The following is a 288,358-nucleotide window of genomic DNA, read 5'->3' on the forward strand; positions in this document are numbered from 1 at the left end:
CAGTTGTGGTGTAGGGAGACAATGCTAGTAACCACAGATTTAAAAGTTCCATTAGAATCAGTTTACCATACTTAGACCTGGTGATGGGGTTGAGATGATATGGTGGGGATAATTACCTACACCGTGGTTGAATATCTACTGCCTCCAATCTGAAACTCAATTTAAATTGTCTAATTTCTTGTGAAATTAAGGGGTCCTAGGGAAAGGACCTCCATCTCATAGCTATTTTGGGGCATCACACTACATATGACCAAAAGTGGCATCTCCTTTAAGTTAATCTTCTAAACTGTTTCAGGGTTCCCCAGAGAGGGCAGCACGGTGGCTCAGTGGTTAGCACTTCTGCCTCACAGCACTGGGGTCATGAGTTCAATTCCCAACCATGGGCCTGATTCATTAAGGATCTTAACTTAAGAAACTTCTTTTTCCATCTCCTGGACAAAATCATGTTACAATGCAAGGGGTGCAAATTAGTATTCTGTTTTGCACATAAGTTAAATACTCACAGTTTTTTCATGTAGCACACAAATATCAACTTTAAATTTCAGTGTACAAATAAGCTATCAAGTATTTGTGTGATACATGAAAAAACAGTCAGTATTTAACTTATGTGCAAAACAGAATACTAATTTGCACCCCTTGCATTGTAACATGGTTTGGTCCAGGAGACTGAAATAAGAAGATTCTTAAGTTAAGATCATTAATGATTCAGGCCCCATGACCTTATCTGTGTGGAGTTTGTATGTTCTCCCCGTGTTTGCGTGGGTTTCCTCCGGGTGCTCTGGTTTCCTCCCACACTCCTCAAACATACTTGTAGGTTAATTTGCTGCTATCAAAATTGACCCTAGTCTGTCTCTGTCTGTCTGTGAGTGCATGATAGGAAATTTAGACTTTAAACCCCAATGGGGGCAGGGATTGATGTGAATGAGTTCTCTGTACAGCGCTGCGGAATCAGTGGTGCTATATAAATAAATGGTGATGATGATGATGACCACAGGCCAGCGGTAGCTGGTAGCCACTGCCAGCTGAGAGGTAGCCGTACCCACTGCAAACGCAGCAACAGCTTTAGTTCCCTCACTGCCTGCATCCACTATCGTTACAAGAAACGTGGCTTCATTACACATGCGTAGACGCCCACGCATAAAAAAAATTGCTACGGAACCCTGATATGTAATGTTCCGCCCCTTTATTTATATAACAATAGGCCCACCTCAATGGTAAAAAAAAGACTAAGACAAGGGCTGGCTAATTTTATAAGTTGTATTTTGGGTTTAACTGGTTTATGTGAACAGATAGCAATTTTTTTCTACTCCAGTCAAAAGCATTTTACTAAGAAAATCTACAATGCATGAATAAAAGCTGCTTTTATCCTACTACATGCGATGTTATATGACTCATGTCTTTTCTTTGTACTATATCTGTTTCATTGTCAGTAATACTAATATTATCACTGCTCACAGTACATCCTACAGATTATCATAGTCACCATAGTTCCTCTCTATGCCGCCTTGCTACTACACTAGTTGCTATTTTTATTCACCTGTTCTAATCCTGTAAATGGATTATTACGGAATGTTTTAGCTTGTTCATTTTATGTTGTGATGTGGTTCATGTTCTTCTTTGGATAGAAGCGTGAACGTTCTAGAGTTTATCTTTTAGGGGTTAATAACTGGGAATATAATACCTTCAGTCAGTGGCTCTTACCCAAGAAATAATACGGTCTGCATTGGAGGAACATCGCGGCTAATTGAATATGCCTCTAAATGTCACAACCCACTGGCCAGGAGGGTTCTGGGTAATTATTGAGCAGTGGTCTCATGTCCCACAGAAGGGCTGGAGTAACAGGAAGTCTTGATCAGCTGGGCAGCCAGATTCTGGGGGAAAGTAATGAAAGGGGTTAAAAAGGGACTCTCTCAGTCTTTATCCAGATCCAGCTCCTTAGCTGTGTGTATGTTAGGGAATTTAGACTTTAAGCTCCAATGAGGCAGGGACTGATGTGCATGACAAATATTCTCTGTAACGTGCAGCAGAATTGCTGGCGCTATATAAATAAATGTTGATGATGATATATTTGAGATTAGTGATGATATTACTTATTATCCAGCTAGAACGTTTAAATACGTTCTATATTGGTTTATAAAAATAAGGGCATTATTGTAAAATAAGAGAGGGTAGTTCTCAACAGACTGTAACTCTACTATATTTATGGTCATAAGGCTAAAAATAATATCTGACTCATTTATGTGGGATAACAAGAACCCAAGCAATAATTATATCTTCTTGTATTGTGTAAATCTATGCATTCAGTAAGATGGGTGGCACAGTAGATAGCATTGCCACCTTACAGCACCGTGATTTTGGTGCCCAACAAGTTAGCATGTTCTGCCGGGTTTCCACCGCGTGCTCCAATATCCTCCCACACGCCAAAGACATACTGGTAAGTTATTTAGGTGATGATTGGGATAGCACTGTGGATCAGTGGTTAGCACTGCTGCCTCACAGCACTGGGGTCATGAGTTCAAATCCTGACCATGGCCTTATCTGTGTGGAGTTTGTATGTTCTCCCCGTGTTTGCGTGGGTTTTCTCCAGGTGCTCTGGTTTCCTCCCGCACTCCAAAAACATACTAGTAGATTAATTGGCTGCTATTAAATTGACCCTAGTGTGTGTTTGTTAGGGAATTTAGACTGTAAGCTCCAATGGGGCAGGGACTGATGTGAGTTCTCTGTACAGCTCTGTGGAATTAGTGGTGCTATATAAATAGATGATGATGACCAAGGACTCTTTGGTATCTATAAACACACTGGGTTTCCTCCGGGTGCTCTGGTTTCCACCCACACTCCAAAAACATACTGGTAGGTTATTTGGCTGCTAACAAATTGACCCTAGTCTGTCTGTGTGTGTGTCTGTATGTTAGGGAATTTAGACTGTAAGCCCCAATGGGGCAGGGACTGATGTGAGGGAGTTCTCTGTACAGCTCTGCAGACTTAGTGGTGCTATATAAATAAATGGTTATGATGATGATAGGGGGGAATTCAATTGACTGTGTTACTGTACATAAGTAACGCAACCTGTGCACTATTACCATTATTACGGTAACAGTGTGCTTAAATACTGTTATTATGGTAGTTGCAACGCTGGGTTTTTGCTCGCTGCGAGCCCGGTTAAATTTACCATAATAATGGTAATAGGATAAAAGCTGCGTTAATCTGGGGGGAGTTGAATTCCCCCATAATGTTAGTACCTACAGTTTGATAAATAAGACAACTGTGAAATACCTCAAAACTTACATTTGTGGAACAGTAGTAACACAAACACACACACACACACACACACACCTAGTGGGAGACAGCCCAAACTTATGACATTACAACATTGCTCTTGTTCAGACACTGCTTGCAGGCACAGAAATCTTACAAAGCATTTTCCTCTCATTCAAATAGTTCCTTCTTCTAAACAGCAGTCATTCAGGCAATTTCACAGCGAACATGTGGTTTTCATTTAAAACAAATTAACAACCCCCCCTTACATTTTCTTTTCTTTATTTCTGTCTTATACAGGGACATGGTTACTTATTCTCTTTGTTTCAGTTGATTTTGTTTCTTAAAAATGCTTTTATTTTTTTAAAAGTTCCCACTGTGTTCCACAAGTCATCCTATTTTTTTTATTTTTATTTTTTTTTTATAAGATTAGGGATTCTTATGATCTTCACTGACAGAGGATTTTCTTCCAGAGGTCCTGAAAGCATAACCAAAAAAGGATATGTTACTGCATTTGGCAGGCTTGCGTGAATTTGGTTTTTCTGATGAGTCCTGTCTCCGAGCATGCTTGGGGAATGACAAGCATTTTTCTACACTGGGGCTAAACCCACCTTTTAGATTCGGAGAGAACTCATTGGCTGTCCATTAGACTATAGTGAGGACAATGGCGTTTACTGGCTGCCAATTGTAAACATAAGGGATAAGGATTCATCTAGAGCTGGGGCTTTTTTTTTTTTTTTTTTTTTTTGGGAGGGAGGGGAGTGGCCAACAAAAAGTCGGCCAGTTTAATTCAATAGAGCTGTGTTTTAAGCAGCCTTGTGCCTTTTTTCCCTTGCTCTTTCTGAAGCAGCCAGTAACTCCATCCCAGCTGCAAACTTTTCATAGAGAGGTAAGGCAATGGCTTTTTTTTATTGCTGCAGATATAATTTTACCAATGGGACAGTGATGCACAAATGCATGCATTTATTAGCCAATGAAATATTGTTTCATCCTTTTCCTTTATTTTTTTGCATCTTGTTTTTTTTTTTTGCATTATTTTTTTGCATCCTGTATTTTGTTTTTTTGCATTATTGTTTTTTGTCATCACACGTTGATGTTGATGTTATTTTATGCTGAGGTGAAGATAAGCTATTTATATTGTGATTTAAGGTTGACTGTAGCAAGAATACCTTTCTGTCATCTTTTGGCAATATTTAATTTTGTCAATCATAACAATGATGTTTCCCAATATACTTTTATTGTCTGGAGCATGTTCAGTTATATATATCCTGCTTAGTCCACGTATTGCAAGCCTGCAAACTGTATTTATGATTGAGAAATAGTCTTTGGTTCTAATTTTTGTGTATACTTTGGGCTGTTATACCTGTGTCGTATGTGCCGTGAGTACGTTTTCTAGCTACACAGAAACATGATAATTTGCAAAACAAAACTGTTACTTTGTCAGAATAGCAGGATATTAGGGTGGGTCCTTATAAAGGAATATCACTATCCTTATGTCATGCAGCTTTTCCAAGAAGACAGGAAACACAAAAATGAACAGCCACTAAGACATGTTGAGGCAGTTCTGGCTCAACAGCAGACTTGATGGTTGAGAGAGATAATGAGGTGAATGTATCAAGCCGAGAGTTTTCCGGCGGGTTTGAAAAACCAATCAGATTCTAGCTATCATTTATTTAGTACATTCTACAAAATGACAGCTAGAATCTGATTGGTTGCTATAGGCAACATCTCCACTTTTCAAACCCGGAGGAAAACTCTCAGCTTGATACATTTACCCCAATGTTTGTGGGCTGGAAATCCTGCTTACAGAGGAACCCTTAACAAGACAAACTTATTTAGGAAAGAATGACAATTCCGATAACCTCTGACTGGTTGTCTTACTGCAGTTATTGTTTGATCTTGATAAACGTCTTAAAGAATATTTTTTTTTTATATATCCAAATGCTAAATAATTGATATGTCACCTTTTATGCTATAAATATTATCCTGCTCTTTTCAGCACTATCAATATATTATACTGTATTTGCTTGAATATTACAATGCTGGCATATTTGGAAATACCGTTCTACATGAAAATCTAATTCTAATTGTGTGTGTGTATATGTCTGTGTGTGTATGTGTGTGTGTGTATATATATATATATATATATATATATATATATATATATATAAGCGCAACAGAATATGTTGGCGCTATATAAATAAATGATGATGATGATGTATATGTGTGTGTGTGTATGTCTGTGAGTATATGTGTGTGTGTATGTGTGTTTATATATATATATATATATATATATATATATATATATATATATATATATATATATGTAATATGAACATAGGACCAATGTCTTGCCAATTGCCCCAGGCAAGTTTTGGGGCACACGGTGGCAGTACAATGAACTGCTGCACAGGAAAATATTGTAAACGACAATGTGAGTGCTTCATCATAACTCTACTTTCAAAAATAGTTCTTCAGCAGTGACCACTAAGATTTTCCTGTGAAATCTCTATCTTTACACAGGCAGCACTTATAGCCTTTTATAGGGTGGACCTGCTGAGCGGAGTGGTTTAATGTTGGCGCCAGTACAATTGCGTCAAGCTGTTACCCTTGCAATTTCCTATGCCAGACTGAAGCTGGCAGAATTATTGCAAGCCAGCATTTTATTTCCGTAACGTCATTTCTTACTTAATGGACTGTACTTTTTTTTTTTTTGCATTGGCATTGCGTAACACCTGGGTTCAAATACCAACAACAACGTCAATCAACAATGATCACATAAAATAAGGATTCTAATTAAGGATGATAATTGAGTTTATATACAGTATCTCTTTCTCTATCTCTCTATCTATTCATCTCTCTATCTATCTATAGATACAATGCTCTGGCTAAACAAATCATTATACAACATTTTTTGTGTGTGTGTGACTAAAAATTATGTTTTTAAAGTACACACTGGCTTCTATTTATCTATTGTCAACCGAAACATTATTAGATTGACTTTTAACATGAAATATTGTGTAACTGCATCCCACATGTGTCAAAACAATATTGAATACGGATTTATTAAGCCTGTAAGCGGCATAAAGATTGATCTATATCTCTTAAGTTACATTCTGACTGTTTTGGTACCATAAGGGTTAAATAAGGCTATAGAGGAAAGTTTAGAAATGTTTGGAGAGACTTGGTGGGTTTCCTGGTTAATGACTAGAGGAGATTGAGGGGTTTGGGCCCAATCAGGCATCTTCCTGAGATATCTAAGGAATGTCAGTAGCCTAAGGGGGTTCCAGATGCTTATAGGGAGATCATTGAGTGCAGAATGCACTAAAATACCTATTAGCCAATTGAGGTATCACCCCAAAAAAAATTGCATTCCTCTTGCTAGTTAAATTTCTACATCGCTAATTCATGTCATTTATTTTTAGTCTAATAGGGTACTCTTGCCAGAAGAAAAGTGTAACTTTACAAGGAAAATGTAAAGCATTCTTACAAGGAAGTTTAAAATTGAGTGGGATCCAGCTGTTTTCCCACCTGGTGTGGAACTACAAGTCCCAGCAGGATGGCAGTTCCACAACAGCCAGAGACCCTCAGATTGCCTACCTCTAAATATTAAATGAAGTTTAAAGCAAGGGTTTGCTGGGACTTGTAGTTCAGTATAGCTGGGAAGTTAAAATGAGCTCCGGTTTGACTTGGAGAAATATCTCTGCCCATGAAAATTATTCAATCAAGGGCTCTCCATGCACAGTATAAGTCTGGAATTGCATTCTTATACAATGAGTAGCATGAAAGCCTTCTGCATTTTTCATGATAATTTGGCCACTGGGTGGCATTAGGCTTTTCTTTCTCCTCTTAAACAATGTCTGAGAGGTGCTTTCTTGAAATGTTTTACATTAAAAATGCCATGCAAGTTTTCTATCTCTTCTTTGCAATTATTCAGCCGCTTGTATGGTATAACGTTTTCCTATAGCAGAGAAGATGACGGCTATTTATCATCTTGAATACAAATATATAAAAAGGAAGTACTCTCTCTGTATGCAGTATAATGTAAGGTCAGAGACATTACCCCTACTTATAAATGACATAAATATGCTTGTATGGATATAGGATACAGGTTAATGATCCACAAGGAAACCAATTTTATAGAGGTGGATGTTTAATGGGGATATCAAACACAAGTATTACGTTTTCAATGGATAAAACATGCATACATGTAGCCATTAATCATTCCTACCTTTTAGGGAATGTTGTCTGTGCAGGAAACAAGTATTTATTACATTCTCTGTATTAAAGGGGCTGTCCACCTCCTGATGACGTTAATGTATTGGTTTGTATGTGCCCTCCTGAAATGTTTTTTTTAAAATAGGTTGCAATACCTTTCAGTGATCACTGAGCCATGCATGTATATCACCAGATGGAGTTGTTTATGTGCATCGCCCTTGGATATGACACAAAGCTGCTTTCTGAATACAGCTGTATCCATGCAGAGCAGAGCTGTGACGTGTCTAAGGGTAAAATAAACAACACGGCCAGATTACATGAAAACCAGGCTGAAGCCAGAAAGATTAAGTAATGCACTTTTTGAAAGCTGCAGGAGGTCATGTACATGCTGTTAAGTTAAAGTAATCTGAAGGCGGAAAAAACATTTAAGGGACTTCCTCCACTATCTCAATTTTATCCAAAATATCTAATACTGGTAAATTTCCTCCTATTTCTTAAATGTAATGCACACTTTTCACATGTACCATTATTGCAGATATAGGTTGGGTGTTCTGGTTAGACATCTTTTTAGTGTAAAATGTTGTAATATTTAACACTGTCCAAAAAATGTGACAAAAAAAGTATCCATGCACCTAAGTGAGAGTGACGAACAGGAGTATAATGATCGCCACGCCCCATAACAAAATTTGGGGGACCCAGCGATCCACTCCAGAGACTGCTCTTCTAACCATGCATGGATCTGCTGGATGACTCTGGAGTAGATGGACCAGCTTCACTGCCCCTCATACCACTGGGTTCCGCCCTGACGACAAGTAATGGTTCCCACACTTACGTGTCACCTACACGCAGTGGAGGCAGCCATTTTGTGTTCTGATCCAATGGTCATCAAATGACTAGCAACTAGTGACGTCATTGAGGCTCAGGCCACAAAATGGCTGCCAATAAGCTAATCACTAAATCTTATTGAAAAAATAATACTTTATACAAACACCTAATGTCCTAATAGCTATTTTTTAATAGAATAAATAGTTTAATTTGTAGACAGGATTATAAAGTCATTAAAAGAAAGAACATTATTCATTCACAACTAAATCATGGAATCTGAAGCTTCCCCTAGATTTTATCTGGCTACCGGGTGAAAAAAGTTAAAGGTTAAGAACCACTAGTGTAAATTGTGACAGACAGCATACAATCCATGTTATCAGGGTGCCACAGTACAGTCTGCAGACTACGGCCAATTAGTGTACTGGTATAGAGCGGTGATGTCACTTCCGTAAATTATCTCCTTATTTTTGGTCAGCAGTAATGTCATTTGTGTAATTACTTGAGCGCGTTCTGTAATGCATAACTCTCAGTGAAGGTAAAACATGCTATATACGTAATTACTTACTCTCCTGGAATGTCTGGGAGACACCTAAGCGAGCGGGCCCAGTGAAATGCGTGGGGTGGGGGCCTTGATGATGAGATTTGCCATTGAGGGTGGAGGGGACGGGCCACAATGACGTGTTTCGTGGTGCCACCCTCCACACTGGACACTTGATCTCCGAATTTGCTAAGGTTGCCAAGTGTGGCTATATGATATAATGGGCATCTCCTACAAGCAGCTTTTTTATTGCAAATTAAAAGATGTTATTATTATTATTATTAATTTTTATTTATAGGGCGCCACAAAGTATCCGTAGCGCCGTACAAGGACAAACAATGGCACAGTACAAGGTGAAACAGCACAGTACAAGTAACAGTAAGCACTATAACTCTAGGGGCTCAGGCACAGCATGAAAGAGAGGGAGGGAGGGGAAAAGTGAGTACAGGCAGGTAACTATTGACCTATATCCCTCTGTCCCAACTACAGTTCTGCTCTTTCTCTTTTGGGACTGATGAATAAACCTGTATGTGACAAACTCATCAACTGGCTACAAAAAGTTTCTGTCTGATTTATAACGTCAATGTACTATCATCTACGTTCTGCCATTTTGGATGATTCAGTGTTTTTACAGTAATGTTGTCCTCACACGTACAGAGTCGATTGTCCACGTCAATCGTTTTGTGTGTAATTACTTCATTAGCGTGTGAGCAACAAAAGACCATAATATACAATCAGTAGGATAGGTTATACAGTCACTTGTTGAGGCCCTGCAAACATCTTTTGGTTGTGGCCTCTGGTGAGGTCAGGTTGGCTGTTTTTGCAAAGGAAACTTCCCTGACTATTACAGAGGGGGAACTCTGGGTCATTTTGCACAGGATGTCCAATCAGTGTCCTAAGATGACATCAGCGTGAAACTGAGAGGAAATGACATTTTCAGCAAAACACGGATGTGTAAACCGAAGGAATCCACGTTTTGTTTTTTTGTGGGTTTTTTTTTGTTTGTTTTTAAACAATTTTGAAATGTAACGTTTCCTTTAGGTTTTACAAGCATTTTAGAGATCATCAAAGGCTTCCCAATGTCTTACATGCAAAGGACGGAACAAATCGCTTTACAATCATCATGGCAAAGCAATTGAAACTGCCAAGTGGGAACGGTAACACTACTAGACACATCGACTTCTAGCTTCAGACACATTTATATTGATTTTGCAAAATGTGTTTAGAAAAAAAACATTGGGCATGAGGCCAAAGGGGGCCATACAGTAGTTGGCATTGCTGTCTCAGAGCACTGGGACTGGGGTTCAATTCTCCCTGGGGGGGGGGGAGTTTGCATGGTCTCTGTGTGTTTGCTTGCGTGTCCTGTGGGTGTTCTGGTTTTGATTCATGGGGGTAGATTTATCAAAGTTTCTAAAAAGTGATGCTGCTTATAGCAACCAATCACATTCTAGCTATCATTTTGTACAATGTACTCGAAAAATGTTAGGTAGAATCCGATTGGTTGCTATGGGCAACACCTCCACTTTCCCTGTTAAGAAGGCTTGAGAAATCTGCCCCATGGTGTAAAGACATACTGTCTGTGCTAGGGATATTGGATATTAACAGCTGCACTACAAACTCGTAAAGATTTTACCAAAAGCGTTCCTATACACCCCCCCCCCCCCACATCCAAGCCGGAGACGAGGGGGCTGCTTCGTGCCACTGTTTTTCCTTGGACCTGGACTCCCCCGTTACTCTTACAGCTCCCACCCCATCCAACCCCCAGGCCGAAAACCTGGGTCTAACTTATGATCACCACAACTATTGGGTGTATATAGTGGCCCCCAGGGTACAGCTACAGGGAGGGGCTGCTTAATGGCAGATTTGTGCTCCACTAGTACAATGACTGATGTGTAGAATAAAATTCTCTATTTATATATTACCAAAATATTCCATAGCGCTGTACAGTTAAAGTGTAGCGCTCAGGTACCCATACTCTGTGTGGTAATTAAGAGATAAGAGAGTCGGCTTAAAGCTAATTCGGTGTGCCTCCACCCACTAGCCCCTCTATAGCGAACCTGTTCACCTAGTGGATCAATATTACAGATGGTCATAATACAAGGATACAGTGGCAATGGAACGCAAGTTGTCATAGAGTGTGTGTGTGTGTGTGTGTGTGTTAGGGAGTTTAGACTGTAAGCTCCAGTTGGGGCAGGGACTGATGTGAGTGAGTTCTCTGTGCAGCGCTGCGGAATTAGAGGCTCTATATAAATAAATGATGATGATGATGAATCCAGGTTTCCCCCAGAATGCAGTGTACTAGGGTGAGCCTCCGTCATTTGCTTTATTACAATTAAAAGTGAACAACATGGATATCACGTTACTGGCACGTCGATTGCAACATTCATCTTAAAGAAATGTGACAGATCTGTCTATGGGGTGATTGAAAAAAATTTTGTTGCCGCAAATATGGAAAAAAAATGATATACCATGTGCAGAAACACTTAAATCTATATGGTTTATAGAAACATAAAGTGAAAGTATTTATAGGTCTCATGTTTTCCTCTCATATGGGAAGTGACCTCTACTTTTTGTTATAAAGTTTCTTTTTTGTTTATAAAAGAGTTCCGAAGACTATGCTTTCTAGAGGATTTATAATAATATGAATTCAAAAATATATATTAATAATAAATCATTTAAGGTATCTTTTTTTGGTGGCACAAACAAATTCTTATTTTTATTCTCTCAATAATAATAATATATGCAATATATTTAAATGATGATTACTTCCTTCCACTACAAAATACCTTTATAATTATTATTAATAATAATATTAATAATAATAATAATAATAATAATATTATTATTATATGCCTGTTGCAGTATCTCCATATTCAGTGATTGTAGTAAGAAAACAAGACATTAACAAACTAGAAACAAGCAGTCAATGGCCAATGATAATATAAGAGCATATTAATCACAATTATTTTTTTAAGGGCGAAGTCTTGGAAAGGAAAAAGTCCCAACAAATTCCAATGTTTATTTGTTCCTTGGTTACTAGAAAACTCTTCCATATAAGGGCAGAGTCCTGTTCACCATTCATTAAATAGTAACGATATTATTCACACTGGTCTCCACATTCCATGCCTGGCCACAGTGCCGTCACTCCCGGCATCTGCCTGAACCAACTTACTGCTTGTGTTTTGCTAATGAGGATGTTGGGTTCGTTTTTTATCAGAACATTTAATATTAATATATTTATTTATTTTTTAACACCGGTTATATTAACAAAGAATTTGAAATATAAAATGTTATGGCCGATAGAACAACACAACCCCTCCATTCTCCCTAGAGGTCAGCAAACGTCTGACATCCATCCTATACTGCAATACTACAAACAGAAGTGATAACCTTCTATAATCTCTGGTCCCCCATGGTCTGTATATGCTAAAGATGCATTTATTGTGTTGAGAAACTAGAATCAGGAAGAACAGTGACGGTAAAGACAACATGCTATAATAATATATATATATAATTACAGTAGTCAAGTCAAGGTGGGAATTTAGAAGTGGTAGTTTGAAAAATGTAATGAGAATTTAAGTGAATGGACTATGACAGCGTTACAATGACGGCAGCAGCAGCAGTGGCGGTATGACATACCACTATATACACCCCCACTTTGACCACTGTGTGTATATAAGTAAGTGTTAGTATAGGAACGCCTTGCTCCGTCTCCTTATCGGGTTGCCATGGCAACCGCTGTAATCCCCGGTGGTCTAGGAGAAAACCGGAAGTGGGGCAGGACTTCAATGTCCGTTTTGCGCTTCTGGACATGCGCGGATGAAGTTCGGCTTTCTGCGCCGCTCTTCCATTGGGCCCAGTGAAGTGAACAGAAGCAGCATTAGGAGCTGTGTACTTAGTATTTTAAATAGCGTAGCATACTAGAAGGTGGACGGGGGCCCCCCGAATAAATGAGGAAAGTCTGGGCCCCAGTCTGCATCCATATATATATATATATATATATATATATATATGATGTGTGTGTATTACCAACTGCATATCTACAGTACAAGAGTGTATAAACAAGTCTGCATAAGCTGTATTGCCTGCAGTACTACAAGTTACCATTTATGAGTAGCTTTGTCTGTTGTTATCAACTTTAATAAGTTACTGTTTAAGTTACGGAAGCGTTGTGGCTAAACATCCACATTAACACCGCTGAACACCTTTAATTCCATCAAAAGGTATAACCAACAAAAAGCTGTAACAAACAACAAAACAGGGAGCAGCTGGGGGCCACAAATGAGGGCTCAGAGGGCCCCGTGGCTGATCACATAGCATTCAGAGAACTAGACAACAAAGTGATATCTTAAACTACAATAAACTCCTGAAACCTTTAATTATATATTTCTGAATAAATGTTACTGGCATGGCATGTATATAAAGCAACTTGTAACTTAAGGTTTTACTGGTCCTTGAAATGTGAAAGTGTTTTGTAGCCATTGTTTAGAAAATTGACTGTACTTTTATTGCAGATACATTAGTGGCTGTTTACAGTATTAACTCGCATCTCACACGGGGAACTCCCCTGATTAAATCAGCAGTTCAAGTAATCTCCGTGAGAGCAGGAAACGCATTCTCCATCCACAGGATCTAGGAGGTCCCGTTCCTTTTACTGCATTGTGGAATTCATGCACGGTCCTGCATTTATTTATTTTTATTATTATTTTTTTAATATAACTGAATTGAAAAGCATTTTGACAAAACAGATAAGGGTGGTATAAATATTTAGGGATTTTTTGTTTTGCTTAATCGGCAGGAGTTCGCAGAGGGTGCTTGCACACAGAAGCAATATATCGTGTGTAGTCAAAAAGGGGCGTGGTATAGTAAAAGGAGGTGTGGCTACAATTCATATTCTTTTTCGTTTTTTATTATTTGTGCCCTATGGGTATCAGTTAGAGCAGGCCTGGAAAACCTGTGGCTCTCCAGGTGTTATGAAACTACAAGGCCCAGCATGCTTTGCCAGGTCACAGCCAGCCAATAGCTAGCAGGTTAGCTAACAGGCCTCCCACTATTCTTTCAAGAGAATAGAATTGGGGGGGGGGGGGGGGGTCTTCCTTTCTACTCTTTTCAGAGCAGAGGGAGGTTTTGGGAGGAGTAGTGGACCTTGGAGGGGAAGAGGCGACCTGGATTTGCCACTCCCCTTTACCCATCCGGTCGCATAGTGACCTGTAGCCCCGAAATACGGTGGCTAAGTGGTTAGCACTTCTGCCTTACAGTACTGGGGTCATGAGTTCAATTCCCGACCATGGTCTTATCTGCATGGAGTTTGTATGTTCTCCCCGTGTTTGCGTGGGTTTCCTCCGGGTGCTCCGGTTTCCTCCCACACTCCAAAAACATACTGGTAGGTTAATTGGCTGCTAACAAATTGACCCTAGCCTGTGTGTCTGTCTGTCTGTCTCTATCTGTCTGTGTATGTGTGTGTGTTAGGGAATTTAGACTATAAGCCCCAATGGGGCAGGGACTGATGTGAGTGAGCTCTCTGTACAGCGCTGCAGAATTAGTGGCGCTATATAAATAAATGGTAATAATAATAATAATAATAAAATCCCCTATAGTTACACTGTTGGGTGATTATGTACTTTAAATTATAGATGCTCAGTATTTGTGTGTTGCGTGTAAAGGCAGGCAACAAAAAAGACTTTCATCCCTTGCATCTCAACACGCTTTATCCTGGTGCAAATTTGCTCAGTTTAGCTAGATCTCCTCCGAATCCAAATCAGGCCCTGTATCCTTAATGTTGTCATACAGCCACCCCAGCCACATTGGAGACTATAGGAATCTAAGTGGAATATTTACTAAACTGTGGGTTTGAAAAAGTGGAGATGTTGCCTATAGCAACCAATCAGGTTCTAGTTATCATTTATTTATAACATTCTACAAAATGACAGCTACATTCAGATTGGTTGCTATAGGCAACATCTCCACTTTTTCAAACCCACAGTTTAGTAAATCTAGCCCTAAATCTTCTTTAGAGTCACTGATCGAGGTATCTGCAGACATACGGCCATTTTTATACAGCGTCTATAAACTTTAGAGTTGAAAGTATTTGTTAATATTTAACATGAAACGAATGCCATATGTTTTTGCTTTGGCAGTACAATGAGATTAAATCTTTGAAAAACATTGGTAATATTGTCAGCCGTTCGAGGAAAATCTGTATTTGTTTTCCTAATAGGGAAGAGGTCCTTTACGGTACCAAGAAAATAAATTATAGCCTATTCAGTTTGAAAGATGGCAGCAACTTATAACTAGAAACAAAAAAAATATCCCCGGCTAGTTCAATCACTCAGTTCCTTCATATCAAATAACGCTCCTTATATGGGCTAAAACTGAAACATATTTGGCTGCATAAAACAATTCAGTTAGTAGAAAAGCCATTTTCATATTTCACATGCAGCTGAAATAATCTTTACTGCTTTCTGATTAGTTCCATATGTTGAAGGTAGGTTCTGTTCAATCTACATTCTGTGTTTTCCCATATAGTGTTGAGATGGACCAAGTTGGTTTTGCATTGATTGTGTGATCTTGCATCCCAATGGACCCAATGGATCATGCTCAGCTATCTCTGCCCTCTCCGTTGTATTTCTGTGGTAGAGAGGGGTCAACTTGCCATTGTGACTTGCACTTGATCATAGCCTTTGGCTCAAAGAAGTGTATAAAAGGCTGCAGAGGCCTGAGCCTAGGGTGGCAGAACTACAGGGGCGGCAGCACGGTTATTGTTATGTATGCATGCAAGGGTAAAGTAAAACGATGATTATTCTTACTAGTACAACTCTCACATTTCTTTTGGGAAGGTGGGACATGGGGCTGGTTGGGGTCATGGATCTATGATGGTGATGAGGTGGAAGTCCATCCCTGTGTAGACAACAGTGGCCATAATCTGTGGTTTCTACTAGTAAATTTGTTCTATGGGCAGACTAAAATGCAGTCAAAATATAACTATAACAATACAACCGTTGTTCTTTCCGTCCGTCGTTCCCATACATCCATCATTTCTGCCACCCAACTTTCCTTCTGTCCAGCATTCACACTATCCGCCACTCTTACCGCCCATCATTTCTACCACCCATCGTTCCTTCTGTCCAGCATTCACACTATCCGCCACTCTTACCGCCCATCGTTTCTACCACCCATCGGTCTTACCACCCATAATTCCCATCGTTCCTTCTACCCTGCATTCACACTATCCGCCACTCTTACTGCCCATCGTTTCTACCACCCATCGGTCTTACCACCAATAATTCCCATCGTTCCATCCATCATTCCTTCTACCCAGCATTCACACTATCCGCCACTCTTACTGCCCATCGTTTCTACCACCCATCGGTCTTACCACCCATAATTCCCATCATTCCATCCATCGTTCCTTCTGCCCAGCATTCACACTATCTGCCACTCTTACCGCCCATCGTTTCCATCACCCATCGTTCCCTTCATCTATTCCACTTCTCATTCTAATACTTTTAAGTAGAGGTGAGAAACATAAGTCCGGTCATTTATTCATTATTTTATAAAATCATGCACTCCTCTTTCTACTTTACATTTTTGGCATAACGTCCTTGATTTACGTATAGGCATATACAGGAGAGCTTCAGTAGGTCTCGTGTGTCCCAATTTTCCCAGGACAATCCCTTTTTTCCACCACAAATATTTAAGTTACAAAGCTTGCTTTTCCATAACTTATACTCCAGATGAGCCCAAAATAAGAGGGAAAAGTGGGATCATATATCCCTATAAGTTGTTTTTTTTACCTTTAAAATTGGATATAGCTAATGAATTCTGACATTTAACAAATTGCTTTGCTAGTCTCCACTCTTAAGCTGCTATACAACAACTACCACTGTACTTATGACAACTCAGAGAACCATGAAAGTTCATCAACAACTGGAGGGCAGGGAATTCAACGTGAGCAGTCATGGTGCATCAATTAAAGCTGTAATGGAAATTATTTGTTAGAAACTGTCTAAACAAGTTTTACACATACTGAGATGGTCCAACATCACCTCAAAATAATCGTGATGCCGGACAACGACCCACTTGAAAATGATTGGACTGACGCCCTGAAATCTGGTCAGCAGATGGACACCTCAAGCTTACGTGTGGTCGACGACAGACCAAACTTACAGATCATCATGTGACCTGGTAGATTGGCATGTGTGCCAAATGGGCAGATGTGTGGCCAAAGAAATAATGGAGCTTGTTGTTTATCACCCGGCAAAAACCTTAAGCTGGCTCCATGAATGGCAATTTCATTGCACGGTCAGTAGCCTAAATTGGTCAACAATGCCACTTGTATGGGACTGACATGAACAAATATGCCTAAACTGTATATGTCATATGTTATAACCATGTACTTAAACCTTAAAAGACAGTAAAACTTATAACTTTAAACTCAAGAAATAACCACACGACAACTTTTAAGTTGGCACAAAGGTAAATTGTTTATTTATTTATTCCTGACCAAATTGGCGACGAGAGCAGAGCAGTCAGCAGGCAAAACGCAAAGCCAAACAGTGGAAGGTCATACCCTTGCCCACTGGTCCCAGGAGTAAAACTCCTTTACGATTGACCTGGTGTTAAATTTGGGCTAACGAGGGGGCTGCGCCCCTCCTGGACGCAACATTGGCTCCCGCTCAAAGCCTGCCAAGGGGTCCTTCACTCAAGAGGACCATGAGTCATGATTCTTCGGAGGGGGCAATAACCCCAGCCATACTGGTAACACCATCTGCTTATTTATGGCCGGCTGCCCGCTCTCCTATCCCATAACCTTAGCACACGGGCAAACTTGCAATCAGGAGACGGGCGGGAGGGTGGCAAGCGATGCAGGAACCAAGAGACCGGGCCGCCCACAGAGAGAAGATATATACTGAAAACTCTGACCCTCCCTGTGTCCATAGTGGCCGGATTCTGCATCGTCATCATTAACCCCTTTCCGATGTTAAGTCCCTGCCAGATCATATACCATAAGTTTAAGTTCGTTCAGCCTATTACTTCACTCCTTATGATAAAATTTTGATTGATCTCAGGTCCATTCATTTGTTGATACTTTCCATTAATTTAAAGGACAGGTCGCAGCTTGTGTGATTGCGTAGACTTTTCATATACAATCTCTTTCTCTGAGCTATCGGTATTTGGAGCTAGTAGGAGTGAACACAGAGTTGTCTGTCAACACCTGAAAAATCGTGATTAAAAAAATAATAATTGTATAGCTCTTTTAATAGTTTAGATTAAGCATACATCATGAGATCCCAGCCTCCATTCCAAAATGGTTTTGTGTGAAACGCGTCGATTTGTTTGGTTCTCTCTGACTGCTGTACACAGGTTATGCAGCCACTCTTAGCCAAATCCTTTATCCTTCTCTCCATATTGACATTGTGCTATTTATAAATGTTTTCCAACAGTCTAAATATGACTGATGTTCTCTACTTCTTTCTAAAATGGAAAATGAATTAATTATTCTCCCTAGCGAGTGTTTTTGCACAGTATACATTTTAGGTCTTAAGCAATCGTCCAGACAAACAATAACTATTTCAAATATTATATTGCCTATTTTGTCAGACAGGAATCTGGTTTCTTTTTATCTAAATCTTGGGACACGGAGGAGTCAATATACAGTATTTACATTTCATAGGACATAAATATTAGGGGATTTACAGCTACCATTGAGGTTGCAATTAATGATGAATTAATATTCCCAAATGTTTTGTTAGCTAGATTGGTGCTTTTGTTGCCTTGCTAGTACCCCCGCAATGCACTCACATTTGCATAACCCCCTTGTCTTATTTGATATAAGTGTTTGGAAAAGATTATTGTCAAAAAAAATATTAATATTATATTAATTTCAGCTATATTTTCTCTTACTTTCAGGGGTCTTACTCTTATAAAGAGTGCCCTTAAAGTAACGATCTCGATTCTAACATAACATTGAAAATAGCCTCACCCCTTCCTAAGTCATTCCAGGGGGTAAATGTATCAAGCTGAGAGTTTTCCGGCGGGTTTGAAAAGTGGAGATGTTGCCTATAGCAACTAATCAGATTCTAGCTGTCATTTTGTAGAATGTACTAAATAAATTAATCTGATTGGTTTTTCAAACCCGCCGGAAAACTCTCAGCTTAATACATTTACCCCCAGATCTATTTCTTATGAATAATAGTATGTACTCCTGAGCTTAGCCCTATTATGTCATCCCTCCACTTAAACTGGGTACAAACTACAGAAAATTTTCCCGGTGAGATATCTGTAACGATTTTGCCAACGATTGAAAGTCCTGATCAGCATGCCGATTCATGTGTACACACTGTACACGACTTACCTTCAGATCTGTGCTCTTCATCTGTCATAACCATCTGCTGAAATGATCGTGACTGCACACTCCATAGAGATCTATGGACACTGCCGGTCCTTAGTGCATACACACTGCAGGATTGGAACAACATTTTTCCATCTTTCATATTGATTATTTGTAAGTTTATAAAACCAAATCAAACAATACGATGTGCGTTGGTACGATACAAATTGATCGTGGGAACGAACACACTGATTCCATATGGGACCCAACGGCCGTGCGTAAACTGTGTAATTGGCCCAATAATTAGGTGAAACGCTGTAGCTCTACTCTGCTTTTTTTAAATCGTATGCCCAATGCATAATCAGATATTTGCTATTTTTTTTATTAACCTATTTGCATGTTGAAGATGTAAACCAGCATGTATAGGGTGAGTTTTAAAAGTTAAGAATATCTTATATCCACCTTCCTTCATTTTCCTCTGCAGAGATTGGTAGACAGCCAACAGCTACTGTTAGTACTGGGTTGTGTTTTGTTTTTTAACTTTGTTGCAACAATGTTGCTGCATTTTTCTTAAAATGTTTGTCTCATTCTAAGAAGCTGATACTCTTATGTTTTGTTTTGTTTCTTACCTAGATGACAGCAGAATACTGAATTACATATTTGCAAGTCATAAATGGATAGATAAAATAAGCAGCCATCTTCTTAATGATTTGCGTTTCACGGTGGTCAGCTGTTTTTTTTTTTTTTAAACAATGGGAGATTGTAACTCAGTTTTTCTCATTTGCATACAATACGATTGGTAATAGAAATATCAGAGACAAATAATAAGATCACTGACTTAATATGTAACTGTTTCTGTAACATATAGCTGGCCTGATACATATTGCAATATTCAATGGATCAAGACATTGTTAATGGACCGTCTTTGTTGATTTTGGAGGAATAGGGTTACATATTTAAACTACAACCTCTAATCTTAGTGTAATAGTTTGGTTAGATACATTATGCTAATGAGGTGTATCTGACATGTGCCTTTCTCTGCAGAATCGTGATCTGCTTTCTTCTTGGGTCTGTTTTGCACAATGAACCCAAATTTGTACAGTTAACTCAAAAATAGAAACTCAGGAAAAGTAGATTTAATATTTAAATGATGGCAAAAGGCTCACTTTAAATCATCATCATCATCACCATTTATTTATATAGTGTTCTCTGAAAACACACCTCTTCAGGCAAGCTGATAATATTCCTCAACCACCATCTTAATTTCCCTAGATTACCCTATTACCACCCTCTACACAGCTAACACAAGACAACAAGCCTCTGACCAACACTGCCACACACACAGCCCACTCTATACTTTTACCTTTGCATTCTAGTTGGTCCATTGTGCAATATGATGTAGCACATACCCTTGTGTTTCAAACTCTCATTGTCCTGTAGATTGTAAGCTTGCGAGCAGGGTTCTCTTACCTCTCAGTCTGTATTACCCAGTATTGTATTATTAATGTTTGTTCCCAATTGTAAAGTGCTACGGAATTTGCTGGCGCTATATAAATAAATGTGGATGATGATGATAATTTGTTAAATATTTAAATTAATAAGAATGGAAATTGAAAAAATGAACTGAACAAAATGAAGTAACTTTTGGAGATTATGACAACCTGTTTAAGTCAAAGTGGTAATCCGTGTCACAAAACATTAGTAAATACTCAGGAAGGCTAAAATTCTAAAGTGTTTGTGATAATATACATTTGTGCTAAACAATGCCACACTTCATAGAGGATGATTTTTTTGTTCAGTTGTACTTGACTTATTTAGCAATAAAGTTTAACATACAAACTGAACTTAAAAATCGTCTGAACTCTTGAACTTTGCAAGTAAAATAGTTCTAGCGGTAATTCCTGCATATGTTTTATTTTTCGACAAAATTTCAAACCAGACTAATTAATTTTTGAGACATTCCCAAATTGCATCCATACAGTCACACCTTGTAGTTACGGCATGCCAGACACATTCGGGGCAGGATGGTGTAATGGGACATAGTTGACGTGCATTGCGAAACTGGTTGAGTATAAAAGAATGTTTACTTTATCAAGCACAAGTAATTAAATGTGAATTGCGATTATGTTACATGTAACCTTTACATCTTTTTTTAATAGTAGATCCACTTTAGGTAACCTCAGGTGAGTAATCGAATGACTGTTACCCACGTAGAAGTATTTATAACCTATATAAATGAATCTCTCTGGAGACTATGAGAGGACAGATTTACGAACCAGATGTCTCTTTACATTTATTCAGGTGTGATTTGAAAGCAGCTAAAGGAACATTTTGTATAGGGAATAAATTGCTTGTTTATAGAATTTCCAATTACCTTACTTGACTCTTTTTTTTTTTTTTCAAGCTCGTTATGTGTAACGTACACAGTTTGGTAAAAAAAAAGAAGAAGTTATATTGTTGTATAAAATTGAACAGTGCCTAGGATGTAATAAAGCGTATATTATAATGGGTGTATTCTGTTTTTTCGTGGAATTGTCATTCTACTAAAGACAATGTTAAGAGCTACAGAGGGTCTTGCAATACGTTTTAACAATATCTGCCTTTGAATAAGGGGATTGTTTTTTTGTAACAAAAAACAAAGTTGATGTGTAAGAGAGAAAAGTATAAATGAATTATATATATATATATATATATATATATATATATATATAGTATAAACTCGTTGGTAGTTTAGTGAGGTCTAACAGCTTTTCTGCAAACGGTTATCTTGCAGTGTTTCAAAGGGACTTGATTATTTATACAATTCTATATTCTGGGGTAGATTATTTTTTTTTACCTAAACACAAGGCAACCAGGTTGCTTGGCCAATCAATGAGAGGACAGATCTCAATTTGGGTCATACAAGTATATAAACATTTATGGGCAGAACTGAAATATACCCTTACCAGAATCTGATGGCTCCCCGTGTTAATCGGAATTGACTGTACTTGTAGATCCATATAAGCTGTGATTTGACACCAGCTAAGTCTAAAACAGCCTTTTTGATAGCGCAATTCGCAACGTATTTGAGAAAATTTACATAGTCCAACAGATTTGCTATGCAGATAAAATAGTATCAAATGCACAGAAATATGTGCTATATCCAATGATAATAAACAAATCTTCCTGGACAATATCATTCTCTTTAAGTGGAGTTTCACTTTAACATCAATAGGAAATGTCACATTGCTTAATATAAAATGAATTGGACATCATTATCATAATCATTATCATTTATTTATATAGCGCCACTAATTCCGCAGCGCTGTACAGAGAACTCACTCACATCAGTCCCTGCCCCATTGGGGCTTACAGCCTAAATTTCCTAACATACACACACACACAGACTAGGGTAAATTAGTTAGCAGCCAATTAACCTACCAGTATGTTTTTGGAGTGTGGGAGGAAACCAGAGCACCCGGAGGAAACCCACGCAAACACGGGGAGAATATACAAACTCCTCAACATAAAATGTAATGGTCCCTTAGTGGTCACATTTTCATAGAACAGTGGAGCACTTGCTGGCTTTGCCAAGGAAAACTTTGAACAAAGCATACATAAAATATGGGCTACTCCTGTTTAACTCTAAATGGTCTGTCGGGGAAGCTAATTGGACAGTGGCACCCCTGCGATTTTACCTGTTGCCTGAAGAGGGTCTTTCTCTGGTCACCCTGTGCCAAGAGCGATCGCACCTGCCCATGTAAGGGCAGTGGTACACATGGGAGGGCACAGGGAAAAATGTCCCCACATAGTACAGATAAACTTTGAAAACTCTTATATATATATTTGTGGATATAATTAACAGTCTGTTTAAATAAGGCATTATGTTACTTAGGCTTAGTGGGCCTTTAATTTAGTATTTAGACTTCTGCTGACGTGTTGTATAAGAGTATGCTTAAAACAAATGTAAAATGCTTCTGTTTACATAAATCCCGGTTACTTAATATGGTGTATAAGAATTCTAGCACGGGTGACTTAAAGTAGAATTTTGTTGTAAGAAAATCCAATATTCTGTGGCAGCGTAAAATTGCATAGTGTTACTATATGCTAATTTTTGAAAAGTTTGTGAAGAGCCGTCTTATTTAGCAAAGAGCATCCTAGGAAGTTCTTCTCTTGCCAACATTGGTCTGAGTTCCTTAGATGGCGGCGGAGAAGTAACATGGGCAGCGTATTTTGTTACATATGTAAACAGTTACATCAGGCATCATACCAGCCCTTCATCAACCTCCGTTTAATGTAAAGCAGATCCCCCTTTTTTCCATGAAATGCTACATTTCAATTAACAAAGGCATTTGTATCCAATGCCACCTTTCAAAGTCCTGTTTACTTGAACGTACAAATGTCCGGGGACTCTGCTACATTTGTTCTTGTAACTAAGGATGCTATTAAGTTATTGTTAAAGAAAATGCTCTCAAGACAGCCGAGTGTTTAAAAGACTACCCATTATAATTATTGATCGAGGTGCACTTGCCTAGGTTCTAAAAGTTACTTATGCTTTGAAGTGGGCGGGGTTAGATCAACTTGTAACCAATGGGATCATCGGAATGGTTACCGCAGAGGGAGGTGGGTGTAGTGGGTGATCATGTGGGAGGCAGTGTCATAATGGAAGCGGGGAATAAAGGCAATCGCAGACTGAGGGTTAAATAGTGGAAGGAGCAGGGTCCTCCAATAGCTCAGTAGTGAAGTGATGCTGGAATATTGTGTCAAAGGTCCCCTATATGAAAAAGAAGATCATTCATCCACCTTGTTTAAGACATTTGTATAGTTTTATTTGTTTTGGGCCGGTTTCCCCTGCATAGATATTAAAACAGAGCGAGAAGATGTTTTTTCGGTAGACGGTGAGATTGGATTACAGAGAGGACAGAATAAATTCGTAAGTAGATCAATGAGAAACAGCTGTCTATTGTTTGGCGTCTCAGTTAATACAGCAGCACTGCCCAAACATTTTTACAATAACAAGCAGTTTTTGGAAGGAATGCAAGGGGAACAAACAATGAATGGGCTCTCCTGTCACCTGAGACTCCCATGGCATCGAGAGCCTCACCTTTGTTACGTCAGTGTAACCTGGACCTTTATGGGGATCTCCCTGAAGTTCCCTCCTTCTGTGGTTCTTCAATCACTCCAGCTTAATTAAAGGAAGAGAGCAGCAAGTGATTGGTCTGTGTAATGAGTCTGTGGCCATTTGCGCCACAGAACAATTACCGCACTTTTCCTCTACGTTCAGGACAGCAGGAGCGGAGGACGTACTGGGATGGTAGGAAGCCAGGTGTGAAAGTCCAGATCTCACAGTAGAAGCCTGGCTACCAAAATACACCGTTTATGGTAACATACAATATATTCCTATTTTTGCTGCCATAGAATACAGGCACCTGAGATCAGATACCTTGCTTTTATGGCAGAAACAACCCCAGAACCAGCAACAATGTTCTCCACATTGACCTAGTCTCCAGGAATGTTCGTGAAATTCCGGAATTCCGGGGAGTTCTCACGGACGCTCGACAAAGTAGAAAAATTCCCTGATCCTGCCTGATATTATTTCTAAGTAGGGAAAGATAAGAAAGCAAAGTTTCTGAAAATTAGGTGCACAAAATCCTCTGGTTGATAATATTCGTGATTACCATCCTTTTAAAACATAACTTTTATTAAGATATAACCTAAAAGCGAAATATACTAAAATATAACTGACAAAATCCCATGGAAATAAATTAAAAGGGCTGGATGCACTCAGTATAGTACCTATATAATCCCACTATGAGTTATATGGTACATAGGTATAATAGTTTGATTAACATGCAGATGTGAAGGAGTCAGATTTTATATAAAGAAACATATGCCATAATAGGCATGATTGTACATATATTTATAATGTGTTTCTTGTATCAAGTCTGTTGAATAGCAGACTAAAAAAAAACAATAATATCCAGCTAGCAGATAGAGGTTGGATTAGATGGTATATCCCAATTACCTCTTACATTGATCACAAACGCTGGTATATAATCCCTTCTAACTTATTCCTGCAGATCAACAAATAGTTAATATGCATTCTACCCTGCAGCACACTCCATAGCATAGCATGAAAAATATCTCAGAAGCGCTATCTCAGAATGAAAATTCCTGTTATGGGGAGTGTATTGCTGTCTGCCTGCTAGGTTTTCCCCTCTAACTCTGGGCTTACAGGGATAGCTGCATGAACAAACTCCTCTAGTACAAATAATAAGTGTATCCAGCTAATACGCTAAGTAGGCAGTACTGCAATGATGCGATTCTCTGTGAGTTGCTTCATCATGAAATTAACCCTGCAGCATGATGACGCAGATTGGACATTGCATTGTGGGATTTGGTTTGAGGCTGACATTTGGGAGTCTCTCAACATTCCAGGAGAGTAGACAATTATGATTTCCATGCTGCATGTGTATTCCTTATGGCAGCGTTAAGTGTGTGTGCACTATATATACAGATGGAGCAGAACTTGTTAATGAGAACAGTATCATCTGGTGCATGATGTCACGAGGACCATGTCCCGGATTGAGAACATTAGTTCCCGTTCTCACATATATTTGTGTGTGAATGCATCTTGGTTACACGCACAGTTTACCGGGTGAGCAATTTGTGGCAGGCGGCTGATTGCACCATTTGTTATTAACAAGCTCTGCTCCATCTGTATCCTCTACGATATAAATAAGGGGGTTGATAATTTTTAATTAGTAAAGGTAAAAATAAATCTGTATAAATTGTTTTAAAAAGTCTGCAAATATTTCTTTAAATCCCAACTTTCTTGGGTGACCGTTTTACTTTAATAATAAAGTATTCTGGAGCATAAAACTTGGAGGACGCGTAATCACTCAGGAAACAGGAGAGCAGGGTCCCCTCACTGTTTTGAGCAGTAAAATGCCCTCTTTGTTTTACCTGGACGATCCATCCAGCCAGCTGCCACCGCTATGATTGACAGGCTAGTCTTAACACCACATTACAATTAAATTTATTTGGTGTGAGCAGACTGTGAAATTACTTTAATATACTCGCAGTTCAAGAGAAGAACATATATGTTTGGCAAGGTGTGGTTGTATTATACATTCTAGCTTTAACAGTAAAACGTGCAAATCTTTACCAACTCATTGCTTTAATATGTAAAATCGTAATGAATTAAATAAGCTGTATGGTGTTTGGTTGGACATCCCATAGTAACTCTTTCATGGGATATTACTTCTTTACCTGTATCTTTTAAAAAACCACAACTGCATTCATGATTTATGTTGCCACTAACCATGTTAATTCATGGCATTTTTCAGTGTGCACCCCCAATCATTTTAAAAAGTTGACTCCTATGTTCACAAGTACCAGTTTAACAGTGGTAACTGGAATGCTCCAGCGGCTGACTGACAAATTTTCGTCTGGGGGGCGAGACTCGGCTGAACAGCCTATTAGGAACATTGTAAAGGGGAAAATAATGCAGGTGGCCCAGTGACCCAGCTCATGGACCTGCCAGACCCTGAATATCTCATTTTGAGCAGCCCTCTTCCTGTCCTTGGTCGCCCCCAAAAGTCCAGCGATCTCCCATCCATAGTGTCTAGTTTTTATCAAGCTTAGATAAAGAGGAACAGGAGCCATTTAGTTTCGGACATGGTTGTGTCAGGATTTAGGGAGTGGGATGAAGTTGGCAGATTCGATGGCTGGGAGTAAGGACACAGACATGCCCCCTCCCAAAAAGAGGCGGGGTCATGTCAAATTAGGGGTGTTCCACATCATCACCTTCCTTCACTTCAAATTCATCCTCTCCTCTTTCTGCTCTGCCCTGTCCCTCGCTAAACAATCCTTCTTTAAGTCCCTTATCTCTTCTCAGTCCTCTAATCCCCGCCGCCTCTTTGCCACATTCAACTCACTCCTCTCCCCCCCCCTCCCACGTTCCCACCCTCCCTCTCTGCCTCTGACTTTGCCTCCTTTTTCTCTTCCAAAATTGAAGCCATCAGACGGAACATCTCCTCCTCCCACTGCCCTCCCGCCCCCCTCACCACGTCACCTCCCGCCATTAACCAGCTGTGGTCATCCTTCATCCCCACTTCAGGTGAAGAAGTTCGCTCCCTTATTCTTTCCTCTCCACCCTCTACCTGTCCTCTGGATCCCATCCCCTCCCACCTCCTTCGCTCTCTCTCTCCGACTGCCTGCTCTTACCTCGCTCACCTCTTCAACCTATCACTCTCCTCTGGCATTGTCCCATCCTCATTCAAACACGCTCTTATCTCGCCTATCCTCAAGAAACCCAATCTTGACTCCACCTCTCTTTCTAACTACCGCCCTATCTATCTTCTCCCTTATGCCTCCAAATTACTTAAGCGGATTGTCTGCAGCCGCCTCACCAGACACCTCTCTGACAACTCCCTCATTGACCCTCTCCAATCCGGCTACCGCCCCCTCCACTCCACCGAAACAGCCCTGGCTAAAGTTACTAATGATCTCCTATCAGCCAAATCCAAGGGTCACTACTCCATACTCATCCTCCTCGACCTCTCCGCGGTTTTCGACACCGTGGACCACCCCCTCCTGCTGCATACTCTTCTCTCTCTCGGCCTCTCTGGCTCTGTTCATGCCTGGTTCACCTCATAGCTTGCTAACCGCTCCTTCTCTGTATCCACGTCTGGTTCTTCCTCCACCCCCTCCCCTCTCCCTGTTGGAGTCCCTCAGGGCTCTGTTCTTGGCCCTTTACTCTTTTCGCTCTATACTTCCTCACTTGGAGTTCTCATCTCTTCGTTCGGTCTTCAGTATCACCTATATGCTGACGATATTCAACTCTACTTCTCTTCTCCTGATCTTTCCTCCTCCCTCCTCTCTCGTGTAACTGACTGCCTCTCAGCCATCTCCTCCTGGATGTCTTCACGCTTTCTTAAAATTAACATCTCCAAAACTGAACTCATTGTCTTTCCCCCACCCAGACGCCCTTCCCACTGTGACCTCTCTATAACTGTTAACAACTCCACTGTCTCCTCTGTCACCCAACTCCGCTGCCTAGGAGTCACTCTTGACTCCTCTCTCTCTTTTGCCCCCCACATTCAATCCCTTGCCCAAGCCTGTCGCTTCCAACTCCGTAACATTGCCCGCATCCGTCCTTTCCTCTCTCAAGATGCCACCAAAACTGTCTTCCATGCTCTCATCATCTCCCGCCTCGACTACTGCAATCTCCTCCTTACTGGCCTCCCCCGCTCCCACCTCCCCTCCTGTCCGCTCTATACTTAATGCGGCTGCGAGACTCATCGTCCTCACACGCCGCTCCTCCTCTGCCTCCCCTCTTTGTCTTGCCTTACACTGGCTCCCCTTCCCCTACAGAATCCTTTTCAAACTCCTCACCACCACCTACAAGGCTCTCTCCCAGTCTACTGCCCCTTATATCTCTAACCTCCTCTTCATCCACACTCCCGCCCGCTGCCTGCGCTCAGCCAATGATCGCCGCCTCTCCTCCACTCTGATTACTTCTTCCCACTCTAGAATACAAGACTTATCCCGAGCTGCCCCCCTTCACTGGAACGACCTCCCTCGCTCCATCCGTCTATCACCCAATCTGTGCTCCTTCAAGCGGGCACTTAAAACTCACCTGTTCCTTAAGGCCTACCAACCATCCACTTAACCTCTCACCTCTTCTGTTTCTCACTGGCTCCTTTTTCTCTCCCCTTTGCTTCACTGGCTCCCTCTTGTGCCTGATTTTGTCTACCCTCCCTTAGGATGTAAGCTCGTATGAGCAGGGCCCCTCTCCCCTCCTGTCTCCAGACCTGTTCTTTCGCTCCGTCTTTACAGTATTTGCCTGCCTGGAGTTTCTGAAGTTCTGGTACTTTGTGTTTACTGTTCTGTATTGTTTTACCCTGTATAGTCTACTGTTTGTACCATGTACGGCGCTGCGGATACCTTGTGGCGCCAAACAAATAAACGATAATAATAATAATAATCATCATCATCATCATTTTACATAGCGCCACTAGTTCCGCAGCGCTGTACAGAGAACTCATTCACATCAGTCCCTGCCCCATTGGGGCTTACAGTCTAAATTTCCTAACATACACACAGATAGACAAACAGACTAAGGTCAATTTTGTTAGCAGCCAATTAACCTACCAGTATGTTTTTGGAGAGTGAGAGGAAACCGGAGCACCCGGAGGAAACCCACGCAAACACGGCCACATCTATGGATCTATAGAGGTGTGTATATCTCTTCTGAAGCACTAGGTAACCCCCAGTATCTAACCCCCTCACCTAAATTCACCCCCCTGCATTGCTGCACACACCTGTGGAAGGTGCACTCGGCATCAGTTCCCAGTGAGTGGGACATAGACAGAATTTTGGCAGCTATCTGGACACAAGTTTGGTCCATTCGAATTCAGACAATTGGGAGGTAGGACTATGTATAATTACAGCAGATGGTAAGAGAAATCTTTACCAGTATGTCTTAGGTCCATCTGCCCATGCTGTCCGCTCACGCCTATATACTATATATGGTTTCCACTTTTGTATACCAAAAAAACAAAAAAGTAAAAAAAAAAAAAAAAATGTTTAAAAAAATAAATAAAAAAAAAATTAAACTAAATCAGAACATTCCAATATGAAGAAAAAGCTTTATTTATTTAAATAAAGCCTTTCTTCAAATATTCTCTCCTGAGATATAGCATTAGGAGGAGAGTTTCGCCACTGTCTATGTTTTGCATTGGGAATCATTCAGCAGAGAGCCCCGACGAAAGCTATTTACATTCATTCCCTGCAATAGTTAACACTGGCCCGCTTTGATAAATAGGGAGACGCCTTAAATCCACTGGAAACTCCTGTTTTTCACTGGAGAAAAGGCTTTTCTCCAGATCATAAATAGGCTTCCAAGCCAGGTCTTAAGGGGGATTCCGGGCACTTATAATCCATCTTGTATTTGCCCATGGAGAAATGGTAGATTAAGATGTTGTAGGCCAAAAGTGGACAACCCCTTTAACTAACTTTGCTAACACTTGGCAAGCAATCAGTCTTGTAAAGAGAACATCACACGTGTATCCTATCTGACAGCAAAAAATGGTCCTAGAATTCTTGAAATTATTTTTCTTCATTCATTAAATCTCACTGGTATTGCACGGTGCAAATAAGGCTGTTTCACAAAGACTATATTTACTGGAAGAATGTAATTTAGAAAGAATCTGTGATATGCAGCGAAATGGATTGTTGCTGGAATTCAATAATGCTGGATGATTATAATCAAATACTTGGCCAATTTATGTACGCAAGTTACAATAATGGACAGTGAGAGGTCGGCAGTCGGACATGTTGAATAGTTCTAAACAATAAGGAGGATTATGAAACACAGGATGTTACAGATTCTAACAAATTATTTTCAAGCAAATTATGATATTTGAGTTCAGTAAATGGTCACGAAGGGTTTAAAGTGCACCTGTCCCCTGCACACAGCTGAACCAATGAGAGGGCCTCCCAACACTGAGACACGGAGAAGTGGGACACAATAAGCCACGCCCCTAATCTGCCCAAACCCCGCCCAGATTATCCCCAAGTGCCCACTTTTAGGTGAAAATCCGCTCATCTCTGTAAAGTCTCTGTCCCTTTTGAGGTGTGCGATTTGTTTAAAGGTGCAGCTTCAAAATAACATTATTTGCTAATGCAACTTATTCATACAACACTTATACTGGGACATGTTAATGCAAATCTCCAAACCGTGGCTAAGTTACTTTATATAAAATCTCCCCTTACCCCAAATAGAAGAAGGGAAGGGGTCACAGACTCTGTGCTACAGTCACTGCAGAGTCACTTAGCCCCCGGCTTCCCCTTCTTGTCTCCAGACTTTAGAGCCTTGAGAATTTTAAAAATAAGCCGGATGGCACTTAGGTGTCGAAGGTACTTGACTGAACGAGACACAACAACCAATCAGTTGCCTTTAACACTCTGGCTTAGTCCCATTAAGTTTTAAAATTCTCTTCTCTTGTCAATACAATCAGTGACCGGAACCTGATGAGAAAGTGGTGAATATCTGGATAACGATGGGGGCCCTACTTCATTTACTTTTTGAGAGATTGAGGGTTAATGTAAAAAGTTGATTCAGAGTTCATTCTATAAATGCATCCACGCCTCTATATTCTTTATTTCCATCCAATAACTAGGTCCATTGTCATGACATGGAGAAATCATTTGGATCAGGATAGAAGCAACGTCCACCATCTCTCACCCCTATTATGTGCTATTTGTAAAACATACGACTACATTCCTAAATAAAAAATGGAGAGCAAGCTGACAATACCTAGGTCTCACTAGGCTACGCCCCAAATGATCACAGTTCCAAATTTACAGACCACACCTTTTTTTTTTTTTTTTAGCAGTAATGCATGTTAAAAATTGGACTGTGTGGGGAGATACGACTATTTATGAACTGTGCACACTCCATGGCTGTCAAATCTCCCATTTAAGGCATACTTGCCTACTCTCCCGGAATTCCTGGGAGGCTCCCGAATTTCGGGGAGTCCTCCAGAAGAGTGGGCAAACCTCCCGGGTTCGCCGAAATTCATGGTTCATGAATGGTGGGGGCGGGGCTTAATAGATGCCGTGAATTTTAGCGTTTTATAGTGGGGGCGGGGCTATGGTGACGCAATGAAATCACCACGCCCACTCCTACCCCACTGTCACATGACTTCTCCCCTGGGATCTCCGGGGGAGAAGTTTTGAAATTTGACATGCATGATTTAAGGTCACAATTTAGTACTTCTCTGAAATACAGCATCTTTACAAGTCCTTAATGGGGTATATTGGGGACACTTTGTATTGCTCTAGCTGATTCCACACTCCTAGACCTCTGACTATGTCAATTTTAATGCCTTAAAAAACCCAGATACGCACACTTCGGTGCCCAAGCTGTAGGCTTTGGCAGGCACTTTCCTTTTTTGATAAAATGTATTTTGTGCTTAGGCATTCCACATTCTGTCAGTGTTTATTTGAATTGACAAGGGTTATTATTGTTGGATAATTGACTGGAAAATAAGCTATAGAAAATACGCCTGTTATGGTTTTGAATTATGGGGCATCATTAACGTTGCTTTAAAAAAAAATAAACAATACTTGTTACTTTTATTAAAAGCCACAGAGTGGAAGTACTGTGCACGTACATCATAAGCCAGCATTGTAATAAGGTGTTGGGAGGGTAACAAGTTGACAGCCAGACTGTTTACCCTGCTGAAATATAGCAGCCTAAATATGACTGATAAGGACAATAATTCTTGGGCTGTTAAAAGCCGTGGTAATCTAACGCTGGCTCCCACATCCTTCAAATCCGAAAAATGCCACGTAAACCACAGGCATTGTACAGACTTCACTCCGACTCCTGGTTTAAAAGAAAATGTATATTTTAAAACGATAAATATCCCAATTTGCAATTTAAAGGAACCCCAAGTTTAATTTTCAAAGCTGCAAAAATGCTGATCAGTAAGTAGCGTATTGTGCCTACCTCTGCGCTATTGCGTCCGTTTCTATGGCTAAGTGCCTGGAATTGTGCGTCAAAATGGCGACAACTGAACAGGCGCAATATTTAGTTTCTGATGGGAGGAGCTTAGGTGACTGGGGCAATATACAAACCATCTACACTATGACCACGGCAGGACATTGAAACCGTTTTATGAATAGATGAAGTAATTACAGAAATTAGATGTGGTTCAAAGGAAACGGACGGCGATTACGGGTTACTTTGGGTTGCCGCAGGGAGACGCTGGGGGGGGTCATATGTAAACAAAAGGCGGTTCTGACCTGACGCCATTCACGTCATCAAATGGACGGGACAAGGTGACAATTATTCATACTTGCCAACTTTCCCGGATTGTCCAGGAAACTCCCGAAATTCGGGTAGATCTCCCGTACTCCCGGGAGAGCAGGCAAAAATCCCGCAAACGACATCTTGCTGTCAAAATGGCGCGATTTGCGGTGAATCGCATCATTTTGGCCCTGCCCCCCACGACAAAAACAGCTATTCAGGGTGCCCCGCCCCTCCCGCCCTCCAACCACGCCCCCCTGCCTGGGATCTCCAGGAAAGAAGTTTAAAAAGGTTGGCAGGTATTCAATTATTCTGATTATGTTTATGATGACAATAATTGCGTCTTAACGTCTCTACTGAGATATACTTTTGCGTAAAGATCAGCCACAAAATCATTGTCAATGTTTATTTATACAGCTCCACAGATTCCTCAGCGCCGTACCGCAGGGGCTAGATCGTCAGGAGATAAAGGGTAGAGCGGAACCTGCCCTTAAGTGCGTACATTCTAGAACATCATGAATCACAGGCAGTTAATCAGGGATATCTCAATAATCAGGACTATATTTACCACATAGTCCTATAATGTCAGTGTTCTTCTGCATGGTCTGTGCTATATTGTGAGCGGGGTTGTATATATTACAGAGGCCAACTAGGCACTTGCTTTGGGCAGCACTGTCTAAAGGGCAGCATTGAGAGGTTTTTGGATAGAGGGTTATGAGCGTATAGGGCCCTTCCTCTCCTTTTGCTGTAAAATGCATTAAAATAGCTTTTTTTTTTATTCATATACTTGACTGCAGATTATGTTCTTAAAAATAAATATAATAAAATCACATTCTCTGTTTAATACCATCTTGGTTCATTTATCTTCCTATCAAGAACAAATTCCTTGTTGTCACCTTTTGGCTATTAATGGTTTTCAGATGAGTTACTGACTCCTTTCAGCAGAGTTTACATAACTGCATTCTCCGTGTCTCATCTTTGAATCACTTCTCCTATCATGTCGGCTGATTGCAATTATCTAATCAGGAGCAGACCTGTAGCTTTCTAACCCACTGCAGGAGTCCAAGAATGCATGACAGAACCTTGGAGGAATGTGTTCTCTCTTACGCTGGGCATATGTATTAAGGAACTTTACATTGGATAGTAAGCTCTCACGAGCAGGGCTCTCTCTAGCCTCTAACTCAGGTCTGCATCTTCTCCATACTTCTCGTATGTCCTTCTCCTGTTTCTATGTATTATTTGGTATACCGTCTGTACAGCGTTGCAGAGTTTTAAATAAAAATGATAATGATTGCTCTGTTAGGCAGCACAGTGGCTCAGTGGTTAGCACTTCTGTCTCACAGCACTGGGGTCATAAGTTCGATTCCCGACCATGGCCTTATCTGTGTGGAGTTTGTATGTTCTCCCCGTGTTTGCGTGGGTTTCCTCCGGGTGCTCTGGTTTCCTCCCACACTCCAAAAACATACTAGTAGGTTAATTGGCTGCTATCAAAATTGACCCTAGTCTCTCTATGTGTCTATATTAGGGAATTTAGACTGTAAGTTCCAATGGGACAGGGACTGATGTGAATGAGTTCTCTACAGCGCTACGGAATTAGTGGCACTATATAAATAACTGATGATGATGATGATGATGTTAAAGGACAACCCCACCTTTAGAGGAGTTGTCCGTCTTTCTATATATGCAGCAAGTTGAGGGATTTCCCCATTTGGGGACCCACTTTGTCTGAAGCCAAATAGAGCACACCCCAAAACTGTCCTTCCCAAAACACTTTGGATTATATCATAATCCAAAAAGGGGTAGGTAAATAAAGATTTGTACGTAATTTTTTGAACATTCTGTAGAGACATAGGTCCGTATTTTTGTTTTTTTGTTTTTTATTTCTCTACAACATAATCCCAATTCCTCATATACTGGTGTATTTTGGGGGCTGTCTCCCATGACCGTTTTGTAGAGCAGCTTCAATGGTGTAATGATGGCTTGTACCATCAGGAATGCTGAAAGACGTGGAATGGATTTTTGTGTTCTGCATTGAGCACCCCCCTTTTAAAGTTTTTGATTCTGAATTACGTGTAAACCCTCCACTCAAAATACTTTTACTTGCACTATAAAGAAAAACAACATATCTGTAGGACAGATCTTAAAGGGGAACTTCAACAGTTATGGGAGTCGGGAGAGGGGTGTTTATGCAAAATTGATTTTCTTTCCCTCTAAAGTGTATGTGGATGTAATTTTCAGAATTTCTTCTTATCTCATTGTAGGACATACACAGTACTACTTCTGGATGCTTTCTGTAATTATCAACATATTGTTCTATAAATACGGATCACGGTTCTCTAGTATTCTGTCATACTTGTCTACTCACACGGAACGGTCAGGAGACTCTGGAATTTCAGGGAATTCTCCCGGAGTTCTGGGAGAGTAGACCCCCTCCCGGATCCCGTCTCTCCCCTATTGTAAAGAAGACAGGGCCTTGACGCAGTCCACTTCATCCAGCTTTGCTGGGCAGCCATTCTCAGTAATTGTACTTATTCTGTGTCTATCCACAACAGCTCAGTACCAGTTTTCTTGTTGAGGGGTTTATGCCCATGCTAAATATAATAAATAACTGTGGGCATATTACCAGCTATACACATCTATTTTAACAGTTCTTATTTCATGAATTGACAGCGCTCACTCACAGGAATTTAAGGCATTTCTGAAAACTGTCTGCTTCTTCGCAGTAACAGCCGATATCTCTGCATTTAAAGGCAAAGTCGAACTTATGACCTTACACGTGCAAATCAGACATGTCATCCGATGCGCAATGTGATCTGTGTGCAGGTGCGGTATGGATGATTTAATCACATTTACTTGTTAAATGTCAGCGATGGTTTATATTAGGGTTGTTTTGGGGGTTTGTAACTGGGCCAATATAATCCCCCATTCAAACTCCATGGTATAAAAATGGTCTTGAAAAGAGATGACGTGATCTTGGGATGATGGATATGTATATTCCAGTAGACTTGGGGCTTTGCTCTTCCTGTTTATTAGAAAATGCTTGAAGTATGAAGCTTGTTGTGTATGAGGACTGATGGATCTAAAGCTCCGTGCCCCCCGTATAGCCGAACGCTGATTGAAGAACGTTTTTTATATTTTTTTTCTGCATAGCTAGTGTACAGAACCCAAGTGCTGGGCTGCTTGTACTGTGCACTCCATCAACCAATTGGAATCAACCAACTTCCTTCTTGCCAATTACAGCACCAGGGGCTACACTCCACCTGGTGCTTCCTACAAACTGGTATGCAAAATGGGCCCTGACACTGGGGAGCAAACAAGGATGGAGGGGAGAGAGGCTTTGGCACTGCACTGTTTATTGAGATCTGGACAGTATAACAGCCACCAGAGAGTGGAGTCTGCAATGCTGCTAGTCACCAGAACATAAGGGGTCTGCACTAGCCACCAGATAGTAAGGGGTCTGCACTAGCCACCAGATAGTAAGGGGTCTGCACCAGAGCCGTAACTTAGAATTCTAGTGCCCTGGGCGAGAAAGACAAATGCCGCCCCCCTAGCCCTCAACTTTAACCAAATTAACCTAAAATATTCCTAAATTGCGCCCCCCTTCAGCGTTGCGCCCTGGTCGCCCCTGTCGCACAGCCCTTGTTACGGCCCTGGTCTGCACTAGCCACTAGATGATAATGGGTCTGTACTAGCCACCAGATAAGGAGTCTGTTCTAGCCACCAGATAATAATGGGTCTGTACTAGCCACTAGATAATAAGGGGTCTATAGTAGCCATTAGATAAAAAATGGGTCTGTAATGACCACCAGATAGTAAGGGGTCTGCGCTAGCCACCAGATAGTAAGGGGTCTGCACTAGCCACCAGATAGTAAGGGGTCTGCACTAGCCACCAGATAGTAAGGGATCTGCACTAGTCACCAGAGACTGGGGAGTATACTAATACCCTGGCAGTGGAGGTCTCCAAGGCATAATAGTCACCTGAACATGGGTTATAACCAAAGAAAAGGGGTCCGCAAGCACTAGATATTGGGGACCTGCACTCTATATTAGCCAACAAATTTACCTCTGTATTCTATACTGAACAATAGTATGGGTTCTGCTTTATATACTTCCCACCATAATAGGCTATGTCTTGTATACAACTGACCACAAATGATGCTTGTCTCCAGAATGGACTTTACCATATACCGGTCATCTGATTTTGAGGCTCTATACCATATAGTAGTCATCAGATTATGAGTTACTTCACAGAACGCTGTTTATGAATATGTTTTAATTGAACACTGATATTTGTTCATTTATAACAGGGTTTTGTTTCAGTTGGCAACCTGTGGGTCTGATGCCAGCCAGGACTTTTGTGTGGGCTCCACCATCCTTGTCAACCTCTGTATACTCTAATACATAATATCACTTAAAAGTAGGTTATCCTTGAGATATTCTCCAATATAAATAAATATATATATATATATTACTTTACCACACTCTTTATCCTCTTTTTATGGCACAATTGCTAAAATCCATAGTGGCACCTAAGTATTAGTTGTTGACAAGGTGAATTGATGTCATTATGTCTGATCACAACAGAGATGGATTTTAATGCAGTGCTGTAGCTCCACCCCTTTGTCTGGCCAATGGAAACAAGTATTGAAACCTCAGCGTGTCTAGTTCGTAAAGCCTGATCAAGTGGACTATCAGGTAAAAACTTTAATATATCAGGTAAACTTGTCTGTTTTATGGACAAATACTACGACAGGATATTTCGTGAAAATATTATAATCCTCTACGGAACACTGTGTCATCTAAAGTCCTTCCAACATTCGTACATTTCATCCTGCGCCATTTGATACCTGCTGTAGTTCGCTGAGAGAGTTATCTCCTAGATCGCTAAATCTTTTTCAGCTACTCGTTGGAATTTCACCCTAACCCAATGCTTATTGTTACAATAAACCCATGGAATTCTAAATATGCATGTAATTGGGTGTCTCTAAACTACAATATTGTTCAACTTCATTTTATGAGTTAAATGTGCCAATTAAAGAAGTAAGTAATGTTTAAGTGAATGGATTTAATGCATTCCTATTTAATAGTGGAATGTTATGTTACACAGGCAGGAAATATTTAAATAATGGTGATAATTTGTAAATAAATATCTAAATATTCTGATAAAACTCTGTGTAGTAAAATTGATGTTCAGCACATTGGTCTGTCAGCAGAGTTTCATCAAAGCACGTTATGTATTTTCTGAAATCTTCTAAAGAATGATAAATGTTTTTCACTATTAGAGGAGAGAGATACTTAAATAATGACTGGTGCAAATTTGGGCAATATACAATACTGTGCAAAGGTTTTAGGCAGGTGTGGGAAAAAATGCTGAAAAGTAAGAATGCTTTCAAAAATAGAAGTGTTAATAGTTTATTTTGATCAATTAACAAGATGCAAAGTGAATGAACAGAAAATAAATCTAAATCAGATCAATATTTGGTGTGACCACCCTTTGCCTTCAAAACAGCATTAATGCAACAATTCTTCTAGGTACACTTGCACACAGTGCTTGAAGGAGCTCGGCAGGGCGGTTGTTCCAAATATCTTGGAGAACGAACCACAGATCTTCTGTGGATGTAGCTCAAATCCTTCTGTCTCTTCATGTAATCCCAGGGAGACTGGATGATGCTGAGATCAGGGCTCTGTGGGGGCCGTATCATCACTTCCAGGACTCCTTGTTCTTCTTTACGATGAAGATAGTTCTTGATGACATTGGCTGTATGTTTGGGGTCCTTGTCCTGCTGCAGTATAAGCTGGAGCCAATCAGACGCCTCCCTGATGGTATTACATGATGGATAAGTACCTGCCTGTATTTCTCAGCATTGAGGACACCATTAATCCTGACCAAATCCCCAACTTCATTTGCTGAAATGTAGCCCCAAACATGCAAGGAACCTCCACCATGCGTCACTGTTACCCGCAGTCATTCATTATGGTACCGCTCTCCAGAATTGACGCAGTTTTGAAGGCAATGAGAGGTCACACCCAATATTGATTTGATTTAGATTTCTCTGCTGTACATTCAATTAGCATTTTGTTGATTGATAAAAAATAAACTATTAACACTTCTACTTTTGAAAGCATTCTTACTTTGCAGCATTTTTTCCACACCTGCCTAAAACTTTTGTACAGTAATATAACTATATATATATATATATATACATACTTACCAACTTTCTGAAGTTGCCTTCCAGGAGCCTGTCGTTGGAGGTGGGCGTGATGGGGGGCAGGGCTCCAAAATTCGTGTCATTCTGGACCCGCCCCGTGACATAATGACGCAAACGCGTCATTTTACAGCAGGGGGCGGGTCCAAATGCGGAATCACTGCGTTTTGGACCTAATTCTGCCCACTTCATTTGGAAGTGGGCAGATGCGGGAGATTGCCACACTCTCCCGGGAGTCCATGAGACTCACGCGAAATGCGGGAGTCTCCCGGACATTCCGGGAGAGTTGGCATGTATATATATATATATATATATATATATATATATATATATATATATATATATATATTACCATCACAAATGAAACTGGGAGAAAGTGCTAGTGTTTAACAATATGGAAAGTGAGTAATCTAATACAAGTTGTTTTTTTTTAAACACATAAATAGTACAAGCTGCACCGTGTACTTTACTAGAAAGTGAGAGGTTCTCTTTAAGTCCTTAATATTAATATTGATGTGAATTTGAAACACTTAGGAGGATTATCGTTATAGACCCCCTGTCTCAAAGAGGAAACATTTGGGATTTACCAGTAACTACCACTGAATCCAATACTGGATATTACTTGATCTCCGATAAACGTGTAATATATAACATTCATAAATCCATCATATGTTGTTAGAGATATTGGGCTGGGATTGCTGTGACTATCGTGCTGGATGGTAAAATAAAACATTTATGGCTGGAAATGTATAATAAAGGAATTCCAATGGTCCAGGCTTCCAGGTCTATTTTGGTTTACAAGTGAAGATCTTTGACGTGTTCCTCTCCATTGCCTGCTTGGTATGGTACATTTGTCTGAGGAGTGTTGTGCTACTTGTACATTACACACAGAGGACCCATAAATTCTATAAGATCAACATATTTCAGCACTGAGCAGACCCTCGTATTGGAGAACTATCTGACATCCAGTTCACATACTTTTTTTTCCCCCCTGTATTTTCCAAACGTTAATAAATTAAAGCTGTTGATTTAGAGGAGATAGGACTGTAAAGAAGCGCTGAACTGTTGACCGTAAGGAGGTCCGCTGAGTCTACAGCCCCACACTGTCAAAGGAAAGTACAGAACTTGGGGGTATATTTACTAAACTTTGGGTTTGAAAAAGTGGAGATGTTGCCTATAGCAACCAATCAGATTCTAGTTATCACTTATAACTTTAGTGCATTCTGCAAAATGACAGCTAGAAGCTGATTGGTTGCTATAGGCATTATCTCCACTTTTTCAAACCCGCAGATTAATAAATATACCCCCTTGTGTTGTTCCTACTTGGCTTGTTCAGTCATGTAATGTACTATACTGTGATGCCATATGCTGCTGGCGTTTAGTGCCGCTCGAGATACCATATCCTGCCCTGTCATGTCACATGACACTACGGACTGCTCTTCGAAGACTACGGACTTAGTATAAAACTATAAAATAAAATTGCCAGACACTTGTCATCATTCTATGTGCTGCATGTATGCAGTGGATACAGTTCTGTAAAGCAATGCGCTGATACCTCATGTTAGTTATGGAGGGCAGGAATCAAGGCCATCTTTTCCATTGGGCATGATAGGCAGCTGCCCGGGGGCCCCACGGACAAGGGGGCCCAATAGGCACGGCTCTTACTGAGAATAAATTATCCTGCAAAAGAAAAAACCTGCAAAAAAAAACTACAATGGTCACTGAGCAAGTACATCTATCTATCTCTATCTCTATATAGCTATATCTGTATCTGTATCTGTATACATCTATATATCTATATCTAGGGGCCCCGGTGCACTGCTTTGCCCGGGGGCCCATAATGTTGTTAAGATGGCCCTGGCAGGAATGCAATTGCCCCCCCCCCCCCTCCCACTCAGGTCACATTTGTTTATATGGGGAGTAATAAGGCTGACAGAATGACATACTGTAACATAGATTATTTTATCCACCCCCCAGAGGCAAGATATATTACTTGAGAGGTTGGAGAGGAAAAACAAACAAATCGCTTCTATGGTGCCACTTGTGGCCAACAGAGTCCAAAATATTCTGCACATTTATGGCGAGTTGTTTATTATTTTAGGGTACAATATAGATTGCAATCTCAGTGTTTGTTTGGTTATGTATTCTATGTATGCTACATACAGTTGGAGCAAAGCTTCATGGGACTAACGGCGTGACTGAGCGCCTGTCTGTAGGCCAGCTGGTCATGCTACCCTCCTCCGATACTGTGTATTGGACAAGGTTAGCGCAGCACCATCTGACTCACTTGTGCTCTATTTAAATTATACTAACGACACAATCCAGCCCCTATTCCACTGCTCCATCTGTGTATAAAAGTCATAACTTGTCAGTTCCATTTAGAGAACATCCCCTCCAGCTTCAGAATCCTTTACTTACCATCATTCCGAGCTTCATATCGGCGCTGCATTTAAACACTGCAGTCACTGTATATAACAACTAAGGGGTTATGTGGCTATTTAATATAGGGCCCATACCAGTAGCAATACACCTAATGGTTCACTTATTGATGCTCCCCTCCCAGGCAATATTTTGTCATATTCCCCAGGAGCATGTCATATCCACATGTCTAAGGCTCATCCTGACAGCTGTTTTGGGGCAGTTTTTCAAGGGGAAAGTTAAACCGCAAGTTGCCCACCGCAACACCAGCTATGTGTTTTAAATCAATAAGCAATTTTTGCAAAGGATGCAAAGATAGGGAGTCATGATGGTGCAGCATGGTGGCTCAGTGGTTAGCACTTCTGCCTCACAACACTGGGGTCATGAGTTCGATTCCCGACCATGGTCTTATCTGTGAGGAGTTTATCTGTTCTCCCTGTGTTTGCGTGGGTTTCCTCCGGGTGCTCCAGTTTCCTCCCACACTCCAAAAACATACTGGTAGGTTAATTGGCTGCTATTAAATTGCCCTTAGACTCTCCCGGTCTGTGTGTGTGTGTATGTTAGGGGATTTAGATTGTAAGCTCCAATTGGGGCAGGGACTGATGTGAGTGAGTTCTTTGTACAGCGCTGCGAAATCAGTGGCGCAATATATATAAAAAAAATAGATGATGATGTGATGGCTGTATTCTCCTGTAAAACGACTTGACTTAGACCATTTCCTCTCCTGAAATCCACTGTATGGATTCAGGAGAAGCCAGTAAAAAGTCATTTAGGTGTTATATACAGTGACTGAGCATTGCTGAGTTCTCTATATGCAGCATACGGATAATAATAATCATTTTGATCAGAAGAGAATAATCATTTTTATTTATTTTTAAGTAAGCGATTAAAATTTTTTTTTTTACACTGGTATTCAGAAAGAGATTGCTTAATATATGTAGGACACTGCATAGGGGATAATGTGTATTATAAAAAAAGAAAATATATATATATATATTTTAGTTTCCCCAGTTTATTTTGCCGAGCCTTCAAATTTTATTCGATACTCCAGAAATGTTGATTTGTGTCTAGGATTTAAGTCTATAGCACACAATTAACTATCAGACAGTCTAGGAAAGAAATACTTTTTATTTATGCTGCAGCGAGGTGAATGGGGTCGGGGGTTTTTGCCGGGTGCCTGCATTGTGTTAAATATTAAGAGTACAGTTATGGTGCACGTTAATATAAACTGGTTGACATTTAAATTTAAACATATTCTAAGCAGATGCCCGTGGCACACATTTCAATGGACGGTTGTTAGGTTTGGCATAAAAACACTTTGCCATATTAGGCTGTCGGAATTGGTGCCAGAAAATCAGCGAACCCTGGAGTTTAAACTGCTGCTCTGGTCCCCATCTTCTTTCCCAATAAAACACTGCTCTCTTTAAGCCCTTAACGGCACATCGCTAAACAAACACCGACCTGTCCGCAGGTGAATCCGAGGTGCCCACGAAATGCATGTCATGTCGAATTTTTCCACCATAAAATTAAAGAAGTAAGTTCATATACTTAAAAACTCTAAATTACTCAAGGGGGCAGGCAGAGAGCCAGAGAATCATTCTGGGCCGTGCATCTGGCAATGTGGATTATGTTAGAATAACTTCTAACTCTTGTCTAGCACTGTAGAAAATCAGGTGCGATATGTTGCAGAAAGATGACATCTATTTGGCAGGAGACGTCCAGGGGGGTAGCCAGTGGGACTTAGGTCTGGATTCATACTCATTAAAGTTAAAGGTCACTTATGAAGCCTGTGGGTTGGCAGCACAGATGATGTAAGGCACCTGGTTTTGTATAATTATGCCATATATTCTGGGGATGGTGGAAATCGGGCATCGGTCTTTCGCACCAGCCTTGCGTGCTGTATGCAGAAACCCCATAGCAAAGTAATAAACATGTTAATTCATACTTGCCAACTCTCCCTGAATGTCAGGGAGACTCTCTGAAATAGGGGTGATCTCCCTCACTCCCTGAAGAGTCTGGCATTCTCTCTGATGCTGAGCCAGTACAAGACGTGGTTGGCTTCGCCTTCTGTGGCATGACAACACAGTAAAGAAATTGTGTCCTATGTCCATGTATTGATGCCTATGGAGAAGGCCATTTTAATGGAGAACAAGATTTAATCAAAGATTGAGAGGTAAGTCAACATGACTTCAGTAATGGAGACAGAAATGTAAAAGACACTTCACTCTCTAGAGATTCATTAGCTGCTTTTCTTTAACGCATAGTTGCCTACTGTCCCGGAATGTCCGGGAGACTCCCGCATTTCTGGGAGACCTTCCGGGATCCCGGGAGAGCACGACAACCTCCTGGTTCTCACCCCGCAATAGATAAGTGGCGGAGAGAGGGGCTTAATGGCACAAATATCACGTCATCTTAGCCCCCTGCTGTAATTGGCCAAAATGGTGACAATCGTTTAGGGGCGGGGCCAAAATGATGAGATTCATAAAGCCCCGCCCTTGCACGCTCACCTCCCCTGGGATCTCCCTGAAGCCAAAGAGGAAAGGTTGCAAGTATGCGTTAAATATACAAATGTGACAAACTAAATAAAGATCGAGCCATTAGTATTTTAGGAGAAAGATCCAAGAGTTCTACTAGCTGCACTGATGGTGCTATCCACATGCAGTCTGTCATTGCAGCTTGACCGACGTCAAATGAAGGTTACAGCGGCCGCGCCGAGTGGCACCAAAGAATTACACGGTGGGGAGGTTCTGGCCAAACAAAGGTTCAGGAGACAACATTTTAACACGAAGGAGACTTCTTCAACAAGACCTCTGACTGACTAAAGAGGAAAACTGAACAGTAACATAACAAAATAAATTGGGTTTTTTTTACCGAAAGGGTCATAGATTCATGGAATACCATCCTAGATTCACAGCAGATGTGGAATTCTTTTACAATACATTAGACACAAATCAGTCTATTCTGCTGCTATGTTTTTTTTATTTATGTTATAAGATGTTTGTTTAAAGATTAGCGCTCCATCATCATCATCATCATTTATATAGCGCCACTAATTCCGCTCCATGCTGAAAGCTGTTGTCCACGGAGGCCAGCGGACATACAATGACACAAGTCTCCCGGCGGGCAGGTCTTTCATTGTAGACTTAGATGTATTCTAGTTCCAGAGTGACAACCACATTAAATCCAATCCAGTTTGCTCTGGTATTGTAAGGGATGACATGCGCTTCTTCTGCCAGAGATGAGGATGAGTCAGTGTGATGTAAAGACACAGAGGAGAGCGTTTCACAGAATAAATTGATATAATTGCGCTCAAGGTCATGACCCGTACTCTTGCAACTTTTTTAGGGTGGGGGTCACACAGGCCCGATGGAAAAAAACGCAACTCTCTGAAGAGCTTCCAACCTCTCCCAGAGGATCGTGAATGATCCGCTTATATATGGATGTGATGATCGGGGGATCACATACTTTTGGTCATAGTAGTGTTTAGCTGGAGACCTTGCCAATCAGCTTTGAAATTTTGAAATCTAATGTCATTGTACACTACAAGTGGGATTACTGCATTATGGATGGATGATAAAACCTACATTTGTTAACGATAATCTACAGACGATTTTCCTGGAGTGATTATACCAAGTGGTCAAGCTGGAAATGCCATGATATCTTGTTATGTGTATTTAATCTCTGGCTTCCATGGACTGGAGCTCCGCGTGCCGCTAGAACAGAATCCAGCACAAAAAAAGGGATTTTAAAGAGAGGTTGAGCTCAGCTAGCAATAGTATAATTTCCAATTACATGACTGACACTGAAACTCTCCAGAATGTTGCTATTTTGGAGGTTATAGTGTTGTGATGTTTCTAAACTACAGTATGGAAAAACTCAACCACTATTAACGATGGATGAAAACACTTTGTTCGAGAAACCAATTTTGCTGAACTTTAAAGTTGTTCTGTAATACATATTTGGGTCCAATGTTTAACTTAAGGTAGCAGGTTAGACAAACTTTTTTGAAACTTTTTTTTTCTTTGCGTGCAATGGGATAGCGAAAATAAGCAACTTCATCTTGTGTCTGTCCAAGCTTGAGCTGGTATTTCAGAGCTTGGCAGAACTCTAGGACTCGTTGCCTGTGTTGCTGCCTAGGAGTTTTGTTACCAGTAACCAGCACTCATAGGACTTGTTTATATCAACCTTACTACTTAAAAGTCCAGAGATCCCGGTCAGGGAGGTGGGACGCGGCCAATCGTTTCTTTTTGGCCCCCGCAACAAATGTCATTTTGTCACATGGGGCGGGGCCAAAATGACACGGTTCGCTGCGAATCGGGTCATTAAGGCTCCCATCATGCCTACTTCATTAGGAAGTGGGCAGGATTTGGGAGAATTACCTGCCCTCTTGGGAGTCTGGGATAACTACCCAGATTTCGGGAGTCTCCCGTACATTCCGGGAGAGTTAGCAAGTATGATTTGTATATTTAGTACTTGCCATCCTCCTAGTTGATTTTGGGTGCAAGTAGCAATAACTGAGGGCTTTTTAGTTACCTAAGGTCCACTAGTAAAAATATCGGTGCATTAGGTATGATGCCCCCGGTGGGGATGGACTTGTTTAGCTTGAGTATCATTGATTGTTTGACAACCAGCAAACAATGTTGCTTCTCCCTGTTACTGTTACAAGTGCCTATTAGAAGATTTGGCTGGGTAATGGGGAATAATCGACTAAAACTTAATAAGCAGTTGAGTTAGCTTTGAAGGCTCCAGGTAGACTTTTAAGGGAGAAGCAGTATAACCTACAAAGAAAAGAGATGTATTTAGTAAAAGTTTCAGGAGTTAATAAATTAAAGTGATCTGAAGGTGGAGAACCACTAACTTACACTGGTTAGTTTCTGTAGTAGGGAAGTCAGGACTCCTGTGCCGTAATAAAAATAAATATTATCTCCATGGGGACATTTAAACAATGTTGAGAGGTATGGAATCACTGCAAAGAGGTTTCCTCTCTTCCTGTAGTAAAATGTACTTACCATATTTAAGCAAGTTACTTTTTATTGTGGCCCCTTCAAATAAGTACTTTTTACCATGGTGACACTTAGGTTAGAGGTGTACAACCTTATTTGAACCATGTCCGAAAAGGGTTGGAGACCTCTGACCTACCTATGTCTTAAGATGTTTTGCTTCTATCTAGTCCTATTCTTCAAATACTCCTGCATAGGCAAGCCGAGGGAGGTGGGGGGGGGGGGGGGGGGGGGGTTCCTGGTGCCTGGAAAACCCCCCTCCAAGCCTGGGGCACTCTATAATAGAGGTGGCTGGACCCTGCCCCTGCTTCACTGGGCTCTGCTTGAAAAGGGAGAGCTTTGGTCACCTAACAGTAGTGCACGCGGCATTGGCCGTGTATATTATAGGGATAGGAAGAGTTGGAGAGCAGCCAAGCACTGTCTAATATTATAGCCACGCCCCCCATGCATGCTGGTCACGCCCACTGGTGGCGTGGTGTGGAAACCCCCCCTCTACAAATCCTGCGTTTGCCCCTGTCCTGATTTGTGCAGGATAGCCCTGATTTGCAATGCTTTGTTGATTGTTGACACGATCAGGCATATTCGGGGGGGTAGTTGGGTGAATTAGTGTGTGGGTAAGTGGTTCATGGGTGTGGCTTAAATGTGCCTTGATTTTTTTTTCCCCCTCCAATATTGGAGGTAACTCTCCTGCCCCCATTATTATTTCCCACATTATTCATTTAATTTATTTTGGGAGTAATAAAAATTATTTAAAACAATTACTGGGATTTATTTAATTGTCTAATGCTTTTTCCCTTCAGTTTCCATTGACATTAATAGATGAGAAATGTTTAGCTAGCTGTCCAGATGGCAGGGCGGAACTACCAATATTTTTAGATGGTCTCCATGTTATTCTACATTTCATAACATCTATTCACCAGAGTGTCGTATATACATATTCCCACCCTATGGAGTACTTGGACGAACTGGCGAAAATATATTTGGTTTTAAACTGTTGTATTATATTTGGCAGTTCTGCAATAACATAGTATTTTGTTCTCACATGAATGTTTGTAAAATATTCCTAAATTGGCACTAATTGCCAACTCATTATGCAGAAAAATAAACTGCACAGGCTTTTTTCATTAAAACCTGGTGTTAAAATGTCAACAGTGCCTACACACAAAGCAGGCAGCCATTTTGAGGGATGAATCAATAGTCACGAGAATGCCACCAATCAGCTCACTAGGAGCCTGTGACATCACAGAGGCATGAGACACTAGTGAGCTGATAGGCTGGATATTGGTTCAACCCACAAAATGGCTGGCTCCATAGTGTGTAGTCACACGGTGCTCTTTAACAGAACATTTTCAAAGGTCTTTTCAGACACAAAGGCATAATTTAGTGGTGAATATTTAGCCATAGCAAAGAACAACAATTATTCCAGCTATGGGCCATGAATTGTATTAACATTTATGAATAAACACAACAGAATTTGATGCTACTTTAAGTTATGTCCACATGTAGATTAACAGATAATTGTAATGCCACCACCCCCACTCCCAGCATCTGCAAATAAATTAGACAATGTCTAGCTAAGCTTACCCCTCAGCAGTCCTGATTTTTGTGAGACAGTCTCGAATTGCAGAGTTCAAAAACTTGTGACATCATTGAGTGTGTACATAGTTTGAGGAGATCTAGGCTAGGTTGGGGTCATACTTGCCTACTCTCCCAGAATGTCCGGGAGAGCAGGCAATTCTCCCGCATCCGGCAAATACCTAGCCAAAATAATGTGATTTGCAGTAAATCGCGTCACTTTGGCCCCGCCCCTGCAACAAAACATAATTTTCGCCGTATGGGCACGCCCCCTTCCGCCATTTGGGCACGCCCCCTGTCCGAGATCTCCCGGACTGAAGTGCCGAAAAGTAGGCAAGTAAGGGTTTGGGTTGATTAGAGGAGCAGTCAATTTTGGTCAGCAGTTGATAGGAGGTGTAGTTTGGGACATTTTTTAAAGGCCACCTATTTGTTGTCTGTATCCTTAAGGTGCTTGTTAAACAAAGACATGCACAATTGATGACATTTACTCATAAAGATAAAAATATACATTCATTGCCACTCAGAGATAAAGGCAAGATTTGCAGATCCATGGCCTATTGAGCTACTGGGAATATGTCTGACAAGGGTGCATTCATATATCTGTTTCCTACTATGTTAACAATAATTATGAGTGTATACTTGCTTACTGCTCTTTCAACTGCAGTTTGTTGTGTATACAGTATGTTGCTGCTGTTTCAACCATAGTTGGTTGTGTATCGTTTCTGTTGTGAACATTTTAAAGCTCTGGCTAAACCCTACTTATCTTTGATGCCCTGCTCTGATTGGCTAAACCCTACTTATGGTTGAAGTCCTGCTCTGATTGGCTAAACCCTACTTATGAATTGGCAACCTCCACTGTTCTGAGTTCCGGAATCATGACAAACCCTGGAGAATGTTGGAGCGAATGGACAATAGATGGATTTATACTGTTGAACAGGTCACATGACATGGTCAATAGGACGTTAGTGATGATAATTCTCCTTTAAGGCTATTTACGGGTAATGCAATTAAAATGTCGTTTAATAGTAAATATTAAAACATTTTAATGACTCACATTTAAATTCTGGAATTTAAATAGTGTACTTGCCTGTGAGAGCTTTCGTAGCATGTTAAATGCCGTTCATTGTATACTTAGCTTCCTTTCCATGGTTTAATAAACTTCAAGGTCTCAAATACGTCCCTAATTTGTTGGTTTTGGCAGAGTCAGACAATGTGATAATAGCTCCGAAGGAAAAAAAAAACACAAGCGCTGGCAAGTTTACAAGTAAAATAGAGTATGTTGAGTCTTCTGATAAATGGGTTTGTTTATCCTTGTTTTGTTTTTTTGTAGCCATTTTCTTGAATATCACGAATTGCAAGATGCTTCATGTCCCTTTTGAGGACCTAATGGTCTCCCATTTAATCCCTTTTATTTTGAACAGTAGAAAAATTATGTTAACATTTTCTAAAAATTTGTTATTTTAGAGCATTTATTTTTGGTTGTGAAACTGTCTATCTATTGCTATTAGTTGTTCATGTGAAGAATTCAACCATTTTTATTTATTGTTAAGATTATTGTGCACTAAACCTGAGGTGCTCAACCTGTGGTCTAGGACACCAAGGGGTAAAATTTACTAAACTGCGGGTTTGAAAAAGTGGAGATGTTGCCTATAGCAACCAATCAGATTCTAGTTGTTATTTTGTAGAATGTATTATATAAATGATAACTAACACCCAATTGGGGATCCATAAATCATTTTTTGGGCTCACTCGATTGTATGATATCATATACGTTCAATTGTAAGCCACCTACTTAGTGGACTCCTAACAGTGGCACACTAACACTTGGGGCTAGATTTACTAAGCTGCGGGTTTGAAAAAGTGGATGTGTTGCCTATAGCAACCAATCAGATTCTAGCTCTCATTTTGTAGAAGGTACTAAATAAATGAAAGCTAGAATCTGATTGGTTGCTATAGGCAACATCCCCACTTTTCAAACCCCGCAGCTTAGTAAATCTAGCCCTTGGAGCCTGATTCATTAAGGAAAGTAAGGCAAAAAATGGAGCACATTTTCTCCTGAACAAACCATGTTACAATGCAAGGGGTGGAAATCAATTTATTATTTTGAACAGACGTTAAATACTGGCTTTTTTGTCATGTAGCACACAAATATTTGATAGCTTTCTTTTTACACTGACATTTAAAGTTGATCTAGGACATGCTCTACCTCAACTATAAATCTGCCATCACATTTTAAATTTGCCTCCCCCTCCAAAGGCAACATGGTTTTGCCAAGGTGCAAAGTAACATTTATTTTTCTTTCCTTTCCTTAATGAATCAGGTTCTTGGATTCTCAGTTGAAAATAAAACTTAGCATATAATTGTGAGCTTTTTCCACCATTCCCCTCCAGAGGGAAGGTCTTGGGGGCGTGGTAATGTGACTAGTGTCATTTCAGCCCTGTCCCCTGCTACTTGCACAGCGGGGGCGGGTCCATAATGATGCAATTTGCAGTCTCATCGTCAAGGCTCTCTTCCCGCCCCCGAGGAAGATGGCGTGATGCGGGAGGGTGACATGCTCTCCGGAACTACCCCTATTTCGTGAGTCTACTGGATATTAAAAAGACCAGGCAAGTAAGGCTTAACACCACTGGGCTAAATCAATATTCAATTTATCAAGGAGCAAGTTACATCACTGAGTTATTCCAGGATCGATAACTATGAGGCAATGAAAATTGGCTCCATCCTATCCAGTATGTGTAGGCAACAAGTGCTCTTTAAAAAGTACAGTTGCAGAGTCAATATTGACCATTTTTTGCCATAAAATAGTTGAATGATGTCTAGTAAAGTTAAATTATGGTGTAATGAATATTTTATCAAAATGTGCAATTAATCTCCTGACAAACAGATTAAATCTCTGCCCTCGTTCTTCTTACAGTGCTACCAATCACGAGCACTATATGACTAACTGCTAAGCGTCTGCTACGTCTGAGAAATAGGGCCTACTGACTGTGTATCCGCTTGCTTTCATGTAAGTATGATTTAAAATGAGTAACTTTGAATTCCTAAATATAGACAGCTTCTTTTGATCTGATTTGGATGAACATTAGTGTCAAGAGCAGAGTATCACATTTGTCTACTAGAATCCCTCAAAGTGTTATCATATCTACCTCAGGAATGATAAGTGGGTTATTTTGAGGAATTTTTTAAATGTTTGATGTTCTCTATAAGATATTCTGCGTGATCATATAGCCTATGTTTATGTTTTGTGGAGTTTGAGGCACGCAATATAATTTAACTTAAATATTTAATTTATTTTGTCACAATAAATAACTAACTTCCTCAGACAGATGAAGTAAAGTCATAACTTGTTATTCGTTATTTAGCAGATAACCTTAAAGAGCTTTTACATCAACTCGGTTATGTTTAGGCAGTCTGAATTAGTTACATTGCTTTATTTTATTTTTTTCCCTTGAATAAATGTTACATTTTATTTTTCACTATTGAAAGGGTATTTATTGTATGGGAATGAGTACTCCCATGTGATATTAACAATTTCACAGCACCTTTATGATTTTGTTTTGGTTTTTTTTATATTCTTTTGGGTTGATAGACCTATTAAGAGTTGCGGTGTAACTGTTATTTATGTATATTATATTTTTATACTGTATATTTTATTTTTATTATTCATTTTTTCACCTTTATTATGAATATTTTATGTTTATCTTTTGTTATTTTTCTGACTACTAGCAACAAAGGTTTTAATTAGTTGTAACCTTTAAAGAGTGTTTACTCTTTATTGTTGTTTTTTTATCTCTTAATAAACCAGCCTGAGCCCAGATTTAGGACTTCTGCAGTTCTGCATTAAGATTTGGGATAATGAAAAAAAAAAAAAGTAGCAACTGGGCTAGGAACGGTCTCTTTTGGTTCCTGACAACTGAAAGCTGTTTATGTAATAATTGGAGTCTTATGGCATTGTCACAGACAGGTTGTGCTTGGACTGACATAGAAAAGTGATGTAGCTTCCAAAGTAATTGAGTATTGCCACCTAGTGTCCATATTGTCATGAAAAGTGGCAAAAGATCTGCTAAACATACATTAAGGGGAGCAAAGCAAAAAAAAAAAAAAGAGTACGTTTGCTCCTAGACAAACCATGTTACAATGCAAGGGGCAAATTAGTTTATTATTTTGCACATGAGGAAAATACTGGCTGTTTTTTCATGTAGTACACAAATACTTGATGGCTTTATTTTTAAACTGAAATTTAAAGTTGATCTAGGACGTGCCTTACCCCAACTATAAATCTGATCCCACTTTTTCAATTCACTTCTCCCTCCATTGCAACATGGTTTTGGCCAGGTGTAAAGTTACTCCTTTTTTATGCTTTGCTCCCCTTAATGACTCAGGTCAACAAGTGCATACTTGTCTACACTACCGGAATGTCCGGGAGACTCCCCAATTACAGGGTGCCCCCCTTGGACTTCAAGGATAGCAGGCAAGCCTCTCGCATCCCACCCATTCCCCTAGTGAAGTGGACGGAGCCACGATAACATAATTATTTTCGACTCGACCCCACCTTCCACCTTCCCAGAGGGCTGGTCAAAAAAGTGGACAAGTATGAGCAAGTGGTAACCTTAGAATTTGTGCAAAACATTTTGAAAATGAGATAGTAATGATTGTTATTTTAAGCAGTAGAACTGTAGCTATAATTAACTCTCTTTACTTAATATTAAGTAAGTTCGTTGAAAGAATCCTTGTGAGTTCCAGTAACCAAAAAACAAACTGTGAATAATAATAGCAGTTTCTTTTGTTGAGCTGAAGTCTTTGCAATAACGTGCAGTGGCGCACGCAGGGGGGGGGGGGGTTTCTGAGTCTCCAGAAACCCCCTCTGCGCTAACTAAGTGGCCGCTATAGCTGCACTGTCCTATACAGCAGCCGCGGCGCTGTCGAAGAAGCGTCCGCGGCGGTGCTGTAGTGTATACAGCACCGCCGCGGACGCTTCTTAGACAGCGCCGCAGCTGCTGTATAGGACAGCGCTGAAGAAACGGAGCTGCTGCGCATGCACAGCAGCTCTCGCGGGGGGTGGTTTTTTTTGGGGGTCGGGGGGGGAGGGGAACCCCGACAATACTCCGTTCGCCCCTGCCGTGGGATATAGAATATCAACATTTTCAAGTATGTACTATTGTCCGTATTAGTATATGAGAGCGGCTTACATTTTATATCGATGGTCAACAGCTGAGTTTTGTGATCTGTCTTGGAAATCGCCTTTGCGCAAAATAACAGTGTATAATGCTTCTCTGTCTGCAGTGTATCTAATGGTGTAACTTTAAATTTTTGTTTATTTTCCTTTTCTGAATAGGTATTTTGTTTATCTAAAAATTGTGTGTGTGTGTGTGTGTGTGTGTGTGTGTGTGTGTGTGTGTGTGTGTTTAATTATATATGGAATAGTCGAGTAAAGATGTCAAGTCTGGGATATTTACCAATACTTACCAACTTTATAATATTTGATTCCGGGAGCCTGCGGGGGAGGTGGGCGTGACAGGGGACGAGGCTCCAAAATGCGTGTCATTTTGGAGCCGCCCCCCCCATGACGTTATGACGCAAACTAATTTGACAGCGGGGTGCGTTGCCAAATACCGCGATTCACCGGGAATCGCGGCATTTGGGACCTAATTCTGCCCACTTCACTAGGAAGTGGGCACTTCCTAGTGAAGTGGGCAGATCTGGGAGATTGCCACACTCTCCCGGAGTCCGGGAGACTCTCGCAAAATGCAGGAGTCTTCCGGACATTCCGGGAGAGTTGGCAAGTATGATATTTACCTAACTGAGCAACTTGCCAAGCATTTTAAAAAAGTTATTTTAAATAGTAAACCTTAAATTTTTTTTTTGCAGAGTTTTAATATTGAGTTCTGACTTCAGCATGGAGACTTGGATGGGAATGAATTGTAGCCATACTCACTTCCACTTGAGCTTGTGGTTGGATGCTGCATGCTCAACCTGATCGTATTGCCTATAGTGAAAGCTAATGTGTGTCATTCATTGACTCCATGACCTCAGGTGTGAGCGAGGGCAAAAAACAAATAAAAAGTGCTCCTCACAGTGCCTGTTAGATGAGGCAATTGATAATCAAGTCTACGAGTATGACATTCTCACTGGTGTCTTTTGTTTCTGGTTTTTGGAACTTTATAGATAACACGATTCCAAATAAGAATTTCCATTCCTGGATGTCCATAGAATTCACTGAGCATTTGTTTACTTGCTAAGTTCTCAAACAACACCAGGTCCAGCTCCACAGTTAAGCTGTAAAATACATTCAGAGCATTAAAATATCTGGACAGATTAGGTCCTGCCCTGATCCATGTCGACCACGCACCCTGTCCCTGTACCATACACCCTATTTTTTCCACATGGCCAATCGTCATTGTTAATGCAAAAATCAGGACTTTTGGGAGGTATGCTCCTACTATTATCATCATCATCACCATTTATTTATATAGCGCCACTGATTCCGCAGTGTTGTACTGAGAACTCATTCACATCAGCCCCTGCCCCATTGGAGCTTACAATCTAAATCCCCTAACCTACACACACAGGCCGAGACGGACTAAGGGCAATTTATTAGCAGCCAATTAACCTACCAGTATGTTTTTGGAGTGTGGCAGGAAACCGGAGCACCAGGAGAAAACCCACGTAAACATAGAACATACAAACTCAAACACAGATAAGGCCATGGTCGGGAATTGAACTCATGCTGTGAGGCAGAAGTGCTAACCACTAAGCCACCGTGCCCTTTTACAGGATACTAAGATACAACTGACACAATAAAGGAACACATTTTCTTGCCATTGATGCTATACTGGTGTTAAATCACACAACAATTCACTTCAATTCAGCACGAAGTGTCTCCGGGAACGTCCAGAATCGCACATTGCCCCGATGTTAGGGCAGGAATCTACGCTCATTTTTCCTTGCACCTATAGAGATGCATAGAAAAATGATCGCCGACCATAATGGCTGGCGATGAGCACAGCCGGACATCGCTGTGACACTAGGGGCCTGGTGTCAGGTCCTAGCAATTCCTCCTCATTTATTGGAAAAAGTGGTTTTATTTCCCCTTTTTAACCAAACATAGAGAAAAGCCTTTTATGGAAATGGCAACTTCTGCTTAGTTGTCAGGGGTTAAGATTGTGCTATTTTTGTGACATGTTTTTGATAAATGTTAAACTATGCCCTTTTCTGATAGGTGATATGGTACATAATAGCTGCTTCCTGTATTTCTCGGCAATAAGTGACTATTCATTTATGTTAAAGGGAAGAACAGTACTCGTCTCACTTAAAGTAGTGTTCAGTTGTCTTTTAAATCTGTTAAGTGGTTATCAGCATTTAAATCTTGGCATGAAAAAAAAAGGTTTGATTTAAACTCAGGATGACTTTTGCCAGACACTCCAAACAAATGAACTGTCATTTTCAGATTCCTGATCCTTTAGAGAAGGGCTAAGAGGCCACATAACTTGCATAGCTCATTCTGCAATGATTGGATACCATATGAGACCCTAGGAGACAATTCATTGTTCCTTTCTGCAACACGCAATCGTTTTCTGAATTTCTTTTGCCATCTGTACTTGACTTGCAATAAACATTTTAAAGAGACCTATCAGGTTTTATATAGTATCCAGTGTTTTAGATAGGGATCCTGTTTGAGTCATCCCGCATTTTGCACTATCCTCATTCCCCTTACTTATATCACAGCTCCCTGCCCCTACTTGTCACTTATTCCTTATTACCCTTAATTTATATAACATCAACAAATTCCACAAAGCTGTACAATCAGTGAAGTTTATTTACTCCCTACCGCGGTACAATCTACTTTTCCTATCACTGGCACCCAACACACATAATTTAGTTAGAAGTAAATGAAACCTACTATCCTCTGTTCCTCCTTCTCTCCCTCTCTCCCCCGTGTCTCTCTGTCCCTCTGTCTACCCCACCCCTTAGATTGTACACTCCTTTGAGCAGGGTCATCTCTCCTCCTATCTTCACCACTTTTAACTCTGCTCTCCAGCTTCCTAGCCCTCCTCCTCGAGGACCCTCTTCCCCCCCGCCCCCTCTCGCTCCCTCCTCTCCCCTCTGGGGGTCTCCCTTTCATCCGTGCCCTCCCTCTTGGGCTCCGTCGTATGCGGACCTTCCCCTCTCCCCTCCCCCACCCCTAGCTGTGCTTTGAGCTCACTGAGTTACTGTGCTTATTGTTTACTGTACTGTGCTGTCTCACCTCGTACTGTAATTGTGTTTGTACCTGTACGGCGCTATGGACACCTAGTGGTGCCCTATAAATAAAAAATAATAATAATAATACTATAACAACCCTGTCTCTCTGGTCGCACTAATCCAGAGTGCCAGTTTCCCGTGCTCCACACTCGCTCCCATCTGTGAGCAGCTCTCCTTGGGCATGTGAGTCTGGACAGTCGCTTCTCTTAGAGCTACCTCTAATTAGGTGCATCTGATGTGAGAATAGGCATTGGGGCACATACTCATGACAACACTTGCTTGACTATTTAATCCCACGCTGCCTGAGTTCCTATATTGGAGCAACAGGTTTTGTACTGATAGTTGGCTTAGCATTGTTCTATATATCCTGATTGTCTTGTTGTGTACTGAACCAGCTTGTTCTGAGCATGGTTGTATGCCTGTGACCCTGACCTCGGCTTTGTATGCTGTTTTCCCCTGACCATTGGTGTGTTGTACTGACATTGACCCTGTCTGCCACCACTTTGGCCTGCTTTCAGTCAAACTTAGTCCCCATCTATACTGAACGTTACAACTACCAGTATTTGTTTATACTGTTGAAAGAAGCCAGAGGAAATCCATTCCGGGAGAACATACAAATGTAACAGATTCTGGATACTATATTACTAATCTTGATTAGCGCTGGCTTACCTGAGGTGCGGAGTCTAACGATCTCCCCGGTGTTCACCAAGAACCGCCGCAAGGCGGGGTGGGCTTCGCTGCCAGGAGTCGCAGGTCGCGGTCCCCAGGTTCGCCTCAAGATGTAGTACAGCGGAGTGAAGCGGTGGTAGCGGAGTCAACAAGCCGGTTCGGTACACAGGAATGGAGTCAGGCAGAATCAGAAGGCAACTCGGAGTCAACAAGCCAGGTTCGGTACACGGGTCACAAGAATAGGAGAATGGTCAGCAAGCCGGGTCGGTACACAGGGAATAGAGAGCCAGGGAAGTCAAACAGGCAGAGATCAGCACACAGGAGACACAGGAAACAGGAAGACACTGCAATCCACGAAGAGCAGGAGCCAGGAACAGGTAAGTGTTGCTCTGACACTCAGCGAGTGTCAGAGTGAGGTTTTTATACAGAAGGGGATTCAAAATCCCCGCCTCTAGGTTGTGGTCATGTGACCGCCTCCGGGTGCGGTCACATGGTCCTGAATGCGGAAGTGCGGCTGGACGGAGCGGCGGGGATAAGGTAAGTCCGTAACAGTACCCCCTGCCATAAAGGTGGACTCCGAACACCTAATAGGGTTTCAAAGGAAATTTTTTATGGAAGGATTTAAGTAGACGGGGAGCATGTAGGTCAATGGCTCTTACCCATGAGCGCTCCTCAGGGCCGTAACCCTTCCAATCCACCAAGAACTGTATGGCACCTTGAACTTTACGAGAATCTAGGATAGTTTTAATCTCGTATTCCACTTGATCCCGATCCACAGCAGGAGGAGGAGTTCTGGATGAGGTGGAGAATCTGTTGGTTACCATCGGTTTTAACAAGGAGACATGGAAGACATTGGGTATGCGTAAGGAGGGAGGCAGACTCAATCTAAAGGCTACGGGATTAATAATCTCAGATATAGCAAATGGGCCAATAAACTTGGGAGCAAATTTTTTACTGGGAACCTTTAAACGAATGTTCTGGGTGGATAGCCATACCCTGTCACCAACTGCAAAACTTGGAGTCATTCTTCTCCTTTTATCGTAGAATTTTTTGGAACGAGCAGTTGCTTGTTTTAAGTTTGTCTTGGTTTGTTCCCAAATATCAGAGAAGTTACGAACCAGAGAGTCCACTGCTGGAACTTCAGAAGATGAGACTTGAGAGAAGGTGGGTAGTCTAGGATGGCAGCCATACAGAACAAAAAAGGGGGAGTTAGAGATGGCCTCATGAAAATGGTTGTTATGGGCGAACTCGGCCCAAGGGAGAAGGTCCACCCAGTTGTCTTGGTTACTAGAGATAAATATTCTGAGAAACTTCTCTAATTCTTGGTTGGTTCTCTCAGTAGCCCCATTGGACTGGGGATGATATGCGGAAGAGAAGTCAAGCTTGATCCCGGATTTATTGCAAAAAGACCGCCAAAATTTTGATATGAATTGTGATCCCCTATCGGAGACAATATGTTGAGGACAGCCATGGAGGCGAAATATTTCTTTAATAAAAATATCGGCTAAGGAGGAGGAAGAAGGAAGGCCTCTGAGAGCAATAAAGTGGGCTGTTTTAGAGAAGCAATCCGTGACCACAAGCACTACAGTACAGGATTTGGAAGGGGGAAGGTCCGTGATAAAATCCATGGAGATCTGTGACCAAGGGTAATCAGGAATGGGTAATGGGAGCAAGCATCCATAAGGCTTCTTCCTAGAGGTCTTGTGTTGAGCACATTTGGAACAAGCAGCAACAAATCTCTTCACATCCTCCAGCAAGGAAGGCCACCAGTAGCTTCGGGACAATAAGTCCCAGGTCTTGCGAATGCCGGCATGCCCAGAGAAGAGTGAGTGATGAGCCCAGTGAAGGAGCCGGGTGCGTAGATGTGGCAAGATGAATGTTTTGCCTGGAGGACAACCCTTTTTCAGGTGTGTAGCTGCCAATACTTGACATGGATTTACAATGAATTTCTTATCTTCCGAGGATTCCATGTCAGCTGGATCAAAAGAGCGAGATAAGGCGTCTGCCTTCGTGTTCTTAGATCCTGAGTGAAAAGTGATGTTGAAATCAAAGCGTGAGAAGAATAAGGACCACCTTGCTTGATGAGGATTTAGACATCGGGCAGTGCGTAAGTAAAGCAAATTCTTATGGTCGGTATATATGGTGATAGGGAATTGCGCTCCTTCTAGTAAATGTCTCCATTCGGAGAGAGCCAATTTGATGGCCAGGAGCTCTTTGTCGCCAATCCCATAATTCCTCTCAGCAGGTAAAAAGCGACGGGAAAAGAATCCGCAGGGATGAAGTTTTCCAGAAGGACCTCGCTGTGATAGTACGGCTCCTGTGCCAACAGAAGAGGCATCTACCTCCAGGACAAAGGGACGAGAACAATCTGGCTGTTGAAGAATGGGTGCGGATGAAAAGAGAGACTTTAATAATATAAAGGCTTGGATAGCCTCAGAGGACCAAATACCAGCATCAGCAGATTTGCGGGTCAATGCTGTGATGGGAGCCACGAGAGAGGAGTACCCCTTGATAAATTGACGATAATAGTTGGAGAATCCTAGGAAGCGTTGAGTGGCTTTAAGGCCTGAAGGTTGGGGCCAGTCAAGTATGGCTTTCAATTTTGTGGGATCCATCTGTAGACCGGTGCCCGAAATAATATATCCCAGGAAGGGAATTTGTCTCTGCTCGAAGGTGCATTTCTCCAATTTGCAAAATAACTGATTTCTTCGGATACGAGAGAGGACCTCCAATACATGAGTACGATGAGATGCGAAAAGATGAGAATGTCGTCCAAGTAGATGACTACAGATTGGTACAAGAGGTCTTGAAACAGCTCATTCATAAAGCTCTGAAATATGGCTGGGGCATTGCATAGCCCGAAAGGCATGACCAGATATTCAAAGTGGCCATCTCGGGTGTTAAACGCCGTCTTCCATTCATCCCCCTCCTTAATGCGTATAAGGTTATACGCTCCTCTGAGGTCAAGTTTAGAAAAGATGGTGGCACCCTTGATCCGGTCAAATAGTTCAGAAATCAGTGGCAGTGGATACCGATTTTTAACGGTAATGGCATTCAGGCCTCTGTAATCAATGCAAGGGCGGAGGCCCCCATCTTTCTTTTTTACGAAGAAGCCAGCCCCAGCTGGGGAGGCAGACTTGCGGATGAAGCCCCTGTTTAGATTTTCTTGGATGTACTCCTCCATAGCCTTAGATTCCGGGAGGGAAAGGGGGTAAACACGGCCCCTGGGAATGGGTTTACCAGGTATCAGATCAATGCCACAGTCCCAGATTCTGTGAGGGGGAAGTCTAGTGGCCTCTTGTTGACAGAAAACATCAGAGAAGGTTTGGTATGGCTCAGGCAGGAGAGTCACAGGTTTGGTATGGCTCAGGCAGGAGAGTCACAGGAAATTCTTGGGTACGTCTGGGACTATTCGGGGGAACCACTCTCTGTAGGCAGCGAGAGAAGCAGGACTGTCCCCAGGACAATATGTGACCAGATTTCCAGTCCAAGGTGGGAGAGTGGGCACGAAACCAAGGAAGTCCTAGGATGACTGGGTTGGTAGATCTTTGTATTACTAGAAAAGAAATCTTCTCCCGATGAAGTGTTCCTATCTGCAGTAGAAGAGGAATAGTGCGTACCAGGATGGACCCCTCAGGGATTCTTCCCCCATCAATGGCCATCAGAGAGATGGGTTGTTCCAAGGCTTGTGTGGGAATAGCGAATTGTTTAACTACTGTGGCAGAAATGAAATTTCCTGCGGCTCCGGAATCTAGAAGAGCCGACTGCGGGAAGGTCTTTTGTCCTAACTGAAGGGAAATGGGAATAGACAGGCAATCATTACTATTGGGAACTGACTAACACTGAGAAAAGAGGCCCAACGACACAGCTCCAGAACTCGTTAGGCCCTGTCGTTTCCCGAGCGTTTGGGACAAGAACTCAGAAGATGGCCACTCTCTCCACAATATAAACACAGCTTGTTCCGAAATCTCCTCTCCCTTTCTTCGGCTGATAAGCGGGTCCTCCCAAGTTGCATGGGCTCTTCAGGGGGAAGAACAGGGGTTTGGAAGTTGGGGGCCAAGCGAATCATGCTACGCCGCGACTGTTCCTTCTCAGAATTACGTTCCTTGAAACGCAAATCAACTTTGACACAGAGGGAGATAATGTCGTCCAAAGACGTAGGGAGTTCCTGGGATACCAACTCGTCTTTGATTCGGTCTGAAAGGCCCTGCCAGAATGTAGCTACTAGAGCCTCATCGTTCCAGCGAAGTTCAGAGGCCATGGTTCTGAAGAGGACCGCATACTGCCCCACAGACTGGTTTCCCTGGCGGAGACGTAGTAAGCCGGAAGCGGCATTGGACACCCTTCCTGGCTCATCAAATATTCTCTTGAAGGTGGACAAGAAGAGGTTGAAGTTATGTAGAATGGGGTCGTCCCTCTCCCACAAGGGGGAAGCCCATGCTAAAGCTTGACCGGACAATAACGAAATCACATAGGCCACTTTCGTTTTTCCGGAGGGGAAGTTCCCAGGTAGAAGCTCGAATTGTATGGAGCATTGATTTAAAAATCCTCTGCAATTTTTAGGGTCTCCATCGAACTTAGGTGGGTTAGGTAACCGTAGCTGCGAGGAAGAAGCTGCTGCTGCGGCCTGAGGTACAGGGGCCACTGCCGGCCCAGGTGATCCACCAGCCACTAGGGTGTTCTGGACAACATCCAAGCGAGTGGATAGACTATTGAGGAATTTTAAAAGTTGCTCTTGGTTAGCTTCTTGTTTATCCATCCTTCCTACTAAATGCTCCAACAGATCTTTAGCTGTGGTATCCATGGTCAGAGCAAACTGTAACAGATTCTGGATACTATATTACTAATCTTGATTAGCGCTGGCTTACCTGAGGTGCGGAGTCTAACGATCTCCCCGGTGTTCACCAAGAACCGCCGCAAGGCGGGGTGGGCTTCGCTGCCAGGAGTCGCAGGTCGCGGTCCCCAGGTTCGCCTCAAGATGTAGTACAGCGGAGTGAAGCGGTGGTAGCGGAGTCAACAAGCCGGTTCGGTACACAGGAATGGAGTCAGGCAGAATCAGAAGGCAACTCGGAGTCAACAAGCCAGGTTCGGTACACGGGTCACAAGAATAGGAGAATGGTCAGCAAGCCGGGTCGGTACACAGGGAATAGAGAGCCAGGGAAGTCAAACAGGCAGAGATCAGCACACAGGAGACACAGGAAACAGGAAGACACTGCAATCCACGAAGAGCAGGAGCCAGGAACAGGTAAGTGTTGCTCTGACACTCAGCGAGTGTCAGAGTGAGGTTTTTATACAGAAGGGGATTCAAAATCCCCGCCTCTAGGTTGTGGTCATGTGACCGCCTCCGGGTGCGGTCACATGGTCCTGAATGCGGAAGTGCGGCTGGACGGAGCGGCGGGGATAAGGTAAGTCCGTAACAACAAACTACATGAATTTAACACTTTGGTTGGAATCAAACTCAAGCAATATGAGTGTTTTTAACTACTGTCCAATCATTCCTCTGTTTGGGGCCAGTTCGAACCGCTATGGGATTGATTAGAGTTTTTTTTAGCCGATGACCACTGTCTGCCTGTGTGGCCATTGGCAGAATGCACTGATTTGTCACATATAATTTGGTTATTTGGCCTCATGACTGATCAAAATTGACAAACTTGGCTGAGCTAATGAATCTACCTTTGTGCTCAGAAATACATGTTTCCACTTTGGTAAAATTGGAAAATCTCAAATTAATTTTGCATATTTGTCCTGTATATAAAATAGCTTGAAAAGGTTGGATGTTGGAAATTGTTTTGTATAGAGCTGATGTTAAATAAGCAGCCTTCCTGAATCTGTTTAACGTGAGCCTCACATTGTGCTGTCGGGAGACCCTGCTGCTTCCAGTTTTAAATTTCAGTCTGAGACTTGCTTTGTTCTTCCTTTCCTCTCCTCACATCATTACACTGTCCCTGTCCTCACTCACTGCCTTGTGGACACGTTGCTGCCTCCCACAAAATCAGCACAGCTCTTCATCTCCTGAAATAATCTGTGCTTCTGTGAACATTCTGATGATTGGATTGGTTACAGGTTGTTCAGTGCCCCCCCCCCCCAAAAAAAAATAGAGACCAGTACGAATACAGATCGACTTTCATATTACCAGATTGTAAATAGCATTCCATACAGCGATGGTTTATGGTCTAACTAGGGCAATGAGCCCTATATTTTTCCACGCCTGATTTAGAGTAACATAAATCATGTGTCAGTAAAAATGCTGATTGGCAGGAAATTTTTATGAAGTTGTGAATAAAAAAATTGAAAATCAGGTTGTTTTCTGTTTGAGGTTGATCAGGAAGGTCAAAATGTCAAATTATTTCATATTACATCAAAGTGGTAAAATCCTGTTTTTACACATTTCATCAAAGTAAACCTAAAAAAAATAAAAAAAATAACACAAATAAATAAAAAATAATAAAAAATAAATAAATAAATATATATATATATATATATATATATATATATATATATATATATATGGATAGATATAATATATATAATTAATTATCAAACATTATAAAACTATTGTAATATTTAAATTTATTTGAATACTATGCCTTTATGTTTAAAAAAAAGTTTTTCCCTCCAGAATACATGTGGTTTTAATTTAAACTTTGTTTACTCAACTTTTTTTTTTCCTCTTGACCTGAATCCATGTTGTTACTATTAAAACTTTTAACATATTTGCGTTCATGCTCAGACAAAACTGTGGCAGTAGGTAAGAGACGAAATTCTTTCTAACCCCCTCCCCCTCCTCCCCGCCACCTCATTTTCTCAGGGGTGTCTGCGTGCCTGCATTAGCTGCGTTCAAACTCTGTACAGCAGTAAAAAAAAGTTAATACACATGTGTCTGACTACCTTGGGTTATGTTCAGCGTGGGGGAGATTTTGATTTTTTTTGCTCATGTTGTTTATATGAACAGAATTCAGCAAAGCGTTAAATAATCTCAAATTGTGTCAAACGTATTATGTTCCCCAAAGCAACAGCGATGATAATTTTAGACAATGGAGTTTTTCCCGAAAAGCACATGCCTGCAGAATTTTGGCAACGCAGCTGAACTTCATAAAAAATAATAGAGTAATGGTTTTTTTTTGGGAGGGGGGGGGATTCAGTCTTTTTTTTTTTCTCACCAGCTGAGACTTTATTTCCTTTTGTGGATTAAATAAATAATCAATTCCGTGAGAAACTGCAAGCTGAAGATGACAGCCAATCAATACTAGACTGTAATATTTAACGGCGTGAGGTAAGGCAGAGTTCCCAACACTCCAAATGGCTCACATAAAATAGACAAAGACCCAGATTGATCACACAGTGAGAAATTCTCTTGCCGGAGAATCTCTGGAAAGTTTTTAACGTGATACTTAAAGTAAGAGGCCTGAGGTGATACGGATATCCACCATATAGCTGTTTATTACCTGAAATGACTTTTTAAGCTCATTAGATGCTGTAACACATAGCAACCAATCTGATTTTGGCTTATAACAGTCTATTGCAGTGGTGGGCAACCTCCTGCCCATCAAACTGACCCATTTGCTCATTACATACCCATCAGACTTTCATCCATGCCCTTTAAATCATAGTTGCCAACCTTTAACAATTGGCCTCCCGGAGTCTCGGTGTAGAGGTGGGCGTGAGGGGGCAGGGCTCCGCGAATTGCGTCATTTTGGCCCCACCCCTTGTCACGTAATGACGCAATTGCGTCATTTTAGCATGGGTGGCAGGCCAAAATGATGCAATTCTCGGAGAATCGCAACATGGAGGCTTCAAATCTGCCCACTTCACTAGGACATTCCGGGAGAGTTGGCAAGTATGCTTTAAATGCCAATCAGACCTCTCCCACGTGCTCATCAGACCTTTCCCACATGCCCCTTAAATTCCCATCAGACCTCCCCCACGTGCCCATAAGACCTCCCCCACATGCCCAATCTGATCAAACCACGCCCACAACTCACCCAAAACCTGCCGTATCCTCCCAAGCACGCCCACTTTCTGTCAAAGCCCCGCCTTCTTCCAGAGCCCCTCCCCTTTCAGGATCCATGAATGTGGGCAATTCCTTCACAATCAGGAGTACTGGAAGACAAGTACTGCAGTTCCACAGAAAAGGACATTCACTGTTTTGTAGATAGTGGTGGGGAACAGTTATAACTGATGCACAGCTCCCGGGACAGTATGAACGGCTTCCAACACATTTGTATACATAGCACAACGTAATTATGTATTATTAATTATGTCAATGTGTCTGCATGGGTTGGGGCATGAGTGACTTAATAAACATTTCTCTGATTGTAAAGCGCTATGCAATATGTCAGCGTTAGTTTATAAATAATATATAAATAATAACAGGAAGGATAGAAGGATGCAGCTGGATCACAGTGGAGTTTGGGGCCAAGGAGTTTGGGAGGAAGTTAAAAAGTTACATCCAGCTCTGTGTATAGGGTTCAGTAGTATCCAGTTTCTGACATTATCTGTACATACATAACATAAAAATAATTACACACTGAAAATACTGGATTGAGTCTTAAGGGTAGATTTACTAAAGCTTCTAAAAAGTAAAAGTGGAGATGTTGCCCATAGCAACCAATCAGATTCTAGCTGTTATTTCCTAGAATGTACTAGATAAATAATAGCTAGAATATGATTGGTTGCTATGGGCAACATCTCCACTTTTACTTTTTAGAAGCATTAGTTAGAGTCTTAAGAGTAGATCTAGTTAAAATCGTTTTATTTAGTGCTGCAAACAACCATCTCACCTCTCACAACCACCTCTATTGCTTTGGCTGTTTTGTTGGCGGCTTTCCAGCTATTTGTCGAACCGCTGCTTAGTAAATGTTATCATCATCACCATTTATTTATATAGCGCCCCTAATTCCACAGCGCTGTAGAGAGAACTCACTCACATCAGTCCCTGCCCCATTGGAGCTTACAGTCTAAATTCCCTAACAAACACACGCAGAGTAGGGTAAAATTTTTAGTAGCCAATTAACCTTCCAGTATGTTTTTGGAGTGTGGGAGGAAACCAGAGCACCCGGAGGAAACCCACGCAAACACAGGGAGAACATACAAACTCCACACAGATAAGGCCATGGTCGGGAATTGAACTCATGACCCCAGTGCTGTAAGGCAGAAGTGCTAACCACTGAGCCACCGTGCTGCTAAATGTGATGGTTTGTGTTTGTACCCTGTTAAAAATCGTGATGGCGATCTGTGCTTTGTAAAACTGCGGTTTACTGGCGGGTTGGGACTTTAGTAAATGGGGCGGTTTTAAACCAGCTGGAAAAAAAAGCCCTTTAGAAAATCTAGCCCTTAACCCTGGTAGAAAAGCTCTGATATGAATCCTGAAAGCTTCTAACAAGGAAACGATGCAGTGAGTTATTCTGCACCATCTATAATAATATGTAAAGGACAACAATGATTATACAGGTCGGATTTCCTGTCTGTAAACACCCCCTAAGTCTTGCCAAAGGGACCTCATGAATAGGAAATATCTCCATTAGGCTTCCCTAGCAGACGTATGAAGTCTGCTCTAAATTATGCCGTAGCCTTTTATCAACTGCTAAATGAGCAACTCTGGATTTTTTTTATTTATTTATTTTGTTGCTGGAACATTGTTCTGACTGTTCCGGGCTGTAAGGGTAATTAGCAGAACAATGAATACTTCTATGCATCTGAAAGATATTTTCTTTCAAGTATGGCCGTCGGGCAGGAAGATGTTATGCTGCAGAAATTGTCACATTACCAGTTGCACTGTGGAATTTAATAGCTGGAATAAGTTTACTTTCCACCTTCAGATGACTTTATCTTATTGGCTTCTATGTGCCGTCTTTCCGTTGTTATTAAATACTTTACGTTTTAACTTTTTACTGTCTTTGTTTTTCATTTTGGGTCTTTATATAAGCAGGATGGTTTGTTGACGTTCATTGTTATGTGATTCGACACAAAGCTGCTGACTGGATAAATCTGTATTCAGTGTATAATTTTTTATATTCATTCTATTCACGTTTTTTTAAATTTTCATTTGGCGAATTCTGATTTTTTTAATGGTGAAAATAATAGAAAATGGAATGTTGGACAGAAGTATATGAGTATACGGGGACGGTTCAAGTAGCCGGTAGCTTCCGTAGTATCCGCGCGCAATTCCGCGTGATGTGTAAGTGATGATCGTCGCCCATTTGGAGCGAGCAAAAATTAGTTCTTCATTAACATAGTAATTTGCGCAGAAACATAATGCGCAAAGAATGCTACAGAACCTTGTGGCTCATTGAATCGCCACCTTTGTGTTAAGTTAGTACTAATTTATACGCGTTCGGTCATAAAAACTAGGACAGCTTCAACAGTAAACATGACCTTGTTTATAATTATAGTATTATATGTGTCTGTGGTGCAGTATTCTGTTTTAGGAAAGAGCGGAGTGAATTTTTCTTTATGAGACAGTTCACAAAAAAGACCAAAGACCATCCACTAGTATCTCCTTTCATAGGTAATAATTTTGAAGTGATTCAGTAAAGTACATTTCACATGAGAAATTCACCCCGGGTATAAGGACCTTTCACATTTACGTTGTCATGGTATTTAGGATAGGTCAGTAATATTCTTTAAAGTGCACAGTGAAAGCTGCCATTTTATGAGAATACAATCGATTCACTGTGAACAGTGACCGCAGCGGCATCTGTGAGAAACAAAATGGCCGCCTCCACTTGTTTACTCATTAGCTGCACTTTACTAACATTATCTTTCTTCCTTCACAACCAGTGTAACTGAATAAAGCATGAGGACTTTTATAACACAACGTTACGGTAACTTATAGCTAGGTGGAGATGTCCTTGGTTGTTGTTGGAGCAGATGTTTTGGTTCACTGGTTGGTAGAGGGCGGGTTTAGGCAGGGCCATCTTAACAATATTATGGGCCCCTGGGCAAAGCAGTGCACTTGGGCCCCTACCTACACAACCACTCACAGGAATCAAAATGTATACTATCAATAAAATGAAGTTTATATTTATTGGTACCTGCAACAAAAATCAGTGTTTAAACATTAAAAAACATGCTGTACAGCTGTGCCTTGATACATGGGTGAATAGATTTTTTTTCTATTGGGCCCTGCCTATGGGGCCCCTATGCTTGTGGGGCCCCCGGGCAACTGCTCAGCATTTTTAGGGGGAAAGATGGCCCTGGGTTTAGGCCATGTGGATGGGCTGACAGGCAGGCAGCCATTTTAGGTTTAACCATTTGGTTTTCCTCCCTCTCCCTATTTTTAAGGATTTTTTTTTCTTTGTTGCCGCTGGGGTGACGATAACTTTGTTATTATGAGGTTCAGGAGGTGGTTCAGGGGTTCACAGGTCACCTGTTACCATGGTTACCAGGTATTGCACATTACTTGGATTAGAGGAGAGAAGGGGCATATGATAGAAACATGGAAATATATAAAGAGTATCAATAGAGTTGAGAAAGCAATATTTCTTAAAATAAGAGGATTTCTAGGATATATAAATCTATACCTCTATATATAGATATATATATATATATATATATATATATATATACACACACACACACACACACACACATATATATATATTTATTTATATATAAAAAAAAAATATATATATATATATATATATATATATATAATTTGAGCTATCCATCCTTTTCCTGCTCACTAAAGGTGGACATTCAATTGGGGGTGAGTAGCTGGATGTCTCCGTTTTGGCCATTCACGTTCCCACACTTGCTTGAGCTTCAGATTGCCATATTTGACGGGGTATGGTCAGATGTTTTAACCATATGACTGGGTCTGCCAAGCCTGACTGTGGAGCTGCAGACTGGCTCTCTGTTGCTACAGTGAAATGGTTTCTCTAGCAGGACTTCTCATTGCAGGAGTTCACAATAAGAATAAGGGTGCCAGGGGGCATTGATAAAAATAAAAAAAAAGCTGGTGTTTAGCAGTTCTTTCCCTAGTATGCGTCCTTATTAGAGATGCTCAGGCTCGCTTCCCCGAGAACCGAACACGCCCGAACTTAGCAAATCCGAGTACCGAGCCACGCGCCCTCGGAATTGAAAACGAGGAAAAACGTTATCGTTATGTCGTTGGATCTCGCGAGCTTTGGATTCTATAAGTACCATTCTCCACGGCGATCCAGCGCCATTTCACAGAGGAACACAGAAGGGGTAGCACAGTTCTTGGCAGTCTCTAGTGCAGTTGGGCAGCGTCATAGATAGAAAAGAAAGAAGGGGGTGTAGCAGTGTTCTTCAAAGTCTCCAGTGACATTCAGGAGAGCTCCATTGCTCCATTGCTAATTGTCATTGCTGAAATACAAATAATTGGGCTGGCAGGCTTGGTCTTCTAAATCTGCAGTCTTTGTTTGAAAGTGTATGAAAATAATATTGTGACCTGTGAGGTGGTCAAAATCGACTGCAAATGACTTGAAATTAGTGTTATTGAGGTTAATAATAATGTAGGGGGAGGAAGCAAAAATATAAGATTTTAGAAAAAAATAAATAGGGATTTTAGAGAAAAAAATTGGGATCCAAAACCAAAACATGCAAGGGCGGTTTTGCCAAAACCAAAACACAAAGTTAATCCAGATACAAAACTAAAACCAGAACATGGGGGTCATTGAACATCTCTAGTCCTTATCTGTGTTTTAATATAATTATATTTTGATTTCTAAGAGAGCCCAGGTGCTGCTACTGGAAATGTAAAAGTTTGATAGCTTTGTTTATTACGCATCAGCCTCCGGATGCACCTGAATTCACAGGATAAGTGGAAATAGATTCCTATATCTGTTGTTTTATTTGGCAGCCAAAAGGAAGCAGAAGATGGCTTTTACTAAATCTTCATGTCATATAAATGTCCCAGTTTTCAGTTTCTAAATTATGGTGGCTCAATATATGTAAACAGCCTAGAGGTTCAGATCCACAGCCCGGCATTACAATCCCAAGAAAAGAACGTGTCCCACCCCCCATCCCCCCCGCTCTACAAAAGTGGGGAAGGGGGGCATCGCCCAGCGGGAAGGGTGGGTGGTATCTCCTAGGATGCCCAGGGGGCATGCAGTGGACCTGGTGACTTAACTAACACCCATCCTTTTGTATGACCTCACCAATCTCACTGTTCATTTCTGTAGGGCAAGCTGGCATACCTGTCATTCACTCTATGTCTGCTCAGTTAGATAGGCTTCTCTCATAGCATGGCAACCTCCTGCAAAAAAAGCATTTAGATAATTATATAATGGCTTTATTTTCTCTTCAGCATGTAACTTTATACTATTGTGCTAGTGCTCTGTTATCACTACTACTGCTCTGGACACAAGAGGTAAAATTATCAAGCTGCGGGTTTGAGAAAGTGGAGATGTTGCTATAGCAACCAATCAGATTCTAGGGCCTGATTCATTAAGGATCTTAAATGAAGAGGTATCTTATTTCAGTCTCCTGGACAAAACCATGTTACATTGCAAGGGGTGCAAACTAGTTTTCTGTTTTGCACATAAGTTAAATAGTGACTGTTTTTTCATGTAGCACACAAATACTTGATAGCTTATTTGTACACTGAAATTTAAAGTTGATATTTGTGTGCTATATGGAAAAACAGTCAGTATTTTTAACTTATGTGCAAAACAGAACACTAGTTTGCACCCCTTGCAATGTAACATGGTTTTGTCCAGGAGACTGAAATAAGATACCTCTTCATTTAAGATCCTTAATGAATCAGGCCCTAGAATCTGATTGGTTGCTATAGCAACATCTCCACTTTTTCAAACCAGCAGCTTGATAAATTTACTCCTCATTCATAAAAAGCTTTTATTAATTTTGTTTGTGTACAGTGTCCTATAACAGAACTAAAGTGTTTATTGTGAAGGACACATATTTTACCTTTTGTATTTTCTAGCTAACGTGAGGCCATAGTCCCGATCGCTATCTGTTCTTGTATGACATGACTATTTAACACGGACTCTGGAACATTCTGTTTCTGCCAATACCAGCGGGAGGGTGGGGGAACTACAAAAACGAAAACATAAAATCTCTAATCTCAAATGCTTATCTTATGAAAACAACATATTGCATCCCAATACAAAGCAGTTGTTCTAATATAGTAACGTATCTGGTCTGAAAACATAAGCCATCTGGATATTTCCCCAGACTGGGCTGATCTCTGTATTAAATAGTTCAATTAATCTGGTACACGCTGTTTGCATCCAGGAAATGTTAGCAGAAGATTGGATTTGGGCTGACATATTATCCAAAAATAAATGTTTATGTTAAAAAAATAATTACTGAATAGTATTTATTTATGTATTTGTTAAATCTTTTTCATGAGTAAACAAAAGTGGGTCTGTGAATCAGCTTGTCAGTCCAATGTCCTATGATTTTCATAAAAACAAACAAAATATTGTTTGGATAAAAGTACTCAGTGATATAAAATATTGACATTTTACACAAAAAAACATAATTATAGACAAAAATGTACAACAATAATCAAACAAATATTAAATGCAAATAACATTCAGTACAAACCAAAATAAAACAAATTACACACAATTAAAATGGCCAGTGAGCATGAACTGTCAAGTCTAGGTCCAATGTAGAGTAGGAGCCGAGATAAAATAGTTTGCAAGAACATATATTTGTTTTTGTGTACATTGTACTTGGTATTTGGTTACACAGTGTTTTACGGAGTGAAATAATGTTTAATTTGTATTCCATGTTAAACACAGATTAGGGGGTATATTTACTAAGCTGGATTTGAAAAAGTGGAGATGTTGCCTATAGCAACCAATCAAATTCTACCTGTCATTTTGTAGCATGTACTAAATAAATGAAAGCTAGAATCTGATTGGTTGCTATAGGCAACATCCCCATTTTTTTTTTTTCAAACCTGCAGTTTTTGTAAATATACAGCTAGGTCTCCACCCCCTCATTGTTATATGAAACCGGTAATGTGCCAATATGATGGATGAAACAGGACCACGCACACCGCATTCATCAGCTTAGTCCGCTGTGCCTTATTAAATGTAATATTGTTAATGATATGTGATTTGGTCAAAAGCATAAATTACATGTAGTCGGGGGAGGGGGACAGACTTGTTTGGAAACTGATTTATTTCCAGGATAAGGTGCAAATATACAAAGAAGGCACATGAGGAGCAATGTTTTTGGAAAGTACGTTTTTGGGCAATGTTTTGCTGTACACGAGGTCTCGTCCTAAACCCCACTAATCATATTCACAACAACTGTAGCATCCGGTGAGGACACATAAAATACTTTTAATTCACCAGAGTAAAATCTACACAATAGGATAATCAATTACCATTCATCTTACATATTGGAACAAATATAATTCCACAGAATGTGCCCAGGGCCGGATTAACCATAGGGCTAACTGGGCTACAGCCCAGGGGCCTATGGCATCCAGGGGGCCCTTGAAAGTGCTCAACAGCAGTATTTTTTAACATAAAATACAGTCAAAACTAGCGTTCCTTTGCAAAATTACATAGAGAACAATATAAAAAAACATACAACAAATGACTATATACATTAATGTGAAACTACCCTTTGATATTTGATTTGGCATGTGTAACGATGAATGTATAGATGCCCATTTGCCAGTGCCAGGCTGTTTTGCACCTTAACTGCTGATCTTGATCAATATATTGATTGGGAACATTGAGAAGTCGATTGGTAGTGGAGTAAAATGCGATTGGACAATGACTATCATTTTACCAAGTCTGGTTATTCTCAGATTGCACTTGTTGCATACAGACATCAGAGCGACATTTTCCTTGACTCATTATCCCACGTTCATATTGAAAGTAATGCATACGTGCCAACTCTTCCGGAATGTCCAGGAGACTCCTGCATTTTGGGTGAGTCTCCTGGACTCCCGAGAGAGTATGGCAATCTCCCGAATCTGCCCACTTGGGTCCAAAATGCAGCGATTCTCTGGGAATCGCGGCATTTGGCCCCGCCCCCCTGTGTAAAATGACGCGTTTGTGTCATTACGCCACCGGGGGCAGGTCTAAAATGAAGATTCTTGGCGCCTCGCCCCCCTAACGCCCACCTCCTGCGGCAGGCTCCCGGAAGCCAACTTTAGAAAGTTGGCAAGTATGAAGTAAAGACGGAAACTTCAGAAAAATGAGCATGAAGACAAGAAACCATACCTCTCAACATTGGGAATGCTCCTTTGTGTGAGGCTCCACCCATTTTTATAAGCCCCGCCCCTTTTGAGGTCAACGAGTCTGGACGAATTTGGGACAGCTGCAAGAAACACAATTTGTGTCCGGGCCTTGCCAATTTTTTCCTAATTTGGAAATCACGGTTCCTATATAAAATCTGTATCTCCATATTTTTGTTCTGCATTAACAACGAACAGCTCAGTTTGGTGACATGGCCCCTTTAAATCAGTAACCATGGAGACTAATTTGTTCATGAAGAAAAGACAACATTCTTTAGGGTCATGGATATTATTACAGTCCATCCTATCAGCCGTAACCTGGGAATTTCCTGTCTTGTTGTCTATAATTCTGTACTGGCCTCAGATCGAGTTTCAGATATTTCACTTTTCCAGATGATGTGAAGTAAAACTATTCTCTTTTCTCTACAATAAAACAAGAAACCCTCCAAGCACCCAGTGAAAATCTACCTTTTGTAAATCGTTCTGTACATTTTGCATTATCATTTCATTGTCCTAAAGATGGAAAAAAACTGCAGATTGTGTATTGTAGACTGAAGACTTGCCCTGGATAGATTACTATAGACATGCACAAATAAATGCTAATGGAAAATACCGATTTAAAAATGAATAAATAATTGTAAGATGTACCTCAGCCTACAGCTACACAAATATTCATAGGATTGCATTCCTGGGAGCATTCCCAAGGGAAATAAATTAGGCTACACCCTAATCTGGCCATTTGTGAGGTTACTCCCCCTTCTGACTATGTCACATGCCTTTTTGTTGCCGAGACTGGGGGGTATATTTACTAAACTGTGGGTTTGAAAAAGTGGAGATGTTGCCTATAGCAACCAATCAGATTCTAGCTGTCATTTTGTAGAATGCACTAAATAATTGACAGCTGGAATCTGATTGGTTGCTATAGGCAACATCTCCACTTTTTCAAACCCGCAGTTTAGTAAATCGAGCCCTGGGTGTTTCACAAAAAGTGGGCAATATGGATAACCCAGAGAGGAGGTCCAAGTGGCGAGTGCAATGCAGCTGTCATTGTGGTCCCGCTCCCTGATACACAATGCCACTATTTGTGTCATCACACAGATAGGGGTGGGGCCACGATAATGGGATTTGCAGCAAATGGCGTCACTAAGCCCATCTCCGCCCACTTCACTAGGGGTCCAGGAGGGCGCCCTGCTCTTCTGGGAGTCAGTGAGAACTCATGGGAGAGTAGACTACACGGTGGCTCAGTGGTTAGCACTTCTGCCTCAGAGCACTGGGGTCATGAGTTCAATTCGTGACCATGGCCTTATCTGTGTGGAGTTTGTATGTTCTCTTCGTGTTTGCGTGGGTTTCCTCTGGGTGCTCCGGTTTCCCCCCACACTCCAAAAACATACTGGTAGGTAAATTGGCTGCTATCCAATTGCCCTTAGTCTCTCTCGGTCTGTGTGTGTATGTTAGGGGATTTAGATTGTAAGCTCCAATGGGGCAGGGTCTGATGTGAATGAGTTCTCTGTAGAGCGCTGCGGAATCAGTGGCGCTATATAAAGAGATGATGATGATGATGAGTAGGCAAGTGTGATTGATAGCCTGTATGCCCATTGCTATTGGTTCAGCCCACAGAATGTGGATCTCACTTGTGCGTAGACAACACATTAATTTTGTACAAGAATAAGAAAAATCACACAATTAACATAACCTATTTTTACACTTGTTTAATGTGAAATCTTTTGTAGTTCAGAGTGATCAAAGGAAAATACAGATAACTAAGCTCCTATGAGCAGGACCTTCCCAGTCCTTGGTTTTCACATCTGCATTTATTTTGTCTAGTTTCTCTCTGTGTTATATATGTCCCGTTTTCCCACTGTCCAGAGCTGCAGAGCATGTAGCGCCTTACAATGTAAGGACAATAGGTAATATTTAGAATATACACGTGTTTCTGCGCGTGTGAACGGACCCGCCTTGTGAACCAGATAGGTTTGAAATTTCACTGGCAATGGCTATAATAATGAACAAATATCGGTTCTCATGATGTAATATGTTTGTGTTATTCCATGTCCCAAATTCCCAAATTACCATGTGTACTGCTCAGTAAAAAAAAATATTAATAGGCGATGTACAAATGTTTACTTTTTAAGCTAACAATGTCGCCAACTGTCCCTAATCTCCAGGGACATTAAAGATTTAACCCTGAAAAAGTCCCTATTTTTCAGTACTGGCTAAATGCACACTAAATATAACAATATTTGCATATTAGATGTAAATCTTAAACTCTATTATATGGGCTTTTCATGGTAATATTTATTGAATAGTATTTTAAATGGGAAAAAAAACCAAAAACATCTGAATAAATCTCTGTAATATGTCCCTGGAAATTAATTTCAAGTTAACATTTTGGCAAGTATGCGCTAAACAAACAGATTGTTTAATGTTTACTGGAACAAGGACAAATGCATCTGAAAAACAAATTGTTAGCATGAAACATGACTGCAGGGTGTTGCAGGTCTAATGGAGATCCACAGCGTCTATAAATCATGTACAATTACCATGAACAATATAAGTGCAGTTTATTGGCAAAAAAACTCAACTGAGTCACCTTAAATCATTATACATAAATCTATAATTTGTACTATTTTCCCCATAATAAATAACAAGCATTTTAATGGAGCATGTATGAAAAAAGAAAAGTATTAGGTACCATGTAAATAAAATTGAAATCAAACGATTTTTGTGCTCACTTGTACTGTCCTGGGGGTAAATGTATCAAGCTGAGAATTTCCAGAGGTTTGAAAAGTGGAGATGTTGCCTATAGCAACCAATCAGATGCTAGCTATAATTTTGTAGAATGTACTAAATAAATGATAACTAGAATCTGGTTGCTATAGGCAACATCTCCACTTTTCAAACCCGCCAGAAACTCGCAGCTTGATATATTCACCCCCTAGTGTAGGTGTAATTTAAATATAGCACCATTTTTCCTTATCTGAACCCAATTTTGCAGCTGTCACAAAAAATATATATAAGGGACATTTATGAAAACTTGTGCACAGGTAACTGTACAAAAACATTACTATAAAACAGCAACCTCATGTTTTGTTTTTATCTATTAAACTGTACAATTGGATTCTGATTGCTATAGGGGACATCATATTTTGTACAGGTAAATGGGCCATAGTTTTCATAAATGGCCCATACTGTAATTCAAAGAAGACGTGGATTATAGATGAATATAGTATTATTCCTGGATGCCCCCGTCACTTGGTTTTTACTGTGGTGGCTGGGGCTTGATGGTGTGATACTCATCATGTCCCGCCTACCTACCGCAGGCATACTTGACCAGTCTCCTGGAGTTTCCGGGAAACTCCTGAGTTCTGAGTAGGTCAATTGGACTCCCGGGAGAACAGGCAATTTTCTCGCCTGTACCCGGCCATCTGTGTCATTGTGTCGTGAGGATGGGACCAAAATGACAGAATTAGCGGTGCCTCCTCAGCAGTCGCTCTTTGCCCCCCTTCCTGGATCTTCCAGAGGGGTAGCAGAGAAAATAGGTAAGTATGACAGCGGATAAGCACTCTTTGAGAGAATTGCCTGCTCTACCCAAAGTCAGAGAAGTGTCCCCTAATTCAAGAGTCTCCCGTCCACACTGTCAACTGCTACTAATTTCCAGGGTTTAAAGATTTGCCCCTAGAAATGTCCCTATTTTTTTTTAACATTGACCAAATGCTTAATGTAGCGCCTCCTATTCTGTGTATTGGATGCCATTCTCACCATCTGGTCTTAATCTCTGGCTTTGATTTAATATATATTTTAAGTGTTTAGAGAACCAACAAAGCCCAAATCTGAACTGTTGAGATAGGATCCATGAATGTCACATACATTGTTCAGTGTTATCCTGACCTTCCACCGCATCTCTAGTAAACAAAGTTACATCAATACTCACTACAGACGGCGGGAGGTCCTTCCACTTTGTGTTCTAAAGGCATTTGATATAGATCAAAAAGATGGAAATGCGTTTATTTCAGTTATTGTGTTATAGCTGGCCCTTTAAATGAATCCATACCTCCCAGTTTTTTTACATAGTATTTTGTGGGTTATATTTGTGTTGAGAAACAAAATTGCAATATCGGCGATGACTTAGTGAGATAGTGGCACCACATACAGCTCTATCTTTACTCTCGGCGGCTTTCTTCCCTCCCTATAGCTCTGCTGCCTAGTTAGTCGTTGCAAGGCAGGGAAGCTGGAAGCTACTTGGGGTAAGTATGTATGTTCTCCGCCCCAGTATTTTCATAGAGGACATGCTGTTTTTCTATGCTCTCATCGAAGTGTAGGGACCATTGAAAAAAGATTGATTTATATATATATATTTTTTACACTTGCGTAACAACTGAAAATGACAATTCCATATTAAGTCAATTGACTGTTCTGCAAATAAATGTGCTAATTTGTGATACTATGAGTTTCCTGGAGGAAACTGCTGGCATCTTTGAAATGTCACCACATTCTATAATAGAATCCCGCCCAGTGACCAGAGGCTTTTTCTTTCAATGGAGAGATATCGATGACCTTTTTAAAAAAAATAAAAAGTCCCTAGACAATAATGGGATGTGATGGAAGAAGTGGGGCCGGAGATGTAATCTGCCCTTTAAGATCTTGAATGGTTGTGGACAGGAAATTATACTCAGCATTTTTCTGGAGAGTTTGGCTTGGCATATTTATTGCATCCATTTTCCATGTCCATTCGTAGAACATTATTTTTAAACAAACAAAATACATTGCTTGTGGTAATTGCATACAGATGAGCTTTCTGTCCTTTCCCTGCCAGGCCCCTGCTATATGCCAGTACTACCCACTGAATGCTCGAGAATGGTACCAGTGTTAGCATTTGGCATGCTAGCGGGGATGTTTAGCATACTAACCGGACTGATTAGCATATTAAACTTCCTGCATAATGCAATTAATTTGCCTGGATTTGATATGCTGAAGCCTTTGACTTTTTGATCACAATGGATTATTCAGAACCACGTTATTCAGTCTACCTTTAAGAGATACACAGGCAGGGTCTGGCTGGCAAATCTTAGCCTGAGGGTGTGGGGGATGCGATACTCAGCTCAGTAACCTATTAGGATCATTTTAAAGTAAAAAAAAAATGCAGGTAGCCCAGCTATCTAGCCAAAGGTAGCCCAGTTTTGTAACAGCCCGGGGGGCAGATGCCACCTGCCTTCCAGCCCTGCCTGTCCAGGGACAAACGCAGAATTTGTAGAGGGGTGTTTCCACACCACACCACCAGTGGGCGTGACCAGCATGTATGGGGGCGTGGCTATAATATTAGACAGTGCTTGGCTGCTCTCCAACTCTTCCTATCCCCCGTAATATACATGGGCAATGCTGCGTGTACTACTGTTAGGTGCACGCAGCTCTCCCTTTTCAAGCAGAGCTGTGTGAAGCGGGGGGCAGGGTCCAGCCACCTCAATTATACAGTGCCCCAGGCTTGGATGGGGGTTTCCAGGCACTAGGAAACCCCCACCCCCTCGGTTTGCCTATGCTGCCCCTCTACCCAGGGATACCAGTGGACACAGTAAGGTGATGGCTGTCTCTACTATTGACAGGCCTCATAGTTTTATTTTGGCTAGTCCTCTCTGCTCTATTCAGCCTGGATACTCAATTATTTGAACAGAGGAGACACCACTAAAGTTGGTTTTCCAGACACAATGTTAATCAGAACTTTCTAGTGTGGCGACTGTTTTAATTTTTCTTGGGGTGAAGTGGAAGTGGGGGGTAGTGAACAACTGTATGACATAAATAAAAATGATTGTTGCTGCCAATCCTCATTATCTCAAATAGATCTCTTTGCTTCAGTTCTCTTTCCTTGTTTGTGTCAAACTATTAATAGAGTTTATTTGCCTGTGGCTATAAGTAGTCCATGCCAGTGGTACAATGTCTATCTGGCACTAGCGTAACCTAGAATGGCAAATGCTGGAAGGAGGGATTTTTGAAAATGGGAACCATGTGATGAATGCTTGCATTCTGATTGGCTCTTGATCTATTTAAATTAAGGGTGTGCCACTTTTAGTGTTTTGGGTTTTGGGTTTTGGGTTCTGATTAGCTTGAGGTTTTGGGTTCTGATTTGTTTTGCCAAAACATCCGACGAAAGGTTTTGGTTCTGATTTATTTTTAAAAAAGCATAAAAAGTGCTAAAAAACAGTTTTGTGTTTTTTTTTTCACTCCTACGCTATTATTAACCTCAATGACATTCAATAACAATCATTTCCACTAATTTCCAGTCTATTCTGAACACCTCACAATATTGTTTTTAGGCCAAAAGGTTGCACCGAGGTATCTTGAGCACATAATGCCAAAAAAAGAGGTACAAGATGGAATTGTTCTGGGCCCTCCCTCCCACCCCTCGCGAGATTCGACGCGAGACTTGGACGACAGAGCCTCGTTTTCAATTTTTTGCCCGCCGGAAATATCCGAACAGTGCTCGGATCCCGTTCGGATCCTCACTGTTCGGGTGGGCTCGGATTAGCGGAATCCGAGCCCGCTCATCTCTAATTTAAATGGCTTTTTCCCTAAAAATTAATCAGCTTAGCATTGCACTGATTTGCCTGCTTTAAGTGAATGAGATTCGCAAGTTGCTTGGCTCCTAGTTAGAGGCATATTTTTTAAGCAAAATAGTACTATAGTATTTTGTATACTATGGTTATATTGTATCTGTAAAATAAATAAAAAAAATAACATGGTGTGCAATAGTAACACTAAAATCATAACAAAAGAATATGTTGCTAATCTGTCATTGCTTATAGGATATGTCATTGTATCCCCTTGTGTTCTATGTGATATGGGAATTCAGATTTTAAACATGAGCAGGTCAAGACCTCCTGCCTAAAAAATAATTTGTAGAAAAAAATACAGTTTATCTAATGGGATTCCTGTTTTTGTCTTTAAGATTTTCAACTCAAAAGCGTGAGTGGCCACCATGGATGACTTTGAACGTCGTAGAGAGCTCAGGAGACAGAAACGGGAGGAGATGCGCCAGGAAGCCGAAAGGTAGTGTGAATAATTCCATTCCATTGGCGCTCATGCCAGAACCATGTGCTTTAAATGTTTGAATTGGAGGTTTACCATGTCTGCAGTCAGACCTGCCAAGCTTACGTTCCACTCCATGAAGTAACCTGCCATGTTGTATTTCCAAAAATGGTCATAAATAAAGATATGTAAAGCCTTCTGCGAGTGGGTCCAAATTCGGCTCGTCGGGAATGTAGGCAGAGCCAGATCACTATTTATAGATTTATATTGGTGACTTCATTGTCCCCAGTGGGACTCTTGTTTTTCGGATCTATTATTAGGACATGCTTCTGGAAACGTACTCTGTCAAGCATCTAATGTTAAGAATAGAAAGTGTTATACTTTTAAAAAGCAGAGTATTTGACTCGTGACTTTTAGTATGAATGATATTGAAGGGTTATTAATACAGCTATTTGATGTGTGTGATGGCATTTAAATCTTGTTTTGTCTCTTTTATTACTTTTAGGTATTGATTTTTAATGCATGCTTTGTTACAGGACACTTGCAAATACAACGTTTACTTATCTTGGTATTGACCCCAAGTATTTGACGTTCTGATTTTGCACCCGCTATAATAGACTGTCTTTGTGTAAGAATTTTTATTGTGTCCGTATTGCTGTTGTTGCTTAGTGAGCTCAACCTAAAAGGGTCAGGTGAGTTACAGGGCAAAATGATGGCCCGGGGCCAAAAACCATCTTATCAGGTACTGCAGGGGCAGTCCTACCCTTCTGGTTGTCTGTCTTCTACATCTAATTTGCATACACGCAGGGCCGTCTTTCCCATAGGGCACAATGGGCAGGTGCCCGGGGGCCTTGCAGCAAAGGGGGGCCCGTCGGAGGAAGCCAAAAAAAAAAAAACCTGGAAAAAGAAAAGAAGAAAATACTTACCGTGCTGTCAGCTGGCGATCCAGCTCCCTCCCTGGTCTCCTCCTCCATCGCGCTCGCAGTGCATTTCGGGCGTGACATCATCACGCCCGCCCGACATCCATATTGTATATATAGGGGCCCCGGTGCACTGCTGTGCCGGGGGGCCCAAGATGGTCTTAAGAGGGCCCTGCATACACGCTCATTGGCATTAAGGAGGGGCTACCAGCAAGATAAAGAAAAACAAAGCAATATGAAGTGAAAATAGTTTTCTGTGCAGGTAGTCTCAGATGGGAAAACAATAAAAGAAATTTTCAGTAATTATTTTATCTCATATTCACAATTTATATATTCATAAAATATTTATTTTTATTATTCTACTACCGTCTGGTGAAAATAATAAGTTTGTATAGTATATAAATAAATATATATATATATATATATATATATATATATATATATATACACAAGTTAACCCGTGCATGATACTCATGCATTCTAGTCAAATCAAGCTACTTGAGGTCTTAAAAAGGCTCTTGTCATGCATTTGGGCCTAGCCCAGGCCTCCTCAGGGGAAAAGAGCGTTACTTCCCGACGCAAGCGCCCTTTTTAATGTGTGTTCATGAGGTAAAATTGCCTCACGAAAATGAGTTTGACCCCTCAACTCGTAAATTTAGCCTTTACTACCCCTCCCACGGGGGGAAGGGGGGATGATGGAAGTTAACTGACTTCACTATTCTAATTTTTTTGTCAAATAATGTCAGTATACCAAATTTCAGGTCAATTGGATGAGCCCTTTCTGAGAAAATAGTTTTTTTTCACACACACACACACTAACACACGCCGCTAGGCTTTTACTTTTATATATTAGATAATGCTAAGAATTTAGTAGGTCAGTGTATAACTCCGCCCAGCAGGTAGCGATGCAGCTTGTTGTTTTTTTTTCCACACACAGACTAACACACGCCGCTAGGCTTATATATATTATATATTATATATATATATATATATATATATATATATATATATATGAGGGAACCATTCTTCAAAGGAAGAGAAGTATTAGAACACGAATACATGCACTGACACTGGGGGGGAAGTAGGTTTTTATTTATTATTATTATTATTTATTTATAGGGCGCCACTAGGTATCCGTAGCGCCGTACAGGGACAGACAGTAATACAGTACAGGGTGAGACATCACGGAACAGTTAACAAAAAGCACAGTAACTCGGAAGCTCAAAGTAAAGCTAGATGACAGGCGAGAGCCCCAACGGGGTAGCTAGAGGGGTAGAAGGGCCCCACGGAAGAGACAAGGAGCTGGAGAGCAGAGTTAAGGTGGTGGAGAACAGGAGGAGAGGAGGCCCTGCTCGAAGGAGCGTACAATCTAAGGGGAGGGTAGGACGGACAGAGACGCAAGGGTAGGAGAAGGAAAGGGGGAGAGCGGAGGCAAAGACAGAGGGGAGGGGGGGAGAGGAGAGCGACGAGGAGGGAGGTAGGTGGGAGACAGGAAGGAGGGCAGTTAAGTGGGGGACTGGAAGGCTATAAGGAAGAGGTGGGTTTTTAAGGCCCGTTTGAAGCTGGACAAGTTGGGTGAAGTTCTGATGGAACGGGGGAGCTGGTTCCAGTGGAGGGGGGCATCACGGGAGAAATCTTGGATGCGAGCATGGGAGGAGGTGACCAGGGAAGAAGAGAGGCGACGGTCATTAGCCGAACGCAGAGGGCGGGATGGAGCATGGATGGAGATGAGGCTGGAGATGTAGGGAGCGGTGGACTTGGAGAGGGCCTTGAAGGTAAGTGTAAGGAGCTTGAACACGATTCTGTAGGGGAAGGGGAGCCAGTGAAGGGATTGGTAGAGGGGGGAGACAGAGGAGGAGCGGCGAGAAAAGAAAATAAGCCGAGCGGCAGCATTGAGAACGGAGCGAAGGGGGGCGAGATGAGAGCGGGGGATGCCAGTAAGGAGCAGGTTGCAGTAGTCTAAGCGGGAGATGATAAGAGAGTGGACAAGAGCTTTAGTGGCATCTTGGGAGAGGAAGGGCCGAATGCGCGCGATGTTGCGCAGCTGGAAGCGGCAAGATTTTGCAAGTGAGAGAATGTGAGGGGCAAAGGAGAGAGAGGAGTCGAGGATGACACCGAGGCAGCGAAGTTGAGGAACAGGGGAAAGAGAGGAGTTGAGTACAGTGATAGAGAGGTCGGAAGGGCAGGGGGAATGAGCGGGAGGAAAGACAATTAGTTCGGTTTTCGCAAGATTAAGTTTGAGAAATTTAGAGGACATCCAGGAGGAGATGGCAGAGAGGCAGTCGGACACCCTGGAGAGGAGGGAGGGAGAGAGATCAAGAGAGGAAAGGTAGAGTTGGGTGTCATCCGCATAAAGGTGGTACTTGAGACCAAAGGAGCTGATGAGTTTGCCCAGGGAAGAGGTGTAAAGAGAGAACAGTAGGGGTCCGAGAACAGAGCCTTGGGGAACCCCTACTGGAAGGGAGGAGGGGGGAGAGAGAGATCCAGAGGTGGTGACAGAGAAGGAGCGGTCAGCAAGGTAAGAGGTGAACCAGGACAGGACGGAGCCAGAGAGGCCAAAGGATTGAAGGGTGTGGAGCAGGAGTTTAGGTTTAGAGGAAACTTGAGGAAAAACTACTTCACAGAAAGGGTAGTGGATAAGTGGAATAGTCTCCCATCAGAGGTGGTAGAGGCTAATACAGTACAGCCATTTAAACATGCTTTGGATAGACCTAAGGACATCCTTAAAAATAAATAAGGATTAAATAGGGTTAGAGGTTACCATTGGCAGACTAGATGGGTCTAGAGGTTCTTATCTGCCATTAAATTCTTTGTTTTAATTATATAAATATATTTAAATATATAAACTGGCAACTATTTTGTGTGTAATTATTAAAAAGGTTCAAATAACGAATATAAAACAGAAAAAAAACGCTTGGGAAGGTATTACATTTCTGAAAACTCCTACCGCACCTTTTTAGTGGGAGAATAGTTTTTTTTTTCGACTTTTTCTTCTTGATAGAAACATGATGTATTGGGGATAATTTGAGAGAATTTGTCTGAGAAACTCAACTGCTCCCTCATGCTGTTTCTCACACACGGCCACCTAGGAAATATTTCAGTCCCCATCACGTACTGCAAAAAAATGACCTTCAAGCTTGATCTGTAATCCACAAATCCCACTTAAAAAGGTTCTTGGCATATTTTATTTGTTGATTTTTCGGCATAGCAATCCAAAGTCTTCTGCAGCTGCAGACAGAACGAGCTTTTGTAAATTCAACTCCATCTTCAGGGACATATTAAATACTGTAGCTCTTCGACAAGCTATATACAACATATGTATTGTTAAAAAGGAAAAAAAAAGAAAAAGAAAACATAAATCTACAGAGTTTCAGTTACGGGAATCTTACATTCTCAGCAAATGCTAATAACCAAGTTAAAAAGGAACTGTCTAAAACTATTTAAAGACGGGTAACGTTTTATGCAAGGGCTGTGCTGGCATCTGTGGTCAACATGGACCCAGTGTAAGTCAATCATGACTGAGTGATTCAAACTCTTGTTTGAAATCTTGACTTTTAAGGCTTGAGCACAGAAGCTTACTTTACCATAGCAGTGGATAAACCGTATACACCTGACAATGATAAAAGGAAAAATTGGGACAAATTGAGCTGATCTGCCCAAATACTTTGCCAGAGTCACGCCCATATACAGAAAGGCCACACCCCTTTTGATATCCAGAAATTCATCATCTGTTTATTTATATAGCGCCACTAATTCTGCAGCGCTATACAGAGAACTCACTCACATCAGTCCCTGCCCCATTGGAGCTTACAGTCTAAAGTCCCTAACATACACACACAGAGAGAGAGAGAGACTAGGGTCAATTTTTAATAGCAGCAAATTAACCTACCAGTATTGTTTTGGAGTGTGGGAGGAAACCGGAGCACCCGGAGGAAACCCACACAAACACGGGGAGAACATACAAACTCCACACAGATAAGACCCCAGCGCTGTGAGGCAGAAGTGCTAACCACTTCGCCACCGTGATTAATTAATTAGTTTATTAACTTCTATAGTAATAGGCGATACCTGGGTTTCCTGAGGGCACAAGTAGAAATGACTGAACTGATTGTGAAACATTCGACTCTTTTCCAGATTCTGAATTGATTTGTTGATTAAAGTAATATATTGATAATGTCGGATGCACTTGTATCGCTTGTTCTCATAAATGGATAGAGATTTTTTTTTCTTACCGTTAATATTAGGAATTTAATGGGCCTGATTTATTAAGGCATGCAAAGCAAAAAAAAAAAGAAGTAAATTTGCTCCTGGGCAAACCATGTTACAAAGCAAGGGGTGCAAATTACTTTACTTTGCACATGAGGAAAATACTGGCCGTTTTTTCATGTAGCACACAAATACTTGATAACTTTATATTTACACTGAAATTTAAAGTTGATCTAGGACATGCCCTATCCCAACTATAAATCTGTCCCCCCACATTTTAACCCCCCCCCCCCCTCCAATGCAACATGGTTTTGCCCAGGTACAAAGTTACTTCATTTTTTTTGCTTTGCTCTCCTTAATGACTCAGGATTATTATTATTATTATTACTATTTTTATTATTATTATTATTGTGTGTTTGGGTTCATGTTCATCCCATTGACTTTACATTATTTTGGAGTGGTTTACATTATTTCGGTGGCCTGTTACTAGTTTCACTAATTGTAGGTGTTGATTAGGAGATATATATATATATATGTATGTATGTGTGCATATATATTATAAATATAAACTATCCATATTATATATATATATATATATATATATATATATATATATATATATATATATATATATTAGGACAGTCTATATTTTGTAATGTGCAATCGAGTGATTATAACGCTAAACTTAGATTTTGGAATGGTTAACTGATCAACAACACAACTCGTCTTATACCCGACACATAATGTTCAATATAAGTGATAAGTCCAAAGGAAAACAACAAAAAACTCTCCCTAAGTAGGGGCAGTTATTGAATGATTACAACATGGGCAACATGATTCGTGCTTAGTCTATCATTCATACTAATCAGCTACTGTATATAAAACACAAAATGATTTCCTGAGAAATAGAGCTCTACTGATAGCCAGACAACGAGCAGAATATATTACTCCATTTTCTGGTTTTCATTTTGCCCAAACATTCTGCAGTATCCTCTCCGACATTGGCCGCTATAGCAGTGTGCATGGTCCTTGTGATGCTTTCAGGATCGGACATGATGGAAAATGCCATCACATGTACCCAATAAAAATGATGCCACAAATTATCCACTTGATCAGCCCGATGGACGGAACAGCCAGATCATGTCCGATTGTGGCCACCCACGTGTGTGGCCAAAGTAAGCTGTGTGGTCCTGTTTAGAACCTGACCTGACTGTAGGTGTTATAGAATAGCGCAACATTTAAATGTTAACATTTTTTTTTTATCTTGAGCCGAACATTGTTTAAGTTGATCGTTTTAATCCCAGCACACAGGAAATTGTCAGTGTCTGCCAACAGATAGTGCGATGCCCTTCATAAAGGTTAATTCCCAAAGTCATTTCCTTGTTAACTGTACACGTCTTTTTATGTCTGTGTAGCTTTACTTTACCAGGGTTTAGGTCAGATCTTTTTTGTTTAAAGAGAAAGTATAATTTAAAACAAAATACATTATTTTATGCATTTTGTCTTCCTATAAATAAGACACAGTAACCTATTTTATTTTTCGTGCTCACCGTATTATATACCTACAAACTTTTTGAGCTGCAGAATCGTACACATGCCGCCACAAAGGCTTGGTCATGCTACACCGGGGTATGACCATGTCATGTTGGGGCATGTCCTGTCCTCCCCAGGGGATTTTCAGAGCTTCCAAAGCACTGGGCTACACCCAGTCCTCTTCCCCTCACCTAAAAAACCCCTTCAATGCACCTCCTGGCATTGAAAGGACAACTGTTAGTGGGACATACCTCACATCTGTTCCGAAATTGTAACATAACACCTGACCCGTGGGAGGTTAAGTATCATAATGAACTTCAGATAGGCTTAACAGCATATATATATATATATATATATATATATATTTATATTATACACATATATATTATGGAGGGGAAGGAACGGGGCGCCTAATAGTGTAGAAATTAGGTATAATTGAAAGTAAAAGTTCACTTAACAGTAATTCCTCAACGCAGGTTCACACATCTCCTCGTAGTTTAGAAAGCACTACATGAGTCCCCTTGTTTCTCTTCATCTGTGAACCTGGGCAGCACGGTGGCTCAGTGGTTAGCACTTCTGCCCCACAGCACTGGGGTCATGAGTTCAATTCCCAACCATGGCCTTATCTGTGTGGAGTTTATATGTTCTCCCTGTGTTTGCGTGGGTTTCCTCCGGGTGCTCTGGTTTTCTCCCACACTCCAAAAGCATACTGGTAGGTTAATTGGCTGCTATCAAATTGACCTTAGTCTCTCTCCGCCTGTGTATGTATGTTATGGGATTTAGACTGTAAGCTCCAATGAGGCAGGGACTGTTGTGAGTGAGTTCTCTGTACAGCGCTGCGGAATCAGTGGCGCTATATAAATAGATGGTGATGATGAACCTGAGTCGAGGAACTACTGTCAAGAGAACTTTTTCTTTCCATACCTGGAATCCACTCTGGAATGGTGAAATAAGAACTGTGCTTCCTTTTCAGCCACAATGACTAGTTATCATGCTTAGATGACCAGGATTCCAGATAAGCACTAATTTACTTTGCTTGTGAGTGAATTTGATTTTTAATACTTTAGAATAAATGGTTGTATAAAAATACTACACCATGTGGTTTTTATCCCTTTCTTTGGAGACAAACAGAGTGGATCTGGAGTAATACAGCATTAAGGACTAATACAGATACGTTTTATACCCTATTTCCATCTGGTACGCACATGTACTAATACTTTGGCTGTTACGCTATTCAAGTGAGAAATAATACACTATCTCTGGCCACTGGTTCTATTTATTGTTTTTTCCGTTCAGAGTCACAAGAATCGGTGATCACTGATTCCTTAGGGGACTTGGAGCCAATACATAGATGTGCCCTATTCACTTATAGGAGGTATGTATATTAAATAACGAGACTGTGATTCTACCTAGTAAACAAAGCAGCCAGAACACGTTATTACTGCTTACGTAGTAACCTTGAACCTGTCTGAACCTGCATGACAAGCTGCAACCCTCTATGACGTTCAGTTGATTGTGAGTCGCCATTTAATTTGGTTGTGTTTTCTGTAGAGTGCCGAAAAAATGCTAAGTTTAAAAGTTGAACAACGTGTCGATTTGAAGTTTTTAGTAAAATTGCACAAAACACCAACAGAATGTTTTCAAATGCTTACTACGGCCTACGGGAATTACTGCCAGTCTCGTGCGCGTGTGTTTGAGTGGCGCAAAAGACTTAGCGAGGGACGTGAGAATGTCGAAGATGATGAATGCCCTGGACGACCTTGCACTTCAAGAACCGAAGAAAATGTAGAAAACATCAGTTAGATTGTTCGAAAAGACCGCCGACTCAGTGATCGAATTATAGCTGAATCCGTGAACATTGACAAAGACACCGTATGGAAAATTTTGCGTGAGAATATTAACATGGCGAAAGTTTGTGCAAAGATGGTCCCAAGGGTTCTCACACCAGAGCAAAAACACATATAAGGAAGTGTTCTACAGTGTATTCTTTAAGAACTGTTATTTAAGTGTTGGATTGAGTGCTAGTTATTGCTATCTTAGTCTGTAATATCATTTTTTTATTATTCAGACAATTTTTACATCATTCCGACTTTAAAAAATGCTTCAAGCTGTGCAACGTCTTATATTTAATTTTTTATTTTCTGATAGTTGTCCTTTATGTACTTCTTATCTACAAGTGCAAGTTTCCAAATTGGGATTAAGTTAAAACAAATATACATTTCCCTTTTAAGTAATCCTGTGGGCCTTCTGTGAATTTGGTGTAAATGTTTGAATAGAAGTTAGATATCTCAGGAAGCTGTCACTACAAAATATGGAATGAATGGGGGCTTTTATTTTGTGTCTCTGTCAGGCTAATACACTGCTTACACTAACAGCGGCCAAACTATTTCACGCTCCCAAAGGAAGGGCCAGTGCTTTTTATAGCGGCTTGGAAAACTTTGACCGAACGTGTGAATTATTGTCACAAAAAAGGGCGACTTAACATAAATAAATAAATGTAAGTTTGACATCTGTTACAGTCTCAGCTTAGTTGAGATTCGAAAAATATTATGCTCTTTCCACTATACTTCTATCACGACTTTGATCTTATAAATGACATACCTTGTTTCTAACATCAGAAATATGTTTGTGGCGTATGAGGTTATACTAAAAAGAAGAAATAGAAATACATATCTTATAACTCAATGTAAGAGATATATATATCATACTTAGCAACCAATCAGATTCTATCTATCATTTTCAAGACTGTACTAGATAAATGATAACTAGAATCTGATTGGTTGCTATGAGCAACACCTTCACTGTTCCTTTTTAGAAGCCTTAGTAAATTAAAATGTAATTCATGTTTACATTTAGCGTCAGATTGGCCAGAAGGGGAAGACTTGGAGAACTGGTCAGCTTAACATGTATTGCAATATGTGACACAAACGTCTCCTGCTTTGAATACACAGTGCAGCTTGATCTAGCTAGAACAGTAGCCAATAGCAACCAATCAGATTCTAGCTATCATTTTCTAGATTGTATTAGATAAATGATAGCTAGAATCTGATTGGTTGTTATGAGCATCAACTGCATTTTTTAGAAGGTTTGACAAAGCTACCCCCAGGCGTTACCCATTATTTTTATTATGGAGAATTTACTATCATTGAAAGATTGTGGAAACATACTGTACTTCACAAGATTCCCGATTGGAAAATCAAAACAAATTAAGCCATGTCCATCCAAGCCCATTTGTACAAGGTAGCACCCATTTCCCAGTAGACCATGCTCCTTTGTGGATTTTTTTTTATTAAATGCATATTTATTGACATTTTATCCCCCCCCCCCCCCCTTCCTGGTCAACCTGGAGCAAAGATGAGTTGTCAGTGCAGAGGGGAACGGGGTGCTGCGAATTGCACCACGTCGCCACGACATAATGCTGCAACCTATGAAGTGGGCAGGATGCCAGAGAATTGCCTTCTCTTCCAGGAGACCAGAGTTCGGGAGACCTACGCGGAATTAGCATAGGCAAACATAGGGGGGTTTCCTAGTGCCTGGAAACCCCCCTCCAAGCCTGGGGCACTGTAAAATTGAGGTGGCTGGACCCTGCTCCCGCTTCACACTGCTCTGCTTAAAAAGGGAGAGCTGTGTGCACCTAACAGTAGTGCATGCAGCATTGCCCATGTATATTATAGGGATAGGAAGAGTTGGAGAGCAGCCAAGTACTGTCTAATATTATAGCCATGCCCCCCATGCATGCTGGTCACGCCCACTGGTAGCGTAGTGTGGAAACCCTCCTCTACAAATCCTGCGTTTGCCCCTGATTAGGTATCCCTTGGTTTTATGCCAAGATACTGGCTTTACATCATTGTCAAAGTAAAAATAAATAAATCGGTTCACGCAGATCTGCACTGAGGATTTATCGATTACACTGAGAAAACATTTGACTTTTTCTTCTTCTGTGGCTTCTTAAGCAGGAAATAGCAGTTAGGTAATTCTAGGTGCAGTAAACAGTGATTAGAATCAAAAGGGCATTCTCCTCAATCTTTCATAAATATTGTTTGTCAATGTATTTTTCAGAAATATGGCACTGTACAATGAACATAAGTTTTTGTCTATTTTAAGTGCACTTTGAGACAGATCACCATGGCAGCTGTCAGTCTGCAAAGGTGGAAGCTGTTCAATGACACAAGTCAGTATATATGATCATAACAAAGGACCTAATTCATTAAGAAAAGTTTAAGTAAAAACATTGAGTAAGTAGTCTCCTGGAAAAAAAAACATGTTACAATGCAAGGGGTGCAAATTAGTTTTCTATTTTGCACATAAGTTAAATACTGTCAGTTTTTTCATGTAGTACACAAATATCAACTTTAAATTTCAGTGTACAAATAAGCTATCAAGTATTTGTGTGCTACATGAAAAAACAGTCAGTATTTAACTTATGTGCAATACAGAATACTAATTTGCACCCCTTGCATTGTAACATGGTTTTGTCCAGAAGACTACTTACTCAATTTTTACATGTTTTGTACTTATCGTGTACTTACCTCTGCTCTCTAAGAGCTATCTTTAATAACTAGTAAAAAGCACTCAGTTCTCTAAATAATTAATAATGCCAGTCAGCCGCCTGCAAATAGAGTGCTTGGTGCTGTCTACTATTTTAAATGGCATCTGATTTTTTATTTTAGCCACCAAAATAGAGTGTATATTGTTTGTCAGAAAGATGACTGTTTTTCATACTAGCCTCAAGATTGGAGGTTTGATTTGGGTACTAGACCACAAGAATTGGGCTTCTGTTTTGGATACTAGCCACCAGAATGGGGATCTGTTTTGGATAGTAGCCACCAGAATGGCGATCTGTTTTGGATACTAGCCACCAGAATGGCGTTCTGTTTTGGATACTAGCCACCAGAATGGCGATCTCTTTTGGATACTAGCCACCAGAATGGCGATCTGTTTTGAATACTAGCCACCAGAATGGTGATCTGTTTTGGATACTAGCCACCAGAATGGCGATCTGTTTTGGATACTAGCCACCAGAATGGGGATCTGTTTTGGATACTAGCCACCAGAATGGAGATCTGTATTGCATATTGGTTCATCAGATCGAGGGTCTATATTGGATACTATCTACCAGACTGGGGTTTGTATTGTATACTTGCTGAGAGTGTGAGGGTCTGCTTTGTATAGCTGTCCTTTGTTTATCTAATTATCACTCAGTTGGTGCACATTACTTAGCAGAAACATGAGTCATTTGACTTATGTTTACCTTTTAACTCGCTTTTTGGCATTTTAAGCAGATATGCAGCTGTTTTTTATTGCGTTACATGTCAGAGAATACATGCTCAACAGCAAACATTTCAAACTATTTTTATTGTCTGAATGATGAAAATATACAAAACAATAAAATGCCCCTAACAGAGCATGGAAAACATCTTAAATATGCTTTCTACATGCATGCATCCAATCGTTTTATCCGTCATAAAAAGATTTTTAGGATTTTTTGATTTGTTGGTTCAAAATCACAAATATTTTTTCTGCCAAACAGAAGACCTAGAATGAGAGACAATAACACATGGACTATACCTGGATTATTCATACTTGCCAACTTTTCCTCGTTGGCTTCAGGGACATCCCGGGGGAGGAGGGCGTGCAGAGGCGGGGCTTGACGAATCGCATCATTTTGGCCCCCGTCCCCTAAACGATTGTCACAATTTTGCCCAATTACAACAGGGGACAGGGCTAAGATGACACAATATTTGCGTCATTAAGCCCCCCCCACCACCACTTATCTATTGCGGGGGTGAGAACCGGAAGGTAGCCCTGCTCGCCCGGGTGCCCTCCCAGAAATGCGGGAGTCTCCCGGACATTCCGGGAGAGTATACAACTATGTGTTAAAGAAAAGCAGCTAATGAATCTCTAGAGACTGAAGTGTCTTTTATAATTCTGTCTCCATTACTGAAGTCATGTTGTCTTACCTGTCAGTCTTTGATTAAATCTTGGTCTCCATGAAAATGGCCACCTGCATAGGCATCAATACATGGACATAGGACACAATTTCTAAACTGTGTCATCCTGCCACAGATGGCAAAGCCAACCACGTCTTGTACTGGCTCAGCATCAGGGAGAATGCCAGACTCTTCAGGGAGTGAGGGAGATCACCCCTATTTCGGGGAGTCTCCCTGACATTCAGGGAGAGTTGGCAAGTATGAGATTAGAAAAATTGGATTTCCAACGCAAAAGCAGTTTTAACAAGTATCACAGTGGTACCGCGACAATACCTGTTCTGTTACCATCATCTTTAAACTGTTATATAAAGTTCTATTAAAGCATGTTCTGATGTCTAAGGATTTAAATATTTTTGTACATTTCAAAAAATATTTTTTATCTTCTGTTAATACTTTTTTTTTCATACCCCCAAAAAAGGGACCTACTCATATATGTTGAGGTGTCGATTTAGACTCCAGTAGGTCCCCCCCAACTCATTTTAAGCCTAATAGTAACAATAGACTGAGCTCTTTCTGCTGCCAGCCAGTGTGTATCTGGCCTATGATAATATACCTCTGTTATTGCTTGTTCTGCAAAAGTCTGCTGACCGCAGGCTGAGGGTCTGGTATCGCGTCTCCATGTGTATATTTCATTCTTGGCTAAGCGAAAGTCACTAAGCATTGGAAAAATACAGGCAGTTTATCTTTGGCTATGTGCTATCTTAGAATTACTATATATTTTTTCTTTTCGTCAATTAATTGATCGGCAGACATTTTCCTATGTGGCAATTTGTTTATTCAACAAACATCACCAGGAAGTCTGGTTCAACTTAAACCGTAAAGCTAACAAATCCCAGTGTATCTATTTTCAGGCATCTGTTCAAAAGCAATAGGGAAAATATTTTGGAAAGGGCTGCTTGCTTTATTGATTGTCATACACGTTCATACCAACTAAATAGTCCTTTGTTCTGAATTCTGTAATACTTTCCTTAAAGTAGGATATGTTCTTCGTTGTGTTATACTCCGCTTACATGCAGAAAAAATTGGATCATTTTTAGATCAATGTCGGAAGTGCGACGGCAACTAGTTGGGGTGTAACATGATAAGTCACTGTCCAGTCTCATTTCTTTCTCCCATGCTTTGTGTCATAGCACATACATGTGTTTGTGTACATTGCTTGTAATGACACAAGATGTGGTGTCTCAGTGGTTAGCACTTCAGCCTCACAGCACTGAAGTCATGAGTTCAATTCCCGACCATGGCCTTATCTGTGTGGAGTTTGTATGTTCTCCCCGTGTTTGCGTGGGTTTCCTCCGGGTGCTCCAGTTTCCTTCCACACTCAAAAAACATACTGGTAGGTTAATTGGCTGCTATCAAAATTGACCCTAGTCTCTCTTTCTCTCTATAACTTGTGAAGAAAGCATCTTGAAATGGGAGTACTTTAGCACTACATGAAAGATTACAAGAAAACAACTTTAATAAAAAATATTTTAAGACAATGTCCTTTAAAGCAGCCAATCCTATGTTTTTATGTGTGGTTTTTTTTTTTTAACATAAATCACAGTGGCAGGCTATAAAAAAAATGTTGGTATTTACCATTTTCTGTTTTGTTTATTTGTTCTTTAGACTGCTATTAATAATTTATAATTCTGGACTACTATGGCAACTACAGTCACATGGTACATAATATAGTGAGCAGAGAGGCTTTGGAACGCCCCTCTGAGCTCTGTCTGCACTGTGACATCCCTGCCCCCCCCCCCCCTCCATCACATGACATGCTGTGAACCTGTGTCTGTGTAGTAGACTTACTGTGGTGTGGCAGCCATTTTTGTTTGCCAACCAGAGAGCTTTTGAAAAGAACATGACGATTTTTAAAGAAAATAAAAGACGATATTTATGTGGGATTGCTGCTTTAAACTGCTGAAATGTTCTAGACACACAACTGTCTTCACCAGTGAAGCCAAGCTTGATATTCAGCCAGGCTCCAGTGCTCATCAGTAAAAGGAGAATTACATCTAATACATTTTGTAAAGTTATAACAAAGAATCAACCTAAAAGGCACAATAGAGTATAAAATCAATACGAACAACTTTACATTTTTTACTTTGTCTAAAAGAATAGGAAACAGCACCCCTTCAACTGCAAATACTGGAGTGTAACCGCTCAACCGAGCGTGACTGCTTTGTATCATTTTCTATACAAAAATTGTACTTTTGTGTACTTTATGGACTTGTGTTTAAATGACAAGTTTGACTACTGTGGTGGAGCTGCCTTGGTTTGTTTATTATGGGAATTTAGAACATTCCTTTATGGTTCTGCTGGCCTCCATCAGCGATCCTGACGGCCTTTTAACCCCTCCCTCTATATGTAACTTCAGATAAAAGATCTGCCAGTGCTTTGTGTTTGCGTGAGACACTAATGGGAGAGAATTACCCTGTTTTTGTTCATAAGGTTGTTGATTTTAGGTATATCCAGCCTAGGTCTGAGCACCTATTCTCCCTACAGTAGAGGAAATGCTGGAGTGGGTGGAGTTAGAACACCCTGCGACCAATCAGAGCATTAGAATGTTGGCAGGAGCACAAAGTACTTAAACTCTGTCAACTCCAAGTTTAAAGTAAGAGGGGATCACAAAATAATATAAATTAATGTGAGGCTCCTGACAGACTGATGCAGAAAGATTGTGGTGTCCAACTTATTCTGTAAATGTTCTGTACAACTTATCAGTAAGAACATGAGTTCAATTCCCGACCATGGCCTTATCTGTGTGGAGTTTGTATGTTCTCCCTGTGTTTGCGTGGGTTTCCTCCGGGTGCTCCGGTTTCCTCCCACACTCCAAAAACATACTGGTAGGTTAATTGGCTGCTAACAAATTGACCGTAGTCTGTGTATGTGTGTGTGTGTGTGTGTTAGGGGATTTAGACTGTAAGCTCCAATGGGGCAGGGACTGATGTGAGTGAGTTCTCTGTACAGCGCTGCGGAATTAGTGGCGCTATATAAATAAATGGTGATGATACCTGTACTGTAATAGCTAAAATGTGTGGTAGCTACCATACTGCTTGCTCCATAGAGTGAGGGGTCATATCACCAGACTTGACGGCAGCAAGCTGTCAATTAGCTTATAGTAAATTAAGCTACTGATTTTGACTATGTATATGGAGATATATATGTATATATATATATATATATATATATATATATATATATATATATATATATATACTTAGAGATATATTAATGCAACTTCTTCTTTTTATTATTATTATCCTTATGTTACTGGTAAATTACTTCTATATAGATTGAAATTGCTAGAGGTTGGGTCCATAGACATCTGTTGCCTGGATCATGAGAAACCTGCGCTGTGCCGCTTCCCTCTATCCTGCGATCACCACTTCTTCCCTCTCCAGCAAGTATCACCATACCTCACAGCAAATACCACACTAACTATATGGCAACACTTGTCATAACTTATTTCCAGGAGATGGTATGAAAGTAGACATGGACAGGGCTTCATGATTTGTGTCATCCAGTGGGCAAGGCATGATGATACAATTCGCTTCATTATGACCAGGGCCGGATTAAGGGAATGGAGGCCCCTGGGCTAAGGGGGCCCCCATTTCCCAATGAGGCCCCCCCTGTTAGCCGCCTGACACCCTTCCCCCAAGCGCTTACCTTCTCCTGTTACTGTTGTCCTTCCGCGGCGCGCTATAAGCTCTTTACTGAGGAGATCTCGTGACACTCTCATGAGATCTCCTCAGTAAGGAGATTACTGAACGCCGCGGAAGGACAACAGTGACAGGCTCAGCAGCAATGATCGGGCCAGGGGCGGGGGCGCCGCCGGCCCAATAAATAATGCCGCTGAGCTTGGTCAAGGGCCCCTTGGACGCCAGAGGCCCCTGGACTGTAGCCCAGTTAGCCCTTGGGTTAATCCGGCCCTGATTATGACACACCCCCATCCACTTCAGAGGCCATCAAGGAGAATTGTCTGCCCATCCTGGACATCGTGGTGATGCCCGGCGGCACCTTGCGGCCCATTGAATCCTCCCCTAAATGTTGGCAGATCTAGAGGTCGGTTTATCAAACCTTCTAAAAAGGAACTGTGGAGGTGTTGCCCATAGCAACCAACCAGAGTCTAGCTCTTATTTGTCTAGTGCATTCTAGAACATGATAGCTAGAATCTGATTGGTTGCTATGGGCAACACCTCCACTTCTCTTTCTAAGAAAGTTTGATAAATCTACCCTATAGAATCACCCAAATGATCTGACGAATACTCAAAATTTTTTTTTTATCATTTCACTAATCTATATCCAAAGATAATCTTTACCTAAAACATAATTTGTCTTTTTAGAAAAACAAATAAAAAATCTTCCAGACCAACACAACGTCCCAAAAAAATGTATGTCAACGTTATAAGTTACTATCACTGGTAATTTTTCTTGTCTTATGCAAATCATACTTTGCTCCCAATCTTGCAGCTCACATTAAGTTCTCTGGAGATATATTTAATAGCTCATTACATTAGTAGCTCTTTAATATAAGTCAACCAGTTAAAAAAAAAAAGTGAAACATATTTTTAGGCTGAATCTGTGCAATATATTAGCAGCCTCCTATCCATGCCTAAGAATTCCTGCTTCCCAGATAACAGACTCTAAAATATTTAGTGTAATTTTTCTAAGCTGACGTGAGCCTGTTGTATAACATTCCTGTTTTATCTGGAGGGGGGGGGGGGGGTGGGGGTGTATAGGGAGAATAGAAGACAAAGAACAAAGCACTTCTACTACAGTGAGTACGGTAGAGAGAGAAAAGGGGGGGATCACTCACACACATGAGATCATGTGGCTCAGCTTGGCAGGCTGTAGGTCGGGACTGTCGTCATAGTTTGATGGGCAGAGCAGGAGCAGTTTTATGCCTAGGTGTGAGCAGCATCTTGCAGAGCTCAGGAAGGATTATGCCCTATGCTCTGTCTCATTGCATCCTGCATCGTTTGGATGAACACTTGGAAGAGAGTCAGTGACTTGTTCCAGCCGCAGACATGATCAGCAGATCTTACAGCAGACACAGCCTCTCCTCCCTCTCCAAGTGAGTTATTAAGTTCTAGCAACTGTTTGGCTCTATCCTGTGCTTTGTTTCAGCATTGTTCCACTCTGTAAACCTTTGTAGGCTCTGGATAACAATGCAAAAGGAAACCACAAGGGTCCACAGCATTCTGCAATCCAGAGGTAGGCAACCTCTGGCTATTCCAGCTGTCAAGGGCTGCTGGGAGTTGTAGTTCCTCAACAGCCCTGTGGCAGCTTCCTGGGTCTTTTTTTGGTTTATCAGCCTTGTGGGTACTTGCTGGGACTAGTAGTTCTCCAACAGCATTCTGCAATCGAGAGGTAGGCAACCTGTGGCTTTTCCAGCTGTCAATTGCTGCTGGCACTTGTAGTTCCTCAACAGCCCTGTGGAAGCTTCCTGGGTCTTTTTTGGTTTAACAGCCTTGTGGGTACTTGCTGGGACTAGTAGTTCTCCAACAGCATTCTGCAATCCAGTGCTAGGCAACCTCTGACTTTTCCAGCTGTCAAGGGCTGCTGGGACTAGTAGTTCTCCAACAGCCAGTGAGCCCACAGGTTGCCTATCTGCTGTAATCTGGCTCAAGCAGAATTTATGATCCTTCTAGTTTTAAAAGTTTGGACACTTGCATTTATAGCATGTGATGTCGCCTCTATTTGCTTTGGGAAATATCCAGTACAGAAGATAAAAATTGGGGTGAGATATTGCAGCGACCCTCATATATCCGTTGTATTTATGTAACACAGTGATGTGATGCTGTATGTGGAAATCACCTAGTAAAATATTATCTTGTTTTGTGAAAACTGTCATTGTAATTAAAACACACATACTTTTTGTTTATTTTGTAGTTCTTTGAAAGATACATATCCCTTATTTCCCACAAATATAAAACATCTGTATATGTACTATGATTAGTTTCTATGATATGACTCATGTAGGGTAAGTGGTAAAAGAATTTTAACACAACTGGTGAGATCTACATTGGCAATTTTGTTTAGGAAATCACTGCAGATTTAAGGTAGTATTTGCAGAGCGATTCTCTAACTCTGGTGTCAGTGACCTTGTACACTGGTGAGGTCACTGCTTCTATGAGGGACTGTAACAAGGTATTGGTGGACTGAACTTAATTTATAAAATAATAATAAAGTCAGTTTTTGCATTGCAGAGGAAGTTTCAGTGGAAGCTTCAAAGCAGCCGAGGGCGTGCGATATTATAGTCTTTATATCAGTGCAATGCTGTGGGCAATCATGCACAACAGCAGTTGCATTTTAAAACAAAAGTAATTAATTTATCAATTCCAGTAGTGGCTCATTCACACGTCCAAAGTAAACTTGTGTGTTTTGTATACTGACTTTACATCAGGTATACATCCCAAAGATGCTAATTCAATTAACTGAAATGGAAAATGTTGATGAGTGCTCAAAAAAATGTAGCATGTTTCATCTTAAAGAGTCCACCGTAAAGCGACTGGGTGTAGATGCAAAGGTGGGACAGCCAGCGTCTGCCTTGCTTTATAATGTGTTCTGATTTTTTGCGGTGTGGAGACGGAGGATACCAGCTTGAAGCAAGACACTAGGGGGTATATTTACTAAACTGCGGGTTTGAAAAAGTGGAGGTGTTGCCTATAGCAACCAATCAAATTCTAGCTTTCATTTATTTATTGTATTCTACAAAATGACAGCTAGAATCTGATTGGTTGCTGTAGGCAACATCTCCACTTTTTCAAACCCGCAGTTTAGTAAATATAGCCCTAGGAGTGTTGGGGGAGCAAAAAACAGGGAGCAAAGAGGACCAGTAGGCAGGGACTGATATCGGGCAGGAGGTCCCAGGCATCGGTGTACAGGTGGAGAGGACAGTGTTGGCAGGAAGACACGAGGAAGAGGAAAACACAAGGAAAGAGGGCCTTGCCCCTGAGAGCTTACAATCTAAAGGGGGTGGGGCAGACAACAAGAGGACAATGGAGAGTTGGTGAGGGGTGCAATAGGGGATAAGTTAGGGGGAGTAGTTGTGTGGAGGATCAGTAGGGGATGAGTTAGGAAGAGAGATGAAAGACTTTGATGAATAGATGAACCTTTGGAGACAGGTGGATAGATTGATTGAGAAAGGTGGACACAAGATTTTTGCCACTTAAGCAGGCGTGCCACACTGACACTTACTAATATACTAATGGTACGTACCACTGTTTTATCGGTGTGTGTTTTTACAGCCAGAAGTGTAACAGAAGCTGCCTGTGCGATTAAACGATTATGAACGGACAGTTTAGTTTAATCAACCCAAGCCAGGGATAGACTGAACTGTCCAATACACGTGTGGCCAAATTGCTCACATTTCCAGTAATGCATTGTCAATGAGCAGATATTTGCAGCAGGTGAGCAGTTATATGTTCAGTGCCCCAAACTCTCCTAGCACTTAAGGCAGCTGCCTCCGCTGTTTAACTATTTCAGCCCTGTCTGTCACGGCGCGGCTGATACGGTGCCACCTGCACTTGGTGACATGCCCGTCACACAGCTGCTCACATTTTTTCCGCAACGTCTACAGGAAACTGCTTCATCCAAGGGAAGTGCTGAAATCTGTAACTGCAAATCACAATAACAATATATATATATATATATATATATATATATATATATATATATATTTATATATATATATATATATATATATATATATATATATATATATATATAATAGAATTGTATGCTTTGTGTTGATGACTAACATTGTAACATGAAAAAGTGAATGAGGAGTGACCGTGAAACTGATTGAATAGAATTAATGAATTATGGATGCTACTAATTTAGTAACCATAGGACAACTTGAGATCAGCCTCTCCGTGGAGGATAATTTGCCCGATTGCCTCCAGCTTTATTACAAGGCTAGACTCCACCACACCTTAAATACAAGTTCCCTTGTTTAAAAGAGTCACTAACAATATTCACACTTTATTTTAACCATTTAAGACTGAGGGAGGCTCCCTGGAATGTGCTGTAATGATATTACTGACAGGAAGTCTGCTGTGCAGAGGAAAAATATCTTAATGATCACAAAATGTAAATATCTCCAATTCCTCTAAGAGGTCTATCATAGGGTATTGTACGGTAACGTAGGCTGTACCAAATAAAGTTTTTTTTAAAAAAAAGTTTCAGAAAAAGTTAAAGTGAAAAAAAGTCAGTCACATTCTACAGATAAATGTTATCGAACATCTGCTAAAATACACAAATATCGCATACTTGCCAACTTTTCCTCGTAGGCTTCAGGGAGACGCCGGGGAGGTGGTCGTGTGGGGGCGGGGCTTGACAAATTGCACCGCCCTCTAAACGATTGTCACAACTTTGGCCAATTACAACAGGGGGCGGGGCTAAGATGACACGGTATTGGCGTCATTACCCTCCTCCTCCACTTATCAATTGCGGGGGCGAGAACCAGGAGGTTGCTCTGCTCCCAGAAATGCAGGAATCTCACGGACATTCCGGGAGAGCAGGGCAACTATCAGTTAAAGAAAAGCAGATAATGAATCTCTAGAGACTGAAGTGTCTTTTATATTTGTCTCCATTACTGAAGTCATGTTGTCTTACCTGTCAGTCTTTGATTAAATCTTGGTCTCCATGAAAATGGCCACCTCCATAGGCATCAATACATGGATATAGGACACAATTTCTGAACTGTGTCATCATGCCACAGATGGCGAAGCCAACCACGTCTTGTACTGGCTCAATAACTAATGGGAGAATTAGAAAAGGTACATTCAAAAAAAAATCTGTCTTGTAAAATTTGCCCCTTGATTTAAATATATTTACTGGGTTATTGATAGGCTGTGATGTAACTGGAGCGTCCTGCTCACAGCCAATCAGTAACACTGAGTGTGTAATAACAGGGACATCCCCTCCCCTGCCTGCCGCTGGGGTATGAGGTGAAAAACAATGGGGGAGACGGGAAAATAATTTACAAGGGTTTGGGAGAGGAGGGTGACCCACTTGCGTTTGATATTCCTGGGAGGCAGTAAAAGGGTTTACCCTGCAACTTAAAGTAATTGACCTGCCACTGGTAGTTGGCTGGCTGTTATTTCACTGTAATACTGTGACAGGTGGACTTTAATGAAAAGCATCAGTGTTCTTTATTAACAAGATGCAATATAATTCTAATGTAATTTAGACAATTAGGGGCATATTCCTCTGAACATCGTGGCTACGCGCGTTTTCTGGTACTACGGTACCCTAACGTTGCAGATTTTTCCTCCGCCGCAACCGTTCCAGAGGTACTCCGCGGCTAATTGAATATGACATTACAAAAAAACAAATGTCCATTCGGTCTATCTGCGACACTTGTGAGATAATATTGTATCTACCACCATTTCACTCCAAATATTATTTTTTTCAGCCTGTATTTTTTTGGAAGCTATTTTTCATTCAGTTCCGCTCCCCCTGGATTGCAGCTGACACTGGTATGCAGTCAAAGGTCACCAGATAAGACTTTGGAATTCAGAGGAAACTTCTGGGTGTACCTAATCCATTAATTAAATAAGAGGGCTTGGGCTTAGTGCATTTGGATCACTTTCATTTTCTGCTTTCAAAAGGAGTGAAAAACCACGGCTTTACCTTAGATTAGACTATAATGTGTGATTGACATGTATTCGGTTTCTGGGATGTTTTATTAGTTGATGTTTTTCTATTTAATACTATCTATAACACACAGAAATTCTTACTTATGCTGTTACATCATAATTCTTTTTTATTATATATTTTTAGATTTTTTTTGTCTTTCTGGTCAAAGAGGACCAGGGAAGGGGTGGGAGAACAAAACATCAGAAAGTCGGTCATCTCTCTCTTTTTCAAATTAAATAAAAAGTCCCATTCAGACGGGGGACAAATCCTTTTTTAAACAAGTTTACTCACATGTCTACACAGTGCTGTGTTATTGCTTAATAATGCCATGCCGGGCAGTGTGGTAAGGCCCAAAAATGGATATCCCAACACGGGTCAACTTCCCCTTTGGATATCAGACAATGTGGGCAACAACTTCATCGGGGATCAGTTATCCCGGGCAATACAGAACCCGCAACCCCTCTGGGCTGAAAGGACGCAATACAACCCAACCCACCGAGTGGGTACTTGCACCGAAACTATAACCGACTCTTCGAAGGGAAACTGGTTCAGCGCGGCCACTGCGTTAATGTGCGCCCACCAATCATTGGCCGCCGACTGCACTGTGTTTTCCGACATCAAAACCAGTCTTTTGATTCACTATGAGCCCGCGATACCTCTTTTGTATGTTCCTTATATGAGGACAGTGCGTTTTGAAAGATATTGTAAAGTACATTATTATGATTACGCATGCTGTTATTACTGATTCATGCCTGCCCACCGAGAATGGGGCAGCCTAGTGCTTCAAAATTGCTAGCCACGCCCCCAGGGTGGCCACACCCCAATCGTGCCATGACCACTCCCCTTGTCCCACCACCGCCTACCCAAATGATGGGAGGTATGCTGATTCCACATCCACTTTCTCTCCAGTGTCACCCTTTATCACGATTGTCTTATATTTCTTAAGCATAGTTGCCTACTCTCCCGGAATGTCCGGGAAACTCCCGAATTTCTGGGAGTTCTCCCGGACTCCCGGGAGAGCAATCAATTCTCCCTGATCCTGGCCGGCTGTGTAAACTAAACGGATGGGGCGCGGCCTAGTGACGTCATTGACCTAGCATCATGACGCCCGCCCCCTGTTTTTATTGGTTCAGAGTAGTGATGACCGTTTTGGGGGCGGGACTAATGACGTGATTCTTTGAGCCCCGCCCCCACACACCCACCCTCACCCCGGACCTCCCGGGAATCATCTTGCCCATGTTGGCAAGTATGTTCTTAAGCCGTGATCGACAGAAGAATGTTTTTGCACAAGTTCTACACGTGTTGGGCACCAGAAACCCAATAGCCAGATTGCAGCAGCCAAATGATGGCGGGCGTCCACAGATTTGGGGGCACAACTTTGGCATATAAGTGCCCTGGCCTATATTATCCCAATTTTCGATCATTTTTGTAATTGTCACTCGTGCAAGCTCTGGCCAAAGGCGCAAGTTAGAATTCATTGATCTTTACAGTAATTAAATGCTAATGTTCGAACAAAAGTGTGAGAAATTATACAGTATATTTGCTATGAAAAATGAATATATAATTGATATAATGGAACCCTGCCGCACGTCAGTTCTAAACTGGTAATCGGAACATGATCAATATTTTCTACAGAACTGTTCTATGAACAGTATTTTTTTTTACAGTATCATTCCATTTTAAGAGATGCACTTCTTAGTGTCCTAAGGCTTTTTACACAGAGCATAATACACACATCTGCCCTTTTATGACAGAGTTATGGACTTCTAAATAATTTTAATCCTGTGTATTATTTATCGTGAAAGATAATCCCCATAAAACATGTGCAAACTATAACAAGCCAAACTGTCAAATTGATTTAGTTGAGAAGATAGAACTATTTTATAGCAGGAAAAAAGTTCTGTGAGCGGCGCAGGGCGGGGAAACAATGCAGTTTTGTTGTACCAGTTTATTTTCACAGCTTGTGTCCTTGCTGAGGTTTCAGGAATGGTGCATGCTGGGAAAGGAGCCCTTTCAGGTGAAAGCAGAACATTTTCTGAGAGCTGGCGAATAATTTACAGTAGATTTAATGTCAAATGGTTGGAAGTCAGGAAATGACACGGGGTCATCAAAATTAAATGTGTGTAAAGGACAGATTGTGCAATGATGCAGGAAAAGGATTAGTTTGCTCTGTGGATGTGACTGTAATCTGCCTATATGTTCCTTCAGGCTGACCGCAAAGCTGAACCACAAAATATGCTCTAACACAGCACGTTGTCTGCCTGGACGTAGGTGCTGGGACTGTGGTCTCAGAGGAGAATGATGAAGAAAGAAATATTCACTTTAAAGTCCTGCCAGTTTCACTTTAGGATGTTTTCTTTTAACTTTTGTAATGTTCTTCTAAAATATTGCTGTTTGATCATCTTTTAATAGCTCAAATAACTCAATAAGAACTAAAGTAAGGGGTTGTCAGGGCTATCTTCTTTACATTTGTCACTTTTATACATTTTAATGTTTTTATGAAATTGGTATTTGTGCCTTTTTTGGTGTTCTCTGTGCACTATGGCTGCCGGCGTTGTATGTGCACTATGGCTGCCAGCGTTGTCTGTGCACTATGGCTGCTGGCGTTGTATGTGCACTATGGCTGCCGGCGTTGTCTGTGCACTATGGCTGCTCGCGTTGCCTGTGTACTATGGCTAGTGGCGTTGTCTGTGCACTATGGCTGCTCGCGTTGCCTGTGTACTATGGCTGGCTGTGAGGACGACTGGCAATTTGCTGGTGCAATGTGGGTACCATGATATTGAATTCAATTATATTGAGTTCATATTCCATGCAGCCTTGTTCTCATACAATTACATGAATGCACCGTTCCCTGCTCCCCACGAGGTCAGCACATCATCTTTCTGAAATACTTTGTGCAGCTGTGAACTTTCATAGGATCTAAAGAATGTTCTGTTTCAGTCTAGTTTGTAATTTGGGCAAACTGACATAGAGGAGATGAAGATTCATGTCAGATACACCTTAAACAAGTGGATGATTCAACTGTTTTTATATAGAGGTGCATTTGACGCAGTTTTACTGCATCAGTATGATAAGAGCGGCACTAGTGTGCACTGTTGGGGGACCCTGCTCCTACTAACTCCTGTCTAACTCTAAGTCTGTGGCTTCTTGCTTGTCCCCGTTCCCCTCACAGCATCATGTTACACGTAGCCCTGTCCTCGCTAATGTAATCGTGATTACAATACATGTGAACATGAGTGGACAAGTCACTGCCTCCCACATAATCACCACACTCCTCTCCAGCTGCTGTAAACCTTCTGATGATTTGATTGGCTGCAGGTTGCATTTTACAACCGAGGCCGTCCTACACTAATACAGTAAGGTTCTCAGACGCACCTTACAAAGGTACCTGTGGATATTTGTAGAACCACTAACGGTGCACTAGTGGTTCTACAGCACTAGCAAACCTCAAAATACTGATATACTGACCGTGGTTACAAAATAAGTATGGCAACTGTATGTGGTGAACTCCTTTTTAAGTGTAGCTCATTTTTCTTTTCAAATGCTCATATGGAACAGATGATCTTGAATTGCTTATTTAAAACCATCAGCATTTAACACATAAGGGTATATTTACTAAACTGCGGGTTTGGAAAAGTGGAGATGTTGCCTATAGCAACCAATCAGATTCTAGCTGTCATTTTGTAGAATGTACTAAATAAATGATAACTAGAATCTGATTGGTTGCTATAGGCAACATCTACACTTTTTTCAAACCCGCAGTTTAGTAAATATACCCCACAGTAAGTTGAACTTTAGGCAGGAAATATTGATGCACGTATAGGAAGATCATAGCTGGAATGTTCAACGTATTTTGACAAAGTACAGATTTGCACTGTAACTATAGTTCTGCATAGAACGAGTGTGCTGTCGGATCTCTTTATGATTTTAAGCATTAAAGCTTCAATCCCATGAAAACATTTTTTTTTATATATATATAAATCGCTGTGGCAGTCTGTAAGAAGAATCTTGGTATTTTCATTGTTTCTTCAGGTTATTAATGATTTATAATGATTTTCTGCACAGTGTCATTTGACTACCATGGCAACCACAGGCACGTGATGTAGTAAGCAGAGAGGCTTTGGAACGCCTCTCTGATAGTTTTCTCTCTGCCTTCGCGTGATATGCTGAGTGCTGTGAGCCTGTGTGTGTGTGTGTGTGTGTGTGTGTGACTGGCAGCCATCCTTCCAAAGAGATTCCGAAAAGGATATAATGATTTGTAGGAGGACAGCTCAAAACAATGTCTATTAGACGCAGCTTAAAAGGTACTTATCCTGCTATTAAAATAAAGTGTGGGATTGTTGCTATAAAGCTAATAGAAAAAGGAATGACAATGACTTGTTAATGTAATTTAACTGCCAGAAAAGTGATTCTTGTCAGACTTAACAATGATGTTTATTGACGCCCTCTTCCCACGAATGCTTAACCAAAAGTGTCTCTCTGCCCTCCAAGCCATTGTGTCTAGGGTCAACTTGACAGACTTAAATTCTTGATTTGAGCTTTCCATGGGTGCGGATTTAATCTTGCAAGATCACAGAAGAATCTTAATTACCACTTTCTGCATGTGATGGCAGTCGTGGTATAGCACCACAGAAATTATAACGTACATGTTATGGAATTCCTCTCTGTCTAAGAAGTGCTTATAATGTGCGGTGTTCCATGACCGTCGTTCTGGAATCTTCTCATTAAAGGATAAAACTGCATTTTAATTTAATTTTTTTTTCTTAAACTATATAGCTTGTGATGTCACACTCAATTATAAACTCATTTTAAAGTGATATGTCGTTTCTTATAGAGAGATAAATCAAGGCAATTGGCAATATACTTCTGTAACCGTCCATTAGGCACAGGGACGCCTGTGGCAGGGAATTCTCATAGACTGTGGTGTGAAAATGGAATATGGTGCAATAATTTAAATAGAGTAGGTACCAGCAGCTTTGTCTGTTCAACTGGTTGACTGAACAGGAATAGCTAGAGTGTGTAAAGGAGGCCACCAGTTTTTCTCCTAAAAATCGTGAAAGATGTTCCAGGGACGCCTGTTGCTCTGAGGGTTGAAGTCCAAATATCTTTAAAGAACCCCTTTCCTTAAGGAGACATATGTTTGCTCAATGGTGTTTATTGACGCTCAACTAAAAGAGTCTCTCTGCCCTCCAAGCCAATGTGTCTACTGACTTCTTTGTCAATGATTGATCTGGGAGGGAATCATCCGTATTGGTCACTGCCACAGACCAATAGGGAGTGAGCGTGCCTGAAGATTCTGTCAAAGAAAGAAATAAATGGGATCTGTCAGCACCAGTTTGAAGGGAACATCACACTACTATTCTGTGCCACAAACGTTGTCGGCAATTACGAACCGTCTCCGGACGTTCCAGAGACACCTCACGTGTAATTGAGTTCCATGAACAAGCTACATGTTGGCCTAGCCCCTCTTTACGTCTAAGTTGCTTAAACATGGGTGTGTGCCTGACCTGAAATACTCTGTGCTGCTGACACTCTAATGCACGTCTGTTTGTAAACTGTTCTGAAAAATGAATGCAATAGGTCTTTTTCCTCTCGTCAAAATTACAGACAAATGACACGAGGGAGCTATAATTACAGCGTCTTTCGTCATTGCAGTACAATAGTCCTCTGGCGCTCATGTAGGCTTCATACCGATATCGTTTTATCTGTACTATATCTGGAAGGCCCGAGGCACGGTTCTGACAAGCAGAACATTGATTACACTATTTGTTTTCAGAATTAAATGGCTGTTTATTTGTTGGCAATGATATCCATCGTGACTCCATCGCTGCACGCCAACAAGATTTTGCAATAGGTTCTGGTTTTTGTTTTCTCCCATCTGCTTAAATGGCAGAAAATCACATTTATGCTAAGGTTTTAGCTGCAAAACAAATTCTCCAGTTCCTGATTAAAGATGTATTGCAGTTTTTATCTTTTTTTGCACCATACGGTAAAATAAATAACATCACGGGGACAATATAACTGATACACGGTGGCTCAGTGATTAGCACTTCTGCCTTACAGCACTGGGGTCACGAGTTCCATTCCCGACCATGTCCTTATCTGTGTGGAGTTTGTATGTTCTCCCCGTGTTTGCGCGGGTTTTCTCCGGGTGCTCCGGTTTCCTCCCACACTCCAAAAAAAACATACTAGTAGGTTAATTGGCTGTTAACAAATTGACCCTAGTGTGTCTGTCTGTCTGTCTGTGTGTGTGTGTATGTTAAGGAATTCAGACTGTAAGCCCCAATGGGGTAGGGACTGATGTGTGTGAGTTCTCTGTACAGCGCTGCAGAATTAGTGGCGCTATATAAATAAATGGTAATAATAATAATAATAATAATATTTAATTGACTGCAATGACGCATCCATGGTCCATTATCTGGTCATAGTGTATAGGTGGCCTAGTCTTCGAAGGTATCAATAATACCTATTATAGTTTAAGACTTCTATATCATGAAAGGAGCACAAGTACCAATGAAGCTAGTGAATTATTAAACTGTATAAGTTCCATAGATTCTAAATGTACATTACATAACAATAGTTATCCAATGGGTTTGGAATATTATATATGCAAATAAGCTACACCCTATCTGGAGAATTGACTTCTGGGTTACCCATTTACAAGGCGGGCTTATGACCTAGTGCCTGGGTACTGAGAGTATAACACAGGCCAATGCTGTGGTGGCTTCTACAGCTCCGCCCTGAGCAAAAGAACCCTATCCTACACTGATGAGCAAAACAATCCATCTATAGGTTTGTATCTGTCTTACCACTAGACACTGTTATGTTTTGAATACCCAGTGGGTAAACACTATCATGAAAAAAGAGGCTAAATATAATGTTGCATGAACCTGATTATAACTCAGAGCTGACTTAGGGGCGATCACTGGGTGTAAGATAATATTGGGGTTTTTTTCATGACCTTTCGCTCTGTTTTTCTTTTACTACATTTGTTTCCGAACAATTGGTTATCGTCACGTTAATGCTTGTAGGGAATTTTTTAAATTGACGTTGTCCTAATAAGGACATATAATTAGCTCTTTTGGTGATTGAGGATAAGGTGCGGTTTGGCAGTTACTACCTCAGTTTGGCCAACCACTGCACTAATGTTGATTGTTTTATGGGACGTATAAAATAGACATTGTAGAAAGATCTTTTTACAAGTGTTGTTTAATGCCAAGTTATCTGAATGAAACATTTCCCTTCAGCCGATCTGATATTGTGTATTTCCAGGCAGTCAGTGGATTTCAACTGTCCCTTCATGGTTTCTGGTTGCAGCCATTTTGTGCACGGAACCGATATGTATATAGGTGCTGCCAAACCGTCCGGTAGGAAGCAGTGCCTCATGAATATTAGGCAGACCTCATGAATATTAGTCATGAAATGCTTGAGTGAGGAACTGGCAGGCTGGTGTTTCATAAATATTGTACCAGCCCACAAAATGGCTGCCCATTGGTGCTAGTTACACTGTTTGCTGTATGCGGGTAACAACTTAAGTAAATATGTATTTTTGCTTACATCTTTTTTCTGCATGTGATCGGAGCCTTAATAACTCCAAATAAGCCCATTACTGCGCTCAGTGTATACATCAGACACCACTGTCCCTTCATATACCTCACATACACTTATATAGACAATATACCTCCTTGTCACATCACATGCCACTGGGCAATTAGTTTACCCCATACAGCCAAAATACCTCACATGTCAGTATATAGTAAATATGCCCCATATAGACTAGTATGCCCGCCATCCGTAGCCACAGTAGTGGGCACAGCTGCCTCACAGTGCTGGGGTCATGGGTTCCATTCCAGCCAGGGCACTATTTGTATGGAGTTTGTATGTTCCCATGTGTTCCTCCACTTGCTCAGGTTCACTCCCACAGACCAAAAACATATTGGTAGGTTAATTGGCTTTTGACAAAATGGTGTTTGTAGTGTTTGTTTATATAGTAGGAATATTCTCTGTACAGCATTAATATAGTAGTGCTATATAAACAAACAATAATAATAATAATATGCCTCTATGGTTTCATATACCCCCATAGAGCATTGGAGACTACATGATCTAGCCGCATGTCCTTCGACCCATGGAGTTCACGCGGTATCCTCGGGCATCCACCATGTAATGAACCCCAGTCAGAGCCTATGTAACACACGGTGGGGCTTGGCAGGTCCGCTATTGTACGGAACATTTGTTTTAGTGAGGTCTGGTCAGCGATTTGTTTTATTCAAACCCAGTTCATAAAAAATGTCTACAAGGCTGGTTTAAGGCTATGGAATTCATTAAGCTTACTGATCAGAGATTTGTGAGGTAAAGCAATAGAAACATTGATCCACTATGGACCGGCACATAGCTTCCATCAGAGGGGTACCGTGGAATATGTATATGGGACCTGGATTGGGGGTGGTGTGCTGTGATTGGCTGCTGTTATACCTGTGACAGTAACTGATATTAGTATTGAATTACGCACACTTCTTTATCAGTTATACTGGAGGTGTTTAGCAATGTAGTACTGGAATAGATCTATGGGCGTTGGTGCCACCAGTTATGAAAGCCATTAATGCAGCGCTTTATAATTGTTGTAATCTCTTATACCACACATCTATATTCACTGTAATCCCATACAGTTTATGACTATACCAATTCAGTGCCAAGTCTGTTGGTAGAACGCCAGGAATATCGTTTTCTTATCTCATAAACTGTCCACAGGATATTTTAAATAGAAACTCATGGAGGAGATGAGTGAGCTGTAGACAGGGAATTATTGGGTGTTTATGCAATTATTAGACTTATGTCTTGTGCTAGATCTGAGGTATAAATTCCATCATTGTCCCATCAAACACGTTTTACAACGTGGAAATTTGCATTGTCTAAAAATGATTATAACGGTCCATGCGCCTGGAATGGAGGCAGCTCTAAACCAATATTCAGGAGAATGCAGACTCTCAATTAATCGGAAGCCGTGACATTACTAAGGCGTGAAGTGATTGACTGCACACCCATGAATATTGGTCCAGCTTTTCAAAAGACTCTCCTTTGGATGTAATTTATGAAGTGTAAAACGGTGGGTCCGCAAGGCAAGCATGATCTGTACAAGTGCACTAAGATTTCCATTGAAGTTCATCATCATCATCATCATCATCACCATTTATTTATATAGCGCCTCTGATTCCGCAGCGCTGTACAGAGAACTCATTGACATCAGTCCCTGCCAGTATGTTTTTGGAGTGTGGGAGGAAACTGGAGCACCCGGAGGAAACCCACGCAAACACAGGAAGAACATACAAACTCCTCATAGATAAGGCCATGGTTGGGAATTGAACTCATGACCCCAGTGCTGTAAGGCAGAAGTGCTAACCACTTAGCCACCGTGCTGCCCCACTTAGCCAAGTTCCTGCATTTGCAGAACAACATGGCCGTGTTTCCTGAAAAGCTGCAGTGGGGAGCAGTGTAGTACAGAGTAGTCACACCAATGCAGGAAAGTAAATAAGATTTGATTTTTCAAATTTAATTTTGCTGAGAAAGTTGACCTAAAGGATTGGAGTGGACTGGTTGTAAAGGTGTTCCTTCCAGACAGAGTGGTGCATTGCCATCTCCACCCTGCAAAAGGAATCCACTCTTGATCCAGCTCAAACCTGGCGAATTTCAGGTCTTTTAATTGGATCAACGAAAATAAGATGTTGCCCATGCTAACTAACTCTTGCTTTGTACTATAGATGAGGTGAAGAAAGCATCTTGTTGCCCTGAGAACCCACCGCCATTGCATTAGTTTTCTTAAATTTCCCTTTTTGGATTTTATTAATTATTACAACAACCCCCAAATATATACAAATAGTTCTCTAGGCTGAACCAATTAAATTTATAATTTCACTAAGAACCTGGTGCTTTGCTTTTTTGGGGTTTAGATCATTAATAGAAGTAATGCGTAAAAGATTCTATGTTACCGGTTACCAAAATCTTTTGTTGGCTTAATAACACTGCTGTAGCCACAAATGAACTGTAATTCATGGTAACCAATCAGACATTTGTGTTTCCTGTATTACAAAACAGAAAGGAAGCCTCTGACTGGTTGCCGTGGGCAACAACACATTTGTAGACATTCCATTTGATTAAATGATCCTCATTTTTAACTACTGATGTTGTCACTTGGGACAAAGGAGAAAGATATATTCGAATTAAATATAAATTTAAGTTTGTTGCGTTTTGATACCAGATGCAAGCTCAGAAAAGAGCGAACTTTACATAACAACCCAATAACCCTGTTGCTTCAGAGTAATGATACAATAACTTTAGTATAGTAGTTATAGCTACTAACAGCTATTTCCCAGATCACTATTTAATGAGCTAATTTGGATTCCAGCAATGGTAATTGGGTTTATCTGCAATGTTTTTTGCGTATGTCAACAAAACTTTATTGAAGCCTGACGAGTTACAGCACTTAAATAATTGTTTGAGAGATTGCCCAGGGTAGAACCTCTCTAAGATTTTACATAGATTACCGTGTTCCTGCATTTTTAATGCAGCAGATTGAGTAACTGCACTAGGTGAAAACTGCTTCAGTCAGGAAACTGTACCCATTGTGTTGGAGAACAGCCGGTATGAAGGAGAGAAGAGATGGATTACAGGTTCGTTGTTTAAGAGCATGTAGATTATATGGTGCTTGAAGCTGCTATTTTACTTTATTTCTTTGTGAAAATCTGTGTTCTGCTAAATGGAAGTGGTGATTAGTGGGTGGGATCAGTGATTGTGTATTGGTTGTTGTTGGTTATACATATTTATGGGCTAGCATCAACATTTCTCATAAACGAGGTAGAGAGGTTTGAAATTTATTTTGCTTTTTTTTTACCCATGTAACAAGTATGGGACTATCTGAGTGAGCTATGTACTGTACATGATCCTCTAGACAGACATGATATTCTATACACGTATATTACACTACACCCCCAACATGACCTGACCTCTGGACATGATCATAATACAATTCTATTACACTGTATACAGACATAGGACACTACACCCCCAACATGACCTGACCACTGGACATGATCATAATACAATTCTATTACACCCTATACAGACATAGGACACTACACCCCCAACATGACCTGACCCCTGGACATGATCATAATACAATTATATTACACTCTATACAGACATAGGACACTACACCCCCAACATGACCTGACCACTGGTCATGATTATAATACAATTCTATTACACTGTATACAGACATAGGACACTACACCCCCTACATGACCTGACCACTGGACATGATCATAATACAATTCTATTACACTGTATACAGACATAGGACACTACACCCCCAACATGACCTGACCACTGGACATGATCATAATACGATTCTATTACACTCTATACAGACATAGGACACTACACCTCCAACATGACCTGACCACTGGACATGATCATAATACAATTCTATTACACTCTATACAGACATAGGACACTACACCCCCAACATGACCTGACCACTGGACATGATCATAATACAATTCTATTACACTCTATACAGACATAGGACACTACACCTCCAACATGACCTGACCACTGGACATGATCATAATACAATTCTATTACACTCTATACAGACATAGGACACTACACCCCCAACATGACCTGACCACTGGACATGATCATAATACAATTCTATTACACTCTATACAGACATAGGACACTACACCTCCAACATGACCTGACCACTGGACATGATCATAATACAATTCTATTACACTCTATACAGACATAGGACACTACACCCCCAACATGACCTGACCACTGGACATGATCATAATACAATACTATTACACTGTATACAGACATAGGACACTACACCCTAACATGACCTGACCACTGGACATGATCATAATACAATTCTATTACACTCTATACAGACATAGGACACTACATCTCCAACATGACCTGACCACTGGACATGATCATAATACAATTCTATTACACTCTATACAGACATAGGACACTACACCTCCAACATGACCTGACCACTGGACATGATTATTATTATTATTATTATTATTATTATTAATTTTTATTTATAAGGCGCCACAAGGTGTCCGCAGCGCCGTACAGAGACAAACAAATTACAATACAATGGGATCATAATACAATTCTATTACACTCTATACAGACCTAGGACACTACACCCCCAACATGACCTGACCACTGGACATGATCATAATACAATTCTATTACACTGTATACAGACATAGGACACTACACCCCCAACATGACCTGACCACTGGACATGATCATAATACAATTCTATTACACTCTATACAGACATAGGACACTACACCTCCAACATGACCTGACCACTGGACATGATTATTATTATTATTATTATTATTATTATTATTATTATTATTATTAATTTTTATTTATAAGGCGCCACAAGGTGTCCGCAGCGCCGTACAGAGACAAACAAATTACAATACAATGGGATCATAATACAATTCTATTACACTCTATACAGACCTAGGACACTACACCCCCAACATGACCTGACCACTGGACATGATCATAATACAATTCTATTACACTGTATACAGACATAGGACACTACACCCCAACATGACCTGACCACTGGACATGATCATAATACAATTCTATTACACTGTATACAGACATAGGACACTACACCTCCAACATGACCTGACCACTGGACATAAATTCTAAGAGGTCATCTTTAATAACTTTGCATTTAATCCACAAACAGAATAACTGTAGTGATGTCATTCAGAAGTCATAATAAAGGAGTACTGAACAATTTCTCAATCTCTAAAACCAGACAAATCTCCAAAACATGGTACTGCCCCTAGAAATCAAGGAAATATGCATTGGTGTTTCAGATTTTTTTTCGATTGTTTTACAATATGGTTTCATGCTCTGTAGGGTGGTAGCATTGTTTTTTTTTCCCAAGGACATCTACAAACCTACTCTGTATAACATAAGTACTGTATCATTATATTGCATAATATTTCATTACACTGTCTAAATGACTTCCACGGACACCGAGATGTCTCCAGCTTGAGTTCATTTTTGAAAAAGTTTTATTTGTGCATTTGAATGTTTAGTTTTACTATTTATTTGATTGCAATCATGTTTTTTTGTCTTACTGTAGAGTAACCTATCAGAGAAATGACGACGATGAAGAAGAAGCCGCCAGGGAGAGGCGCCGGCGGGCTCGCCAAGAGCGACAACGGGGGCAGAAGGACGACGGAGAAGGGCACGAAGTTAATTCTCAGAATAGGTACATTTTAACCAGGCGTTTTTTTTTTTTTTAACATATTGTATCTGGCTTCCATAAAGGGGACATATTGTAATATTGTTCAATGTGTTGGACCACCCTGTGCTGGAAAAAAAAAATAATTGCATTATTTGAAAGGGTTGTGTTTTCGCTCCAAATCCATCAAACTTATGTTTTGTACAAAGTCATGGGAAAATAGTATCGGGAACAGCCGACTGTCTGCAGCGACAGGACAGGAAGCCAGAGTATCTCCAGTCACCCCTAAGAATGTAAATATGGCAGCGAGTTGAAAGGGAGGTTAAAAGTGTCCGTCTGCTTGTATGTCAAACTGTATTTACATTAAATGACTGTACATGAAGCAATTCAAGCAAATGTTTCAGCTTTATTTATATGTACAAGAACCCTAACACTACAGTAACACAGTGTCATTAACCAGGAACAGGGGAAAAATAGATCATAAATATTCCCCAAAAACCCTATCTGTGCGGTCGTGAGTGGCGATGGCTTTGAGTGTGGGGATTTATCAGTGTTTGTGGATAAGTAAAGTTGTCTGCAGGATACAGAGAAATGTAGATGGTTTATTCGACCATAGAGGTCATGTTTTCTATGGCATTACGGTAAAGGGTATTTCCATTTTTGAGCGGTTTTGCAATAGCAACCCTGACCATCCCACAAGTACATCAGTGGGTCCTTCTCTGCTATTGGCACAATGACGCAATGTTCTCCAATAATTTTTCTATACGCATTGCCAGGTCTATGGCCCAAAAATACGCAAAACCCATCAATGATCCTATCGATCATCATCTGAAATGTTTTATCAATTTATTATTAACCGTTAATTATATAGCGCCTAAATAAATCAGCCCCTGCCCCAGTATCAGCCGGTGTGTGTGGTCACCTTCCAATTGGATCCAATGAAGCCGTAATAAAGTTAATGGTCCATCCAGACTGCCCTTGTTTTGTTTTTTGTTTTTTGTTATTGTTTGGGGGAGGTTATTGTTCATTTTTCTTTACTCCATATTTTTCTATCTAAGTCTTAACATTATGATTGTCCTAGGTGTTCTAGAATTCTTTTATGGTACGACTCCCACCACAAGTGCTGGCTTGTGTTCCATAGATGTCACCATTCTAGAAACAAAAATCTTTCATATATTACCTTTTTAAGTCCTTCCTCCAGTTTCAAAGTCTGTCCCCTTTTTACTAGAAATCCTCTTATTTTTACTTTCCTAACTAAACCCTTTTAATAGGTTTGATATATTTGAATGTTTGTCATAGCACTCCTGTAATCTCAACATGTTCAGCTCTTAAAGTCTTTCCTGATGATAAGTTTTTAGTTATTCTGCCCATAGGCCCCATCCACCCTTTAGTAGCCCCGTTTTTTATTTCTGTTCATGTCTTTTGTAGATAGGACCTCTGGACCATACTTAGTACTTTTGGTCCTTCCTTACCATAAAGTGGTAATATAGTCCCCTCTTGCTGCTACTGATACCTCTTCCTATATAACCTAGTGTTCTACTGGCTCTTCCCACTGCTGACTAGGTGCTTATCTTTATTTTCTGATACTATAACGCCAAGTCCTTTTCCTCTGTTGTTGACAATACAACATCATGAATTATTTATGCTGATTTTGGATTTTTCTGTTTAATGTATCACATTTAATGTTCCGCACTTTAGTCCATTCTTCTACTTTCCCTAAATCACTATGCATTTATTTTGCTCCTTTTTGGGGTATCCTGCTACAAATCTTTGTATCCTCTTTAACAAGACTTACCCTCCCGTTGTAGACCACCAGTAATATCGCTAATAAGTACCTTAAACAAAACAGGACCCAGGACTGATACCCGGGGTTCTATATTATTACATAGCATGGTTCTAACTCTAGATAACAGGGAGTGTTGTTTCTTCCAGTGCCTACTTTTTGGAGGTTGTGGCATAACTTCTGGTAAGTTTTGCTCAACTTAAAAACAAATGAATATAGGACCCAATATAGTACTCTCAACGTTCTAATTTGGACCATTCAGTTAGCAGAAGTGTTGAATGGCTTAACACATATTTGCAAATGTGAGTGACTAAGACTTCTACATTTTATTTATAAACAGAAGGTAGCTTAATTTAGTCCTTTTTACTGTCTAACAGCAGTGTGCTTGGAATTGTGTGTAGATGACCCCTCCGTTTCGAAAAGTCATTGATTTCCGTCAGCATGCAGAAACCGATGCTTCATACATCTACCCAAGGTCTGTTTGACAGTGTATGATTTGACTTTTTTGTTTGTTTTTTTAACAGCATCACCGTAGATGAGACGAGATCTACTTCAATCACAAATGCTGACATATCGGCGGATGATGAAGCTGCATTGTTGGATAGACTGGCCAAGCGAGAGGAGAGACGCCAGAAGCGTTTAAAAGAGGCATTGGATCGTCAGAAGGAGTTTGATCCAACCATAACGACTAATGAAAGTTTATCGATCTCAAAAAGCAGCAGAAATGGAGAAGAGGAAGTCCAAGTAAATGACACCGCTCCTAAAGAAAACGATTCTGAAGCTCATAGAAAACATCATGAAGTTGAAGAGACGGAAACCGTGGATAAGTCCTTTGAGAAGAATGATAGGAAAGAAGAGGAGGTGGAATTCGTAGACACAGATCAAGCTGAGGTCGGCCAAGATGTACAGGATGAGGCACCTGAGGAATCTCTCATAGAGGAAAATCAGGTAGAAGTGACTTTCCAAATTAAAAATGCAGCGGTATCTAAGTTTGAAATAGGTGGGGAAGTGCAGATAGAGGCAGTGGTGACTAGACAGGACAATGAAAAGGAACAGGAAGATAGAGAAGCAGAAGAGAGGGAAAGGAAGGAAGAAGCAAAGCGTGAGGTGGTAGAGAGGGAAAGAGCTGAGTCAGAGAAAAGGGCAGCGGAGGAAAGGGATAGGCTCGTGGAAGAAGCGAAACACGAGGAGGCAGAGAGAAAAGCTGCCGAGGAGAGGGAAAGGTTGGAGGCAGAGAGAAAAGCTGCCGTGGAGAGGGAAAGGTTGGAGGCAGAGAGAAAAGCTGCCGAGGAAATTGAAGGGTTGGAGGCAGAGAAAAAAGCTGCCGAGGAGAGGGAAAGAATGGAGGCAGAACAGCGCGAGAAAGCTGAGGCAGAAGAGAGGGAGAGGCAAGAAGAAGAGAGGAGGGCAGCAGAGGAAAAGGCAGCGGCAGAAAGAAGGGCTCAAGAACAGCTAAAAGCAGAGCAGAAAAGGGCAGAGGAGGAAAGAAAAAGACTACAGGCAGAGGAAAAGCGGAAAGCAGACGAAAAAAAAGCAGCAGAAGAATGGGAAAAGAAAAAAGCAGAAGATAAAAAGTCAGCTGAAGAGAAGGCTAGGCTAGAATCTCTTAAAAAGAAAGAGGACAAATTAAAGGCAGAAGAGAAAAAAGACAAGAAAGCTGAGGACAAACAGGTAAAAGAGAAGAAGGTGGAGGAAAAGATCCAGCCAGCCTTCCTGAGGAAGCAGGTACATGGTTTCATGGCACTTTTTGCACCTGTGTCTTGGAAAATGGAATGACAGCCAAAATTTTGGGCCACACTCACACCCTTGTAATTCCGTAGAATTTACCGCCACTTCCTTGTGAACTTGTCTTGCTGAAAGCTCAGATTTTTGCTTGCACATTAACACCTTGCTTACAGCTCTCACTGCGCGTATAGCATGACTAAGCTCCCTTTAGCATCATGGAAAGGGGGACCAAAAAGCATGTAAAATTTGTAGCTGGATTTTTGAGGGTCACATTTTGGGGGTCACTGGTGGTGTAGGGTCACGTTTGCAACCAGCGTTTGAGTGTGTATCACAAGCTTTCATGAAGTCTAAACCACAGTCTCTCATTGGGCGGACCATGGCCATAAGGTGATCCATTATAATATCAATCCTCATATATGGCAAATAGTGTAAGGTAGCTAAGGGAAGTCATAAATTAAGAAAAAAAAAACAGTGACTCACTGTGTAGATTAAGATTAATGAGCATGGTGCAATTTAGGTTTCATTATGTGCTAACCAAAAAAATGTCTGCACTCCCAATTTAGGGAACAGTGGACTATTTTAATGATATACCACCAAATGACCATTCGTAGACTGGAATTATACCTCCCAGATTATTCATTGCTCCGGAATGGTATAAATGGTGTAGTTTCGCCGAAATGGGCTGTGTAAGGACTGCTAATGCTAAAATACAACTTGTAGTTTGTATTTTTTGCTAATACCTACTATAAAATCCCAGACCAAGTCAGAAAAATGTTCGAAATTGTATCTGTCCTTGGTATTTAGTTAAGTACAAACTATTCTTCTCTGTTAACAGCCATTTTATGCCAGAAAAGGCTTCCTATAGTGTCCTTGAATAGGCTTAAACATAACAATCTGGGGGTAGCTTTTCTAAAAGTTCCAAGAATGAAAAGCGGAGGTGTTGCCCATAGCAACCAATTAGATTCTAGGTATCATTTCACTAGTGCATTCTAGAACATGATAGCTAGCCTCTGATTGGTTGCTATGGTCAACACCTCCTCTTTTCCTTTAGTAAAAAATACCCCCTGGTGAGCATGGTGAATATGTTTTCCCGATGTTCCAACCTTATCTCAAATGTTATTAATTTTTATAAATCTAATAGATTTCGATAAAGGGAAATTTATTGACATTAAGCCCTCCTTTAACTTTCTTTTAAAGGAAGGTGTGAACCATAAAACACATTTTATAAATTAACCTTCTTGGGAAATTTGGCTCTCCCTGGCCTGAACAAAAAGTAGATCAGCCCAAGTTGTACATAAACACAGCTGTGCACTGTTCAGCACACTGCCGTTGTCAAGCACCGTATTGCCTGCAGGAGTGCAGCTTGGGGTAAATGTTGCACGTACACCCGTAGAGCATTTTCTAGAGTCACATGTCAATCTTAAATATGAAAAAGGGAGAAGACAAAGAAAATATATTTGAAGCTAAAAAGGACAAAGATGAGAGAGGGCGAGCAGGCTTCAAAAAACAGGAGGTAAACAATTTTTGTCTTTTTTGAAAAAAAAAATTTTTTTTGTATGTTTTCCGTTTTTTGTTAAGAGAAACCATGTCTAAGATTAGAGGACTTATTACATTTATTTTCCAATTTTAAACTTTGTGCAGTAGATAAAGTGGAAAGGACTAGATCAAATTGTAGCCAATTTTAGCATTAGAAGGTTACCAGCAGCACATAGTATTTCAGCTCCGTCCTGGTCCTGGTGTAGGCAGGCACGATATGGGCGGGGCTAGAACAACAGTTAGCCAATTAAAGCTTCTAAACGTTAATGATGGCAATGAATAGTAAGATCAGGCTCGTGTGAAACTGGTTCACGAAGATCTTGGAGTCAGCCGCACCTCTTCTTATATCCAAATGATGACTGAAGGACGGATATCTTTGCGCTCATTGGCCCATACGGTAAATGGGTTTTCTGAGCTCATGGACCATAGAGGCTGAGCGTGAGTGGAGGAAACTGTTGAGCACTGCATTATTCCTTCATCCATGCTCCGTGCTTGCTGAACGCAACATATAGTGGGCTGGGAGTTAATGCAGCGACATTGACAACTGGTGCACAGGAAAAGGTACTGTAAGCAATAGCAACCAATCAGATGATTACTTTCACTTGACAAAAAATGCAGCATTTGATTGGTTGCTATGGGTAACAACATCTTTTTCCTGCAACTGTTTTCATAAATCCCCCCCCAAGAATTAAGGCAGCCCCCTCCTATGCCAGGAACTACTGTGACCATTTAATCAATATTTATTTGGTTTAATTCTCTATTTCAACCTGGTTTCTCTATTTTCACTCTTCCGTTCAATCTTCTAACATTTTGTAAAGCAATACTTTCAATTAGTTTATTAGCTTACATAACAGAAATTTACACTTCTATTATTACAAATCACTTGGACAATACAATATCACCTGATCCCTCCTAATACTCAAAGACTAATCTGTTAATCAGTGAAAACAGCCGACTGTACTCTACACTTCAACAAAATTTTCTGCATTACATTTTATTAGAAACGCAGACAATGGTGCAAATGGTGTCTTACAGTATGGTAAGTATTACAGCCACATGTGTTCTAGCTATCGCTACAGTTTAATAAAGACGAATTGATCAAAGTCTTTGGGGTAGATTTAGTAAGACTTTCTAAACAGGAAAAGTGGAGGTGTTGCACACAGCAACCAATCAGATCCTAGCTATCATTTTCAAAAATGTACTAGGTAAATGATAGCTAGAATCTGATTGGTTGTTATGAACAATGCCTGAAATCGGAGAAGAGAGAATCTGAGAGCTTGATTTGACCATTTTCATTACTGCAGCAAATAAAACTGTTTATTATTTTTATAGTGTGGAGTTTCTACACTTATTTACGTGTCTTTCCTTGGTTGTTTGAACTGATCTGTTTACTACAAAAAAAAAAGAAAAAGGGTCATAATAGATTTTCTCCTACCAACTGGACCTACGGTGTGACCTTTAACTATCAGTATCGGCTGCATAGCAACTTCAGTGTATGTAACATGGGATGCTTTATCCACAAGGTTTGAATAAGGGGCTTTCTCAATTTGAAGCACCATGTCTAAAATCTAATACGTGTAATCTCCCTGTATTCCCACATTGGGTAGCAGAACTCCTTAGTGTAAGTGTGCGAGACACTCAGTGATCACAACAATTATACACTTTTTTTTATCAATGTGTTTCTAGATAATAGATTTCATACCGTAACTTGCAACTCAACTTTTTGTTATATTTGGTAAGACTCTTAAGAGTGTGAGTTCCGTTGCCATGGAAACGGCCTTGTTCTCACTATCACTTAGCTGCTCTTGCTCAATATAAGTCCTTGGTGATAGGTGAACTGGTCGATGTGTTAACTCTGGTATCAAGGCATAAGTATTGTTTAGGGTATTAACAAATATGATATTGACAAGTGTATAAGTAACACAATATTGGTTGTAGAATATAAAGAGAAGGAACGCAGTGCACCAAATGTCCTAAAAGCCGATTTATATATAGTTTTAATCGAATAAATTGATCAGTGGTGTTAAACTATTGCTTAAAGAGCACTTATTGTGTATACACTTGGACTCAACCATTCTCTGAGCTAAGCCAATTAGACTGTAGCCTATCAATTGACCAGAAGATGGTAACATCACCAAGGAACCTTTTGGACAATATTTATGAGACATGAACATTGTTCATAAGGTATTCCGTTCCAAAAATGTCTGTCTCGTGTACATTAGAGGAACATGCTCTTTAATCTGGCTCAGCCACCCCCTTCCATTTACAGCTGTTCAGTGTATTTAACGGCTGAAAAGGGTGGAATGCGATTGGACGCGAGCCATGGCCAATCACGTGCTACCCTTTTTAGAGAAAAGTGTTTATTATGTAAGTGACTGGTAATATAGATTTATAGGAATACGGGAGATTGATCACTGTATGTTCTGCAAACAACTTATATTGTCTCTTCTTGGTTTCTTAACTTTTCCTACCAGGTTAAGGATGAGAAAACTATTAAAGATAAGGGTACAAAAGAAGAATTAAAGGCCAGCTGGGAGCGCAAGAAAGGATTTCCAGAGACCAAAGCTCAAAATGGAGAAAGTTTACATGAAGTCACACCACAGAAGCTTAAACATATTGACAAATTTGGGTAATATATTCCTTTCGTAACCCTTACAACTCCATGTCCACGTTTTGTTTTGAATGAAAAGACATTGGGGTAGATTTATCAAACCTAAAAAGCAAAAGTGGAGGTGTTGCCCATAGCAACCAATCATATTCTGGCTATCATGTTCTAGAATGTAATCTAACAGCTGTACAGGGGAGGCATAGGAAGTACCTTCCTCTACCTCAGTGTCCGCAGGGGAAAATACATATTGATATGTCGCTATACACTTACTCCCACTGTCATTAGTGGGTAAGGCTAGGTACACAGTGAAGAATTTTCCAACCGACGTGTTATCTCAAACGATTGTACCTATGACTGAAGGTCCGATCAGTCTGCCACGATTTCCCTTCAGATCTGTGTTCTTCATCTGGTTCTTCATCTGGTCCTCTAGTCTTCAGAGAATGACAGCATATTATTCATTCATTCATTCATTATTGTCACATTGTCACACTAATTAAAACCGCCTTGTTATAGCTATCCACATGTCCTAACTAATTTCGTTCGCTTCTGTGACTCTGAAACTAAACATTCTGTCTCAGAACGAACAAATGAATTATTCCTTCTACAGCACTCTCTACATTTATTCACCGGGATATTCATCTCTAGCATCGGCTGAAAAGAACACAACGTCTGTAAACTCTATGGAGACCGTTAGCATGAGTGCATACACACTACATGATCGTTCGGTGATTGGTTGGAAAATATTAAACAGTACGACCAGCCAAATGAAACAATGATTGGCACTTTGGGACGACTTTAGATCATTGCGTCACTATACACTCTAACCCGACTTCTGACAATCTGAACAATCGTATGTCGGCTGATTGGAAGTATTTTGTGCGATCATCGGACCAGTGTTTACCTAGCCTAAACGTCACCGCTGCCTGGCATTAGAGGGAGGGGCCCTAGGAAGGTCTCTGCTGGAATTGTGTGGCCTGAGATAAAGTTCTCGTGTTTTGGTAGCTATGGTCCTGGTGAAACTAGATGGAGGTGGGACACCATCAAGAAAACCTTTTTATACAGTTTCCATCTTTGGGGCGCTTTCTGCATATTTTTTGTTTTCCCACTGTTCATACATGTTGTCTACTGGAGAAATTGCAAACGCCTGTAAACACTTTTCAGTCACCTCAGACTAGAGATCATTAATCCTTATCCTAGTCTTTTTAAAGCAACGCAAAAAGCAACATGTGTACGGGCTGTAAAATGCTGAAATACCACTTGTCTAAACGAGCACTTAGACGCTAGTCACTTATTTTAAATTTGTTGTGTGAGATATGCGCTTCTCACTATTTATAGTTTTATCCTTTTCTATTTTTGTCTTTTGCTTTCATTGGAACTTTGTGTGTTACATTCCCATACTCAGTAATTTATAGAATCTTAAGTGCTTTTCCAATATTTGATGTCCGGACCGCCAGAACCGTTCTGTCCTGCTTATATTTCTGTCGCCGTTTTCATCCAGAATGCACAGCTGCTGGGTGACGCTTCATATTTAGAATTGTAAAGGGCTTGGAGTGAACTTGTCATCTTTGACCTGAGGAAGGCTTGGGAAAACCGAATTGCTGTAGCTTGTGTGGCTTCTATTAACTTGTTCACAGAACAGTTCCAATGAATTTCAAGTGCCGATGTTATTCCCATGCCGGAGAAATCTTACTTTTAAATGCAGTCTAGGTTTTCTTGCCAGCTTCCTTTTCAGACAGGCCCTTTATCGTTTTAAAATCTACTGTGTATCCATTATGTCAACCAAAGTGAAATGCAGTCCGGTGCCGAACGAAACAGTTACTGCTCAAAACAGGACTGTCTATAGGGTGAGGGATTATTGTAGCTGTTGTAGCTGTGCTATTTGGATGTGTGATAGAGGGATTTTTTTGTGATTTTTTTTTTTAATTGAAGCCTGAGGTGCAGCGCCTCCAATCGCCCAGTGCTTGAGAGTTTGAATTTTTTCCTAAAAAAAGGGGACCCCGTTCTTCCCTATCCCCCCCGTAGCCATAAGGGGGATAAGTGTTTTAAGGCCCACCTCAAGGCTCGAGTGGGCCCCTTTCTTCCTTAGGTTGATTGAGGCTTCCCACGGGGAACTGGTTTTTAAACTCTCCCCAGAAGGAGACAGCCTATGATAGCTTGAGGAGAGGGTAGCCCCTAAGGGCCTAAGCCAAACCCCTTAAAAACAGACATGACAAAAATGCAAAAAAGTGCATAGTGCTAAGTGCTCGTGTCCAAAAACTGGAAAAGGAAAAAGTGCCCGTAGTCCCAGGCCCAACTGCCGAACGGTATAAGAATTTGTCTTGCCCAGCCATAAGGCCAGGGCAAAGAAATAAAAGGTGCTGGAGGGAAGATCGAGTGGTAGAGATTTATAGGTATCCACAGTGAGCTGTGAAAGGACTCCAGCCACAGACGCGTTTCTCTGTGTGTTTCACCCATACATGAAATGCGTTATGGAGGGAAAATTAGACCACTCCCATGAGGGGTTTACAGGTCTGTTTGGAAATGTGATGTAGACTATTCTAGGGTCCTATGAATATACATTGCAAACTTATTTAGAGTTATTTACATTATACTTTTGTGTTTACAGTATGTTATACTTTCTTATGTCTTTATTTTATGTTCTTTATTTTTTTTTAAGTGGAATGAAAGGTCACCCCAGCACTGATGAGACAGACTCTGGATCCAAGGTGGAAGCAGGGAAGAGGCTGGAGGACCTTCGTCGTCGCAAAGGTGACACCGAAACTGGAGAGTTTGAGAAGTTAAAACAGAAACAGCAGGAAGCCTCCCAGGAGCTGGAGGAGCTGAAGAAGAGACGCGAGGAGCGGAAGAAGATAATGGAAGAGGAAGAACAGAGGAAGAAGCAGGAAGAGGCGGAGAGAAAAGCCAAGGAAGAGGTAGGACATGGTCACTGCAGACAGGAGTGGCAGCCCTTTTGTGCACTGAACGTCCATGTTGTGCTCTGAACAATGACAGTGAAAGGCTTTCTCCTAGCGAGCGCCTCATAAAGATTTGGTCCAAGAACTTCAGTGATGGCACAAAAAAAACACACAAAACGGCTGCCTCAACAGCTGCTGTGTGACAAAAATTAAATAAATAAAATAAAAACTCCATGAAAGAGTCATAAAAACAAGCTTATTGGTCTATCACATCGCTACAAGATCACTTTACGACCCCTATGTGGAAAAATAAAAATTACTTCTCTCTAGTATAGCACCACGATTCATATATATATATATTTTTTATTTCTTAGGAAGAGAAGAAGAGGCTTAAGGAGGAAATAGAAAGGAGACGAGCGGAAGCTGCAGAAAAACGCCAGAAACTTCCAGACGATGGATTACCGGAAGACAAGAAACCGTTTAAGTGTTTTACCCCTAAAGGTTCATATCCTAAGGTACAGAGGCAAAATAATTTCATTTTGGTTTAGTGATATTTGTGTAGCTTTTATATGTGTTATATTTTACATTTTATAATATATTTTATATATAAATTTATATTACTATATATAAAATTATTTTTTCTTAAATGACGTTGTTGGGGCGCCAGTTTCAACTGAGGCAGCTGATTGGACAGTCTAGGACATCCATCCAATCAGCTGATTGGACAACATGGCAGGTTACATTCTGCTGCTAGCTCTGGAGAATAGATTACAGGCTACAATGAGTTTGGATTTCTTCTGAACCCTGAGGATTCCGTGGGTGGGATATTTGCCTTTCTACTAGTTGGGTGGAGGGGGGTTCTCTTATTCAGCAGCAGTGTATGGAAATGTACAGTGCATGTCTAGGATATCACATGTCGTTGGCACTACGGTTCTAAGGGCGGCAGAGAAATGGTTCTGTGTTCATTTCCTTAAACCGTTTTCCACCCCAAAAAAAAACACCTCTCCCTGTGCAATAGAATTGTGGAAATGAATAATAAATACTCTCTTTCCGGCCTGTTAACAGAGAGTCCAGAGCTCAGTCTTTCTGCAGCCAAATCGTTTGGTCTCTTCTCAATTTCGTTTCTTCTCCTGCCTGCCTGTTCTACAATATTCCATATTGTGCTATTTATGTAGCACACAGTAATAATCTAGTGTCGGCAGGAGAGCAAAGGTGAGATGTACACTGACAGCTTATCAAAGGCACGCTGTTACCATGGGAACCACTGTGCATATTGCAACAGGTTATGTTGTAATGATAAATAAAATACGCTTACAGTTGCATAGAATGGGGTTTTACCCTTTAGGTGGGCACTCCCTTTACATTTTTGGAAAGTTAGTCTTTGCTGATCGCTCATTTAGCCGTTCTTAAACCATGATGGCATTTGGAAGTACGGGATGGAAATGTGTTGAAGATTTATTACATGTCTGTCAATATTCCCGATAGCAGAATTTAGACAGTTTTAGTCACACCCCAATCTGCAAAGACCACACAGATTTCATATTAGAGAATTTCTCATTCCCACACCCCTGCTCCTATCAGCCATTATGTGTGAGACCATGCTCAATTCCTACTCCCATGTTCCTTTCAACCATTTTATTTAAGACCATGCTCCATTTCCACACCCTTGCTCCTCTCAGCCATTTTATGTGAGACCATGTCCCATTCCCGCTTCCCTGCTCCTTTCAGCCATTTTATGTGAGACCATGTCCCATTCCCACTCCCCTGCTCTTTTCAGTCATTTTTTGTGAGACCATGCCCTATTCCCACATCAATTTCCTTTCAGCCATTTTATGTGAGACCATATCCCATTCCCCTTCTCCTTTCAGCCATTTAATGTGATACCATGTCCCATTCCTAGTACCATGTTCCTTTCACCCATTTTATGTGAGACCATGTCCCATTCCTAGTCCCATGTTCCTTTCAGACATTTTATGGGAGACCATGTCCCATTCCTAGTCCCATGTTCCTCTCAGTCATTGTATGTGAGACCATGTCCCATTCCTAGTCCCATGTTCCTTTCAGACATTTTATGGGAGACCATGTCCCATTCCTAGTCCCATGTTCCTCTCAGTCATTGTATGTGAGACCATGTCCCATTCCTAGTCCCATGTTTCTTTCAGACATTTTATGTGAGACCATGTCCCATTCCTAGTCCCATGTTCCTTTCAGACATTTTATGGGAGACCATGTCCCATTCCTAGTCCCGTGTTCCTCTCAGTCATTGTATGTGAGACCATGTCCCATTCCTAGTCCCATGTTCCTCTCAGTCATTGTATGTGAGACCATGTCCCATTCCTAATCCCATGTTCCTCTCAGTCATTTTATGTAAGACCATGTCCTCTTCCCGCTCCCTTGCTCCTTCCAGCCTCTGTAATTGGCACTGTTGGTAGGTATGCCTAAACAAAGTGCAGACAGCTGTTTTGTATCCTGATCCGATACACCTATGATGACAGATTATTAATTCACAAGAGACTGGTGACATGACTGAGCTATGAGGTAGTTCTATATATCGGTGACTGATACAGTTTAAAGAATGTGCTCTGATGTGCTAACAATTGGATTCCCAATGAATAATATGTATATCTTCCTTTCTTTTGTTTTTTTACAGAAGTACTTTGTAATTTTATATAGTGTATGTTATTAAAAAACGTTTTGTGGTGTGTTCAGTATTTTAGTGGTGGATTATAAAATGGTGAACTGACTTAAGAAAAAAAAATATTAAAATTATAAAAGGAATACAAGACAAGAAATTTATGATCAACAAATTGTTAATTATTGATGGGTTTCTGAATGAATTTACTGGATCTGTTTCCTGTGTAACTGTATATGTAGCTGTTAGGTGTAAATAACTGTACAAAGGATTGTAAAGGTTCCTATTATCATAATAGAAAAACAATTGAAGTCAATACTAAGATTTTCTTAAATCTTTTTAGCATTTCATTAAAGCATTCCACCCATGTGTTTTTTTTTTTATTATTTTGTTTGCTTTTTTAGATTAGCCTTCGCTGTTTGTGAAATGGAACATGCATGCAGAATACGTTGTCATGTGTTTGTGTGTGAAATGATTTACCAAATTCTAGACATTTTATTGTTTGAAACCGATTGGAGTCTAGAGTTTGCCCCCAAACCACCCACGTTTTATTCAAGTGATGTCAATTAGGGATACAAATTTGGCTAAAATAATTAGGCAAGTAATTAATTTACAAAAATCAGCCAAAAATTGGTCTACTCTCCCATCTCTAATAGCAATGACCCACTCAGGATTACACTAGTAGCGCCCCCCCCCCTATTGATTGCACCAGCATTGCCCGAAATATATTCTACCAGTATGGGCCAACCAATATAAATCACCTCCTCAGTGCCTCCATATTGCCTATACCAGGGTTACCTCTATACTGATTATACCAGCAGTACCTCAGGCATTATGCTATCAGTGTTCCCATATACATTATACAAATAGAGTATATATATAATATATATGTGTATATATATATATATATATATATATATATATATATATATATATATATATATATAAAAGTTAACCCGTGCATGATACTCATGCATTCTAGTCAAATCAAGGTACTTAAGGTGTTAAAAACTCCCCACTGTCACCCCCGGCAACCACCAACCACCAACCACTCCCAACTGTCACTTCTCCTTCAAGAAATATATAGGTCAGTGTATAACTCTGCCCAGCAGGTGGCGCTGCAGCTTGGTTTTTTTTTTCCCCCACACACGCCACTAGGCTTTTATATAGTAGATATATATATCTATATATATATATATATATATATATATATATATATCTATATATATATATAAAACTTGGTATACACATAACATTGTTGTAGCAGCATAATGTATCTTAATGGTCAGTGTGAGACACCCAAACAGTAAGATGGTTCTAATACGGGGCTTACTCCACATAATGTGAAATACTTATGAATCTGTTTCTGAGTGTTGCAATAATTTATGAGCCTGAGGTTTGATAACCTCACCAGTTACTTTGTTTCAATACATTAATTACTGCAGCATTTATTCGTCTTCAGACCTATATATTTTGGTCTCATAGCAGCGGTTCCTAGTTTCGAAGAGGCCTTCAGGACCAAATTACCAATATACCGTTTATGTTATTACTTATATACTGACTACATTTTTTATATTTATAAGTGTTTTTTTTTTTTTTTTTTAAAGCAATTAATGGATATTTTAGACCGACCTATTTGTGAAGTTACACAAAGGACTCCAACTTGTTTTCTGCGTTTGGGCCAAAAGTTGTAGTAGCCCCCCCCAGAACTTTTATAATAGAACCACTCACCATAATGGCCCCAATCTCTAGAGATTTTTGGACTGTTCAGTCTTCTTTTCAAATTAGTTTTTCTGATCCCAGCTGTATCGCGGGCTATGTTTTTATTACAGCAAATATTCTTTTATCTTCCTCCTTGTACTGTATGTGGCTGTGTTATTTACTAGGTCATGTTTACAGAGACATGCTGCCACCTAGTGTTTGACACCAGAAGCTGCTCCATATCTGTATTAATTATTTGCATAATTTTAACTTATGGGTGTATTTGGGCATTGCCTTTCACTTTTTTCAGCCAGTAAGCCAACAGATTATGATGACAAATGTAATTATTTTGCAGAGTCTATTTAGAGGTCGTACGTGTGTTGGTGACTGCACTGACCACAAAAATTTGCAAGTAGCCCCCATCTCTCACTTGAGTATACTGTATACCCCACATACAAGCCAACGTTAATATTCATTAAACATTAACTCTTGACTATGCCCCCGATCAGCCCAGCCCTTTCATCTACCCAACCATGACCTGATCCGTCTTGGCCATGTCTGAGACCCGTTAGCCGCCGCGGCCCAGAGCATTGACATTGATTCCCTGCATCGTGATACCCAGTCCAAGCTTTTAAAACTGTATCTCACCTGGCTATGAGCACTGCCCTGCATCACTCAAACATCTAAACAGATTTTATATATTGTTCTAAGTTAAAGCATTCAATCAGAAGTAGTCAGGTAGACAGATGGAGAGATTGTGGTATATGAGCAGAAAATTGTGTTTTGTTTTTTGTTTTGTTCCCCCTGGTGGTTGGTTCTCTGCATAATTGTAATTCCTGCACACACATATGGAGCAGATTTCATTGCACACTCTTGAGGGGCGTTTAACACAAAAGTCTGAGCATGTCAGAGATACAGCTGTTCACTATAGCAGAAAAGGGTGAAATATCATTATCATCATCATCATCATTTATTTATATAGCGCCAGCAAATTCCGTAGCGCTTTACAATTGGGAACAAACATTAATAAAACAATACTGGGTAATACATACAGACAGAGAGGTAAGAGAACCCTGCTCGCAAGCTTACAGTCTATGGGACAATGGGAGTTTGATACACAAGGGCATGTGCTACATCATATTGCACACTTTGCACATATTGATCTATCTGATTGGTGAGTCAAGTGATGCACTACAGTTGGCTCCATCTGCTGCCTAAACTACCTTTTGTTTTGCATGGCTGTTTTTGTTTGTTTTTGTTTTTGTTTTTAAACCAAGGTGTGTGTTTTGCAAATATTTGCAAAGTGTTTTGTGTGGTAGTATGATCTATTGCCTTGTTTATCGTTCTTTAATATCATATAGTTAATTATCACTACTTGACTAGTATGGTAAGCAAATAAAACTATAATTTATTATTATCGTTCTATTCTAGATTGAGGAGCGGGCGGAGTTTTTGAATAAATCGGCTCAGAAAAGGTGAGTGGTAATAGTATATTAGTGTACAAGTTGTATCATTAGCATCATCTATTTATATAGCGCCACTGATTCCGCAGCGCTGTACAGAGAGCTCACTCACATCAGTCCCTGCTCCATTGGAGCTTACAGACTAAATTCCTAACACACACAGACAGACTGAGAGACTAAAGTCAATTTAATAGCAGCCAATTAACATACTAGTATATTTTTGGAGTGTGGGAGGAAACCGGAGCACCTGGAGGAAACCCACGCAAACACGGGGAGAGCATACAAACTCCACACAGATAAGGCCATGGTCGGGAATCAACCTCATGACCCAGTGTTTCTATTAAATTAAATAAAATTGTATCAATTAATGATTGTTTGTCTTCTTGGGTCTTCATCAGTTTGAATACAGTGAGGGTAACTCAATTATGTAGATTGCCTGCGGACAACTTAACACACCCTTTAAGTTTATTGCTTACATACACAAACATTATAAGTATATATTGTTAGTATCTGCTGTATATAAATGACAGCTCCACTTTAGAAATGATCTAAAAGCTACTGTCAAAGAGAAATGCTTTATATTTACTAAATATTAATAAAAATGCCTATGATAATAGGTCATGGTGTTTATGTAAAACTGGGTTATAAGTTGTGACCCATGCTGAAATATTGATTCCACCTGTAATACAATCCAGTTACGGGGATGGGATCTCATATCGGAAAACCAGTTATCCAGATAGTTTCTAAAACAATGGTAAACGATTGTTGCTTCTCCGTAATACGAGGTGATTGAGTTCACCGTGAGTTGCCTCGCATGTCACCTATCTGCGTCTAATCTCTGTCATTATCAGCGTCTAAGCCAGGGGAAAACGCAGGATTTGTAGAGGGGGGTTTCCACACCACGCCGCAAGTGGGCGTAGCCAGCATGCATGGGGGCGTGGCTATAATTTTAGACAGTGCTTGGCTGCTCTCCAACTCTTCCTATCCCCATAATATACATGGGCAATGCTGCGTGGACTACTGTTAGGTGCACGCAGCTCTCCCTTTTCAAGCAGAACTGTGTGAAGCAGGAGAAGGGTCCAGCCACCTCAATTATACAGTGCCCCAGGCTTGGAGGGGGGTTTCCAGGCACTAGGAAACACCCCCTCAGTTTGCCTATGTAAGCTATTCATTTATGAGACCCGCAATGCTCATAGAGAATGAAAATATCGGGCTCGATTTTGCTAGTTTTGGCTTCAACCTGCTGTGTGGGGGAGCAGGTGGTTTAGAAATAAGTTCATGAGGTGGAAATGTCATTTAATTACTATTTGCTGCATAGCACTTTTCTAGAATGTCTACATAATTTTGTTAATACACTTTGCACAGTGGTTAGATTCATAATACAGTGCAAAATATGCAGAAAGATCGAAGTCAATCTTATGTTTTTAACAAATCTACTTTCATTATTAAGTGATTCCTGTCACACAAAGGGTTAGCAATCAAAAGTCCATTAGACCTTCTTTCAAAAGCAAATCACACAATAAAATGTGCAATCTCTCGGAACTCCCTTGACGTCAATCCAGACTGTGGTTTCAAGGCGATTGTCTGGAATCGGCACCTTAATTGTTCTCCGGTGTTCAGTTTACTTCCTCTTTTCATGATTCCTAACAGAAACCATTCTGTTCTCAGGCAAATCCCCATTAAAATGTGACAAGTCTTCTAAAAGAAGGCTTTGTTTCCATGATTAAAGCGGGCCACGTCTTTCCCAGACACTCAGACAGCCATCTTTAATTTGTGATCTTATCTGCAGTGGCCGTAGCCAGAGGAAGTGGAAAACTAATGTTGCAGTTCATTACCACGTAACACTAGTCGTGATACTATAAACTATACCCTTATCTCTCTTCAGCTGTCATTCTACACTGTCAACACCAGAGGGCAGGCTCTCTTTTAGTCCAATAAAAGCAGAGAACATCTGGACTCTCAGAATTTATACCAATATGTTTTAGGACTGAAGTCATAACGGACCTGGCACCTCTGTAACTGGTGTCTTACGAGCCCCGCGGAGCATTATAAACATGCCTTTGTTGTCTGCGTCGTTTTACGCGCAGGTGTTCTATTTTCATGATGTACATTTTGCCTTGACGTAGTTTACACCACGGCCTCTCAAGCTGTTAACAACGTTTTAAATCCTTTTTAAAGTTAAACGATGTCCTATTTTTTTTAAATAGGGATTATTTTTTATTGTAAATGCTCAGTAAAATGCGGCATGAGTTACTCTGCGCGCACTGCCCTTATTTCTCTGGAGTATGAAGGTAAAAATGTGTTTTGTTTCCATTTTCCTGAATTGTGCATAAAAAACTCAAATCAACATTTCAGCAGCACTTAAAAAATGTGGACTTTGTTGCAGATTTTACTTGTTAACTGTACTTTGATTGTATAAAATCTTACTGATCTTTACATTAATCTAAGCCTCTCCCGCTTACCCTGCTAGTATATATATATTTTATTTATCCGTTCACTAACAGTAATTAGGAATGGTGTAGCATTGATAGAAAGTCAGGGGGTAAATTTATCAAGCTATGGGTTTGAAAAAGTGGAGATGTTGCCTATAGCAACCAATCAGATTTTAGTTATCATTTATTTAGTGCATTCTACAAAATGACAGCTAGAATCTGATTTGGTTGCTGTAGGCAACATCATATACTATAATGTGTATGCAGATCTCGTTTGAGTGACTTTCAAACTATGAAATCATTTATAGATGAAAATAATGTTAGTAGTATTAATAGTATTATTAGAATACTTACACCCAAAGCGGAAAATCAGAAGTCATACCACATACCAAAAGTGTACTTATCTGAGGCCCGGTGTTTATAATATAGAGCGGGATATCTTGCGTATGCCCAACACCACTCTGCTGGATCCCGCTAGCTTTGTGGTGTTGGTAGAAAACACACTGTTTGTCAGACATAACATTGGGCCAGCCTGGTGTATAGGTGGATGGCGTGCTGCCAGCGGGCATGGGCACATACCAACGGACCCGTCGAACCTTGTCAACGCCAAGTAGGTAAACTTTTGGGATCGGGCATAACTTCCAATAATTCTGCTAATATTCCACAATATCATTGGCTCACTTTTACTCCACATCTGTCTTTTGTGACAGCCTTCTATATAAATAATGTTATTATTTTGTAGCATCTAAACTTTGAATATATATATTATTTTGTAGTGTTAAGTCTCCACAACCAGCAGTGGTGTCCAAGATTGACAGCCGACTTGAGCAATATACCAGTGCGATTGGGGTGAGTACGGTATAATATCTGACCCTATGTGTAGTGTGACTGGTAGAGATACACAATACATCCCCTCTGCAGGGGAGCGCACTTTGGTGGCTGGTTTTAGTGAGAAGGATAGAACTGTACATATATAATTGTCCGGAATTTCAGGCATCTTGGATAAAGATTCTCCTTCGTTGCCATGGCGTCTACCAATTGTCCTCCAAGGTAAAATCAGGCTCTTTAGTCTGATGAAGAAGCCGATGGCACAAAAGCCGCCCCATGTAGTGTTGCGTTTTACAACCATTGCATTCGTCATGCAGATCCGTTTGGATCTTGCAGAGGGTTTTCGCTCAGGTTGGTGGTCAGTGTGAGGAAATCCTGATGGATACTTGGGATTCTGGACGGTGTTGTGAATTCCTGCAAAGAGACTTTCTATTCTGAACGGGATATTTACAATAAATGGGCTTAGTGCATATTCAGTATGCTGTAGGTTAGTGCTAAGCTGCACAAAAGGGTTTCATTATAAAACCATCTCACAGGCAGGGGAGGGCTGGCAAATTATAGCCCGAGGGGCAAGACTTGACTCAGCGTCCTATTAGGAACAATTTAAAGGAAAAAAGATGCAGGTGGCCAGTGACCCAGCCCAAGGTAGCCCCCTATGGGACCGGCCCCCCTACCCTTAACCCTAGCCTGCCCCGCCTCAAAGGTGATGGTATATACTGCTTTTTGTGCTCCGTTCAGACGTATAATTAATGTGTGATGTGGTACTTGACTTGTACATACAGTCAATAAGACAGGCGTTACGAGAAATGTTTATGTCCCTCCCCCTTTTCAAAAGGCCACACCCCTCAAACACTATTCTGCGCTACCAAGGTTATAACTACAACTATGGTACAATATAGAATCTGTAAAATTACTGTAGGATTGGCGTTATGCATTTGTCCATATATACAGAAAAAAAACAGATATTGAGAACTGTACCTCAATTGTACAATCACGTTACCAGTCCCATTGTCGGCAGGCACGGGCTGGTAAGTGGAAGCTCGGGGGGCGCACAGGCGGCTGCATCACGTGACACGCGATGCGGCCGCTTGCATTATTTATTAAATATTATATTCAACGGGGGCGGCGGCCCGAATATATGTAAAACTGAGCGGCCCGGGGGGGGCGATGCCCCTCTGCCCCCCAGCCCAGCCCGCCTCTGATTGTCGGCCACATTACACCCCAATGTAATATTTTTAATTTTGTCTCTACCGCCTGCTGCTCACCTCTAGATGGCACCTTGCAAAATGCATTTAAAAAACACAAATTAAACTTATTGTAAATCTCTGATTTGCAATTTCTGTTTTTCAAAAAATGCATAAATAGGATACACATGACTGAGCAGTATGTTTTTATTATAACGACATAAGAAGTAAAAGTATCTTTGGGTTACTATTACTATTAATACATTTTATGTTTACTATCTGTCCCCTATGTTCTGACTAACGCTGGTTGCAGGATTTATCAACAGCGGTCAAAATAAGTGATGTGTCCATGGACATAATTTATTAAAACTATAAACACTGAAATATTTGTGCATCTAAGGAAATAATATAAGAGGCTGTTCCACTTTCCAACGAGTTTGATGTACTGGTTTCTGCATGCCCTCCTTTTTTTTGTTGTCCTTAGATATGACACAGAACTGTTCTGTGGATCCAAGGGCAACTGCTCTATCTGGGCGCAGTAAAGTTTGCAGGAGAGCATGTACAAATCAATAAAGATATCTGAAGGTAGACAACATCTTTAAGACAAAATTTGTTTACAGAAAGGGTGACCCTTTACCTGTATGGGAAGGTGCTACACACTATAAAATATGTTTACCTATTAAGTGCAATATATATTTTTATGACGCATCACCTAGCGGTGGGAGTACGCTCCTTATTAAGCCCTAAGGGTTACCTTGAAACATGTGGCTGTGTTGGTAGATTTAAAACTTTATTTGTTCTTAAAATGTATAAAACTCTTCAATAAAAAGAATTGTTGCTAAAAAAAAAAAATCGAACTTCATTAAAATATGTATTGAGACCTCAAATCTAAAAACACTCAACAAATTTCCCAATTCTTTACATTTTTATTTTAGAACAACAAAGGCCCCAAAACTGGCAAAGCTGCACCTTCTGACCTCCCGCTGCCGGCTGACGGCGTTCGTAACATAAAAAGCATGTGGGAGAAAGGAAACGTTTTCTCATCACCGGGCGGTGTTGTGTCGCCAAACAAGGTAACTACATCTCGCTTCCGTTGTATTCTCCGTTTAAAACCTTTTTATTTTATTTTTGTACTCCTTTATGGCTTCTGTTAGCATTTAATGCCTGTAGCTCACATGCCTGGTAGCTGACATGGATTGAGTTTCAATATTCCATCACTCAGCCCAGAGACCTTCACTCACTGTTTCCCTCTGACTTTCAGCTGGTAGTAGCACAATTAGATCTTTCATGTATACGGTTTTAATGATTATAAGATATAAAGAACCTGGGTCACCTATGTGTCATTTATTAGGCTTTTTATTATTCAGTATATTGTACGTTCTGATGTATAGGCTAAGCATTCATCCAGATACACGATGATACTGCAGCTGGCAATGCTCAAGAAGGGCAGGAGCTGGAATGATTAAAAAGTAAAGTCGTATCTATATCATTAAAGATGTATACTGTAGAATTATAGATGATTACTCACAAATGTTTCCTTTCTCCTGTGAATAAGATTGGTGAATTCCCATACCTCGGATCCCAGGACCTTCATCATGTTCCTTCTAACATTGATGATCTCTGGGTTTGTTAGATCGTTTTATCCATTAGGTAAACATCTGCAAGTAGGTAGTCAGAGGTCATAGGCAAACCGAGGGAGGGTTTCCTAGTGCCTGGAAACCCCCCTCCAAGCCTGGGGCACTGTATAATTGAGGTGGCTGGACCCTGCCCCCGCTTCACACGGCTCTGCTCGAAAAGGGAGAGCTGTCTGTACCTAACAGTAGTGCACGCAGCATTGCCCATGTATATTATTGGGATAGGAAGAGTTGGAGAGCAGCCGAGCACTGGCTAAAATTATAGCCACACCCCCATGCATGCTGGTCGCGCCCAGTGGCGGCGTGATGTGGAAACCCCCCTCTGCAAATGCTGCGTTTTCCCCCTGCAGGTGACCCACCTAGATGGGTGAATGTGTGCAGCAATACGACCTCTACCCACAAACAGACCTTGCCTTACAATAGTACCTGGGTTTCAGTCCCAGATGTGTCGTGAGAATAGAAATGATGAAAATGTATTACAGGAACCGTTCCGTTAATGTCTCTGACAGATAACTGTTTATGTTTACAGGAAACGGCAGGATTAAAAGTGGGCGTTTCAAGTCGTATTAATGAATGGCTAACCAAAACTCCAGAGACCAACAAATCACCTTCTTCAAAGCCTTCGGTAAGTCATAAAATGTTATCTAGTATGACCTAAAGCATTCAAAGAGTGTGATAATAAACATACTGTATGCAGTATGCAAATAAAGGTGCTTAAAATTGGCTATTAGAGGGATTAAGGTAGCTGGGTAGCAACGCTACCTTCGTTGGCCTATGATAAGGGCGTGCTTCACGTGACAGAATGATATTTATATAATATATAAGACTTTAACGAAGCTTCAGATAGACCAAGAGAAACTGTGTGGATATCCTAATTGTGTGAAAGGTCACCAACCGGACCCCACACTTTCCCGTTTGGTCTTTTCACTTGAAAATTCCAATAATTGTCTTTGACGTTAACAGAGGTCTCCAGAAACCAAGTGGTTTAATAATTAAAACACAATTAGACCTAAGCGAAGTTAACGCCATATTTTGGACCCAACTAATACTTAGCCTATGAATTCATTAAAAACTAGTGGCGTTAGTTACTCGTTAACCAGTTGTGTTTTTCTAAATAAGTGGCAGCCTCCACTGGGTTTAGATGACTTTAATACTTTCGTTGGGCTACTTCAGTTGCCGTTTTATGCTCTTCCTGGAACTCGTGTCTACATTATAACACCTATTGTCTTTTTCTTACTCTCAATCAGCTGATTCTCTTTCCTTACTCGTCTGTCCATCTGCCCCTCCAGGGAGAGGTCTCTTTGATGATTTACTCTTCTTCCTCCTTCTATCCTTCTTGGATTATGATTTTTTCACTGTGCTGAGAAGGTAATAATGTTCAGAAATTAGTAAATCACAAACATGAAATTTTTTACGTTTTTAAAGCCTGTTCTGAAATATTTATGATTGTTTTTAGGTATCTTCACTTTTTGTTTTCTCAGTGTCACCTTCGTCTGGGGTTCAGGTCTACACCGTTGTATGTAGAATAGCCGGAAGCCGATCATAACATTAAAACGTTGACACGTTGGGATGTGGTCAATTTTCCCACAATGGAAATGGTCGGCAGTTATCCTGTCCACACAAAAATTTTGGCAGGGTAAATGCCGACACCTCCATTGGGTGACAGCTTCAAAGTGTTGACAATCACAATGCCGACGTTAAAAGAGCAATGCCAGCTGTATAAGTCTGCATTGTGGTTGTCGATATTGTGAATGTCGATATTTTGAAGCGGTCACCAGAATGGACTTGTCGGCATTTAGCTTGCCCACATTTTCATGTTGACAGGAGAACGGCCAATATTTTCATTGTCGACCGTACGTACCCAACCCTACACGTCTATAGCAATCTGTAGCCAATCAGAGCAGTAGACTAGTCACAGGTTAGACCAATCTGAAAACAGTTAGAGCATTAGAACATTTACAGGTCTATACCAGTAGCCAATCAGAGAAGTAGACTTGCGCAGTGCTAGACCCAGCTGTAGCCAATCCACGGAATTAGAACAGTCACATGAATAGTCCAAGATGCAGCTAAGCAGAACATTAGAAAAATCACAGTGCAAGACTAACCTGTAGCCATTCCGAATATTAGACTGTTTAGAACACAAAATTCTGTTGAGCCTACTAATACCCGTTTCACACTGCCTCAAAAACCCGAGTTATGCCCTGGGAACCCAGGTCGAGGCTAAGTGTTACAGCGCTGCGGAATTAGTGGCGCTATATAAATAAATGGTGATGATGGTGATGAAGTGTTAAAGGGGGTCCCCTGCATCTACCCGGGTCGGATAACCCAGGAATTGAACCCGGGTCTTTTGAAGGATGTTTCCCGGATCTGACCCAGGTAGATGCCAGTCTGAATGGTGAGACCCAGGTTTTTCAACCCGGGTCTCACTGAAAACTATTAAAAGTTAAAACACAAAAAAATATAAAAAAAAATAAAAAAATCAACATCACAAGAGGAGCCAATCAAAGCTCCTCTTATGATGTTGCCAGGGAGTCCTGGGATTTTGCCAGAGTGGGAGGCTCTGTCACCCGAGTGGGAGGCTCTGTCACCCGAGTGGGAGGCTCTATCACCCGGGTGGGAGGCTCTGTCGCCCGTGTGGGAGGCTCTGTCACCCAGGTTCATATACCCAGGATATTGCCGGCAGTGTGAACGTGGTATTAAGCAGCAACCACTTGAAGACATGTGTCGAGAAGACAATATCGCTCTCCCATATTGTTTTATGAGGTTTGCAATGACAATGTGATGTTATTAGGGTCTGGGCAACCTAATGCCAATCTCAAAATTTTAAATGAAACTCAAATATTGAAGTGTTCCCTCTGATAAGTTGTTGTGGTGGTTTCTCACATTGTCTCACTATAATGAAGTCAGACGACATGGGAAATATTAAGCAAACTGCTTATAAAGTTCCCTCGGATTTTCTTCATTCAAAAGAAATCTCCCTTTCTAACCCCTTCCCGTCAGGCACACTTCATGTTTGGGCCAGTATGTGGTACCTACAGCTGCCTCACAGTCATGCAACATAAAATAACAACATTCTGCAAAGGACGTTATTAAGACAGATGTACTTTTATTTACTCTTATTTAGGATTTACGACCTGGAGACGTATCTGGCAAACGTAACATCTGGGAAAAACCGCAAACGGAGAAGCTTGGTTCACCAACCAAGGTGAGCGAAGGCCCTTTTATTAGTGCTAATTAAAGGTAATGATAATTGTTTTGTAGCTTTCTGTGACACTTTTCCTACTTAGTATAATGTTGTTACTCTCCCTTCTAGAATTACATGTTAATGAAGCATCGTTATGCCCATTGAACATTATAAACACCGTTATGACCATTGAACATTATAAACATCGTTATGACCATTGAACATTATAAACACCGTTATGACCATTGAACATTATAAACACCGTTATGACCATTGAACATTATAAACACCGTTATGACCATTGAACATTATAAACACCGTTATGACCATTGAACATTATAAACACCGTTATGACCATTGAACATTATAAACACCGTTATGACCATTGAACATTATAAACACCGTTATGCCCATTGAACATTATAAACACCGTTATGACCATTGAACATTATAAACACCGTTATGACCATTGAACATTATAAACACCGTTATGCCCATTGAACATTATAAACACCGTTATGCCCATTGAACATTATAAACACCGTTATGACCATTGAACATTATAAACATCATTATGACCATTGAACATTATAAACACCGTTATGACCATTGAACATTATAAACACCGTTATGACCATTGAACATTATAAACACCGTTATGCCCATTGAACATTATAAACACCGTTATGACCATTGAACATTATAAACACCGTTATGACCATTGAACATTATAAACACCGTTATGACCATTGAACATTATAAACATCGTTATGACCATTGAACATTATAAACACCGTTATAACCATTGGGCTGTGTATGGTTACATTGTTACAGATCTTTATGATTTTAAGGTTTGAGCAATACACGGTCACCATTAGTTTGCCAGCGTCTTTCTTATATCAGTTACCATTGCTATTTATAGCTTTATATGTAAATGATTTAACAGTGCTCCTCACAGTGACTGTAGGGGAAAAAACTTTGTGACTGTAAAAACTGAACGTGAAGAGTGTCCGATTTTCATTACAGATGGCAATTGGGGGGAAAAAGTCTGATGCCAATGGTATGTAACTTTTTTTATTTAATTTTTCCTCTCGCTTTCTAGCTAGTTAAAAGCTTTGAAACTTTCACCTAAATCCAAGTTTCTAAAGCATCGGACCAAAGCCGTTAAAGACTGTACAAGTTGCTAATTGAACATTGCATATTCTAATGACCTACATATAGTATACATACACAGGACTGCTTGTTTATTTTTTTACATCCCAAGATTTTTTTTTTTTTCATCATTACAATTAGTTATTTTTTATATTTTTACACAGACTAATTATTTAGATCTCTGTGTACGAATGTCCACAGAGCCACAGTTCTCCTATGTTGGAGCAGAGCAGCGCCAAATGTCACATTTACTTATTAGGAGCAACGTAGCTGTGAGCTCCGCCACTTCAGAGGTGATGGAGGAGGAGAGAGGAGCACAGAACGCGCAGTGTGGTAATAATCTTATTATCATACATGCATGTCTTAGCTCCACCTCCACTCCTCGGACGGACGGCTGCGCCGAGCGACCCGGAGGAGGCGAGTATCGAGAGACTGGAAATGGGCTACTCTTCCTCCATATTAGCCTTTGTACATTCAAGCCTTTTGTTATTAGGAGAACTATCAAGTGGTAACGCTCTTGACCACTAACTTGTGTAATGTTCACTTGCGGCATCTGTCATTTAGTTACATGTGACCATTACTGGTGTTGGCGGGGGGGGAGTGTCTATTGAATCACGAGGGTCTTGGGAACGGCTCTTAGTAAACAGTGTGACACATACATGTATTTTACATTGAGAACGTTCAGATTTTCTGCAAGATTTATTTTATTTTTGTTTTATATTTTTGATGTATATTGTTAATATATATAATATTTATGTATTTATCTTCAGATGTATTCTTTCAATACACTATGGAGGAGATTCAATTAGAAAAAAATGTGCCTCTGGAGCGGCCGTGGAGACCTCTTGCATTTGTTTTTTTAGTGAAATATTCGCTCATTTTTGCGAGCAGCTTCATGGGACGCGAGTAGAAATGAGCAGATATTTTTATCTTACTAACGGTAAAAATGTTCAGCCTCGAAATTCTCAGGGACATCGCGGCTAATTGACTCTCCCCCTGTATTTAAGTATTTATTGATGTATTCTGTTGTCCGTAGACTTGTCCATGGGGAAACGCGGTGGTGTTTGTCAAGGGAAATCAATGTTTCACTTTCTGCATTTGCATGAATTTAGGGGTATATGTACTAAACTGCGGGTTTGAAAAAGTGGAGATGTTGCCTATAGCAGCCATTCAGATTCTAGGGCCTGATTCATTAAAGATCTTAAATGAAGAGGATTCTTATTTCAGTCTCCTGGACAAAACCATATTACATTGCAAGGGGTGCAAATTAGTATTCTGTTTTGCACATAAGTTAAATACTGACTGTTTTTTCATGTAGCACACAAATACTTGATAGCTTGTTTTTTCATGTAGCACACAAATACTTGATAGCTTATTTGTAAACTGAAATTTAAAGTTGATATGTGTGTGCTACATGAAAAAACAGTCAGTATTTAACTTATGTGCAAAACAGAATACTAATTTGCACCCCTTGCAATGTAATATGGTTTTGTCCAGGAGACTGAAATAAGAATCCTCTTCATTTAAGATCCTTAATGAATCAGGCCCCTAGTTATCATTTATTTAGTACAGTCTACAAAATGATATCTAGAATCTGATTGGCCACTATAGGCAACATCATCACTTTTTCAAACCCACAGTTAATCTACCCCTTAGACCGGCGGTTCCCAAAGTTTACGCCGCGGCGCTGTCACTGGGGTACCGCGGGCCAGCCCTAAAAAAAAGAAAGCAAACAAACTTACCGATCCGAGTGGCGCTAGGACCCTGCAGCCTCCTCTCTCCCGCAGCTGTCACTGAATATCGACGTCAGTGACAGCTGCGCGAGAGAGGAGGCTGCAGGGTCCTAGCGCCGCGCGGATTGGTAAGTTTCTGCTTGCTTTCTTTTTTTCTATAGCTGGCGCGGGGCAGAGGAGGAGGGCAGATGGCAGAGGAGGGGGACAGATAGCAGAGGAGGGGGACAGATGGCAGAGGAGGGGGACAGATGGCAGAGGAGGGGGGTCAGAGAGCAGAGGAGGGGGACAGAGAGCAGAGGAGGGGGACAGATGGCAGAAGAGGGGGACAGAGAGCAGAGGAGGGGGACAGATGGCAGAGGAGGGGGACAGATGGCAGAGGAGGAGGGCAGATGGCAGAGGAGGAGGACAGATAGCAGAGGAGGGGGACAGATGGCAGAGGAGGGGGACAGATGGCAGAGGAGGGGGACAGATGGTAGAGTACGAGGACAGATGGCAGAGGAGGGGGACAGATGGCAGAGGAGGAGGACAGATGGCAGAGGAGGGGGACAGATGGCAGAGGAGGGGGGCAGATGGCAGAGGAGGAGGGCAGATGGCAGAGGAGGGTGACAGCGTGAGAGAGGGCAGAGGAGGGTGACAGCGTGAGAGAGGGCAGAGGAGGGGACAGAGGGCAGAGGGGGCAACGTGAGAGGGGGCAGTGTGCCTGGTTGCAGAGGGGGCAGTGTGCCTGGATGCAGAGGGGGCAGTGTGCCTGGATGCAGAAGGGGCAGAGTGTCTGGATGCAGAGGGGCATTTTTGCATACAACTAAATAAGTATTTCTGTCGTGACCTAAATACTTATTACAATTTTTTGACCCAACTACTTCTAAAACAGGACTGCTCAGTAATTATTTTGGAGGGGTGCCTTGAAAAAATTTGGAGACTCTAAGGGTGCCGCGAACTGCAAAAATTTGGGAACCACTGCCTTAGACTATATGCCACAAAATATTATTTTTCAAAAAATTAGGTTAACAAACGTAAGAAAGACATAAGACTTTCCTAAATTTTATGCAAGATTTTGTACAGTATAAGGAAATTTACAGGGCTGATTTACCTACAGTTGAGTGATTGAATAGTATTTCTGCTGTGAAGGTAACAGGTCGACTACAATTTGAAAAAAAAAGAAAAGAAGCAAATTTAAACATATTTTCACTGATTGAATAAAATACATTTTATCGAGTCCTCTTTTTGTTTAACGTACCCTTTTTCTTCAGCAGGATTAAGATTTGAAAAGGAGCCGTAGGAGGATTTCCAAGCCACCGGACCAACTCAGAAAATAAAGTGCTAAATTGTCATTTTTATATTTATGTTTACTTACCAAATATGTGTTTCTCATTATGCCGAATAAAACCATGTATATTAGCACTGTATTTAATACCCAGCCTTCCAAACAGCTATTCATACATAAGAGTACTGCCCTGCCTTTGTATAAGATCTTAGTTACTTAAGAGAATTTCAGCTGTGAAACAAATTTTATTTCTACTGATACATAATATTTTTTGGCTTTTACAATAGTTACATCAGGAGGGCAGTGCTGAGTGAGGTTATGCAGAATGGCGCTGCACTTTAGCGTAGAATACGGTTTAATAGTTGTTGTTTTTTTTAGTTTATATAACGACCAGTGTCCAGTGAAAAAAAAAATACTGAATAGTTAAAATGATTATTTTTTATTATATATTTTTTTTTCTTTTTCAAACTACTTAAAACATCAACCTTTTTCACTCTGTTACAGGTAATGCCAAAATTTTGGCTTGTATTAGCCGACGGTGGTACTTATTACGGTTGACCTTATAGTGTTATAGTTCAACAACTGCGTTTTTATACACAGTATATACACAGGTAGCTTTTTAACCTTACATCACTATAAAATGCAGACCGCTTTTTATATGCTAGAGTATATCTAGAGATTTTTTTTTTCTACATACTAGCCAATATCACAGCTTTTATTAATTCACTTTTGTTTAGTTTTAGGTATGTTTCGTCATTAACCAATAGAAAAATTAGTAAGCCCAACGTCATCTTAAAAAAATAAATATAAAAATATATGAACATAAGGTACATTATAAAGAGGCTTGCAAAATTTGTTCTGATTTGGGGGGAAAAAAACAAAACAAAATTGTAATTAATTTATAAACAGAAATATTATTATTTTTTAAAAATAAATTAGCAAAGCATCACTAATTGAGGACCCTGCCACTGGGATCAAGACACTCAGCTTAATTATTTTCATTTGCTTTCTAACCCGTTTCAAAATTGTTGACAGGCAGGTTTCATATTATATGTATATAGTTAACATTCATGTCATTGTTACAATTACATTTTGACTTTTTCAGCAGTGTGTGCTGAGGGAGCTAAGTGTAATTCCATGCAATAAAATGCTGCATTTTTGTACTGCATTCATTTTGTGATATCTTTATACAATAAAACAGAAAAAAAATATAGATTCACACTGTTTTTGTTATTCCAAAGATTAAAACCACTGCTTTGCTGAAACATTGTATTATTTCAATAATTCAAACGTTTACGTACAAGATGCAAATGCACTCAGTTATGTGAGGGGAAATAGGCCTACACAAACCTGCCTTTTATTTTCTGCAAAGTTATCATCTTTGAACATTTTCAGCTGCATAGAAAAATTTGTTTCAACATTGTATTATGAAACTGCAACCACAATAAATTGATAAATGTAAATTTTCAGTGTCTTTCATTTTGGGATGGGGTGGGAAAAATTAATGGTACATTTCAGTAATAATATCAATAATAAGTTAAAAGAATACTTTTGATCAAAGAAAAAGACAATAAAATATCAGCATGTATTACAAACTAATCTGACTTCAACGCCCATCACTGGTGTAAGCCATTGTTTATATAAACAAAATAATAATAATTATCCCTGGTTTTGGATAACTATTCTTTGGTATAGATTTAGTAAAACGTCTAAAAAGGAAAAGAGGAGATGTTGCCAATAGCAACCAATCAGATTCTAGAGTCATTTTGTAGAATGTACTAGATAAATGACAGCTAGAATCTGATTGGTTGCTATAGGGCAGTGATGGCTAACCTGTGACACTCCAGGTGTTTTTGAAACTACAAGTCCCAGCATACTTTGCCAGCTATCAGCTAGTTATCTACTGGCAAAGCATGCTGGGGCTTGTAGTTTCACAACACCTGGAGTGTCACAGGTTAGCCATCACTGCCCTATAGCAACCAATCACATTCTAGCTGTCATTTTGTAGAATGTACTAGATAAATGACAGCTAGAATCTGATTGGTTGCTATAGGGAAACACCTCCACTTTTATTTTTAGAAGTTTTGGTGAATCTACCTTTTTGGCTCCATACATGCAGTGTGGAAATGTTAAAAGTGAAGTACAGACCTTGTACTTTGTTCTCACTTTTAATAGAGCATTCAACGCATGTTCTCAATGGCAGTATTCTAAGTACCAAGAATTAATGCTTGTGAATTCTGCAGGCAATGTTAAAATTGACGCAAATTGGACACTTGTCACAAAGTATCCAGGCCCATTCTCTTGATTTATATTTTGAACTATCCGTGTTAAGAAGCGTATAGCAAGCTTTAAGAATGCACGTTGTCTGATCACGTGTACAAGCACTTGGACAGCAAGCGCATGAGACCACTTGGAGCGATTCATTAGCCGTATTACAATTTAGAAGCACACAATACAGTCAAGTGAACCTGCCATTCAAAATGCTAGTGTAGTTAGTACAGAGATGACAATTAGATGCTCTTGTGCTGAAAACACCATTGATTGCAAATAGAAATATAATGCATAAAACCAGGGCCGCCGAGAGGGGGGGGGAGCGGGTACTAATTACCCGGGCCCGGCATGTCAGGGGGCCCGGCCCGGGCCCTTGCGCTGCTGATTTTTTTTAATTTTTTAATTTTTTTTTTCCAAACGTTTTTTTTCCTTTCCTTTTTTTTTTTTTTTTGGCGGGGGGGGGGGGCTCGGTCGTTGGTGGGGGGAGCAGGCTAGTTTAAAAAAAAAAAAAAACATACTCACCTGATCGCGGAGCCGGCATCCCTCCTCTCTGCTGCTCTGTGCTCTATTCAGACTGTCTGAATGCTGGGTGTGATGTCATCATGTCATGCCCAGCATTCAGTCAGTCTGGAGCAATGGAGCACAGAGCAGCAGAGAAGACCAAGAGAGGAGAAAAGGTAAGTGAAGGGAGGAAAACGAGGGGGGCACAGAGGGGTTAAAAAACGGGGGGGGGGGGGGCAGCATGACAGAGGGGTTAAAAAATGAGGGGGAGCACAAGGGTTAAAAAACGGGGGGGCAGCATGACAGAGGGGTTAAAAAATAAGGGGGGGCACAGAGGGGTTAAAAAACGGGAAAGCAGCATGTCAAAGGGGTTAAAAACGGGGAAGCAGCATGTCAGAGGGGTTAAAAAATGAGGGGGAGCACAGAGGGGTTAAAAAACGGGAAAGCAGCATGTCAGAGGGGTTAAAAATTGAGGGGGGAGCACAGAGGGGTTAAAAAACGGGAAAGCAGCATGTCAGAGGGGTTAAAAAATGAGGGGGAGCACAGAGGGGTTAAAAAATGGGAAAGCAGCATGTCAGAGGGGTTAAAAAATGAGTGGGGGCACAGAGGGGTTAAAAAATGGGAAAGCAGCATGTCAGAGGGGTTAAAAATTGAGGGGGGAGCACAGAGGGGTTAAAAAATGGGAAAGCAGCATGTCAGAGGGGTTAAAAAATGAGAGGGGCACAGATGGGTTAAAAAATGGGAAAGCAGCATGTCAGAGGGGTTAAAAATTGAGGGGGGAGCACAGAGGGGTTAAAAAACGGGAAAGCAGCATGTCAGAGGGGTTAAAAAATGAGGGGGAGCACAGAGGGGTTAAAAAATGGGAAAGCAGCATGTCAGAGGGGTTAAAAAATGAGTGGGGGCACAGAGGGGTTAAAAAATGGGAAAGCAGCATGTCAGAGGGGTTAAAAATTGAGGGGGGAGCACAGAGGGGTTAAAAAACGGGAAAGCAGCATGTCAGAGGGGTTAAAAAATGAGAGGGGCACAGATGGGTTAAAAAATGGGAAAGCAGCATGTCAGAGGGGTTAAAAATTGAGGGGGGAGCACAGAGGGGTTAAAAAATGGGAAAGCAGCATGACAGAGGGGGTGAAAAAATGAGAGGGGCACAGATGGGTTAAAAAACGGGGCAGTATGGCACAGTGGGGTTAATAAACAGGGGTCAGCATGGCACAGTGGGGTTAAAAAATGGTGGGCAGCATGACACAGTGGGGTTACAAAGGGGGGGGGGGAGGCATGGCACAGTGGGATTGAAAAAGGGGGGGAGCAGCATAGTATAGTCTGATGAAGGGGAGCCAGATGAAGGGGGCAAAAACAGCATGGAGGGCACAGTGTGATCATAAGGCATGGCGATGATGAAGGGGCACATTATTGTAATATTGGAGCTGGAGGAAGGCCTAATTATTAATCGTGGGTGCTATTGATTTAACGCTGGGGCTGGCTGTAATTTTCTAAATGTAGCCATTTTTTTTTCAAAATAGGTCCTTCAACATTTCTGGATCCGGACAAGCCACAACTAAAGAAAGCAGCAGCCACAGGTGGAGAAAGTGAGAAGAACAGGTAGGAGAGAGCAGCACAGTGTGTGAAATGTTGTGATTCTAGTAGGGACAATACCAATTTTTGGTGAATGTTGTGTCCAATGTAAGGTGTAGGCCAAGACTGAACTGTTTGTGTACACACTGCATTGTTTGTATACTACCCTGTGGTGGTAGATGTCCTGAAAGTCAGGAGTGCTTAAACATATGTGACGCTCCGGCGAATTGAGAGCCTAGTGGTTTTTATGTTAGCCACGCCCCAATGGCACGTTTGCCACGCCCCCAAATGCATGACCGCACCTCCCAAAATTTTTGCACTGCCGTTTGGCTAGCCACGCCCCTGAATATATGACCATATACCTAATCTTTTTTGCGCCGCCGTAAGGCGGCGCAAAAAAATTTTGGGGCTTACTTCACTATGAGGGGGGCCCCATGAATTTGTTGTACCCGGGCCCTGAATTCTTCTTGGCAGCCCTGCATAAAACACAATAGTAATCTGAGAGATTTAATGCAGAAACAACTGGCGGTGATTAAATGAAGATCAACGTTCCAGTGATTGGAGTGTTTTCTATGAAAGTCCTTCTGCCAAGATGTGTCTGCAAATCAGGACCCCAAGTACCAGCAGTTCCTTAGGACACTTAGAGATGGGAGATCGGAGCGACATGAGTGATCCCTTTTTGATCTGCTACAGTTTCCTCACATCCAAAACGACCGGCGGTACCGCTGGACAATTGTAAGTGGTCTCAAGGATAACATTTGAAGTGGATGGAAAAATTTTTAGGGAACCCTACTGTTGGCCAGCTCACTGAAACAAACATATTAATAAAATATAATCAATAACCCCCAAAAATTATTCTTTAATTGTCCAATCTGTTTATAATGTTGTCATGCAACGATAGTTTGAATACATAATACCAATAGAGGTATAAGTGAAAATATATGTTTGAAAAATGTAATGTTTACAACATTATTCATCAAACATTAAAATTATAGTGAAAAACACGTGAGGTCTGGAATATAATACAGATGCCTTTCAAAAACAAGATGTTGGGGGTTTTTTTAGGAGGGGGGGGCTAAAAAGTTAAATGCCATTTTAATGGGTGATATTATTGGGAAATGACCAACAAGCTACACAAAACTGATACTATTGTTTAGCAAAACGTATGTTTTTATACATGGTATTATATTTTGGCTGTTGTTGTATTGTCACCAAAGTTGAAATTATATCCACTAGGATCCGTATAGGTCTGCAGCTAACCCTGGGCAAATATGTTCTCTCTTTGGGTAAAATATCAAAGAAGAAAAAATTGGAGGGCTGAATAGTGAAAGGACATTTTTATTCACAAATCATAGTCTAAGTGAAAACATCTGTTCCAGAATAAAAACCAACAATGGCATAATGCGATTGTTCAATCTAAAACACTTCAGGATGCCACCAGGAAGGGAGAATGCTCATTAACCCTTTCCTCCACTTACTCCGTTGTGCAATGAATGAAGTGTGAGCAACAGACCACGATTTGATATGTTGGACTTTGTCAGGGGACAGCAATGGGGACGATTTACGCTCCCAATCAAGCTTTAAGGTGTGTCTATTGCGCAACCAGTCAAATGTTCCAAATCATGGAACAATAAACTATTTTTTTAAGAAATGTAACCAGAAAAAAAAAGGAATACGTCTTGGGCACCGTTGAGAAACGCAGTCAAAGAGTAATCCAGCAAAAAAAAATGTAGTTTATACTTTTAGACAGGGTATAGTGATACTGGATAGGGATAAGTATGTGGAAAAGTCTCTTAGATTATTGGGAGATATAGGGTCCTATACAAGGCTATTAGAGGACCACACAAGAAACTATTTTCAAGATTTAGACATACTTCTGGGGAGGGGCCTTAGAACAGGATCAAAATCTCCTAAATTAACTTTCTCAAATTCCCACTTTTTTGTAACTTTGAAAGATCCATAAAGATATTAAGAACCCACCCGAATACCCACTTGTTTTGGGCAAAGCTTCAGTTACAGTCAGATTATCAGAATATGTAGGTAATTTCATTAAAAACTATGGGCCTGATTCATCAAGGTACGCAAACTCATGTTTCATACTTTGAGTGACGCAAACCCTTATATTTGCGTTGGAGTTTGAGATTGAGTTGACTTTGAGTGCCCCATCTGCTCTGTTTGAGCTGCGTATGTGGTGTTTTACATAGCTCAAGTCCCATTTAGCAGATGCGTATGAGTTTGCGTACCTTGATGAATCAGGCCCTATGTGATGAAATTTTAATTATATTTAAGAGAATACCCACATGCTTTACAATTAATCAGGAATTTAGATGGGAAAACTGGTTAAAAATGTGCAATTGCTGTACAAGCTTTGCATACGTCCATTCCCTAAATTAAGGGTCTAGAAACAATTAGTGAATTTTTGTACTCACATGAATCATTTAGCTCTGACAAACAAGGTTTTATTATATAGTGTGCTAAATTAATTTTAAAACAATTAATTGTTTTAAATGAATACCATTTACAAATTAATGGCACAGCAATGGGGTCAATATACGCTCCCAGCTAGGCCAATTTTTATATGGCTAGCTGGGAAAGAAATAGTATATACAAAAATAATCCTTTTAGCCAATATTTGTTTTGTACAAGAGGCACATAAACAACATATTGATTATATGGTATGGTAAATAAAATGGAGTTTGATAAGTTTATGTCTAAACTCCACAAAAATGAATATAATTTAAAATTTACTTATAAAATAACTGACAGAGTCGATTTTAGGTTCCACAATTTTTTACTAAATTTCAAAGGAACTGTTGAAATGATCAGCTTTATACCCAGTGATCCAATATAATTTAGTTTTATACCTGTTTATTATGGAGCAAGTGTTGTACCTTTATGAAATCTTTCTATAGCTCAATCTTTCCTTTGCAAAATCTCTTTGTGGCATATAAATATGGCCACCACTTCAGGTAAATTTTCTTTCTGCCCATTGGTTCCTCAGGAGAGGGTCACCTGATCTCTGAATCAGATCCCTCCCTCCAAGTACATGATGACAGAGGAGGGGGAGGATTGTAGATCATTATCAATATTACAGAGCTCGGATGCGGGAGGCAACACACTACATCCAATATATGCCGCTTTAAATCTCAACCTCCTTGCTGCTATAAATAATTCTAATGTCTATTTGAATTCTCTTGGTTGACTGTTATGCTCGGAATAGATGACTTGATAAGTGGAGATGTTTAAAATTGTATTAAATTGTCCTTTAAAATGTAATTTAAAAACAATTATTTGTATCTACTTCAAAATATCTCTATAAACTAAATTTCATGATTGAACTAACAGAACAAACTACCATAAGTTCACTGACCTGTTACTTAAACTTACTGCATATAATAAGGATGTTATTAGTCACCAGAGAGATTTGTGCTATATACAAAAACACAATTATTATCCCTTAGTATTCATGTCATATCAGCAAAATAACAATAGATTCAGTCTCTGTGGGCAAGGCCGCCATCAGGGGGGTACGGGGGGTACTGTTGTACCGGGCCTGGGCTCACCAGGGGGCCCGGTACAACAGGGCAACACATACCTACCTGGGGGCCCGCTGTCTTGCAGTCCGCTGGTCTCCGCTACTCTGTATTCAGCCTGGCTGTCACCGTGATAGCCAGGCACCAGAAAGCGATCACAGGGGTGGAGGAATCATTCCCCTGCGATCATGTGATCTGCCTGTCTGGTGACAGCCAGACTGAAGACAGAGTAGCGGAGACCAGCGGACTGGAAGACAGCGGGCCCCCAGGTAAGTATGTGTTGCGCTGTTGCTTGCGGGGGGTGGGGGCGCTCATCTGGGGGGGGGCCGTACTGGGCCCCATGATTTCTGAAGGCGGCCCTGTCTGTGGGGTTACTATTAATGCGTTATTATGTAATATACTTATATTAAGCAATAAATAGCACCCAATCAGTCGGCTCCTCTTTGCAGCAGTGAGCCAATCTTAGCTGAATTCTAGCACTTCTGCCTTACAGCACTGGGGTCATGAGTTTGATTCCCGACCATGGCCTTATCTGTGTGGAGTTTGTATGTTCTTCCTGTGTTTGCGTGGGTTTCCTCCGGGTGCTCCGGTTTCCTCCCACACTCCAAAAACATACTGGTAGGTTAATTGGCTGCTAACAAATTGACCCTAGTCTCTTTCTGTGTGTGTGTTAGGGAATTTAGACTGTAAGCCCCAATGGGGTAGGGACTGATGTGAGTTCTCTGTACAGCGCTGCGGAATCAGTGGCGCTATATAAATAAATGGTGATGATGATGATTAAAGTGGACACTATGCAGACGCACATGTAAAGTGATCCATAGTAAATCTAATGTCTCTGCATACTATTAGGGGCAGCTGTAACCAAGTCTGATTCATCGTAGCACGAGAAGGATCACTGCGGGAGGCAGAAGCTGGATAACCACTACATACTTGTGGTGAAAAAAAAAAAAAGCAGCTCACCCTGCACAGTATTGAGGCTTAAATACATTTTGGAGTGAAAATACCACTTAAAGGAAACGTTCTCTTTTGGAAATATTATTTTTAAAATAAATATGTCACCCTGTAGGTCGTTCCCCCCAACACACACATTCACTATTACAGGGGGATCATGTGGAAAATGCCCTGGGTCTCAAATGTGAGAATGTTTAAAGAAAATGTAAATATACAAATGTTCTTTAATCATATTTTGACATTTTCAGCTATGGTCACTAGATGGCGATATGTTACCTTTTATGTTTGAAAACGCATTATTGCAAAATAAAAGGGGAACAATGACATAGGGACCTCCTCACGTGCGGTTTTAACCTTCCAGATATAAATTAGGACAATGAAACTAGTTCAAATGGTAGAAGAAACTATTACTTTTTATATGGTTTTGTTTAGTTTTGTTACATTGCTCCTCACTGTATTTTAGGGAGGGGGTGCAGAGGGTAAGCATTTGAGGGCAATTTATGTGATTTGGATTTTGCTAAAGTGCAGGGGAAAATGCTTGATGTCTAGCAGGGGTTTCCACGCCACACAGCTTGAGCGCTCATGAGCAGCATGGCTGTAATTTTAGACAGTGATAGACAACACTCTACTTCCCATCCACTTCAAATACATGGGCAATGTTATTACTGTTAGGTGCACACAGCTCAACCTTCACGAGCAGAGCAGAGCAGTTTGACGCAGGACATACCTCCTGTAGTCAAGTGTTTCACAGTACAGTCACCCCAAATCAGGACGACCCCAGCAGAATCAAGCCCCTTGGTAGACTGTTCTGCTCTTGCATCTTTCAATACCTGCAGCTGCGACTTTCTTAAGCTCAGTTGCTGATTGTCTTGGCATATCAACGAATGAACACTCTAGGCCTCCCTCTCCCCAATCATCTCCAACGTTAAATTAATAGCAGCCATATTTAATAATTAGACCACCCTCCCTGCAACCAGCCCCAACATTAAATTAATAGTATTCACATTTTAATAATATACCTATTCACCCACAATCAGACTGACAGTAAAGTAAAGTAAGTAAATTAATCGTTTTCACATTTAATAAACTTATCCTCCCAAAAAATCCCAGTCATTAAATTAATTTGATTCACATTTAATAAACATATCCCTCCCCAAACAGACCTGACGTTAAATAATTAAAATTCACATTTAATTAATTAGCCCTCCTTCTCCCTAAATTCAATCCAGTTTTCAATTAATAGTCCCCAAACTATAACATTAATAGCAATAGTACCATCACCTCACCTTAAATTAATAGGCACCGCCGTCACACCACTATGATATTAAATAGCCCCCAGCAGTAAATTAATAGTTCCCACCCACCATTAAATAATTAACCCCCGCTCTCACCTCATCGTTAAATATCCCAAACCGCCACCCACATTACATTAAGAGCCCTCCCACCTACCACACTTACCATCTAGCGCTGCAGAAGCAGACTCTTCTTTCTGCAAAATAATTGATTATTGGTACTAGCAAATTTGAGGGGACCCCTTTCTTTATGTCTCCCTGATTTGTTTTTTTAAAATAATTTTTGTTTTATAAACACAGCAAGATGGACATCATCATCATCATCATCAGCACAGATCTTACGTAAGAGTGTGAACACGTCCTTAACTTACCGCGACGATGCCTGCCCCCGCACTACCTCCCCCATTCCACCACTCTAAGCATAGAGAGGCGCTAAGGGAAGAAACTTCTCAGATTGAGACGTGTCTATGCCTATGACACATACACAGTCTGAAAAAGCATGTTTTCACTTACCAGTCTGACTTACGTTCAGCTCTATATAAACTCCACAGCCATGGCCAAAAGTAATATTAGCAGAGAATGAATTACGGAGACCAAATACTGTTGTTCACGTCAACTTATGTTTAGAGGAGTTATTTGAAAACCAAGTACAAGGGTGCCAATATTTTTGGTCACGACTGTAATTAATTTGACATTGATATGCATGGGACATGATGTGTAAAGTAAAATATGTAATAGTAAGCAACAAGTAAGTGAAAAGCAAAACTGGAATTGTAAGAAAGACCAGGAGGGCTTAAAGAGGAAATGCAGAATAAACTAAACTATGTCAACCATCAAATATGTCCACATCATTATATACTATCAGCCAGATGTGTCCCCATGATTATATACCCGCCATCAGAAGTGTCCCCATGATTATATACCCGCCATCAGAAGTGTCCTTATGATTATATACCCGCCATCAGAGGTGTCCCCATGATTATATACCCGCCATCAGAAGTGTCCTTATGATTATATACCCGCCATCAGAAGTGTCCCCATGATTATATACCAGCCATCAGAAGTGTCCCCATGATTATATACCAGCCATCAGAGATGTCCACATGATTATATACCCGCCATCAGAAGTGTCCTTATGAATATATACACCCCATCAGAGGTGTCCCCATGATTATATACCAGCCATCAGAGGTGTCCACATGTATTTATATTGGTCCAGTCAGATCTAGTCCTGATAGGTTGGCTAAGTGCAGTCTAACCCCTCTCCCAGATTGGCCGCTCTGCTCAAACTTACCACTAGGATTGGTGCATTATTTCAGGTGTTTATTTGGATTTATTGCAGGGTTGGAGACCGGTTTTGGCTCTATATAAAGAGAACATGTTGCTGTATTGTGTGTACAGATGCTTTTATTCCATCTGGTGATCATTCTTTCCATAGAGGGGTCGTGTAATAGTCCCCGTAAAGACTACTTATCAGCAACAAACACCGCTCTGCTTAGAGGATCATACATGACACCAATTACCCGTTGTCATCCTGTGACCTACAGATAAGAGCTAAAGCTTGAATCCGTTCCACGGCTGTCTTATGTTGAACTATTAGGGGCAACCTTCCGCCTGGTCGTCCCGATCCAAAATAAGTGGTCAGGAAAAACCAGTCACAAGTCAACAGCAAAGAGGTGCTGCAGCAGCTACATACAGCACCCAGAAGTAAGCGTTTCCACGTGCAGGTGAAGGAGCCAGGCGGTGGCATCTGCTACTCTCCTTCAACCGGTGCTGAGTCGGTGAATGGCGGCCAAACAACACCAGTAGGAGGGATCAGTACTGATGGTAAAGAGAACCTCAAGACAAAGCGATAAAACCAAAGATAATCTGATGAGAGAAGGACGGGGCGGCAGAGTACGCCCATCCCCGTCACAAACTGCTTCAAAAAAAAAAAAATCCTACTTCCAGTAGTAGTATATTTGTGGACATCTCTGATGGCTGGTAACATATTCCAAAAGCAGCTTCATGTCTGCTTCTCGCCACTTCTCCTAAAACATTTACCTCATGTTTAATTAATTTGAGCAACACGTATGTAGATGACCTAAGGCAGGAAAGAATCCAGGAACTACTGTTCACGCCTGTGAGCCGCCCATGGAACAGACATATATACAACACTAGGCCTCGTTCTGTGACATGTGTTTTCAGTTATGCTGTATTCTGTCTGGAATGACTGTGTACAGTTACGCAATGCACCTAGCTGATCAGTTGTCTATTAACCTTTTACTCATAGGTTTAATACACTATTCAAAATATCTGGATTTATCTTCTAATGAGAACAGATTAAATACAAATAGAGCATTAGGCGGGGTAGTATCTTAGGTCCCTTTCTCTTCTATCCAGCATAACTACAACCTGTATAGTCGTTAGACAGTGATGCACGTAGGCTTATACCAGCAGTGTTTAAATGAATATATACTATCCATCACAGCAGTCCACATCATTATAAGCAACCAGCCATCAAATATGTCTACATCATTATATACCAACCATCAGAGATGTCCATATGATTATATACCTGCCATCAGAGATGTCCACATGATTATATACCAACCATCAGCAGAGATGTCCATATATTTATATACCAACCATCAGAGATGTCTACATGGTAATATACCAGTTATCAGAGATGTCCACATCATTATATACCAGTCATCAGAGATGTCCATATGATTATATACCAGTCATCAGAGATGTCCACATGATTATATACCAATCATCAGAGATGTAGATATGATTATATACCAATCATCAGAGATGTCCACATGATTATATATCAGCATTCACAGATGTCCACATGATTATATACCAGTCATCAGAGATGTCCATATGATTATATACCCGTCATCAGAAATGTCCTCATGATTATATACCAGTCATCAGAGATGTCCACATGATTATATACCAGTCATCAGAGATGTCCATATGATTATATACCAGTCATCAGAGATGTCCACATGATTATATACCAGTCATCAGAGATGTAGATATGATTATATACCAGTCATCAGATATGTCCACATGATTATATATCAGCATTCACAGATGTCCACATGATTATATACCAGTCATCAGAGATGTCCACATGATTATATATCAGCCATCAGAGATGTCCACATGATTATATACCAGTCATCAGAGATGTCCACATGATTATATACCAACCATTAGAGATGTCCACATGATTATATACCAGTCATCAGAGATGTCCACATGATTATATACCAGTCATCAGAGATGTCCACATGATTATATACCAGTTATCAGAGATGTCCACATGATTATATACCAGTCATCAGAGATGTCCACATGATTATATACCAGTCATCAGAGATGTCCACATGATTATATATCAGCCATCAGAGATGTCCACATGATTATATACCAGTCATCAGAGATGTCCACATGATTATATACCAACCATCAGAAATGTCCACATGATTATATACCAGCCATCAGAGATGTCCACATGATTATATACCAGCCATCAGAGATGTCCACATGATTATATATCAGCCATCAGAGATGTCCATATGATTATATACCAGTCATTAGAGATGTCCACATGATTATATACCAGTCATCAGAGATGTAGATATGATTATATACCAATCATCAGAGAGGTCCACATGATTATATACCAACCATCAAAGATGTCCACATGATTATATACCAGCCATCAGAGACGTCCACATGATTACATACTGTGCCAACCATCAGAGATGTCCACATAATTATATACCAACCATCAGAGATGTCCACATGGTAATATACCTACCATGAGAGATGTCTATATGATTATATACCAGTCATCAGTGATGTCCACATGATTATATACCAACCATCAGAGATGTCCACATGATTATATACCAATCATCAGAGATGTCCACATCATTATATACCAGTCATCAGAGATGTCCATATGATTATATACCAGTCATCAGAGATTTCCATATGATAAAATACCAGTCATCAGAGATGTCCATATGATTATATACCCGTCATCAGAGATGTCCTCATGATTATATACCAGTCATCAGAGATGTCCACATGATTATATACCAGTCATCAGAGATGTAGATATGATTATATACCAATCATCAGAGAGGTCCACATGATTATATACCAACCATCAAAGATGTCCACATGATTATATACCAGCCATCAGAGACGTCCACATGATTACATACTGTGCCAACCATCAGAGATGTCCACATAATTATATACCAACCATCAGAGATGTCCACATGGTAATATACCTACCATGAGAGATGTCTATATGATTATATACCAGTCATCAGTGATGTCCACATGATTATATACCAACCATCAGAGATGTCCACATGATTATATACCAATCATCAGAGATGTCCACATCATTATATACCAGTCATCAGAGATGTCCATATGATTATATACCAGTTATCAGAGATGTCCATATGATAAAATACCAGTCATCAGAGATGTCCATATGATTATATACCCGTCATCAGAGATGTCCTCATGATTATATACCAGTCATCAGAGATGTCCACATGATTATATACCAGTCATCAGAGATGTCCATATGATTATATACCAGTCATCAGAGATGTCCACATGATTATATACCAGTCATCAGAGATGTAGATATGATTATATACCAGTCATCAGAGATGTCCACATGATTATATACCAGTCATCAGAGATGTCCACATGATTATATACCAGTCATCAGAGATGTCCACATGATTAGCACGGTGGCGTAGTGGTTAGCACTTCTGCCTCACAGCACTGGGGTCATGAGTTCAATTCCCGACCATGGCCTTATCTGTGTGGAGTTTGTATGTTCTCCCCGTGTTTGCGTGGGTTTCCTCCGGGTGCTCCGGTTTCCTCCCACACTCCAAAAAACATACTGGTAGGTTAATTGGCTGCTGACAAAATTGACCCTAGTCTGTGTGTGCCTGCCTCTGTCTGTGTGTGTGTGTGTATGTATATTAGGGAATTTAGACTGTAAGCTCCAATGGGGCAGGGACTGATGTGAGTGAGTTCTCTGTACAGCGCTGCGGAATTAGTGGCGCTATATAAAAATAAATGATGATGATGATGATGATGATTATATATCAGCCATCAGAGATGTCCACATGATTATATACCAGTCATCAGAGATGTCCACATGATTATATACCAACCATTAGAGATGTCCACATGATTATATACCAGTCATCAGAAATGTCCACATGATTATATACCAGTCATCAGAGATGTCCACATTATTATATACCAGTTATCAGAGATGTCCACATGATTATATACCAGTCATCAGAGATGTCCACATGATTATATACCAGTTATCAGAGATGTCCACATGATTATATACCAGTCATCAGAGATGTCCACATGATTATATACCAGTCATCAGAGATATAGATATGATTATATACCAATCATCAGAGAGGTCCACATGATTATATACCAACCATCAAAGATGTCCACATGATTATATACCAGCCATCAGAGACGTCCACATGATTACATACTGTGCCAACCATCAGAGATGTCCACATAATTATATACCAACCATCAGAGATGTCCACATGGTAATATACCTACCATGAGAGATGTCTATATGATTATATACCAGTCATCAGTGATGTCCACATGATTATATACCAACCATCAGAGATGTCCACATGATTATATACCAATCATCAGAGATGTCCACATCATTATATACCAGTCATCAGAGATGTCCATATGATTATATACCAGTCATCAGAGATTTCCATATGATAAAATACCAGTCATCAGAGATGTCCATATGATTATATACCCGTCATCAGAGATGTCCTCATGATTATATACCAGTCATCAGAGATGTCCACATGATTATATACCAGTCATCAGAGATGTAGATATGATTATATACCAATCATCAGAGAGGTCCACATGATTATATACCAACCATCAAAGATGTCCACATGATTATATACCAGCCATCAGAGACGTCCACATGATTACATACTGTGCCAACCATCAGAGATGTCCACATAATTATATACCAACCATCAGAGATGTCCACATGGTAATATACCTACCATGAGAGATGTCTATATGATTATATACCAGTCATCAGTGATGTCCACATGATTATATACCAACCATCAGAGATGTCCACATGATTATATACCAATCATCAGAGATGTCCACATCATTATATACCAGTCATCAGAGATGTCCATATGATTATATACCAGTTATCAGAGATGTCCATATGATAAAATACCAGTCATCAGAGATGTCCATATGATTATATACCCGTCATCAGAGATGTCCTCATGATTATATACCAGTCATCAGAGATGTCCACATGATTATATACCAGTCATCAGAGATGTCCATATGATTATATACCAGTCATCAGAGATGTCCACATGATTATATACCAGTCATCAGAGATGTCCACATGATTATATATCAGCCATCAGAGATGTCCACATGATTATATACCAGTCATCAGAGATGTCCACATGATTATATACCAACCATTAGAGATGTCCACATGATTATATACCAGTCATCAGAAATGTCCACATGATTATATACCAGTCATCAGAGATGTCCACATTATTATATACCAGTCATCAGAGATGTCCACATGATTATATACCAGTTATCAGAGATGTCCACATGATTATATACCAGTCATCAGAGATGTCCACATGATTATATACCAGTCATCAGAGATATAGATATGATTATATACCAATCATCAGAGAGGTCCACATGATTATATACCAACCATCAAAGATGTCCACATGATTATATACCAGCCATCAGAGACGTCCACATGATTACATACTGTGCCAACCATCAGAGATGTCCACATAATTATATACCAACCATCAGAGATGTCCACATGGTAATATACCTACCATCAGAGATGTCTATATGATTATATACCTGTCACGGGCACTAGGAGTCTTTACCCAGGGATCACCAGGTGGTGGGCTTACCAGAGCAGTATAGATGGTAATATGGTACTCTGGTAGCGGGGTGATCACGGAACAGAGATGTCCACATGATTATATATCAGTCTTTAGAGATGTAGATATGATTATATACCAATCATCAGAGATGTTCACATGATTATATATCAACATTCACAGATGTCCACATGATTATATACCAGTCATCACAGATGTCCATATGATTATACATCAGTCATTAGAGATGTTCATATGATTATATACCAGTCATCAGAGATGTCCATATGATTATATACCAGTCATCAGAGATGTCCACATGATTATATACCAACCATCAGAGATGTCCACATGATTATATACCAGTCATCAGAGATGTCCACATGATTATATCCCTAGCAACCAGACGTGCTTAGCGGAAGTACAGGCACCCCGCCCTAGGAGTTACGGGCGGCGCCTGACAATTGCATTATAAATTAATATTGCCCCTCCAATTTCATTCTAAAATAATATTGCTACCATTAATTTCATTATAAATGAATTTTGCCTCCATAAGTTCATTAAAAATTAATTTTTCTGGCTGTTTTGACTAAACCGCCAGCGGTTTAATTGTATTTACATCCCTAGACATCGCCGTTTATTTTACACACCGCGCCAATCCACTGTATTATTCCTCCTGCAGCTGCAAGATGAAAATTCCTGACGATCTGCAGTGGTTTCAAACTAGGGATGTGCACCGGCGACTTTTGAGGTCTCGTGTTTTGTGTTTTGGATCCGGATTTTCGTTATTTTTGAGGTTCGGATTTGTCTCGCAAAACACTTGACGAAAGGTCTCGGTTCGGATTTAAGGTATTGGATTCGGATTTTTTTTGAAAAAAACATAAAAAGTTTAAAAATCAAGTTTTTGGGCTTATTTTCACTCCTAGGCTATTATTAACCTCAATAACATTCAATAACAAGCATTTCCACTAATTTACAGTGTATTCTGAACACCTCACAATATAGTTATTAGTCCAAAACGTTGCAAAAAGGTATCTTTCTGGACTGCGTAGAGGAGTGGGTCACCACAATATCTTAAAAACCCTGAACTTTTATGATTCGCACCAATAATTGTACCTGGACTGCGTAGAGGAGTGGGTCACCACAATATATTAAAAACCCTGAACTTTTATGAATCGCACCAATAAATGTACCTGGACTGCGTAGAGGAGTGGGTCACCACAATATATATAATAAGAAAACCATCAACTAGTTTGATTCGCACCAATAAATGTACCTGGACTGTGTAGAGGAGTGGGTCACCACAATATATTAAAAACCCTGAACTTTTATGAATCGCACCAATAAATGTACCTGGACTGCGTAGAGGAGTGGGTCACCACAATATATATAATAAGAAAACCACCAACTTGTTTGATTCGCACCAATAAATGTACCTGGACTGCGTAGAGGAGTGGGTCACCACAATATATTAAAAACCCTGAACTTTTATGAATCGCACCAATAAATGTACCTGGACTGCGTAGAGGAGTGGGTCACCACAATATATATAATAAGAAAACCATCAACTTGTTTGATTCGCACCAATAAATGTACCTGGACTGCGTAGAGGAGTGGGTCACCACAATATATTAAAAACCCTGAACTTTTATGATTCGCACCAATAATTGTACCTGGACTGCGTAGAGGAGTGGGTCACCACAATATCTTAAAAACCCTGAACTTTTATGAATCGCACCAATAAATGTACCTGGACTGCGTAGAGGAGTGGGTCACCACAAGATATATTAAAAACCCTGAACTTTTATGAATCGCACCAATAAATGTACCTGGACTGCCTAGAGGAGTGGGCACTGGGCACCACAATAAAATATATAAAAAACCTTCAACAGGTCTGCATTACACTACACATACGGCTGCTCCTCCATCCTCTCCATCATATACATGTTGGAGTTTTAGCGTGTGACAACCTCTTGTTTTTGATAATGTCAGTGCATTTTGAATATTTTTCAATTTGCCCCACACCACTGAATGTACTTTATCTATGATACGCATCTATCTATCTTGACTGCGTAGTGTGGTGGCCCCGGTACACAATTTGGTACCGAGGCCACAATATAATTAAAAAACCCTCCACGTGTCAGAATTCCACCAAACAAGTATCTGGACTGCGTAGTGGGGTGGCCCCGGTACCCAACTTGATACCGGGGCCACAATAAAATAAATACACCCTCCACGTGTCAGAATTCCACCAAACAAGTATCTGGACTGCGTAGTGGGGTGGCCCCGGTACCCAATTTGATACCGGGGCCACAATAAAATAAATACACCCTCCACGTGTCAGAATTCCACCAAACAAGTATCTGGACTGCGTAGTGGGGTGGCCCCGGTACCCAACTTGATACCGGGGCCACAATACCTCCTCCAAACATGCTACAGACAATTCGTCATTGAGATCCCATCAAGTATGTTAAAGACAGACAGGGTCCAAGTGTTATTAGTTGACTTTGTAAAGAAAAAAACTGTCCCTGTTGCACATAGTCGTGCAATGAAGACTTACTTTTTCATTTAAAGGCACGATCTTTCAAGTGTAGTGTTTGTAAGTCTAAGTCATATTATACTTTTGGTAAAATTGGTTTTTTTTGTTCCTCTTTATGTTAATTAATTAGTAATAGAATTAAAGTAGGAAATAGAATTAAATAGAATTAAAGTAGGAAATAGAGTGGTATAGAGTTGTAGTGTGGTATAGATAGAGTGGTCCACACAATATAATAATAAAACCCTCAACTGGTCTGAATTCCACCAAACAAGTATCTTGACTGCGTAGTGTGGTGGCCCCGGTACACAATTTGGTACCGAGGCCACAATATAATTAAAAAACCCTCCACGTGTCGGAATTCCACCAAACAAGTATCTGGACTGCATAGTGGGGTGGCCCCGGTACCCAATTTGATACCGGGGCCACAATACCTCCTCAAAACATGCTCCAGACAATTCGTCATTGACAGACCCCAGACAGACAGGGTCGTAGTGTTATTGTTTGACTTTGTAAACCCAAAAAAATGTCCCTGTTGCACTTGCACATAGTCGTGCAATGAAGACTGACTTTTTCATTTAAAGGCACGATCTTTAAAGTGTCAGAAAGAGAGAGAAGACACAGGAGAGGAGAGTTGTAGCTGGGGACCTGGGGTGGAAGCTCCCAGGCTCCCCCAGCATTGCCTGGAAGTCTGAGCGTGGTGACTGAGCCAGGGCAAGGAATGTGTGCCCTGGATGAGGGGGAGAACTCCATGCCACTATAGTGAACCCAAGAGAGAGGGGGACACTGCACATGGAAGAGGCCCTGGAGTGAGGGCTGCTACAAGAGGCATGGTAGCTGTAGTGTCAGATCCTGAGGCTGAGAGTACACAGAGTGACGTGTCAGAGCACAGGAGACATTATCCCCGCAGAGGAGGGATGAGCTGCAGTTGAGAGGTCTGTTGTTGAAATAGGACATGCACACTTTAACAAACCAATCATTTCAGCGACAGGGCCTACCAAACAACTTTGACTGAAATGATTGGTTTGTTTGGGCCCCCACACCAAAAAAGCTATTCATCTCTCCCTGTACAGACTAAACAGGCTCTACTGAGGCAAGATGTCGTCCTCATCCTCAACCTCTGATTCCTCTCCCCCTACAGTGTGTACTTCCTCCTCATCACACATTATCAATTCGTCCCCGCTGGACTCCACAACCACAGGTCCCTCTGTAGTATCTGGAGGGCAGTGTTGTACTTCATTGAGGAATTGATTATTCATTTTTATAAACATCATTTTTTCAACGTTGTGAGGAAGCAACCTCCTTCGCCGCTCACTGACCAGGTTCCCCGCTGCACTAAAAACTCTTTCCGAGTACACACTGGAGGGGGGACAACTCAGGTAAAATAGAGCCAGTTTGTACAGGGGCTTCCAAACTGCCTTTTTTTCCTGCCAGTAACAATATGGACTGTCTGACATGTCTACTTGGATGGTGTCAGCAAAGTAATCATCCACAATTTTTTCTATTGTGACAGCATCCAATGCAGCGAGAGTAGACATGTCTGCAATGGTTGGCAGGTCCTTCAGTCCGGACCAGATGTTATCAGCATCCCCGCCAGTGCCTCTTTTGGGAAAACTGAGCTTTTTCCTCGCAGCCATAGATGTGGAAGAAAATGAGGGTGGAGCTGTTGGCATGTCACGGTCCTCTTCAGAGGACAATCTCCTGACCAGCAGGTCTTTGCACCGCTGTAGATTTGTGTCCGCCGGAAACAGAGACACAACATACGCTTTAAACCGAGGATCGAGCACGGTGGCCAGAATGTATTCCTCTGACTTTAAAAGAGTGACCACCCTCGGATCCTGGCAAAGCGTACGAAGGGCTACATCCACAAGAGCTACATGCTTGCTGTAATCGCAATGGCTTACCAGCTCCTCCCTCACTTTCTCCAGCTGCTTCTGCAACAGCCTGATCAGGGGAATGACCTGACTCAAGCTGGCAGTGTCGGAACTGACTTCTCGTGTGGCAAGTTCAAATGGCTGCAGAACCTTGCACAACACGGAAATCAGTCTCCACTGCGCTTGACTCAGGCGCATCCCCACTCCTTTGCCTATGTCGTAGGTGGCTGTGTAGGCCTGAATGGCCTTTTGCTGCTCTTCCATCCTCTGCAGCATATAGAGGGTGGAGTTCCAGCGCGTCACAACCTCTTGTTTGAGGTGATGGCAGGGCAGGTTCAAGCTTTTTTGATGTGCCTCTAGTCTGCGGTAGGCACTGGCTGAATGCCGAAAGTGTCCAGCAATTTTGCGGGCCACCGCAAGCATCTCCTGCACACCCCTGTCACTCTTGAGGTAATGCTGCACCACCAAATTAATGGTGTGGGCAAAACATGGGACGTGCTGGAAATTGCCCATATTTAATGCCCGCACAATGTTACTGGCATTGTCTGACACCACAAATCCCCATGAGAGTCTAAGTGGGGTAAGCCACTGGGAGATAATTTCCCTCATTTTCTCTAATATGTTGTCAGCGTTGTGCCTCTTATTAAAGCCTGTAATGCACAATGTTGCCTGCCTTTGCATGAGCAGCCATTTTGTAGATGCTGCTACTGATGCAGCTGTTGCTGTTGCTGCGGAAGGGGATGCATCTACCCAGTGGGCTGTCACAGTCATATAGTCCTTCGTTTGCCCAGAACCACTTGTCCACATGTCCGTGGTTAAGTGGACAGTGGGTACAACCGCATTTTTAAGAGCACTGAGGACACTTGATCGTACTTCTCTGTACATTTTTGGTATCGCCTGCCTAGTGAAGTGGAATCTCGAGGGGATTTGGTACCGGGGACACAATACCTCCATCAACCCTCTAAATCCCACTCCACTGATGGCGGACACCGGGCGCACGTCTAACACCAACATTGCAGTTACAGCCGCAGTTATACGCTTTGCAATAGGGTGACTACTATCGTATTTGGTGGTCATGGCAAACGACTGTTGGACGGTCAATTGTTTGGTGAAAGACTTAGCGGTCTTACGACTTCCCCTCTGGGAAGATGACCGACTAACAGCAGCAACAGCAGCAGTGGCAGTAGTAGGCGTACCGCTGCAGGATTCCTCGGATGAATCCCGTATTGAGGAGGACTCAGTCTGGCTGGTGACTTGGGCTGCAGGACTGAATCTGATGGAGATTGTGGAGGAAGTTGACGAGGAGGGTGTTGCTGGTGTGTATCCAACTGGACCACGGGATTTAGGTGTCCCTGTACCGATGAGGGTCCTAGCCCCAGTTCCTGAACTAACCACTGAACTATGAAGGTTATTCAGGTGACGTATAAGGGAGGATGTTCCTAGGTGGGCAAGATCCTTACCCCTGCTTATTTGAGCTTTACATAAGCTACATATTGCCATACATTGGTTGTCTGGATTTGGATAAAAATAACTCCAGACCGAAGAGGTGCATTTTTTGGTCTTCTGACCAGGCATGACGATGGGCTTTTTCATCCCATGGACATCAGCTGTTTCCCCCCCTGGTGCCTCATTTACAATAACCACATCACCATCCTCATCATCAAGTTCCTCCACAGCGCCAGCTACATCATCAATAGCCTCCTCCCGAGCCACCTCTTCCCGTACAGTGATGGGAAGGTCAGGCTTGACAACCACCAACACCCTTGGACACGCCTTGGGGATTTGTGATAATTTCTCTTTAGAAGGCAGAGTTGTTTGCTGTTTTGTTGCTGACAGCATAACTCTCTTCAATTTTTTGTAGGGGGGGGAGGAGGAGGAGGGCTAAGATCCGTGGGTGAAGCTGAACCACTAGTCATGAACACGGGCCAGGGCCTAAGCCGTTCCTTGCCACTCCGTGTCGTAAATGGCATATTGGCAACTTTACGTTTCTCTTCAGATGATTTTAAGTTTCTCTTTTTGCTACTTTTTCTTAACTTGGGCTTTTTGGATTTTACATGCCCGGTACTACGAGATTGGGCATCGGGCTTGGAAGACGACGTTGATGGCATTTCATCGTCTATGTCATGACTAGTGGCAGCAGCTTCAGCATTAGGAGGAAGTGGGTCTTGATCTTTCCCTACTTTATCCTCCAAATTTTTGGTCTCCATTATATGTAGCACAAGATACTGCAGAATGTGTGAACTTGGTAATATTGCAGTACCAATGGACTTATACTGCTGGATTGGTTTTGCAAATTTGGTTATAATTATTATATATTTTTTTTATTTTTTATTTTTTTTTACTTTTTTTTTATTTTTAAAAAACTTGGGAATAGTGGGGAAATAACTATGCCCTTAGAAGCACAGAGCACAGGACACAGCACCACTGGACTGAACAGGACACGACACAGGACCCAGCAGCACTACGGAACTCAGCAGGACAGAGCACAGGACACAGCACCACTGGACTGATACTGCAGAATGTGTGAACTTGGTAATATTGCAGTACCAATGGACTTATACTGCTGGATTGGTTTTGCAAATTTGGTTATAATTATTATATATTTTTTTTTTTTTAAATTTTTTATTATTTTTTACTTTTTTTTTATTTTTTAAAAACTTGGGAATAATGGGGAAATAACTATGCCCTTAGAAGCACAGAGCACAGGACACAGCACCACTGGACTGAACAGGACACGGCACAGGACCCAGCAGCACTACGGAACTCAGCAGGACAGAGCACAGGACACAGCACCACTGGACTGATACTGCAGAATGTGTGAACTTGGTAATATTGCAGTACCAATGGACTTATACTGCTGGATTGGTTTTGCAAATTTGGTTATAATTATTATATATTTTTTTTTTTTTAAATTTTTTATTATTTTTTACTTTTTTTTTATTTTTTAAAAACTTGGGAATAATGGGGAAATAACTATGCCCTTAGAAGCACAGAGCACAGGACACAGCACCACTGGACTGAACAGGACACGGCACAGGACCCAGCAGCACTACGGAACTCAGCAGGACAGAGCACAGGACACAGCACCACTGGACTAATACTGCAGAATGTGTGAACTTGGTAATATTGCAGTACCAATGGACTTATAATGCTGGATTGGTTTTGCAAATTTGGTTATAATTATTATATATTTTTTTTTTTTTTTTAATTTTTTATTTTTTTTTACTTTTTTTTTATTTTTTACAAACTTGGGAATAATGGGGAAATAACTATGCCCTTAGAAGCACAGAGCACAGGACACAGCACCACTGGACTGAACAGGACACGGCACAGGACCCAGCAGCACTACGGAACTCAGCAGGACAGAGCACAGGACACAGCACCACTGGACTGATACTGCAGAATGTGTAAACTTTGTAATATTGCAGTACCACTGGACTTTTACTGCTGAATGTGTGAACTTGGTAATATTGCAGTACCAATGGGCTTATACTGCAGGATTGGTTGTGAAAATTTTGTGGTAATTAAAAAATATTAAAGTAGTTTTTGGTATTTTATAAAAAAACTTTTTTTTATTTTTTTAAACACAGGGGAATATTGGGGAAATAACTATGCCCTTAGAAGCACAGAGCACAGGACACAGCACCACTGGACTGAACAGGACACAGCACAGGACCCAGCAGCACCACTGACCTCAGAAGGACAGAGCACAGCACACAGCACCACTGGACTGATACTGCAGAACACAGCACAGCACAGCACAGCACAGCACAGCACAGCACAGCACAGCACTAAACAGCACAGCACAGCACAGCACAGCACTAAACAGCACAGAACTAAACAGCACAGAACTAAACAGCACAGAACTAAACAGCACAGAGGACCACCTAACACACCCTCCCTCTACCCTGATCAATGCCCGAGTGAAGATGGCGGCGACTAGCGGGGAATTTATAGGATCCGAGTATCGCGAGATCCGACAACGGGATTATGAGTCAGAGCCTCAGTTTCACTTTTGAATTTGGCGCCAATACCCGGATCTGTCTCGGATCCGACTCGGATCCGCAACGTTCGGGTGGGCTCGGATTTCAGAAATCCGAGCGCGCTCATCCCTATTTCAAACCTGACAAAAAAACTTGAAGTTTGATATTTTTCCGCCTTAGGAGGGAATTCAATTGCCGGCAATTACGGTAGAAAACTGCGCTCATTTTTCCTCGCAGCTAAATGGGGTGCGAGGAAAAATGAGCAGAGATTTCTGGGAAATTTCCACCGCAAAGTGTCTTTCTAGTTCCGGACACACTTTGCACCTAACTGAAATAAACGGGCCTGCTCTGATACTGCCAGATAAGTGCAAGAGAACCAGGTGGGCAACACTGGTCCAGGAACAACTTTATTTGTTACTTATTTTTGCACCAGAAGTAATAACAAATTGTCATATTATTAGTCTGGGAGAGATAACGCAGTGCTTGGAGTGTCAGAAAATCTGTTCAGTGTGTACATCCTGGAAAATTTTGAAATGCCTCAAAACAAGTTTATCTGTTCCTGTTTTGATAGAGCTGATCTAGATGCAATGCAGAATCACAAGACAAAGAAATTGCTGATATCACAGCTAAAGAGAGACTTATTGTACTCTGAAAGTAAAACAGAATATTTAAAGGCAACAAAAATATATCAGAATTATTCTTATGCTTTTTGGTAAAAAAAAAAAAGCATATTAAAATTGCAATATAAAATATGGAATAAATGTGAGAATACATTAGATTAGTTAAATAACGCAATGTTTTTGCTTAGTTTTTTATGTATTGCATTTGCAGAATCATAACCTGTTCCTTCCCACATTAGTGACACTAAGGGGTAGATTCACTAAAAAGCACAACAACCGCACATTGCTACAAATTTCTGGCGGTTTAGTGCTCCAAACCACCTGATTTATTAATGGGCGGTTTGAGACTTGAATATACATAATTGCCCTGATTCATTAAGGAAAGTTAAGCAAAAAATTGAGTACGTTTTCTTACTCAAGTTTTCTGTACAAAACCTTGTTACATGCAAATGAGTTTATTATTTTGCACATTAGGAAAAAAATGGCTGTTTTTTTCAGGTAGTACACAAATACTTGATAGCTTATTTGTATACTGAAATTTAAAGTTGATCTAGGACATGCCCTACCCCAACTATAAATCTGTCCCCACATTTTAAATTTGCCTCCCCCTCAAATGCAACATGGTTTTGCCTTACTTGCTTACTTTTGCTTAAATTTCTTTAGTGAATCAGTCCCAATATATGGCTGCTTCAAAACTCCTAAACTGCTAGCAGTGTAATCTAAACTCTTAGAAAACCGAGCAAAGACTGCCAGAAAGGCATGCCTGCTTAATACCTGCTTCTGTAGATAGCTCTAGCAGCATTTGATTGCTAAACGGGCCAATAATTAATTATGATGGGAACAACACTTATTAGCAATCAAATATTATTGCCCCTTTATATAATTATTTATTCATATTGCCCCATGATATAATAATACAGTAATATAGCCCCCTTAATATAATGAAAACTAAAATTTAACCTAAAAAATGAATTATAACTTCATTTTCCCCCATAATTATTAAATAATGATTGCCACAATTCATAAGAATGGGCAGCATGATGGCTCAGTGATTAGCACTTCTGCCTCACAGCACTGGGGTCATAAGTTTGATTCCCGACCATGGCATTATCTGTGTGGAGTTTGTATGTTGTTCGCGTAAGTTTCTGACCCACACTCTAAAAAACATACTTGTTCCCGAGTCCAGGCAGCTTCAGCTAGTGGCAGGGCAGGGGCTGCTGCCCCGTGACATAGTCTCTCCCCCTCTGGTACTGTTTTAGGCCAGATGGGAGAGCCAGATCCCGGTGCAGGGTTCCTGGAAGTGGTTTTAGGCTTGAGATTTAAAAGATAAATCTCTCGCCTCAGTCAGTCTGGCACTAGGGAGGAGAGTGGGCTGAGCCCCCTCTCACTGGCAGCTCGTGGACAGGGTGGAAGTACACTCGTCCCTGCCACTAGCTTCAATGTTAAAGGGTGTTAAACCCTCTGGGCTGATTCACGTACAGGCTTCATGAATCAGTCCAGATTGGTTAAAGGGGCAGGAGGCCGGAATACCTCCTGCCAGGCTAGTGTCCCAAAACTGTATAAAAAGAGACCTGTTTTACACTGAAATGTACTAATACCTGACACAAGTAAATGTATCTGTCCTTTTCAGGACTTCTTGAGCTAATAAACATCATTGCTTAAGGAACCCACTTTGGCGCCTGCTGTAATTCCTGTGACCTACAGATTATTATTTTTATTATTATTATTATTATCATTTATTTGTTAGGCGCCACAAGATTTCCGCAGCGCCGTACACAGTACAAACAGTAGACTATACAGGGTGAAACAGTACAGAACAATAAACAAAAATACCAATACTTCAGAAACTCCAGGCAGGCTGCTGCAATAAGCACGGAGCAGAAGAACAGGTGAGGAGACAAGAGGGGAGAGGGCCCTGCTCATGTTAGCTTACATCCTAAAGGAGGGTAGACAGAATCAGGCACAAGGGGAGCCAGAAGAGAGAAGGGAGAACGAGTGGTGGAGATGAGGGGGTTAAGTAGATGGTTGTTAGACCCAATCTAATCTGTTATCTGGCTGTTTTGAGGTTGGGACTCTGCATTCAGTACCACCGCTCTGCCCGATACCTGCAGCTCTGGCCCGTGTGATAGGCCAGGGGGAACCATCCACAACAACCCTGATCTGAAGGCAAGAGGTCAAGGGTACCAGCCTAGGTGTACCAGCAAGGGGGTACACTAGCAGTGAGAGTTACCCAAAAGGATGCGGTTCTGGACGCCGCAAAGGAGTCTAGTGGCATAAGCCCTTCCTACTGCGGTTAGAGCGCGCACTTGGGATAAAGAAAAGGGGATGGTGGCAAGGCAAGCCAGCAACACAACAGACTGGGTGTCATAGGAGATCCATCCTGTCACAATACTAGAAGATTAATTGGCTGCTATTAAATTGCACTTAGTCTCTCTCGGTCTGTGTGTGTGTGTGTGTTGGGAATTTAGACTGTAAGCTCCAATGGGGCAGGGACTGATGTGAGTGAGCTCCCGGAATAATTAGCGCTATATAAATAGCTGATGATGATAAATCAATGGTGCTTCCTCTTATGTTCTGAATGGCAGGATAACTCAAACACCCTGCTAAGCAATCTCACCTCTCACAACAACCTCTTTTGTTTTTGCTGGCAGTTTTATGGCGGTTTCTCAAGCAGCAGCCTAGTAAATCTGACGGTTAGGGGTATATTTACTAAACTGTGGGTTTGAAAAAGGTTTTGCCTATAGCAGCCAATCATATTCTAGTTATCATTTATTTAGTACATTCTGCAAAATGACAGCTAGACTCTGATTCTACCCGCAGTTTAGTTAGTATACCCCTTAGTGTTTCTATAATGGTAAAAATCGGGAAAAATCGGTCTGTAAAGTGGTGCTTTGTTACAGTGCGGTTCTCTAGCGGATTTCTATCGGTTTGAGCTTTAGTAAACCTGGCTGGTTTGTAAACCGTTGGGAAAACAGCCCAAAACTGATGGATCATCCTTTAGTAAACTTACCCCTAAATGTCACTCATTCAGTGTCTATATTTTTACCATGATGCCCCCCCCCCCCACTATGTGCCAGTCTTTGACAGGGATTACTGGCTGCTTGCTCCTCCATGTTGGTAATGGGCTGGGCGTGTGGCGCTGGTCTATGATGTCATAGTCCAACGCCACACTCCAAAGAGTAGAAGATGTCACCTGCTCCCACTCTTAACAAGCTTAGAAGTGGGGCTAGGCGGAACAGCACCTTGGGCATGTGGTACTGGCGTTGTGTTGCTAAATATTTTAATGAACTTGGAGAGAGGATCTTATCACATACACTTGAAAGTACACAACTTGCTGTGTATATTATTTTACTCTGCGTCCTAATGAATATCTAAACTGCAGTACAACTTGGAATGTACAGAGACTTGTGGATGTGTAAATGGTGATCAGACAGGAAGGAAGGTATGTGGAATGGAGTCTAATGACCTGACCAGTGCACTGGGAGGTCTGAGCAGAAGCTCATACCTCTCAGTGTTCCAGATTTGGTCTGTATTGCTCCAATTCTTGGATCCAGTAATGGATAATAAGGGATCATTTGTATTTTATATATATATATATATATATATATATATATATATATATATATATATATATATATCACTCTCAAATTCCGGGTAGGTCTCCCAGACTCCCAGGAGAACAGGCAATTCTCCCGCATCTCACCCATTTCCCACAGAAGTGGGCAGTATGAGAGCCTAAATGGCATGTTTTGCAGGTGAATCACGTGATTTTGGCCCTGCCCCTTCCACAGAATTACGCTTTCCTTGCCATGGCGGCAAAATGATGCGATTTTCCGCAATCCGCCACCTCCCACCGTCCCACCACGTCCCCCTCTTGGAGGACAGAACTTAAATGTTGGCAGGTATGTAAGCTTGCGAGCAGGGTTCTCTGACCTTACTTTCTTTCTGTATTACCCAACATTGTCTTATTAATGTTTGTTCCCAATTGTAAAGCACTACGGAATTTGCTGGCGCTATATAAATAAATGATGATGATGATGATGATGATGTATGATATATATATCAATAAGTACATATATATATATATTTATTTACAAACCCTAAATGAGCTTCTGAACACTTTGTAAAGGACCAGGTAAAATCTATCACTAAAGTCCACATTTTGGGCTTTGCTAGAGTTCTGCAAAACGACAACAATTCTCCATCCAGCTGTGACTCTGTCAGTGGCTCCTTCCAGCACCCCCGCCCATTGCAATGTATGATTCAGCCAACACTGATGTCATGTAGGTACCAGAGAGAAAGCTGTTTTAAATTTGCCTTGTCTTTTAAATGCTTGCGTCTATTTCTGCCTCAACCCTTCATAATGCTGCACAAGCCTGCAAATGTATGTACAAATTCTGTATACAATCAGGATTAGGTGTTAGTGCTGTGTTGCATGTTCCACAATATAACATGTGCTAGATGTGTGCAGTGGGAGTGACCAACTAAATGTGCATTGTATTATAAGGGGTCAGTCCCTGCAGAGATCACCAATACTCCAACAGCCACGATGATGGAGGGAAGTTGCAGAGAAAGTCTTACAATATCCATCCTGCTGCTCAGCTCAGGTAAGAACCAAAGCCATGCACAGTCCAAAATGAAACAGATTAGACTCATATTCTACCAATTTGCTGCCTGGGGTAATGTCTTGAAATTGTTTTCTTTACAGAAGTGCAGGAAGTTGTACAAATTGAACATGTTTATGTTATTGTAAAGAGGACTTGTCATTATGGTTTACTTATTGTTTTACTGTAAAGCGTTGCTGTACAGTTGGCATTCAAAAACAATATTATACAATAAGTGAAAGAAAGAAAGTGTGTAGTTCTAAATTCTAAAAGACAATAGGTGTTGTTTGCTAACAAACTGCTGTATCCAGTAGCAACCAATCAGCATACTAGTTCTGAACAATCAAGACAAACGTTATAAGCTACTATGCATTGGCGCTTAGTAAATAATTTCCGATTTGAAAAACTGGGGCAATGCATGATATATACGGTATAATGCCATTTTCTGATTATTAGGTAATTAGTGCATATTAAAAAAATAAACGCAATATTGTCATGTAGAAACTAGTTGCTTGACATACACTGATCATATACAAACTACCGTATGCTCATAGATAATGGTCTTGTAGGTTTGGGATTTAACCCTTGAGTACTATTTGCAAAGGGGGTCTGCAGAGGAATTTCTTATTTCCTTTGCAAGGGGCGAGGGGGCCAAAGAAAGGGGATCTAATTTTCGCTGTTCAGTCATCTTATTGCAGCTTAACCTCATCACTGTCACAGAGGTCTGGAATGCAATGTTCAAGGAGCCAAAAGGTTAATGTCCTAGAACTGAGGCGATGCAGATGTATCTGGCAACTTCTAAATAATACACAAATCAAAGGAGTCTGTTTATTTGTATTTTTTTTAGCAAACAATATATATGTAAACATCAGAATGTGAGGATTACAGTTTATTTAGCTCCCCAGCTGCTCACCGCTATACCCGTTGCTATCGATCTTTTAATAGCCCCCCGAGCTGTGATTCGATGCGCCTGGGCTATCACATAACTGTAAACAAAACAACAGCAAGTTTGCAAACAGGCGCCAATCAAGAGATATTCAAAACAACAAATCAATTTTTTAGAAGATCCATCATCATTTTTCCCATTGGAATGTAGGACTTTTGGACTTATCGATCATTATTGATTTATTATTGAATGTTCTTTATTGAATGTTCTTTATTCCTGCAATTGATTTGTTGTTTTGGATATCTCTTGATTGGCGCCTGTCTGCAAACTTGCTGTTGTTTTGTTTACATTGTATAGGATTTGGTGTTTCCTATTGTTTGCTACGAGCTGCCTCTCAGATTGCTGCATTTGTTGTGCCTTGGACTTAGTCATCTTTTGCTTTTTGTATCACATAACTGTGTTAAAAAGATTGTATCATTAAACAGAGTATATGAAAGTTCCATTTGGGCAGCAACATATCATGAAAGGATCATTATATTCAACATATTATAAAAAGGTGTCGTAACCCAATAGCAACCAATAAGATTCTGTCATGTTTATAATATATTTATCAAAAAACAAAACTCTGATTGGTTGTCAGGAGTCACAGCACCTTTTCCCGTCGCCTCATTTTCATAAGTGCTCTACTACAGGGATGTCTTAACGCATGGGCACGCTGGGCAGTTGCCCGCGGGCCCCATGAGCATAGGGGCCCCATAGGCTTGCCAACTTTCCATTTATTCAGAAAATTCAAACCCTCATTATTAAAACGTTTAGGTGGACTAATCACCTCAGTATCAGCCGTTATTTCTACATGCGATCTTGCTGTGGTGAATACATATGTTGACCTTATGTACAATTAGTACGTGTATGTTGTTTTCAATAAGTGGGTGAGTGGTTGTGTAGGAAGGGCCCTGGTATACTGCTTTGCCCGGGAGCCTATAGTGCTGTTAAGATGGCCCTGCTTCACTATATATTAAATTTTATCTTATTAAGTAGAAGTTTATTTCCATATCCGAGTGAAGCTTAAGTAAAGGGGTTTTCTGCCTTGATGACTTTGTTGGCTTGTACATGCCCTTCTGCTACTTATACTGAAGTAAATGCTTTATAATATCTGGCCGTCTTCTGAGCTTTTCACCAATGCTGTTATATCATCTGTGGAGAGATTCAGAGCCGGATCATCCATCAGCCAAGCTAGGCTCCCGCATAGGGCCAGTGGGCAAAGAGGTGTCCGGATTACTCTAGCCATTTTTTTTATGAGGGGGTGGTTTGACCAAAGGAGGGGGGTCTTAATCAAGCTGTGCAGACTTGTTTATTTTCATTGCACTTGGATGCAGCACAAAGCAGCTGTCTCTTGCAGACTGGATTCAGTTGTATCTACAGAGCACCTCTGTGTTGTGTCCAAGGGAAAATAAGCAACTCTGAAAACAGAAGATGGTCAATAAGTCAGAGGAACGTTGCACGTATTAACCAAATACCAAACCATGTGACTGTAGACAACCACTTTAAATTCAATCTTTGTGAAAGATAAACAACTATTTTACCATTTTCTATGACACTATCTCATGACCTATTTCATAGCTCCTATGGGGAGGTTTCAATTGGCCGCGAGGTTCCAAATAATTTTGGTATTTTTTACAGTTTTTTACGTTAAAAATTAACGGTCATTTTTGCTTGCACCCCAAAAGTGAGGGAGATTTCTGTAAAAATAAACCCGTGCGAGGTGTCTGGCGGCCGTTCCGGAGACACCTCACGCGGATTTCTTCACAATTGAATCTGCCCCTATGAGCAATGTTTTATTAACGTTATAAGGAAGATTTGTGGCAGATCATTATATACAAATATGTAGATTAATGAGAATCATTATGTAAAACAAGAGATGACCCAATATTTAGCTTGTTTCATTGTAAAAAAAAAAATATATGAAATTATACTTTAACTATAAATAGTGTATTTTTCCCAACTTTCACTGTTGTGTAGTACTTAGAAAGTGAAGGCAGATTGTATCTCATACAGGAACTGAATTTTGCCCTTTTTAAATTGAACTTTTCAGAACCTAAATGTTCCTCTTTTTGCCTCATTAACTATTGTTTTTGTGTAATTAACTATCAGATTAACAGATGACTAATCTCTCCATGACTCTGTAGGACCTTGTCCTCTTCAACTTTCCTTGTCAGATACATATTAATATATTTTGTATAACATCTCATATGCTAGTACCGGTTTCAATTTCTAAATGAAAACTCCTATCTTTAGATTCCTATCTACCAATGGATTATGAAAATGTGTTAGAATTTATCATGATTTTTTTATGTTGCATCATGGTAGAAATACCATAGCATAATCATATATTACAATTTTATTTTTAATCTATCTACTTTGGCTGCTGACATTCCATCTGACTTATATGAAGTGAGTTTGAAAAGATTGTGTAGTGTGATTGGAGGCTATTCTGTACTGTTGGGGGACCCTGCTCCTTCCACTATATAATTCTCAGTCTGTGTCCTCCTGCTGCCTCCTTTCTTCTCCTGACATCATAACACTGCCTCTGTAACATTAACACATCACTTAACACATCACATTAACACATCACATATCTCCTGATATACTCTGTGCTGCTGGGAACCCTGTTCCTTCCACTATATAACTCTCAGTCTGTGACTTGCAGACATCTCTCTGGCAAGCAGGAGATGAAGATTCAATATATGAATATGCTCAGACCCTTTAGAACATACAAAGCTCCACACATATAAGGCCCTGGTTAGGAATTGAACTCATGACCTGAGGGCTGTAAAGCAGAAGTGCTAACCACTGAGCCACCCTGTTGTTCTAACTCTGGCTGAAAAACACAAGTATTGATCATAACATCTATCTCATTAAAACGAAATTGTTTATTAAAACCACCTAAACAAACAATCAATAAAAACTACACTGATATAAAAACAAACTGTATATAGCAAATCCAATCAGTATAATCCAATTCTCCAAGAGTATTAATCAAACTGCAAGAGATAACTTTGTAATGACTTATTGGCATAGACCGGAGTTATGTACTAATTAACATGTGGGGGCAAAAGGTGGTTTTAATAAACACTTTTGTTTTAACGAGCTGGTGCTTATGATCAATACTTGTGATTTTTCTGCCATAGCTAGAAATCTATTTCACTTTTTTATTTAGGTATTAGTTGAGTGTTCAGCGCTGTTTTTTTTCACTATCTATGTTTTTCAGTGGGACTTGGCAGTGTTCCTATCTACAGCTGCGCTCACTCGTAGACATAATTAGTAGAAGCTCAGCCCCTGGGTTTTTGTTATTTCTGAGAATTATATATGGAATTATTATTTTCTAGCTGTTGACACGTTTTGCTGTGGGTCAGCGGTCATGGTTATATTTGAGGCTTTTTTTTAGGGCTTTTTTTCACCATTTAGATTTGTGAAACTGCTGATAAGATGCGAGGAAGTGAATGTGCTGAAACACATCTTTCTATTCTGCAATAAGTTCTGAGGAAGCTGCACAATGGCAGCCATAGAGGTGCCGGTAGAAATGACCTTTCTCCTCACATTTCGTCACACTTATTATTTCCTGTTTCTTTTTTGTGTTGTTGTGTGATAATAATGTCAATTATCTAGCACTCACTGTAATGTATTTCCTCATGGGCTATGTAGATTCCGGCATTGTTATTTTAACATAGAGAAGTACCAAACAACAGACATAGATGGATCCATCCATCATCATCACCATTTATTTATATGGCGCCACTAATTCCGCAACGCTGTACAGAGAACTCACTCACATCAGTCCCTGCCCCATTGGGGCTTACAGTCTAAATTCCCTAACATACACACAGACAGACAGACACAGAGACTAGGGTCAATTTTGATAGCAGCCAATTAACCTACCAGTATGTTTTTGGAGTGTGGGAGGAAACAGGAGCACCCGGAGGAAACCCACGCAAACACGATAGCAATTCATGTAGCAATAGTTTGGTCTGTGAAAGTGTGCACATTTACCTGGCAAAAAATGGCCTTAAGTTTTCCCTGTCCTACACCAATCACACTACACTGGTGGTTGCCAGCATATCGACGATGCTGACTACCCCGACAAGACTTACCCTGACTCCTTCACACCGTTGTGCCCACCGACTGCAAGCAATCGGGATGAATGAATAAGCCGGGGCGACTTGATGATGTCATTGGGAACCGCACCGCTGTTATCGGTGCTGTTAAGGGCAGTGCCGTAACTAGACATTTTAGTGCCCTGGGCGAGACAAGGCACCGGCGCCCCCCATCTAAGTGGGAGTGGCATTTTACAAGTGGGTGTGGCCAACCTAATGTGGGGGTGTGGCTAGCACCTTACTGAAATAACTCTGTTACACATATTTGCAAATGCATGAGATATATATATATATATATATATATAGATATATATATATATAGATATATATATATATATATATATATATAGACCAATGGGACACCCAAGTCCCCATTGAGTATTATGGGGACTGCTGGATTGTGCGATAATTTGCTTAATGAGGAAGATATCTCCGATATCTCCTGTTAGACTTTTGTTAAATGGCCACATTACTTAAAAATGTCTAAGCCATTCAGAAAAATCCATTTCGCATAGTTTAGGGCTCTGTGATTGTACAATTCATTATCCTTTATTGGATATTAATTACATATTACTTCAAATGTTTGGTTAAATTCAACTTACATAATGTACAATTCTGTCCAGAAAAAAACCATACATAAAACACAATTGTATACATTTATAAATCTCTGTAATATTATGCACCACATGTAATGAAAGTTATTTCTTATCAGTGTTCAGCACTGAGGCAAACATGTGAAATGGTTAAAAGATGATAACCAGTTAAAATTCACAAAGCTTCTATTTATAAACAATGTCCTGAATGAACATTCCTCCTAATGTTTGTAAATCCTGAATATTGGCATAGGTGTCCAGGAATAGTGGAAACGTTCACTTACAGTTAGTGGCAGTATATCCCTTTCCGTGTCCGGTTTCTATCTGCAGAGCTTGTTACCTCTCCTATATAAATTGGAGGGTGATTAACTCCTGGATCTGGCGTGACTGCAGCATTCCATCCAGCTTCTGAAAGGGACTAATACACACGGACGTCATGAGAGAGAGAGATTAACTTTCCGCAGTGGAACGCATGTGCGTTCCACCGACAGGAAGTTCGGCATTTGGAACGCAAAGCGTTCCAAATGCCGAACTTCCTGTCGGTGGAACGCACATGCGTTCCACTGCGGAAAGTTAATCTCTCTCTCTCTCTCTCATGATGTCCGTGTGTGGACGGTAAAAAGGCAGAAGATAGGGCTAGGTAGCGGGCGGCTGCTGCGCCCACTTGGGCTTGCGCCCGGGGCGACGGCACCGTCCGCACCACCCTAGTTACGGCTCTGGTTAAGGGGGTAATGCAAGTATGCGGCCTTAGACAATGTACTTTACAAAGCGATTGTTGGCAGTCAGGAGCCACATCAGTCGTCCTGCAGCCTTGTTGGGAACGAGCCCTTCAGTGTGAAGACGTCGGGGTAAGACTTGTCGGAAAATTCAGCATCATTATTCCGTACCCTAGCCCACTACACATCAGAGTGACCTGACCGCCGGTATCCCAGCTTTATTAGTAGACTATAAATTATGTAAAATACAGTGCAGAATGGTGAATATATAGTATATATTTTATTAGGCATATTGAAAATCCAAATGTCCGATTGGTAAAATCTGTGGCAGTTCCCATGTACTATATGGATTCACACCATTTTAAAGTGGACTTTTCACCTTCACATAGTTGAGACATTCATTCTGTGGGCTGAATCCATATGCAGCCAATCAATTTGCTAGGAACCAATGACATCACCAAACCATAGCCTACTAATATTCATGAGGCCTGACTAATATTCATGAGGTACTGATTCCTAGAGAATCGATAGGCTACAGATTCTTTTAATGTTTTTTTTTTCTTTCTCATCCACCTTTCCGATGACATAGCCGAACCTACGTCTCCCGGCACCCTCGACATGCCTTCAGACCCTCCCTTTCTCCTTGCCCCCAGTGCAGAACACAATCTACCTGTGACTTGTAGCCTATATAGACTTCTCATATTGCCCTCTAGGGGGAGCATTGTGCAAAAGTTGTAACGCTCCTGAGAAAATTGGAAATTCTCTAATGAATATTGGATACAGGCCAGCGCGTGGTCTGCCCAAGTGAGAAGGCTGGGAGAAACGTTTTGAGGACACAAACAGGACCTGATTATCCAATAGGCAACCTAGGTCCCAAGGCTTTGGGAAGGAAAGACAAAAATTTTGATGGTGCAAAATTGTGGCAGAGGTATAAACTGAAATTCATTTGAATATGAGATAATAGTTATTCTCCAAAGTAAAAAGAAAACATTAAATAAAAATGTAGTAAGGTTTTAATCTTGACGTATTCCCATGGTAAGGACAAAGAGGCATCTTTGGGCGGGCACTTGAGGATAAATGAGTAGGGGAGACAAGGATGTGAGCGCATTAGGCTAGGGTGGTCTGAGACCTTAATCAGACCCTGGACACAAGTGGGGGGAATTCAATTGCCGGTGATGTGGCATTGCCAGGAATTACGGTAGAAATCTCCGCTCATTTTTCCTCGCACCTCTATGAGCGGAGATTGCTGTAAAAATCTCCGCCGCACAGTGTCTCCGGAACATCCGTCACACACTTTGTGGCTCTTTGAATTCCCCCCAAAGGGTGCAAATCTTGATCACACTAATTCTGACAACACTAATCTACACTACATGTATTTTCCCGTTATTAAATCTGTACCCGATCCCGGAAATAGGAATTTAAATTCTGTTGGGTGAACAAATGCATCTACTAAAGATATATAAACGTCAAAGTCAGGTTATAATTATTCCTGTCTTTTTCATAAGAGGGCAGTTGTAATATTTATGTGTGACATAGGGATTAAAACATTCAATTTTCTCCCGAGATAATATCACCCCACTAACAAACATTATTTTCTTGATTTCTCTCTCTCTTGCAGTCCCTCTGATATGTGGACGAATAGTTAGCGGAACTGAGGGTCAGCCAGTTACCCTATCCTGTGATTACACCGTCAGAACATCCAGCGATATCACGACCATGTGCTGGGGGCGAGGGAGCTGTCCGGGTTCTCAGTGTAATGATGTCCTTATATGGACTGATGGCCATAAGGTCACCCAACGTTCATCTCCTCGCTACCAGCTCAATGATCAAATTGCTAGTGGGCAAATATCGTTGACTATTACCCAAGCACAACTGGAGGATGCAGGGACGTACTGCTGCCGCGTAGAGCATAAAGGATGGTTCAACGACAAGAAGCTCAATATCGAACTGAGTATAGCCAAAGGTGAGAGAATAACTATCCATTCATGTGTGTACGTAGTGGATTTGGAGTTAGATATTTTGGTGTACTCTGTTGACCAAATTCACAGTCAGCTTTCTTAGATTCCTGCAATGTAACCGCTAAATAAAGCCCACTTGGCAATTTAAGTGGCCATTCAAAGACTTCTCAGATGCTGTAAAGGCCACTTATGGCCACGTACACCCTGGGGTTTGCAATGCATTGTTAACGCGTGTTAAAACATATATTGCACAAGTCATAAACAGGAGCAAAGTCAAGTTGAAACACTTAAGTTCTGTATAGGTTTTTTAACAGCATATACGTCATTCTAGCCTGCTCTCCTGGAAAGTCCAGGAGTCTCCAGAATTTCAGAGAATCCTCCAAGACTCCGGGATAAGCAGACGCTCTCCAGGATCCCATCCACTTTGCTAGTCCGGAGGACACAGCTTCAAGTTGGCCAGAAGAGAGACAGTTTTATATTAATAGGAAAATGGAGATAGTCTGTGACACAATAGGAATTTGTTATCTTTTACAAGCCAAACATATATGTAAATTCTTCTTAACTGTATCTTACCACAAGCACACGCATGATGAATGTATGTTAGCTCCACAGTATCTCTGAAATCGGGGCAAGCAGTAACAGCTGAGTTAGGTGTTTTGTGCTTTTGTAGAGTTTGTAGAACATGCAAATTACATACAAATAGTGACCTGGTTGGAGTAGAGCCTATGGCCCCAGAGCTTTGAAAAAGCAATGCTAACCACTCTGCCACCGTGCCACATTACGGCAGGGTAGGTGGTTTTTTAAATTAGTTGCCAGGCTGCAATCTGCTCCTATACATAAGAAAAGGCAGCAACGTAACTACTCTGACAGCAAATAGTGCACACACAAAGCGTCCAGAGATTTCCTCCTAATTCGGCAAGTTCCCTGGAATCAAGAGTTAACATAAAAGAAAAGTTTCAGATCATCTTTTAATACCAAAAATATATTATATGCATTCATATGAATTGTGATAAAATGAACTTTAATGACATAATTTTTTTTATATAATGCTGCCTAATTTTTGGACAAGATAAAATAGAGAAAACAACACAAGCCCATAAATAACTGAATTAACCTATGATAGAAGGACACTAAAGTTCAAATGTGCAATGAGGAGTCTGTGGTCTGCCGTCACCTCCTACTTGGGGTCATCGTCATCATCATTATCATCAACAACATTTATTTATATAGCACCAGCAGATTCCGTAGCGCTTTACAATTGGGAACAAACAGTAATAAAACAATACTGGGTAATACATACATACAGAGAGGTAAGAGGACCCTGCTCACAAGCTTACAATCTATGGGACAATGGTTTGATGCAACAGGGTAAGTGCTACATCATATTGAATATTTGTCCAACTAGAATGCAAAGGTTACAGAGTATTTAGTGGGCTGTGTGATCAGTCACACAGCAATGTTGGTCAGAGGGTTGTTGTCTTGTGTTAGCTGAGTAGAGAGTGGTAATATGGTAACTTAGGGAGATTAAGTGGAATATTATAAACTTGCCTGAAGATGTGGGTTTTCAGAGAAAACTTGAAGGTTTGAAGACTAGAGGAAAGTCTTGTGGTGCAGGGGAGTGAATTCCACAAAGTGGGTGCAGCCCGAAAAAAGTCCTGTAACCGAGAATGGGAGGATGTGATGAGAGTGGAAGAGAGACTCAGATCTTGTGTAGAATGGAGGTGTCAAGTTGGGAAATATTTTGAGACAATTGAGGAGATGTATGTCGGTGTAGTTTTGTTGATGGCCTTATATGTTAGTAGAATAATTTTATATTGGATTTGTTGAAATACAGGCAACCAATGTAGAGACTGACAGAGTGACTCAGCATAGTAAGAACGATTTGCAAGGAAAATCAATCTAGCCACTGCGTGCAAAATAGATTGTAGGGGCTTGAGTCTAATTTTGGGAAGACCAGTAAGGAGGGAATTGCAATAGTCGATGCGGGAGATGATGAGTGCATGAATTAAAGTTTTTGCGGTGTCTTGTGTGAGATATGTGCGTATTCTGGAAATGTTTTTTAGATATATGCAGCATGATGTAAATATAGTTGATGGGGGGAACAAAGGATAGTTGTGAATCAAGGATTACAACTAGGCAGTGAGCTTGCGGGGTGGGATATATACGGTCATGTTGTCGAAGGAAGCTTCTTTTGTTGGGTGGGAATATTATTAATTCTGTTCTTGAAAGATTGAGTTTGAGTTGGCGAGAGGACATCTAAGATGAAATGGCAGAAAGACAGTCAGTAACGCGAGACAGCACAAATGTTGAGAGATCAGGAGAGGATAGATATATTTGTGTATCATCCGCATGGAGATGATACTGAAATCCAAAGGAGCTTATTAGTTTTCCAAGAGAAGCGGTGTAGATAGAGAATAGCAGAGGACCTAGGACTGAGCCTTGTGGAACTCCAACTGATAAAGGAAGCGGAGCAGAGGTTGTTCCAGAGATATTAACACTGAAAGAGCGATTAGATAGGTAGGATGAGAACCAGCATAGGACAGTGTTTTGAAGACCTAGGGATTGTAGCAAAGAGGATTATCTTCCGCACTAGAGTCCTTTAATCCATTTTATGTAACAAATGATTGACACAGAGTGGCCCAAACAAGATAGTGGTGTCTATACACTCCTAAGATCTGAAGCCTCATTGTAGAAGCATATAGAAACCTATGTCAGGTTTTAGCAAGTGGTTGTTTAATGATTTTAGCTCAGATAGGCTCTGTTTGAGGAGTGTTTAGAATATTTACTTTTAGTTCAGATACAGCTCATAACAACAGATTTTTGCCCTCCCAGGCATGTATACAATTCATTCAGTTCTTACCTCTGTAATAGGATTAATGTTATAGATTTAATCTATTTAGAAGTATCAGTGAGTTTTTGTTTGGTGCAAATAACTTGGTTTAGATAACAAGCCAAAGCACAAATCATTTGTCCCCGTGCAGACTCTTGCAACTTGAAATCACATCCTTGAACAAGCTATATTTAGTAACCAGCTTGGCATTAGAAAAGCTGAATGGATATCATTAGAATAAGCAAATGAGACAAAGATTTCAGCTATACAAATTACTTAGCACATAATAACTGTCATCTCAGGAGTGTATACAATTCATCCAGCTCGGAATTTAGTAACAGGATTAACACTATAGATCCATTGTATTTAGCTGCACTAGCAAGCATTTGTTTGGTGTGAGTAATCTGATTCAGATAATTATCTATAGTCCTACTGAACAGCACAAATCATTTGTCCGTGCAGATTCTTTTAATAAGTCACACTCAGTAATGTTCTTGGTATTATAAAAATTGAAATAATTAAAATCAAATAAATTATATAAAATAATCTAGCCATATTAATTACTTTTATCTTAATTTTCAAGTTACACACAGATGGGAGTAATTGGCTGTATGATTATTTATTAGAGTTTTGAAACTCAGCCTCAGAATTGTTACTATATAGACTCCTAAGCCATATCTATTATGACTTAGAAAGGTCTTTTTTGCACATAGTGACTAAAAATTATTTTTAACATACTTCAGTGGAGCCTACACTAGTCTCAGGTACCGCCACATAACATCTGCAACAGTTACTGTCTGTTATTATTAATATTTATGAGAGCAGAATCAGTTTATTTACTCCTAATAAGAGCCTTGTAAAGAGGTTTACCTGAAATATATATATATATATATATATATATATATACATATTGTAACAAAGGGAGGCATTTATCTGACAGGATGCAGAGAAAGTATACAAACAGAATAAAACATTGGCACAGTTATGCACCTAGATTGAGATTAAACCAGGTAAAAACTTATGTGTAGTTTAAAGTTTGGTTAACTTACATGATTTGAAAAGCTCCTTCCTCTCAGCAAACAGACAGGGTGTGTCTGTTAGTGCAAACAGAGCCAGTGACAGTGGCGGATCCAGGGGGGGGGGGGCGAACGGGGCGATCGCCCCCCCTAGCAGGGACTTGCTGCCGGCGGCTGCACACTATGTGCAGGTCCGTTCGGCAGTGACAGGCAGGGACAGTGTGCTGCCCGGCCGCTCTGATTGTGTTTTAAACACAATCAGAGCATCCGGGCAGCACACTGTCCCTACCTGTCACTGCTGAACGCAACTGCACATAGTATGCAGCCGCCGGCAGCCTCAGATGTCAAAAAGGGGGCGGGACCTAAATCGCCCCCCCTAAATCGCCCCGGGTAGAAGTATTCTCTAGATCCGCCCCTGGCCAGTGATGGGAGTGTCCTTTTAAAGAGAAGGTGGGTGTGTCACCTGCCCATCAAGCTAGGGCTGTGGGAGGAGTATCATGCATAAAAGCTTGCTTGTGTCATTTGTGCACTGAGACCAACGCTGACGAAGCTGGCTGCTCTTGAGAGAGATTGTCTATGTCTAGCTAGCGTTTAGGGTCTCCATATCTGCTGTGAAATTCATATGGTGTCAAATACATTTTAAACCATCCTGATAATAAAGCTGCATAAAAAGAAGAAGTTGTTCGCATGTGCTTCAGCAGTAGCGGGCTCTTGCCACAAGATATATATATATATATATATATATATATATATATATCTATCTCTGAAGCTACTCATTTACACCACTAAGTTTTAATGTTTCGCTTTTAATATATACAATTGTAACTCATACAAATACAATTTTGCTTTTATGTGTGTTTCATTCATCTCATGTCCATGAGCAATGTAATTTATTAGATAAGGATTTGGGAATACACCTACCCTCATTAAAATTACTATCTGACTTTCTCCGAAAACTAGGAATTGTAGCATCTGTATGAGGAGGAGAGAGTGGTCAACAGTGTCGAATGCAGCAGAGAGATCCAAGAGAATTAGAAGAGAGTAATCACCTTTAGTTTTAGCTGTGATCAGATTATTGACAACCTTGGTCAGCGCAGTCTCTGTGAAGTGTTTAGAGCGAAAGCCTGACTGAAGAGGATTCAATAGGTTGTTTGCTGTAAGAAAGTGTGTGAGGCGAGTGTAGGCAATTTTCCGCGAGAAGATTGGAAGGGCATGGGAGCTGGGAGATGGAGCGGTAATTTTAGAGAGAGTTTGGGTCCGAATTTTGTTTTTTCAGAATAGGAGTAATCACTGCGTGCTTGAATAGTGATAGAAAGATACCAGTAGAGAGAGATAGATTACAGATTTTAGATAGAGGGGGAATGAGCACAGGAGACAGAGACCTACCAATTTGTGAGGGTATGGGATCAAGAGGACCAGAGGTAGAGTAGGAAGATAAGAAGAGAGTAGAAACTTCCTCTTCATTTGTGGGATAAAATGAAGAAAGGGTGTCAGAGGAAGCTGGGAAGGAAATGAGCTGATTGCTAGTCGAGGGAGATGATGATGATGATGATTTGGGAGTTCTCGTAGACAATAGACTTTTTATTATTATTATTATTAATTTTTATTTATAGGGCGCTACTAGGTATCCGTAGCGCCGTACAGGGACAAACAAAGTTACAATACAAAGGTGAGACAGCATGATACAGTAAACAAAATGCACAGTAACTCCGAGATCTCAAAGCACAGCTAGAGGGGCGGGGGAGGGGAGAGGGGAAGATCCTGCAGACGGCGAAGCCCAAGAGGGCACGGAAGGCAGGGAAACCCCCAGAGTGGAGAGGAGGGAGCAAGAGGGAACGGGGAGGAGGAGGGCAAGGTAGCTGGAGAGCAGAGTTAAAAGTGGTGAAGACAGGAGGAGAGATGACCCTGCTTAAAGGAGCGTACAATCTAAGTGGTGGGGTATACAGACAGAGAGACACGAGGGAGGGAGAGAAGGAGGATAAGGGAAGGGGAGTGAAGGGGAAGAGGCACTTAACAATAGTGCTGCAAGGGCAAATAAAGTATTGGTGTGCATAAAAAGGGGCATTGAAGCAAGGGAAGACAGTGTAATTTTTCCACTATATAAATTACTGGTAAGACCTCAGCTTGAATACGGAGTATAGTTTTGGGCATCGCTCTATAAAAAATACATGGAACTAGAAAGGGTTCAGAGAAGGGCTCAAATTTGAAAAAGGGTATGGAGTCATTAAGTTATAAGGAAAGATTAACCAGTTTAGGCATGTTTACATTAAAAAAGAGGCATCTAAGAAGGGATATGATTACTATGTACAAATACATTAAGGGTCATGACAGAACTTTCATGGGAATTTTTTTCCCCAAGTACTATACACAGGACACGCGGTCACCCCTAAGGTTAGTGGAGAGGAAGTTTCACAATGAGCAAAGGAAGGGGTTCTTTACAGTAAGGGCAGTCAAGATATTAAATTCACTGCCAGGGATGGTTGTGATGTCAGATTTAATTGATATGTTCACGAAAGGGTTAGACAAATTTTTAGCAGAAAAGGGTATCCAGGAATATGACCTTTAATTAAAATGAAGCAAAGTAGTGGATCCAGGGATAAATAGGACTGCAATATTGTGTCAGGGGAGATTTTTCCCGATTGAAACAGATTGGCGGTTGCTTCATCTGGATCAATTTCAAATATAAGAGAGAGATCGCAGGAGATCCAAAATAGGTTGAACTTAATGGACTGGTGTCTTTTTGTCAACCTCAACAACTATGTCACTGTGTAATATATTTATTTATATAATATTATCACAGCCACTCCTCCACCTCCACCCGTCAGGACTACTCCACCTCCAACACCGGCACAGACCACCACTCCTCCACCTCCACCCGTCAGGACTACTCAACCGGCACAGACCACCACTCCTCCACCTCCACCCGTCAGGACTACTCAACCGGCACAGACCACCACTCTACCACCTCCACCTGTTAGGACTACTCAACCTGCAAAGACCACCACTCCTCCACCTCCACCCGTCAGGACTACTCAACCTGCAAAGACCACCACTCCTCCACCTCCACCCGTCAGGACTACTCAACCTGCAAAGACCACCACTCCTCCACCTCCACCCGTCAGGACTACTCAACCGGCACAGACCACCACTCTACCACCTCCACCTGTTACGACTACCAGTCTACCACCAACTCCACCTGCGAGGACAACCATTTTCACCACCAATCCCACCATTCATATTACTACAGAGCCAGAACGGACATTTCTGGCCACAGGTAAACATTGATTATCTTTATTTGTCACTATGCAAAACACACCCCAATTTTCTTTCTTTCTCTATGTCCCAGGCAAAATTATAAGCACAAAGGGTCAGAAAAAAATGTCCCAGAAATGTCTGCATGCAGAGCTCTGTTTAAATGTATTTGTCTATGTAAATAAGAATTAAAAAAAATTAAAATACTTCAAGAGCTAAACATACAGTGGGGGCATACAGAAAGAATGATAAGGTGCAGAAGAGAGTCGCTTCTTCTTTTGTGATAGTGTCTATATTTGCACGGTTGCAATAGTTTTTAGGGCTATGCTCACTGGTTAGCTCGGTTAGTAAGATGCATCAATTATCGGGAAGCAAACATAAGCTTCTTACCAAACATGAAAAATGCCCATTTTCTGGAGCCATTGCTATTTCAGTGGGTGCCCTAACTTAATTATTTTAACTGTTGAACTAAAAATGACATTAAAGGCACCGATGAATCCCTCCAACTTCACTGTACAGTACTGCTATTTATTTGTAATATAATACACAAATGATGCTAATATATGTATACATTTCTGTAAATTATATCTGTATAAAGAGAGAGTACTGGGGGTATATTTACTAAACTGTGGGTTTGAAAAAGTGGAGATGTTGCCTATAGCAACCAATCAGATTCTAGTTATCATTTATTTAGTACAGTCTACAAAACGACAGCTAAAATCTGATTGGTTGCTATAGGCAACATCTCCACTTTCTCAAACCCGCAGTTTAGTAAATATACCCCTAGATGTCATCATTTCAGTGTTTATTCAGAAAAAAAATGTGTATTTTAAGGAATAATGCACCCCCTACCGTAGGTTGTTACAGACATTAGACATCACCTTGGATTTCTGTGGCTTATATAAAACCACTTGGTTTACAGTCTTGTGTTATCATACAGTTATGGAGATCCTAGGTGACTTTTAATATCTATATTGTTTATAGTAGTCAGTGCATTATCCCAAATAATATTTTATTATTACATGATTTCTAACATATTATATTCTATTGTTATTGGATTAAGTTGGTTTAAGGTTCACGTTGATTCGCTATAATAGTATAGTCAGGGCCTGGTGTTGTGTGAGTGTTGAGATGAGCATGTGATTAACATTTCTGCCTGATTAAGCAATTTAAAGAGATGTATAGCTCCAAAGTAACATCTGTATCGGGTGAGTGCCAAGCTGTTATAGAGAAATACCCAGCCACCTTCAGGACATAAATGGGGGAAAAACAGATGATACAATAACAAAAAATCAGTGCTCACACAGTCACCACCAAACATAAAATAAGATATAAAATTAAATGTAGGAAAACAATTAGTGCACGTATATTTATTTCCAGTAAATATATTATAAGCATCTGTAAAATCATAGGAAATATAGACAGTTCGTCAGGGTTCACTAGCTTAAAAAAATCCAATTTTTATGTATGATCATCATCATCATCATCATTTATTTATATGGTGCCAACATATTCCATAGCGCTTTGCAATTGGGGACAAACATAGTAAACTAATAAACAGACTGGGTAAAACAGACAAAGAGGTGAGAAGGCCCTGATCGCAAGTTTACAATCTATGGGGATATAGTAGTTCCAGCACACATACACAAATGCATGAAAATAAATGAAGCTTTCACAGGCTGTGTAATCGGTCAATTCATAAGAATCCAGAAGATTAAAAAGCACACCATTGAAATTAATAGGTTAATAGTGACACTTATCATCATCAACATCAACATTTATTTATATAGCACCAGCATATTCCGTACAATTGGGAACACACACAGTAATAAAACAATACTGGGTATAACAGAAAGACAGAGAGGTAAGAGGGCCCTGCTCGCAAGCTTACAATCTATAAGACACTTAATAAGAATAAAATTCATAGGTGTCCACAATAATGTTTTGAAAGATAAGTGTATCTATGATTGATAAGTAGACACAGTCCAACCAGCTTATCTTAAGATAGGAATGTGTAACTGATTCCAAAATACCTCACATGAATTGGCTTGCTGACATAATTGTGACAAAACCCGTAAAAACACAAAACAAAAATGCTGAAAAAATATAATTTTTCCCTAATAACTTTTCAGATTATTTTTCTGAAAATGTAAAGAATATAACAATTTTTAAAAAAATTAAAAAACGTATGACATATTTTTTAGAATAGAAATAGAAAGAATAGAAATTTAAGAATAAAATTTTAAGGCAGGTGTTCATATATTGCTATCGTTTATTTACCCCCAAAATTTTCTAAGTAAATCTCTAATGTAAAAATGAAATTGAAAGTATTTATATTTATCTCTGCAACACATTATCTTGGAGCCCCGTCACCATATTATCATGATATCATCAATGTATCAGATCCCCAAATAGCTCATAAATAGGTTGGCCTAGCTAGGGGCAAACCTTATACCCATGGCTGTCCCTTGAATATTTCAGAAAAACATGTAACATAAAAAATTGTTATGTTTGAGTATATAAGTTACTTGTAATCAATATATATATCTGGTGTGTTAGTAGCAAGTTCTCCCATGTTATAAAATATGAATAGCTGTAAGGTCAAGTGTGAGCAAGAACAGTATAAAGAGAGGACAAATTTATTGTGTCTGACATATCCTACCTCCATTCCTCAATACATTTTGATAAATTAGTGACCCGATCACCTGCAATGTATATGTAGAAATGCCTTAGTCATGCAAGCCACCCTCAGTTCCCCAAAATAAAGCTAGCAGCACCTATGGATACCATAGCCCTTCTGCACGCATCACTCCTAATTTTATCATCTGCTACTTTTACTTTAGCCCCAGTAATGTTGTCACAAACTGGGGCACAGAGGCAGGAGCTTGGATGATATTGGAAGACATTACTACAGGATATGTTAGTAACAGGTACTGTACTGCAAAAGGTCACAGGTACAGAGATTATTATATATATATGCAGTTCAGAGGAGGGAGCTCAGTGGCTGGAAGGCAGACTGGATATGTAGTGGAATGAGGTATGAAGCTGTGCCGGTAATGCAGGTTACCAGGCTGATCAGGTAGCAGGACTGCAGTCACAGGAAACAGGAGTGGCATATCTCTGATATAGCAGATATTGCTGATGCAGATAAGAGAACTGGAGCAGCAGGATATACAGACAATGGTAGTACGGATGATGCAATGGTACAGGTTTGGAGAGATATGAGTAGTGTGGCACTGGTATAATGAGTCTGCACAGGTACGGGACTGAAGAAGCCGTCTTATAATAGATTATGTTAGTGGGTCAGAAGCAGAATGATTGCCAGCTAATGGCAAGGAGTCCAGAACAGGAACCAAAGGAAGCCAGGAGATCAAAGAGTGAGTAGAGTCCAAAAACAAGCCAAGGTCAGGGGTTACAAAATCCATAATGTCAGGATCAGGTTTCCCAAAAAAATAAGTCAGGAAGATCAGCAGCAGGCTCAGAAATTGCAGCGCAAACACCAAACAATGACTTAGAAATTATATTAAGCAACTTGAAAAGGTATACTGCGCACCTTTGAGTCTGCAGCCTATAACAACACGTATAGGTTTCACCAATTCGCCCAAAAAATATATAAGACTGTAATAATTAAGTGTAGAGAAGGGCGCGGACCTCACACAGTTCAATAATTCTTCAACTCTTCCACCGCGTGTATCTGCCCAAAGTATAACTAAACATGGAACCAGAAGAAAATACCACACGTTCACTCGATGTAAAAGTGGAAATAGAAAACTGAATGGACCTCAGTCTCAGAATATAAAAGAAAAAGTTTCCAAACTCCAAATATTCTAGAAATAAGGGGTCTCCTATATATATTAAAAGAGTGCCTTATATCATTGCACTCACATAATACTCTATGAGAACGTGCCTTGAGAGAACATATATCGAAACTTCCAAGTAATCCAAGATGTTTCTTCCTTTTAGTCTCCACAATTTCCAAAGCACTCCCGAATATGCCGGCAAAATCAGAAACAGAAAGGGAAATAGTGCAAAACCCAGAGTTCAGAGGTTTAACAGGCAAAGAAATAAACCCCGCAGATGGTTTTGTTCCTTCCTCCTCGTGCTTGGTATGACGAATGATTCCCCTGGCAGGGTCCTGAATCACTCCACGCGTTTCGACCCTGTTAAGATACGGTCTTTATCAAGGCTTTAGAAAAGCTCTGATGCAAAAGGAAAACAGCTGGGGAGTGGTGAACACAGACTGAGCATGCTCAGGGACGTAGAAGATAACTGACAGCTGTAGAAATACACACTGAGCACACTCAGGAAACAGACCACTGAAAGCACATCTCTTCTTATTACAATTACAGGATTGTCACACATGTATTCTAATTAAAGAGATCGCTAGCGGTATTTCACCTCTGGAGTTCACCATGATCATGAACAATCATTATCATAATACAAATTACTGATTTTTTTCTTCCTGCGCAGAGTTTCCAACTGCAGTGACTGCACATGGCACAAGAAGCTTAAAACCCACTGAGGAATACCATTCAGAAACGGAACACTTTCAAGGTCAGTTTTGTGGGTTGTTGCCTCATTTAAGTACCTTGCATAATTTAGTTTTGAGATGCATTACTTGAACTTTCAATGACAGTGAGGATATAGTACAGCTCCTCCAAGCCACTTCCAAAAAATTCAATTACATCGCTGAAAATCAGATCAGAGGCAGAAAATCATATCGCAATCAATCTGTAGCAGCAGAAATTGTACCTTGTAGTTCTAAGAATGACAAGTACAGGACACTGACTTGGGTAACAGACACCTTTGACTATTTAGATCTTAAAAAAAATAAACATACCTGTCGGCCATGGGTGGGCTCCATTCACCCTGCCCTTGAGAGGTCAAGTCTCTGGGATTCATGAGAAATGAATACAGAGAGCGGTAACTTGGAGTGGGTAGCAATGTGGAAACAAAAGAAAAAAGAATGATACTTACTGAACAATATTACAATAACGCATTTGTCATAATCACAGTACCACAATGGATGACTGTGTATTACATCCTATGATCTATTAAGATCTATTAGAACACTCTATTTGTGGAAATAATGGATAAACTTGTTTGTACACCGGTGAGAGTAATCAGTTTGCCCACCTCTCCTGATGAAGACACTGGTGAAACGCGTAAAGGGTTTTAGCTCACAATCGGTCATTGTATGTATGCCGCTTCATGCTAGCTACATGTGAAAAGGACAAATGGAAATATCTGGATGAGGTTCAGCTTTTGCTGCTATATGTTCACATACAACTGATTTTTGGTATGTGTTGAATTTGTGTGGGTGGCAGGGCAGAGGGGCATCTGCCCTCATGAGTTGGTCTCATAGTGGCCAATCTTGGAATGGGCCACTTTCATTTGTTTTACCTTTAAAATATTCCTAACAGGCTGCTGAGCTGAGCCAGCCAGCCCACAATCATATTCCAGCCAGCCCCCGATCATATTACAGCCAGCCCCGGATCATATTCCAGCCAGCCCCCGATTATATTACAGCCAACCCCGGATCATATTACAGCCAGGCCCCCGATCATATTCCAGCCAGCCCCCGATCATATTACAGCCAGCCCACAATCATATTCCAGCCAGCCCCCGATCATATTCCAGCCAGCCCCCGATCATATTCCAGCCAGCCCCCGATCATATTACAGCCAGCCCCGGATCATATTCCAGCCAGCCCCCGATCATATTCCAGCCAGCCCCCGATCATATTCCAGCCAGCCCCCGATCATATTCCAGCCAGCCCCCGATCATATTACAGCCAGCCCCTGATCATATTCCAGCCAGCCCCCGATCATATTACAGCCAGCCCCCGATCATATTACAGCCAACCCCAGATCATATTACAGTCAGCCCCCGATCCTATTACAGCCAGCCCCCGATCATATTACAGCCAGCCCCCGATCATATTACAGCAGCCCCCGATCATATTCCAGCCAGCCCCCGATCATATTACAGCCAGCCCCTGATCATATTACAGCCAGCCCCTGATCCTATTACAGCCAGCCCCCGATCATATTCCAGCCAGCCCCCGATCATATTCCAGCCAGCCCCCGATCATATTCCAGCCAGCCCCCGATCATATTACAGCCAGCCCCCAATCATATTCCAGCCAGCCCCCGATCATATTCCAGCCAGCCCCCGATCATATTACAGCCAGCCCCCGATCATATTACAGCCAGCCCCGATCATATTCCAGCCAGCCCCCGATCATATTACAGCCAGCCCCGGATCATATTCCAGCCAGCCCCCGATCATATTACAGTCAGCCCCCGATCATATTACAGCCAACCCCAGATCATATTACAGTCAGCCCCCGATCCTATTACAGTCAGCCCCCGATCATATTACAGCCAGTCCCCGATCATATTCCAACCAGCCCCCGATCATATTCCAGCCAGCCCCGATCATATTCCAGCCAGCCCCCGATCATATTCCAGCCAGCCCCGATCATATTCCAACCAGCCCCCGATCATATTCCAGCCAGCCCCGATCATATTCCAGCCAGCCCCCGATCATATTCCAGCCAGCCCCCGATCATATTCCAGCCAGTCCCCCGATCATATTCCAGCCAGCCCCCGATCATATTCAATCCAGCCCCCGATCATATTCCATCCAGCCCCCGATCATATTCCAGCCAGCCCCGATCATATTCCAACCAGCCCCCGATCATATTACAGCCAGCCCCTGATCATATTCCAACCAGCCCCCGATCATATTACAGCCAGCCCCCGATCATATTACAGTCAGCCCCCGATCATATTCCAACCAGCCCCCGATCATATTACAGCCAGCCCCGATCATATTCCAACCAGCCCCCGATCATATTCCAACCAGCCCCCGATCATATTCCAACCAGCCCCCGATCATATTACAGCCAGCCTGATCATATTCCAACCAGCCCCCGATCATATTACAGCCAGCCCCGATCATATTCCAGCCAGTCCTCGATCATATTACAGCCAGTCCCCGATCATATTACAGCCAGTCCCCGATCATATTCCAGCCAGCCCCCGATCATATTCCAGTCAGCCCCTGATCATATTTCAGCCAGTCCCCGATCATATTCCAGCCAGCCCCGGATCATATTACAGCCAGCCCCTGATCATATTCCAGTCAGCCCCTGATCATATTTCAGCCAGTCCCCGATCATATTCCAGCCAGCCCCCGATCATATTCCAGCCAGCCCCCGATCATATTCCAGTCAGCCCCAGATCATATTTCAGCCAGTCCCCGATCATATTCCAGCCAGCCCCCGATCATATTCCAGCCAGCCCCCGATCATATTCCAGCCAGCCCCCGATCATATTCCAACCAGTCCCCGATCATATTCCAGCCAGCCCCCGATCATATTCCAGCCAGCCCCCGATCATATTACAGCCAGCCCCCGATCATATTACAGCCAGCCCCCGATCATATTCCAGCCAGCCCCCGATCATATTCCAGCCAGTCCCCCAATCATATTCCAGCCAGCCCCCAATCATATTACAGCCAGCCCCCGATCCTATTACAGCCAGCCCCCGATCATATTACAGCCAGCACCCGATCATATTACAGCCAGCCCAAATCATATTTTGGAGCTTTTTTGTCTTCTTTACTTTCCTGACTGATAGAAATTAACTCCTCTGCTTATTGGAGCTAATGTCATCACAAAGAGAAAAGGGAAGATTAGTGTACGGGGTAGTGAAACTGCAAATTTTGGGGGAGGGGTACAGATTTTTCCAGATTATCCAGAAGGCACACAATACATTTAGCATGTTCTACTATATTATACTTCTTTTTAAATGGTGTGTATACCTCTTTTGCAGACTCTTCAGCAGAACCTTATACCACATCTCCTGTACAGCCAGCCAATGATTTCAGCACTGATGATAAAGGTAATAATGGTTTTCTTTCCTCCAATTCCATTGACTGACTTTTCACATGCAAAACCTCAGCCCATTCTCACTCCAATCTGCAGCTTTTTTTGTTCTGAAAGGTATTTAACCACAAAAATAATGCTTTACTCTCAGTACTGTTTGTCACATCTGGGACCACTCGCTGCTGATAAACACCAGTGACCGGGCTAACATGATCTTCCCTAATAGCTCTGTTTCCCTTAAAGTGGGTCAGCAACAGTTAGGGAAAGACGGTACTAAACAGGTCCAGAGTAATCCAGATCCAAAGCTATGGTTAAGGAAGGGTGATAACGGGCAAGAAGAGGAGTCAGGCAGGGTCAAAACGCTAGAAGAAAGACAGGTGATGGCACTCCCAGGACCCTAATGGGACCTATCATGGTTACTGCACAGCGAGCCGGGGACTCGGCAAGCTAGCAGCTGCTGTTATGGTAGTGTGCTCTGACACTGGTTCAGGTTAGTATACAGACATTTTTAGACTTTTAAGCTATAAAGTAAGCAAAAAGGTAGGAGCATGTAAGTCACCCTCTTCCCTCTCTTAATCTCTATCCTGCCTCATAGAAATTCAAACCTCAGTTTATTGGAGCTAATGTCATAACAAAGAGGAAAGGGAAGAAGATTAGTGTACGGGGTCAGTGAACTGCAAATTTTGGGGGAGGGATATAGATTTTTCCAGATTATCCAGAAGACACAATACATTAAACATGTTCTACTATATTGCACTTATTTCTAAATGGTGTGTGTGCCTCTTTTGCAGACGCTTTAGCAGAACCAGATATCACATCTTCTGTACAGCCAGCCAGTGATTTCAGCAATGATGGTAAAGGTAATAATGATTTTCTTTCCTCCTATTCAATTGACTGACGTTTAACGTGCAAAACCTCAGCCCATTTTCAGAAATGTAAAATCCGGGCCCGATGATATGGGTTGTATAGACTGTGCATTATCAATATGGTACTTGTGGTGCAAGAACAGTGACTTTAATTACATTCTTTTACATTTTTCTTTTTTGTAGGAATTGTGGATCTCTTGCAAGGAAATAAAACTGTACAAGTGAAAAAGGTAAAAATGCAGGGCCAAAGGTTTGTTTGAAAGGAATTAGAGATGAGCGTTGTTTTCAGAACTATACATCAAAACATCCACCTCATTCCGCATTTGTCCTCAAAATTTAGCATTTTTAGCTGGCGAAATTTGGCCTTAAGACCGTTCACAACACAGCATAATAGATTGACTGCTGTTGACCTATTTTTTTCATGGACTATTAATTCATTAATACATTCCATTGCGGAACTTGAAGATTCTATCACCGCAACTGAGCACCTCTACAAAACAACCTGTTGCAACATAAAACTTGTTTTGGGCGAAAATTTGCAGGGAATCCGCTCACCTCTAGAGGGAGCCAAATAATCACCCAACTGTAATAAAGTGGCACATTATGAAAATGCAATTATAATACACAAGTGACATGAATACATCTAAAATATCCTGAAAAAATATCATTACATTTGGTGAGAATTGATGTCATCATTTATATTTGAAAAGTCACTTATGTATGTCAAATATGATGACCCTAATATGACAACCCCTGGCAGTAATATTATTGGGAGCCAAAAGCAATCTGTTGTTACACAGAATTGCCAGAAAGACCCTAGCAAGAACATATACTCAACCGCACTGAAGTATTTGTAGCAACAAAGATCGATAGATGGTTCTTGTGGCTGGATCCCGTAGAAATAACTTATTGTAGGTATTTATTTTAATTAGGATTGCAGTGCACCTCTGCATATTATTGCAAATGTACGTATCTTTTTATATTGATATGTGTGGAAATGTATTGACTTCTGAGACAGTATGTCATGTTTGGGTTTTGCAACTGTCTGGAGACAGGTCCTCTCATGTTAATTAGATCTTTTTATCGCTGAGTAACCAAAACATCGGTTGAACCTGAAAGAGAGGAGGAGGTAATTATACTTGCTGGTAGACTCCCTATGCAAGTGATCACAGATGAATGTGAATCTTGTAAGTTAAATTGTGTTCAAGCAGGATTAGAGAAATATTAAATCCTGATGGTAAACATTTAATATAAAACTTCAGATGTAGTGGTGCCGCTAGTAGCAATGTAAAAAGGTGTTAAACCCCTGCAGGCTGCCCTATGGACAGGCTACATGAAGCACCTGGATTGGTTAGAGGAGCAGGAGGCTGGATTACCTGCTGCCAGGGTATCTGTGTAAATCTGTATAAAAGCGCTCTGTTTGACCATGTATTAGTATTATTCCATCTGTAACTCTTGAAAGATCGCTAGTACCACAAACTGGCGTTTAACTGTCCTTATAAGGGCTACTTGAGCTAATAAACCATCACTGCTTCAAGATCCTGCTTTAACCACTACTTACCTGCTGTAATTCCTGTGACCTGCAGATTAGACCAAATCTAATCCGTTATCCAGCTGTTCTGAAGTTGGAACCTATCATTTAGTATCAACGCTCTGTCCGCTACCCTGCAAGTCTGCCCAGTTTTATAGACCTGTGGGAACCAACCCTGATCTGAAGACAAGTGGTCAGGGGTACCAGCCCAGGTGTACCAGCAACTGGGTACACTTGCAGCGAGAGTTACCCAGAAGGACGTGGGTTTAGATGCTGCTAAGGAGCCTAGTGGTGGCAGCAGCAAAGGCCCCTCCTACTGCGATTATAGGGCGCATTTGGGAGAAATAAAGGGGATGGTGGCAAGGCAAGACCAGCCGGTCCCCAGCAACACAACAGACAGGGTGGCATAGGAGGTCCATCCAGTCACAGTTCTGTAGTAGTGGAAGTTCGGAATTTGTTATGATGCTTATATAACGGTGTAGTTCCTCTCTTCAGATGTTTCCACTTTCCCTCAATCTAGGCACACTTCTAGATTACAGAGATGCTTTCCAAGAGTGGAGAGTAGGCACACACTTTGAAATGTATTGGGAAGACCATCTCTACTCTATCTCTATGCTATCTCTACTCTATCTCTATGTTATCTCTACTCTATCTCTATGTTATCTCTACTCTATCTCTATGATATCTCTACTCTATCTCTACGATATCTCAACTCTATCTCTATCTCTATGTTATCTCTACTCTATCTCTATCTCTATGTTATCTCTACTCTATCTCTATGCTATCTCTACTCTATCTCTATCTCTATGTTATCTCTACTCTATCTCTATGCTATCTCTTTCTCTACAATATCTCAACTCTATCTCTACGCTATCTTTACTCTATCTCTACACTATCTCTGCTCTATCTCTACATTATCTCTACTCTTTCTCTACAATATCTCAACTCTATCTCTACTCTATCTCTATGCTATCTCTACTCTATCTCTATGCTATCTCTACTCTATCTCTATGCTATCTCTACTTGATCTCTTTGCTATCTCTACTCTATCTCTATCTCTGTACTATCTCTACTCTATCTCTATACTATCTCTACTCAATCACTACTCTATCTCTACTCTAACTCTACGCTATCTCTACTCCATCTCTACGCTATTTCTACTCTATCTTTACTCAATCACTACTTTAGCTCTACTCTATCTCTATGCTATCTGTACTCTATCTTTATGCTATCTGTACTCTATCTCTATGCTATCTGTACTCTATCTTTATGCTATCTCTATGCTGTTGTAGTTCATATGTATACACACTTATATGCCTGATGTACGCCTGGCATCAATACTACTGTAAAACAGTCCCTGTTTCATTTATATTATTTATCTATAAATCACATTATATTGTAAGAAATACAGACGGAAAATTATGAGATGAACTGATAAAAGATAATAGGGCTATTCATAACCTTTAATTGTGGAATTATTGTAATTTTTAGACTTTTCATTAGAATTGTGCGTCCTATACATAAAATGCCTATATTTCCCGATTCTCGAACTTGAAAAGGGGTGTGGCTTCATGAAAATGGTAGTTTCATTAGGGCGTGGTTTTGAATGCTCCCATCTATTAATGAGAATTCAATTGTCCCTGATGTGCCCCCGGAATGGTGGTGAAGGCTCTCCTCTGTGACGTAATATCCCAGATTTGTACTCACACACCACAGGGATGTGCAGGAAAATCTGGGATTTTTGGGTACATGGGCAGGCTGGGCTGGGGAGCAGGGGGGGCTAACTTGGGCTGAGTCACTGGGTCACCTGCAGTTTTTTCCCTTTAAAATAGGCTGCTGAGTCGAGTCTTGCCTCCCGAAGTGAAATTTGCCAACCCTCCCCTGTTTGGGTATCAGAGTACAAGATATGAACGCAGCCAAACATCACTGTGATGTCCGATGGCTCGTCCCAGCAAACAGTTACAGCAGATTAATGTTCCAATTCACTGTTGATGAGTAAACTGATCACTTGCAAATTACTAGAATATATATAGAATTTAGTGGAGTGGTCTGTTATGTGTAGCCATCTTTCACTAATAGGCCACTATTCTGACGTGTCTTTTTCTCTTGCAGGAGAGTGGCGTTTTTCTCCACGTTGTGATCATTTCTGTTAGTATATTAATCATTCTGATTGTTCTGGTCTCTCTGCTGGTTCTAAAATTAAGAGGTGAGTTATAGCTCAAACGCATCCAAAAAATAAGAACACGCCTGTTATTTACATAGGTGTATTAACAGTTGCTACAGACCTTGTATGTGATCTATGGACTATTTTGCACATGGATTACACATAAAATGAGTAATAGTACATGAAAGGTAAATACAATTCAATGCCTAATTTCCCCATATCACCACGAATGATCATTTGCTCTTAACAGTACATTAAGACATTGCTACTGTTTGCAACATAGGTCATTAACTATGACCTGGGAACCAAAACATTTGCCAACATGAATTTTATAGTGAGTTCCCGTCATTCTTTCTTGTTAGATGTAATATCTGTTATTTACACATAGATTTATCGGAACTGTCACACGGTCAAAACGTTTGTCCTAATTTCAGGATGGTTGGGAGATCTGTTCTGCTTACAGGGGGGAAGTTTTATTGCTGCATCAACGTGATATGGCCACACCCCTATGTGGTGTGAGTACGGCCTCTTTTTTGTGTGCAAAGGGGCAACACACTCAAGCTATCCCGATGAGGTACAACCAAAGGTCCCCCTGCAAAAAAAACTTATTTAGGCATCTGCCTATATTTTCAATAAGACATTATTTCACCAAACAGGGACTTATTATATGGGAAAATGCAATTATACGATTATGCTAATCTACCAATGTAATAAAAACATTCAAATTTATAAATATTACACGTATAATAAAGACAGACCCCATTTCAACTTACTCCCATTAAGACATGAATAAGGTGCAAACGAGCAGTATTGTGGGTGAAAACTGGAAGAGTGGTGCAGTAGATGTTTTCTCTTTTGCTGGTATACATTATTATTATTATTACCATTTATTTATATAGCGCCACTAATTCCGCAGCGCTGTACAGAGAACTCATTCACATCAGTCTCTGCCGCATTGGAGCTTACAGTCTAAATTCCCTAATATACATACACAGACAGACACAGACTAGGGTCAATTTGATAGCAGCCAATTAACCTACCAGTATGTTTTTAGAGTGTGGGAGGAAACCGGAGCACCTGGAGGAAACTCACGCAAACACAGGGAGAACATAAAAACTCCTCACAGATAAGGCCATGGTCGGGAATTGAACTCATGACCCTAGTGCTGTAAGGCAGAAGTGCTAACCACTACACCACCGTGCTGCCAATAGATATTCAAATTTGTGCCCGTAGTCCCCCAAATTGTTACACAACAAAGTGTCCACTTGCACTTACTAAGAGCAGAAAGTGGGCCTATAGGCTCCTACAGGGGCATTTGCAGAATACTAAACGTGTTGCAGGCTGCATCATTTGGAGTTAGTAGATGACCTTTAGTGTGTATTAATAACACAGATAAAAATATGAATACACGTCATAGCCAGCAATGGTAACGATACAAACAGCACAAAGTAAAATGATTTCTGCAAAATGAACGCACATAAAATAGAAAATAAGTTATTTCCAATTCAGCAACAAAAATGTCTAAGTTGTGTTATTCTAAAATGCTTCCTATTTTCTCAATATTAGGGAAACTGAGAGGACAGCACATGTTCAGTTTGTATCCCAAGTAAGTATAAACTGTACTAACGGTCTTCCTTTCCATAATAGGGCGGTTACGTTTTAATCATCTACATAGTTCTCAAATTTCTTAAGATATTTTTAAGCTAGTGTTTGAAAAACCAATCAAATATTTCTCAATGTGTCCTCTGGGGGGCACTCTTCCATTGGCTGATAAAAGACAACAATGTGACAACTCCCACTCGTATCAATAAATGCAAATAGGCAGAGAAAACAATATTATATTTCTCCATTTGTATTTCTATTGTGATGAATAATTATATTCCTGCAGGACTTTACATTGCTTTATAAAAGTGCACTAACTCTGCATAGAGCCATTGTTTTTATATTTGTCCCACAGTCTCGTTATCGCCACTATGATTGGTAGAAAGCGTTGGCGTCTTTCAGGACGCCGACATTCAGAGAACAGATAGTTGTGTAGAATTAGCTTAAGACCTTTAACTGCAGATGCTTTAAAATAAGTATTTACTACTAGTCTCGCACACATTAGACATCAGATCCAAAATAAAACTCTGCCACACAGGTCTATTTATGCCTATAATGGCTCTATAATATTAAACAATGATTGAGGCATAGTTACACATAGTTACATAGTTTTATTAAGGAATGACAAATATTACACACAAAGGCAATGTTTAAATAGCATATATAACCCCGTGAACCAATAAGATAAGAGGTGAAAGCATGCAAAGACTCACCGGTCAGGAGGTGCATCCTTCGCTGCTAATGGCCCCTTTAGCGAATGCCGCCCCCCCACCCCCCCAATTTTTTTTTAAATATAATAATTATACAAGCACCAGCACTCATAACCTGGGCTAAGTGAGGAAATATTAGGTGGATGAACAGCATAACCCCACCCCCGAGGAGCGATATAGCCAGGATTCTTACCAACACCTGTGTCTGGTGGGTGTTGGGATACTACACACTTAAATGTGACAAATCAGCATTTTTTTGTATGTGGTCCTCTGGTCTCTGCAAGCTCTGGCGGCCAGTCTTGTGTATGCTGGCGATTGTAGAACTCAAAGTGCCAGCTTACACACTGTTGTCAGAGCATGGTTGTGCTTGTAGGACTTCTTGCACCCGCTTGTCCTGGCGTCCAGGGCCTCTGGGACCTGTAGTGCTATGTTAAAAAAAAAACATTGACATTTTGAAAATATTTTATTAAATTCAAATAAAGATTCTCCCAAATCCTCTTTTACTCAATTTATTAATTACCCAAATCTATGGTGGGGATCCTCTTCAGTCTCCCTGCTTTTAATCCTTAAGGAATAAAAATAAAAAGCTGTATACATACTATATTCTTCTCCACGCCGTGCCCCGGCCACTAACAATACAGAGTGACTTTGCTCTGATTCGTCAGAGCATGCAAAAGCCTTTCTGATTGGTTAGTGGCTGTTGCACCTCATGTGGGAATTAGGCGCAATGAGCTACATTGTCTAACCAACCAATCAGAGCTGCCATGTTTCACTCCTGGCCAAAGTAAACAGGACGGGGAATTTTTGTAGTGGGCATGAAATTTAAGGTATACAAACAAAAGATTTTTCTCTTTAGTAGCAACTTTCCCTGCTTACCTCCAGGGCCAGATTAACCATAGGGCTAACTGGGCTATAGCCCAGGGGCCTCGGGCATCCAGGGGGCCCTTGAAAGTGCTCATCAGCATTATTGATTGGTCGGGGGCGGGGGCTTTCAGTGCAGTCCTTCCCCGACGCGCTGTAGTCTCCTTACTGAGGAGATATCGTGAGTCTCACTCTCACGAGATCTCCTCAGTAAAGAGCGTACAGCATGCCGGGGAAGGAGTTAAGTGCCTTGGGGGCGGCTCGGATCACGGGGGGGGGGGGCACTCATGGGGGAATGGAGGCTTCCTTAGCCCAGGGGCCTCCATTCCCTTAATCCGGCCCTGCTTACCACCTCTGCTGGGAGGAAGAAAATAGTTAGTTACCATCCTGTTCAGTTGACAAACTGGGAGTGATTTAGAGTTGAATGCAAAAATTTCACATATGTGCAAATAGGCATCTGTGCACTTATGTTTCTTTTGTATTCTCTATGTTTCCATGTATTCTGAATAACATGCATCTCAAGATACATCCAACCTTAAATCTATTGTATCGATGCATCAAGAAGAAATATGCATCAAAATTCATTAACTCATAAACTACCCCTGCCTTGTGTAATTTATGCATTCTACAGATTGAATCAATTCCCTTCAGAAAACATATTTTGCTTCTAATAGGCCAACATATGGGTTCTGTATTGTTGCATTCTTATTGTATTATTGAATCCAAGCACATTGGCTAAGTATCGCAAATTAGGTAAGCTTAAATTGTTTATGTTTCTGTTTTTAGATTTAAAATATTTATTTTGAGAGGCTGTACTGAATAATGTTATACTGTGTATTGGAAGATCGTGCCTCTTGCTATTATGTTTACCATATGTATGTTGGCTGTTTCCTGTTTATACATTCTTTGTAAACATTGGCTTTTTGTGTATTATTTGTCCTGCATTGCTAGTAATGTTTTAAATGCAGACCAGCCTTGGCTGATGATAACAATAGAGAGAAGCTGTAGATGGAATAGGTGGACAATGTAGTAACAGATAACATGTACTTTAATTAATAATTGCTATAAATTGGTGCGATTAAACAAGATTTTGGTGGTCTGGAATACGGAATCCACTTGGTTAGCCCACAAGTGTACAATTGTACAGCTCTACCTTCCAAACAACCTTCCTCACCTATTATAACCTACTTCTTAGTACTGAGACTGAATTAGAGGTCTGCTTAATTCCCTCTGTCTTCTCTCCAGTTTAGAGTTGGTGACATACGCTGCAGAACCACTAACAGAAGCACCGGAGACGGACAGAGCTGAAGTGGATGAAGCTGAAGCCACAGAAACAGAAGATACTAGTATTAATAAAACGAAAGACTGACTTTTTGAGTATATCTCTTTGCTATATCCACTAAATGAATGTCCCTCATCTATCCTAAAGCTACGTCCACTCTCAAGTTGGTTTCTTAGACAGAGGCAAAGAGAAGATTGTCTGAGCCACGTTAATGAGATATTTTGATTCATGGGGGAGATTCAGTTAGCGGCGAGGTGTCTCCGGAACGTCTGCAGGACCCTTCACGGCGGAGATTTGACAGAAATCTCCGCTCAGATATCCTCGCACCCCACAGAGGTTCGAGGGTAAATGAGAGGAGATGTCTACCGTAATTGGCGCCAATGTGTGCGGCGTGTTGTCTGCGCGCCACATCGCTACCAATTAAATCTCCCCCCATAAGTCTGAAATACAAAAACATCTATGGTAATAATTGCTCCTGTTCAGTCCATTAACATCCCTGTATCAGAGGCCTCCAGAACTAAATAAAGCGTATAGATCGTCAACACACAGTGAAGGCAGCCATCTTATGGACTGAACACGATATTCAGGAGAATACGGCCTATCCATTTACTTGTAACCAGTGACATCACAGAAGCACATAAGGGAGAAAAATGAATGAGGCAGACAATTTCTTAGAGAATAGACTGCATTCTTGTGAATACTTTATGTTGAGTACTTCAAACAACAAAACAAAATGGCTTCCTCCACTGTGGTGATGTCAGTTGACCTCTCTACTCACCCTGCCCCCCCAAACAAAAAAATTATATTTCTTACTTGAATATCAGCCTCCTTTATCAATCATCAAATAAATGAATGTTTCCTCAGACATTTGGTGAGGTACATTAGGGCACAGCCTTGCAAATTTGCCAAACAATGGTGCGTTTGTGGTGTTAAAATGGTTTGTGGACTCAGAAAGAGGAAAAAAAAAGGCCAGTCAGAAATGGTTTTACCCAGTGTGTGCCAATGAAAGCATTGATGTATATGATGTGTGTGTGTAGTGGTTGACTGAATGTACTTCTTGTAAACACCCTTACAGAATTGCATGGTAATTTATTCATTTACCACAATAATTTTAAAATGTATTATTTTAGTATATCATGGTACTTCCTTCAGCATCACCTTAAATTACATTTAATGACTACTTTAGGATTTTCTTGGTGCACCTGAATAGATTAACATTGTTTTTTGCAAGTGCCTGTACTTCTGTATATATACAGTATGGGCCTGATTCATTAAAGAAAGTAAAAAAAAAATGAGTAACTTTGCACCTTGGCAAAACCATGTTGCATTGGAGGGGGAGGTACATTTAATGTGATGGCAGATTTATAGTTGGGGTAGAGCATGTCCTAGATCAACTTTAAATTTCAGTGTACAAATAAAGCTATCAAGTATTTGTCTTAAACATGAAAAAACAGCCAGTATTTTACTTATGGGCAAATTAATAAACCAATTTGCACCCCTTGCAATGTGGTTTTGTCCAGGAGAAAACTTACTCATTTTTTTGCCGTGTTTTCCTTAATGAATCAGGCCCTATATGTTTATTTTTTAACTGTTAGGGCATAATTTTGGGTACTCTGCATTTGTTATGCCCTTTCCATTTAAGCAAAACTAGAGAACTAACAATGTTTTAATGTTTAATTCCTTTTGTAAACGTAATTATTGCACTAGTAATACGTATAAGTCTTCTTAGGTATCTATATACTAATATGCAGCTTGTGGCTTAAATTATTAGTAGTATGTGTTAACACATGAGAAATCCTACATTTAAAATGTTAAAAAGGCAATGGTGGGATGAGCCCATAAGAAACTATTCACAATATTTTAATGCGGATTTCAGGCATTAGTTAGTGGCTGAAAAGTGAGTCAACATGTAGGTGTGAATGATAACGTTCTGATTTTCAATGCTAATAATTACTCTGGTGCCAACTCTGTATATTAATCTGCAATGGGGGCAGGGGGTGTAGCTGACTTACATAAGCAAGTTTTAAGAAACTTGTATAATACTTTCAAATATCAAGCGCACAGTACATTAAAGTATTATACAATATTAAATCTTTTTTATATATATATATTTTTATACTATATCGTATGCTTCTATAATTGAAACTATATTTATACAAGGAAGTAACACTTTGCTTATCGTTCGCATCTGTAAGTCAGTTACACTTTTGTGTAATTATCATAGTTTAATACACTTACGCATCTTTTCACTTGCTTAGCGCCAGGGTAATTTATTAAGACTTTTGATTGTCTGATTATGGATCCTTACCTGTAAGCTGCTTGTAGTTATTAACATATTAGTAATTTGTAATTTTTTTTGTCTCTCTTTCTGGTTTCCCATAAATCTTTTTAAAACATTTCAGCAAAAAAGTGACTTATGTTAGCTGATAATAATCCCCATATTTTTTTTACTGTACCATTAAAATAAAGAGCTTTCTTTATATGTTATGCTTTTAAATTTCAGACTCTATCCTGTTACCAATGTTTCCACGTAATCAAAGTTACAAAATTAAACATCAAATTTTTGTTCTAATGATTTGGAATCACTGTGTATGATATATATATGTGTGTGTTTGGTGGCCACAAGCCACGATGACTGCAGATGACGATCAACGGAAGGTCAGATCGGAGCCATGGGGGCACATTTATCAATGTTCTCAAAAAGTGAAAAATAGTTTTCAATCCTTATCGCATTGATAAGGATTGAACTATTTCTCAAATTTAGGAAGAACCCAACACAGAAACAACAGTTCCAATAAACTGCTGTTTCTGTGATAAAAAAAAAATACTGACCACGTCCTTTTCGTAATGCGCTGTCTCCGGATCTTCTCCTTGTCTTCTTCGTTCTTCTTCATACTGCAATTGCGCATGTGCAGATCGAAACCCTTTGAAACCTTGGCTACTCGTTCCTTACTCCTATATTAAATCCAGCCACAGAGCATACAATTTGCATACAATTCTGCATATGCCTCCACTAGGTTGGTCATTGAACAAACTTTTGGGCTTGTCAAAGCCCATTTTCATTGCCAAGTCAACCACTTGCAGGGGCCCACAACCTGAAGAGAGAGACCAACTCAGATGGAGGGGTTACATACAGCTCCGTGCCAGAAATACAAAATCATGCATTTGCATCTCAAAATCCGAAAAGGTTGAATATAGTATTAACCAGTACTTATTTTTTAGATAAAAAAGAAGTGGAACTCAGAAATATATCATATATGCTGGGAAGACTTTAAAAGTAGTTTTTAAACACTAAAGACTAGGGGCCAAAATAAGTGCTGAAACTGTGTTCCTGTGTGTTCCAATGCAAATTAAACCCTGTGCCATGATCCAAACTGACATATAGGATCCCCAGGTCTGTCTAACTTGGCACTACTCAACCCAGAGACACAGAGTCTAACGGGACAGGTTGTCTTCACCAGGAACCCCCCCAAGGAGGTATGTGCTTTGCAGCCACTGCCCCGCAGGCCGCGGCCCTCAGGGAGAGCGTTAGATGAGACCCGTATGGAGAACACAGGAGTAGAATAAACTCTGCAGCAAGAAAACCGCAGAGGTGAACAGACTTGAGAAGAAGATAACTGTGGGTGAGTGGTACTGAACAGCAACTGAGGAATCACTGGAACAGCAGACTGAACACAAGGAACTGATATCTAAGGATGAGTAGCACTGAACAGCAACAGGAATCACTGGAACAGTGAGCTGAACATGAGAAAATTATATTTGAGGAAGAGTAGCACTGAACAGCAACCAGGAAATCACTGGAAAAGTGGGCTGAACTCAGCCTTCTAACTTAGATCACCTGACACCCAGTCCTCTGAGTTAAATCGCAGACATCCAGCTCTCTGAGTTAGATGGCCTGACACCCAGTCCTCTGAGTTAGATGGCCTGACACCCAGCCCTCTGAGTTAGATGGCCTGACACCCAGCCCTCTGAGTTAGATCGCCTGACACCCAGCCCTCTGAGTTAGATGGCCTGACACCCAGTCCTCTGAGTTAGATGGCCTGACACCCAGCCCTCTGAGTTAGATGGCCTGACACCCAGCCCTCTGAGTTAGATCGCAGACACCCAGTCCTCTGAGTTAGATCGCCTGACACCCAGTCCTCTGAGTTAGATGGCCTGACACCCAGTCCTCTGAGTTAGATCGCCGGACACCCAGTTCTCTGAGTTAGATCGCAGACACCCAGTTCTCTGAGTTAGATCGCAGACACCCAGCCCTCTGAGTTAGATCGCAGACACCCAGCCCTCTGAGTTAGATCGCAGACACCCAGCCCTCTGAGTTAGATCGCAGACACCCAGCCCTCTGAGTTAGATTGCAGACACCCAGCCCTCTGAGTTAGATCGCAGACACCCAGTCCTCTGAGTTAGATCGCCTGACACCCAGTCCTCTGAGTTAGATGGCCTGACACCCAGTCCTCTGAGTTAGATCGCCGGACACCCAGTTCTCTGAGTTAGATCGCAGACACCCAGCCCTCTGAGTTAGATCGCAGACACCCAGCCCTCTGAGTTAGATCGCAGACACCCAGCCCTCTGAGTTAGATCGCAGACACCCAGCCCTCTGAGTTAGATCGCAGACACCCAGTCCTCTGAGTTAGATCGCCTGACACCCAGTCCTCTGAGTTAGATGGCCTGACACCCAGTCCTCTGAGTTAGATCGCCGGACACCCAGTTCTCTGAGTTAGATCGCAGACACCCAGTTCTCTGAGTTAGATCGCAGACACCCAGCCCTCTGAGTTAGATCGCAGACACCCAGCCCTCTGAGTTAGATCGCAGACACCCAGCCCTCTGAGTTAGATCGCAGACACCCAGCCCTCTGAGTGAAGTAGCCTAAACTCAGCCATCAGAATCCTACTTACTCCATGCTCTTCTATTATTCTGACTAGACTACTGTTACTTGCTCCAAACTAGTCTCATTTACCCAGAAACCATTGGGCACCGACCCTCATAATTCTGCACTCTAGAAATATAGTAAAATATATTAATAACAAACACAACAAATAGATCACGTACACAATGTTGATGCTTGAATTATTTAATAGAGATTAACGTAAAATTATTCACAGAAAACATATACAATTCTGCTTTTCATTATCCATACAGTGGGTGTGATATCATTTTAATTGGATTCTGAACTGCGTTTATACCATACTTGCCAACTCTCCCGGAATGTCCGGGAGACTCCCGCATTTTGTGAGAGTCTCCCGGACTCCCGGGCGAGTGTGGCAATCTCCCGAATTCTGCCCACTTCACTAGGAAGTGCCCCACTTCCTAGTGAAGTGGGCAGAATTAGATCCCAAACGCCGCGATTCCCGGTGAATCGCGGCGTTTGGCCCCGCCCCCGCTGTCAAATGACGCAATTTGCGTCATGACGTCACAGGGGGCGGGGCCGAAATGACGCGATTTCGGCCACCCCGCCCCTTCACGCCCCCCTCCACTGGCTGGCTCCCGGAAGGGAGCTGAAGAAAGTAGGTAAGTATGGTTTATACTGAGATTATTTATTAATGACTTCCGACTGCAAAATCTGGGTTACAAATTGCAGCAGATAAACCACTCTTTTTGTAAAGTTAGGACAACATGTATTACAGGCTTTGCATTTTTATTAAGTATTATAAAAGAAACAGTTTTCATTTCTTGCCTCTAGACCATTATTTTGTTTTTCAAAACATTTCATGCAGTTAGCATTGCTGCAGCGGTACAAAGGCATTTTCTTGTTAATCCTCTCAAAAGACAACCAAACCTCTTCTTTCTTTTTCTCTGTAAAATAGACAGACCCGAAAACAAAAGATGTATCTTTGACACTTTCAAACAAATAAAATTTGTCTATGATGTTATAATCCACTTCAAGATTGGCACAGGCCTTTGTACATGGAGAGTAGAGAGTGTAGAATATCGCACATCCTGCTTCCGGTTTGGAATCCAGCAGGGAGCTCACTGGTACGGGCCCAGAATCCTCAGAAGTCAGTAGACGTCTTTCTGCATGTCTCCTAATGGTATTTCTCCTGTTCTTTTTGATGTCTTTATATGAAGCCATCACCAGGTTTGTTCCTATATATATCTTAGAATTTGTAACATTGTTACGAATCTCACTGGCTTTTTCTACATCTTGTTTCAGCGCCTTGTCTATGTCATTTCCATTTAGTTCTTTGCATTGGTCTTCAGAAAACTTGACAACATATGCATATTGCTGATCGATTTGTCTGCATTTAGATAAAAACAGAATATATTAAAAGCCTGATATCTGTATGCAGAACTTCGATATGACACCAGTGTCATTGAGCTGAATTTTCAAAACCTACTGCCAATGTCATCCAGTAAGTGAACCAGAATGGTCATTATGATAGGGATCTATAACTTTGGAGGTTGTGAGTGCCTATAACAAGGGGCCATTATTGCGGCAGGCGACATTATGCTTATGATTATACTAGCCGCTTCTTCCTGATCTATCAACCAGCACAATGACAGGTAGAACAACAAAGTGAATTGCATCTCTATTTTGCACGCACCCAACTTGATGATTTGAGACGCTTCACCACACTCCCAATTGGCCAACAGTGATAATCACCAGAGGCTAAACGCTGAACATGACTCTATTCACAATGCTCCATGGAAGATCATGAAATCCTCTTGAATATCTCTCAGTCTGTGTGTGTGTATGTGTGTGTGTGTGTGTGTGTGTGTGTTAGGGAAATTAAATTGTAAGCTCCAATGGGGCAGGGACTGTATAGAGTTTGTATAATCTCCCCGTGTTTGTATGTTCTCCCTGGGTTTCCTCCCACACTTCAAAAACATACTGGTAGGTTAATTGACTGATATCAAATTGACCCTAGTCTGTGTGTGTGTATGTTAGGGAATTTAGACTGTAAGCTCCAATGGAGCAGGGACTGATGTGAGTAAGTTCTCTGTACAGCGCTGCGGAATCAGTGGCGCTATATAAATAGCTGCTGCTGCTGATGATGATGAATACCATATCCTCAGAAGTTGCTTACACCTGCCCACGGGTTACCACTAACCAGTAATGTTATTACAGAGAGGTGTCTCTTTCTTTGATTAGATATATTGTTTAAACTTATTACTGAGATAATTAGTGATGTGATATCTCCTATTGAAGGCTGGAAAGTGTTAGGTTCCCTATCAGGTTGTCTACCAGCAAAGGGGATTTGTATTAATGGCAAAATGTTATCGATTTTAATTACTATACTACCATTTATCCTGACTGTACCCAAATAGTGAGCAATTCAAATATATATAATAGAAAAGTATAATCACTTGCTGAATTATAACATTCTCATAATAATTATATTATATAATATTCCTTATGATGAAAACAAAATCGTTTCCAGTAAAGTGGATGTTTAAAACTACCGAATGAGAAGAAAGTTAGCAAGATTTCAGGCTAATGGTGCAATTTTTGTTAACTATAAAAGTACTCGGGAAAAAAAAGCTGTTTTCAATAAAAATGTTTTAACACATTCAATTCGAGGCCTTTTAACAAAAAAGTCTTATATAGAAGTATCCATATATAGTAAAATGAACGGGATGCCTACTTGGTTATAGTGTTTCTGATGTGGTCAGTAGCCCTTTTAATTTGATCTGGAGTAAGACAGGTTCCCGTCAGCACCGAAGCCCAAAGGAAGAACAGAACAAATACGACAGACCTCTTCTGCACCTGCAAAGATATCAGAAATTAGCTCCACTCTGACGCTTTTCTAAATCCTTATTTATAAATGGTTCACATGTCAAGTTTTTACAGAATGTAAAATGTCAAAAAGAAACCAGAACATTAAGAAAAACTAATGCCAGGGGCGCACGCAGGGGGGGTTTCTGGGTCTCCAGAAACCCCTCGCCTCCGCTGAAAAAGTGCCCTACATAGCGGCACTGTACTGTACTATAAAGCAGCCGCGGCGCTGTCAAAGAAGTGTCCGGTTGCTTCTTTGACAGCGCCGCGGCTGCTGTATAGTACAGTGCTGCCGAAACGAAGCTGCTGCGCATGCGCGTGGCAGCTCTATCGCTTTTTTTTTTTTGGGGTGGAGGGGAAACCCCCCCTTAAAAATCTTCCGTGCACCCCTGAATGGGTAGTGCAGTCAAACAGCCTGGCATCCCCGCTTTCCATATTTAGGCTAAATTGTAACATTGACTTGTGCCCCTCGATATGCTGCGACACATATTGCAATCTAACCCCTCACTCCCATACCAATTAAGCTTGTATCATTCTCCCCTCCATGCCCTATTTTGTGTTTACACCATTTTCCCATTTAATTTAAAATTATACTGGTTCATTAGTAATGTTAACTGGTCATAACCAGGGTGCAGCATGAACACCAAAACTTTGATTGTTATAAAACGATAAAATTAAAACCTAAAATCATTTAAAAAATCCAGAGAACACCCCTTTATGCTTCTTTCCATCAGATTCCAGAATGATAGCAGGACAACTACTGTCCGCCAGGGTCCATGATTAGCCCCCTAGACCAGTATCCATGACGGAGGGGTCGTTAGAAGTGACTGAGTTTGGGGATGTGAGTTTGCTGGGTGGGGGTGGGTGGGTAATGGAGAGAAGGAATGTATTTGTTTAACCCCTTATATGCCTCATAACTATCATTGCATTGTCTAACAATGCATTATTAACTAAGAGGCATATAGATGGGAGTTTATGACTGTAAGCCATTCATAGCTCTCTTGCTTACAAAATGACTTCAAGGTATATATGAATAATCATCATCATCATCTGCTATTTATATAGTGCCAATAATTCTGGAGAGCTGTACAGAGAACTCACTCACATCAGTCCCTGCCCCATTGGGGCTTACAGTCTAAATTCTCTAACACACACACACACACACACACACACACACACAGACTAGGGTCAATTTGATAGCAGCCAATTAACCTACCAGTATGTTTTTGGAGTGTGGGAAGAAACCGGAGCATCCGGAGAAAACCCACGCAGAACATACAAACTCCACACAGATAAGGCCATGGTCGGGAATCGAACTCATGACCCCAATGCTGTGTGGTAGAAGTGCTAATCAGGCCACTGTGCTGCCCAAATAATAAGTTCAACCTGCAATCTCTTCTAGTATGAAGTATTTTTTAAAATTTACTCTCTGGGGGAGCAATGGGGAGGTAGTTGGTGGTTCTTACCAATTTTCTTAAGGTTAAAACAATATTATTATTATTATTATATTATTATTATTTTTAAACCGCCACAGATAATGCAGGGCTGTACATTGAGGGGGGTCGTGACATGACACAAATTACATATAATAACATGAAATAGTAGGTAAAGATGGCCCTGGTCAAATGAGCTTACAATCTAAGAGGAATAGGGAACACATGATAAATAAAGTAGCAGAATAGTATTTGTATTTGCTGGTGGGGAGAGTGCACGGGGTTATTGACCCTGTCTGGCTCATTTAAATATGTATCATTGGTAACCATCCCATTAGACCTCTTCCCGCACTACCAGAAGATAAAGGTGGCTTACGTTTATTTTGGCTAACCTTCAATTAGGGGTCAAATCAACCATTATGTGTGTTTTACGGGATATGAGCAGTGCAAGTGGACTTTCGTCCAACTGCTTATAAGGAAATACCTTGTATATTTGTTTAATGTCCCCCATATTCTAAAATGTATTCACCCCTGTTTAAATGTCCGATCATCGGTATAGTTCTGCATTTGCTGGAATGTTCCTCATGTGTCCATTTCCCAAAACATGTTTAACTACATAGAATGCAATTTTGTTGTGTTTTCACATGACACAGTTCCAATACCAGTATTGTATTTGATCCACAGCAAATCATTTTGTGGTCTATGAACCAACCTTTAAATTAAATTTTGGGCATACAATCAATGCAAACATAATAAAAAGTTAACTTGCTCACATTTGTGCCTGTGTATTAATCTGGATTTTGCTATTGTTCACCAACACTTATTTTATTCAGTTATTTGTCACCCACAATTGTGACTGGCTTGTGTGCATCAAGGATTTGGGACAGGGCACCAGAACTGTCCACCAAGGTGAACCTAGATGTGGCCAGAGGTGCTACAGATGCTATAAAGTGAAGATTATTGCATGTACTAAGTCTCCAGAAAAATGAATACACTTATATACATTGAAGTCCAGATTTAAGGGCTCATTTACACATGGGAACGGGGACTGTACTCACCTCAAACTTTGTACAAATGCCAAAATCAGGTTGAGCACTCATTTGATAAAATACGTTTAGATTAGAGAGCAGGGGGTTAGATGGGGCCTTCAAGCCCCTTGATTACACACAGGTTCTCCCAACTGAAGGCCTTAATAACTAGAATAAAATCTCAATAGAAGAAGATGGAAACCAAAATGATTTCCTAAAGATCATGGGCCTAATTCATTAAGGAGTAAGTTTTCTCCTGGACAAACCATGTTACAATACAAGGGGTGCAAATTAGTTTATTATTTTGCACATAAGTTAAATACTGGCTGTTTTCCATCTAGCACACAAATACTTGGTAGCTTTATTTGCACATTGAAATTTAAAGCTGATCTAGGACATATCCTACCCCAACTATAAATCTGTCCCCACATTTTAAAGTTACCTCTGCCGCCAATGCAACGTGGTTTTGCCCAGGTGCAAAGTTACTCTTTTTTTTTGCTTTACTCTCCTTAATGAATTAGGCCCTTTATGTTAAAGTGGAGCAGGTTTGTTAGAAGATGAAATATCTAATGTAGACAACCCATAATATATTAACTGCCATCCATACAATATGACAAATTAGCAACAGTAAATAAGTAATATAGGGGGAAATCATAGTTCTGCTTTATCAGTGAGGATACAAGAGAAAATAATATTCTTTAAAAATGGGTTTAAGTTTTCATCATAATTGCAGATCTCACAGTGTTATTTATCCAAAATGAAAAACAGATCTCCTGACTGCATCCCAAAGATAACTCAAAACAGAGAATTACTGCCCTGCTTTACGCAGGATATTTTATCTGCACTGTTCTGAAGCTTTGGTGCAATTATTATTATTATTATCACCATTTATTTATATAGCGCCACTGATTCCGCAGTGCTGTACAGAGAACTCATTCACATCAGTCCCTGCCCCATTGGAGCTTACAGTCTAAACTCCCTAACATACACACAGAGACAGACACACAGACTAGGGTCAATTTGTTAACAGCCAATTAACCTACCAGTATGTTTTTGGAGTGTGGGAGGAAAGCGGAGCACCAGGAGAAGACCCATGCAAACACGGGGGAACATACAAACTCCACACATGCCGGCTACGGTTGATTGATAGGCAGGAAGCTTTAATATACTATATAAGGACATGGTTGGAAATCGAACTCACGACCCCAGCGCTGTACAGAGAACTCACTCACATCAGTCCCTGCCCCATTGGAGCTTACAGTCTAAACTCCCTAAAATACACACAGAGACAGACACACAGACTATGGTCAATTTGTTAGCAACCAATTAACCTACCAGTATGTTTTTGGAGTGTGGGAGGAAACCGGAGCACCCGGAGGAAACCCACGCAAACACAGGGAGAACATACAACTCCACACAGATAAGGCCCATGGTCGGGAATTGAACTCATGACCCCAGTGCTGTGAGACAGAAGTGCTAACCACTTAGCAATGCTGGAAAATAAAAAATCCACATTAATCGTTCAGGGCTTAAAATCAGATACATTTAGCCTCAGATGCCTTTAGTCTCGATCATTTAAGGGAATATCTCATAGGTGTTCTCCTTCACAGACACGGAGGAGCAGATACACAGGTCAGAAGATGCCGTCTCCTGGCCTCCTCCTTGTCAGCTGTTGGAGCTCAGTGTGAGGGCACCGGGGGGTCATTCTATATATTGAATGAGTCACTTATTCAGTGTTTTAGTCTCCCCCAAAACATTGGCACCCTAGGCAACCGCCCACGTTTGCTCGATGGTAGTGTCAGCTCTGAAACCCGGCCTGACCCTGCCAGGTGCTGGTTTCTGCTTTTACTAGGTGACTTCCTTGCTCTTGGTTTGCACACAATAGCAGTATCTTGCCCAGGCTTTAAGCACTGGTGCTAAAATCTCTTTTAGGGGCGAGGAGCAATTTTGTGGCCGGACTTTAGTGTGTATACTTGGGCAGTAAAATTGCTGCCTTCTCTAAAACAGGCCTCAAATGTGTAACCGTAAGGGGCAAATTCACGAAAGCTGCAATACATTCTCGCCATTTGTTTATGCCTATTAGATAATCTGGGTTTTGCCATTGTGCACCCATTGTTTTTACTCTGGTATTTTGACAAAGAAATCTTATTTGTTTTTGTGTGTCATAACATGCCTTGATAGAAGGGGAGGGCTCGACTCAGCGGTCTATTAGGAACATTTTAAAGAAAAAAAATGAAGGTGGCCCAGTGACCCGGCCCAAGGTAGCCCATTATGGGACCGGACCGGGGGGCAGATGTCCCCTTGCCTCCCAGACCAGCCTGCCCCTGATTGATTGTATGACAATATTGTGAGCCTAGTTGAAACCAGCAAGTAATGTGCACAGTTATACAGTGTAGTTTCTAATGCTAATTATATCAACTAAGAATGCATACAGTATAGGACTGCTTTGTGGTAAACTAAACATGTATGCGGAATAACATAAAAAGCAGAAAAAAATTAGCCTGGTACTACTACCTCTGCGGCTGAACCAGCTGAAGTCTCACATCTACTCCGAGACCCAATAGATCCTAATATCTCAGAATTGCCCTCTTCCTCTACACAGCAAACTGTCATGAACAGGACACCTTCTCCAACAACCGTCTATATACTGTTTTATGTGTGATTTGTATTTTCTATCATTTGCATTTGTCACCCTGAGTCGGTGGTAGTCACTTTAACGGTGCTGATAAACTGATACACTGACAGCGATTACCACAAACAAAAATAAACGAAATTCATTTGCCCGACTCCTAATAAATGATGACTGTGGGAAAACGAGGTATCAATATCGCCTCAACCTGCCTGCACCTTGTTTCTCACAAACTGCAGACTATAAAAACATATACTTTTTCTAGCCCTCTGGTTCCCCATATTTCTCAGTCATATTTAGGCTTGTATATATTCTATTTTGAAAGTAGTTAAAATGTCTGCCAGCATGTATTGTTATCTTGCAGACTAGTCCATTGTTTCAGTCTAGGCAAAAGAATTATTGTCCACCAGTCCTGTATGAATGTACATCACACCAGGGGGTCTCTTGTCTTAGTTTAGCTGTGAGCTCTATATATGACTACAGAGGACTGCATTGTGTATTTAAATGTAAATGTGTCTGGATTGTGATCTCTCCTGTTTTAACAAACTCTGCTGTATAGCCACAGAAAAATACCTGTCCCTAATTAAATCAGGAGTGGCTCATCTGCTATCCCTTTGTCTGTATATTTACCTGGGAAAAGGTAAACACAGAAAAGGACCACTGGGCTTAAAAGAGAGCTCTAGAGGACAGCAAATTGGCATTCTCTACCAAGTGATAGCTGAAGTCAGGCTGGCGTTGAGATATAGATCTCTGCCCCTGATAGGAAAGGGACAATCGGTCCCTGGAGTACTGCCGTTGCCCTGATCAACCTTTCCAGGTCTTGGGGAGCTGTGTGTCCACCGAAAGCAGAGTGACAATAACTGAAGGCCGCTACCTTTGCTGGTAGCCTTAAAGGAGAGAGGGGGATAATCTTGGATTGATAGACAGCAGTCCCTGAGAGTGACAAGGTACCGGTGAGGTGTTTTCATTATACCCCGTATGTTGTCTGTACCAGACTGTAGTGTTATTTGTTGCAAGTTATTATTTAAATATATTTATTGCTGTTTTCTGCTAGCATTAAGTTAAATAAACGTATTTGTTTTATTTCGGATATTTGCCTGGGTGATTTTGAACCTTGGGTAGGTACCGGGTATGGCAGCTGTGCGGTGCAGAAGGTTACATTAAACCCGGTATCCTCACAATGACTGACCTTAACAATGACAAAACAAGTTCCCGACAGTGTACTAAGAAATCACGATCAGCCTGTTTTGACGTCAATTTAAATTGCGACTTCTAGATCAGTATTTTTAAAGCGGCAATGCCGCTTCTCATCAGAGCTAACTCTTACACTTAGGCTTAGGCTTAGGAATAGGAATAGGGTTAGGCTTAGGGTTAGGAATAAGGTTAGGGTTAGGCTTAGGGTAAGGAATAAGGTTAGGGTTAGGCTTAGGGTTAGGAATAAGGTTAGGGTTAGGCTTAGGGTTAGGAATAAGGTTAGGGTTAGGGACCCGCCATTGCCGTTTTAAAAATACAGGTCGCAATTTAAATTGACGTCAAAACAGGCTGCTGTTATTACCGCTTTTCATCTTACCGCCTGTCGTTTTTTAATCACTTCCGTAAATTCGTACCCCACCCTCCTGAGTGACCAGCGCTGTGGAGTTTGGTGATGCTTTACAAATAAGCGATGATAATGATGACAGCTTATGTGGGGGGGATTAGGATAGTAATAAGGGAACGGCAATAATGAGTGGGGGGGAGAGATAGAGACGATGGGGGGGGTGCTCAATGGGACTGAGAGCACAGATTAACACTCTCATCTCCATTATATAAACGAATGACAGTAAACTATGTATATTATATATTTATATGTAAAACATGAATATGCATCTTTATGACAGACATGCAATCGTTTTATTTTGTTGTGTAGGGATAAAAGGGGCAAAACAAGAAATCCTATCAGAAGTAAATTGTATACATTTATATTTCATTTACATGCATTATTATCCCTACCGCCACTTCTCTTACTGCTTTGGTTGCAAGACCATCATATTCCATTGACTTACAGTTCCATACCGCTGCTTCTAAATGTTCATTCTGATCTCTTATAAGGAGAGTGTGTCTCTAGAGCAGTGGTGGAGAGGAATTGTGAAATGATCTGTGTACTGTTTGGTTCTGCACAGACCAGAAGTATGGTAACGTTTGATTTGATGACAATAAAAAACAGCCAGACTGGATTTAAATCCTTTCAAGTGGATTATTTGACTGTTAATGCCGCTAAAAAGTGCTAAGCTTACCTGGAGAGGAGCTAAGTCTCCACAACTGGTGGAGTAAAGGCTTGCAAGAAAATATCTTCACATATTGGGCCTAATACATTAAAGAAAGTAAAGCAAAAAAAAAATATGTAACTTTGCACCTTGGCAAAACCATGTTGCATTGGAGGGGGAGGTAAATTTAAAATGTGACGGTAGATTTGTAGTTGGGGTAGGACATGTCCTAGATCAACCTTAAATTTCAGTGTAAATATAAAGCTATTGAGTATTTGTGTGCTACATGAAAAAACAGACAGTATTTTCCTTATGTGCAAAATAATAAACTAATTTGCACCCCTTGCATTGTAACATGGTTTTGCCAAGATGCAAAGTTACTCCTTTTTTTTTTGCTGTGCATGCTGGTAACTGTAGTGCCATACCTGTTTGATCAAGTAAGCTGTTTCAGAAAGTCTGGACAGGATTTTGGGAACAGGTCAGTATTACGCTGGTACATGTTTTGGGTAAAAGCAGGGGCAGGCTGGGACGGTCCCATAGTGGACTACCATGAACTGGGTCACTGGGCCACCTGCATTTTTTGCGGGTGGCCCAGTGATTCTGCTGAATTGAATCTTGCCCCCCCGGGCCAACATTTGCCAGCCCTCCCCTGGGTAAAAGCGGCTACAACACTGCCTGCACATCTGATCACATAGAGGTACTGTTGAAGCCAATGCCAATCTGGCACAAGCCAATGCCAATCCGGCACAAGTCAATGCCAATCAGGCACAAGCCAGTGCACATCAGGCACAAACTAATGGTAATTTTCAGGAAGTCTTATGATTAATGGCAGAGAAAATACAAAAGGCTCAAATGCCAGGCTCCACCGAAAGGAGCTAAAACTCCACAATATATATGCACATAAGTCGGCTATAAAGTTACTATATTGAGCGTAATGTATTATGTAAGACAGAGGAGCTGGCAAAATGTTGTAAATTACTCTTAAAAAAAAAAAGCAAGAATAATAGTGGATTTTCACCCATATACAGAGCTACACCCATCTCGAGATCCATCAATATCCACATCAGCAGTATATGCGCATTCATTGAGTATCATCATCATCATCATCATCATTTATTTATAAAGCGCCAGCAAATTCCGTAGCGCTTTACAATTGGGAACAAACATTAATAAGACAATACTGGGTAATACATACATACAGAGAGGTAAGAGAACCCTGCTCGCAAGCTTACAATCTATAGGACAATGGGAGTTTAAAGCACAAGGACATGTGCTACATCATATTGCACAATGGACCAGCTAGAAAGCAAAGGTAAAAGTACTGAGTGGGCTGTGTGTGTAGCAGTGTTGGTCAGAGGGTTGTTGTCTTGTGTTAGCTGTGTAGAGGGTGGTAATAGGGGAGATTAAGATGGTGGTTGAGGAATATAATAAGCTTGTCTGCAGAGGTGAGTTTTCAGAGAACTCTTGAAGGTTTGGAGACTAGAGGAAAGTCTTACTGTGCGAGGGAGGGAATTCCACAAGGTGGGTGCAGCCCGAAAAAGTCCTGTAACCGAGAATGGGAGGATGTGATGAGAGTGGAAGAGAGACGCAGATCTTGTGCAGAACGGAGGTGTCAAGTAGGGAGATATTTTGAGACAAGTGAGGAAATGTATGTCAGTGCAATTTTGTTGATGGCCTTGTATGTTAGTAGAAGAATTTTATATTGGATTCGTTGAAATACAGGCAGCCAATGTAGAGACATACAGAGTGGCTCAGCAGAGGAAGAACGTTTTGCAAGAAAAATCAATCTAGCCGCTGCATGCATAATAGATTGTAGGGGCTCAAGTCTGACTTTGGGAAGACCAGTAAGGAGGGAATTGCAATAGTCGATGCGGGAGATGATGAGTGCATGAATTAATGTTATTGCGGTGTCTTGTGTCAGATATGTGCGTATTCTGGAAATGTTCTTTAGGTGTATGTAATATGATTTAGATATAGAGTTGATGTGGGGAATAAATGACAGTTGTGAATCAAGGATTACACCTAGGCAACGAGCTTGCGGGGTGGGATTTATGGTCATGTTATCAACAGAAATAGAAATGTCAGGCAGGAAGCTTCTGTTTTTGGGTGGGAATATTATTAATTAAAGTTTTTGAAAGATTGAGTTTGAGTTGGCGAGAAGACATCCAAGATGATATGGCAGAAAGACAGTCAGTAACGCGAGACAACACAGATGGTGAAAGATCAGGAGAAGATAGATAGATTTGTGTATCATCCGCATAGAGATGATACTGAAATCCAAAGGAGCTTATTAGTTTTCCAAGAGAAGTGGTGTAGATAGAGAATAGCAGAGGACCTAGGACTGAGCCTTGTGGTACTCCAACTGATAAAGGAAGCGGAGCAGAGGTGGATGCAGAGAAATTAACTGTCACGGGCACTAGGAGTCTTTACCCAGGGATCACCAGGTGGTAGGCTTACCAGAGCAATGTAGATGGTAATAGGGTACTCTGGTAGCTGGGTGATCACGGACCAGGAAGCAGCAGATGATGAGATGCTCAGGAAAGTCTATGACTAGCAGCACTGGCAATATGGAGGCAATAGTACACGAGGAACTGTAGGACAAGGACACGTGAAGGTAGTCAGTGGTCTGCGGTAGCAAGTTGTACCACTGCTATAGTGAGGAGGAATGTCCAACAGAAACGAGGAGGTGATGAGAGTCAGCGGTCTGCGGATAGCAAGTGGTACCGCTGTCTGAGTGAAGGAGTGGAATCCAAGTGGAGGTATCCAGGGAGTCAGTGGTCTGCGATAGCAAGTTGTACCACTGCTATGTGAAAGGATACTGGAACAGGTGATACTGGAAACAGGGATCAGTGGTCTGCTAGCAGCAAGTTGTACCACTGAATATATATGTGAGGAGGTGCACGGGGAGAGACTGCAACACAGGATATACACAGGCACCTTATATACGATCCACAGTAACATGCACAATATATATATAAATGACTGAACAGGTCTGCAAATATAGAAAGTCTCTTGAAGTAGTCCAGCACAAGTTAACACAGTCAATGATGGCAATAGACTCAACGGATAGCAGACTCCAGAGGAGAACCAACACAGTCCAGCAAGATATGCAATACACCAGCACAGTCAATGAGAAGTATGCATACCGTGGTTCAGAAGCAGGCAGTCAGAGAGGAGTGCAGGGATACCTGAGCGGCAGGAGGCCGGCTGGATGAGAAGTCCCAGGATAGCTGAGGCAGCGGTCAGTAGGTGCAGCGCACAGATAAGTAGACCAACAGGGACACGAATCCACAGGAATCAGTAACACGTGGAACTGGACTCAAGCAGGACCCAGGAGAGTGGAGATGATCCAGCAGAGGAGTAGTGATGAGATATAAATCCAATGCTGACAGGAGGGTAGACCTGCGGGACACGTGAAGGCGTGGAGAGCGGATCAGCAGTAGATGGGTGATAGCGCGGTCAGCAGCAGCAGGGCTCTGCCGTACACGGAGGTAACCAGTAGCAACCAATAGATGTCAGTAGCGATGAAACACGGGAGAGCAGAGTAGACCAGGAGCTGTTGATCACGGAGAGTAGCAAATGGCAATGAGAGCAGCAGTCTCGAGGCAACACAGGAGAGCTGAGAAGAGACTGCAGTGCACAGGAGCAGCGGATAGAAATCAGCTAACTTGTCACGATGATGATCACAGGCGAGTTGTAGGCTGGAGGCTGTAGTGCACGGAAGCAGCGGATAGGCATCAGCTAACAATCCCGATGATGAACACAGGCGAGTTGTAGGCTGGAGGCTGTAGTGCAAGGAAGCAGCGGATAGACAACAGCTAACAGTCACGGTAATGAACACAGGCGAGTTGCAGGCTGGAGGCTTGTAGTGCACGGAGGCAGCGGATAGGAATCAGCTCACGGACTTAATGAGGAACAGGTGAGTGGATGTAAAGTAACGGTTGGAGTGCACAGAGGCAGCGGGTAGAAGCCAGCAAACAGTCACAGTGAAATATAATAGCGTGATGTGGATTAGAGGACTGTAGTGCACGGAGGCAGCGGATAGGAATCGGCAAACAGTCACAATGATAAGTAATAGCGTTGAAGTGGTTTGGAAGACTGTAGTGCACGGAGGCAGCGGATAGGAATCAGCTAACAGTCACGATGATACAGTTGATGGTAGAAGTGGTATGGGAACCACAGTAGAAGAAGTGGTTTGGAAACCACAGAGGTAGAAGTGGTTTGGAAACCACAGGAATCAGCAGCGCTGACAACACGAGGAATACAGGAACACCTTCAGAGACTCATAGGAAATGAGACTCCAAGATCAGGCAACGTGGTGTTGACCACAGGTGCTTAATATAGGGAGTGTTGCCTGATCTGCCAATTGAGTTAAAGGGACATACACAGAAGTATAGGAAAGGGCTGCGCATGCGCAGACCCTCAGGATGGAGGACGGCCACGGTTCCTAAATGTCCGGGAAGAGGCACTCACGGTACGGTGAGTGACATTAACACTGAAAGAGCGATTAGATAGGTAGGATGAGAACCAGGATAGGACAGTGCCTTCAAGACCTAGGGATTGTAGCGTTTGTATGAGGAGAGTGTGGTCAACAGTGTCAAATTCAGCAGAGAGATCTAGTATTTGCACCTGTCCGGTTTGAAGTGCAAAACCTACTCCTCTTATCAGGCATACATGTGTATTTCCGCAGGTCTGCATGAGTTGCATTTGCTCAAACACACCTTTACTGTACTAAGTACATCCCTTCCCTGCCCTATCCCATGTCTCCAGGCGGAGGCGGGTGTAAGTGACAGAATTGCCCAATTGTGCATAGACACGTATGTTTGCACCCACTATCTGGGTATGTGCAGAGCGATTTCACGCAACCACCCCCACTCTGCAACAGCCCCAGAATCTCCTGGGAGTTCTAACGATTGGTTTATTGCTTCAGTGTTTGACCTTTTTGATCTTACATTAAACATTCCGGAATTTAGAGTGTGACTACTAATGTATCAGTACTTATATTTGCACATCATTGTCTTAATCTCAAGGGGCCTTATTTAGAGATGTGATGAGTCCAGATCCATCTATGTGTCCAGCAACTATTTGCAAAAGTCTTGTCATGTTGGTGTGCGTTGACGTGGTATCTCACCACCTCTTTAGAGTTGAAGAGAGGAGTGTGTTAAACAATTTGCTTTTTAAAACAGCACAATGGATTTCACAATGCAATGGAAAGTGATACACATAAATTTATCACTCTACTCGGCTTGCGATCAATTTATTAACGCTTATAGATTTGACATAGATAAGATGGTGAAAGGCAAACTTAAAGGTGAGAGAGGGGATTTTTTTTTTCTTAATTGACATTACTATAAAAGTAAGTCTCATATTCACCCCAAAACACCACACACATTCATGGAATTGCATTTATTGTAAAATGCGTAAGAAACACAATTACTTTTAAGGTACGGGCATGAACATTACATACACTATTTCAGTTCACTTTTGGTATTTAGAGTCACTATATCATACATTATAATCCCTTGTGTGCACCAATATATGACATCTAGGTGGAAAAGTGCAGAGATTTCTCGGTATGCAGTTATAAGGTATGTTTAAGGAGAAGGGAAAGATTTTACAGTACGCAGACCAGACAGAGCTCAGAGGGGCATTTCAAAGTGTCTCCGCTCACTAGATCATGTGCCATGTGACTGTGGTTTCCATGGTAGTCTATAACACTGTGCAGAATTATAAACCAATTATAGCATACTGAAGTAACAACCTAAGGGAAAATGGTAAATACCAAGGGCTAGATTTACTAAGCTGCGGGTTTGAAAAAGTGGGAATGTTGCCTATAGCAACCAATCAGATTCTAGCTGTCATTTTGTAGAAGGTAGTAAATAAATGAAGCTAGAATCTGATTGGTTGCTATAGGCAACATCCCCACTTTTTCAAACCCGCAGCTTAGTAAATCTAGCCCCAAGATTCTTCCTATAGCCTTCCACAGTGATTTGTGTTAAAAAAAAAAAAGCACACACATTTTTAACATGGAATTGCTGCTTTAAGTATATGGAATAATCAGACATGTTTCTATTTGCTATTGTGACCTCTGTTAAAAAATATGTACATCATTTTCTATTTATTGCTTAATGTGTATGTTATGACAGATAAACTTCTAGAATGTAAAGTATAGGCTCTTTGGGGCATATTCAATTGACGGTGGGATCACCTAAAATCCTGCGCTCCAAAAATATTACCATTAATACGGTAATCCTGCGAGTAAAAACCGTTAATACGGTAATTTACTCGCTGGATTTCAGCACGCAGCTCTGGGAGCTACAAGCTGAAATCCAGCGAGATATTACCGTATTAACGGTAATATTTTTGGAGCGCGGGATTTTCGGCGAATATGAATATGCCCCTTTGTTTTAGAAATAATCGTTTAACAGCTCTGCAAATTATACCTCGTTAGTATTATATAACAAAAGCTGTATTAGTATTTATAAGAAGACTTACCTGAGATGTCATTATAAAAAATATTGAACCTGATCCTGACAACAATAAGTTCTTACTGAAATGAATGTTCTGCAGTCTGAGTGAGACTTTATATACACAATACAGTACCGATGATATTCTGCAGTATTGACAGACCTGGTTTACTCGGTACAATAAATATCCAAGATAAATATCACTAAGATAAATATTAACTTGATTTTGCAGTTTCCTGGTAAAATGTAAAACAACAGAAATAAAAGGGACCAGGTTTACTAAAGGGAGGTTTGATGAAGACGCAAGTTTTCTGTGGTTTTTTTGGCAGTTTTAAACCACCGGATTTACTGAAGGCCGAACCGCAGGTTAAGAGACTGGGAAACCACAGATTTACAAACCACCACTTTATAAATCACCATCCTGATTTTTAACAGCAGTGTGATGAAGAGGGCAGTAGTGTGATCAGGTGCGGGCTGACGGACACACGCCGCATGACGCGGCCGCATCACATTTATATTACTTCCGGGGGGGGCGGCCGGCCCTAACAGCCGTGATTGTGCGCGGCCCGGGGGGCCGATGCCGATGCCCCCCTGCCCAGCCCGCCCCTGAGTGTGATAAAGGAGCACAGTGTGAAGGGCACAAAGTGATGAAGGGGGCACAGTGTGATGAAGGGGAACAGTGTTATGAAGGGACCAGTGTTATGAAGGGAGCACAGCTTGATGAAGGGGACACAGTGTGATGAAGGGGACAGCAGTATGATGAAGGGGACACAGTGTTATGAAGGGAGCACAGCTTGATGAAGGGGACAGCAGTATGATGAAGTGGGCACAGCGTGATGAAGGGGACAGCAGTATGATGAAGTGGGCACAGCGTGATGAAGGGGACAGCAGTATAATGAAGTGGGCACAGCGTGATGAAGGGGACAGCAGTATGATGAAGTGGGCACAGCGTGATGAAGGGGACAGCAGCGTGATGAAGGGGACACAGTGTGATGAAGGGGACACAGTGTGATGAAGGGGACACAGTGTGATGAAGTGGGGACACAGTGTGATGAAGTGGGGACACAGTGTGATGAAGTGGGGACATCAGTATGATGAAGGGGACACAGTGTGATGAAGGGGCAGCAGTATGATGAAGGGGACACAGTGTGATAAAGGGGACAGCAGTATGATGAAGGGGACAGCAGTATGATGAAGGGGACACAGTGTGATGAAGGGGACAGCAGTATGATGAAGGGGACACAGTGTGATGAAGGGGACAGCAGTATGATGAAGTGGGCACAGTGTGATTAAGGGGACAGCAGTATGATGAAGGGGACAGCAGTATGATGAAGGGGACAGCAGTATGATGAAGTGGGCACAGCGTGATGAAGGGGACAGCAGTATGATGAAGGGGACACAGTGTGATGAAGGGGACAGCAGTATGATGAAGTGGGCACAGCGTGATGAAGGAGACAGCAGTATGATGAAGGGGACACAGTGTGATGAAGGGGACAGCAGTATGATGAAGTGGGCACAGCGTGATGAAGGGGACAGCAGTATGATGAAGGGGACACAGTGTGATGAAGGGGACAGCAGTATGATGAAGTGGGCACAGCGTGATGAAGGGGACAGCAGTATGATGAAGGGGACACAGTGTGATGAAGGGGACAGCAGTATGATGAAGGGGGCACAGTGTGATTAAGCGACAGAGATATCTATAATTTGTTGCTGGTATTGTTGTGATTTTAAAGCGCTCTCTCTTTCTCCCTCTATATCTATATATATATCTATATATATATATCTATATATATATATCTATATATATCTATATATATATATCTATATAGATATATATATATATATATATATCTAATATATAAATGTCTAGTGGCGTGTGTTAGTCTGTGTGTGTGTGGAAAAAATAAAACCAAGCTGCAGCGCCACCTGCTGGGCAGAGTTGTACACTGACCTACTAAATTCTTAGTGTGTGTGGAAAAAAAAATTCAGAAAGGGCTGAAATTTGGTATACTAAGATGTTTTTAATTTGTTAATTGTTAAAAGTGTTTCTAAAGATTTAAAAAAAAATATATATATATTTCTTGAAGGAGAAGTGACAGTGGGGAGTGGTTGGTGGTTGCCGGGTGTGACAGTGGGGAGTGGTTGGTGGTTGAGGCCTGGGCTATGGCCCAAATGCATGACAAGAACCTTTTTAACACCTTAAGTAGCTTAATTTGACTAGAATGCATGAGTATCATGCACGGGTTAACTTTTTTATATATATATATATTCCATTATAATCAGCCATGTATGTAAATAAAGTGCTGTAGGGAGAAGATATAAAGAATAAAATATAATATAGAGTGAGGTTTGTTTTTCATTTTTTAAGATTTATTAATTATAATAATAATGAAGATGTCATAAATTAGTTGACCAGAAGATGTTGCATATTTCTATTTGAAATACTGTGCAAGAAATTAGAAGTAACAAGTACTGTAAAAGGGGATCCTGTGGTTCCTTTGATGTGAAATATTGTTGTGTGAATTGGTGTATCTCTTGTGTGTTACAGACTATTTTTCTTTTACTATTACACAATGTCTTTCTACTATTTCTTTTGTATGTTTGAATGCTTTATGGGCAATGTAAATATTAGATTTTTTAATACATATTTGTATGTGCTGACTGTAACAATGTTTGGATTTTGTGCATAATATATTTGTTTATAGAAATTCTCTCTGTGTATTCTTTGTTCAAATACCCTACACCTGGGGGTGTAGTATCATTAAAGTTATTGTTGAGGATATTTACACAATTCATTAGCGTTTAGAGTTTTAATATGCCGACAAAGAATAAATACACAACACTAATTGCCAAATGCCATCCAAGCGGACTGAATTAAATATATCAATAAATATCTCAATATATATATAGACATATAGTGAGATATTGATATGTATATAAATATATATATATATATATATATATATATATATATATATATATATATATATATATATTAGAGATGGTCACTGACCCCCATGTTTTGGTTGTGGATTCGGTTTGGATCTGGATTACCGTCGTACCCAACCGAACCCACCCGAACTTTGGGTATCCGAGTACCGAGCTGAGCAGCTCGGTACTCTCCCGCCCGTTCCGAATCCAAATCGAGGCCGAACGTCATTGTGACGTCGTCGGATCTCGGTTCTCGCGATACTTCAACTTTATAAATACACGCCTCCACAGCAATCCATCGCCATTTGACAGAGGGAGAGAGCAGGGTGTAGTCATAGGCTAATTAGAGCAGGGACAGAGAATACAATATTGTTCTTGCAATTGCTCTAACCAAAATCACTAGTGCAGAGAGGAGGATAGAGGTTTATTATTTTTTCTTCATATTTGGCACTCCCCAGCGCTTTTGGGGTGTCCCCCATAATTGTGCATAAATATTTCTGGCTGTCAAAAGTCATATCTGTCAGCAGTATCTACTAAATAATTTTTAGCACTCCTCAGTGCTTTTGGGGTGTCCTCCCTAATTGTGCATTAATATTTCTGGCTGTCAAAAGTCATATCTGTCAGCAGTATCTATGTCACGGGCACTAGGAGTCTTTACCCAGGGATCACCAGGTGGTAGGCTTACCAGAGCAATGTAGATGGTAATAGGGTACTCTGGTAGCTGGGTGATCACGGACCAGGAAGCAGCAGATGATGAGATGCTCAGGAAAGTCTATGACTAGCAGCACTGGCAATATGGAGGCAATAGTACACGAGGAACTGTAGGACAAGGACACGTGAAGGTAGTCAGTGGTCTGCGGTAGCAAGTTGTACCACTGCTATAGTGAGGAGGAATGTCCAACAGAAACGAGGAGGTGATGAGAGTCAGCGGTCTGCGGATAGCAAGTGGTACCGCTGTCTGAGTGAAGGAGTGGAATCCAAGTGGAGGTATCCAGGGAGTCAGTGGTCTGCGATAGCAAGTTGTACCACTGCTATGTGAAAGGATACTGGAACAGGTGATACTGGAAACAGGGATCAGTGGTCTGCTAGCAGCAAGTTGTACCACTGAATATATATGTGAGGAGGTGCACGGGGAGAGACTGCAACACAGGATATACACAGGCACCTTATATACGATCCACAGTAACATGCACAATATATATATAAATGACTGAACAGGTCTGCAAATATAGAAAGTCTCTTGAAGTAGTCCAGCACAAGTTAACACAGTCAATGATGGCAATAGACTCAGCGGATAGCAGACTCCAGAGGAGAACCAACACAGTCCAGCAAGATATGCAATACACCAGCACAGTCAATGAGAAGTATGCATACCGTGGTTCAGAAGCAGGCAGTCAGAGAGGAGTGCAGGGATACCTGAGCGGCAGGAGGCCAGCTGGATGAGAAGTCCCAGGATAGCTGAGGCAGCGGTCAGTAGGTGCAGCGCACAGATAAGTAGACCAACAGGGACACGAATCCACAGGAATCAGTAACACGTGGAACTGGACTCAAGCAGGACCCAGGAGAGTGGAGACGATCCAGCAGAGGAGTAGTGATGAGATATAAATCCAATGCTGACAGGAGGGTAGACCTGCGGGACACGTGGAGGCGTGGAGAGCGGATCAGCAGTAGATGGGTGATAGCGCGGTCAGCAGCAGCAGGGCTCTGCGGTACACGGAGGTAACCAGTAGCAACCAATAGTTGTCAGTAGCGATGGAACACGGGAGAGCAGAGTAGACCAGGAGCTGTTGATCACGGAGAGTAGCAAATGGCAATGAGAGCAGCAGTCTCGAGGAAACACAGGAGAGCTGAGAAGAGACTGCAGTGCACAGGAGCAGCGGATAGAAATCAGCTAACTTGTCACGATGATGATCACAGGCTAGTTGTAGGCTGGAGGCTGTAGTGCACGGAAGCAGCGGATAGGCATCAGCTAACAATCCCGATGATGAACACAGGCGAGTTGTAGGCTGGAGGCTGTAGGGCACGGAAGCAGCGGATAGACAACAGCTAACCGTCACGGTAATGAACACAGGCGAGTTGCAGGCTGGAGGCTTGTAGTGCACGGAGGCAGCGGATAGGAATCAGCTCACGGACTTAATGAGGAACAGGTGAGTGGATGTAAAGTAACGGTTGGAGTGCACAGAGGCAGCGGGTAGAAACCAGCAAACAGTCACAGTGAAATATAATAGCGTGATGTGGATTAGAGGACTGTAGTGCACGGAGGCAGCGGATAGGAATCAGCTAACAGTCACGATGATACAGTTGATGGTAGAAGTGGTATGGGAACCACAGTAGTAGAAGTGGTTTGGAAACCACAGGAATCAGCAGCGCTGAAAACACGAGGAATACAGGAACACCTTCAGAGACTCATAGGAAATGAGACTCCAAGATCAGGCAACGTGGTGTAGACCACAGGTGCTTAATATAGGGAGTGTTGCCTGATCTGCCAATTAAGTTAAAGGAACATACACTGAAGTATAGGAAAGGGCTGCGCATGCGCAGACCCTCAGGATGGAGGACGGCCACGGTTCCTAAATGTCCGGGAAGAGGCACTCACGGTACGGTGAGTGACAATCTACTAAATCATTTTTAGCACTCCTCAGTGCTTTTGGGGTGTCCCCCATAATTGTGCATTAATATTTCTGGCTGTCAAAAGTCATATCTGTCAGCAGTATCTACTAAATAATTTTTAGCACTCCCCAGTGGTTTGCGCTCAGAATGGATTCAAAGCAGTCCACATATGATCTGAATGAGCAACCAGGTTCTGTCACCAGTCCTGATGTTAGTGTTCCCAGTACGTCATCTGGCCAAGGCGATGTCAAACAACAGAGTGTTTTCAAATTAGTGCAAAAACCAAAAAAAAAATTACTGTATTGAAGCGAAAAAGAAGTGTAACTGAGCAAAAGTTAAGTGACGATAAAAAAAAAATTGCAAGCATGCCATTCTACACACGCAGTGGCAAAGAGAGAATGAGGCCTTCACCTTTGGCTATTAGTGGCAGATCCCAAAAAGTTACCCAGCCTACAATTGGTGCACAACTACTGTTACGCGTCAAAGCCGAGCTGCAAGATAACAGTGAGGCATTACAGGAGAATATTTGCTCTGATTCACAAATGACAACAATCCCTGTGGAGAGTCCATCCAACAGTGGGATGTCTAATCGTGAGCATTCTGCTGATGTGTGCCTTAATAGCCCGAGTGTAGCCGGTGATACCCAAATTGAGGATGCCACTTTGGAATTAGAAGAGGATGAGGGGGAGATTTGTGTAGGCGACGAGGGCGCTAATGATGATGTTGATGATTATGATGCAGACAGATACCAAATTGCCTTTCTCAATTTCTATTTATATTCTAGATTATATAACGGCTGAATAGTTTTCTATTTTACTCCTAGTGGAGAGAGGATCTGATGCAGACAGATACCAAACTGCCTTTCTCCATGTCAATTAATATTGTACAGTATATAACGGCTGGATTTTTTGGTATTTTATACAAGTGGAGGGGGGCCTAGAGAGACAGAAACCAAACTGGCTTTCTCCATGTCAATTAATATTGTACAGTCTATAATGGCTGAATTTTTTGTTTTTTTAAAATAGTGGAGGGGGCCTATAGAGACAGAAAGCAAACTGTCTTTTTCCATTTCTTTACATATTTAACTATAAGTGTAGGGTGTAATATAGATTCAAAGACGATGGCTGCATTGCCAATATGCATAGATGGAGAGGAAGACAATCTGTTTTGTGTGTAGAATAAATGAAGGCCTACCAACAAAGAATTAAACAGTTTTTTTGGATGATTTATTACCTCAACAATTAGATTACTTATCTCTAAAACAGTTGGAGCACTAAATTGGGTTATTTTAGGCACAAAAACATGTATTTTCCAACAAAATAGCAAAACAAAACCAAACAAAACCAAAACCAAAACACGCAATGGCGGTTTTGCAAAACCAAAACCAAAACCAAAACACGACGGTAATCCAGATCCAAAACCGAATCCAAAACCAAAACACGGGGGTCAGTGACCATCTCTAGTTTTGTTTTGCTATTTGTTAAAAAAAATTACATTTAATGGTGCTAAAATAACATAATTTAGGTATTATTTTGTAGCTACATTATTATTATTATTAACCTCAGTAACACTAATTTCCAGTCATTTTTTTTATTCAATTTTGACCACCTCCTATGTCACAATATGATTTTCATACACTTGAAAAGAAAAATTGCTGCAGTTCTTGCCAGTGATAACAAAAAAGCCATTGTCATGCCTGGGCATAAAACCAAAAATCCACCTCTCAAGTGTGGAATTATTTTTACACAAATCCTGGCAAGAGTTGTCTATCCATTTGTGGCGTTTTTAAAGCCACACTCAGTAGAGGTAGGGACCTTAACCATCTGGGATCCTCATCCATTTTTCGTAATTTTTCAGCGAGTTCTCGGAAAACTGTTGGGAAAATCAGAAACTTAGGTTAAAAAAAATAACAAGCAGTCCAGCATCATCTGCCTCCCTTCTCTCATCTACATCCCAGCACCTGCAATCTTCCCCCCCAACACCTTCATAATCAATATCCCCTGAACCAACAATTGGCAGTTAAACAATCCTTTGCAAGAGGAAGCAAGAATGAAACCTGTCACCCAGTCGCAAAGTGGATCACAGACGCCCTGGGTACTATGCTAGTGTTAGATCTGCGACCAATGTCCACTATTAATACAGTTGGTTTAAGACATTTAATTGAGGTGTTCTGTCCCTGTTAGCAAATGTAATCACTATACCTTTGTACTAGAAAAGCTAATTCTCTCCTGTACCGGAAAGTTCATAAAAATTTAATTATTGGGCGACTAAATGGCATTCTACCCACTGTACACTTAACCGCAGATATGTGTACAAGCGGAACTGGGCAAACTAAAGATTATATGACTGATGACTGTGAAAGCCCACTGGGTTGGTCATTCGCCTTCCCCAGCATGGACAGCAGCAGCATGTACCCAGGTACGTCACATTTTTGAGAAGTAGGCTACTCTGTGTATCAGCAGCTTCAGTAAGAGGCATACAGCTGACAAACTGTTCCAAAAACTAAGGGATGTCATTGAAAGATGGCTAATGCTGCTCAGGGCCACCTTAACAACATTATGGGCCCCCGGGCAAAGCAGTGCAGTGGGGCCCCTACCTCTATATATGTGTATCATATATATATATATATATATATATATATATATATATATATATATATATATATAGATATAGATATATATATATATATATATATATATATATATATATATATATATATATATTTGCAGGATTTTTTTTGCAGGATTATTCATTTTACTTAAGAGCCCTGTCTATGGCCTTGATCCTGCTTGCACTCTCCTGAGGATATGTCATTTCTGATTACGACCCCAATATTGGTCAAGCATTACAGCGGGGTTGAATTCCATTACATTTCCTGTTTTGCACACACTATCAACTTGGTGTTACAGAACTTTTTAAAAATGACATGCAGGAGATGCTGTTTGTGTCCATAAACATTTAGGGTCAATATCTGGTTTCTGCAACAGCATGTAGGAGAATGCAGCAGCTGCAAGAAGACTAGCATTTGAGGGGAATATACTTTAGTCCAGCGAAGTAGTTACCTGTGAAGAAAGTGAAGACACGGTTAGCTTGAGTCAAGTGATTGCCTTAATAATACATTTTGAAAAGGTGCTACAGAAAATTATAGTGTGCAATAAAACAAAGTAAATTTGCTAACTATATTTTAATTGTCGATTAAATACTTAATTTTCTTAGCAAGGATCCCAGACTTATCAACATCTGGTTTGGACGTCTTCTCCTTCAGTTTCTCTGGCAACTGCTTGTTGTAAAAAAGATTGCTTTCCCAAGACACCCAGTGGTGATGCAGATGAGTCCGCACAACATTTTGATATTTGCTCTGCTGTAAAAGAATTGTCCAAAAATTGTGACAGCTCTGCCCTAAAATCAACTAGTCATTCCCTTTGGAAGGCCATTATCAGCAATTACATCATACTACACAGACTTTTATGATGGTGGGATGAATTAGTATTGTTTGAGGAAGATTATCACTAAACCCTGCCACCTCTCCTGTTTCTGAGTGAGCTATGGTACAATAAGGTGTAACTGCAGATTTAGACCAAGACTGCCAGCCCTATTATTTCTATTTCAGCAATTACAATTAGCAATGGAGCAATGGAGCTCTTCTCTTTGGGTGTTACCTATATAACGCAGCACAATTTGCCTGCAGAATCTACAGACAAGCCTGCTTGTCTTCCTCTCCATCAATGACTCTTAGCAATTGAGCACTCGTCTTTGGGTGTATATTACACCCAAACATTATTAGTGAAAATTAGGAAAAATACAGTTTAATCCCTGATAGGTCCTCCCCCATCCTTTGCATGTTAATAGTAGGATTGGTTGGAGTTATGGTCAAGGTCACACATTTTTTTGACAAATCCTTCAAACCAGCCCAGATGTCAAACTGCTGTGGTCTGTCACCTGCGTCATCCCTGCTTGTGTTTGGAAAGTGCAAATTGGTGCTAGAACCTCACGTGCCAGAACTGCTGCCACTGGTGCCACACTGCTGCCTCTGGTGCAGGACTTACACAATCAACCGCATCATCATCAGCGCCCTCGTCGGATAACCAAATCTCCCCCACATCCTCTTCTAAAGACAAAGTGTCATCATCACTTGGTGCATCACCGGCTACACTCGGGCTGCTCAGGCACACATCAGCAGAACTGCTGAAAGGGCCCCTCTTTATGGGTACACTAACAGAATGCTCACGATTAGATATACCACTATTTGTCTGCATCAGATCCCCTCTCCACTAGGAATAAAATAGAAACTATTCAGCCGTTATATAATCTAGAATAGAAATAGAAATTGAGAAAGGCAATTTGGTATCTGTCTGCATCATAATCGTCAACATCCTCATTAGCGCCCTCGTCACCTCCATAAATCTCCCCCTCATCCTCTTCTATTTCCAAAGTGGCATTCTCAATTGGTGTATCACCGGCTACACTCGGGCTGTTCAGGCACACACCAGCAGAACTGCTGAAAGGGCCCTTCTTTATGGGTACACTAACAGAATGCTCACGGTTAGACATACCACTGTTGGATGGACTCTCCACAGGGATTGGTGTCATTTCTGATTCTGAGCAAACATTATCCTCTAATGCCTTACTGTTATCTTGCAGCTTGGCTTTGACTCGTAACAGTAGTTGTGCACCACTTGTAGGCTCGGTAACATTTTTGGATCTGCCACTAATAGAGAAAGGCGAAGGCCTCATTCTCTCTTTGCCACTGCGTGTGTAGAATGGCATGTTGGCAATTATTTTTTTATCGGCACTTAACTTTTCCTCAGTTACACTTCTTTTTCGCTTCAACACAGTAAATTTTTTATGGGGGTTTGTTCTTTTGAATGATTTCAAAACACTGTGTACTTTGACATCGCCTTGCCCAGATGAAGTACTGGGAACACTACCATCAGGACTGGTGACAGAACCTGGTTGCTCATTCTGCTCATATGTGGACTGCTTTGAATCCATTCTGAGCCCAAAGCACTGGGGAGTGCTAAAAATTATTTGGTAGATACTGCTGACAGATAGTAATTTTGACAGCCAGAAATATTTATGCCAAATATTGAAAAAAAAAAAAATCCTCTATCCTCCTCTCTTCTCTAGCAATTTTTGTTAGCACAATTGGAATCAGAATATTGTATTCTCTGTCCCTGCTCTAATCAGCCTGTGACTACACCCTGCTCTCTCCCTCTGTCAAATGGCGATGGATTGCTGTGGAGGCGTATATTTATAATCTTCAAGTATCGCGAGAACCGAGCCCCGAGATCTGACGATGTCACGATGACGTTCGGCCTTGATTTGGATTCCGAACGGGTACTCGGATACCCAAAGTTTGGGTGGGTTCGGTTCTCGGGGAACCGAGCCCGCCCATCTCTAATATATATACACTGTATAGAGTGTGACAGATGGCAAGTGGTGAATGGCAGGGGTCCTTCTGTCTTGTATGCTTGTTTTTGTGTGGGAAGGAGCTTACCAAAGAGTGTGTACGGCTACAGGAAAAGCCGGTATAGGGGACCCTGGGGTATGAATGGAGAGAGAAGGGTAGGCCCCATTCATAAGGCCCATTCCGAGTTTTACAATTTACCAGAGAATGTTGTAGTTCACTCTGTTAGTAATCAGGAGTTACACTTGTACGGGGCTGGGAAAAGGCTGTAAGGCATCTCAAACAGTCTCTCAGACCTGGGGAGCAGGTTGGATGCCTCCTGAGAGACTGTTATGATTCTGTTCATCATCATCAACATTTATTTATATCTTCAAAAATGAAATCCTTATAATTATGGCCACTGAGCTAGAAATGTGATACAAACATTAAACTGTTTATTACAGCGAAAACACGGTATAGGTTAAAAATAAAGAGAAACCAGTTCAGGCTCGATAAATCAACAGACAGCCGGGTATTGCAAAACTGCAGATAAATGATAAATAAAGTACAGCAGGTAACTTAGCTGAAGCCAGATGACAGCAATAGCCAGGAGTTCTCAGGAATTATTAGTTAGTAGTGTGTCCAGACATAAGACAGACGTCAGATAGGTTTCCAGGAGATAAGGTACAGGTGAGTTGGCTAAAACAAGGATATCCACAAAAACAGCAAATAAGAAAGCAGGTAATACAGGGACAAACAAAATTTGCAGGCTCAGGAACAACAATGACCAGCAAGGAAGTCTGGAAGAAGCGGTATATATATATATGTGAGGCCCTCAAGTGTGGGCAATTAACTAGCTGTGCTTGTTAACCCCTGACCTAATAGTGGGAAAACACAGCAGCATCTCTGGTGTTCCACTGGTACTGCAGGGTAACATAACAGAGTCCAAAATAGTCCCAGAGGCAGATCGCAACAGAGACACTGCATATGGTGACCAGTAAGTTCTGTATTTTGTATGTATGTGGGACACAAGGTCCTGCACATAAAAAAGGGTGTTCCTGTGTTAGAAGCTGGACAGGCTTGGGCTTATGTTTCTGTTTGTTTATCCTTATGCCTGGAGAATAAACCTAGCTGAGGCCCGGTGAACCAAGACTCTGGACTGGTGTGATTTAACCGGCGTTAAGTGTGTGAAGTGCAGCCTTCTAACCCCAGGAGATGGCACCCTTAACCTGATCTTGTGCTATAATTATAATTATATAATTTGCCTGAATATAGTGCAATGAATGCATTGCAAATTAATGCAATGAAAAATAAAAATTGCCTTGTCTCACATTTAATCCTGTTATTTTAATAAAAATACAAAGCACGGTAACACTGTTAGTGAAATAATACATATCAATAAAACCAATCATGTGATGCCAGGTGAATAATATTACACTATGAGGTCCTGTAACTACCAACTGTCTGCAGGGGAAGGAGTACGGCAGCCACTTCCACACCTGGAGCTATTACAATAGACAGCTGTAACTTAAACATGTTCATGCTACATATATTATCATGTTAAATGTGAAATAAAGTAAAGCAAAGGTTAATGATTTCAGTCATGAAACTTGAACCACAAACACATAACACAGTATAAAATGGAAGTGATACACAACACACTTCTTGGAAACGCTACTATTTAAAGATCCCATAGTTTGGCATGCACCTAGTGCGGAGATCATGCTACAGTCACCGGCAGGAACTGATAAGTGTCTAATATCCTTTTACCACTATATAAAAAGTGACTCGAAAACTTAGCTGTATTAAACCGTTCTCGGCCAAGTTGTAGTTTTTATGGTGGTCCTGATGCAGTTGCCGGGATAACCACAAGGGTCTGCACCAGTACTTGGTGTACTTTATAGAGTTGTATAAAGTTCACTCCAGGCCAAGCTGTTCATTTAGTATTTCCTGGTCAAGCTGTTCGGTCCCATAGGCAGCCTACGGGGCTATACATATAATATTCTGGCCCAGTTGCTAGTTCCATATCTGTTAATGGTGGCTTCCTGGCCAATCTGTCTCGTGTCTTGCGAATCCTGCCCGCTCGGCCCAAGGCTCTCTACCGAAATGGTAGGGATCTGTACCCCAGTAACCCTACTCCAGTAGGCACACCATGGGAAACAGATCCACGAGCAGCTCCCGATCAAGCCGCGTTCCCCTCCTAGCAAGATGTAAATAAGATGCCAGGTTTAAAGCAGGAGCCACAAGTAAGTTGGTAAGAGATGACACTCTAACACCAGGCTCAGAAGAACCATCAACACACCTTGGACCCCCCCTTGCAGGCCTTATTAAACTGTCTAGATTTGCCAAGGTGGAAATCCTGTCCTGCAGGGTTATCCTAAGTTCACTATGGATGTCATTGGTTCCCAAATCCTTAGGGGATGGAGATGGGAATGGAGAGCTGTCATCCCTTCGTGGTCTCCCTCCTGTTTTGGAGCCCAGGAGTCTGGTGTCATCGCGGTGAGAACAACAGCTGCTCAAGTCAGTTATTGATAGACTTATCCTTGTCTATGTTAGAGAGCCTTCCTGTCCTCACGTTTTCCATGATTTACTGATGTAAAGTGGCTTTGGATGATCCAAACTTCCTGTTATTACTGTGGGTGTGGAAACTTGGCCGGGAAATAGAAAAGAAACCATTTTGGAATCAACAGGGATTTGGGTAACCCACCTGGCTGTATTTAAGAACTTGGTGGGATTAAGTCGCAATACAGATGGATGAAAACCAACAGTGCCACTTTATAATGTTGAGTTATGGGGCTAGATTTACTAGACTGCGGGTTTGGAAAAGTGGAGATGATGCCTATAGCAACCAATCAGATTCTAGCTGTCATTTATTTAGTGCATTCTACAAAGTGACAGCTAGAATCTGATTGGTTGCTATAGGCAACATCTCTACTTTTCAAACCCGCAGTTTAGTAAATATACCCCATGGTCTTCTGTCCCACCTGTCTATTCAATTTTTATATACCTGCACTGTAACATAACAATAACTGCGTTATTCAGTCATCACAAAACTCTGTATGTTTTGTTTAAGACATGTGAGGTTCCTTTTTTTAGCATTATACAAGAACATAAAAAGGCAGATTCATTTATCACACAAGGAGTTAGCTTTCATTTCCTTCTAGAAATGCTGAACAGAGCTGCTAATCAGTGACCATCCACGTCGGGTACAACACAAGACATGAGAAACACGTATGTCAGAGTCTGCTTGTGTCTCTTGCTCGTCCCTGGTAAGTCACCATATCCCGGGGGATTACTTAAAGGCAGCTGCACTTGGCTGCCCACTTATAGGAGGCCCCTACCGATCAGTGCTTTCTGTTTGACTATGATATTATAAGCATTATTGTGTTCTATACTTATTTCTATTGCCATTATGAGTAATAACGCGTTTATTTGCATCTCTGTACGGGTTTCCACCTCTCCACTTCATAGATATGTACCTACTGCAATTTTACTAAACACCTTGATTCATCTGGCTTAATTCTGTGCTCTCCAAAAATATCTATGTATAGTGAGGCAGAGTTATATATATATACATTGCCTCTAACTGGGTACACACTAATGTGCTTTCAGCCGATTATCGGGCCAATCAGACCATAAACGACCGATTGGCCTGATTCACATTAGTGTGTACCCTGCAACTATGAACGATTGTTATTCCAAAGCCCATCGTATCGTTGAACAAGTTAAATACTGACTGTTTTTTCATGTAGCAGACAAATATCAACTTTAAATTTCAGTGTACAATAAGCTATCAAGTATTTGTGCGCTACATGAAAAAACAGTCAGTATTTAACTTATGTGCAAAACAGAATACTAATTTGCACCCCTTGCATTGTAACATGGTTTTGTCCAGGAGACTGAAATAAGAAGCTTCTTAAGTTAAGATCCTTAATGAATCAGGCCCATGGTCCCTGGGTACAGGTATATAGAAGGCACAGAGAACAGCAGAGGTGCGTCTCTTCCAAGGGTGACACAAATACAAAACCTTGCAGAATAATATAAAGACATGTCTGAAAAGCACAGGAGAAAGCAAGCAATATTGAAGAAAAAATGTTGGTGAAGTTATAGGATGACGCATACAAGCCAGTATCAGTCATCTGAGAGTGGTTACCCCATTTAATTGTTGGATATCCTTAAGTGACCACTAAGCTTAACATACATGTTGCTTTAAAAATACTGGGGGCATTTGTGGTTCATAAATTTATTATAACAAAGAGATCTGAGATATGAATGTTCTTCATGACGAGAAACATTTCTGACTCGTGACTGGTAAAATGGACATGTGCAATATCAAACATCTCAAATTCTTTGTTCACATAGGAACTTTTAGACATACATTTGTGCATTTTATAAGATGGGTCTTTTTATTTTATTGGAAACAAGTGTTTTATAATTTTACTCCCCTCTTAATGTTAGTTTACATTTGGGCCTTATTTAAAGCAAACCAATTAGCTGCAAGGGGTTCAAGTGTATTTATATTTTTTGCATGTAGGGAAATATTTGCTTCCCTTGTATGTGCACAAAAATACTGCAGCTTTATTTAGTACACGCCCCCTCCCAACTTGAAATCTGCCATCCATTTTAATTATATTTTCTGTCCCTTTGCAGCTCTTTGTAATGTTTCATCCTGCAAAAATAAAATCTCATCTTTGCAAATCCATGCATAACCCAACGCATAAGCAGCACGGTGGCTCAGTGGTTAGCACTTCTGCCTCACAGCACTGGGGTCATGAGTTCAATTCCCGACCATGGCATTATCTGTGTGAAGTTTGTATGTTCTCCCCGTGTTTGCGTGGGTTTCCTCCAGGTGCTCCGGTTTCCTCCCACACTCCAAAAACATGCTAGTAAGTTAATTGGTTGATGTCAAAATTGACCCTTGTCTGTCTTTGTATGTTAGGGAATTTAGACTGCAAGCTCCAATGGGGCAGGGACTGATGTGAATGAGTTCTCTGTAGAGCGCTGTGGAATTAGTGGCGTTTTATAAATAACTGATGATGATGATTTATACAGGAATTTATCAGAAGTGAAGATATTACAGTAAAAGTTGTAATTGTGGCAGGAGGTCTTTTTCCTTTGCATAATGTTTCCTATATTGAAAATGTAACAATTAAACATCTGAAGTTCTGACAAAGTAAGATAACTGTTTATATTTACAGTACAGTGTTTGTGAATGTGACAATTGGTCTTTCCATTTTGAAATAACTTGTATTTTAAGTTTACTAGACCTTTAAAATCTTTTATGGTGTGAGAATAAGACATCTAGAAGACAGTTTAGACCTGAGCTTATGATTTGATGTCCAGTTTTATTTTAATTATGTGTCTCTTGAATACACAGGTTTATCTGCAGGAGCTGAACATGTGACAGGATCATTGAATGATAACCTGACGTTACCCTGCACATATCCTGTCAGTCATGGTACAACCACAATGTGTTGGGGAGGAGGCAACTGTCCATTAATGGGATGTAACAATAAGATCATTTGGACAGATGGCAGCAAAGTGACCTGGAGGACATCTGACAGATACCAGTTACTGGGGAACATATCACAGGGGGACGGGTCCCTGACCATCACTGGGGTGACCGAGGAAGATGAAGGAACGTACTGCTGCCGGGTGTAGATCCCAGGATGGTTCAATGACCAAACAAAGAGATTAATTGTCAAGCTCCAAAATGGTAAAAATCCCTACTAAAAAGGATACCAACACCAACAGTGTAATTTGCTACGCTCCCACTGTGTGATATTACAGAATACATTAGTCAACATCAAATGGACAGATAGACTGATAAAGCTAAATCATATATACAAATGGTCTTGCTGGAATTAATATAACCACAACCCAAAAAAATGCAATAAAAAGACAAGTAGCAAATTATTAGATAGACAACCAGGTATAGATGATAAGGTATAACTTCCTTTGCTGTCAGCTCACAGAATAATATTGTATAAGATTTCAACATATTTTTCACCAGCATACATATGTTATGTAGTATGCTGAATCACACGTATTTTAAGATATGTGAAGCCAAGAGTACCCCTGGGATAGCGGGGTCTTTTGAACGCGTTTTACGACTGCGTTTTTTACTTAAAATGGGACCGACTCTATAATTGGGACCAGAGACATTTTTTGGGGAAGACTGTACAGGTCCTGATCTGGTGTCTTGGTGCTTCTAATCTATGTAGCACAATATATTGGTTAGCTCTGATGCTCTACCTCTCCAGTATCTCTGCAGAGAGAATTTAGTCACAAAAAGTGACACCTACAGGTTATATAATAAGCAGATTAAAGAATATGCTAAACAGAAGATAAACAATATACAGCATATTTTAAAGAAATAAACTTCAAAGGTTTTAAATTTATTGGTGATAGTTTACTTTTATTATAATTTGCCTTCTAGATTCTCATTAAAATTTTCTTTTTGCACCAGGTTCTGAAGATCCAGTATCCGTCCCAAAAACACCGGTTCCTGACACTGTTCCATTTCACTTCAAGGAGAAACAGGTTCGATCCATTTACCCAAAACCAGCCATGAAGCAAACATTACAAACTGTCATCACAAATGGGAATGTTCAGGGTGTTACCCATTATTTCTAGAGAAAGGTTTAATCACATATTTTTTTTTTCTGGCTAAAGTGATTCTTTTAACCCCCTAAAAAAAAAAACGTATCCCCTATGGGCTCATTCCCATCAAATCTTTCTCTAGCGTTGGCACTGAAGCATTTAAACAAAAGATGAGCGTTACGCAGCTTTTAAGAAACCTGGGGGTAAATGTATCAAGCTGAGAGTTTTCTGGCAGGTTTGAAAAACGGATTCTAGTTATCATTTATGTAGTACATTCTACAAAATGACAGCTAGAATCTGATTGGTTGCTATAGGCAACATCTCCACTTTTCAAACCCGCCGGAAAACTCTCAGCTTGATACATTTACCCCCTGAGCTCTTTTAAATATTGGAAGTGTAGAGCAACTACCTCTCTGCAGTAATGAAACAAGTCTCAAAACCCCATTAAACTGTCTCAAAAAGCTAAAAAATCTCGTTTGCCAGAACCGAATTTTTTTTTTTGTAATAGTAAGCAACGGTTTGATAAATGGGAGGGTTTGTATCCCAGCAAGGTCTCCAAGCCGTAAACACAGTTTGAGACCTTGTAGTTTTGATTCATACGATTTGAGCAAACCAGACTGTAAATTTTCCCTCTTGGGGGTAAATATACGAAGCTCCGATTTCTGCAAGTCGCCTGAAATCAGCGAGTTTGCAGGGGAAATTTTAAGCGGCGCTGGCTTGTCTGCATTTACAAGGCAACGCCGTTTTAAATTTCCCCTGCAAAGTCGCAGATTTCCGGCGACTTGTAGAAATCGGAGCTTCATACATTTACCCCTTGGTGTTCACAAGCCTTCAGATTAAAAAAAACACTCCAGGTATTGATTATTGTTTTACTTGAAATATTTTATTAAGTTTAAACATACTTGCCAAGTCTCCTGAAATGTCCGGGAGACTCAGGAAATAAAGCTATGTCTCCTGGACTCCCGGGAGAGCGTGCAATTTTCTTGCATCTTAGCCACTTCCTATTGAAGTAGCCGAATGACGTGATTCATCTCATTTTGGCCCCGACCGCGACAAAATGACGTTTCCATCTTGAGAGCGGGTCCAAAATGCCGCAATCGGTTGGGTCCCACCCCCTTCCGCCCTCCCACCACGTCCCGGAGCTCAATCAATCAGTCGGCAAGTATGAGTTTAAAGTAGGAATTCCACTAAATTGGGCAACTTTTACAGACCTGCTGTTTCCCCTTAGTAGAACTGATACAGCTTAAAAAAAAAACGTATTTATTAATGAGCAAAACTTACCAGGTGCGTCTTACACTGCAGCAACACACATCTCAGTCAACTATCAACATGTAGCTTCCTGTCTTCTATATGGTACACACATCTCAGTCAACTATCAACCTGTAGCTTCCTGTCTTCTAGATCTTTTTTTAGTTTTAACTTTATTAACAACTTACAAAACACATACAGTACACACATCTCAGTCAACTATCAACTTGTAGCTTCCTGTCTTCTATATCTTATTTTAGTTTTAACTTTATTAACAACTTACAAATCACATACGGTACACACATCTCAGTCAACTATCAACCTGTAGCTTCCTGTCTTCTAGATCTTTTTTTAGTTTTAACTTTATTAACAACTCACAAAACACATACACACATCTCAGTCAACTATCAACTTGTAGCTTCCTATCTTCTATATATTTTTTTAGTTTTAACTTTATTAACAACTTACAAAACACAAACAGTATAGTAAGTTTTGCAATATGCAATAAATTAACATTATTCTAAATGATTGAAAGTTTCCCCTTTTCTCAGCCCCACACCAGTTTACACCCCTTACTTTGGTCATGGACTCATCCATAGTGTTCAGTAGATTGAGGCGCTCGCTTCTTTCATTATCTATTAAATAGGGGGCGAGGTGGTAGAAGTGGTGGACCCACGAGCTGCTTTATGGGCTCTGACAGCTATAGGCATATGCCCAAGTAGAAATCTGGCCAATCATAAGAAGTATGTTTGTTTGAAGACTCGACAAAATAATATTTTCCAACATTTTTTTCTACATTAATAGTAAATTCTCTTGTATTCTAGCAGAGGACAGATTTGCAAGACCTCCCGGTGGGCAATAATGAATATGATACTACTGTCCCTATTGTTGTCATCACAATCATTCTCCTAGTATCCCTGCTGGGGATGGGATTCATTTGTAAGTAATCCAGCTATTATATTGTTATTATTATTATTATAATAGTTTTTTTACTGTATTTATTGCCAACATCCACAGCGCTGTAAAAGCAGTAAAATTTAATTGCACATATCCTGATAACAGTGCACAAACACATAATGAGAACAGAAGGTCAGATGACAACGAGAGAAGATGCCAGACATACTCCCCAATAGTCGTTTGTCAGGACGGTCGTATCATAAATTCCGAGGAAGAAAAAGGTTGGGGATTTAGGGGTGGGGCTTTGTTATTTGGGTGTGTGGTTTGGGCAGATCGGAGCGTGGCCTGGGTGTAACGTGCATACCATAAATTGGCAAATGAGAAATGTTGGGAAATATGGATGCAGTAAATGAAACACAAGGTAAAAGTTCAGTGGTCTGTCCACACCACAGTGGAAAATTGCAGCAGGGAGAACCTCCCACGTCCCTCCCACCCACCTCCCACGTCGTCACAGTGCTGTGTGACTGCTGGGGGTGGTAAATTTCTCAAGCTGCGAATTTCCGGCGGGTTTGAAAAGTGGAGATGTTGCCTATAGCAACCAATCAGATTCTAGTTGTCATTTTGTAGAATGTACTAAATAAATGATAACTGGAATCTGATTGGTTGCTATAGGCAACATCTCCACTTTTCAAACCTGCCAGAAACTCTCAGCTTGAGAAATTTACCACTTGGTGTTGAGGCATAATGTAATAGACAGGGACTGACTGCATAATAACGGGGGTGTAGTGAAGCTGGGCAGTTGTGTGTTCAGCAGAACTAAAGCCTATTCTAATTAAAACCAGGAGAGGTCTGGTAACATGTCATTCCTTGCCATGACCTCTACACAATACAGAGAGCATCTCACTGACCAATATGCAATACAGAGAGTATTCAACTTATCACTATACAACACACATTGCATACTAGTAGCCACTTTCCAATGTTGACCCTGTTCTTTTGGCCACTACATAATGCTGATCCCAGAATGTCTTGTGACTTTACAATGTAGATCTTCAAAGTTCTGATGGCTTTATAGTGGAGACCCCTAAAACTATTTGTGGCATTACTATGCAGACCCAGGATATATGGCAGCTTTACAGATGCCTCAAATCTGCGGTGGCTTTAAAATGCAGCACTCCCCACCCCCAAATACCTTTTTGCGACACAATGCAGATCGCAGATATATGGTGTTAATGCAATGCAGGTCCAAATAGATTACCTGCCCCTCTTTTCCTTCCTGCACTGTCTTTAAGTGAGTTAGAGCTTAAATTTGGCTGTGCTGGGGAGCCAACATATCCAGCTCACGGCTTCCAGCAATATGATTGGTGGATCGTTTTTGATCACTGTGTACAGACCTACCTACACTCTGATTGGTAAATGACCAGTGCTATGCACCAATCAGAGAGCTACACGTCATCCACTGGGAATGATGAAATAGACAGCTAAATATTAATCAAATTTTAGTGGTCAACTCTACCTAACAATGAGAGGAAATCATTTTCTACTCTGTCACCATTGTCAGTCTCAATCTGATTGATATATACTTAATGCATAGAAAGGGCAAGTGCCCTAAATCTTATGAACAACCTACTCATTCTTCCAGTAACAGGTGCGATGAAAATCTCTTCCCATAGGCCTTTAGTTCATTTTAATGCTATTTCAAAATGTTCATGTGTTAACCTACAATCTTATTTCTCTTCCTATTCAGATCGCTATAAAATAAGAAATAAAGACAAATCAAGGCAAGTTCACCTTTGTGGTTTTCATTGACCAGCAAATCATTTATATTATTATAATCTGTTTCCCACCTCATCCAGACTGTACATCTTTGTGCTATGTTTTATTTTTGTTCAGTTTTCCCCCTGTCTGGTGCTGTAGAATATTGTGGTGCTCTATAAATCGATGATAATAATAATAATATGTATTGTATAGCCATACATAAAAAAACAAGTCTGTAGTAACCACTATCTGCCACAAGATGGCTCTGTTAATCAGGTGATATTTTACAAGAAGAGCAGCAATATATCACTGACGAGCCATAAATAATTGGTGATTCGACTTTTCGGACTAGGGTGTTTAATATAGAACAGATTTTCTGGGGGAAAAATGGCTGATTCAAAATGCTGACTTTTAAGCACAGTAATTGCTAAAGCCTAGATATGTCATTATGAAAATAAACATGGGCAATCGTTTGAACAATTTACAATGGCTAATTTCAAGCTGCCATCCATGACTACACAGTATGTCAGTGATTTAGCAATTAAGTGCTGTATTGAAAAGTCATTTTTAATCGCATATGATCATATTTGTTTACTCTGCCGGACGGTCCGGGAGACTATCTTTGGTCAATACTGAAAAATAGAGACATTTCCAGAACAAATTATTAAAACCTGGGCTTGTGTCTGGAAGTTAAGGACTGATGAAAAGCAAAGTTCAGTAACAAATACTGGGGAATAACACGTGTTATATAGTTGATATTAAAATGTAATAGATGTCTAAAATTGTGTTTTTCAGGAGCAGAGTAGTGATGACACTGGAAGGCCTGGGAGGGGCACAGAGACCGGCAGAACAGAATATTTATATACTGGAATAACAGAGACTGTATCAGTATACAGTGCCGTAACTAGCCATTTTAGTGCCCTGGGCGAGACAGCGAACCAGCGTCCCCCCATCTAAGTGGGAGTGTCAATAGTTGAGTGGGCGTGGTCAACCTACTGTAAGGGCGTGGCTAGTGCTTTACACCTTCTAGACTGCACTGAAACCCTCTCCCTCCCCATTCTTCTCGGTCTGGCTTTGTAAGGATCTTTATGTAATAAGCCTCCATAGAATCAAAGTACTTTAAATGCAGCTATCACATGCTAGCTGTATAAAAAATGAATTGGTTATTGAAATAAAACTCAATGAAACAAATTAAAACATAAATGTAACGGTACCATCTGTATCACACTGCCCCTTCATCCCACTGTGCCCTCCATCACAGTTCACCTTTATCACACCGTGCAATGGAGCCATCTTTATCCCATCGTGCCCCCTTATCACCATCACACGAAATTAATATTTATATATATATATATATATATATATATATATACACACACACACAGTGTCTGCCATTCAATACAGAGAGCATTCCTGTGACCGCCATACTATACAGAGAGCATTCCTATGACCGCCATACTATACAGAGAGCATTCCTGTGACCGCCATACGCCATACTATACAGAGAGCATTCCTATGACCGCCATACTATACAGAGAGCATTCCTGTGACCGCCATACTATACAGAGAGCATTCCTGTGACCTCCATACTATACAGAGAGCATTCCTGTGACCTCCATGCCATACTTACCTACCATTGAAGCCAGCCATCCGGGAGAAGGTCCATTGAGGGGGCGTGGCCATGCGTGGTGCACCATTAGGCTCCGCCCCTGCCAATCTTAGGAAATTCTAGCCAATCACAGCAGGGGGCAGGGCCACGATTAGCCCCGCTCCCCGCCATCTTCATCAACGGGGAGATGCTGGATCCAGGATTTTTGCCTGCTCTCTCGGGAGTCCGAGAGAACTCCCAAAAATTCGGGAGTCTCCCGGACATTCCGGGAGAGTAGGCATCTATGCTCCATACTATACAGAGAGCATTCCTGTGACCGCCATACAATACAGAGAGCATTCCTGTGACCGCCATACAATACAGAGAGCATTCCCATGATCACCATACAATACAGAGAGCATTCCTATGATCACCATACAATACAAAGAGCATTCCTGTGACCACCATACAATACAGAGAGCATTCCTGTGACCGCCATACAATACAGAGAGCATTCCCATGATCACCATACAATACAGAGAGCATTCCTATGATCACCATACAATACAAAGAGCATTCCTATGATCACCATACAATACAGAGAGCATTCCTATGACCGCCATACTATAGAGAGAGCATTCCTATGACCGCCACACAATACAGAGAGCATTCTTGTGACTGCAATACAGATAAATACCTCACCTGAAATTAATAGACCCCACCATTAAATTAAGAAGCCCCATCAATAAATTAAATTGACCCAGCAGCACCCCACAAATAAAATAGTACCCATTAAATAATTAGCCCCCACCTAAACGTCACCATTAAATTAATAGCCTATCTCCCACCCATGTTCTATAAGACACCCAACCTCCCTACCCTCATATCACACATTTTATTAATACATCCCCCCCTTCCCTCACACATTATGGCACCATACCCCCCCTTCCCTCATAAAGCATAGCAGCACCCCCCCTCCATAATAGTCCCCCCCTCCCTCCATAATTGCAGCTTACATCCCCCCTCCCTCCCTCCATAATTGCAGCTTACACCCCCCCTCCCTCCATCCATAATTGCAGCTTACATCCCCCCTCCCTCCATAATTGCAGCTTACATCCCCCCCCTCCCTCCATAATTGCAGCTTATATCCCCCCTCCTCCATAATTGCAGCTTACATCCCCCCTCCCTCCCTCCATAATTGCAGCTTACACCCCCCTCCCTCCATCCATAATTGCAGCTTACATCCCCCCTCCCTCCATAATTGCAGCTTACATCCCCCCCCCTCCCTCCATAATTGCAGCTTATATCCCCCCCTCCTCCATAGTTGCAGCTTACATCCCCCCCTCCCTCCTCCATAATTGTAGCTTACATCCCCCCTCCCTCCATAATTGCAGCTTACATCCCCCCTCCTCCTTCCATAATTGCAGCTTACATCCCCCCTCCCTCCTCCATAATTGCAGCTTACATCCCCCCCTCCCTCCTCCATAATTGCAGCTTACATCCCCCCTCCCTCCCCCCCTCCCTCCACAATTGCAGCTTACATCCCCCCCTCCTCCATAATTGCAGCTTACACCCCCCTCCTCCTTCCATAATTGCAGCTTACGTCCCCCCCTCCATAATAGCAAGACACATCCCCCCCTCTCTCCTTCCATAATTGCAGCTTACATCCCACTCCCTCCTCCATAATTGCAGCTTACATCCCCCTCCCTCCATAATTGCAGTTTACATCCCCCCTCCCTCCTTCCATAATTGCAGCTTACATCCCCCCTCCCTCCTCCATAATTGTAGCTTACACCCCCCCCTCCCTCCATAATTGCAGCTTACATCCCCCCTCCTCCTTCCATAATTGCAGCTTAAATCCCCCCTCCCTCCTCCATAATTGCAGCTTACATCCCCCCCTCCCTCCTCCATAATTGCAGCTTACATCCCCCCTCCCTCCCCCCCTCCCTCCACAATTGCAGCTTACATCCCCCCCTCCTCCATAATTGCAGCTTACACCCCCCCCCTCCTCCTTCCATAATTGCAGCTTACGTCCCCCCCTCCATAATAGCAAGACACATCCCCCCCTCTCTCCTTCCATAATTGCAGCTTACATCCCACTCCCTCCTCCATAATTGCAGCTTACACCCCCCCCTCCCTACTTCCATAATTGCAGCTTACATCCCCCCATCCCTCCTCCATAATTGCAGCTTACATCCCCCCTCCCTCCACAATTGCAGCTTACATCCCCCCTCCTCCATAATTGCAGCTTACATCCTCCCTCCTCCCTCCATAATTGCAGCTTACATCCCCCTCCTCCCTCCATAATTGCAGCTTACACCCCCCTCCTCCTTCCATAATTGCAGCTTACGTCCCCCCCTCCATAATAGCAAGACACATCCCCCCTCCCTCCATAATTGCAGCTTACATTCCCCCCTTCCTCCTCCATAATTGCAGCTTACATCCACCCTCCCTCCACAATTGCAGCTTACATCCCACCTCCTCCATAATTGCAGCTTACATCCCCCTCCTCCCTCCATAATTGCAGCTTACACCCTCCCTCCTCCTTCCATAATTGCAGCTTACACCCCCCCTCCTCCTTCCATAATTGCAGCTTACATCCCACCTCCTCCATAATTGCAGCTTACATCCCCCCTCCTCCTCCATAATTGCAGCTTACACCCCCCCTCCCTCCTCCATAATTGCAGCTTACATCCCCCCTCCCTCCACAATTGCAGCTTACATCCCCATATCTACGACATGGGATCCAGTTCACATGTGTCCCTGCGGGTGGAGATTGGGGTGCAGGTGATCTTACTCTCTTTTGAGTGTATGTGTTATGGTACAGATTACCTCACAGTTGTCCTGAGTTGACATTTAGGGGCAAGGTAACCTCACTATAGTTCAGAGATGTAGTTTAGTTGGCTGTCGATCTCGTTTTTTCTTTCATGAAGATGTCTCACCTGGAAAAAGACAGAGGTGTGATAATAGGTTCCTGATATATGATATAGATGTATATATAGCACTTTGAGCCTGGTGTAGGTTTGTCCGCAAAATAGGCCTCACTGACGTGAAAAAAAGATGCCCACAAAAATAACGTCTCTACTCTTGGATCCTTGAGAACCGCACCAATCAGCATGTAGAAGTGAATGCGTATGCATGAGTAAAAGCAATACACTGTATTAAGCGTATCATCATACTGTCTATACGGCAGTCATGATGCACGGTGATAACTTCGCCAGGACCAGACCACCATTGTTCTCCCCTGGAATTTAACAAGCAGCTCAGCAGGTGGGTGGAAGGGGGGCAGCACGTGGAGAAAATCCTGGTCTCTGCCTGTGGCTGGATCACTTAAAAATGACTTAATTGTGGCTGGATCACGTAGAAAGAACTTATTGAAGATATTTATTTTAATTAGGAGTGCAGTGCACCTCTGTATATCATTGCAATTATACTTATTCTTTTATATTGGTATGTGATTTGTATGGCAATGTATGGACTTCTGAAACAGTATGTTATGTTTGGGTTTTGCAACTGTCTCATGTTAATTAGACCTTTCCATCGCTTAGTGACTAAAACATCTGTTGAGTCTGAAAGACAGGAGGAGGTAATTATACTTGCTGGTAGACTCCCTATGCAAGTGATCGCAGACGAATGTGAATTTTGCAAGTTAAATTGCGTTCAAGCAAGATAATAGAAATGTTAAATCCTGATGGTAAACAGTGAATAAAAACCTCAGACGTTGTGGTGCCGCTAGAAGCAATGTAAAAAGGTGTTAAACCCCTCCAGGCTGATTTATGTGCAGGCTACATGAAGCACTGGGATTGGTTAAAGGGGCAGAAGGCCGGATTACCTCCTGCCAAGCTAGTTTACAAAATTGTATTTAAAGAGCCCTGTTTTACACTGAAATGTATTATACCATCTGTACTACTGGATATCATTAGTACCTCAAACTAGTGAATGTAACGGTCCTTTTCACGATTTCCTGAGCTGATAAACATCACTGCTTAAGGAACCCACTTTGACGCCTGCTGTAATTCCTGTGACCTACAGATTAGACCCAGTCTAATCCGTTATCTGGCTGTTCTGTGGTTGGGACCCAGCATCTAGTACCAACGCTCTACCCTGCAGTTCTGGCCTGTGTGGTAGGCCAGTGGGAACCATCCAGAGCAACCCTGATCTGAAGGCAAGAAGTCGGGGTACCAGTCCAGGTGTACCAGCAAGGGGGGTACACTAGCAGCGAGAGTTACCCAGAAAGATGCAGTTCTAGGCGCCGATGTAGGAGCCTAGTGGTGGTAGCAAGCTTCTCCTACTGCGACATTTGGTAGAAAAAAAGGGGGCGTGGCAAGGCAAGCCCAGCTGGTCCCCAACACAACAGACAGGGTGGCATAGGCGGTCCTTCATGTCATACTGCGCATCTCCTTCCCACTATCACCCACCAGCCGATCTCAGCATCACTGACCTGTGGATAACCCTGCAGGGAGGGATTCCCAGCGTGGGAAATTTGGACCTCATCAAAAATGTCTGCAGGGAAGACTTCAGGGTGCTCAAGGATTTCCAGAGCTTGGTGTAGAGTGTCGTCTCTCCTCAGCTCCATCGGGAGAGACGTATCTACAGCTTGGTCAGGGAAATCGTATCTCAGTCAGGCAGACGCTCCAATATGTTAAGGTCAAGGTCAAGATCAGGGCTATATGCATTGGTGGGCATGGAAATAAAACATACTGTATGTGTTGGATTTTACATGAGAATCCATTTATACACTGCACAACATACTAAGCCTGTGCCCCATACAGCCTGCACTCTTCTGGACTATGCCAGCCTGTGCCCCTATACACTATGCCAGCCTGTGCCCACATACAGTATGCCAGCCTGTGCTCTAATACACTATGCCAGCTTGTGCTCCTATACCATACTTACCAGAGAGGGCGTGACTGGAGGGCAGGAGGGGGTGGGACGAGGCCAATCGCGTCATTTTGCCCCCCCCCCCGCGCTAAAACGTAATTTCTGTCGCGGGGGGGTGGGGCCAAAATGACGCGATTGGTCTCGTCCCGCCCCCTCCCGCCCTCCAAAATGGCGTGAGATTGGGATGCGGGAGAAATACCAGTTTGCACGGGAGCCCGGGAGACTGACCCGAATTTCGGGAGTCTCCCGGACTTTCCGGGAGAGTTGGCATGTATGTCCTATACGCTTTGCCAGCCTGTGCCCCTATACACTATGCCAGCCTGTGCCCTATTCCACGGCGGAGCTCGTGGAAGAGAGACCTCGTGGAATTGCGGCGCATGAAGAGAGAAGAACAGCCGGCAGTGGAGACAGAGAGCCATTCTCAAGGCTGCAAGCTATTCTGTCTATTGAAGACCCAGCAGTGCACAGGAGAAGAGCAGAGTCCCGGCGGCCATCCCTGGAAGGCCAGAAGAGAAAGTACACGGACATAGCCAGAAGTATTCCTATTTGGATCACGCAGATCTGGGTGATTGTAAAATAGTTGAAACAAATCCCTTTGTTTAAAACGGCCATGTGACGGTACTGCGAATAAAAAAAAGAATTTGTACTACTCATTTTAAAACAGCTAAAGTTTGTGTCAACAGAAAATGTACAAATATAGCATCATAGCACCATCTACTGGACGAGTTGTATATTGCACCAATAGCTTATTCCCTAAGTTTTAGCCAGTTTATTTTAGTCTCCCATCCATGGCTAAAAGTATATGTTGCTTCTTTTTCATTAAAAATAGCCGCATTTATTAAAAAATAAATAAAATAGATGCAGCAATTGAGCATTACTTAGCTGTGCCTGTGTCACTGGCCCAGAGTTTCTATAGTAGTGAAGAAGCCAGAATTGGCTCCCACATGCACAGGGGCACTGAAAGCCCAGATTTATTAAATAAAGTATGAATATATAATTCTGTTAAACAATTTCATTATGCAGAGGTACGAGGAATAATTCACAGGCGAAACTGTAGGGGTCATGTCCGGAGGTAATCCGTTTGCTGTATATGCAATGCAATAACGAGTTGTATCGCCAGCAAAAACTTTTTTTGTCAGCAATTGGGCTTTACATCCTCTCCTGAAAAGCCTGCTTAGATGCATGCATGACAATACAGCCTCCCACATTGCTGGAGCTAGTTAGGACATGCCCCTATTCCACCCACACCAGGTCCTAATAGGCCCAGACATTGCCTAAAGCATTAGGACATGTCTCTTTACTAGACAGTAAACCAGGACTGTCCAATCACCTACTGTAATTATCACAATGTGTGTTGTTCAGATCGGTGGGCACCACGGTGGCTCAGTGGTTAACACTTCTGTCTCACAGCACTGGGGTCATGATTTCTATTCCAGACCTAGGCCTTATCTGTGTGGAGCTTGTATGTTCTCCCCGTGTTAGCGTGGGTTTCCTCCGGGTGCTCCGGTTTCCTCCCACACTCCAAAAACATACTGGTTGGTTAATTGGCTGCTATTAAATTGCCCTTAGTCTATTTCGTTGTGTGTGTGTGTGTGTGTGTGTGTGTGTGTGTGTGTGTGTGTGTGTGTATGTGTGTGTGTTAGGGGATTTGGATTGTAAGCTGGGGCAGTGACGGATGTGAATGAGTTCTCTGTACAGCGCAGCGGAATTAGTGGTGCTATATAAATAAATAAATGATGATGATGATGATGATCTCTAGTTTAACCCTTTCGTTACCAGAGAATATATATCAGCAGCAGTTCAGGGAGTTGCAGGAATGGAATCTACATGCTGGAGGTCTCTCCCTACTTTCTTAAACTCAATAACACAATTAAGAACATTAGTTCTCTGCATATATAGAGAAACCAATTAGGTTTCCTTCTGACACTGAATCACTTCTTGAGCACAAAAAATGTCTCTCACATTCAACTGTAGTATGAGAGACTGTACTAACATGCTATAACATAAGCTTTTAGTGTCAGTGATATACAAACCTATGTAATATCATGTTAATATTTGCTATAGTAATAAAGGTAATAGTAAAAATATATATATTTTTCCCTATAGGGAATAAGAAGGAAATAAAACACATAAACATTATAAATACATTTTATTATAATCCACACACATAACCCAGACCTCTAATATAGTGGTATCTCTAATATTGGGCTCTCTATAAATATTACAAGTCCCAGAATACAATTTAGGGAATATTTTGTGGAAAGTAGCTAAAGCATTAATAAAAAAAAAAGTCAATTGTTTCTGTAACACGACGATTCTCGGCGGTTTGAAACCCAATGGGCTTTGTCTTTAATAAAATTTCCATTTAAAAAAATGTTATGTTACGATTCAACAACAAGAATCTTGCCATTTTAAAGAAACAAAGTGATGGATTTGACGAAATGCCATCTAATGTGGCAACAATATTGAAAGTGGAGATATTGAAATATACCCCTATATATTTATGTGTTCATTATCTTTCTACATTGAGTGAGGTAAAAGCTTATTATAATTTAACTGTCTCTGCTTGAAGATCCCTTTTTTTAGAGAAAGGGAAACTACTGTAGTTCAGTTGTATAAACATCTGTAGGCAAATTACACACCCTGTTTTCTACTGGACTGTGGGTTGAAACACTTATCTCCCACAATTGACGTATTCCTGGCACACAGATTCTCATGATATGAGGTTTCTCTATAGCTTTTCTTCTTTTTGTATCAAAATCTATCTTCTTAGTCTGTCACAATCCTCTAATCTCATATACTTTATTGCTAAATTCTCTTCAATGTTCCTTTTCCTCGCCTCTCACATGTCCTCCCCCTTCTCTCTTGTTCTCCTACACTCAACTGTCTCAACTTAATCACCCCTTTGTGCTCCCTGTCAACTGATACGTATCTTATCTTCATTTCTAATCATACTCCAACCTGCTTTTTATCTCAACACATCCTTCATACACACTAATTTCTAATGTCAGCACTGTTTTTCTATATTAGTGTTAACATTATTTAAACAATGTCAGTAACACTGGTAACATAAATAAACATTCTCATTAACACGGATTACATTTGTTTTCATTATTTTCTGTTCTTTTCCTTATATACTGGCCGTTAAATTTAACAAGAAATGCTAGATACGGCATAACAGATCTGTCCAGAAAAATAAATTTGTTATGCAGTTTTAGCTACCAGTTACTATTAAATACAAATCACGACCTTTGCACCTAATATCAGAATTATTTAAGGAACAGTTACTTTCATTGCTGCAGAAATAGCAGCCTAACTTCCTAATAACCCCTCTGCTATTACCTGCTCCTGCATGTAACGAGGACGCCTGCACCTAACTGCAAATGAGGAGCCATTTGGGCATTGCTTTGTCTTGCTGGGGCCCCACTACTGGGAAATACTTTGCTGTTTAAGGCGCACTATAAACTACCAGATTCATGTTACTAACCTTCAGTTTACCCCAGCTGAAGCCATTTTAACGGGGCTCCTCCGGTTCTTCTCACAGGCCTGAACAAAAAATGGAGTTGAGGACCTCGGGGGCGGAGCAAGGGTCTGGAGGACCTATCACATGTCACAATCAAGGGGAAGAAGAAGGTTAGTAAGATTGAAGGAATAGGCAATAGAGCAGCTTTACCAGATACACTGTCTGGAATAACATCCTTCTTCAGTAACCCTTCCACTCAGTTACCTCCAGCTCCAAATATCATCACCACATCCTCGTGCTGTATTAACCATAAGAGCGATTAGGGACATGCCTACAGGGGCATTTTCAGGGTGCATAGCAGGGCCAGACTGGAACCAAAAAGGAGTCCTGGTCGCACAAAGCACACCAGCCGTCATGCCAATGGGCTGCGGATTTATCTCACCTCTCACAGCTGCATTTTTTTTCAAGCGGTTTGTCAAACCACATCTTCATAAATCTCATGCTTATGTATTGTTAGAATGTAAAATAAGCGGGACAGCGATATCTGATGGCACTTTGTAAAGTGGCGATATTTGGGTGGTTTTCCAGTGGTTTTAGATTTAGTGGGGCATATTCAATTGTCGGCGGAAACGGTAATAGTGCCCAGAAAAAACATTATTACAGTAGTTTTCTCGCTGGATTTCAGCTTGCAGCTCTCTGAGCCGCAAGCTGAAATCCAGCTAACTATTACCATAATAACAGTAGTAGTTTTAACGCAGCGGGGAATCCGGACAATTGAATATGCCCCAGTATGTCTTATGGTTTGAAAATCACATACAAACAATTGCAGGTTTCCCTAAACCTCAGTTTAGTAAAGGTCCCCCCAAGTGCGGTTTTCTTTATGTTTAGAAAGTGAACCTCTTTTTGTTCCTCTGGTGCATTTGTAGTATTTTGCTGCACAGTTGTCATTCCATTCTGAGGGACCGTACAATAGACGAACTGTATATTAATTATATACAAACTTACATTTATTAAAAAAATGTCGCCAAAGGAGCTAAATGTTTTTAAGTATACACATATGATTATACTTAAAATATGGGTTTTTTTGTTTGCATAAAATAATAAACTTTATTTTATTTATTTTAATAACTAAACAAGCAATAATTAAGCAGTGCTGTATTAAAATAAAGGCTTTATCCTAAGAGTAAAGCATTTTTTTTGTTGCATAGGAAAGCCTTCGCCAATGGCACTTAATGCTGACGTTGTTATCACCGGTGATAACCCATTTAATACATAGGGTTTGGTTTTTGTTTTTACCAAAAAAAGCTCTCTTTGTCATCTGATAGAAAAATCCCAGTTGTCCTTTGGAAACATTTTGGGGTAGATTTATTAAACCTTCTAAAAAAAAAAAGTGGAGGTGTTGCCTATAGCAACCAATCAGATTCTAGCTGTCATTTATCTAGTACATTCTAGAAAATGATAGATAGAATCTGGTAGCTATGGGAAACATCTCCACTTTTCCTTTTTCAGATGGTTTGATCAATCTACCCCTGTGTATGTGTTAAAGGTGCTGTAGACACCAGTGCAGTATAAATCTTTTCATCTCCTCAATGCTAAAATAATAGTAAGGGGTCATTTATATTTCGATGTTATGGTTTCATAGTTCTTACATTTCGCAAGGTGGGTCTTCTATGCACTGCTAGTTAGGATAACATGTCCCCTAGAGGAGCTACCGTCACCAGAGCACCCAGCTGACCGGAGATACCCCAGCTAGTTCCGCTGACAGAGACCCTCAGGTCAGTCATGTTGTCCTGGAATTGCTGATTGGTCCAGAACTCAAACTCACTGCAAAAGACTCAGTGTTAATTTTTCTGGATCCACCTCTGCTCCGCTTCCTTTATCAGTTGGAGTTCCACAATACTCATTCCTAGGTCCTCTGCTATTCTCTATCTATACCACTTCTCTTGGAAAACTAATAAGCTCCTTTGGATTTCAGTATCATCTTGTTACAACTCACCTGTCCTCGCTCCAGCGCCGCGATCCTCTCTCTCTTCCGGGTCGCGGCAGCGCTGTCACATGACAGTCGGGGCGGGGAATTCAAATCTGGAAACTACTAAAGTCCTGCTCTGACGCCTGGGCAGCGTCAAAACAACTTCCTATGTACCCTGACTAAGTGCTTCTCGTGTGTCTCCCGTGCACCAGCTCCTTACAGGCTTTTCAGACATTAACTCCTCGTGTACCAGACCCAGGCTTGCTGACTACGTATTATCTCCGTTCCAAGTGTACCAGACCCCGGCTTGCTGACTACGTATTATCTCCATTCCAAGTGTACCAGACCCCGGCTTGCTAACTACGTATTATCTCCGCTCCAAGTGTACCAGACCCCGGCTTGCTGACTACGTATTATCTCCACTCCAAGTGTACCAGACCCCGGCTTACTGACACGTATTCATCTCCATTCCAAGTGTACCAGACCCCGGCTTGCTGACTACGTATTATCTCCACTCCAAGTGTACAGACCCAGGCTTGCTGACAACGTATTCATCTCCATTCCAAGTGTACCAGACCTCGGCCATCCTGACCCTACCTTCCAGTTCCAGTGTTATCGTGGGCTACCTCCGAATCCTTACCTCTAGAGGCAGACCAGTGGACCGCGACCTGCGATCCTCCGCAGCAAAGCCCATCCTGCCTTGCGGCGGTTCTTGGCGAACACCAGGGGGTTCGTTAGACTCCGCACCACCGGCAGGCCAGCGCTAATCTAGAGTAAGGCAAGTACTCCATATTTCATTACATAAATTGCTACATATTGTTACAGTTTGCTCTGACCTAAAAATATGGATACTTCAGGAGACCCCTCCCCTAGGGATTTGCTCCAACACCTATTAGGAAGAGTAGAGAAACAGGAATCCAATCAGGATCAATTACTAAAATTTTTACAGGGACTATCAGCCCGAATGGATACTTTACAAACAACTTTAGCGGCATCCGGGATGGCATCAGCTCCCGTTCAGGCCCCTCCAGCCGCTCCTTCACCTGCAGGTGCAGCATCATCTTTGCGTATTCCTAACCTGCCTAAGTTTGATGGGGAACCTAAATTATGCAGGGGATTTTTAAACCAATATGCTATACAATTTGAGCTTCTTCCTGGAAACTTCCCTTCTGAAAAAGCAAAAGTAGCATATATAATATCCATCTTGTCTGGTCAGGCCCTAGCCTGGGCATCGCCACTTTGGAAGAGAGATGATCCCTTATTACATAATTACTCCAATTTCCTTTCTACCTTCAAGAAGGTTTTTGATGAGCCAGGACGAGTCGCTAACGCAGCTACCAGTATTCTTCGGCTCCGGCAAGGGAGCCTTTCTGTAGGTCAATACGCTGTGCAGTTTAGAACCATGGCCTCAGAGCTCCGATGGAATAACGAAGCTTTAATAGCTGCTTTTTGGCAAGGTCTTACAGACCGAATTAAGGACGAATTGATTTCCCAAGAACTCCCTACTTCTTTGGATGACTTAATCTCCTTATGCATTAAGATTGATCTTCGCTTCAAGGAGCGATCCTTAGAAAAAGAACAATCCCGGCGTGGTCCCTTTTGTCTCGCTCCTAGTTTCCAGACCCCTGTTCAGCCTCTGGAAGAACCCATGCAGCTTGGAAGAACCCGCCTCTCAGCTGAGGAGAGAGAGAGAAGGTTCAGGAACCGGTTGTGTTTCTACTGTGGCGAGGAAAGTCATCTGTTGAATACCTGTCCTAAGCGCCCGGGAAACGACAGAACCTAACGTTAAATAGGGAGGTTTCGTTAGGCTATTCTGTTCAAATCCTCTCTTCTTTCCACAACAAAGATTGTCTTATTATTCCCTGTGAAGTAGTAGTAGGGTCCAAGGTCCACCCTGTTTCTGCATTATTGGATTCCGGGGCAGCAAGCAATTTTATTTCTTTAACGGACATCTCTCAATTAGGCATTCCTACCCAGTCCTTAGAAAGGCCCATTTCCCTAACCACCATTGATGGAGGTACCATTCCTGGAGGACATATTCTATTCAGGACCATACCTTTAACTTTCAGAGTTGGAGCACTTCATGTTGAGACCATTTCATTTTTAGTAATACTTAAGGCTATTAACTCATTGATCCTTGGCCTGCCATGGCTTCGTCATCACTCTTTCTGGAATAGACTAGCATACCGGTGAGATTCTTTCCTGGAGTCCGGTCTGTCACAGCAATTGTTTGACTAAGGTAACCCCTGTTTTTTCCAAGATCAGTGCTCAACTGGGCAACCCCCAACTATTGCCAAGTCATTACCAAAGTTTTTCAGATGTCTTCTGTGAACAAGAAGCTACTAAACTTCCACCTCATAGGACTTGGGACTGTGCTATTAATCTTCAACCTGGTAAACCTATTCCCCGCGGACGCATTTTTCCCTTGTCGGTTCCCGAAACCAATGCAGTATCTGAATACATTCAAGAAAATCTGAAGAGAGGATTCATATGGAAATCATTATCTCCAGCAGGGGCAGGTCTTTTATTTGTAAAGAAGAAGGATGGGGGCCTTCGCCCTTGTATTGATTACCGTGCCATCAATTCTATCACAGTGAAAAACAGATATCCACTGCCTTTGATCTCTGAGCTCTTTGATCAAATAAAGGGGGCCTCTATTTTTTTCTAAGTTGGACCTAAGAGGTGCTTACAACCTAATTAGAATAAAGGAAGGGGATGAAAGGAAAACAGCTTTTAATACACGGGATGGACACTTTGAATACATGGTAATGCCCTTTGGGCTGTGTAATGCTCCTGCTGTTTTTCCAAACTTTATGAATGAGATTTTCCAAGATTTACTCTACCAATTTGTAGTTATCTACCTAGATGACTTCCTTATATTTTCCCCAGATCTCGCATCTCATCGCAGACATGTAAGAGAAGTATTGAGCAGGCTTCGGAGATATCAATTATTTTGCAAACTCGAAAAATGTGTGTTTGAACAAGAGAATCTTCCATTCCTAGGATATATTATATCCAAGACTGGCCTTCAAATGGACCCATCTAAGCTTAAAGCCATCCTGGATTGACCACAACCATCAGGCCTTAAAGCTACTCAGCGATTTTTAGGGTTTTCTAATTATTATCAACAGTTTATTAAGGGTTATTCTTCATTAGTAGCATTACAGCCCTCACTTGTAAATCTGCCAATCCTAAAATCTGGACTTCTGAAGCAGTGCAAGCCTTTAAGGACCTCAAGACCTTATTTTCCACAGCTCCCATTCTTTTTCAACCAGACTGTCAACGGCCCTTTTTTGTAGAGGTGGACGCATCCTCCGTAGGGGTCGGAGCGGTTCTATCCCAGAAAGATTCAGGTGGCAAATATCATCCTTGTGGATTCTTTTCTCGCCGGTTTCTGCCTGCAGAGAAGAATTATGGAATCGGTGATAAGGAGCTCTTGGCAATCAAATTGGCTCTCTCTGAGTGGAGACATTTACTGGAGGGCGCTCAGTTTCCGGTAACAGTATACACCGATCATAAGAATTTACTTTATCTACGGTCTGCACATTGTCTAAACCCCCGTCAAGCCAGATGGGCTCTCTTCTTTTCACGCTTCAATATCAATATTACTTTCCGCCCAGGCTCAAAAAATGTTAAAGCGGATGCCCTTTCTCGCTCATTCGATGCTACCGATACCGAAGCTTCAGAGAGAGACAAACCAATCTTGGATACCAACTGTATATTGGCCTTGTCCCCATTGACTGAGAGGAGTTGTCCTCCAGGGAGAACCTTTGTAACCCCACCCCTCCATGTTAAATTGCTACATTGGGCTCACTCTCCCCTTTTTTCTGGACATGCGGGCATACGGAAGACCTGGGAATTAGTCTCCCGAAAATATTGGTGGCCTACTATACGCAGGGATGTTAAGTCTTTTGTCTCTGCCTGTTCGAGATGTGCCCAGCATAAGGTTCCCAGACAGAGACCAACCGGTCCACTCATGCCGTTACCTGTTCCCGATATTCCATGGTCTCAAATTTCAATGGATTTTATCACGGACCTGCCAAGTTCTAAGGGACATACCGTCATCTGGATCGTCACTGACCGGTTTTCTAAGGTAGCACATTTTGTTCCTCTGAAGAAACTCCCTTCGTCTCCTGTGTTGGCGGATCTTTTTATTAAAGAGATATTTCGACTTCATGGCTGTCCTGCACACATAGTATCTGATCGTGGGTCACAATTTGTATCTAGATTCTGGAGAGCCTTTTGCCAAAAATTAGGAACCAAACTGGATCTTTCATCTGCATATCATCCCCAGACTAATGGGTTGACTGAGAGGACTAATCAAGAATTGGAGAAGTTTCTAAGATTTTACATCTCTGCCAATCAAGATAATTGGGTTGACCTCCTTCCTTGGGCAGAGTTCGCTCACAACTATCATTTTCATGAAGCAGCCTCCAATTCCCTCTTCTTTATCTTGTATGGTTGTCATCCCAGGCTACCAGCCTTCTCTTCTCTTCCTCACTCAGAGGTACCAGCGGTGGACTCTCTCTTTGGCAGGTTTTCTGACATCTGGGATCTAGTGAAAACCAGCCTGAGGAGATCTGCGATCCGCGCTAAGAAGGCGTATGACAAGAAGAAGAGGGTAGCTCCTCAATTCATCCCAGGGGACAAAGTGTGGTTATCCACCCGTAACATCCATTTGAAGATTCCTAGCAAAAAATTGGCTCCTAGATTCATCGGTCCTTTTGAAATATCCAAGGTAATCAATCCGGTGGCTTTTAAGTTAAAGCTTCCTTCGTCATTACGTATCCCTAGTGTCTTCCATGTGTCTCTCCTTAAACCTGTAATTAACAATCAATTCTCTACTGAGGAGAGGCCTTCACCTCCTGTGGTCATTTAAGAACAGTCTGAGTTTGAAGTCAAACAAATTCTGGATTCCCGTCGGTCAAGAGTTCTGCAATTTCTAGTGGACTGGAAAGGGTACGGTCCTGAAGAACGTTCATGGGTTCCTGCTGCTGATGTGCATGCTCCACGACTTCTACGGGCCTTTCATAAGAAATTCCCCACCAAGCCAGTATAGGTGTCCGGAGACCACCTTTATTGGAGGGGGGTACTGTTACAACTCACCTGTCCTCGCTCCAGCGCCGCGATCCTCTCTCCCTTCTGGGTCGCGGCAGCGCTGTCACATGACAGTCGGGGCGGGGAATTTGAATCTGGAAACGACTAAAGTCCTGCTCTGACACCTGGGCAGCATCAGAGCAACTTCCTATGTACCCTGACTAGGTGCTTCTCGTGTGTCTCCCGTGCACCAGCTCCTTACAGGCTTTTCAGACATTAACTCCTCATGTACCAGACCCAGGCTTGCTGACTACGTATTATCTCCGTTCCAAGTGTACCAGACCCCAGCTTGCTAACTACGTATTATCTCCGCTCCAAGTGTACCAGACCCCGGCTTGCTGACTACGTATTATCTCCACTCCAAGTGTACAGACCCAGGCTTGCTGACAACGTATTCATCTCCATTCCAAGTGTACCAGACCTCGGCCATCCTGACCCTACCTTCCAGTTCCAGTGTTATCGTGGGCTACCTCCGAATCCTTACCTCTAGAGGCAGACCAGTGGACCGCGACCTGCGATCCTCCGCAGCAAAGCCCATCCCGCCTTGCGGCGGTTCTTGGTGAACACCAGTGGGTTCGTTAGACTCCGCACCACCGGCCGGCCAGCGCTAATCTAGAGTAAGGCAAGTACTCCATATTTCTTTACTTACATTGCTACATATTGTTACACATCTCTATGCGGATGATACACAAATTTATCTATCCTCTCCTGATCTTTCACCATCTGTGTTGTCTCACGTTACTGACTGTCTTTCTGCCATTTCATCTTGGATGTCTTCTCGCCAACTAAAACTCAATCTCTCAAAAACTGAATTGATAATATTCCCACCCAAAAACTGAAGCTCCCTGCCTGACATTTCTATTTCTGTTGATAACATGACCATAAATGCCACCCCGCAAGCTCGTTGCCTAGGTGTAATCCCTGATTCACAACTGTCGTTTATTCCCCACATCAACTCTATATCTAAATCATGTTACATACACCTAAATAACATTTCCAGAATACGCACATATCTGACACAAGACACCGCAAAAACATTAATTCATGCACTCATCATCTCCCGCATCGACTATTGCAATTCCCTTCTTACTGGTCTTTCCAAAGTCAGACTTGAACCCCTACAATCTATTTTGCACGCAGCGGCTAGATTGTTTTTCCTTACAAACCGTTATTCCTCTGCTGAGCCACTCTGTCAGTCTCTATATTGGCTGCCTGTATTTCAACGAATCCAATATAAAATTCTTCTACTAACATACAAGGCCATCAACAAAATTGCACCGACGTACATCTCCTCACTTGTCTCAAAATATCTCCCAACTCGACACATCCGTTCTGCACAAGATCTGCGTCTCTCCTCCACTCTCAGCACATCCTCCCATTCTCGGTTAAAGGACTTTTTTCCGGGCTGCACCCACCTTGTGGAATTGTCTCCCTCGCACAGTAAGACTTTCCTCTAGTTTTCAAACCTTCAAGCGTTCACTGAAAACCCACCGCTTCAGACAAGGTTATGATATTCCTCAACCACCATCTTAATTTCCCTAGATTACCCTATAACCCTCCTCTACACTGCTAATGCAAGACAACAACCCTCTGACCAACATTGCAACACACACAGCCCACTCAACACTTTTACCTTTGCATTCTAACTGGTCCATTGTGCAATATGATGTAGCACATGCCCTTTTGTTTCTAACCCCCATTGTCCTATAGATTGTAAGCTTGCGAGCAGGGTTCTCTTACCTCTCTGTCTGTATGTATTACCCAGTATTGTTTTATTAATGTTTGTTCCCAATTGTAAAGCGCTACGGAATTTGCTGGCGCTATATAAATAAATGTTGATGATGATGATGAAGACTAACTCTCTCTCTCTCTCTCTTTCAAGCACTTCTGACTAAAGATTGCTGCTCCTGTTGGACTGGTCGGTGGATTGCCTTGGTTACTATGATCATGGAAGTCAAAAGCAAAAGCAGGGAGACATTGGGATTGGTCCCTACCTAGCTGGTGGAGAAGCAGAAGATTGTGGATTGGCAGCCGGGACAGCGCTATGGAGGGTGACTTTTAGTTAGGCTTGAATGCTAGGTTTGGTACTGCTATCATCGTGTTTTGTACATTAAAAATTAAAGACAAATTGTATAGGTGATTTCATACCCACTTAGGGGTACAGGGGTGCAAAGTTTACGATTGAGGCTGAGATTGTGAAACTGTTGTAAATCACTATAAGATACACATTTCTCATTGTCATGTGAATGTCTCATGCACGGACCTAAAGATAAATGATTTTAGTTCCACTTTAGGCTCACATCACTACGTGTCATATATCAGATGGACGAATGGTGCACAGTTCAGATATGTTGGTTCTGATTCATCAGGATACTGAGCACAGCGCGTGTTTTTTTTACAATGCACATAAATTCGCTCTGCTCACTCCCAAATTCAACAAGGAACGGATGTTGCGGATACCTTGTGGCACCTAACAAATAAATGATAATAATAATAATAATAATAATAATAATGTTAAGATACGTGCACCTGTAGATCTGCTCTGTTCTACTTCACAAGACTGCAGGATACGTCCAATGCCGATATGGAATATACATTCACAAAAGAAAAAAACAACTTTTCAGTTAATGTCACCTGTTAATAATATACGCACTAATGACAAAACAGTAGGGGTGAGCGGGTTCGGATTATTGAAATCCGAACACCCCCGAACAGTGCCGATCCGAGCCTGGATCTGAGCACTGTTCGGGGATTCCCGCCCGACGCAAAACTCAGAACAAGGCAAAACGTCATCATTCCGCCGCTGGATCTCGCGAGATCCGGATTCATATTATTCCCCGCTTCCCGCCGCCATCTTCACTCGGGCATTGGAGATTGAAGAGGGAGGGTGTGTGATGGTGTCCTCTGTCCTGCTCAGTCCAGTGGTGCTGTCCTGCTCAGTCCAGTGGTGCTGTCCTGTGCTCTGTCCTGCTCAGTCCAGTGGTGGTGCTGCCATAATTCCAGTGGTGCTGTCCTGTGTTGTCCTGTGCTCCTTAAGTCCAGTCCAGTGGCACTGCCATATAAGTCCAGTCCAGTGGTGCTGTCCTGTGTCCAGTCCAGTGGTACAGCCATTTAAATCCAGTGGTGCAGTCCTGTGCTGCAAAAGTCCAGTGGTGGTGTACTGTACTGCATAAGTCCAGTGGTTCTGTCCTGTGCTGCTTAAGTCCAGTCCAGTGGTACTGCTGTATAAGTCCAGTGGTACTGCCGTATAAGTCCACTGATCCTGCCGTATAAGTCCAGTGGTACTGCCGTATAAGTCCAGTGGTACTGCCGTATAAGTCCAGTGGTACTGCTGTATAAGTCCACTGATCCTGTCATATAAGTCCAGTGGTACTGCTGTATAAGTCCACTGATCCTGCCGTATAAGTCCAGTGGTACTGTATAAGTCCACTGATCCTGCTGTATAAGTCCAGTGCTACTGCTGTATAAGTCCACTGATCCTGCCGTATAAGTCCAGTGGTACTGCTGTATAAGTCCACTGATCCTGCCGTATAAGTCCTGTGGTACTGCTGTATAAGTCCACTGATCCTGCCGTATAAGTCCAGTGGTACTGCCACATAAGTCCAGTGGTACTGCTGTATAAGTCCACTGATCCTGCCGTATAAGTCCTGTGGTACTGCTGTATAAGTCCACTGATCCTGCCGTATAAGTCCAGTGGTACTGCCGCATAAGTCCAGTGGTACTGCTGTATAAGTCCACTGATCCTGCCGTATAAGTCCAGTGGTACTGCTGTATAAGTCCACTGATCGTGCCGTATAAGTCCAGTGGTACTGCTGTATAAGTCTACTGATCCTGCCATATAAGTCCAGTGGTACTGCCGTATAAGTCCAGTGGTACTGCCGCATAAGTCCAGTGGTACTGCCGTATAAGTCCACTAATCCTGCCGTATAAGTCCAGTGGTACTGCTGTATAAGTCCACTGATCCTGCCGTATAAGACCAGTGGTACTGCTGTATAAGTCCACTGATCCTGCCGTATAAGTCCAGTGGTAATGCCGCATAAGTCCAGTGGTACTGCTGCACAAGTCCACTGATCCTGCCGTATAAGTCCAGTGGTACTGCTGTGTAAGTCCACTGATCCTGCCGTATAAGTCCAGTGGTACTGCCGTATAAGTCCAGTGGTACTGCCGCATAAGTCCAGTGGTACTGCTGTATAAGTCCACTGATCCTGCCGTATAAGTCCAGTGGTACTGCTGTATAAGTCCACTGATCCTGCCGAATAAGTCCAGTGGTACTGCCGTATATGTCCAGTGGTACTGACGCATAAGTCCAGTGGTACTGCTGTATAAGTCCACTGATCCTGCCGTATAAGTCCAGTGGTACTGCTGTATAAGTCCACTGATCCTGCCGTATAAGTCCAGTGGTACAGCCGTATAACTCCAGTCCAGTGGTACTCTCCTGTGCCGCATATAGTTTTTAAAGGCTTTGCCGAGTGTGTGTGGTTTAGGGGTACGCTCTCTTGTGCTGCATATAATGGAGAACAAAAATTTGGAGGATAAAGTAGGGAAAGATCAAGAACCACTTCCTCCTAATGCTGAAGCTGCTGCCACTAGTCATGATATAGACGATGAAATGCCATCAACGTCGTCTGCCAAGGCCGATGCCCAATGTCATAGTAGAGGGCATGTAAAATCCAAAAAGCCAAAGTTCACTAAAATGATCCAAAAAAAGAAACTAAAATCATCTGAGGAGAAACGTAAACTTGCCAATATGCCATTTACAACACGGAGTGGCAAGGAACAGCTTAGGCCCTGGCCCGTGTTCATGACTAGTGGTTCAGCTTCACACAACGATCTAAGCCCTCCTCCTCCCCCCCCCTCTAGAAAATTTAAGACAGTTAAGCTGTCATCAAAAACACAGCAAACAACTCTGCCTTCTAAAGACATGGCATCACAAATCCCAAAGAAGAGTCCAAGGGTGTTGTTGGTTGCGATGCCTGACCTTCCCATCACTGTATGGGAAGAGGTGGCTCCTTCCACCATTTGCAGCACGCCCTCTGCATATGCTGGAAGGATCACCCACAGTGCAGTTCCAGATTTTGATAATGAAGGTGTCAATGTTGTACACCAGGAGGAGGACATTGATGTAGCTGGCGCTGAGGAGGAAGTTGACGAGGAGGATGCTGATGTGGTTTGCTTAAATGAGGCACCAGGGGGGGAAACAGTTGTTGTCCATGGGATGAAAAAGCCCATCGTCATGCCTGGGCAGAAGACCAATAAATCCACCTCTTCGGTCTGGAATTATTTCTATCCCAATTCGGACAACAAATGTATTGCCATATGTAGCTTATGTAAAGCTGCAATAAGCAGGGATAAGGATCTTGGCCACCTAGGGACATCCTCCCTTATACGTCACCTGAAGACCCTTCATAATTCTGTGTTTAGTTCAGGAACTGTGGCTAGGACCGTCAGCAGTCCAGGGACACCTAAATCCCTTGGTCCCGTTGTATCCACACCAGCAACACCCTCCTCATCAATTTCCTCCTCGATCGGGATCAGAGGTAGTCCTGCAGGCCATGTCACCGGCATGACTGAGTCCTCTTCAATCTGGGATTCTTCCGGAGGATCCTGCAGCGCTACGCCTACTACTGCCGCTGCTGCTGCTGGTAGTCGGTCATCTTCCCAGAGGGGAAGTCGTAAGACCGCTACGTCTTTCACTAAGCAATTGACCGTACAACAGTCGTTTGCCATGAGGACGAAGTACGGCAGCAGTCATCCTATGGCAAAGCGGATAACTGCGGCCTTGATAGCTATGTTGGTGTTAGACGTGCGTCCGGTGTCCGCCATCAGTGGAGTGGGATTTAGACGGTTGATGGAGGTATTGTGTCCCCGGTACCAAATCCCGTCGAGATTCCACTTCACTAGGCAGGCGATACCCGGGATGTACAGAGAAGTACAAAAAAGTGTCCTCAGTGCTCTGAAAAATGCAGTTGTACCCACTGTCCACTTAACCACGGACATGTGGACAAGTGGTTCAGGGAAAACTAAGGACTATATGACTGTGACAGCCCACTGGGTAGATGCATCACCTTCCGCAGCAACAGCAGCAGCAGCATCAGTAGCAGCATCTCCGAAACGCCTGCTCGTTCCAAGGCAGGCAACGTTGTGTATCACCGGTTTCAGTAAGAGGCACAACGCCTCTGAGGGAAATCATCTCGCAGTGGCTTACCCCACTTAGACTCTCCTGGGGATTTGTGGTGTCGGACAACGCCAGTAACATTGTGCGGGCATTACATATGGGCAATTTCCAGCACATTCCATGTTTTGCCCACACAATAAATTTGGTGGTGCAGCATTATCTTAAAAGTGACAGGGGTGTGCAGGATATGCTTGCGGTGGCCCGCAAAATTGCGGGACACTTTCGCCATTCTGCCACTGCCTACCGAAGACTGGAGCACCATCAAAAACGCCTGAACCTGCCCTGCCATCACCTCAAACAAGAGGTTGTGACGTGCTGGAACTCCACCCTCTATATGCTGCAGAGGGTGGAGGAGCAGCAAAAGGCCATTCAAGCCTACACAGCCACCTACGACATAGGCAAAGAAGTGGGGATGCGCCTGACTCAAGCGTAGTGGAGACTGATTTCCGTGTTGTGCAAGGTTCTCCAGCCGTTTGAACTTGCCACACGAGAAGTCAGTTCCGACACTGCCAGCTTGAGTCAGGTGATTCCCCTGATCAGGCTGTTGCAGAAGCAGCTGGAGAAAGTTAGGGAGGAGCTGGTAAAGCATTGGGATTCCACAAAGCATGTAGCTCTTGTGGATGAAGCCCTTCGCACGCTTTGCCAGGATCCGAGGGTGGTCAGGCTTTTAAAGTCAGAGGAATACATTCTGGCCACGGTTCTCAATCCTCGGTTTAAAGCATATGTTGTGTCTCTGTTTCCGCCGGACACAAGTCTACAGCGGTGCAAAGACCTGCTGATCAGGAGATTGTCATCTGAAGAGGACCGTGACATGGCAACAGCTCCTCCTTCATTTTCTTCCACACCTGTGGCTGCGAGGAAACAGCTGAGATTTCCTAAACGACCCGCTGGCGGGGATGCAGAGCAGGCAGGATCGAATTTGAACATCTGGTCCGGACTGAAGGACCTGTCAACGATTGGTGACATGTCTACTGTCGCTGCATTGGATGCTGTCACCATTGAAAAAATGGTGGAGGATAACTTTGGTGACAGCATCCAAATAGACATGTCAGACAGTCCATATTGTTACTGGCAGGAAAAAAAGCCAGTTTGGAAGCCCCTGTACAAACTGGCTCTATTTTACCTGAGTTGTCCCCCCTCCAGTGTGTACTCCGAAAGAGTTTTTAGTGCAGCGGGGAACCTGGTCAGTGAGCAGCGAAGGAGGTTGCTTCCGCAAAATGTGGAGAAGATGATGTTCATCAAAATTAATTATCAATTCTTCAATGAAGACCAGCAATGGCCTCCAGAGACTACAGAGGGACCTGTGATTGTGGAGTCCAGCGGGGACGAATTGAATAATGTGTGAGGATGAGGAAGTACACACTGAAGGGGGCGAGGAATCAGAGGATGAGGATGAGGACGACATCTTGCCTCAGTAGAGCCAGTTTACTTTGTACAGGGAGAGATGAATTGCTTTTTTTGTGTGGGGGCCCAAACAAACCAATCATTTCAGCCACAGTACAGTAGTTTGGTAGGCCCTGTCGCTGAAATGACTGGTTTGTTAAAGTGTGCATGTCCTATTTCAACAACATAAGGGTGGGTGGGAGGGCCCAAGGACAATTCCATCTTGCACCTCTTTTTTTTCTTTGCCAGCTCGTTTTGTGGGGGTCCAAACAAACCAATCATTTCAGCCACAGTTTTGTAGACCCTGTCGCTGAAATGATTGGTTTGTTAAAGTGCGCATGTCCTATTTCCCCAACATAAGAGTGGGTGGGAGGGCCCAAGGACAATTCCATCTTGCACCTCTTTTTTTGGCATTATGTGTTCTTTGGGGCCTAGTTTTTCAAACTGCCATCCTGTCTGCCACTGCAGTGCCACTCCTAGATGGGCCACGTGTTTGTGCCGTCCACTTGTGTCGCTTAGCTTAGTCATCCAGCTACCTCGGTGCAACCTCTTGGCCTAAAAACAATATTGTGAGGTGTGAGGTGTTCAGAATAGACTGGAAATGAGTGGAAATGAATGTTATTGAGGTTAATAATAGCGTAGGAGTGAAAAAAAAAAAAATCTGGATTTTAGCAGTTTTTATGCTTTTTTTTTTTAAAAAAAAAATCAGAACCCAAAACCCAAAACCTTGAGGGTTATTTTTGGCAAAACCCATTAGAAACCAAAACCTGAAGGTAATCAGAACCAAAAACCCAAAACGCGAAAAGTGGCCGGTGCACATCCCTACAAAACAGTAATAAAAATTTTTTTTAATATATATTTTTTGTCCATGAAATACATTTATTTGGATTATCTTAATTTCTACTGAGCATAAAATACATTTTTACGGTTGCTCCTGATTGCAAACACATGTTATAGCATACATACGTGAGGATCATCACTACTGATCAGGACTTAGACTAGATACTAAAGGGTCTCCGGCGCTAATAGGCAATAAACAAACAAATGAATATAGATAGGACATCAAGTGCAGCAAATCAAACAGAGGAAGTGCAAATCCTCTAAATAAATATAAAAACAGATAAACAGATTGCGCATAAGATGTCCTTAATATAGAGAAATACAGTATGATAATAAGACCAAAACAATAATGGATATAAACTAATATTTACTAAATATACAGAGAGTTAAAACAATTTAATACATGTACCAATATAACACATGATTCAGTGCACAGGCTCAATGACCCTTTAGAAAAAAACCCACAAAATGTGTTTTATATTCCACAGAACTTCCAATGTTTCCAAGAAATGTCCTAGAACGGTTAGATAAAAAATGTTGGACAAAAGATGTATACAAAGGCTCCGTAGTGTCAAATCACAACATAGCTTCAGATGACAACTTGCCACATACTGAATAAAGCGATGGGGGTGATTAATTATGCACCTCTTTGATGTTGGTTATATCGCATTCATATGGCAGCGGTAAATTGCAAGTATAAAGGGTGTATCCGTCTTGCATATCTTAGTGTAGCCAAAATAGAATTAATCCAGCCATAAATAAAGGAGTCAAGCTTACCCGCCTCGATAGTCCAGATAGAAAATGTAAGTCCGCCGTCTGAGCGGCTAGGCGGTCCAAAACAAACTTGAATATTGGTGCGCACCAGTGAATCCGTCCGGACAACCACAGACTTAAGTGGAAGGTTCCTTGAAAGAGCTTGTAACTGTAAAGAACGCCTCTGGAGACAATGTAACAAGGGTCTTCACAATAAATGAGGCCAGAGAGAAAGAGTATAATTACTCCGTAGAGCCAGCAAAACCTTGCGACGCGTTTCGTCTGTCAAAGCAGACTTTTTCAAGCCCTGTAGCTGGAGCAAGAGAAAAACTTTGAGATGACCAGACCTTGAACCAGATGCGACTGTCTGTGCTCGAATTTGGCTCTCCCTTACTGTACATTGACTACGTCCCTTCCAAGCCCCTTCCTTCCCAGAAATCGTAGACTATAGTAAGTGTCCTTTGCATACGAAGAGTAAATGAACATTGCTGCGTTTAGTTACGTATGGCCTATTGCTGGGCATGTGCAAATTAATTTTGCGTATAATACGCGCAAAATCGCCAGATACGCTCCTTTATGAATCAGGCCCATTGTTATGCAAGTTACAAATCCCCAAACATACAATTATCTCTGGTTTCCTTTGCCTGGGAATAAAAACGACACTGTTTAAATCCTCAAATCAGTTTATGTGTTTATGTGGGAGTGAAATGTTTTCTAACACGATTAAAAGCCCACAAACTGTGCATTTTATTACCGTAATGATGAAACGCATGCAATTAAGCATACGTTGTTATCTTATTTAAGGAAACAAAATGTTATTTTTTTTCTGTATAATTATTTATTATTTAACAAAATAACAAATGCACGTGTCCAGTTTGTCAGACCATCTATGTAAACATATCTCTCTCTCACGGGTGGCAGCTACAGATGGAATGATGGAGAAATAAGTTAAAGTTAATAATCGTCCATCTTCCGACAATTTAAAGTTTTGGGACTTAAATCTACCCTCCTACAACTTTTATTCATCGCATTGTTTATTCTTTCTGTCTTTCAGTTCCTTGTGTGTTTTTCTAAGCCATGATAATCAGGCAAACGTTTACTTTGTCCCATGAGTGTCACAAAGTAATAAAAAGAAAACTGAACTGGAAGAATAAATATGTAAAAACTATTAGGGGGGTATTCAATTGTTAGCAAGATTTTATTTTTCCCCGCCGTGTTAAAAAAAACAAAATCTCCCGCAGGTTTTTGCTGGCAATAGCGACCGATTGGAGTTAGCGCAGCGACAAAACTCGTGCAATTCAATTTAAAAAGAGGGAACGCTGCCCCCGCGCATTAAAAATTGTGTTGCGAGATTTTATGGGAGTGATGGGGAGTTTTAACGCGGTCATGTATAACACAAAAAAAAGGTTTTGCATACATTTCCATACATTAGATTACATTACACATTGATAATATCTACATTACAGTACTTTCTTTTAGCATATTTTTTTATTGAACTATTTTTTACCATACAATCATCTATACCATGTCAAAACACATTACTACATTCATATTTGTACCAAAAACATACATAAATATAATTAATTAGTGATTTTTATTATTTTTTTTTTATTTTTTTTAATTTTATTATTTTTTCACAAAAAAATCAACTTATACAAGTTAGGCATTAGTGATAAACATAAGTTTAACTTTTTTTCCACATTATTACATGATTTCAAATACTTTTCAGAGGTTTTTTATTTTTAACACCCCCCCGAGGAGGTGCGAGATAAAACAGCATATTTTCCTGTTTTACCTGCCGCGTTAAAAAACAATTGAATAGCTTTTAAAGCGGCTGCCTCTCGCACACCCTATACTTCCAATAGACCGGAGCGCGAGAGGACCGTTTCATGAAAAAAAAAACGGAGCGTTAAAAATGGAATTGAATTACGGGTAAAGTTAACCCGCTCCAAAATGATAAAAAAAAAGAGTTAAACTTACTTAACATGCTCAAAAAAAACAACTCGCTGACAATTGAATACCCCCCTTAGACTGAAAAAGAACCGTGTATTTAATAAAAGTCGCAGGAGGGTGTGCACAAACAAAATGTAAGTCCTTTGAAGGCAGAAACCCCTTTAAAACTTTCATGGAGGGCAGAAGGAAGACTGGTAACACATTGCTAGAAGGTAGGAAAATTCCTGCAACATGAATATTAGTTATCCATTCACCTCTTAATATTTATGGAGAACAAATGCACATAAATAAGAAAATATGGTTAATATCCCTGTAATATGTAGTAGAAAATAGGTTTCAAATATAAGGACACAGGGCAAAGCCAGCTTAATATATTTCAGTGCATGTAAACCCACTATTGGACATGGGTTAACTCTGCATCAAAGAGCTAAATGATACACCTGAGACAACTGAAATGATAACATGTTTCTTAATCTGTTGAAATAATTTGGTTAGATTAATTTAAAACTTCTAAAAAGGAAAAATGGAGGTTTTGCCCATAGCAACCAATCAGATTCTAGCTATCATTTACCTAGTAGATTATAGAAAGTGATAGCTGGAATCTGATTGGTTGCTTTGGGCAACACATTTTTAATTTTTTAAAAGGGTTAGCAAAGTGCTGTGGCCCTTGTGGCCCTCCGAGCCTGCACCTGCAGCCCACAGCTCCTTCCTGCTTTATTGTTTGATTAAATGTATTGTTTTAAGGTATTACTGAGATTAAGAGTGTTGTGCTGCCCTCTTGAAGGTCATAGGTTAGCACCATGTGACCCCTGAAGTATATCAGGTTGCCTACCCCTAAATCTTCCTAAGGGCTAAATGACACTAGCGATTTGTTGGCAAGGATCAATTATTCCTGACAAATTATGTGTCTTTTAACAAGTTGCATTGATATAGCTATTGTGGTGATTGTGACTTTACTTTGTGCCAGTCTGAATGTTACCCAGCTTCCTGAATCCTTCTTCGTCTCCCGGAGAGGTGACTCCGACCTCTGGCAATGGTCCACCTAAGCGCAGGCTTGACTAAAATGTATACATCTTGCAAGTGAAAGAAGTTGTTCATGTTTCCATCGAGTGAGATCCCTGAGGTGACCTGAGCAATAGGTTAGGACTATAGTTCGCCTAGGTGTCAGCTTGGCAACGGTTCATACACCGTGCAAATTAAGGACTGGATTGTGACCAAAGAGGGATGATCCTGGTGTCACAAACTTACCTTCTACTCGTTCCCCCGCCGCTCCGTCTGTCCCGGAAGCCACACTTCCGGGTTCGGTGGTCACATGACCGCAACTCGGGGCCGGGAGTTTGAAATCTCTGCAGCTATTTAAACCCACTCTGACACTCGGTTCCTGCTTCCTGTTCTTCTTGGAATTGCTTGTGCCTGCTTCCTCGTGAGTGTCTTCTGTGTACCAGTCCCTGCTTGCCTCACCTTTCTGGATCTCCTGTCCCTGTGACCGACCCGGCTTGCTGACCATTCTGATTACCTGTGACCCTGACCCGAATCGTCTGACGTCTCTTTGCCTCCGCTTGTCCCTCTGCTGCTAGTCTGTGTACCGAACCTGGATTACTTCACGCTGCACCTGCCCGTCTATCCTGTACTACGTGTACCGGCACCGGCTGTCGGACTACATCTTCTTTACTTGCTGCTCCATCCGCTATACTACATCTTGAAGCAAGCCTGAGGACCGCGACCTGCGATTCCCGGCAGCTAAGTCCATCCCGCCTTGCGGAGGTTCTTGGTGAACACCGGGGAGTTTGTTAGATTCCGCACCTCAGATAAGCCAGCGCTAATCAAGATTAGTACCGAATCCAGCTAATCCGTTACACTTGCAGAGTGACCCTGACAGTAGACTTCAATTGAAATCCATCTACGTACCGGCTCAGTGATGAAACATTCATATTACAAGTGGTACGGAATTGGGGCAGTGTCCCTAGAGAGGGGAACCACAGCGATGTGGCCCCAGTAGCTGTTGCGGGGTGGAAAAGCGAACAGAACTCAAGGCCCGAGAGAGGGAGAGCAGAGAGAGGGTAGTGGGTCCCAGCCCCTTGGTTAAGTAGGAGTGGGTCATAGCCCCATAATAGTCAGAGTGAGCCCCAAACCCACTGAGTGTACCAGATACCAACCCTCCCATAGTAGATGTCTAACAATCAGGCAGCACTACACCCCAGGTGATGGAGTCCTTGGTTGGAGGAGCTCCAATATGTCTGCAGTGTCTGGAGCAGCAGAGGTCACCCACGCTTTCTAAGCCTTTGTGGGAGTCTTATCATGTCCACCTGGGAGGATATCAGTGAAAGAAAGGGGGCTGAGAATTTGGAGAAGATGAGGAGCCTGCTCAATGTATTTATCCTGTACAAAGGTATAGCTGTGGGTCAGAACCTGCTGCATGAGCCAGAGTAGAAATAGACCATTTAGCTAATCTCCCCGGTTTCTTGACCAACCTACATCAGCAGCATTTTAGTGATTGACTTTGTAAGATTAAATAAAGTGTCTCATTAAAGTACAGCGATTCACATTTTGAGATGAACATGTTAAGACCAATTAGCGGGGCAGGGGGGGGTGCCACTCTTCCAGGTCACCCTGCCAGTTCTGAAATTTATTTTCCCTGTTGTGGGCAGTTCGGTGAAGTGTTGTTCCACCTTCCGCAGAGCGAGGACCTCAGAGCAAGCTTGGGGGGGGGGGGAGGGAGCGGTGCATGCACTGTGAAGCCCACATTCAAGGCTTCACGGTGTGTTTACAGTCTTCTCCTGTATATGCTGTGAAGCTCTGAACGGGGTTCCATATGGCAAATGCCGATCCCCGGTAGATGGGCGTTAAATAACCCACTCATGGCGACACATTTGTGCATTATATTGACCATTTTTTAACGCTAGTGCAAAACAGGAGAACAGGTCCGAAAATGAACCCGTTCCAATGGCCCCATAACCACTTGCACTATTACCTGCGAACAGAGAGTTGTAGTTTTCCAAAACTTCCTGCTCCATTCAATGCAAGTTAAATGTATTGAGGTCAATAGAGTGACCTCCGTTGACCTCCTAAATGGGAGTAAAACTGCAAACTAACAACTGCATGATGATGACGTATTGGCGTTTGACTTAAAGTTTCACTGGAGTTTGAGCTAGCGTTGTTCAAGCATCAGTGAGTACCTAGCCTTAAGCAAAAGCCTAAAAGAGAATAAGATATTGCAACAGTCTGTATCCCCTGGGTAAAAGTAAAACTACAAGTCTGATTGATGAAAAATGTACATATGATTTTTATTTCTGTAGTATACAACACTCTGTGTTATTCTACATATGGATGTTAACTGTATGTACAGTAAACACTAGCTGTGTGTGATCTAGGCTTCATGTGTGCATGGGATATACTTTAATCTGACAGCAAATTATGTGTTCCTGTTAAATGATCTAATTAATCTGTAAATAGGTCAAATTGTCTAATTATCTCTAAGCTGGAGAATACTATTGTGGAGGGAATCTGGGGTTACAGGCTAAAGCCAGGGAACATTTTTATTATTAAAGTGAATATTAGCATCTGACAATAAGGATAATATATGAACATGTTTGAAAACATAGGAACGTGTGTGACGTATTTTAGGTAAAATCGCACTGCGCAGAACTGGACTAAACGTCAGTGGATGCAGCAACATCCCATTCATCTTCGAGCGCAATGGACCCTTACGGCAGCCTATGATTTCAGGGGCGAAATGGGGGAGGGGAATGGACGTCTACATGTAGCCAATTTACAGTAAGGGCGTGCCAAGCTCTAGCACACGCAGCAGTGTCCAATTCAAGCACTGAGCATCTCAAAGGTACGTGATTTTCTGTCATATCACTTACACCAACTAGGGGGCAGATGTAATTGCCGAATGACAGTGATGATAGTGATGACGGTCGAGTATAGATGCTAGATCATGTGTTTGCAATCAGGAGCAAAGATAAAAATGCATTTTATGTACAGAAGAAAACTTTTTGGAAATGTTTTTTTTCACTAATGACTGATCCATTATGGGAAGTTTTTTTGCATGCCTTACTGAATCAGGACCAGTACCTTCAAAACATCCCAAACAAACCAATATAATGTATGTAAATTACTTAAGGATATTGAAGATACTGACCATATGGGGCATTCCTTCCTCAACCATGTTTGTCTTTTAATTTATGATGTCCCCAAGCAAACAAAGTCCGTGACCCCTCCACTACTTGTAAATACTGCAATGAGTACAAAAACAGTGCTGGTCAAAGGGATCACTAGATGTCAAGAGATGACCCTTGCACAATACCTAACTGCCTCCTTACTTTGCTGAAATGATAAACACTTGCAAAATATTTAACCCTTAATGACTGGGCTGTTTTTTTAACTTTATGAAAATAGAATATATCTAAGGCTTAAAAAAATCTGTGTACAAATCCTTTAATCGAATGATGTTTTTCTTTGACCATTGCATCCTATAACAGATTGTTTCAGGTAAGTGTCATCAGAAAAACTATTACATTATACCCTACCTCCCTCTATTGTGTTAACTGGTATTTTTCCCCTTGTTCTACTTTCTGTGTTCAGTTTAAACTAAATGATGTTTCTTTGTAAGCTCCTAATGACAAGGCCCTATCAGTATAGTCTTCATCATCATCATCATCGCCATTTATTTATATAGCGCCACTGATTCCGCAGCGCTGTACAGAGAACTCACTCACATCAGTCCCTGCCCCATTGGAGCCTAGTCTAAATTCCCTAACATACACACACAGACAGAGAGAGACTAGGGACAATTTTTAATAGCAGCCAATTAACCTACCAGTATGTTTTTGGAGTGTGGGAAGAAACTGGAGCACCCGGAGGAAACCCACGCAAGCACGGGGAGAACATACAAACTCCACACAGATAAGGCCATGGTCAGGAATTGAACTCATGACCCCAGTGCTGTGAGGCAGAAGTGCTAACCACTGATTAAATGTATTTGGTTCTGTGTAAATATAATTCCCATATTTTTACTGTACAACATTGTAAATAAAAGTTGGTGTATAATAAATATTCTACATGGTCACAGCGGCTGTAGTTTTTCTATGGCCACTGTTATCACACAAAGAAAAAATATGTTATATATTGAGCTATGTGGCTTTATGATATGATGTGTCTGGGACATGTGTAAGTGGAGATATGATACAGACTGAGGGACCACACCCTGATACAATGATCAATTCAGATCACACACAGTTGGGGCCACCTTGAGGGTGAACTTGTCTGCAGTACACATGGCTCATCCTCCACTCAGCACAGGCACCTGACCTCAAGCAGGTCCACAGTAGCCCTTTAAACCCACCGCGCCACCTGATTGGCCGCACTCTGCATATCCACGCCCCTGTCAGCATCGCTTGGAGCGTTGATTGGCTCACTGTGATTTCGCTCCGCCTTCGGTTGAGTCGAGTCGGCCGCTGATTGGCTGTCTGGGCGGAGTGTTGCAGGAAGCTCCCTGTTGATCCGCTATGGGAGACGGAAGTGTCGCCTGACTGGGGGGGGATCTGGTTGGGTGTCAGTGAACCGGACTTCTCCGGGGAAGGAATCAGTGCGATGACAGCAGCCCCGGAGGGATGGCCGCGGTTAAGAGTCACAGCCGGGCTGGTAAGAGAGAGGAGGAGAACGGGGGTCTGGACCGCTCCCTCCAGCAAATGATCTCAGCCATAGTGGACGAGAGGAACCGCCTCAATATTCGCCAGGAGATCAGCGGCCTGGGTAAGGGGCTGGTACTGGGTGGGCTGCAGAAGGGTCCATGGCTGCAATTGGGGGTCCATGGCTGCAGAAGGGTATATGGCTGCAGAGGGGTCCATGGCTGCAATTGGGGGTCCCCTGATAGGATGATTGCTGAGGGTCTGTGGTGGGGGAGCTCTGACAGGCTCTTGTCATTTTTTTTTAGGGGGGGGTGGTCTATGCTCTGACCGGATGATTACTGGACCTGGGAGGGGCCCCAAATTATAGTGATGTAATTAGACTGAGGAGGACATGTGTCTGACTTATGATCACTTTAGGGGTGTCTGGAATGAGGGTCTCATCATGACCTTATGATATGACTATAATAAGGGGGTGAGGGCTGTTAGAGTGTAGCACATCTTTCTGTGGGTGGTTAAAAAAAATATACTTTTTTTTTTTTTTTTTTGGGGGGGGGGGGGGGTCTGACTGTATTGTTAAATGTTGAAAGGAAGATTAAGTTGAAAAGGGACTTGTTCTGTGACTCTTTTACAATATTGTTGCTTCTTTAAAAAAATAAATAAATAGACTTCATATCTTTGCACAAAGGAATGATCATCCTAGGTTGTGCAAGGTCCAATCTGTCACTTCTTATCTGGATTGCATGAGACCCACCCTATCTCCCCCTGATTATTAAATTGCTATCAGAGTTTTGTCACCGTCAGATTCTAATTTGGTATTATGTTATTACATGTTTTCATATTCCTGCTGATTATGATCAATAGTCTACCCCCCCTCCCCCCAGTCTTGTTTCATGGGGAGTGTCTGGATACGGCACATCTCATATTGGTTTTACAATCTGGAGTCCAGCTGCATCCAAGACTCTTGTAGCCAGGAGAGGACCAGCAATTGGGTTTATCAATATGTCATCTGGTGGTCACTACAGCACTGAGATGTCTGGCTGCTGGCATCTCCAAAATAACTATAATTGTTGTGGAGTTGATCTGTAAACAAAAAAAAAATCTGCACACTAACCAATATATATTATTACAGATAGAAGGGGGCTACAGCCTGCTCTAATATCATATCCTATCAGATATGCGTGAAGGTCTTTGTCTATGGAGGGATATTAATTTGACCTCATTTAATGCACAGATTAGGTATATTATAGCTGTTATGTTTTCATTCTTCAACCTGTGCTCGTCTCTATATTAATATTACTTATGTGTGCAGACTGATGACTTTATCCAATGTAATGCAAGTCTCCAATTAATCACTGTCTGCTAAGTGAAAGAAGTCTGCAGATTCTGTTACAATTCTGCGGACTATCCATCTATCTTCAAATTTCTTAGCTTCACAGTCCTTTATCCATTGCATCATCTAAGATACAGAGTTTAGTCCTTGCTCATTCTTACACCTGGTTCTGAATATATGTATTGATAATATAACTAAAAGTATAACAACATTTAACAATGTGACTACATTTGAAACACCGTTGTAAGTTACTGTGCCGAACATCTGCTTATTTGGAGTATTGTCATTACTACTGTTTATTTTATAATCCGCTTTTAATTGTCCCCATTAATCCCACTTTTCCGGCTCCAGCCTGTTACAGACTAAAAGCATCAGTATATAAGATAAATACATTTTATTTGCAGTAGTTAAACATGCTATAACGGTAGCATTGTTTCGGTGTGAAAATAATTGATTTGGAAATTGTTTCATCTGCGGTAATAGTGGAATGATTGTGTTCTAGAACTCATGAAACTGCTATTGATTTACATTCTCTTGTAAGGTGAAAAATAATTGTTTGTGGAGTCACAGGGGCTAATATCTGAGCTTGTTTGCTGGTTTTGTTTTACGTTTTTAGTGTTTTCTGCCACCACTGTGGGAATTCAGGGATGGTACAAATGCTGGGGGCACCCCCTGTAGGGTACCTTCCGCAGCCCCACCTGATTTGCAAGTGGTGCCCCACGTGTGGTGTTTCTTATCCTGGCTGAGGAAAGGTGGGGGGGGGGGTGGCATCACCAACTCCTCAGACTGGGAGTTTGGCATTTGGCAGTGACATCATAACTAAGCGCCACATTGCATATCAATGAAAGGAGCAGCAGCTTCACGGTTAAGACGTTTCTTGCCAGGTGTCTGACGTTTAACCTGATCCATGTCGGTGGCCACCATTCCACTTTTAAGTGCCCACTAACCTAACCATTGGCGATTCAACAGCCTTTGTTCTCCTAATGGTAGCGCCTGTCTTGTCTGAATGTACAATTAAAAACAATATTTATTTTAACGAATCGTGCTCCACTTTCCTAAGCTCTCTTCCACTCAAACCTTACTGAAAGCAAATGTGTACAGGTGAAGAAGCATTCTTTATTACAGCAATTACACAACTTCACACCGATTAGCACCATTTGGATAGAATCTCCCAATTTTTCCATTGTAGCTTATATATAGTCTCTGTGGCATACGCAGTGTGGAAAGTACCCTAAAGATTACCTTTATCTGTTGCCTTTTATTTTGGCATAAAAATAGTTTTTCTCACTTTACGTGCTGTTGGCTAGATCTTCCGTTATCTTCATTATATTAGGCTGCCTGTAAACTATGATCTAACAAAGACACAACTATAATAACACAAATACCGTTATAACATTTTCTGATTACCTAGGCAAACAAAGGTTTGTAGATGCTCACGATGAAAAGGGCACTATCCTAAAACATTTGTGTTCTCCTTAATAAACTAAATGTTCTCCAATGTCGTTGAAAGATACTTTGTTTAAATATGTTTGTTTGGTAAAGAGAGGGATTTGATACTTTTGTGACATTTTGGTCATGGGAGCAATGTTCTATTCTAATCTGTTGACCTCCGCTCCCACGGTTGTCAGTCAATATGCGGAGAAATGACATTCTTTGCATATAATGATTTGCTTTACTGAGCA

At 41.3% G+C, this 288,358-nt stretch overlaps 4 protein-coding genes and 1 long non-coding RNA gene across 14 annotated transcripts in view; 4 read left to right on the forward strand and 1 right to left on the reverse strand.

The window, feature by feature from the left end:
* Positions 1-4,014: 4,014 nt before the first annotated feature.
* On the forward strand, positions 4,015-147,080 carry CALD1 (caldesmon 1). 7 transcript variants are annotated; one of them, XM_075210232.1, is made up of 16 exons: positions 4,015-4,144; positions 51,081-51,173; positions 80,206-80,306; positions 115,763-115,891; positions 118,172-119,372; positions 120,808-120,885; positions 123,383-123,537; positions 126,173-126,428; positions 126,785-126,925; positions 132,175-132,218; positions 135,415-135,487; positions 137,586-137,723; positions 138,814-138,909; positions 141,409-141,489; positions 142,495-142,528; positions 145,604-147,080. In XM_075210232.1, the coding sequence occupies exons 3-16, from the start codon at positions 80,236-80,238 to the stop codon at positions 145,630-145,632; spliced, it is 2,526 nt and encodes an 841-aa protein (XP_075066333.1). In that variant the 5' UTR covers positions 4,015-4,144; positions 51,081-51,173; positions 80,206-80,235; the 3' UTR covers positions 145,633-147,080. The 7 variants fall into 7 exon arrangements, with proteins under 7 accessions (XP_075066333.1, XP_075066335.1, XP_075066336.1 ...); XM_075210235.1 differs by having other exon boundaries at positions 4,016-4,144; positions 145,607-147,080; XM_075210234.1 differs by lacking the exon at positions 51,081-51,173.
* Positions 147,081-176,095: 29,015 nt separating this feature from the next.
* LOC142153021 (uncharacterized) lies at positions 176,096-211,242 on the forward strand. Its single transcript, XM_075210240.1, has 10 exons — positions 176,096-176,358; positions 184,320-184,664; positions 191,306-191,779; positions 196,228-196,311; positions 199,599-199,667; positions 200,443-200,511; positions 200,701-200,747; positions 204,161-204,254; positions 205,779-205,818; positions 208,631-211,242. Exons 1-10 carry the CDS (start codon positions 176,301-176,303, stop codon positions 208,752-208,754), a joined length of 1,404 nt encoding a protein of 467 aa, XP_075066341.1. The 5' UTR covers positions 176,096-176,300; the 3' UTR covers positions 208,755-211,242.
* A 3,040-nt stretch (positions 211,243-214,282) lies between these two features.
* LOC142153022 (uncharacterized) lies at positions 214,283-230,298 on the reverse strand. Its single transcript, XM_075210241.1, has 3 exons — positions 230,207-230,298; positions 216,248-216,369; positions 214,283-214,900 (listed from the first exon to the last, which is right to left on the reverse strand). The coding sequence occupies exons 1-3, from the start codon at positions 230,216-230,218 to the stop codon at positions 214,303-214,305; spliced, it is 732 nt and encodes a 243-aa protein (XP_075066342.1). The 5' UTR covers positions 230,219-230,298; the 3' UTR covers positions 214,283-214,302.
* A 13,907-nt stretch (positions 230,299-244,205) lies between these two features.
* On the forward strand, positions 244,206-252,786 carry LOC142150204 (uncharacterized). 2 transcript variants are annotated; one of them, XR_012691066.1, is made up of 6 exons: positions 244,206-244,374; positions 246,483-246,821; positions 247,575-247,648; positions 249,781-249,895; positions 251,601-251,634; positions 252,407-252,786. It is a non-coding gene; the product is annotated as an uncharacterized LOC142150204 (long non-coding RNA). The 2 variants fall into 2 exon arrangements; XR_012691067.1 differs by having other exon boundaries at positions 249,784-249,895.
* A 32,409-nt stretch (positions 252,787-285,195) lies between these two features.
* KIAA0930 (KIAA0930 ortholog) overlaps positions 285,196-288,358 on the forward strand; it is a 22,933-nt gene continuing 19,770 nt past the window's right edge. Inside the window, exon 1 of one of the 3 annotated variants that reach the window (XM_075210248.1) lies at positions 285,196-285,470. In XM_075210248.1, the coding sequence (XP_075066349.1) occupies positions 285,329-285,470 (142 nt within the window). In that variant the 5' untranslated portion in view covers positions 285,196-285,328. The remainder of the gene's footprint in view (positions 285,471-288,358) is intronic. The other 2 variants (XM_075210249.1, XM_075210247.1) reach the window with 2 other exon arrangements.

The sequence above is a fragment of the Mixophyes fleayi genome, chromosome 4, assembly GCF_038048845.1.
Source record: "Mixophyes fleayi isolate aMixFle1 chromosome 4, aMixFle1.hap1, whole genome shotgun sequence".
NCBI classification, from domain to species: Eukaryota; Metazoa; Chordata; class Amphibia; order Anura; family Limnodynastidae; genus Mixophyes; species Mixophyes fleayi.

Coding starts and splice junctions, on each gene's coding strand:
- LOC142153021 (XM_075210240.1), top strand. CDS start 176,301: ATGATGGAGGGAAGTTGCAGAGAAAGTCTTACAATATCCATCCTGCTG. Junction 200,512..200,700: donor TTTCAGCAATGATGGTAAAG/GTAATAATGATT, acceptor TCTTTTTTGTAG/GAATTGTGGATCTCTTGCAA. Junction 205,819..208,630: donor ATGTTCAGTTTGTATCCCAA/GTAAGTATAAAC, acceptor TCTTCTCTCCAG/TTTAGAGTTGGTGACATACG.
- LOC142153022 (XM_075210241.1), bottom strand. Junction 214,901..216,247: donor ATCAGAAACACTATAACCAA/GTAGGCATCCCG, acceptor ATCTAAATGCAG/ACAAATCGATCAGCAATATG.
- CALD1 (XM_075210232.1), top strand. CDS start 80,236: ATGGATGACTTTGAACGTCGTAGAGAGCTCAGGAGACAGAAACGGGAG. Junction 132,219..135,414: donor AATAAATCGGCTCAGAAAAG/GTGAGTGGTAAT, acceptor ATTATTTTGTAG/TGTTAAGTCTCCACAACCAG. Junction 141,490..142,494: donor AGCTTGGTTCACCAACCAAG/GTGAGCGAAGGC, acceptor TTTTCATTACAG/ATGGCAATTGGGGGGAAAAA.